General features: G+C 47.6%; 2 protein-coding genes across 2 annotated transcripts; both read left to right on the forward strand.

Annotated features, from left to right (window-relative positions):
* The first annotated feature begins 2,874 nt into the window (after positions 1 to 2,874).
* Positions 2,875 to 163,283, forward strand: LOC149351187 (uncharacterized). The gene is made up of 9 exons (XM_089580486.1): positions 2,875 to 3,339; positions 114,697 to 114,884; positions 134,020 to 134,142; positions 136,272 to 136,493; positions 139,108 to 139,294; positions 152,963 to 153,174; positions 153,523 to 153,849; positions 155,446 to 155,585; positions 159,779 to 163,283. The coding sequence occupies exons 2-9, from the start codon at positions 114,717 to 114,719 to the stop codon at positions 159,963 to 159,965; spliced, it is 1,566 nt and encodes a 521-aa protein (XP_089436612.1). The 5' UTR covers positions 2,875 to 3,339; positions 114,697 to 114,716; the 3' UTR covers positions 159,966 to 163,283.
* Positions 163,284 to 185,008: 21,725 nt separating this feature from the next.
* LOC149351188 (uncharacterized) lies at positions 185,009 to 205,011 on the forward strand. The gene is made up of 2 exons (XM_089580489.1): positions 185,009 to 185,323; positions 202,588 to 205,011. The coding sequence occupies exon 2, from the start codon at positions 202,602 to 202,604 to the stop codon at positions 202,869 to 202,871; it is 270 nt and encodes an 89-aa protein (XP_089436615.1). The 5' UTR covers positions 185,009 to 185,323; positions 202,588 to 202,601; the 3' UTR covers positions 202,872 to 205,011.
* The last annotated feature ends 18,165 nt before the right edge of the window (positions 205,012 to 223,176 follow it).

Here is a 223,176-nt window from a genome sequence, read left to right on the forward strand (position 1 = left end):
TGCTAACAAGCATGGTGGTGGCTACGCGGCCTCCTTCTAAAAGCGCGCTCTCCGCGACCTTCTGCAAGCGGGCGTCGTTGTTCGTTTCCGGTTTGCGCGGCGTGGCTCGTGGTAACGTTTTTTTTCTCCTTTGTTTTTGCGTGTTGTGCGCGTGCATGAATTTATCCGGGAAAGAAACCCATACTCGTGCCGTATCAGTTTTCAGACAGACGGCAACGCGCGGAACGTCGAGTGTTTTTCCGTCCCTGCTTTTTGTCCACGTTTGCAGTCTTTTTTCTTGTGTTTTTCGTTCATTTTTCTTCCCCCAGCTGCTGCATGTTCTTCAGCCTTCTGGCACGTGCAGGAATGCAATATTGTCTGCCGCTTTACGTAATCTCCAGTAACCTAGAAAAAAAAAAAGCTTTGCCATTGATCGCTTTTGTATTTCTTTCCTTCTCAAGTAGAAGGTGTACTGAAGATCTGGTACAATCTTTTCGACATTACTTGGATGAAGATATGAGCACGTGAACTTCACGGAAGGATTTACAGTGGAGAAGAGGCCTCATCCATTGTGTTTTTTTTTATATATGTTTACTTGTAAGCGGGCAGTGTTGGAGGTCTCAGATGAAGGCATGAACGTGTAGCCATGAATGGACGGGTCGGGAAGGAAACATGAGGAATTGCATGGCTCTCGTGCAGGCTGACGTGCAGACTGCTGCAGTCATTCTTTTATTTCTTTTTGTTGGCTTTGAATGTACCTTTGTGATGAACGGTCAGAAAATTCTATAATCGCAAGGAAGGCACTCAGATATTACCACTTATTTATAGCGTCCATAAAGCCAAGTGCCCCGCGCGCATATAAACACTAAGCGATGGATGTCCCCGCTTGTGGTCTCGGATAGTACGCTTCATATGTCAGCATACAAAGTGCTGAAAACTAATATTTACAGATTCTTTAAAAGTAGGCGCAAAGTAGTACGTGAAAGCCATCTATAAGTGATTCTGACAGAGGGACACAAAGTGAGACGAAAAGTGTCACCGTCAGGCACCTAATTAACTAAACGATATTAATTAACTTTTTAGACACTGAGGCTAACGCGCCACAGAGACGGTTGCAATTTTAGACTACTCTACTTGGTAGAACTCTTCTAGAGCACGCTTGTTCCGAGATATTCGTCCCCAAAGTTTGCACTGATTTCACATAACGGCGCATTCAAGGAGGTGACAGTCGACGCGAAACTCCTCCCTAGTGCGGCGCAACTGTTGCGTCCGGTAGATTTCCCACTTGGATAGCCGGAAGAGAAAGGGAAAGATCAGCTTCATCGGTTGCTCAGGGCTGTTGGCAGACGAAACGCCACATCACGGTGATAGGAGTTTCGCGCCGATATTTACCTTCTTGCATGCGCAATGACGGGGATAGAGCTGAACATTTGGACGCGAATATCGCTGAACACATACGCATGCCAAGAAAATTCCGCAAAATGGAATTGTGTGAGAATAGGACTGCCTCTCGGTTTCCAATATATAAACATGCCCGTCAACTGCAGTCACTAAATTGTTCATTAAACGATTTGAATTAATTAGGCTCCTGACGGTTGCAAATATTATCTCACTTTGTGTCCCCGTGGCCGCAAAAAGGATCTGCAGAGGCAGATTTCATGCACCACTTAGTGCCTAATTTGGAGAAAACTGTAAAGCTTAATTCTGAACGCCCTGTGGGCTTATGGATATGCCAGATAAATTTTGTGTGATAAACAGTCTGCCTGCATTTTCAACATCTTAACGATGAGACCACAGGGTTACTTTAAGACTCACGTCGTTCCTTTAGTTCAATTTTTCTGCAGTCAGGATCATTTTTCTCTGTTTACTTCTATTGACAAGTATGTAATCGGCTTGTGTTGCGCTAGCCCGAGTTCATTACTCTTGCAGCATAGGTATAAACAACTTTTTTCTACTTTAGGACACGTCAATGCCAAGCTGAAAAGAAAAGTTGCCTGAAGTGGCGAAAAGCAACAACTCTGAATTCCAACAAACTCTAGCAGCGTATAATTGAAATTGGCTTGGTACGCCGAGTTAAACAAGCCGGCGCTTGCACTAACATTGTGTCTGTATGTTTCGATTCTTTCTCCAAAATTTTTTTCGTTCATGAAAGGAGCGCAAACAGAGCCCCGTGCCATTTGCGCAAAGTTTTCAGCCGTTCAGGGCAGCGAGCGCTCTTCGGGAAACGTGATATACTCGCGCGATTTAAAGAACGGAGTGACGGAGAGGGGAAACAATGGGGGACCGGGAAGAGACGAAAAGCGGTGCTGGAAAGAAATAGGAACGCAGCCGGATCCTCGCTGCAGTCCGACTCGCCTTTATTTGCTCCCGAGCCCATTCGCGCAGCTTGCGTTCACCGGCGAGGTATAGCTTTCGCGGGGAATAATATATACCCAAACTTTGGCGAGAGGAGTTTGCATTTCGGAAAAAGTGGCGACAAAGCTCAACAAATACGGCTATCGGGGGCGTTTGGATTCTTGTGTCCACACAGGGAGCAACAATAAAAGCGAAGTTAGCGCCGCCACAGGCACCATTGGTGACTAATCGCAAAGAAAAATAATGTGCGCGAAGGAGAGAAAGAATTGAACGGAAGCGCGCTCATTCGGCGGCAGCTTCGAAGCAACAAGCCCCGGCGCGCCGTTTCTTTTTTTCCCGCCCGTTTTTTTTCTTCCCCTCTCGGTTCTGCCGCCGTTGAGCCGCTTCTTCGACGACGCGGCCACCCTCGCGCGTTGCGCCGTGGACTCGCCCGGTTCTCTTTCCCGGCGCTGGGATTGGCGGGCGCCTTCGCAAAGCCTCCTCCCCCATTGGCCGGCTCCTCCGCAGACGTTGCTCAGTCGGTGGTAGTTTGTAGCTTGGCTTCCGCTAGCTGTAGTGCCGCGCTGCCGCTGACGAAACAAGACAAACCAAAACCACCCCCTCCCAGAGTAAGCGACAGCGGCGTGGAACTCTAGAATTAAGGCAACCCGAGTATGTAGGTCTAGTCCCCTAAAGAGCCACTTTGTCGAAACCTCGTTGTCGTTCCTCTCTTTTCCAATTAAAAAAAAAAGTCCAAAAGAGAGAGCGAGAGACACGCTTCGAACGGAACCGCACCTTCCTGACGAACCCGAACGACCAAGAGAGCAGCAGCTGACCGATCCGGAGGAGAGGCAGCGGAGGCGCGGACCAGCGAGCGAGACTTTCCGCGTCCGACGACGACGCCTGTCACTGGCACCCGGAGGGAGCGCACGTGGACGGCGGCACCACCGGGCCGCGGAGGACGCGTCCTCGCCGATCCCGCTCCGTCGTTGCTGCCAGCTGCCCGAATGCCGATGACCGTCTAACGTGAGTGCTACGCACGATTCTTTTCCCGCCGCATCTTCAAACAACGGGGCGACGCGCTCCTAGCGGTCAGCTCGGACCACTCCCCCGAAGTGTGCCCAGCCCAGTCCAAGAGCGACAGCGTGTGCTTCCTTCATGGGCGCAGTTCTGGAGACTCTGCCTGTAAACGAAGCACGCACTAACCACGACTTTCGCTGGCTGCGCGCTTACGTAATACAATGCGCGCTGTTTACGACCGCACTGTACACGCGTCAGCGCCTGAAGTGCTGTTTAAAGCACTGGCGCGTACGAAACAGCTCTTTATTACTTTTTTTTTTTACGTAAGCGCTTTCAAGAGAAGCGCTCATCCAGGAAGAATAAACACTCCTCGCTAAAGCTTTTAGGAAAAAAAAATAATAAACACAGTTTCTAAGCGCTCTCGCGAAGGCCAGTTACGCGCATTATGACGACGACTTCGCAAGTGACTTAAAAGTCGACGCGCTGTGCTTCATCTTTCAAGCGCTAATTAGTAGACACCTGAAGCCGCCTAAGGACCGGCATTTTTCTTTGGGGAACCATTCAAAGCTCGGAGGTGTGGTTTTTCATCATTTCAGCCTTCGGGGCTTCAAAAAAAAAAGAGAAGTAAATCAAGCAAATAAAGAAACCGAAAAAAGAGCAGAATCTTTCTTTAAACGCGAGCCTTCGGGGTCAACGAGGCAGATGCCAGGCTTGTGCGCAGAAACCGTAATGCGAACTGCCCCCATTAGCGGGGCCGACTAAACAGAGATGACCTGACTGCTGCCGACGCGTGGCGCTTATGAGATGCCCGCGCACCCCGGCCACGCATTTCTGGCTCCCGTCGGCGTGGCAACCCGGCTCGGCTCTCACGTTTCCAAAGAGCGGAGCAGAAATCCGACGCACTTTCTTCCCCTCCGGAGTCGTTTATTCCTGGACAGTTGAGAGAGACATGCGGCAAATAGAGGGCCGGCATCAACAAATGGCGCTATTAGCTGTAACAGGAGCAAGTTTGGTTTCCCATCCAATACACTTCTCGTGCCCTATCTTTTTGTTTGTATAAGTAGAGCGTCCGCAGGGAATCGGTGGGGATGAAAAGGAAGGTTCAAGGAGGAAGCCGCAGTGTGAGGGTTAGAGTTATCGAGGAGAATGGAAGAAAAGGCAGAGATTCCTCGAGCGAAAAACGTGTTTTCATCTCAGTGTGAATGTCTATTGTTGCATGCTTCTGATACGAACTTAGTCCTTTTTTTTTTTTGTTTACGAAGCAGTTGCCTTTTTATCCAGCTAGTCCTTTTTTCCCGCCCCAGATACTGGTTACCCTTGTGGGCGCAGTTTTTTGTTTAGCAGTCTATGATAAGGTTGACGAGGTTCATATCTGAGAAGCAGGCAAAATATGCGTTTTGGATACCAAGTTATGTCGTAAATCGTGAAATGCAGGAGGAAAATAACTGCAATGTCTGGTGGCGTAATCCTGATGTGTTAAATAAAAGTAAATGTAGCTATGTAAGGGAGAGAGCATATGCGACCGAATTATGCTTGACTGCGCTCTGCCAATGCCATTATAAAGGTGAAAAACAACAACAAGAAAAAGCTTCCAAGTGACTTAAATGAGCTAAAGTGCTCTGTTGTCGAAAGTAAGTTAAAGAAAAGGAAAGAAGACGCGGAATTTGCTTTCTGAGATGCACTATAGTTGGCCGCTGCGAATTCTATAGAAGCCAATCTTGTTAGAAGGAGGCGTGCCTGCTAGAGGGCCTGGGAAATTGCTTTGTCCACACACTGAACAACACCGAGGTTTCGAGGACAGAAAGGAAGGTCGGCGCTGCTCAGGAGAAATAAAGAAAAAGGAACTGAACAAGCAGCAGCTTTTCGTTCTTGCGTTTTCTTTTTTCCTAAGCGAAAGGGTCACGAAACGTTCCCGGGAGAAAAAGAAGGGATAGAAAGAAGAAAGAGAGAGGAGAGGAATGCTAAAGGAGGCCAGGGAAAGCGGGCGTAACTGAGCGAGGTCATAGATTACAGCAGCGAGACCTGAGCCATGCACGCGCGACAGCGCGGGATTGTGGGTATGCCGTATCGGGTGCAATAGGTTTCTTGCTGCATGTGCGAGAAATCGCAGTCACATGTTGCGAGCCACCGCTTCAATAAAAATCGGGGCCAATCGATAGCCACCTCCCTCCGTTCCCCTTTCCCACCGCAATTTCAGAGACAGAAAAAAAAACAACACAAAACTTGAACGCTTGAGTGAATGGTGACCTCTCAGTAAAGTAGCGGCCTACGGTATGAATTACGCAGCAGAACGCCCTGGCTCCGGTAGTACGGAGCACCGGCAGAGCTCCCCGAGAAAAATGTCAGCCCCTCACACGCCTAGCTGCGGAGGGAGAGGGGAGCATTTGCACTTTAAGGGACAAAAGAGTGTCTGAATGCATAAAGCAATGTTTTGGATAGAGATAAAAGCCAAGCTAAACAAAAGACTGTTCGCAGCGACCAGAAAAATAAACTAACTACTTTTACACGGATGGGGAAATATGAAGAGAAAATAATATAATTTACTTTATTTAAGAACAAAAACAGCGCAGCAACAGGGACAAAGTAGAAGAAGTGACAGGCGCTAACTAGCAACAGAAGGTTTATTGATAGGGAACGCTTAAAATATACTCTCTTTACAACCAAGAGCGGGTATCAGCTGCTCCAACAATGCTGATTAGCTGTCAACTTTAGTCATGATGGTCAAGATACAATAGTTCACAGTCATGAACGAGGAAGGATGGGGTGCTTACGCATGTGTCACGGTTTTTGTGAATATGAAATGCTTCGCTGATTTCTCTAGTGAGTTTAACTTTGTGACTGTTCAAGATCCTAGTCTCGTTAAAAAGTGGAGTACATGGTTCTGGAGTAGACCTTACATATTCAGAAAAACCGCTACACATGCGTGTAGCGCATGTGTAGCGCTACACGCATGTGTAGCGCTACCCCGCATCCGTCCCCGCATCCGTCCTCGTTCATGACTGTGAACTATTGTATCTTGACCACCGTGACTGAAGTTGACAGCTTATCTTTGTTGTTGGCTCAGCTCATTCGGGCTCTTGGTTGTAAAGAAAGTATATTTTATGTGTTCCTCTTCAATAAACCTTCAGTTGCCAGTTAGCGTCTGTCCCGTCTCTAGCTTGTCCCCGTTGCTGCGCTGTTTTTGTTCTTCAAGTATGCACCAGCTTGCTGAACTCGCCGTTTTGCAGAAGTTTATTTCATTTAAGCTGTTTGTTTCACACTGGAACACTGTTATCTCTTAGATTTGGTGCTTAGTGGGGCGCTTGAGTCGCTTATTTATTAGTCAGGTAATGTGTGCTTTTAACATATCGTACAAATGTCTTATATTTTTTTGTAGTAGTAACGTCCCCTGTTTGTTGGCTTACTCGGAGCGGCGAATTTAGCACGAGGCAACTTACTATTTTAATACGTAATGCAATTGAAGTATACATTTCACGTGCAGTAACCCTCCGCAGCAGGTTGGGCACCAAAAGCCCCCCCCCCCCCCCCCCCCCCCTCACGTGCGTTTATATTGAACGGCTGATGATTACACCTTACGGTGATGTCGTTTGCAAAATCGAACTAAGCCGCCGGCAAATGAGTTCGACAGACTGTCACGGCCGAAAATGCAAGTTCCCTGCTTCTCCTCTCTCAAATCAAGCAGGCAGCACGGTGATCAGGCGTTAGCGCAAGCAGCAGTTTGTAGCCACGGATCTACGCCAAGAAAGGTCACCGCTGAGCAGAAACAAGAAAAAAGGGTCGGATTGGATTCCCCTTGGTTTCGCAAGCGCACGTCGCAGTGTGCTCCCAGTTTATTGTGTAACAGTTGCGTAACGCCTCCATCTCGGCACTCAGAAATCTATTAATTCTGTAATCAGTTATAGCGCACCGTTAATTACAGCCAAGGTAAGTTTCTTCTCAAACATTGTTTCCTTGCGTACACTTCCCATCGCCCGTTACGGCAAAAAGAGAGAAATAAAGTTGAGCAGCTTTTCTATACGATGTCAGTCCCAGACCCCTGTTTGAGGCGGCAGCACTTTTCTTCTCGTCTTTTGAACTTTTTTATTTTGTTCCATCTTTTTATCTATTATTTCGGCACGAGTATTTCCTGCCGAAATGATATTTTATTCCCGCGCTTTTGGGAGTGCGACGAAATCCGGCCTTTTCTGCTGTTTGTAGTCTTCTGGCTGGGTTCACGAAGATTTTTGTGTGGAGTCGGGCTCGGAATTAGTGAGTGCCTGTGCGGAATTTGGCGACCACCGGTCAGTCAGCGTGTGTCCTGTCGCATCTGCACTGCCCATGTATTTCTTTTCGCGCTAATTATTATGTATCGAGTTAGCAACTGAACTTGCTTACGACAAGTTCTGCGTACTGAGCCCTTCATTTGGAAGTGACTGACAAAAATTCTGCAGTTGAAGCTGGGAACAGGAGCAACGGCAAGAGCAGTGGCAGCAAGGCTGAAAGCAGGACAAGATAGTAAACGTTGGCTCTAAAAAGCTTCGCAAGAAGAAAAAACAAAAGATGGGGATAGAACGCACCAATAGTTGCGCGTAGTTTCTTGTTCCGTCCTCGTTTTTTATGTGCTGCTCTTTGCAATGAATGACAATTTACCTACACGCCATTTCAACCCGCTGACAGAAGAAGGAACTATTTATTTGTTTATTTATTCTTTTTCCTCTCAAGGCCTGGGGCATTACAGAGGGGAGTGATGGTTACAAAAAAAATTAAACGCGAAGCAGACAAGTCAGTCGTCTATATATACTATGTTGGCTAGTGCGGCTCGAAAGTAATGAATGTCTTGAATGCTGGCAATCAGTAGGAGGAAGTGGTTCCAGTCTTTGGAAGCTCGGAGAATGAATGAGTCACTGCGTGTTTTTGCCCTGAACGGTGCAATTCCGACCTTGTGTGCGTTGTCCAACCGTGATGAGATGTACGAAGGCGGAGGAATGAGTACGCTACGAAGTTTGGGGCAAATATAAAAAGATTTTATGAAATAACCAAATGCGAGAAAATTTCCGACGAGAGGCCAATGGCGGTAGGTTTAACATACGTTTCATTGATGATATGCTAGCAGTACGATGACAATAAATGCACAATGAATCGAACGGAGTCTTCCTGGCCATCATGTCCGTCGCACAGCAATAAGGCAAGGACGTTAGCGTTAAGCGAACGACCACGTGAAGCACTTGCAGACGTAATTTTCTTTCTTTCGGTTGTTATGCATGGGCGCGTTGCACCAGACGCACTTTCAAAACGCCGACCAGCCTTTAGTGAATTCTAGAATAGGGCGCAATGCCTATCTCTAATTTCTCCGCGCTATAAATACGTGTGTACGTGAGCTCGGTAGCCAATCCCAGTCTTGCTGCCTCCTCAGCATCGTTCGTTCAGTTGACGATCCTCAAAGGGTGAGTAGATGTCGTGACGACCTCTGCGTTTAAGAACGACAGCGCGCACGCGGATTACCTCTGCAAAGTAGTCACCACGCATGCGGCAGGAACACGGCACTGATGTTGAGCATCACCGAGTTTTCGGACAACTCATCGACGTGCTCGGCAGGCACGCCCGTAGTTGGACACGCAGGTTTGCGAGATAAATCGGCGGTGCGACCCGTGCGCCCGCAAAATTACTGCCCTCGCCTTCGGTGCCGAGAAAAAATAACGAAACAATATACAAACCGTTTCCGTGGTAAAAAACAAACAAACAAACAAACTTTCATCCGCCAGGGAAATGCCGGTGTTGGTTTTTAGGGAAAACAAACCAGTGCGCCATCTGAAAAGGAAAGATAAGCCCACGTCAAGTTAAATCGCACCCTTCAAACCGCACTGCGGACGCAGTAAAGAAGCAGCTGCGTGGGGCTCCACCGCAAACCACCGCTTTGAACAGGTGATTGGTATACGTTCGCGCAACGCCAACGCTCGGAGCCGATTCGATCGCCTCCGCCGGCCGCTTGCTTTCGCACAACAGGTCGCGGCAGATGCGGTGGCGAGAGGCCGGGCACCAGAAACGTTTATCGACTGGCCGCTCGGAGTTTGCGACCAAAGGCTGGACATTTCGCACTGAAGCCGTTTCTCGTGTAACTTCGGACTTTTTAGTTTTGGCGACGGGACCGACGCGTATCGAGCGACGGATGTACTCGCCGTTTGCCTGCCGGCACGTTGGTGCCTTTTGAAAGCAGAGCAGCGCTCTGATTGGTTGCGAGCCAGTGTAGAAATTGGACTCCGACCGACCGTCGCTAGGACTGCTGGTCGGATGGTTATTTGGCGACGCACACGCGCCCCGCTCAAATCGCGAGCGACCATTTCGGTTGGCGCTCTGTCGGGCGAAATTCGAGGCTCGGGTGCAGAGAGTGGAGCCGGTGTTGCGCTTCAAACCGCGAAGTATGCAGCTTCGCAGAACGAGCATTTTCTGGCGCCTCTGAACGCCGAATAGCGGCAGCTTCTTTTACGCACCGGGGTATACGAGGTCTGTTAGAAAAGTATCCGACTTTATTTTTTTTTTTTTGCTGACACCTGATGGGTATGAAACAAGCGCGCTTACAGCAGCCGACCTTGAACCCTCGTGCGCATGCACGAATTTTTTCCCGCCTGCCGATAGCGTCAGTCGCTGGAAAGCAGCGTTTGAGTGAGGGAGTGCGCAGTGCTCTCGTCGGTTTTTTGTTGCAAGGAAAATGGCGGAGCGAGAGGAGCAGCGCTACTACCTCAAATTTTGCCAGAAACTTGGCGATAGCCAAGTGGAAATTATTCGAAATGTTCAGACGGCTTTCGGTGATGATGCTATGAGCAGCACACAGATTAAGCAGTGGTGCAACTGGTTTAAAGACGGCCGCACATCCGTGGAGAGAGAGCCACGCTCCGGCCGGCCATCAACATGCCGAAATGACCAGGTAATTGCCGAAGTGAACGCTGTGGTGATGCGGGACTGTTGTGTGACTATCCGAGAAATTGCGGAAGAGGTGGACATGAGCAATTTCTCCGCACATTCCATTATCACCGAAGATTTGGCCATGGAGAGAGTTGCGGCGAAATTCGTGCCGAAGCTGCTGACGGTGGAGAAAAAGCAGCTTCGTGTTGAAGTCTCACAGATGATGCTGGATTCCACAAACAGTTACCCTGACTTCACCGACGCCGTAATCACTAGTGACGAGTCTTGGGTGTACGGGTACGACCCGGAAACCAAATCCCAGCCGTCAAAGAGGACGCATTCCACGTCACCAAGACCAAAAAAGGCCCGACAAGTGCGCAGCAATGTCAAAGTGATGCTGACTGCTTTTTGGACTCCCTCTGTGTGGCACACCACGAGTACGCACCCCACAGGGTCAAAGAATGACTAAACAGTACTACAGGGATGTCCTCCATCGCCTACGTGGTGCTGTGCGGCGCAAGAGACCGGAATTAAGGTCAACAAGAAATTGGCGCATCCCTCGCGGCATTGCTCCTGCACATTCCTCGCATTTGATTCAGACTTTTCTGGCGAAAAACCAGACTCCTGTAGTTCAACAGGCTCCTTACTCTCCTGATATGTCCCCCTACGACTTCTGGCTGTTTCCTAAAATCAAGAGGTCATTGAAAGGAGCGCGATTTCAGAAAAGAAAGGACATTATGGCTGCAACGACCGCAGAGCTAAATTACATTCCGAAAAGGGTCTTTTCGGAATACTTCCAACAATGGCAGCACCGCTGGGAGATGCATATGGAGCCCCAAGGAGACTACTTTGAAGCTTATTAGGTTTCTAACGCTGCAGTTATGCCAGTTTTTTTTCTTCGGCCAAAGGTCGGATACTTTTCTAACAGACCTCGTATACTTGACTCGATGACTGCTTAACACTTTTGTAATATTTGCTCCGAAATCAAGCGTTATGGTTCTCCTCGGGCAGCATGTACGTGGGTATTTTAAAATAAAACCTCCCTTATTATTTCTGCTACTCGGGGAGCAGGAACATTGTGCTCAGACTACGAGCGGGCTACTGCGCGACAAATAACCTCATTCTAGGGCCCCGAATTTAACACTGGAGATGAAGCAAGTATGCGTGCCGGTGCTCAGGCATCTCTGTATATAGCAGAAGTGAAACATGAAACACACTCATTTCAGACCGGTAAATTGCCGATTATAAGCATATAGCAACGAACGCGAGGCAAACCAGCGGCCATACATAGGCAGGTAATCCAAGAACGGAAGAAGCTGTAGTTTGGGCCTTCGCACGCGCAAGGCGAAACAATGTTCGACCGAGTAACATCAAAAGACGGCCTTCTCAAGCACCCTGCAGAAATGGTTAATGGATGGTTTACCGAATCGTGTAAAGTCGCGCCCAGCGTTCTATGCAATGCTTACGTCCGTGAAAACTGCTGTAATAAAACGAATATTTGTCTTGCCTCCTTACAGCAATCCAGCAGAAAACAAAAGGTGACGTTAACGGTAAACCACGAGCTATGTCAACAAAACCATGCCAAGACCGTCTCTGGAAACCAAATCCGAGCGGGTAACTGTCCCACGGGCAGTGTGCATAGGAAGTTTGATTGATTTTTAATGTTTGCTTTATTTAACACGCAAATCATGCATGAAAATTTGTTGGGCCCATAGCCGTAGCTAGTTTGGGCCCAACTTATTGATTTCTTTGGCGCGGCATTTCGCCTCTTAACTCCTTTGATTTCAACCTTCTTCACGCTGACTGGTTGAGATTGATACCTTTTACAAATTCAGAAACGGTCGGAAGAGTAAGTTGCTCGCGACCTCTCCGGGATGATCGAGCCCACGACCGTGCTGGGTGCTTCGAACATATGTAACAGAGCTTTTGTGCCAGAAGCGTGGATGCGTTCGTGTGATGGAAAGCTTTTTCACTGTTGTTATTTCGTGAACCGAACTGATCCTGGTAACGGCTTCTCTCATGCTTCCCTTATTCGAAAATAAAGATCCTTTGTGTACTTCTTTGGTGTCTGCCTTACCGAACTTCAGGCGCAGCCAAGTTATATTTAATATTAGAGAAAAGCAGGGTCTTTACAGAATACGTCTGCTGATGATATACAACCATAAACAGCCAAAGCAATATGCATATAATTGATTCGAATGATCAAGGCAGCCACAGAAAAAGGCAAAATGTGGTTCTTTGCTTGCTGTCGAAACTCCAGAATTAAAAACCAATATATATATATATATATATATATATATATATATATATATATATATATATTCAAATTGGAACGGACAGTTTTTGCTCGTTGTTTTTTTTTTGCGAAGTTATAGTAAATGTTTTTTTCTCCTGATAGCCGCATTAGTAAAGTTGTTTTCTGGAAGTTTCTTCCCTTCGTGAAGGTCACTGTTCTTGATGCTGCATGTATTAGCATAAAAGGATTTGAAGTATATTTCTTTTTAAAAATTTCACAGCGAATAAAATTTAAGTTTTACCAATAAGGATAGTTCCATATACATGGAGTCAATACTGAAAGTAACCGCTTGCCTGTGAAATTCTTGTTTTTGGTTCATAAAGCCATTCGCGTCCTTGGAAAGCTGTCAGAGGAAAATAAAGTCGTGGTTCGTTAATACAGTCCCCAGTTAATACGGACGACTCGAATTATAGACAGCTTTTCTGAGGACCGCACTTTTTTAGTGCATTTACGACTCGTTAATAGGAAAACTCGCTGTCCGGACAATGAACGGGGAAAATGCTCGGAGCCCACTCGGGCCCATGTATTTTTGTCCTGCTAATGTGGACAGTGACCGGAACAAAATACCGACTGCCTCTAAAGGATGTTCCACTCCTTGTATTTTGAGTGCAGGACACCAGCAAAAGGCAATGCAAAAGGACAAATTGCCCTTGTGATGGCCTTTGTGTGTATGTGTTTTCATGCTTTACAATGGCAAGGTGCCCAGTCGACGGGCCTTGCCATTTGCCACGTTGCATGAATAGCTGCGAAAAAAAAAATTCTCTCTCTGCAGCTGTGCTGCGTTGAAAACCACATTTAGCAGCTGTCATCCGATTGATTACGGAGTTATTGGGATGTGAACAGTCTTAGTAGGAGAAACTATATTGAACCATGAGGCGCCATTACGCGCCTCATGGACCTCTAGACGCTTGAACCGTGCTTCAACCTGCGCCACATTAGTTTAAAGATAATGACCACCAGAATAACCCATTTGGAGCTTCCAAGATTTCCCGATTTGTTCTTCACTGCCATCTACTATGCACAGAAGCAGACCATAATCATATTGTTTTTTTGTTTTTTTTTTTCAAAATATATCTTGTTTTTCTTCACGATTCGTAATTACAGACGACGCGCTTTGTGGACTCTTTCGGTCGGGAACATAAGTGTCCATTTTAACTAGATACAGCTTCATACCGTTTATTTTTTTCCTGCTGAATTGAAGATTTCACGGCAGATTTGTTTGTTACAAAGAAACGAAATCACTCATATTCATCTTCATTGAGCTGAATGATTCCGGGTTGCCTATAACGCTCGAAAGTACTTCAGAAACGAGCACAAGGAACAGCGTGTAAACGCAGGCAAGCAGCTCTTGTCCAGGTCACATCGAGTGCTCGAAAAGCTGCAGAACAGACGGGCTTTGTGCGCAGTAAAATAGCACGTAAAATATTCAACGCCAGAAAAACTAGCGCAAGGTAAGGGATGTCTACAAACAAAATACGTGAGCTATGCTACGTGAGAGCGATCTTTTAAGGTTGTTTTTCAGTAAAAAAAAAAAGCGTTGGGGTACGTCGTTTTTTTAAATCTTAGCGACTGTGGTCTGACTAGCGTATACAGAATCAAAGGAAATAAACGAGTAAAAAACGCGCTTGCGGGTACTCATTTCTTATTATATTTCACTTTGGCTTCATGATATCGACGTCGGCATTTTTCGCAAAGGTGGAATCGTCGGAACTACCACATTTTTCTTAATCATAGGCACCCCTTTCCTGTTTTCAAACGGAATGCAGGGAAAAATATATGCGCTACACTCGAAGTCAACGTCGAACGGACGTAATGAAAGGTTCCGTAATTGTTGCTTTTATGAACTGCTGCATCATACACCTAGGTAGATTTTTATACGGAGTACCAAAAGGTGCTAGGGCGGCAAATCGAGCAGCTTATGGGAGGATCCATTAGGTGAAACCATCAAAAAGTGACTGAATAGAATAGCAGTCATGTCGACAGCATGCTTGTTCAGAAGATTGCGATTTTTTTTCGCGCGTTTTACTCTCTTCGTAGTGATAGTGGTAGTGCGCCGTTGATGACTAGAGAATGACAGATATTAGTGTGGGCTTAAAAAAAAATAAATAAGAAAAAAGTGCCCTGCCCGCACACTAGAGAATGACAGCGAGAAGAGATCGAGGATGGGCGCCTCGTATGGTCGTGGGTATTTCTTCAGAACAAAAGACGAAAACAGCGAAGGAAAGTATGAGCAGAAATTATGTGAAACGACAAGAAGGAAATGAAATGGCGGCAAAAACAAAGCCACAACAACAAACACAGCAGTTACAAGCCCGTAATCATGTCTGCCTTGTGCAAGAAGGTCCGCATTGCCCCTGAAGTATCTTGGGCAACCCGCATTCACGCACGACGAAACTGAGAAGCCGAGCCACATGCGCTTTTCCTTGGCAATTCCGCGTTATGGCGAGCTTTAAACACTGTCTGCATTCCTTAGTAATAAGATGCGCAACCGGGAAAACCGAAAAAGGAAAAGGCCATATGTGCTTCAATGTGTCGACGGCACCATACGCTGCGCGCATGCTGTCATTTTGTTTGGTTTTAGTTTAACGGGGTGTAACGTCCCAAAGAGACTCAGGCTATGAGGGGCGTCGTAGTGAAGGGCTCTGGACAATTTCGGCCATCTGCAGTTCTTTAACGTGGACTGACATCGCGCATAGTACACGAGCATCTAACATTTCTCCTCTATCGAAATGCGAAATGCGGTCAGCAGCCGAGCTGACCCATTAGGAGCTTCAATTCACCCTTCGACTTGCACGCATGGGAATCAGCAATCAAGGCGAGGCGGCGCGGTAGAGATGCGCCTATATTGCAAAGCACGCGATAATTTGGGGGGCTGAAGGTCTTGGAGCTGCGTGTCACCCATTCGCGCAGGGTGCCGAAGCTCGATGTACTCTTTTTACTCGCAGATAAGGGCCGTGAGTGTTAATTTTTGCTTAATTTTTTTTTTCATTTAAAGTTTGCTGCTGATCTGCGCACCCGCCCCAGCCCCTCTGGCTATCATGGATATCAAAATAAAAAAAGACCCATAGAGCTGGAAAAGTGCGTTTCTCGATTTATTCAACTACAAAATACAGAATACCTTTCCTGGACGCGGTTTGTTTGTACGCGGATATAGAACAGCTGGAACGTAGACAGAATTTTTTGAGAGGATGGACGCCTGAGAGAAATGAGGAAATGAAGCAACGACCGAAGCAGTTTATTTATAGCATTTTCGGCATGTTGCCCGCCTCCGTCAGGTATAACCAAAGCCAGCCGTCAGGGTGCTGAATGCCCGAACCGTCGTAAATAACCACCCTTGCCCTTGCTTTTATCTATTTTTTTTTCATTCGCTCGTCGAGACGTCTTTTTTTTTTTTTTCAGTCGCTCCTGCTTCCCGAGAAAGAGGAGGGGAAATTGGGTATTCCCGAAAAACGTTCGCCCAAACACATGGGTCAGGCGGGTGAATGTGAACATGGCAAAAAGGGCAAGGGAAGCTATAGAAAAGCAGTTACGGAAGAATGTGAAGGCAAGCACTAACATTAAGGATAAACGTGCGGCGCGACGGAATAGGCTCATCAACAAGCGTATTGGATAAACGGACGTATAAATTTGAGCGCAGGCAAAAACACGCATTGGTGAATGAATGGCCACGTCGCCGTCCTAGCGCTGGAGAAACACGCGAGATGCGCAGAAATACTAGCGGGGTGTGCATGCATGGGTCATTTTTGTTTAGAAAGGTTTCACTTTGCTGGGATTTTGTGTTGTAATTGACTGAATTACTAAATTATGTTGGCTGCTGTTCCTAGGCATGTTTTATAAGATTAGCATCCTGAATGCGCCGCAAGGCAGAGTCGTTACACACTCAGTGGATGAAGTCGTGGACAACAAACCTTTCAAATCGCAGCACGTGGAGGTGTTATTGGTTGCGCATCAAGTGAACATCTATAGCTGAGTGTTGTTGAGAATTTCGTTGCGCGCTCGTTTCATCCTCCTTATACGACACCCTCTCTGGCACTTGCATCTTTGTTTATTGATATGTGTGTACTTTAGTCCAACTATGCGCAACGTTGATTCGAGCCAAAAAATGGTATCTTGTGTAGTACTTAGTCCTGGCGAGAAGCTGTCCGTGAGGGACTGAATGTAGCTGATCAGCGCTCTGTAGTTAGTCTCTGAAGGAGTTCTGGTTGATATTTTCAGGACAGTTAGCTCTGGCAGCGCAGTTAGCCCCCAAAAGAGTCGCCCCTGTAGACCTTTTAGGCCTCTCTAGCTCATAGGTTTTGCCAGAACGACGCGTACGCTGGCTGGATGCGTATTTCAATGGACAAAGGGGGTTTTTGTTTGTCTTTGACGGCTACAGCATGAAAGGTGAGCACTTGCCTGGTTTGCAGTAACGCACCTTGCCGGCCGAAGACGACTACGCTATCACCGCCAGCTTGCTTTTCAAGGACAGTTCAGGGGATGTTTGGTTTACAGGGCAGGGAAGTATAATCTAGATGTTGTCGCACTGTTTCCATTTTGTGAGCACAGGTGCATCTCATTTTCAAATTTTATTTGTTGCATCGTTTATTGCTTCAATCTTATTTGATGGCCGCATTTTGATGGAAACAAAAATAAAGAAAACTCCCGCGTGGTAAGATTGTAATAGACGTTTTCAAACCTCGGCCTTTCGGAATTACGCCGGAACCTTTTATTATGGCATGCTCCGTAACTGATGACGCAGTCGTATAATACAAACGTACTAATAACGTAGGGTATCACTTAATGTACGAAAGCCGTACTTCGGGCGTAGGTACGTCGCAGCGTGATTCACTAAACAAAGAGCTACGTGAAAGGATGTGTTGCTGAATCTATTTGCTTGAACCTATTGTCTGTCAACCAGCGCGTGTAGTTTTCTATTTTACCCGAACGCACTCTGATTACTCTGAGTATCTTGTTATGCGCAGTCTTTTTCCCTGTGCACTCGATAACATCAGATGGCGAGCATCCGGGTCACCTGAAAATTTTGTCACCACTCAAGCATCAGTTAGGTGTGTCTTGTTCGCCCAACTTTGGTCTCAATGACGCATGTGGCTTTAACTATGCGATCTGCATTTTCCTGTCAATTGTAAATTGACTCATGTGACCTTCCTCGGCTCCGAAGCCTTGTCGTACTGATCCGTTTCGCCGCTTCATTAGAACTGCTATGACACCATACTGTCAGAATCCCTCGTTTTGTTTCTAGCGTATGCTCTCGGCAGCGAAGGCGCTAACGTAGGCTCACTCGCATGTAAAAAGCGAAAGCGCACAACCCTGGGGCCACAGGCTAGGCTCTGACAACTGGCAGCCGAATAACGTTCGCACCCCATTTCGCCGGCTTTCCGGCTGAAAACGCCAGGGCCCTAGTTTTGCGTGCATTTTTTAGCGAGCCGCTGCAGCGGCATCGCAGAAGTCGTATGCGGTCCCGCGTACGCTGCTAATTGGCAAGTAGCTTCGAACTGCGCAGCGGACGTTGCTCAAACACGGCTTACACGCGTAGCGCGGTCTGTATTCTGAAAATTAATCGCGGCGGATATTGGCATGAGGTTGTTTACAGCAGTACGCTGTTTGTTCACAAGGTGCGTGGGGCATTCCATATCGCTGGAAATGCTCGTGTGCGGATTGTCGAGCAAAAATAGCTGCAATTTTTATTCGATATTTTATGGCCTGCTAGCAATCGTGCCTACTCCCAATCACGCCGTCTGCAAGAGCGAGACTTACTTGCCGGGATATGTATTATTTATGAGCCTTTTCAGGTGGTCGCTCAGGCTTCGAATGGAGTTTTGGAAATGTGCCCGTCACCGGCGTTGAGCTTGTCTCACGGTCGCCGACCGCCTCGCAGCTCACGACTGTTGCGTACCGCTCACAAAGGCGCCCATGCTGCATCCTGTTCACCTAAGACCCTTTCGCGGATTCAACAGCAACTGACAGCTGTCAGTTCTAGGGACTTGGCAAAAGGACAAAGCTTCATTGTGAAAGCGGCTTTTGAACTGCGATGGACCAATTGCACACATTTATCGGGTAAAACGCCGCGCTACGCGCACGCACACAGACAAAAATGCAATCCTGCCATTCTTTTTTTCTTTTTCGACTCGCTGCATGCATTCAAGAATCTATTTTGTTTTGCGCAAGTTGGTGTTAGCAATAAGCCCGCCGGAATCGGTATCACCGCATCCTTTAGACGTTAAGCCTTGGCAATAAGCGGGCTTATATCCTTGGATCAGAGATGGTTATAATGAGGGCAGTCATTTCTGGCACGTTTTTCCGGCGTCGAAATGGAAGCGGCCTCCGGTAGTTCTGCACGGAGAGCTCGCATTGTCCCTCGCAAGCACGTTATACCTGGTGGCACGGACAGGGTCATTTTATTTTTCAATCATTTTGCTCGTCCCAGCATAGTGTTTGTCCCTCAAGAAATACGAACTATACGTTCCTTCATTACACTGTGGGGCGTCGCGGATAGTTCGGAACGCTGCGAACACAAATTGTGCTCATAGCAATCTCGCGACGGGGAGAAGACAGCGGGATAACTTAGGCTATTTCACGCAATGTGAGGGACTTCTTGGCCTCTATTATAGTTCACGATACTGTGGCAGTACGTCCCCTGTGCAAGTTGCTAGACGATGAGGTGTGTGCCACAGATTAACGAGTTGTAAAGGCAAAAAAAAAAAAAGAACTCAGACACCCTTTTCCAAGTTGTTTGGCGAACTTCGAGAGAGGCTTAATGAGTTGTCCCACACGGACCCATTTCTGGGAGCAAAGTGGTGCTCTCACGCAGCCACTCCCTGCACCTCTTCTGTGGCAACAAGAGCCGCATTTGAAGCACGTACGAACAGCTGACGCCTTCTTTTCTCTTGCGCACCCTCGGCTTCTGATTTCGCCGCCGTAGCATCAAAAATTCCCTTGCATTCCCGAGTCTCCGAGAGGACGTCTTGTTTCATAACGAACCTTTGGCGTGCAGCTACGCAATTACATTAGGAGGCGCAAACTTACACTTCTCGGCCGCATATCAGGTCACCGTCTAGTTCAAAGCGGCCGCCGGGAAGACATGAATAATTGACCGTATCGCACTCAGCGTCATTAGGAGGACTATGGGGAGAACAAAGGAACGTCCCTCGAATCAATGAAAAGCCGCGTGTCGTCTTGCGCTTTATTCCTCCCTTTCTCGGCGTTGCTCGCATTAAAATTCATAAACTCGCGGGCTATGCCCGTGCATGCGGCTCGTAAGTGCTCGCAGCGAAGCTGAGCATCGAACGCCCCTGCTTTGCTCCTCAGCGTGAAGCTCAGTCGCCCTGGTCCCGAGAAGCGCATCAGAATTGGAGATTTGCGGCGGCAAGACGGCTGCTCTACGCGGCGCGCGCTGCCGAGGAAATTCAGTCGGACGGCGCGAGGAAGCCGGGCCAACTGACGGCGCGCTTGTTTTACTTCCCGCAAGGAGCCGCAAACGTTGTTTGACAGACGAACGCAGCTGTCACTAGTGCTAAAGGCAGTCGACTGTGCTGATGCACCGAGTGGCGCTGAATTGAATGCTTATGAAGTGAGCGTGAGGTCGGCATCTTCGGCGGCCCTCCTTGTGCGGCTTCAGTTTGGCAAAAAAGTTTTCGGAGCGGAATGATTTGCCCTTCACTGATTTCACTTTCTGGCCTGGGAACATGTCACCCGTATCGCTCTAGTCAGTACTTAACTGTGGCACGCTATCTAATTTATAAGGTAATGAGCAACCCTGACTTCTTCGCGCTGGTTGCAGCTTTCGTTCATTAGTGAGGTGCCATAATTGACGTCTAGTGGCTCTCGTTCACGTACTTAGTACGCTAGTTTTCACGCTGGATGCACTTTTTGCAAAATGCGAGGCAGAGAGCCTTTCTCTGTATCGCCTATATTTAGACTCCGGACGATGCCGCTACCGTTCGTTTTATTCTGTCCTTACTCCGTGTTGTGACAAGGCAACAGAACATGGGAAGCCTCTCGCGCCTCCTCCCCGCCGAAGAATCCGAGCAAGAGACAGCACTTTTTACTGAAAAGATGTTATGGATTTTGTTTTCTCGGATTTGTTGTAAAAAGGAGTATAAGTAATTCGTGGGCGCGCACACGCTTCCCGAGCTAGAAAAATTGTGAATGCAAAGCAAATAGCGATACTTTTTTTACGATACCTAAGCACTAGGTACTGGACAGTAAAGCGCAAGATAGACGTCGTAGGCTGTAGGTGAAGGCAACTGTATCGCCATAATATTTGTGTAACGCAAGGTGGTCCTGCTAGCAACACGACTGCAATTAAAAGCAGCGCGTTTTTGTGTTTAGTTTTGAGAATCAGTTTGAAGGTAGAAAAATGCTGCAAGTCAGAGCGTTCTTCTTTCATCCGCGTCAAAAAACTTTTCGTAAGCAACGCGGCAGTTTGTGACTGTTTGCTTACCTTTCCGTATCCGGGCTTTTATACAGATCGTGTAAGCTGTGCAAAAAGTACAAAAAAATCCACGAGTGAAGACTCGCTCCCTTTTTCTTCACGTCGCCTTCCATTCTCTCGGAGCATACAAGCTCTGGGATTCCAACAAAGCTAAGGCGGCCACTATATGTTGCTTTCTGCCGAGAAATACGCCCGGACTCGGCGCACAGGTAGCCGCATTTCGAGCTCCGCGCTGCAGGTGCAAGAAAAGCTTCCAAGAGCGAGCTGTTTGCTATCACGTGCTAGGAAGCTAAACAGCAGTGTTCGGCGTGTCAGCTTCTACACGCCGCCCACGAACATTTTACTCCGGCATCTTTGTGTTTTCGCGGAAGACATTGCGAGATATGCAGCCCTCACTACATTTATACCATTTTTTTTTGTCTCGGGTTTCTTTCTAGCTTTTCTTTTGTGAGAACGCGACGTTTTCCGCACGGAATTAAAAAAAAAAGCTAAATTCAACTGGCTGAAATATTATGCTGCATTTGCGGGTTCGTGCCTGATTCTCTATTGGTGCCGACAGATAAGTTCTCCGAGTGAATAGTGCACATTGTGATTATATGCTCCAGGGGAGAGTACGTAGAGGTGGTACTTTGCATGTGCAGTCGGTTGGTGTGCCAGGATCTCAACTCGTCTCAGACGTCTCATGATGTGCACCGTGAAAGGTGATTGCGGGGACGAAAGGATTCGAAGTGACCGCATACTGATAAGTTTGAATTTCTGTCCACCTTCCCATTTCTCGTTGCATCGATATGGGACGAGATAAACGACCGCCATGCAGGGACAGTTTTCATACAATCCTACTGTCACTTTTTTCATCAGTTGCGCGACACGGTTGCATTATAAAACTTTTATAGAAAACAAACAAACGAACGTGAAGTATCTTTGAATTAGAGAAAAGGACCGTGAAACTCCGCCCAAGGTCTCATGAGAGAACTGGCGTTTCGGTGCCGATTGCGCACGATTCACATTCTCTGCCAAGTTGTGATTCATCATTCAGGAGTAGTGGGAACGCGTCCGGTTTGCAATAGCGACCGTTCACAGCTGCCATATGTTAACAAAAATGTCTGTGCAGGGTTCAGAGCTATGAACTGTCGTACTGCTATGAACGCAGAAGGTTTTTCCATGGTTACTTTTTCAGGCCTAGTTCAGGTGTTCCTGCAGATATAAGTGCAACGGAAGCGAATGAATTTTCACTTTATGAAGCAACATTTGGGATGGTAGGTACGCCGTCAGAGAGGGCTCTGGAACAATTTTCACGTACTGGGGCTTTTTGGCGTGCACGGAAGCCTTAGTAGGGGATTTTTTTTTTTTTTTGCTTTTGGCCTCTATCAGAAACTGGTAGCTGTAACGAGAAATGGCATCCAATATATACCGTGCCGTGATAAATAATGTCCTAGCAGTAAAGAAAATTACCAAGATGTAGAATAAATCGCATGCATAGTGTCTAATAGCCACACATTAGGGGGCTATGTAACTGACGAAGTGTCAGTGACGGCCAAAGTAACGACCGTCAGTACAGCAAACGATTATGCGGCTTTTGGAAAGTGCATGAAACGGCACCTCCTCCCAGTCTCGTTATCTGAGTGACGGCGGTGGTACTTGCGGGTGACAAGAATGTTGCAGGTAGCAGGAAAGTAACGAGAAACTTGATTACTGAATATTTCCCTGAATAGCGCGGCTCATTACAGGTCTCATGAAGTGAGTGGAACGCAATGCGTGGCGCTCCGGGCCAGGAACCCGGTATCAACGTCAACGGTGGGCGCCCGTGCCACGAGACCGGAGCATCAAGATGTCGTTAGGCGCGGGACGGCAGCTGCTAACGCGGAAGACCTAAAGGAAGCGCGGAAATAAAGAGGAAAAGATAGTGAGAAGAGAAGAGTGGCCAACTGGCGCTGATCGTGAGGACGCGCAACACGCGTAATGCCATCGCGACACGCGTGTCACCATCGGAAAACACGCGCAAGAAACTTGAATACCGGCTCTCGTCTCTCTAATCGATGGTATAATATAATGGCCGCACGGCAACAGGGCCGCCGAACGACGGCCGAGAGCAGCATTAGCCGATGCGATTTTGACCCTGCGCCTGCCTCGCTTTTTTTTTCCTGTGTCGCCTTTTTTTCTTTTTTTTTCCGTCTTCGTTGGGCGCGTTCCTTTCGTGCCCTCTTTTTCGTTTGACAGGGTGCGTCGACGTGCCGCAGAGCCCGCACGCTCCACGCGGAAAGGCGGGAGTTGTTGAAAAAGAAGAAAGAAAAGGGGGGGGGGGGGGGGGGGGGGGCGGCGGCGAAGGAGCGACCGTGTTTAGAGGAGCAACTCATTACGTCGCATTTGTGCACGAACGGGGCACGTCCGTGCTTCGCTCAACATTTTTCTTTCGTCCTGCCCTGGCTTGTGCGTTCGTGTGCGTGTAATCGGGGTGCAAGGTTGGGTCCGCGCCTATCTCCTCCCCCCTCTTTCCTTCACTCACTCCCTCCAACCTGCTCTCCTCCGAGCTCTTATTTTTGTTTTTTCCTTTTGGCCCGCGTACGGATGGCCACTGGCGTAGGCGTATCGTTTGGGTATCCAGGCGACACGTCTTCGGGCTGCTTTTTGGTGGCGTTTTTCCCACTCGCGGCCTGGATGTGCCCGCCCACGCTTTTTGCTTCATTTGCGTGCGTGTCTGGCCCCCGTGTGAGATGTGGTCGTAACCGAGCAAGAACTGTGGGCGTGGCCATTCCTTTTTTTTTTTTTTTCTTTTGCGTCGCGTGGCAGCCCGCGATTTGCGTTATTACGTACACGCTTCCGCTCGGGCCGCGTGCGGGCGCGCACTTTCCTTTTCTCTTTCGTTCCGTTGCCTCGGCGATGGGAAAACAAAAGAAGCTTCTTCTCGGAGGCGCAGGCATGCCTCCCGCGCCGCCCAATCCCGGCGCCATCGACGATGCAACAGTGGGCCGGCGGATGACCGTAAGAGGCAAGTTTAGTCACATACATGCGGCTGCGGCGACAACTTCGTTTCGCCCCAAAAGGGAACAACAAATTCTCGCGCAGTCTGAGACGTCGACATTGTTGCCCCCCTGCGCCCATCACTTTTGCTTGTCTTTTTCTTTCTCTCTTTTCTCCATGTTACGCATAGGAACCCTGACAGGCGCTTTCTGACAGCAGTGTTTATGTGGTCGCAACGCGCCCTAGCGGTAACTGCCTTAGGGAAAAAACGAGACGCTGCAAAAACATTCTTCCTGGTTGGTCGGGGTCGTCATGACGCTAATTGTTCTTCGAACAGATATTCTAGCCTTAGCAGTCCTTTGCACCTGCGACGAAGACTGACACTCGTGCGCCAAAGGGCGCCCGAAACGCCACGCAGCGGCGCTCTTAGTTTCTTTGCGCGGTGGCGTTGTAATCTCGTGTCAATGACCACGATTTGGGTCGCTTTCTTTTTATTTTATACCCAGAATCTACAGGCCGCATCTGTGCATCACACGGAGCGAAACGACCCCGGACGACAACTGTATAATGACGAGTGTTGCTCAGTAATTCAGTTGCCAAAAAGAATAGTTTTTCGTAAGGATGACCGACCATTCAAAAAGTGAAATTACACTTACAGCGCAGCATAACATGTTTGAAAACGCTTTGCGTACAATGCATGTAGAGAAGAGCTCATTTCGTACTGAAAAGGGAAACGCATCTCCTGCTAATACGCCAAAATAATGCTTGCGCTTGAAAATTAGAATTTCCGGAATCGTGCCTATCACCGTGCTTGTAAGATTTGCAGGGAAGCCTGTTCAGCAAAGAAGAACGATATCACCCAGACAAACGGCAGCGTTCATGGTAACGACCAGCTTGATCAAGCGGCGTGATGCAAGAATGCGCCGCCGAAACAGTCGTCGCGAGGGCTGTTTTTAGCGCTGGCAAGAATATTTAAAACCATTCACGTACAGCATTCTCCAACATGGCACGACGTCGCTACAAAAAGGCGCGTAGGAAAGCAAGCAAAGGTGCTCATTAATGACTCATTAGCCAGTACGTGGTAAACAAGTTCCTAATGGAGGTGTCTAATTGATGAGCTGCCGGCCGTGAAAGGCTTCTCCCGCCGCAGGTTGGCCAAATGTTCGCCTTAATCCTGTGTATTGCCTACATGAGCTACTGCTGCTTTCCGTTTCTCCCGCTCCCCCCCCCCCCCCCCCCCCCCCCCCCCCCCCACCCCTTCCTTTATTTTTTCTTTTTCTTTTCCAGACGCAAATTTAGATAGAAAGGTTCGCGGGCCGGAGTATCGGTACAGCGCGCTCTACGAGTGCGTCGAGGTGTTTAGCGTCGCTCCGGCGCCGTCCGCGAGCGCCGCGCAGTATAAGGCGCGAGCGGCGTAGCCAATTAGGGCACCATTGCTGGCCACCGCCACTGACAGGAGAAATACGGCTCGAGCATCTGCCGCTCTCGAGGCGCCGGGCCGGCCGCTGGTTCCGCCCTTTGTCTCTGTTCTCTCGCGTGTGAGGGCCGGGTGTGGGGAGCGCCATTTACGAGCTCGCGTTCCCCTCCTCTCGAAATTGCTGCTACAAAGCTCCCGGATTCGCGCGTTCTTTTTTCTTCTTCTTTTTTCTGTCGCTTACTCAGTCATCTAAGACAGTACTTTCTTCCAGGCCTCGTTGAAATCGTAAAAGTGAGGCTGCGCACTAACGGAGTTGTCTGTCGTTTTTCTTTGCCCAAAGAAATAAGCCCATGGCTCTGAAAGAACAGTCCAAGCGTTCGCCGTGTCCCAAGGGTCGGAAGACATATGCTGTACGTCTTCCAACAGAGAACCGCAGCCGATTATAGTGCCACTATAGCAGGGATGTAGACGTGGCCGAGCAAAACGAGAACGTCCACGTCTTGACTTTTTCATCCACCACCGTCCCAGTCACGTATGGCAGCCAACGCTGCTTGCGCAGCAGTTCTCTGATCACTCTTCTATAGTGAGATGAAAAGAAGCTTGCGCCCATTCTATGTACGCAGTGAGCAGCGCCTAATTAGTTCCTCTGCACACGCTGAAGCGACATCTAAACCTAAGGTCTCGGGCTAAGTAAGTTTCAACCATGAGCGCCCGCCCCCAGCAAAGCGCTGTTCTCGAGGATCCATTAGCAGTGCTTGTAGCTCATCGTTCAGATGGGTGCAAAAATCTTCACGCCCTTCGCCTCATTTTCTTGTTTTATTCTTAGCGAAGAAAGCGCAGACCTTGGCACACTTTGTCTTCTGCACAACCCTGCTATGCAGTCGGGTGGGCTTGGCGTACTTGCAAACGCGGAGCCTTCTCAACCGATCTGTTCACAGTTGTGACCGGTAAGCCGGCGGATCACGCATCGCGAGGCATAACGGCACCTATTGGTGTCGCTGGCAGGCTTGGGCCGCATACGAGCCGCAAGATGTACGGATCAGTTGAGCAGAGTCTGGTCACGCGTGGTCTATTGTCCAGAACTGCGCTTCGCTCCGTCCCATGGCTTCACTTGCACCTTCAGTGATGCGAGGCAGTCGGCGGCTAGACGTGCACCGTCGTGCACATCGTCGATCAGCTGATTTTCGCCGTTTTAGGGGTGGTGCACCCTAAACAATAATTCAACAAAATTGGTGTCCTTTTGCTACGCAACAGTAGTCGTCATCATCGAGGATCAAATAACCAAAGCCGAAAATGTTCGCAGCCTTTGCTTCTAGCGTTTACGCTATGGCAGATTGTTGAATGAACAAAAATTATTATATGACCTGAAGAAAGAACGTTCCCAGCATTAGCGGAGAGGCATACTAAATGCAGAAATTGGATTTGAAATCGATCGTCTTAAACATTCCTGCGATACTATGTATCAGACTCTCATATAATCATAGCAGCACTCATTAAAAAAAAAATGCGCGAAGAAATGCATCAGATTTGCATGGATAACATTAAAATTTAAGGACACAAAATTAAGCATTAATTAATTAAGCTACGTGGGCACGCGAAGCGCACAGCCGCGAAGCACTAACACATACCGAAACTCAGCTGACCGCCTGTTGCGCCGCCAATTACAGGTATTCCTCGTTTGATAAAACTGCCCTATAGCGGTTCAAAAATAAAACTTGTATACTTCAATATCGATGAAAAGCGTAACCTTCATGCACGTTTGTGAGCCTCGGAGATCTGTGGAACCTTTTCTCCTGCTTCGTCATCACGCTTGTTCTTGCGAGATTGGACTATGGCGGCGATGCCTGTACTTTAGTCCTAGCTGTTTTCTACCTTACAAGAGCTTTGTGTTCAGTAAGAGTGGTATTTTTGTAGTTAGGAGCTGGTATTCTATTGATACAAGCCAATTTCAATTTCCCCTGAGTGTGCCTTCAATTTTAAGAGCTAACGAAATTTAACGCCCTTTTAAGAGCTAACGCAGAACTACTTGGCATGCTTTACTTATAGCAGATTCATACATTCGAATCCTTCTATCTCGTCGAATTGTAAAAGAAAAAAAAAAGAGAACTGTTTCAGGCTCCGTTTAACCCTGTTTGTAAACTTTTAGATGTAGTCAACTATATGGATTCACGAGTTGATGAAAAAAAAAATTGCTAAACCCTTGCGTTTTAATAAAAGCGCATCTAGAGGGACCACCATATTGGGTCAGAAAGATACACGTATTTTGATTAGATGTTTTTACCAGTTTCACCTTGCTGTCTTCGCACAGTACTGGATGCATTGTTACTATGCCACTTACATTAACACCATTTCATGATTTCCTCCCTGGGAGCAGCAGCGGCGTTATCTTCATTTCATGCCAGTAACCACACTGCATTAAGGTGCTGACCCGCGTCAGAACGGAACGCCCCAATGGACTGAGATTTTAGATAGTCAGCAAGAATTTCTCGCCAATTACAACAGCTACAGCAAGGCACAACAATCGAGCTGTTCTGGGTTTTATTACAGGATACTATTGACAAGCTGGTTTCAACCAACGTACAACTTTTTAAATCGCTCTTCACAGCTAATGCCGTGATTGAGTAATACGACTCGGCTTTAAGTGCTTATTCTTCCAGTCACTTTGAATAAACTTTCTTCGAAGAGATGTGCGTCCATTCATACCCTGGAAGTTGGCAACCTTCATTACTTCTATAGGTACGCATAAAGGCTGCGGTCAGCGTAACTGCGCAAGGGCCAGAACTGTTCTTCATGCTCCAAAGAAAAGGAGAAGAACTATATCTCCTACCTAAACGAAATTAGGCATGTCGTAATGAAAAAAATAGAGCAAAAACGAGACTAAAGACATACGGTCTCATTTCTTTGCGCTAATATGCATCTCTTCCACTTAAGAAAGAAGACAAAGCGGAGCGCATGGAGGGGGAGAAGAGAGTATATATATATAGCCTTTATCAGGCTGAGCGGCGCGTCGTCGATGGTGGAAATTGCAATAAGTTCAGGCTGCTCGCAGCGGAAAATTGCAGCGGCTACAATAACCGCTAAACTCGACGACAAAAACCAGCCTCTAGGAGCAATTGCCCGCTCTTTATTAATTTCTCCGGGCGGGTTTGGCACCGCACTCGCCGCGCTTCGTGCCCTTTAATCGATGTGCGCGAGCATAAAGCATTACGCGTCCTCGCTTTTGCTGTTCTCGTGCAATGCACTTATAGAATATCTCGATACGCCGCTTGTGTTAACCGTACGGGCATTTCTTACCCGTGCTTCAGTAAGCTCTGGTCTTATTCAGCTGGTGGGTACTCGCAGAATTAAAAGTTGAAGTTGTCGCGATACAACGATCGAAAAGAATCCGCGGTCGCCTTACCGCGATTTTTTTCTACGTAAGAAATTGAATAACACTGTTGCATTGTTGTGCATTCATTTAATGTAACCAGTGTGAACTCAAGGCTTTAGCGCCGAAAGAGGCACACCCGTTTCTTTTTTTTTTGATAACTCATTACTACGTTGGTATTTCGCAGAGGGAATCTCGTTAGCAGTCGCTAGAAGTAAAAGTAATCAAAAATATCATCGCCAGAAATCATTTGAAAATTTTGGTCACGAAGGCGGGCTTTCTCAATCAAGGTCTTTAATTTTTTATTTTTCATCGAAAGTAAAAGAACTGGCCAACAGACCAGCGAATATGATGCAGAATGTGTATAACCTTTTTCAATAGGACTTGTGTTATGTTTTGGTCGCTTTTCGAAGGACTTGCGAAACTGCGCACTGAAGGTTACCATGTATTCTCTTTCGTTCTTTTTCGCCAGCAAACTCATCACTACACCCCATTTTTTTCTTTCTTTTGAATTTCAGGATAAGTGAGCTTTGTAAAGTTATCGCGATATTGGTATGCCTGATGAAATCGTTCGAACTGCTTTTCTTTTAGAAGTCCCAGTTTCTTCTAGGATGCCCTGGCATTCTAAGGCGTATTTGTTCCTGACATGCGCAAAGGCGTCCGCAGAACTTTTTCCAGGGGGGGGGGGGGGGGGGGCACCCGATGTCCGGGGATGGGGGAGGCGGTAGGTTTGTAGTTGTTTTCTACTAGGGCATAAATAATATCCGTAATTCTAGGGGGGGGACTTGCGTATTAGTAGTTATGGGTAGGTGCTTTTTTTATCATGTGCATGCATTAGTTGTACTGGTTTATCATAGAATAAAAATGAAAATTGAAGGAAAAGGTGTTGCTGGCTGCGTCAGTTGCTATCTACTGACTTAAGCACCCGAGTTGCGGCCTGCGGAAATAAAAGGGAGAGGGAGATGAATATGTAGTGGAAGTACAGACAGGAATGATAGCGGAAAAGAACAGGGTAAAGCTATATGCAGTATTTGTACACAAATGACTACACTAGAAAAGGTGAGAAGGTAGCGCCTCTTGCGCGCCAGTTTCAGGAACAATTCGCGGTACTGCGCGCAAGGGACAACTGCTACTATGCACAATCACATACGCACTGTATTTACAAGCCACGCGCGTATAGTGTCCGGTCACTTGAGCTCACGCGTGTGGCGCACTGCACAAGCAGCCGAGGTGGGGCGCCCGGCTGCATATCGTTCAAAAGTAGCACACGCGGAGCGTCTTCGTCTCTGCGTGGCCACCTGATGAGGAGAAAGCGGGACATCAAGCCCGCCTGCTCGATGTATGCACTGAGGTTCACTATGCTTCTGTCGCGGGTGTGCGTACTGCCGCGCGGCCACAGGAGCGTCGTGAGGTTGCCCAGGATGATACCTAGCGCCCAGCAGGCCGCTGGCATCTCGCGACGCCCCTGAGCGCAAGCGGCACCGCGAAGGAACAAGTGCTCCAGCGCCCCAACTGCATCGCAATTACTGCACGCTTCACTGGTCCCAAGTCCGTGGCATGCCTGCCTTTCCCCGGACCACATGCAACCGACGGGAACTCGTACTAGCATAGAGCGCTGAAGGCGCATTAATGAGAGGGCGTCAACGGCGCATTAGTGCTCGCTGGGTCTACTTTTTACATATCTTTCTTTCGAAAGCTTGTTTGCATGAAAATCTTTAAAGTTCAGTGAAGAATATTTGCACCTGTGCTGTTGCAAGGCTCCCCGTCTGAACACAAGAAAGCTCGCGTTTTTAATCTATTTTGCTTTACGCTTGCTTAACCGACCCATTACGGTTTGCACGCTAATAATGGGGGTCTTCTATCGTAGACGCGCCTTGGATACATCGGTCGTTTCTGCAGGCTCGGAGCGTGAGGAATTTTTTTTTGGGGGTATTACAGAAAGATAGTGCACTTATGACTGTAGATCTAGTTGTTGTTCTGCTACTGACCTATTCCGGCCAGTAACGGAAATGAGAGCAAGGATGGTCTGTTCGTGAAAACGGAAGTCTACTACATTTCCCAATTTGAGTCATTCCTTATTTTCCTTCCAGTTAAATACGACTCGGGCGTTTTTCTGCACAAATCATTGACTCATTCCTATGGGTTCACAGCCAGTGCAACCGAGAAAGGAGTTCGATGGGCTCTTAAGTTTGCATTGCTCTTTTATTATTACTACGTTTTATTCTTCAAAAACAAAAAAAAAAAGGCTTATAGTAAGAATAAACATCGTTAATTGTTCATAGGGGGAACAAAGTACTAGAGCAGAAGTTTGATGTCTGCGCAGAGCTTTCTTTTCAGACGTGGCCTCACACTGGGTCTTTACGAAAGCAAGCCAAAGGGTTTTACAACGCGGTCACATTCGAGAAACGCGTTTCACTGACCGTGCGCTGCAACATGTTGGTTGCCGGGCATGTTTAGCAGCCGTCAAAGCAATGTTCCTGTAGTTCTCCCAAGACCTCACACTAGAAAACCGCTGAATAAAATTTCTGTAGCGGCTCATTCGATGCACCACTCACTTGACATTCGGATTTCAAATGTAAATTCCAAATTTCTTTGGTTTTGCATTTAATTATCCTTAAGCTCCTCTCTCGCTCACTAGCGGGCAGTAGAATAGCCACCCACGGAAGCAGTTCACTAAACAAATCGATATATACTCGCACATACTCCGATTTTTGTTTGGTTTTGCACTCACAGAAGAAAAAACTATATATACAGCAATCGACCTTTCGCGACCCGCAACAGCACAACACGTTTCGCCAAGCCCATGGGCACGCCATTTTTCATTGGCTCCCGAAAGTTCGAGCTGGAAGTGTGTGAGGGTCGTACTAACTTTTGCGAATGTCGAAGAGCGCCCGCAGCGCTGCACGATAAAGTCGATAGCAAGATGTCACGTGACAGGAAAGCGGCGGGGGCAAATTTGCGGGCTCAGGCCCGTGGCGAGTGCTCGTTTCGGGGCCGTTTTCCCAATCAGTATGCGACGCATTTGCAATTCGAATGGCGTCTTCGTAGTCTCCAAGGCGAAGGTAGCTACGCCAGACTCGTCTGCCCTCTCCACCACTCCCCTCGCACTCCCGCAAATGTTGGGAGGCGAGGAGGAGCTGCCCGTCCGTTTTTCCTTAGTGAAATTTATGGCCGCTCCAGGCGGTTCGTCCGGAACAGTGGCTGCTCGTGGGCGTAAACAGGGGCGTAAAAATTGTCAGGCTGTGGTTCCCGACTCTGCACGAGCATTCGCAACTCCTTGCGCGGTACGACGCTACGGATGATCGAATGCCTGCGCTGGCTCGGAGTAAAAAAAAAAAAAAAGTATGTTAAAACGGGCTGAAAATTTTTCGAGAGTTTATCGTGCGCTCAAGTGAACAACCTCCGGTGAACGGCGTGCTGCAGCAGGAAGCTGGGCAAAAACGGGCTTCCACGCTTCTGAGCCAGCTGTCCTCGCGAACACTGCGTCCCGCTTGCTGGTTATTTTTTCGCACTCGTGAAAGGCATTCGGTAGGTCTGCAGCGAATTCCCCGAAATTGTACGTCCGCGCGAGTGCGCGGTGTTGAAGTCGGTCTCGTTTCCTTTCAACGCCATGCGCTTCTTAGAAGCTGGGCCATAAAGCTTGAGACCAATTTTATTCTACAAGCTGCGCAGTGTGAATGTTACTCGGTTGTTGCCTTCGTTCCTTGCACCGTTATTTTTATTTCTCCAGCGCCCCATTTTACTGCACCAAGATAATTTTTCTTTTGAAGAATTATAACGAGAAAAATTCCGTGAGGGCGTTTCAGATGTATTTCTATATCCTGTATTTGCACATTGTGTATATTGCCGCCCGCCCATATCCTTTCTTACTATCGCTCCCCTCTTTCTTTCCCTCTTCCTGTCTTCTCTCTTTTCTTTTATTCCCGCCAGCCGCAGCTCAGGTGCTTCAGGTTTCGATGGCAAATGCCCAGGCTAGCAACATCTTTTCTTTGCATTGTTATTTATTTTATGAATAAATAGCCACTAACAACAAAAACAACAACATGACAGAGACTGCTGGTTCATGCGGGCCCTTTAGTACTGCTGATTATTTTTCTTGTAATGGAATGTAAACTGCATATTTTTCGTAATGATGTGGCGACGTTTTCGAGTTCGGTAAATTTAAAGGAACTTGTGTGCGTACTAATCGGTAGTGTTTTTGAAGCTACAGGAGATTTTAGACCTGCGTCAGTTGGTATAGGACTGACCACTGGACAAGGGGAAGATGGTGAAGAGGACGAGGGCCGCATTTACAGCCCAGAGCTGTAAATATATCGTGTGATATTCACCCGCCGTTCTTGTCCGTGTTTTCATGGCTGGTGCTCAATTTTTATTTCGCGAAAGGACGCTCTTAAAAATGAGACAATAAAGTTGGGATAACAAATTGTCAGGGGTAGAACAGCTGTTCGAATTGATCCGCTTTTATATAAAAATCGCGTTTATTTTTTACGCAATACTGCATCGAAAGAATTAAATTGGTCGAAACTGTGCCAAGCTGCGCCAAAGACCACGGGAACCCGACGTGATTGGTTGCTCAATTTATTGCAACTTTCAGGTTTCTGTAGGAGCAAGTGAATGTTCCAAATTTTGAATATTTTTGCTAGTTGCTGCTCGATTCAATCGGCACCGGATATTAAAAGTATTAGACTGTGCTGAATATTGTGTAACTGCGGGATTTTTTGTTTTTCTCAACCCGCAGCTGGTCATCGCGGATTGCAGACGGCGTTTGGTAGTTGCTGCATCTCACACTTGCCACATCAATTCGCTTAATTTTCCTTCGTGTGAATCGACACCTAGTACGGACGGTAATTCTAAGGCTTGCATGAAAGGAATGCGTTGACGGCAGTGAAGAGCCGGCGCGGTTGGCGGTGCCGCTGGGCGCTGTAGTTTCGGTTTCGTGCCCTCGGTTTGCGACAGCATTTTCACCCACCGCGCGGCTATCACTGCACGAGGGCTAGGTGCTTTTCGCCCCATCGTGAACGGCGCGCATTGGGGCGGCATTCCACTATCGGCGCTACGTCTTCAGGAGCCGCGAGGCAGAGAGGAAGAACTGCTTTCGCACGCGTTGTAATCCCAAGTTGCCCCTCTTTGCTTTCCGAGGCGTCTTTTGACGTTTGTACAGCATTCCGCCAGTGAGGAATTATCTCACGATCTTACATTGCTTCAAGATTCAGTGCGTAAAAAAAGCTTAACACTCCGCGGGCTTTGTCACGTAAGCAATAACTGAAAGTGTCATACTAACAGTTTCCCTCAACACAGTACCGTTATTCTACGTATTGTTTTCAAGCTATTATAGTGCAATCTAAAGTTTATTACCGTCACCACTCCGATCCTGTTCTCTTCTTTTTATTTAATGCCCGGTAGGCCGTTCGCGGACATTATAACAGTAATGAATGAAATAAAATTCTTGTGGAATACATCGGTTTCTTTTCATGCCTGCGTTTTGGAAAACCGTGTTTTTTTTTCTTTGAGCTGCCTGTATTTTTCATGTTTTCATGTATTCGAAATTCGAAAATATTCGATTTGCAACCAAAAATTTGATATTCGCACTCCCCAAGGTTATCGCTCTGAAAGAACAAACCCGAGTCACGGATAAGAGGCCGTCGCTTCTTTCTGCATGCCTCCTCTCCCGGTATGTCATTTTTCTTGGAAGCGGACCCTGTCCTCGCCTTGCTTTTCTCAGCCGGCAATGTATGCGGTGCGCGTCGGCCAGAACCGCGCGAAGTGCTGGACTGTGCAGACCGACGCCGAGAGGCACGCTTCGCTGTGCGTGATCGCGCAAGTTGGTTGTCCGGTTGCGCAGTACGCAGCGTGACCTATTGACCTCGCCAACCGCTGGGTGATGCCACTCATTCCGAATTTTCGCATGCCACATTTTCATATATGCGAATCTCGACACAAAAACCTTTCGAGTTAAGCGGTGATAAGCAAACTGCTTGCTATCAGTTTATTGTACGGCGTGAAAACTTTCAACTATAGCGGTATTTAGAGACATGTCAGGGAACTTTACTTATTTGCTGAGTTCTTGTGCTTAAGTTGGTCCAGAACGATATTACTGCCACAAAATGATTATATTTCTGCTCCATAGCTGCTCGAGAGCGCACGTTCATATGCTGCAAGAGCTGCTACAAAACCTTTGTTTTGGCCGCCCCACCCCTGCACTGTCCTTGCCCCGAATTCGGTTATTTTGTCCCTTTGCCTTGTTGACACTGGAAATTGCCAGATGTGTATAACAAAGGCTGTAAAACGGTTTGGTTTGGTTTATTGGGGTTTAACGTCCCAAAGCCACTCAGGCTATGAGGGACGCCGTAGTGAAGGGCTCCGGAAATATCGACAACCTGGGGTTCATTAACGTGCACTGACATAGCACAGTACACGGCCCTCTAGAATTTCGCCTCCATCGAAATTCAGCCGCCGCGGCCGGGATCGAACCCGCGTCTTTCGGGCCAGCAGTCGAGCGCCGTAACCACTGAGCCACCGCGGTGGGGGGGCAGTAAAACGGGTCTCCCATGGCCACTGCAGATAACCGGAAACTTTTCTTGGCGTAGGTAGGAAAATTCTGCTAACACTGCTATCTTTATCGTAGGTAACCTGCGATGAAGTTTACCATGTCGATTACAGCGCCGTAACACTCAGCCTAGCGAGAGAAGTAAGCATTGTTTAGGGAAACGCACAGTGTTTTTCTCCGCCTCCTGCCTGCAGAAGGAACACGTGACGTGAGGGAAGGGAAATTTCATGCTAGTCAACTCCGGCGTGAAATAATGCGAGCTTGAGCGGCACGCATTAGAAACAGCCCGGCGTGGAAAGTTAGGGCCGATGCCACTATCTTTAAAGCCAGCTTCTTCTCACAGGCGGAGTAACACCTAGCTTTAGCTCATGATGGTTCGAGATAAATTGGTGTGCTATTTTAAATTGAAGTCAACTACTGATTGATGCTGATACGTTAGTTTTTTTAATCTTTAACGCGTCATACAACGGGTGCTCCGCCTAGATGTTCTGCTATATATAAAACATTTTTTTTTTTAGTTAGAAGAGCACTTTTCTCGGCATAGCAGTCTCAGCGGTGCATCACATTGGAGTACAGCTAAGACGTGCGAACTTCTAGGCTAGTTAATTAATATTTACCAGTTGACTTTTCAACTATTACTGTTAGTATCCCTACTTATTCAGGACGTGTAGCTCACCGTAAGTGATATGATATCTGTTTTTAGAATTTTGAAAACGCAGTTACCCTCGGTGCTGTGTCCAACAACTTTCTTGCTATTTCGAAGAATTACGTGCATTGGATGGGTTGCTTCACCTGCAAGCTTTTCGAGCGCGCATGTGTTTTAACGCGCTGCAGGTAAAATTTGTTGGGCCACAGCGCCAAGGGTGACTGCGTATTCGAAATTCTAGAAACTGATATGGATATTGCCTACGGTGGGCTACATGCATCTCAATGAATAAGGAGACGAACAGTGATAGTTAAAAAGTTAACTATTCAATATTAGATAACCAACCTACTAGTTAGCACGTCTTAACTGCATTTTGATGCGCTACAGCGCAGACACTGCTATGCCGAAAAAAGCGCTTTTCTTACTCAAAATCCCATTTTCAAGAACTGCTGAACATCTTAGTTGAAACACCCGGTTGTTATTTTTTAGCTAAATAGCTGCATTCTGAAGACCCGGAAGCTCGAAGTTTTCCTTCGCAATCCTGCAGAGTGTCAAAGGTCACATATGAAGCGCAGTTTTTGCAGATATTCCTTTACTGCAAAAATATTTTCTTCAGAGCGCCGTAGCGAATGCTCCAACGTAAAGGAAAGAGAGAGAGAGAGAGAGGTACGTTTTTGTGTGTGGCTGGTTTGAGCGTGTATTCCTTGAGGATGCATGCGGCAGAGCCCAGTCACAGCCGACCCATAAACATATTGCCACGGTCGTTATTAGCGCTAGCCAGAGGCCGACCAGAGCATCGTGTGCTCTTTTCAGTGTAGTGACAATTAGAAGGTCTATCCCATCGGTGTCAGAGAAAGAATTTTAGACTACTCTATCACATACGAAGATGCATCATTGCGTGGTTCCCTTTTTCTTCGTGCTTAAAATCTCACAAATGCAGCAGTTACGAGGTTTAGTAAATAAAGTGAACTAATTAAAAAAACTGAATTTTCTGTACACAAAACGTTATTTACGCGAAAGAACTGTACATTTACATAACATGCGATTGTCATCGTGGCATATCGCTATATTATTGCCAACGTTCGCCTTGACTTGCGTTGTACGCGCAGTTTGTACACACTTGTCTACTCTGTGAATTCAAAATCGCTTTCTCGTGTCCACTTTGGTGTTATTTAGCTGCAACAGGCACGTGCAAGTCGCTTTGCGAAGATGGGTTGTTGAGCATGAAGGAAAGTGAGGGGGCGAAGATACGAGCGGAGGAAAAAAACCAGTCACAAATGAAGTCTCCGTAAACGGGTTTCTTGTGTTTGCCATCATTAAGGAATACAATGTGTGCTTCGTTTGTAAGGACAAGGACAGGCACAATTTTTTACGCTACAGAAGGAAAGGGTGCCCACAGCGCAGGTGCGTCATTATGCTTCCGAGTAACGGCCTAGTACGGTACCGAAAAATTTTATCCACAACCTCATTTACTGGCCTATTCAAGGTTGATTGCGAGTTGTAAAGGCTAATCACGTGGCGAGGTGCCTAGGAGCGTGTTTTTTTTTTTTCACCTCCTTCTTAACGGTCTGATTTCGACTACACATAAGTGATAGAAACATTTGAAAACAAGGAATATTCCTTTCACTGCACGGAAATCAAATATTACTGAAACACCAGCACTCATCTTCTGTTCATATTGCGGCCGAGTATGCCGTGCAGTAACTGCCCAAGGTTCTATTTTTTTTTTGACGTAAACACGTGAAGTGCGTGTTGTCAACTCCTTTGTAAACATAAATACCCCCGAAAGCAGAACATTTGACAGCCGTCGCCGTAGCTCAGAGTTTGAGCACCGGACGCGTAATTCGGAGGTCGTGGGTTCGGATCCCACCGGCGGCAGTGGTTATTTTTTCTTCTGCTTTTCTAATCAATTAGCTTTAAGCGATATACATGTTAAGTAATATTCTAAATTGATCAACACCACAAAATAAATAAATAAATAAAAAATCACCTGTGCCCCTTGGTTTCTGTGGCTGTTGGCTTCTTTCATATTTATAACGAGCCCCTCATTCCCCTTCCCTTGTTTCCTTTTTTAGAAAGACTGGTTTGGACATCTATTGACACTCAGCAGACTGTCTATATCCCTGTGTGGAATGTGTAAGGAAACTTTTATCCAGACTGTGACACTGTTTTGGTTCTTGTTGCCATTATTTTGTTTTCTTAATTTATTTATTGGGGTCGTACACAAGGAAATGCGGGACAGAGCTGATTGTTATAATTGTGGCACCGGTGCCGGCGACTACTTTATCCCAAGAATTAGCGCACGCGTACCGTCAAACCACGAGGCAGAAAACAACGACTGTTCTTGCCTCGGCCCACCAGCTTGAACGCGTGTGCGGCCAGACACAACGCGGCTCGCCGCTTCTAGGGCAGCCAGCCGCTTCAGGCGCGCTGCAGAGCATGCATGCACCCTCGCCGTGCTCACATTCAGCTTCACCTCAAGAAGCGTGCGGATGCAAGCTTGCTACTGGTACTGTTTACGATTTATCCCTTTTTTCTTCCTTCATAGAGCGAACGCCGACATCGGGGGGCACAAAGAATCTCTTTTCACTGTTTCATTAACCGCCCTAATTGGTTTACGGCTAGCGGTCGGCTTGAGTACACGGCGCACGAGGTGATAACGCCACGCGCGAGCCTCTTTATCCCGCGTGTTACCCAATTAGGGCGCGGGTAATCTCCCGCTGGAGGCTGGAGAGCTGTGTACCAAGTGTTCGTGCGTTTGTTTGCGCGCGCTCGCGTGTACGTTGGGTTTGCGACTTGGGCCGAGGGCTCGAGCCTCGTGCGGTCAGCCGGAGATAGTCGAGGGGCACGCTTAACTGTCCTTTTCTGAAAGCAGTCCTTTCGATAGTCTCCGTAATCCCTTCGAGAGCGAAGGGCTAAGCGGCGCGCGGCTGCAGCTGATCAATTACGAAGGCGTATGGGTACCGCTCAGCGCCGAGCCTATGCAGACATGTCACGTCCTTCGGGGGGCCTTACTGGTGACATTGCACCTGCTCCGTGCAGCTGCTATCGATTTCACGCCACGTGCCGCCTCCTAGATTTGTCCGGCTCCACCCATGCTGTAGCCTGGCGACAATGCACGACTAATGAATCTCCAAAAGGTACACCCTGAGTGCGCCATGTGCTACGTTTAGTTTTGCCACGGAGTTTAGCATGTCAGTGTAAATTCGAGAAGCTAACAAGTGCGTTCACGGGCTATAGGCGTCAGTTCCGTCGAAGCTGAATAAAAATAAAAGCAGACTGGAGTTGGATGAAGCACTCTGTTTTTTTACTGTACGAGGGCGGAACCAAAGCTTGTAACCGTGTGAACAAAAAAAAAATGAAAAGCTGAGCCTTCGGAGTAATAGTTGACGTCTGCCTAACGCGTTTTTTTGACTAGTATCACAGCGTGATTTGAGCGCAGTGGTTCCGAACCGAATTAATTAACCTGTCACACCGCTGTTTGCCTACTGGGACTGCTGGAAGAGAAAGCACGCTCTAACGCGCCACGGTCTTGCCGCTTGTTTACGTTTCGATGAAAAGTGTCGTCGATGAAGTCTAGGAAACGCTATCTCCAAAAGCCTTATCAAACACGTGTCGGGTAGTAATCCTTCGAAAGTGCACGATCCGAGAAAAGACGCGCGCTTTTATTTTTTTAGCTGCTACGGGAAATTTCGATCGGCGCAGCTTGTCGCGAACTGCATCGATGACAGGTCTTGGTAATGAACGACCTTTGTCAACTACGCGTGTCGTCAAGCCGCCTCTTACTCAGCGTCTCTTCTTCTTGGCGGCCTAATGGAGCCCTTTTCCTGTTGGCCCACAATGGGCGCAGTCAGCGAAGCGACACCGACGGTGTCTGTCGGGATTTAGGACAATGAAGCCGCGCCGACCAGCCCTGGTTTCGTCAACGCATTGAAGATGCCCCGCGATAGTTGGCTCTAGGCCAACGTCTGACCGGCGGTGACTCAACGCAGTAGGCCAGACATTTATTGCGCCTCTTTTCTAGCTGTCTGGGCGCATCTCTTTTTCTGTTTCCTCGGGTTGTCGGGGGCGCCGTATCTACGCAGCAAGAGGGCAATTGACCAGACAAATAGGCAATATGCAGTAGGAAGTAGACTTTTTATTATAATGCAAGTAATAACTAGTTAATTAGCCTTTCACTTTCTAGTTCAGGCAATTTTTCGAGTATTCATTTCTTTGTCAAGTCTTACGCCTTGCGCGCGCGGGATAAAAGCCGTCAATGCAATCTGGAATTAATAGTAATATTAACACAAAAATAAGAAAACATTGTGTCACGTTTTCTGTAGAACCGACAGGAAGTCAATTACGTCTCTGCTGAGGCACCGCAAGGGTACTGCAGTTTCTGTGTTTAACATGAAAACAACGAAAAATTCAAATTTCACAGCATTTCACTTGCCTCGCTAGAATAAAGGTTAGCTTGGGGTAAAATATTAAAAATCTTGTGCGCGTCAAATTCTAGGGTGTGCTTAACCTGTTTAACCGGATACATGGCGATGGGCCTGTTATTAGATGGATAGCCCCCTACTTGTCGGATCGCCGATAGTTTATATACTATAAGGACCATGCCACTGATGTGTCGGTGATTTCTGGCGTGCCGGAGAGTTCTGCGCTCGCACCATTTTTATTTATTTTATACATAAACGACATAGCACATCACGAGGGTGTAAACATACGTCTCTTCGCGGATGACTGCGTGCTATATCAGAAAATAAATGCTCAAGAAGATGAAGTAAGGTTAAACACGGCTTTAAACAACGTCGTACTGTGGTGCAATAGCTGGCAGATGGTGATCAAACCGGAAAAAAATGGTCGTCATGTCAGTCAAAAATACGAAATAAAAACGCATCTTCCCCTATGGCTATGGAAATCGCATTCTTAAAGGAGCAGCCGAGTACAAATTCCTTGGTGTCATTGTTTCGGATGACTGCAGCTGAAAAACCCAAATGCAAAACAGAACGAAAAAAGAGCAGTGAACAGTTTATACTTCCTTAAGGACGCCTTGCATTTCGTAGCTTTCCATATCAAGCTATTCGCATCAGCTTCATCGTAAGCATAATCATCATCATCACGACGGTGATACCGAGCTACTTAGATATAAGGTCCTTATCCGTCCATGTATTAGAATACGCAAACACTGTCTGGTTTCCGTATGTGCAAGAAGATATAAATACGCTTTGTTCAGTGCAACGAAACGCCGTTCGTTTTATGCAGAGTAGGCACCGGCGCACTGACTCCCACGGAACTGCCTTCCCGCGCAGGTCTCGACAGATTATCAGGCCGCGCAACACTCTATAAACTGAAGTTTTCATACCAATTAATTCATAACGCATTTAACATGGATCCTGTTACCTGTATTAGTTTTAACCGTTCCAGAGGAACACGGCACAAACATGAATTTGCGATAAATGAATACTCTTGTGACAACGACATATGTAATTTTTACTTATTCCCACGAGCCATACGCGAATGGAACGCCTTAGATAAGTTCCTAACTTCGCGTGATTCTTCAAAAAAGTTCATGAGCTCACGGTTGCATCAGTCCTGTCAGCAAGGCAAAGTTGATGACCATCTTCAGTTTGTTGTTGATTTTCATGTTGTTCTTTGCTTGATGCGTGTTCTGTGCATAAATGTATGAATGAATGCTTTGAGAAGCGTGTGAATGCTTTGCTTCGATGACCAAAGTTGAAGACTATCTTCAGTCTGTTCTCATGTTGTTCCTTGTCTGATGTGTCCTCTTAGGAATGCGTTTCTTTCATTCACGCTGGCTTGTATTATTGATTATTGATTTGTGCTTTTGAAACACGCAAACCACTCCTCTAACAGTCCCAGTGGGAATAAGAGTGTATAAAATCAATAAAATTAAAATTAGCCATGGCGTAGCAGAGAGCTTCGTATTAATTTCTACCCTTCCGGGGCTCTGTAACGCGTAAAAATTCTCTCTATATACCTTTGAGAAAAAAAAAAATGTAATAAGACGGTACACAGCGAAAAATGCGCATTACTTGGAGATCAATTATACTATCAGTTTTGCGGCTTATCCTAAGCCCGAGCGATTTCCCTCGTTCCTAGCCACTCTTTCAGTTATCTGTCACCAGCGGTATATATTTTTTCTGGACTGAATCTTCATATTGTTAGGCTCTATATAATGACGTTGTGCAGTCTTCAATAAGATGTCGTTTTGAGCTGGTAGCTTCTTGCCTTTTTGTGCCTTTTTTTCTCCTCGAGTCCTGGCGGCACGCGGTCAAGAGGCCTCGCCCACTTCACGGAACGACTCTTTCTGGACACAAAAGAAGAATAGGACCTCGTGAGTTCGTGTCACTGCATGATGGAAAGAGCCCAGTCGAGTCAAAGGAACACGCGCTCTGCGGCGGTCGGTCTCGATATATTCTCTTTCTCGACCGCTGTCGTGGGCAGCAGCCTCCCATCGGGCAAAAAGCTCAAGAGCCACTCGCGTTGCCAATCGAATATTCGCCGCCGGGGACAGGGCGTTCCATCAGCGCCGTCCGCTTGTGCGCCACGCCCCTCCACCCCGACGCGCGCCGGCTAGCCCTTCGCGCCGGGGCTTCTTCATCGCGTCGTCGTCGTGAACGAGGTGGCGAAGCCACGTCGTGGCCCGCGGCGCCGGTGCACGGCTCCTCACCGGCGTCGGTTATCGACCGTAGGAGAACCGCAGCCCCCCTTTATGCGTGGGGCAATAACTGCGCGACAATAAAGACGTTTGGCCTGTCGGGCTGCTGTCTCGTCGTGTTGATCGAAGCCCCCGGCTTCTCTCCATGCCCGCGCATCCTGGGAGCCGACGGACGCTGCATGGGCGCGTCGACTCACTCAAGTCGAAGTGCGGCGAAAGCGCGCTCTGGCCGCCGCCGGCTAGCGCTGCTTGACCGGGCGCGGGGTCCTCGCGGGCTTGGAGCAGTGACACCTCGAGGGGAGTAGCGCACTGTGCTCTGAATGGTGAACTTAGCGCGCTGATCGTGCTCGACTCTTGCTGAGTGATTTGTGGATATTCACAAATCACCCTTTTTGAACGTCGGAGAGCAGCGCGGTGCGTTATAAAGAAATCCATCAGTGCCTGTTGGCCGTGAGCGCATTGGTGAACACGACATAAAGGTCAGTCAATAAGAAACTGCCGGATTTCGGATGTCTACTATGTATACTACATACTACTACTGCTCGTATCTATAGCAGAGCGACAAATGAAATAGAAAAAAAAGTAAGAGATGAGAAGTGCGAAAGTCTCGTGGGGCAGGATTTGTGGGAAAGAATGAGAAACTCTGACATCTGACCTCATAATACAGCGCACCAGGGATAAGCGATATAAGTATAGGCGCCATGTAACCGGCTCATTCATCATCTCCTCCTTTACCAGGCACCATCAGACAGGGAAAAGAAAAACTGTGAACGTTGTGAGTGTTTTCGGTAGCTCGCAGACAGGCAGCGAGAAACTAATCCATCGCTTATCGTCCCATGCAAGGGAAAAGCTTTGAAGGAGGAGCTGACGGTGTCGTCAGACGACCAACTTTCGCAAAGGTCGTCATTAGTGTCTGTTAGCCTTGAAAACTGTAAGCAAACGCGCCATTTGTACAGTTTGCGCAAGCACTGTGCAAACGCGTGTTGCGCAGTCATCGCATTGCGCAGGCATCGGCACAACCTAAAGCGACTCTGCACAGTACACTCAGTAGGACATTATTAATGTGCTTGTGGTGTACTGCATGCAACAGACCGTCTGACTCTTAAAACTGGCTCGGTCCGGGAGATTCAATTTGATCCCATGCATCGATCAGAGCTGCGCCTTAACTCAGACAGAACTTTATTTTTACTAAAAATTTTCGCCTGTGGCTATTTGCCTTCTCGATGTTCAACGTAGTCTTAGTTTCGTAAATCAATATTGAGGCTAATTTTTCTTTATATTCCGCGGTTAGCAGCCGTACATCAAAGCGTTACTCCTGCTACTTGGCCCCTTTCCTTGCATTCTGTGCCGATAAGCTACCGTTGAACAAAGTGGCGTAGTAAGTATCCTTAGGATGAAGTGCCTGCATTCCTTCTTGTTTGTCAAAGTTGCCTCTTTTACTGCGTACTCTTGCGACTGTAGATGTGCAAGGTGGGCAGCGAACAAGTTACGCACGACCGCAACATCCAGCCGTAGATTACAACTTTTCATTGACAACACCGCCTCAACTTTACAGATTATTTTCAGCTAAGATTCTTTTGACAACAGGAAGACAAGCCAGGCAGCATCAGAAACCAAGTGGACGTAGGTATAGGAAAGTATAGGGCTCAGAGCGTCGGACTGGGAAGAGCTAGGCATGACATTTTAGGACAAACGCCTTAAGTAACCTCCGATTTGCTGATTGTAGATGCATGCTGAGTAGCTCAAGGGAGGAAGTGGAGGGCATGATAAGTGACCCATAGACACGAAATAACTACTGATGTCAGTTTAGCGCAAAAACAGGACACGAGAAGGAACAGCAGACAACAGACAACAACATGTCTGCTGTTTCTTCTCGTGTCCTGTTTTTGCGCTTAATTTACCTCAATGAAAAACAAACTAGACCAACTTAATGCGCGTACGAAATCACTACGCTTGGCTTAAAAATCGCCATCAAAAAGACAAACCTAATGTTCATCAGGTTGGGGCGGGTACAAGTTTGGTTTGGTTTATGGGGTTTAACGTCCCAAAGCGACTAAGGCTATGAGAGACGCCGTAGTGAAGGGCTCCGGAAATTTCGACCACCTGGGTTCTTTAACGTGCACTGACATCGCACAGTACACGGGCCTCTAGAATTTCTCCTCCAAAGAAATTCTAGCCGCCGCGGCCGGGATCGAACCCGCGTCTTTCGGGTCAGCAGCCGAGCACCATAGCCACTGAGCCACCGCGGCGGCTTCGGGCGGGTACAAGTGTACGGTAGGTAGTGAGCTGTCAGGAGTCGTAAGGGAGCACACACATCTGGGCTATGAACGTGGACCCGGACCAGGAGAAAAAGAATGCGTTAGAATGCATTTGGCAGGCACACAGGTCAGAGCAGTGACTTACCGATATCACTTAGCTGATGAATGTGCAATCAATGTGCGTTGCCAGCGGCCGAAACTTGTACGCTGACGAAAATGCTTTCAATTAGGTTGAGGACGGAGAAGGAAAAATATGGGATAGCATTGGGGGAGCGAAAGGGAGCAGCGTGGATTAGAGAACTTACTCGAGTTGAGGACATCTAAACTGAAATCAAGGTGAAGAAATGGACTTGGACGGAACATGAAACGCCAAGCCCACATAACCGATGGTCCATTGGGGTAACAGAGTAGACTCCAAGGGAAGGAAAAGATAGCGTGACACGACAAAAAATCTGGTGGGGAAGTGACTATGAGATTGTAATGGATAGGGTAAACCCGGCTGCAGCAGGGCACGACGAATTAGTAATCACTGGGATAGTGATGAAAGCGGGATAAGTACGATGATGCTGCTGCTGATAGGGAGGAAGAGGAGGTGGTGGCTACAGCGAATATACGGACTGAATAGAGGGTCGTATGTCGCGTCGTCTTCAAGGTTATCAGAGGATATATGTCAAAGGAAACCAAATTTTTTGTTATTCTCTTCTTTAAGGTTATCACTCACAGAAACGGTACTTCTTTTTCGATGTTCCAGATGTAGAGAGGGTCATAAATGATGTCATGCTCGTACACATCGTTCAGCATCGAGTATATGCTGCGCACTAAGACGGGTGGGCCGAAGATAAGAAAAAAAAAGTCAATTTTTCCGGAATGAAACTGTGGAATAATTTTTGCGGGTTGTCTGGAACAAACAGGCAGAGGAAACAGAAAAGGCCACTACCTACCTGAGAAGGTTCGCCGTATCTCGAAGCTGAGTAATTGCGATTATATTTGACGCATATTCCCGCGCAAACATGGTAAACGTTACTTTTTCGTGATTTCAATATTTGCCAGCTTAGTACTCTGCGTCTTCAGATGATTATGCAAAGCGATAGAAACGAACAACTCGTGCCTTGCATTATTTCGCGAGCATCTTTAAAGGTTCCAGATGCCGCAGCTGTCAGCACATGTTGATGCGTTCTTTTGCGTATAGAGCTCATTTGAATGCTGCACGGCCGCCTCGCGTTTTCTAAGCGAGGTATGTAATAGAGGGCGCGCGCGTCGGAGAAACGCGCTCTCAGCGTAGTGCGCATCATAGCCCTGGCCGCAAGAGCGATGGTGAGGAGCTGAAGCCTGTTGCGTACGCACGCTGACAAATTCCCGGGGCCTCGCGAGCGCCCTCGATACGAGTGGTCATTGTTGGGGTGCAAAACGGCGGTCCGGGGCTCGGTATCGAACCGATTCGCGTTTCCGGTGCCCCGGCGTGGCGCCCTTCGCGTGCGCCAGGAATGACAGGGCGCTCTGTTGAAAAACGATCTGTGTACGCACGCACGCACGCACGCACGTACGTGGAAAGAACCGGGAAACAATTTGGTCGGCCGGCTACGAGTTGCGAGCGGCCCGCATCTCTCCTACCGAACGGAAAGCTGCGGAACAAAAGCCGTGCCCATACAGCGCGCCGCGCTGAAACGTGGCGAGTGTCTGCTTCTCTAAGTTCGCGCAAACAGATTGTCACTTTGGCGGCCACGACGGATGCAGTAAATAATTGCGGCTCGCTTGGCCTCCGTGCTTGTGCAACGTTTCCAATGGGTTGATTTATGGCAGTGCAATAAACATATGTGCATGTACTGAAAGCACAGATTAGCGTTTACGCCTCATCCAAACAGCGTAATCTGTTTGCATCGACGCGAAGAAAAATATGCACGAAAAGATACGTCGTCAACGCTGCACGCTACTAGTCCGTTCCGCAGGCTAGGCGCAGGGTTTCTTTAAATGTTTTACGCGCAATAATGGCTCGAAGAAAAAGAAGAAAAGTTCGTTCTTTGCAAGAAGAGTTGAGGATTGGTTGGATATTAGGAATCCTGCTTTAGGATTACGGCGCTGACGCGACGCAATATACCGCTCAGTGATTTCGATCATGCGCGAGTCCATCTCTCTGCAGCTTATCTGATATTCCCAGCGTGCACCCTTGTTTCCCCGCAGGGATTGGCCCGCGGAAACCGCGCAGCCAAGTTTCGATCTCCGCTCAGGGTCTTTAGACATGATCCCCCCGCCCACCTGGCTACGTCTATTCGCTTCGGCAATAATGCGTCCGATATGCACGGCGACCAGCGGCCGCGGGCTGGCCTGAATAATGATGCGTCCGGCTCAGTTCCTACGCCCGAGTTTTCGCTGATGTATGTAAGCGCGCGCGAGGGCTGACGTCCCAAACAACGGCTCGTGCGCAGTTGAAGATGTATGAGTCGTGCACGAAAGGCGGCGGGCCGCCGCAAATTTTGTTTCCACTGTGCATGAACGATACGCGCGCGTGAAAAAAAAAAAGGGCGCACGAAAGATTTACGAAATTATTCCTCGTAAGTACGTTGTTTTCTTAAGCGAAGAAAAATATTTGGCTCAGCGCCAGCGTGGAGCTCACGGACGGGTTCTCTTCCCGACACCTTCGTTCGTGAAGATAACTTCGCTCTTCGCCTGCATCGACGCTCCCATAATTTGCGCAGTCGTAGGCGTCTTCGTAATCTGCCGTCTTATTCAAGGCAGTTCGCAAGCTTGTTTGATCTGTTCGCTGTTTTATTCTCAAGCTTTATGGGAAACCTTTGTTTGCTCGTTGTCAGAGTACTCTCAATATTTTGTTAGTTGGTATCTTCACGCACGCAAGCTGTCCGCTCCGATGGTCTGCATTGCGATGCGCGGTACTAAATGTGCTCGGAAAGAAGAAAGCTTAACAGATTAAAAATGTGCAGCCGGGTATTTTGCGCCGCTTTGTGCTTTAGCGTGCCATAAATACTATAAACAGATGTCGAGGCAGCTTAGTACGTGAAATTGAAAATTACAACGAAAACAAAATGAACGTTTCTGTGCAGTCGAAGTTTAATTCTAGCGAAGGAGGTTTCAGATCATTTCCGTTGCAATAGGAGTGCCAAATCGATCTCCGCAGTTTTACAAGGGGCCTGAACGCTTAAGGAAAAAAAAAAACAACTGACGAATAAAAATAAAGAAAACAAAATTTGTTTTTACATCGTGGTATAATTATTCTAATTAACTTAAATCTAGGAATATAGCTTTATTTTGTGGTTTCTTTCGATTACCACAGACTTACTCCGCGGACGCGACAAGTCAGAGAACGCGACCTGCGCTACCCATACTTCTTTGCTGCTGCGCGGAGTAACGGCAACCGATGCTGAGTTCCATGGGGGAAAAGAAAGACGGAGAAGCAGAAAGAAAGGATAAGCACGTCATGGGAGAGACGACGATGATCGAGAGTTAATGATGAGAGATGACGAAGTCATCCCACGCGGCGATTCATCACGAAAGTCGGGTCTGCTCGTCCATCAGATGCTGGTCAGTTGTCCACGCACACAGCCCGCCTCTTTGTGCGCAACTTTCTATGGCTTTGTGAGGGCGCGCAGTTGTCGGGGAAAGTGTTCTCGCGGCGGAAATCAGCAACACGCCGCTGATTGGACCAAGTGTCAGACCTATGGCGGAAGCAGCGCGGCGTGCACGACGCCTAAGGAATTTGGAACTTATTGCTTCAAAGCGCCAACTTTGGCATACATCCATACTTTTACTTGATGTCTTTCCGGAAAACATTACTTTCGTCTGGTGCGGTAGTACGGGCCAGTCGTCGTACGAAGTCTTTGTGAGACGGCGTTTACATTAAAGGCACGAGCTAAATTCTTTGCCCCCACGTTGCCAATAATTTATGCGTAAGTGATGCGTTCCGCAGGGCTCGTAAAATCCTGTTTTCTGAAAGAAACAAAGTAAAAATTGGCCCTGACGGAGTCATTAGCTTTTCACATTATGCTAACGACGTTGGAGCTATGTGGGCTTTTATGGAATCCTGTAATGTGTCCCCAAAGACTGACGCACTAGCGCCGATGCCGCCCAGCTTATGTTTTACCTTACCTCCTGATCGGCATTGAAAGGACACATTCTGGGTAGACAAAAAAGGAACCCTGTCAGCAAACTTTCAGTTACACTAAAGCTCTGGAATGACGTGAACTACAGAAGCCCAAGGTATCTGTAACGGTTGCGGAAATTCGGGAGAGCCGCGTTATGCATTCCCACATTTATCAAATGGCTTACAACTCCACAAGCTTGACTTTATAGCGCCGACGCAGCACATCCATGACTTTTTTTTACCTTGCCAAGACGAAAAATACTAGGATAACAGGCTGTAAAAGCGCACATCATGTTGTTTCCTTTTATTTCCGCAGAAACAAGACATTAGCTTTGCAAAGGAGCATTTAGAAGGGGATTCCTCTGCAGAGATTTGCTCTAAGGTCGGAACTACAAAAAATATCATAGTATGCAACAACAGGAACAGCACTGGATGCGAAGCTCTTTCCGCTGTGGTATGGTAATGGAAAACATTGTGCCCATCTCACCGTTTGACACTTCGGAAAGCGCGTTCTGTACCTTACCGTATGTCATGCTAGAGCTGAAAAAAAAAATGTATATATAGAAGGATGAAATACTTCGTTTGTTGAAGACGATAGAAAGCAGTGGGATGGAGAAACGTTGAAGCTGTAGCCATAACGTTTTATATCGCAAGTTGAGGTGTGAAATTTTAGTACCGCATGTTTGTGAAGAAACGAGAATAAATTTAGTTTCCGCTTCTGTTTATTTTACTTTATTCTGATCTCATCGTTTTCTTTCTTTGTGTGTAGCTGCATTTCTGAAAGTTTTTACTGAATTGATGTTTAATTATTTTCTGCCCCAAGAGTGTAATCCATTGTTTGATTTTTTTTTTTTTGTTGAGTAACTTGTTTTCAGCATCTCTTTATACCGACGGCACTTTTCCTCAGTTGCAAAGAATCCTTTTCGTAGTTGTACTCGAAGCTGGTTTTGCCGCACTACGACCCTTTGTGTGGAGAAGCGCTCCTCGTGTACTTTTTGTGAACATGATATGTTGTTTGTTAGCTGAACATATTGAAAGATGGCGCACGAAAAAAAGGCAATACTTTGCACAAACATGCTTTTATATATATATATTTGCTTTCATTAAGAATAATGATAAAAGGTGTCTTCCTTGTTCAATTGCTTGAAATTCGCGAGCTGCTTGAGATGTATATGCGTGTTCAGCGAACCAAGATTTTTGCCCTGTTGTTAAAGAATTCACGACGCAAAAAGAGTGACACTAATAGAGAACACGAAAGAAAAAAAAATTAAAAGTTTTTATGGAACAACAACTTTCAAGAGCTGCAAGCCTGCGGCATGTAACTAATTTATGCGGGCCAACAACTCAACAGAGTCCCTAATTTGCATGTGACGTGCATTTTTCTCAGTTATGCTCAGAAAGTAAAATCAGAGTAGAAGACTGAAGCCTTTCGCCGCTGCCATGTATTATAATTCTTCGTAATATTAACGCTTCGATGTTTCTTTGTGGTGTTTTTTTTTTGTTTTCTGTGAGCAATTATGCGCAGCAGTGTTTTAGGCTTTTTTCTGTTTTGAAGTCGTACTAGCAGTTCTCTCTCTTCGAGAGAAAGGTTTTACACGGATTTTCATTCTGATGAAAGCGGTGCTAAGGAATTTCTGGGATTTTCATTCTGATGAAAGCGGTGCTAAGGAATTTCTGGTGCTTTAGCCTGTTTTTTTTTTTTTTTGTTATGAAGGAGCTGTTTCTAATTTCGGCACCACAGGACGTCCAGATGTTTTAACTTTTCAAATAAAGAGCCTTGGTTCAGAGCTTTTATTTCTGCGAAGACGGCGATTGGCCTTTCAATTTCATGAGCTGTACCGTTGCATTTTTTTTGCCTTAATTATGGTCGCCTTGATTATGTCACAACATGCCCACCTTTCCTCTTTGTTGGCATGGCCAAGGGTATGCGCTAGTTTCAAGCATTCATTTCGTTTCATCATAACAGAGTGAAGGGAAGAGGGAGCGCCAGGGTATTCTAGGGAAGTGTTACGGATAGTGCTACAATGTGCTGTCTCCGGACCAATCAGAGCGCGCAGGTGACATTGTTCTGACTGTGGACCACGTTGTAAGTTACTCAAAGGAGTGGAGTGGATGTTGTAAAACGAATCGTTAAGCTGCCAGATTCTTTTCAAGATGGGTATTACCGGCTTCTTCCGCAAGTGGGAAGCGCTCGCACCCGCCCAGGAAGAGGGACACGGTTCAGAAAACTATTGGTGCAGGAGAACGAATAGTTTCCTGCTTCAGAATGAAAGGAAGGGAGGGCTGCTGACCGGCGGCCGTGGTGGCGATGTAAGCGAGAAACTCTCAACTCCTGCCGCCTGTAGTTTTGTTCCGAGCCAGTTTACTTCCCGCGCTTGAATTGCAATTTTCTGCAGCCAGCCTGCGTATTTCGTTTCACTTCATAACACCGCGTATTCTTTGTAGCACTGAAAAATACCACACCGTCTCTTTTTACCGTCTTGTGCGGTGAACAGAGAGAGAGAGAGATAAAAAAAAACAAAAATCAGACGATGTTATGTTGTACTGCTGCTTCAGTTTGCCTTGTCCATCCATTTTTTTTGTCCTCCCTGTGCAGCCCTTGCTTTAAATGAAGCTAGCGATGGACTAGCTACCGCCTGCTCGATCAGCCGCGGATTCTTTTGAGCCCAGTCTTTGTAGCACTAGCTCTAGTTCTTTTTTTTTTTTTTTTTGCTGCGGTGAATGAAATGGCCTCTTTCGTCGCTTTCTTTGCTCATAGCTCTTGCTGTTGAGGGACGTGATCATCCACAAGAAAACGTTTACCTAATGGCGGAGCGGCGGGCTTCTTATACAAACATTCTGGTTCGAGTGGTTGAAATAAGAAATACACCTCTCACCAGCGCACTTAATTTTTGTTCTTTCTCTCCCGTTCTCCTCTAGGCGCCATCCTCCTCTCCCTTTGTGGGGCCGCGAAGTCAGATGCACATCTGCTGATTTCTTTGTGTGCGCTTTACTTTCGTGCGCTAGCGCGCCTCTCGACACACATAGATTCCTTCTGCGGCGCTTTATCGCCGCTTCTTCCCCCCCCCCCCCCCCCTTCCTGATAAGAGGAGCATCGGGCGGTGACGACCCGCGCTTTCATTCGCTCCTCCTCCCGCTCTGGCGGGAAGCTATACAGCCTGGAAAAACCCGCGTGGAGCGCTGCTCCTTTTTCATCCCCGGACGAATCCTATTTCGAGTTTATGGGTGCGGTCTTCCCGAACGCGTCCGCCGCCGCCGTTGGGCTGTGCCGAGACTCCGGCGGCCCGCACCAAAGAAAACAAACCTCTCCGGGAACAGATGGCGGCTCTTTTGTGGAAATGTTCCCGCCCTCGAAATTGCCTGACAATCGCGCCTTCACTCGGCTCCTCTCCGAGTGAAGAGAGGAGGAATCCATGGAACGCTCACGATCCCGCCGAACGCCGCTCTTTTGTCGCTAGGCTCGGTCACCAGCTCGTTATTTCTTTTGCGCGCGCATCGTATAACTTGTTTTTGTCGGTGCTTGTAATTGCATTTTGGCGTTTTTTTTTCTTTATTTTTGAGTCTCATCAAGTCTTTTGTCTTCCCGTCGTTCGTTTTCACACCGGGCCGCTGTGCGCCCACCCTCCGTTCGCAGACGGATCGCGGGACCGGCAGCGACTTTGTGTTCTTTAATTGGGCCGAGAGAGACGAGTGACGAAACTATAAGGTGCGCGTTATCTGGCGGCGTGCGCGATTTGCGCAACCGAGGAATCCAGCCGCCCGCGGCAAGCCGGACTCGCGCGGGCTGCACGCGTTATTGCCACCCTCGGGCTCCCCTCGGGAACGGCCTCTGACCCCGTCGGTTGTGTGTGCCGAAGGCATTTCATGAAAGCCGTGTAGCCACGCGTGCATATCAGATTGTTACGCACCACTTCACCTGCTTTTCTCCTCTTCTTCGGCGCTCGAAGAAGAACCTCAACCGGGGAGGGACAATGCAGACACAAGATCCGAATGAAAGGGCGGCAAAATGCAGCAGCGGTCGCAGTTTTTGAGAGTGCCTGATCAGATGTTCACTCTGTTTTGCTTCAGTCTCACTTCTTGCTTAGTGCTTTCGACATCTCCACGCATCTCTTGTAAAGAGTTTTCTTATTGAAGCTTCAGTGACGCCGGTTTCAGAGGGGTGGGGCACACGGAAAGGGTAGTGAGCTGAAGAAAATTATCATAAATGTTGTCTTTTTGGATAGTATGCTCCTCCGCAGGTAGTCGCAAATTTTTTACGTCATTGCAAAATAAAAGGTAAATTGGGTTTGTATTGTGGCGTTATTAAAGATAAATGCTGAGTACGAACGCATTTTTGTTGGCAGAAAAATAAGTTTTAGAGCCCATTTTCGACGTTCTGCGGTTCGCTTGGAAGCAAAAGAACTTCCAGCTACAGGTAAATACAGAAACGAGGGGTGGAAGAGTTCAGCTTGCTGCGAAGGAGCTCGCACGCCTCGAGTTTCTCGCCGCGCTGTCATCTCAAGCGGCGACCGTGATCCTTTTATATTGGCGAGCCGTGAACGACGCAGCCCTGCGGTGGCGCAAGCTGGCTGCGCGCCCTCCCCTCCACCCCGGCTCGTTGAGAAAATTGAATTTTGAAAACCTCGATCTTCGACTGAGAGTTGATGAGCGAGGCAGTCGTGCTGGGACTCCGGATGCGCTCTGCGTTATAACCACTCGTGGCCCTTTCGAGTCGGAGCGGCAGCACCTGGCGCTTCGTCTCAAGGGGAGAGTGTCACCCTTAATCAGACGGCGTCAGTGGCGGCGTTCTCACGCTCTTTTTGCAAAAGTTTATTCATTGCGAAGTTGCACGTGAACCCCAGCAAACGTGAGTGGCGGAGACGCGGTGGAACGGAAAGAAACAAAGAAAGGAGGGAAGAGAGGTGGAAGGGGTAAGGAGAAAAGGCAGCGCTTGCGACACCAGTCTCCGTCTCTTGCGTTTGCGGGGATGAGACAAGCAACGGAAGAGGGTGCTCTTGTGGAGTTACCTTATTTTTTTCCTTTTGCACTCCTTGTTTTTCTGTTCAGAGAGTTATCGTCTTTTTACGGCCATGGCTGTATAGGGGAGGGAGCGGCATCGCGTCGCAGTGGCCTATGTTGCAACGGGAAACTCCAACATTCACCAGCCAGCCCATGGGGACGTCTTTTATAAGATCAGCAGGGGCTTGGCCACTATCATAGTGCGTGCGTGTTTGTGTGTGTGTGTGTGCGCGTGCGGGGGGGGGGGGGGGGAGAGATGAAGCGCTTTCTTTCTCAGTGCCTTCAACTCGCGATTAAAAAGAGCGAAGTAAACTAAAATTAAGGAATACAAAAAACAGGTTTTCTAATCACCGGTTTCGTTTGGAGAGACCACCACGCTGGGTAGCCAGCCTTGCCTCCGGACAGCGTCCTAGTTTTCTCGGCGAAACGTGATGTAGGTGGCAGGTGTAAGTAGGAACGCATGGTTTAAATGCTGGTCGGGCACTGACATCATCTCTTACATTTCCATTAGCCTCACTGGATAAGTTAGGTTACGAAGGGTGCCGGGGGTGCGGTATTGTCACTGACCGCTATAAGATTACAGCTGAGCCCCTTCACAGGGTACAACGTTTCCTCATAGCTATAATTATTTCGGGATTCACGTTTAAGCATCCGCCTCGTATGCGGGAGGTAGGGGTTTCGATCGCCAGTACCGCCGGGCATCCACAGGTATTCCAATAGGTGAAATCCTATTTCTTGCCCATGCATTCGGTTTCTCTGGCGGTAAATGCTTGGGATTTATGGTGTCTGGCGTAGTGATGGAAAACTATCGGGAAGATGACTATCGATAGTATCGATAGTATAAAAACACTATCGAACTATCGATAGTCTATAGATAGTGCTACTATCGATTGACTATCGATAGTAGAATCGATAGTGTTACTATCGATAGTATTACTATCGATAGTACGGCTATCGATAGCAAGACTATCGATAGTGAGACTGTCAATAGTTAGACTATCGATAGTAACAGTATTGATATTATGCATTTATTGGCCAGCGGTATAGCCAAAACATTTGCAGCGATACCTGATTGGTTTCACGGTCTCATGAGGCTTAACGTCCCAAAGAGACTGAAGCTATGAGGGATGCCGTAGTGGAGGTCTGCGAATAAATTTAGACCAGCTGTGGTTCTTTATTGTGCACTGGCATCACGCAGTACACGATACGTTTGTCTTTCGCCTCCATCGAAATAGAGACACCGTGGCCCGGGACCGAAACCACATCTTTCTAGTCAGAAGCAGAGTAGCGTGCCACCACAGCGGCATTAGCGATAACTATCAGCAATACTCAATTCATGGATTCATGAAATATCTTTGTAGACGAACGAAATATTTATTTTCGCACCCGCAGTATGTTCATCGACACATTCATACTCAAAAGTAAACAGTTACACCATATCCACTCTGTGTTCAGAGCATGCAAATGTAATGCGATGCTTATCAAGCATTTTGTCGGTGGCGAGGTTGTAAGCGTGGCAGCGGTTTATCGCTGAAACCTCAGAAGTATTTCTAATTAATGCTAGATGAGAAGGACATCTTGATACACGAGCTAGATAAAAGCTAAATATAACAAAATCACAGATTACAGGAAGTAGTTCTACATAAATGTATCTGTTTATGTATCACATCGTAACGAGGGCATTCGACAGCATTATGGGCCGGAATAAGAAAAACAAACGTTAATTGCTGTGCATCTCATTATTTGTAGGCTCGTGATAGCATGGCATATATGCACTACGCATGTCAGGTGCCTTTTTCTTCTATACGCCGACCTGTATACAAAACATAGAACTGAGCAGAGTCAGGACACAGGAGAGAAGCAAACAGGACAAGCTCCTCGTCCTGTTTGCTTCTCTCCTTTGTTCTGTCCCCTGCTCAGTTTATGTTCTGTAATCATGTCATACCAAGTATCCACTCATCGTTCACCCCTGTATTCAAGTTAACCAATCTTAAAAATAGCTGACCGAGTAGTGAGAGCATACTAGAGTTAAAATAAAATGACTACCACTTTCAATTGAAACGCAAAAGCGGAACAGTTCACTTTAAAAGGTAGCTGGGGCAGTTCGGAAAAATAGCTGGAACTGCATCTGATGAAAGAGCAAACAGCACTACTTGTGCTGGCTAGCACAACACTATCGTGCACTACAGACGTGGTCTTGCTGACGTAAACGCTGCAAAAATGCTTTTCGCACACATGCTTCTCAACAGGGACATTCGCACTTTATCCAGTAACTTTACGTAGAGAACGTCTGCAGAGCTCGGTGACGCCTAGGCTACGAAAGCAGGCGAGTCCTGTCAGTTACTGATACCAGCATCTCCATACCACATACTTGGGAAGCCAATTTCAGGGTGCAGTGGGTACGCGTGGTTGATTTTATAGAATCGATAGTACTGTATACAGCAAGTAGTATCGATAGTACTATAACAGTATAAAACCTCGTTCTTTCCACGGACGATCAATGAGTGGAACAGGCTACCAGCCGGCGTCACTGAGTGCTGCACGGAAGGTCAATTCCGCGCATTTTTATCTGATGTGTGACGTGGCGCGCAGTTGTCTTGCGAGTGTCTTTTTCATTTCATTAGTGTTATTTTATTTGTGTAGCGTGGTTTTCTTCCTTCAGTGCATGTTTTTTCTCATCTATTAGTTGTGTGATTATATTTCTGTTATTACGTGTGTCTTTCGGCCAAATGAGCAGACGTTATTGTGTTTCCCCCCCTGCAATAATGCCCTTGGGCGCTGCAGGTATCTGTAATAAATAAATAAATAGATATAACTATCGAAAGTACTATCGATAGTACTATCGATAGTTTTTTTTTACCATCGATAGTTCGATAGTGACTCAACTATCGATAGTACTATCGATACTTTTTTTACCATCGATAGTTCGATAGTGACTCAACTATCGATAGCACCGACAGTACTATCGATAGTTTTGCATCACTAGTTTGGCCTCACCTGGTGGAGTTCGAATACTTTCGCTATGGTGCTCTTTGGCCAATAAAATCAAATCTTCATCACTTGCGTAGAAGGGTTAGGGTTCGGGCTAGTGGGTAATCGACATGAGGTTCCGTAGCGCACAACAATGAAGGAACACAACACGAGCGCTAAAAAACAACCACTAGCCGCTGGTGGGATGCTGTGTTTTACTTTTGCTTTCTAACAAGTTAACTTAAATAATAATAATAATAATAATAATAATAATAATAATAATAATAATAATAATAATAATAATAATAATAATAATAATAATAATAATAATAACGCTGTTCATATCCCATTGATGAACAGAAAAAAAAATCCCCTATGCTCTCTGGTTTCTGCGACTGCTAGCTTCCGTCATGCGTGACAATACTTTGCGGTTTCGAGGAAACAAGCTCACACAGACGCGTTCAAAAACCTTATCAATGTTCTTAGTGAATTTTTAGCGGGATTTGTTTCAATCTGATGTATAGTTAGCACGGAGGCGCCAAGTTGGCAGTGTAAAGATTTTCGAGTTCGCCAGTTTGACAACAGCTGTCTGAGCCCAGCAACACCAAACAAAACGGTACCTCACCAGTAGCAATAGCTTTGCGCTTATACAGATTGCAAACTAAATATTGTAACGTTTGTAAGATTCAAATTCGCAGGGTTGTGAGGTGTCCCTACTGCACCAAGAACCAAGTAGTCAGTCTTGTAAAAAAGAAGGCACGGAAGATGGCGTTTTTTCTTTTCAGTCACAGGACGGTTGCGAGTTTGCAACGCGAATGATCCAGCATTAGGTGGCTTGCCATTGCGTAGAAATGGAGACAGCATTGATATATTAGAGTGGGTGCACTAGCTACTAGGCCACCTCCGCAGTGGCCTATAGCGGTTACTGATTTCTCCTTGTATGCGGGAGGTGCTTGGCTCGTAGGTGGGAGATGAATTTTTACCGGTGGACTTGCGGACGCCGACGCCAACGGCGCAGAACTGAGCAGAGAGCTAATAACAGCTAACGCTGTAAAAGCGATCAGCCCAACAAAAGGCTTGAGGTAGTTGTTATGCCTATAATGCACACGAAAATAGACCGGTATACAGTATCTAGCGCGCTTTCATAGATGAACAGTTTTTCCCGGGTCCCAGCCACTCGGTTGTTGCGAGAATGACTCCGAAAAAACGTTTCTGCTCACGTTTATCGACCGAACTTGCCCGGACCCTCGCTGCTAGCCCTATGTGTGCGTACCAGCAAGGCCGACCGTGACCGCAGACGTCTCCTTGTGATTAGCAATTCTGACCCCTCTGATAGAACGGAACCTTCGGAGCTGCTACATTAGCCGAAAAATTCTGGTCTCGCGCAAACTGCACAAAAGGCGTTCCAACTTTGTTTAAAAAATTTCGACCCACTCAAATGGACATTTAATGGGCTCAAGCAGAGAATGAATGGGCCCTCAAGGTGCTCCGCTAAGCGATGCACGTTTAGAATGAGCTTTACTTTCAGGCACTAAACGTAGAAGAAAACAGGAAAAGTTAAAAGGAGGAAGTATTTAGATTCGTTAATGAGGTTAAAATTACAAAAAAATAAACTAAGAAACAGGGTACAGGAGCCTACTAACTCGTTGCTTTGCCCTGCGAGGGGCCATCTTAATGGCTACTTGCATCCCTTAAAAAGCATGATTTATGTGTTCAGTTGAAACCATACTTGCCACGTTCGGCTGAAACGAAGAGAAGAGCGCAGCGGCGTTGCTTCCAATGGAAAGCAAAGTGTAAGGACGCAGCACCTTTAAAAAACAGCTATTCTGGCTCACAAGCCTTCCAGCTTGTATATTTCTGCCAGGGTATGATGCGCTTCGAAGATTCAGTCGATATAGTTTAAACCTGTTTCGTATTACATTGCGATTTTCGCTGATGACTGAAGTATTGTTTTGTGAAAACTTCTGTCGCTATGCACCCGCCGAGATTAAGACAGAGTTCGAAGCTCCTTGTTGGTAATTGTTATCTATTTAAAATGCTCGTAAATGTGGATAGCAGGGCCATTCTCACTGAAGGTACCTTGCCGCGCAAGCAGGGCACAGATATGACGAAAGAAAGGACACCACAATGAGCTTACGTAGTCTTTAAGTTTGTGTCCCGCCTGCACTGCAAGTTATTTTCAAGTATGGATCAGCCTGCTCAAGAAGCCGCTTTTAATTTTTTTCACAACCTTAGATAAATAATGCACTTTTTCCGGGCTAAAAGGCATAGGCGTTAGAGGCGCAACCTAACAGTGCTTAAATCGATATTACGCGGAGACAACGCTACCCGGTCGGCGTGAGTCATACATGGCACGTAGGACTCGGTGTGTTCCATCATCATCACCACCATCATCAGCTTGACTACGCCCACTTCAGAGCAAATGCCTCTCCCATGTCGCTCTAATTAACTATGCCATTTGCCAGCTGCGGCCACCGTATCCCCACGAACTTCTTAATCTCATCCGCCCCCCTAACTTTCTGCCGCCCCCTGCTACGCTTGCCTTCTCTTGGAATCCACTCCGTTACCCTGCCTTCGCATTACATGCCCTGTCGAAACCCCTTTCTTCCTCTTGATTTCGACTAAGATATCATCAACCCGCGTTTGTTCCCTCACCCACTCTGCCCGCTTCCCGTCTCTCAACGTTATACCGGTCATTTTTCTTTCCATAGCTCACTGTGTTGTCCTTAACTTAAGCTTAACCCTTTTCGTCCTGAGAGTGAGCTAATTCATGGCAATAGGGTTTGGGATTCGATACTGCTATCGGAGTTGCTTCCTCGCACCAGATGTCCGGGAATTTTTTTGGTTTGGTTTGGTTCATGGGGGTTTAACGTCCGTAAGCGACTCAGGCTATGAGGGATACCGTAGTGAAAGGCTTGGGATAATTTCGACCTCCTAGGGTTCTTAAACGTGCACTGACATGGCACAGTGCGCGGGCCTCTAGCGTTTCGCCTCCATCGAAACGCGACCGCCACGGCCGGGATCGAACCTGCGTCTTTCGGGTCAGAAGCCGAGCGCCGTAATCACTGAGACACCGCGTGGGCTTGGAAGTTTCTGTTTAATTCGTTGTGAGCACCTAATATTATGTGCGCTTGAGTTAGGACGTCTAGGTGAGGCTGGAGACTGGCCGGCAGAATGGTGCTATGCATATAGTCAATTTAAATGCCTGCTGAGGACATTGGGGATCAAACTTTAGACTGCTCTTTACTTTGCAATTTTTGAGCAGCTAAGCTTTCGATTGTCATAAATTCGGTCGCTGCCACATGCATTGTTCACCTCAGTGGTTACTGAGAAAAGCGCATGCAATAAGATATATAACACCAAGAGCAGGCAGGAAATGCTCGGACTGACATTCAGTAGGAACTCATAGCAGGAAGTAAAAAGTAAGCTGAGATGCGCTTCTTTAAGTAACTACAATTCTGAATTTGACGGCAAAGAGCAGTTCAAGTGCTTTGAATTCGTGCATAATCCACCAATTGCGATGGAGGCCCACGTGAACTAACGTTGAGCACTTCGTTTCAGAAGTGCTGTTCCTCCCTCCCTCCCTCTTTCTTTTTTTTTTTTTTGCGGCGAATTTTCCACGCACCAGTGATGTTCAGTGCTCTGAGCTGCTATTAGTGGAACGTTGGTGCGTCGTCCCGTCTTTTAAACCATCGTAAGGCGCGCGAAGCACGAAGGCAGTGTGCACAACAGAATTGGCCGGGTTTGTTTATATCTGCAAATCTGCAGAGCTGCCACCGTAATTGTAGCACAAAAGTAAATATTCAATAAAAAATATAGAGGGATAAAAGAGAAATCATTTGTTATTTTACAGTTTGGCGTTTTCATGATCAGTTCTTTTCTTACAACAAAGAGCGTGACACTGCTAGCAGTGAGCCTTCTAGTGGCCGCTGGTGGGAGCCTTCGCCGAGTCAGTAGCGATCAAATTCAATGATCATTGAAGATCACCTTTCGACAGTGCCCAATCATCATTGAGGCCGGCTAATACTGACCTGTTGCTATCTTACGGCCTTGAGACCTATCCGCCCACCACTTACCCAACCACTCAGGCCATCCCCGATGACAGATATGCGTAGCGTCTACCCTTGAAGGGCAGATACATATTGCTGTTCTCTATTCGCCACTAAGACGCGGCGCTACTTACCCCGCATCGTTCTCTCCTATCAAGTTCCCTCTTACTGGGAGAGATGGGCCACTCCACATCCTGCACTCCGCCAAACACTAAGGCCCCTTTGCGTGGTACACATTGCCTCTGTGTTGGGCAACCACCATGCCGTCCTCAACTCTAGCCTCGACCCGTTTACTTATTCCAGCTACTGGTGTCTGGGACGTTTAATAACGCTTTCTCTTTCTTTCTCGACTATCCATGGCTCGGTGGTCATTCAGATTGGTCGTGCGACAGCAGTATTAGGCTGGCGTCGCCAAGTTGCCTTTCACCGGCTTCTCACGCCATGTGGGATCTCATGAATAAAGAAAGAGGTAACGTGACAGTTCAGGAAGAAAAAGAGGCTTTCTTATTGATAACACCCAACGCAAACGAGCCGCTGAAGCGTTTAGTATTAGCAGGCGTTGTGTAATGGAAGTTTGGTGCCGCATACCCGAGCCCTTGGTACGGCGCTGCTACTGTACCTCGACTCGACAGTGTTATGTTATCTTTTTGTCGCCATATTAACACTCAAACCCTTGTCATTCTACGCAGGGCCACACGCAACTTTGTGGGCACAGACCCGCGCGAAACGCCAAAGGAAAGCCGCCAATGGCATTTTTACGGACGCCGGTCACGACAGCTTGGTGAATGTAGCAGGAGTGTGTAAATCACCTCGCCCGACGCCAAAACCAAAAAAATGCGTGTACCTTCTATTTTCTGTCCTCGTCCCACCTAACGTCAGCCTCCAATGTTAGCAGCCTTGACGCGGTGTCACTTTCGCAAACACAGCTTCGCGTGAAAGTGGCAAACGGCATCGACATTCCAAGCCGAAATCTAAATTTTCCTAAAGCGGAAATGTTCAGTGCGAATATTTGTGAGTTTCTGATTCACTTCAGTGTTACTGCTCTATTCAAAAACGTAACTACGTCAGCTCTTGGTGCGAAGCCTGCAAAGGAATTTGTCGACAAAACCGGAGTTCGCATCATTCGCGCCGTTTTGTTGCGCTTTTCAATAAGCCCCCACGCGCGACAAATAACCGCGTGCACTAGGTTCTCAACTATGTCGTCAAGGAAGCCACATAAGTTGCGTTATTCTCCGAAACCGCCCAACCCGCGCGGGATGACCTTACGTGAGCGCGCATTACGGAAAAGGTCCGTAACGTGCATTCGAATTCTACCACTGGCATTGCCTTAGCTAAAATTAACTGAAGCGAAAAGAAACGGAGCGTAGAATAGCCTGAGTACGAAGACGAAAAGTATGGCAAAAGAAAAAAAAAAGGACACGACAACCTTCCTTCGCACTCCCCAAGATGAGGTTATAAAGGTCAGCTCTCGAACAGAGCGAGAGCCATTTTGCTGTCTCAAGCTTGTCGCTGTTTTGCGCAGGAAAAAGAGAGCGACGGCAACGTCTCAGTGCCACGTATTTAGCTTGAAGCATCGCCTCCGGACGCGCCGGGCGTGCTCTATTGTTGCCAGAATCATCAAGCACTATTTGTGGCGGGTCACACTGCCGCTGTCCCGTAATAGATGTGCGCCCGCACAAGCAGCGATAAGGCCACGGCAGCGTTTCTGTGTAGATGTCAGCGCTGGCGAACAAGCATTCTTTTTTCTTTCTTTCTTTTCGGTCCCTTTTTATTTATCGGAAGCGGCTGGCCATCGCGACGGCAAGGAACGCGAGACACGCGAGATGGCGAGTGCGGGGCCACTGATAGATGCCCAGCGAAACGGCGCCAGCGTCGTCGGCCATTCACTTGCGCCGTGTATGCAGACAGGGCTCTGCACGGAGGAATTCCGCCTGACTCGCGAGCTACGAGCTCCCGATCCCTATCCCGCGTTACCTATCCTTTGTCTTCTCTGCTGGCCGCCTGAAGAGGCTTTTGTGCGCTGACTTTCACGCCGCTCCAACCATTTCTCAAGGTTTTTGTTATGAATCTTTGGTTGCGCGACAGAGCATCTGTCCAATTTGTGCGGCCTCAATGCGCCCCAGCAAGAGTGTAGAGGTAAAAAGTGACTACTAAATTTTAGATCCGCAGAGTCACTATACACGCTCCCAGTAACAATCAATGTTCTAGCAATGATGTACGGTGTGCGAAATGAAAGGCGAAAAAACAAACTCTCCAGTACCGAACAGCGCGAACACACGCAAGCACAAGAGACGAGAACACGGACGCAAAGCGCTATCAGCTGTGTTCGTCTGTTTCCTCGCCTCCTGTGCTTGTCTGTGGTCGCGCTGTTCGGTACAGGATGCTTGACCAACTAGCCCGTGAAAACGGTCTCTCTCGAAAAAAAAAAAATTGCGTACCATCAAAATAAATAGGCGGTCGATTAGGCCGGAGTTGAAATATTTCAACAAATTCATCAACTCTTCTTCTATTTGGATTTATTATGTCTCAAAACTTGGGTTAGGTTTTGTAAGGTTTAAAGGCGAAAAAACTCAGACTATGAGAGGAGCCGTAGTGGAGGACTCCGGATGATTTCGACAACCTGGGCTTCTTTAACGTGCACCGACGTCGCACAGTACACGGGCCTCCAGCATTTCGTCTCCATCGAAATGAGACCGCCACGGCCGGGATCGAACCCGCGTCTTTCGGGTCAGCAGCCGAGCGCCATAACCACAGAGCCACCGTGGCAGCTTGTGAAAACTTCGGGATTTGTACGTTGCTATCTAGAGAGCAATGCGCCCTGAAAGCAAGCCTGGAAGTCACACACGCGGCTCGTTTGAAAGGCTTCCCACAGGCACGCGCAGCTTAATTTAATTAGGCGAGGTGAGAGCACGGATGTTACGAGGTCGTCGTTGCATTTATACATAAAAAAATAACATACGTATCGACTGGCGTTCCCACTCGCAGGCGCGTGCACGGGACATCAAACGTAAACAGGGTAATAGGAGCTGCGAAGAAAGCATGAATTATATGGGCTAAGAACGGAGCGAACGGAGCCAGAGGCAAGCAGGCAGATGAGAACGATGCTGTCTCGATGCTGGGGATGTGCACAACCCGACAAATGCAGTTTGCTGCGCAGCACTGAGAACCTAAATCATACGCGATGCGGTGAGAAGAGAATAAAACAATAGAGGGGGTGGACCACCGAAGCGAAGTCTGCAAGAAGCGAGGCAGTAAAGCTAATGCAAGCTGAACACGAAGCAATAACGGAGAAAGGGAGAGCCCGCAGAAGCGCCCATGCTTGCATACATGTCACAACAAATCAGGAAGCCCTCTGACCGGGCTGTAACAACTTGCGCCAGCTGTTTTTCTGGGACAGCGCGACGAAGATAAAAAGGGAGCAACGTATCTCCTGTATTCTAATGCTGCTTCCCTTTTCGTGAGCTACTTAATGAGTAGCTGCGAGGATGCAAACAACATTCTCTCTTGGCGGGCTGCTGTAGTTCGAGGTCTTTTTCCGGCAGTTGAAGCATCGTGAAGAGTCCTGACCGATAAAAATGGAAATATACATCCAATCGTACTACATACAGATATGTGCAAAGCGTTTTTTTTAGTTCGTCACGCATGAGTCCTTTGCCGTCAGTTACCGCATACACTCGACTAAGGTCCGCAATTTTTTTTTTTTTTTGAGGAGGGGGGGGGGGGAGGGGGTGATTTTGGCGGGGTGTGGCTCATATATAACCCCGGCATTTTTTAGTTTAATTTCTCAACTATTAATCGTACCACACAGTCTGACGCTAAATCTGGTACCTACTTGCAGATACAGTTAAGTTCCTTCTTGGCTATCGCTGTCGCCGTTGCCTGGACCAGGCTCCTCCCCACCTCGTAACCGAAGTCTTCTTCTGTTCCATTCATTTCATTCAATTTCCTGCAACTTTAAAACTTTCAACACTGTCCGTCGGCGCCGCACACCGCGAATTCAAACTCCACGAGGAGACTAGCTGCAGTGATGCACTTTGCCGTTCAGTCGGTGTCAGTGCGTGGTCGGCCGTTGCCATCCACTCCGAGCACAAGCGTCTGAGTTGTCATATGATCTGAATGACGTTGAGCTGCATAGCGGTGCGTGTGGAAAATTGTGCTAATAATAGGCAGCTATAGTCATCTGGCTGCTCCACTGGGAGTGTGCTGCGCAAGGAAAATTATACACACATGTAACGCAGTTGCTCATTGCGTGTTTTTCTTTTTTTTTTAATTTTCTCTCTCAAGTTGCGGGGAGCGGGCCATACTCGAGCTCGGCCTGTAGTAGATTCTGTACGGTATTTAGCTTAAGTAGTATAGGTACTTGTTGCACATCCCACTTATACGGGCATGCTGTTCATTGCAACTCCTGTATCTGTCTTTCTTTTTCCGTTCTGTGTGTTTTGTTTCTCTGTGCACGAATGCTACGCACAGAGGTTTAGTTTAAATCACCACAGTGTGTTCGAAAGCAATGCAAGTCTCCCAACTCTAAGGATTCTCTCACATTGCAGTTTTGGACGCCACAGACACTAATGTAATCACCGTCATTTTAAGGTAATAGATAAGACAAAGGATGAAAAGAAAGCAAAGAAGAACATTTCCTGGAAAGGAAAGAAATCGAGGAGCGTCTTTAGCACGAGGCGTCGGAAAAACGCTCTCTGTAACGCCGAAAACACTAACATCTGTCATAGCAGGCAAAAGTGCGCCCTTATAGCCGCCTCACGGGACGCACCTGCTGGCGAGACATTCCCTTCTCCTCGTCGCTTCTTCGGTCGCTATTATGCGGGCGGTCTTCAGCAGCAAGAACTTTGTCCGGCGTCTGGGCCAGGTCTTTGGGCCAGCGCGTGCCCGGGATGCCGCGTCTTTCCTCCTCAGCTCGAGTGGCTTGTCGGCTCCGACGCGCACGAAATTGGGTTTGTGGCGAGGGGCGTGGTTAGCTCGTTAGAGATTAACGGGGCCCGGAGAAACGCGCGCAGGCAAGACGGGCGCTGCGCGGCGGCCAAGCACGCTCGACTGATGGCGGCCATTTTGGTGCCTTCGTTTTCGGACTCCGCGTGGGTTTATTGCTCAGTTTGCGTTATTTTTTTTTGTCTGTCTCTCTTTCTGTCCTTTTTTTTTCCTCTTTTTTTTTTCCGTACCACTTCTCGAGTGGTGCAGTTAATTTCTGACGTACGCCTATACGGCCGGGCGGACTGGCCCATTAGCGGTCGCATAAAGTGCGCGCGCTTCGGCGGCTGCTCCTTTGCGTGCGCAATGTCCGGCAGCCTTCCTTGTTTACGGGGTGGCGCTCAGTTGCCGGTGTTCCCTTCCTCGTCACCACTCTCGCAAGCGGGGCAGGTCAGCTCACTTCGACGCCGGACGCATGCCAGCAGTGGGGACTGGCTGCTCATCTGACTTCATTAATCGGTGCAAACTGCCCCGCCCAGGTTCCACACTGCCGGTGAACGCCGCCCGAAAAGGGAACCCCGTCGCCATGCGCGCTAGGGAGCGTCGCTGGGCAGCCGATAAATTGTAAACAATAGGGAAACTGTCGCGCGTTTTTGTTTTAACGCCGGTGCTTCTGGCAGGATGTGTCATCGTGAGCGCTCCTTGGTGCGGTCGCTGAGCGTGGGCAGCATTGAGGCGCTCGGCCGCGGAGTTGGAACGACTTCTCCCTACCGCTGGTAGTCCGGGGACGCGATTAAAAGATATCGAAAATTCATCTCGAGACGTAGTGATTTACACTTTCTTCCCTTTATTACCTTATTAGTAATGAGCCGGTGTGATAATTGTAACCACTGATATAGCCCATGGCTGCGAACAAAAGCTGCATCAATTTTTCTCCCACTAGTGTGTTCGAAAACTGTCACTGGGAGCTATCTGTGCCTTTCAAAAGCGAGCTCGCATGGAGATGACCTTTCTCATTTATTTCGTTGCTAGTTCATAGTTTAGGACAGACGGACGGACGGATTAGATACACGTTCCTTCGCTATCAGTCCATCATTTTCCTTCTGTTTGCCGTTGTTTTTGCTTTTAGCTTTGGCTCGCTTAAAACAGTAATCCATGTGCTTAACTAGTCGGTGAAAAATGCTTGCTTACAACGAGCAGTAAAATATTTCTTCAACGGCGACAGGCAGCCTCCTGGAGATAACGAGTCATATTTATTTACATAGAGCGCATTGGTTGTCCCCTTCTCTAGACGCCCTATTTTCACTCCCGGCTGACTGGCAAAGCTAGAGATCTCCACACGCCGTTCGTTCTCATCTTGCGACGAGCAGTCGATGTAGGAATATTTGATGGCCGAAAGAGCGCGGAGCTAGATTCCGATTTCCTGTCGCTGATGGCGGAACGCACACCCGGCAGCTCGCGCTTCGTTCGGCACACGAGTGACCGATCGAAGCGTACAAAGAAACTGCATGAAACGCAAATGATGCATTAGTGAAGCGTGTGAAGCAGATACACACACGGGCGTTCCTGATGAAAGATCGAATTCAAGATATTGCGTTTATGTCTTCGGCAGCATTGACTACTTCTTGTGTGAGGAGGACAGAACCATCGACCTATTTTTTTCGCTGTTGATCGCATCAAAGCAATCTTTCGCGCTGCGTGCACCATTGGGAAATAGTGTCGAAGGATGCGTCCCCTCAGGACGCCTTGTTGCCACTTGGCTTTTGCGAAGTCTAGCAAAGCATTAGAAAATTTAGAGAATACGAGGTATATGCGCAATTTTTGTATCCCAGGTTTATAGAAAGTGTGGTTAAAATATCAGGTGTGCTTGCACAGTGGTTGCAGCGGCGAACTTCGCTTCTGGTTGGATGGGTTAAGCAAAACAAAAGTGTTGTGTACCTTTAAAAGGCAGGAAGCTTTATCTTTATTTACGAAGTTTTTTGCATGTATGGACCGACTTCAGAATAAATATAAAGGTAGACAGGTCGTCGTCGTGAGTCATGATGTTGTGATGGTTACGCCCAGTGAAAGGAGGTAAAGAGCAGAAAAGCAGTGGCGCGCTAAGAGAAACATATGTGGAGTCTGTGGTGCAATTGGCTATAATCAGATGATCGGCGCGATGATCTTTCTTTTGCTTGTTCAGAATGGCAGGAGCCTCAATGGTGAAATATTTTGCCAAGGAGGTGAATAGTGTTTCCCCCCCCCCCCCCCCCCCCTTGGAGCGTGCTTTCAGCTTATTATCTCTATAGGGGGACGTACAAAAAAAGGTCAACAGTGGCTGACAAGCAATTACTGCTGAAACCTTTTGGGCGTAACCTCTAAATTGGGCATCAGTTTTAAGCTGCTTGCTCACTGTCTCAGAAGTAAAATCCTCTTTAAATGCGAGCCTGTCCCCTTTCTTCCTGCAATAGCCGGCCCTTCAAGGATGACACATTTGTGATTTGTAAGAGGTCCATTACGATCGCGTGAGATCAGCGGGGTCGAATTGATCTCGACACAACCCGACCGGAATCACGCGACGCGGAAAGCACTTTCATCCTTATCTCAGCTTGCTCTGCACCGTCGTTCAGCATCGCTGTGACGGTCGTTAATTTGAGCGCTGCCTACAGCGTCGAACGCAGGTCCGGCAAGCCCGGTCTGAAGCGAGACGGCAAAGTAGAAACAAACCGACCATGTAGCGCCGCACAGTGCATTATTCATGCCTCGCCGAGGCAACTGCGCAGTGGCCGCTAGGATTATACGGAGCACGCCGTGGTGTTCTGCCGCCTAGCTTTGTGTAAAGGAAATGGGCGTTTGCGCACAAAGACCAGTTACTTGCATCAGTGCCTTAATATTTGCTGAGTAGCGCATGAAAGATGTTTGATCTCAGAAGCATGCTTTGTGTTAATCTGGTCGGAACTATACGTGCCGCGGTTTGAACCTCTGCGGTCACTGGGAGGAGCGTGCCGTGACGCCGTGTCATCGTCCAGTGCCGGCTGCGTACGCGGCACCGTCGGTGGGCAATCGCAGAAACCGCGGCCATACAACGCGGTAGTACGTGAGGAGAAAGGCGGCAGTGGCCCGGCGACGGCGCGACGTTTTACGTGGCCATCGAGCCTCCCCCGCGCGGCTCCGACGCCTCAAGCGGTGGCGGAGCGTTATCGGCTTACGGCAGCGCTCTCGGCCACGGCCCGCTGATCGCCGGCCACCGGCAGTCCCTAATTTGCTGCGCCGCGACCTGGTCCGCGCTCGGAGTTGTGTATCGGCCAGCACAGACGTCTTCGGCACACCGATCCGTGTGACGAGCAGAATAGCCGAGCGGCGAGCGCGCGCGCTCCGGGAGGCGTTGCGGATAGGCTGAAAAGACTCTTCCCGCGCTGCTGCACACGCGTCACGTGAGGCTGGCCGGCTGTGGCAGGTGTCACGTTCGCCGCTGCCACCGCCGCCGCCACGCGCGCACGCGGAGGACCCGAGGGAGTGTGCTATACGCTCGCATCGGCAGCCGTGTTTTTCTCTTTTCTTTGCTGCCTTCTTTATTTCCTCTTTATTTTCGTTGGGCCTGAAGAGCTGGTCATTCTTTCGGAGGAAAAGTAGCTCCCCCCAGACCTGACAGCCCTGACGGGAAACAAAAAGTGTGTCCAGGGGAAAGCTAGGCAGAGCGTTTAGGATCGGGTGAACCAATGAGGTTACCTTCGACTTGTTTCAGAAATACCATTGAATATGAAAAGCAAGCGAATGAAATGGGAGAAATCATTAAAAGGGCGCAAGTAGCAAGTAACGCAGCTGTTTAAGCTTGCGATTTAAGAGAATGGAAAAGCGAAACCTTAAAAAAAAAGAAAAGATGTCATGCAAAATATCTACAAGAAGTTATAATAAAGAAACAATAGAGGGACTGAAAACTCTCCCCCCGGTTGGATATTTGCTCGGCACCCCATTTATCATTCTAAAATCGCCGATATGTATTTTTTGCTTCCACTACAGCTCGGAAAAAGGCGGAGTGCGAGGCGTGCTCGATAATCGTGGTCTCTGCTGTGTAAAACCAGAAAACCTGTGCCGTGAATTCACCGGCTTACTTCGCTGCGCTCGGGAACCCCACTTCAGCCGGTTTCGGTGCAGGCGCAAATCCTATTCGCGAAGCGCTATCGTGACAGACTCCGCGTACATCTGCCTTTTGGGGCCAGCGACCCTCGGGCCGAGTCTGCGCCGCAGTCGATTGCTAGGGGGCTAAAGCGGCTCAAATCCGACGATAGAGAGGGGCTCAAGCGCTGCTGGACAAGTTCTCGCCGCATCCTCGCGCGCGACTTGCGCGCTCCGCAAGTGCGCGCGCGCCTCCTCCTTGACCCGTCGCAAATCAATGTCTTCCTGATTAACTAATCGAGAGCGCTTGAGAAGAGGGGCCACCATCGCGCGGCAACGAACGTGTGTTCCATATTGCATCGCCACCGGCTGCTAGGGGCTGGCTGGCTGTAACGATCTGCACAAAGCACGTATGCGCCGAAGCCAGGCGCCGCACCAATAACGAGCCACCTCTAATTACGTCTTGGGCTGAGTGGGGGAAGGAGGGGTCTCCATTCTATGCTCTTCTATACTTCTCAGGTCGTGGCAGGCAGCGCGCGCTTTTTGTTTTCTCCGCGCTCTTTCTCTCTTCTTTTCCTCTCCTCTTTTCTCTCTCTCTCTTCTGGGCGCTGGCAAGACACTCGCATCGCGCTCATTTACGACGTCATTAAAGAATGAGGGACCGCGGTCTATTGCTGGCAAACGAGTGGGCGGTCTTATTGATCTGGAATACAAAATCCTTCCCTCCTCTCTCCCCCTTTTATTTTTTGCTTCCTGCTCGGGAAGCCTGAGAGAGTTAAGAAGGTCTGATTGATTTCCAATGCGCCCCCCGCGCGCGTTTCGAGCTGCAAAACTCACTCGCGATTGAGCCGGTCATTCCTCCTGGGAACGAGATTACGCGGTTGCTTGCGCCCAGTGTTCTAGGCGGCAAGAAACGTGCACGCGCGACCTGACGGCGCGATAGGGACGGAGGTAGGGAACGTGGAAATCAGGCATAAAAGTACAACGCGGCTCGTAAATAGCGGCGGTAAAACTGAACCAGCCAGCGATGCGAGGAGAAGTGGTGCTTGCAGGAGCAGTAAATAGAGAAAATAAATAAAAGAAGGGCTAGTCGAAGGAAGTCAAGTGGATAAAAGTTTCGCCTTGGAACTGATATTTAAACTGTGTCGAAGATCACACGCTAGAGTAAGCACACACTCGGGGAAGATAAGCTATGGAGTCAGGAACTAGCGCCGAGACTAAACGCAACTGTGTCGCAGCGAGGGGCACGCAGCTCAACGAGGATGTTTTCTTTCGCATAATTTGTAATAATTGTCAGGCTTCAAGGATATGTCGCTTTAGAAACGACTCTCGATCCATCAGTTGTCAAAGTTTCTTCTAGAAGTGTGAAACACTTCGACTATCAGGGACGTCTCGCACCACGCAAGCTTGTTTCTTTGGATGAGTAACATTTCAGGAAGAAAAGCTATTCATTTGGCTGCAAGAAAGAATATTTGATATGAACGAGTTTCATGCAGCAAATTTTTGTTTTTGTTCTTACCTTTTAAACGTAGACAACAGGCCATTTAACAGTTAGTATGGGCGCGAACGTGAGTAGCGTGTGTATGGTCTTTGCGGCCTAAGTCGTTCGTCCTCGTTTTCGCGCATGATCTGATTTCAAAATCAGTATGCGACTTCCAAACCTGATTGCATGACCTGCACACATCGTTACTCAACGCCTTTCACCCAACGTCCGCTGAACGCCCGCTAAAGGAAGCACCGAAGTACTGTCTTACGACTCAAGCTTTCTTTTTTTTATGTCAGTGCGTTATAAGCCATGCTCATCTCATCGAAACTCGCTTTTCTGTATGTACTCGACGTTGTTGCGCTTAGAAATAGCGGTAGACGTGGATGCACGTTTCCACTGTTGCTTTAAGCAGGGCAAGTGTGCGCTGTAAGCCGCGCGGTTCCTCTTGCGTACTCAGGGACCCTAATATCACGAAGGGAGAGGGAACTTAAGTCCTCAACCCTCCCAGGCTTAGGACTGTCAAATGTGCGTAAGAGCCCCGCTACACAGCTTGGAAGCAGACCCCTTGGGCTGTATATTTCTGACAAAGATTGTACATGCGTTTTCCCCAGCTGTATTTGGATAACATGGCAAACGGTCGCATTTTTATGACACGTAACTTCCAACGCGCTGACTGCGAGCAGCTAGCCAGCATAAGAAAATATATATGCAAGTTCTCTTTTTCTTGAAGCGATACAAATTCTTCCGTAATATGTGCATATGCGTGCCACCATAGTGCAGGCTGATAGTTTTGTGTGCCCTCTATGCATTATAGTAGCAGAAGACGGACGCCATTCTCCAACCTTAACGGGAAAGTGCGGTTGCACTATGATATGCTGACAGTCGTGTCATGCTTAACATGTATTAGCTAAAGGGACTTCAACATCTGCCGACAGCCTCATCCGGAGGAGGCTTTGCAACAAACCAGCGAAAAACCGAGGATGAGGTGGGTATACGAATGAATCAAGGTCGTCTGCTTGCACTTGGGGCTGTGAACGTGTCAACAGGACGTGATACCGGAGCGTGCCGTCCATTAGCCGACGTCGTTAATTATTCATAAAGATCGCGCGAGGAATGGAGCCACCGACAGAGAGCCGAGAGAACTGCTCCGGTGATTAACCTCGCGTGATTCCGCGCTGGCATCCCTCTCTCGGAGCGCTCCGTGCGCACCGACGTCTTATCTCTGGCCGCTTCTCTTTCGCCTTCTCCCACTATCTCTCCCTTTCTGCGCATTGCACTGAGACCGCGAGTTGTCACGACGAGGGCGGAATACTGGCGCTTTTCTTTTTCTTTCCTTTGGTTGCAGTCGTTTGTTATTACAGGTGTCCTCGTCGTCTGCTCCCTCCGGCACGCCACGTAATCCGCGAAAATGATGTCGACGAGGCTGCAGCTTATCAGAAGCGGCTTCACCTTCCTGCGCGGGCACGGAAATGATAACTCGTGCTGGGTGACAGGTCTCCAAATCGAGCGCGAGTGCGGGGTAACAGAGAATGCAGGAAAGGGCTTCCTTCCGATTTGGTACTGCTTCGGCATCACACACGCCTGTCGCTGTTCCCAGGTGTGTTCGGGACAAGTGGGCAGTTCTGTTTATGGCGGTCTTATTACTCAACACTGGTGTTGTTTTCGCAGACGCCGGCTGCTGCTCTTGCTCTTGAAACAGAGCCGGAGCTTAAGCCCTGCCTGGGTACGATAAAATTCCATATCAGCGTAACATTCCCTCTTGATGTTTGAGTTAACTTATGTACTAGGCAGTGTGTTTACAAATCTTTCTTTCTTTTAGTTACTGTTGCCACAAACGAAATAAAGCACTCGGTAGCAATCCTCTAGCGCCTCGAGAAGCACCTTGTGGGCCAAAAGTGACCAGGGAATGGTGTTTGCTTCTCAGCCGTATAGTGAAAACCTATCTACAACCTCTAAAGACCAAACGGTCTCGAAGGGAGATGACAAGGGTTTTCGCCACCTTACACAGATTTAGAGATCAAGGGGTTCTATAAGTGCTCTGCGGCACGGCTAAGAAACAAAGCCCGTTGCCTGGTTATTTTTGGCAAACGCAGTATGTACATAAGTAAATCAAGCTGGTGCTCGACGTATGAAAACTATAACCATTGGAAACTATAACCCCTGGACAAATTCCATTTACCAAAATTTTCTATTTTTCTTTGACGAAGAGTTCGAGTAGCGAGAAAGTTCAGCTCCTAGGTAAAAATTGTACAGAAAATTTTGCGTTGTCTCCTTTTTAGAGTTTGCAAAATCAGTGGTACACACCTGTAGGTTTAAATTTTCTATTTCTTAACGCACTCAAGTAACGACGGTATACACACAACCATAGTTTCTCAAAACATCGAGCTTGCTGACCTCATTCTCACTGAATTGAAGAGGTAGCGATTATTGCTTACGTCACGCAGCGACCTAGGCTGTGTGAAAAATTAAGATCTGCGTGTTTCTGAAAAGATACTTGAGTTTATTATTCTTGTTCACTCTGAATAACCTCAGAGGAGCCGATAGGATGTGAACGTCACTGCATAATTAAAACTACGTGAAGCTTATACCTTGCCGTTACTTGTTCGTTTCGTTAACTAGTAACGGACAGTTGTATGTGTACTCGTAACAAAGAGGCGTACGTGCAAGTAAGTGTACGTGCTAGTACACGCACATGCGTAAAGACGAAAACAACTGTTGGTGATTCCAAAAATCCAGTGTAAATTATAAATTTCTTAAGTAACCACAGCATCTACGAAGGGCTTTAGATTAGAAGACGGCCTTCAGCATAAAAGCAAGCTCTGGATAAGTATTACCGCTGCAAAATGTCATCCGTTTGCTTGCGGTGATTCGTAGCAGTGGAAGGTCTGTTCGAAGATTTTTGTGCCTCCACGAAACGTGTTCATCTCAGAAACCAAATCATACACCGGGGCTTTCAGATAAATTTTTATTCTCAGTGCCGAAAAAAAAAGGCACCAGAAAAAAAAAAGTCGTACACAGCGGAACTCAAGCCGGAACTCGGGCTGCCCTGTGTCAAACTGCGACTCAAAGCTGAAAGAGTTTCTGCATACAATGCTCATCTTGCACTAATGGGTAATGTACTCAGCTGAGTCAAGTAAACCATGAAACCATGCAGGAAAATAATGGATCTGCTGTTTGGTTTGTTGGGGTTTAACGTCCCGAAGCAACTCAGGCTGTGAGAGACGCCGTAGTGAAGGGCTCCGGCGGTACTGGCTCGAGGCTATATGAACACAAATGCTGCACATCGACAAAAGGCGGAATGCACGCTGTAGCGTTTACGCTTCGTGAACCTCAAGCTGGTTAGGCTGAATAAGTTATTTAACAAACCTTACCAAATTCTCCCTGACTGAACAACTGAGGACTTAACTTTTCTTTTAATGATCCACACCGAGAAACCGAAACTATGTCAAGTTATACTGCAATTGGAGCCGAATCCACACATTTTTTGCTTGAAACAACCACGTTAACGAATGTTCCCCGTAACCCCTGTGCGCAAATCCTGTTCAAATAAAAATTGAGTCAGATCTTGCTGATGTACTGATTGATCAAAATGAGTGAAATCCACTCATGGGAGCCTTCTTTGTCTGCTTGAGTTTCATAGCCTGGGTGGTTTTGTTTATTCTTTCTCCAGCGCTAATTTCCGATCGACTGCGTAGGATATGAAGAGATCAGCGGAAGATGTGAACCGAAAAATGCGACAATAATGAAAGGACCATTCGCCCCATCTCTAAGAAAACGAGAATGCGCCTCAGCTGTATTGAACTTCATAGTGTTTTGTTGGGCTAGTTGGTACTGGGTTCTTAAATCTATTATTATTAACGAAATAGCAGACGCAGACAGACTGCAGTGCCCTGGCGTTTTGCGCCCTGTCTGCGCTTACTATTTCGCTGCTTATGATAAATTTATGGTGCTGCAGGGAAGCAGCATAAATTCTTAATCGCATACATTCTAACTGGTTAACTTTACTGCTGCCAAAACGGGAACACAATAAAGGAAGGCTGTCACAGCAACGCTTGTGACAGAAGACTGCTATTCGCCTTTACTTGCTTACGTTGAAGCACGACAGTGCCCTTTATTGCGCACAATGAATGTTTTAATCGTATTTATGCGCACCTGTACCAGGTGTTTCAGGGAAAGCGGCCACTAATTTTTTAAAATAGGTTTTTTGAAGTAAACAGAAGTCTTTTACGGCAACGTAATACCGCAGTTGGCGGACGGCTAAGAACAGGCAAATCATGTTGACTAGTCAAGTGAGTTACTAAATTCTGAGAGTTAAAACTTCTAATTATTACCGATTAGCACCTGACTGCAATCAGAGATTTGTAGCCGGACGTTAGTAGCAGCCAGATCAGCTTTTAGAATTTGGAAAACGCGTATACCGAAACTACTGTGGCTCGGCTAATTTGGGGTACTTCTCGCGCTATTCGAAAACCACTCGCTTTCGGGAGCGCGCAGAGCGACGTCAATGAAATCGCGACACTTTCTGACGCACGTACCACGCGACAGTCCAAACCCCGCCCGCGCTGCAGTGCTCCCCGCGGCCCGCCACTTCTCTGCCTCAGCGCGGGCGGGGCAGAGAATGCCAACACTGGTATTACTATGCCTGAAAACCTGTGCTGTTACCTCAAAAAGCTTATTTTTAAATATCGCGTGGCGGATCCCCCCCCCCCCCCCCCCTCCCCCAAAACACCTGTCATATATTCGTGACCAGGGTTTGAATTACTACTGTAGAAATAAAGTTTTCGGAACGGAACTAGTTGAAATGTAGAGTTTCACATCGAAAAGAACCAAATCAAAGTTTAGATGCTGGTATCGATCAAATTACTTGCATAATTTTTCAGTTTTCAGCAAGAGGTAATGTTCGCCATTAAAAAAAAAAACACGCAACAAAGTACTGTATACACAATAAGAATTTAGCAGCCTTGTGAAAAGCCACTAGGTGCGATAGCAAATAACGGGCTCCATCCACAAACCTGACCACCCGTTAGAACGGCACGTGATTGACTAGCAGCTTGGAAATTGTTAGCTGGCTTGCATGTGATGTCACGGGCGCCATGATGGAGCTCCATTCGTCGCTTTCACGCTGCCGGGCCGGAATAAGACAATTAATTACGCTGCCATTCATTTTGGTTAGGTTTTTTTTTCCTTTTTCTCATGAACTCACGCACCACCACCCGTCGACTTGGGATTAACGACTGGGCGCAGCGGGTGGTGAGAATGCAGGAAAATATGACATAAATAGCACCCGTGTTACAGAGGATGTGGTGGTGGCCGGTTAAACGTGCAGCTTTGTTGCGTACTTCCGGTCTTTCCGAAATAGCAGCCTTTAATGACGTTGTAGATGTCTGTATAATCACAATTACCGTATCGTCGGGGCAAGAAGTTTGACATTTCGTCCCCTGATTTCCTGACGTCAGGAGAAGGTTTCATAGCGATGCCGATTTTCAAAGAGAGACAGTGTACAATGCGCTTATGTTTATGGATGAGGAAAGAGAAGGGAATCTGCCCGCAGTAGGATGTAAACTGCAGAATGGAAGTCTAGAGGGCCTCATGGCGACGAGTGAGCAAAAAGGCAAAGCAGCTGGGGCCTATTCGTCATCTTGCGTGGAGAAAAGTGGGCGCTTTGACAAGGAGCTAACGTCTGCCCGAAACTCCGCTGCTCTCCGAACATCTCTTTCTTCCCCGGTCTTCTTGTTTTTTTGTCCTACGAGGACAAGATAAAAGAGAGGTGAATGGACGTTCGCGAGCCGACAACCGTTGTATTGTTTGCGTGCTCGAATTTATGGCTGTCAACCCGAGACGTGTGGAGCGCAGAAGACATTCGCAAGTGCGTGCGTGCTCGCTTGTGGGTTTGACGCCGATGCAAAATGAGCAGCAAAAGTAACGGCCCTGCCGGCTTCCTAAGAGCTGCTTGCAAGCAGCGCAGCGCTGGCTAGTGTAAGCCCTTTTAGAAAGAACAAGGCACGCTGTCTCGGCGTGCACGCGGGAAACTAGGGGCTGCCTTTCTGTCGCCTGGCCTGGAGGCGCGCCACAAGTCACAACCACCGCTTCAAACGTCGAGTAAGAGAATAACAAAAAAAAAAGGACGAGGTAAAGGAAAAGAGGCGTGTCTGGCGGAGAAGCTTCTGTACGGCTGTGATATAAGGACAATCCAAGCCGAGAACATGCCACGGGGGCCCGACGTGAGAAGAATGGCGGGCGCCGCCGGCGGGAGCGGAGGTGGTCCGGCGGGCGCGCCCTCTCCTGCGATGCGGGCGACGTTAGCGGGCTTTAAAACTTTGCGCTGGATCGATGGCACCTCTTCATCTTCGTCTGATTCTGTTTCGTGTCCCTGTTATTTTATTTTTTACCTGCCTTGCCCCCCCCCCCCCCCCCCCTTTCTTTCCTCCCTGCGCACTCTTGTCCGCGTTCAATATGTAAACCGTGCGACAGCGGGTTTAGATTGCGGAATGATGGCTGGCCCGTCGAGCGGAGGTCTCGGGACAAAAGAGAGGCGCTCCGCGATCGTCCCGAGATCAGCCAGATGATGCGAGAGTGGCGAGCGACTTTGGCGCGGCGCGAGAGAGCAGCGACGACGCTGTCGAGGCGGGGCAGATTGAAAGAAGCCACGGGAGGATGAGGACGCGCTGGAGCACGACACAGAGGAACCGAATGAGGGGTGTAATCAGTTTCCATTTTCAGCTGGTGTGGGCAACTTGGCGCGGAGACTGCGGTGTCTTGGGGCGGCCTGCGGGAGGAGATCTGCTCGGCTGCGTCGAAGGATTACGCGGTTTTTATGCGCGGTGAGCAGCAGCAGTCCCCAACTCTTAATGGAACTCGGCTGCCTTTTTGTAGGCTGCACCGACCGGGGGATTACGCTCTCCGTCTTCGCCAGGCCTCCTTTTTTTTCCCCCTTTCTCCCTCGCCGCGCCTCTGTTCTGCTGGTCTGGTGGTGTATTTTTTGTTTGTCTTTTTGCAGCGTGCTCCCTGAGCCTTCTTTTTGCCGGCTTTTCATCGGCCCTGCGTCGCGATGACAGCGAGGAATATGGTCCGGCGAGCTTATTTGTCAATTTCTTTTTTGTTTTCGTAGCACCACGTGGCGGGGCGCTCGTGCAGAACTTAAAGGAACACCAGATATGCGGACAATAAGGACCGGGCTAAAATGTCACAGCCTCGCGTGGTGCCTGTGAGATAATTAAAAATGTCAAGGAAGAAAAATGACCGCGCCTGTTTTCGTAGCGCGCTCTCGATAATGACTGGCATGTAATGAGATAAGAATAGGCTCGCAAGTGAGCGCCGTCTTTTGGCCTCGATCAGCGGAACCATGCCGCCATCCCACGCGCTCTCGTTGCGCGATATTAAAGCCGCGTGAGCAGCACCGGAGGTATTCGCGTACGTCCTCCTGGATATTAGGCTCCCGAATGCCGGCATGTATAAAAATTTCCTGCGTATACTTGGCGCCCGGGAAAGGAGGAGCTGTGTCAGCTGCATGCGATCAGTGCAAGCAACGGCCTCTTCGGCGCGGCCACTTTTAATTTATCACAGTGTGCAAAGAATTTTCATTACTTTTTTTTTGTACTTTTTACAAATTACTAGAAATTTGGGTCTAGGGGCAAAGGCTCTGGCGGTTGTACCGAATAGCGATGCACTTAGTACGCGATTCTGAAGTGGCAATACCAGGCGTCGAATACTTGCCCTACACGAATATAAATGCCCTTTGGAGAGCTTTATAGAAACCAGCGTGGGACTAGCGTTTACAGAGGGAAGGCCAGCGACTGCTTCGATCCAGTGTGCGAGGAGGGCAACGCGTCGGCGTTCGCAGGGTCAACGTGCCGTCGTCATTCAATAAGATGAGAGAAACGCGTTGTGCGCCCGGTTGTGCTGAAAAACACGTAACAGTTGTTATGTAAAGCGTCCGCGAGAGCAGTGCACCTCGATCTTGCGATTCTGTTGTGCAACGTAATTCCGACAAGCAACGCGCTTCTTTCTTTTTGTTCTTTTTATTCAGCCCAACTTACCACTCTGTTTTTTAAGAAAGCTGTTATTCACTACTCGCAACAGAACTGGCTGGTATGCTCTCAAATTACCTCTGTGCTCAGTCCTATACGGGCAAGAGGGGCGGGTTATTCAGGCATTCGCGCTGCAGTGTGCAGAAGTGATACGCCACCACCAGCCCCCCTCCAGGTTTGAACCTTAATAGCTGTGTTGTAGTTTTGGTGCTTAGTGACGATTTAGTTCTTAAATAACAACAAGAACGACGAAAATCAGTGATAGCATTGCAAGTTCGGGGCGCAAATGCGTTTCAGAACCAAATGAAGGGGAGGGGGTATCTCTCATTACAGGTGTACGAATGAGTGGCTCGTGGGAAGAGCAGGCGGTGTTATAAAAGCAGCACCATGTCCAATAAATGCCCCTGATAATGCAGAGTGCGCTCAAAATAACTGCTAACAGGTAATTAGGTTTCTTTCAAATGCAACAAATCCCGTAGCAGAAGTGTAGGCGTTTAGCCAAGCTACTAGCGCCTCTTAGCATAACAAAATTTGAAAAATTGCTCATGAAGTATATGTAATCTCGGTACAGATGTCACACTGTCCATTTTGAGGTCGTTTAATTATACCACGGTGATACTGAGGCACATTTTAGAACTGCAGCATAACATCACAAGCACACTTGAAATCAATTGACGCATAAAAAAAAAGAGAAAATACGAATTATGAAGGAAATCAGTTAGGGAGATATGTCAGGTAGAGCACAACTCAGCAGCCTCCGGTTCCTTGACTGCACTGCCCTCCTTGGCAAGCTGGGGAATGAAGTGCAGTTCAGGACTGAGGGTCTATAAAGACGAATTCATAGGCGGGGTTTAAATATTGATATGAACATCACTAAAGTAATGTTCAACAGCCTGGCAAAGAAACAGTTTACGACAGGTAGGGAGATGCTCAAAATAAGTAGGGAGTCCATCCGTGTAGGACAATAGTTTGGTTTATGGGGTTTAACGTCCCAAAGCGACTCAGGCTCTGAGGGACGCCGTAGTGGAGGGCTCCGGATAATTTCGACCATCGGGGGTTCTTTAATGTGCACTGACATCGCACAGTACACGGGCCTCAAGAATTTCGCCTCCATCGAAATTCGACCGCCGCGTCCGGGATCGAACCCGCGTTTTTCGGGTCAGCAGCCGAACGCTATAGCCACTGAGTCACCGTAGCGGCCGTGTTGGTCAATTGAGGCCGGAGATGCGGACTTCAAAAAGGGATGCGTTTGGCAAGTGCCATCAAGTTATGAACAACAAGATAGCGACATTTCTCAAAAGAAAATTGCATTATACCTAGAGGCCGGAGTATGAAGGCTAGCAAAAATCCATTAAGTTTGGCTAATGAAAGCGCCTCTGTAGCCATGGAAAACAAGATTTCAGGGTCGTTGTTTAAAGACAAAATGCAGAGCGAACCAACTCGAACTAATCGCTGAAATCAAAGCTAGAAAATGAACTTGCGCAGAACGTGTGCATGCTGTGGAGAAACGATAACCGACTTGTAGGTAAGGGTAAGAGTACAGTTGCTACGGAAGAGGAAACATGGCCGGGTCCGAAACACAGCAAGTGAGGAGAAACAGATGCATACTGGGATAAAGTAGGCGCGGCTGGCACAGGACACAGCTGCCTGGAGGTCGCTGAGGGAGACCTGTGCCCGCCAGTCTGGCTTACGATGCTGTGACGACCAACGCGTTACGTACTGGAAACTCGGTGTTTTGGACTGAACGCAGCGAAGCGAAGGGTGAACCTGACCGACATGGAGTCGAAAACCCTCATAGCAGCTACCCTTAATAAGGCTTTGGTGCCAAACAGTGGCAGAGGCACTTTGTCGGCATCTGCATTGCGATACATGAACGCCGTTATACGGCGACAGAAAGCGCGCTGAAGCGAAGGAAATCCACAAAAAAGACCAGCGCGCGCTGTCAGACTAAGTTTGAAAGCCGGCGTCGCGAAATTTAATGCCATCGCGGCTCAAGCGACGGGAAAAGCGGCGGTGGAGGGAAGGAGCGGAGGGGGCAGCCGGTGAGAGCTCAGTCTTCCCAAGCGGCGGTGCCGATTGCGCAGCCGTGGCCTTCGCCGCTCTCCAGCAAACACGATCGATGAGCAAACGACACAAGGTACTTCCTCCGGTGCCGGGTCTTTATCACGAGCACACACCGACGAAGATAGCTGCCGCTGGGCGCGGTGCGGGCTAATCCCGGGTCCGCCGCGGGGGCCGCCGTTAACCAAAACAGAGAGAGCGAGGTGTCCGCACCCCATCGCCTCCGTGGCCCGCCGGCTGATTGGGCTCGCGCCGTCTCAACAAGCGCCACTCCGAGGAGGCCCGAGCCGCCCGCTATCCGGCCGGCTTAAGGGGCGCGCCGAGATGTTCTTGCCCCTGAGCTAAGACTAGCCGCTGCACTGCGAGTGTGTGCTCGTCGACTGGCGAGGGGTCGGGAACCGCGTGTCACCAGCCTGGCGAGGCGATCGGCCCGCTCCAAGTGTTGATGCAGATCGACCAACTACTCTCCATCAAGTCGCCATGCGTTTCGTTCAGTGATTTTTCGCGAGGGAGTGATGCTGCTGCACTGGTATTGTCGCCATTAGCCGCAGCGACCAAAGCACATTTCTCAGCATCCCTCTGTGCATTGGATCCGCGGTTCTTGTTATTTTAGCCGCGCCAATACCTTGCGAGGAATGAAACAAGTTTCACGATATATTTTGCATGAATTATAGCTGAACGTTTCTCGTCGGTACTGTTGCTGTATTCCTGGAAGTCCATTTTTATTGTTTATTAGGCAATGAAATAGTAGAGATTGGCTGAAGAATCATTTTTAACGCGGTGGAGCTACATGCTCTTCTGCAGCCTCGAGCTAGACCGAGAGGTTAATGCTTAATGCCGCCACCATTTATTAGAGCGTTCTGTATTCGTCGTACCACTTTCCTTCGCGTCAGACGATACCATGATAGCGCGTTGGTTCTCGTGTCGCAAGCAGCACAAGTTGGAGCAACTCGACAGTACGGTCGGTCGCAAAAAGAGAGACGAGACTTGGCACTGCTACTAGTATATGAGCGTAGCGTATGCTACTGAAAACAGGCGATGCTTAAATGCAACAGTTTATGCTGAGAATAAGTTTATTTGATGACACTCTATAAATACAGAGCTCGTGGTGCGTAAAGCTTTAAACTCTCTCGTGCAATTCACCAACGGCAAAAAAAGAAAAAAAGATTTTCAAGATTTCAACATAAGTTTTATCATCGTGGTATTGCGCATGCATTTTTTTCCAACTTTCTCGTCTTCCAAAGGACATATTTTCAGATATCGCCTACGACTGAAGTTTAATTTACCTTTTACACTTGCACTGCTTACTAACTTCTGCTTTTTGAACTTGAACAGCGGTTCGGTCTTTTTGTCAGAAATGCTCCTGTTTGCCAAAAAACCTCTCAAGCAATTAAACGACTGAGTCCTGAGTCCGCGGTCAGTATGGAACAGTTGAAAACTTCAGGCTAGTTCTAGAAGTTTTTAGAGTGTTCCTGAATTTGAAACGGATGCTTGAACGCGAAAAATAAAACAAGTAAAGCTAGGAAGCATTTGAGTCCAGCGTCCGTAGCCAGTACCAGACAGCTCAGAAGTCCTTGCTCGGACGAGAAGTTTTTAGTGCTGTCCTCAAACTTCAAAGGAACACCTGTCCACTCTTGTCGCTTTTTTTTCTTCTGCGGACTTCAAAGAGTAGCGGCGCATAACGCAGTCTGTGGAGTTTGAAATACAAGAACGTGCAACGGGGGGCATTGCGAGAGCACAAAGGTGAAGTGGCTTTCGAGGGCCGGGGAGCAAATCTTGTAAAGTCGTCGGCCTAAAAAAAGCAACTGATGCATGAAGGAAATATAATCATGGTGTTTCCAAAATGGCAAATCGAGTTAGGCACAGTTACCCTATATATTTCCTTCCTTGCATTACAGTGCCACATTTATAGCATATTTGTTTATATTTTTTAGTTCGCTTTGCTCCGAGGCGAGTGTGCTAAGAGAAGAAACGCGGCAGTGCGGCATAAACTGCATTCACTTGTTCTAACGAAGAGAAGTAACGTAAAAACTATCCTTTTTTTAGGATAGTTTTTACGTTACTTTTATCTCTGCCTTTTTTTAGGAGAGAGAGAAAACCACGTTCCTTTCCCCTTTTTTTAAGAAAGGTTTCAATATTTACTAATACGATACGGGTTGTTCTTTTTCCTATCGCATATTAGTTTGCATTAGGCACGCGTTAGAGAATAAAAGAACCTATAAGATATCTAAGTGTGGTGCATACGCAAACTATCGGGGCCTTCAGGAGCAGCTCTCAAGGGCTTCGTTCTGTCGTGCACTTTTGAAGTTGGTGACGTCGAGAAAAGATTTTATTGGCAAGAGACAAAAAACAAAGAACGAGGGATGCTCGGGACGTGGAGCCACGTTTGTAAAAAGCACAGGAAGAGCATGCCTTAGTTTTTCCTTCACCAGCTCATCATCCATCCTTACGTGGTAGGCTCTCCTTAGGAGATATGAGGTTTCGCTGAGGGCTGTCTAGAATTGCTTGCCGTTTCTGACTAGGCCCATGTGTCAACAGATGACGTGGAAGCTTTGTAATGTGGAGGGTGCACGGTGCGATGCAGAAACGCACACTGGCATGAGGAACAAGAGGGTATTCTGTTTATTTTCGTGTCGTGCATTGCAAAATTGTAGTGCATCGAGACCTCCTCGGCGGGGTTTGACGAAGCACTACATCCCTGACGAAGCACCCCCCCCTTCCCAATGACCGGAGCAGTTCGCCGGGGCCCTGTTTTTGCGACACGCTCTCCATCCTCGCTTCGGAGTCTTCCGCGGCCAGCACAATTCGGTTCGCGTTTAAACATTCATCGGGCGGCAGTGAGCCGGATGAGTGCGGTGCTTACACGTTCTGTCCGTCCGGCTTTATGCTCTGAGGAGGAACAAGAGCAAGCAGAAACGGTAACGACGCACAAAGCGTGCTAGACAGGCTGTATAAAATAACCAACCTCATACTCGCCGAGGAAGTTGCCGTGCTTTTCTTGATGGTCTCGCGGATCTGCGAACGGCGAGAGCTTTGGTTCCGAAGCTCGCACGAATGAGCTGCCTGGTATTCCATCGCACTCCGAGCCATCAGTGTTGGAGCAGTTTTTACTTGCCGCAGATTCCGAGTGCTCTGATTTGTTCCCAGCCATTCTATATTTTTAAAGTTTTTCTCTCATGTTGAGAAAGCAGCCCCTTTTCCATTGTTCGATTGCTGCTACGACAGATGTATTTTCGCTTTATTTTTCTTTTGAGCGATGGCTGGTGGCTGTGTAAGGAGAATCAGCGCTGCTCAAATGCACTGCGGTTGTTTGATTGCGTTAATTAAAACTGTCGGCAATTGCCGCTTGGATCGCGACAACGAGGACGAGAGTGACTGAGTGAAACTGTCGGATATGTTTATTTTTAACTTTCTTGATACAATTTCCTACTTCAAATCTTCCTGATTGTCCGGTTACCTGCAACGCTCTTTCTGATTTCTGTGTTCATTCCTAGCATTACATCGTAACCCTCTGTATTCGTATACACGGCTGTCTTTCATTCTCATCCACGCAAATGAATGCCCTGAATTCGTTTTTCCATTAGGCATCTTGCATACGCACCGTATGTGATGTCTCATTAAGAACACTGCGTGCTTCCACGACCCCGCCAGAGAACGCAGTTGACTGCGTTATCGCCGGCACAGCATCCCTTTCGTTGTCTGTTATTTTGCTCACGCACCTCAAACTCTCAGAAGCTGGCAGGATCATTTGAGTTAACGGTAGCTTTCTTTGTTTCCCAGTCTATGTCTGTCTTACTCATCGAGTTCCTAAAGGGGACTGTTTCTATTCTTAACAAGGGCCAGGCCTCACTTTAATACGCTTTGAGAGGTAGTGACACAACGAACAAAAAAAACCAGGAAAATGGTAAAGCATATACACGGTGTATAAGTAGGGTAGAGATCTGGGCCAGTTGGTACACATAGTTCTAAAGAAAAAACAAACGGAAAGACGCTGTTGAAGGGTATTTATCTGTGTGTTTCCTGCGAATAAATCAGTTGCAAGTCCAGCGTCGTCCTGTGTCCCTCTTTGTGTCTGCGTACTTCCGCTGTTTTTTTTTTTCTTTAGAAGGGTGTTTAACATGAGCGAAGATTACAAAAAAGCGGCACGCCGCATGTGGGTAAAACCAACGAAATAATGCTTGCCGTCGTGTGGCGTTCCAGTGCGTACTTTATAAATTTTCCTTGATTAGTTAACTGGCTATGATTAGTTATGCGAAATATGTAATTATATTTTAAGCCCAAGAGTGCTTTGTTAATTTTTGGAGGGGAATAAGGAACAACCTATTTAGTTCTTGCAGCAGCGTATCTCCTACCTGGTCCTCTTTTGCAACATTTAAAAAAATCTCGTGAAGTATGAAAAAAATCTGCATGGTTGCGCTTTTGTTCAACAGTATTGTAACGCTGCCAAACGTGTTTTGAACTAACGTAGCGTGCACGCTCACCACCTAGGAGTGAGCATTCGGCATAGACTTGTAAGTGCGTCGGTACACTCTTCCGGAATATGAAAAGCACGCGCCGTAATCTGCGATAAGTTATAGGCAGGCCACAGAAAGCAGATTTAGACGGAGATTTCATTGGGCCATCACAAAGACTAATTAGAAAGAAATGAGGCGAAATGAGTTAAATCGTGTAGTTAAAGGTAGCCTCCGTTTTCTTTGTTTGTACCATTATGCAGTCCCTCGAAGTGAGCGACATGGACACGATCAGTTCACACGTTTCAAATGTTCAAAACATGGTTGAGAGTACTGCAGTATGGTAGCGCATGTGCGCAGTCTCGTATTTTTCCCCCCTTTTCTCCCGGCCTATTTCAAAATGCCGGAAAAAAAGGACCACGCAGGGGGTACGTTCTCACAAAAAACTGGATCAGTTAGAAAGACGCACTTGACTCTGAGGTGAAGATTTTGAAAAATGCATAATTAATGTTAGTTAATTAATTAAGCGGAATAGAAAAAAAATGCTGTGAGAAGCGCCCAATGAGGGCAAGCAATATGTCAACCAGCTGCGGTGCGCCGCTTTTTTCTTAATCCTTGTCTCAAAGTTACGTGAAACACCCTGTATAACGGACCCGAAGAAAGAATCGGTACACGGAAAATAGACTGCGAAGTCATAACGCTTATACCTTGTGAAATATGGCATAACGCAGCTCGTTTGGACCAGCACTCTGTCTCGTATCAAACTAAGTGAAACAACGCTCTGCTTAAGGTGCCCTCCTTGGGTAAAGAAATGCCGCCGATGACGCTCTTTCTGGGCCTAACGCCGCTAGTGTACTTCAGAAGGCGATGCTAGCAAAAGTTCGAGATATAACAGGAAATAAAATCAAGAAAGAAGTTGGCTGCGGCACAGCTTCGCACGTACTGCACTCCGTTTTGTGAACAATGCTTCCACCGATATCGCCCAATCCCACCTTAAGGGTGCACTCTCGATCACAATGCCCACAAATTCTACCCCTCCATGCATCAGATATCATGTACAGATATCGTGCATTGACTCAATGGCGTATAAATGTACTGTGGACCAGTTTCTAGTGTGATTTTTCAATTCCTGGCGGATTTCGAAATGATCGATTCGGACTCGTAATGCGAAGAGAAGAACGTGCAAATATCTCCATGGGAATCAGACATGAATGATATGTTTTTGCGTTTAAGAGGAGCTTATTCAGTATTTATGCCTTCTTTCACCAAACTAGCCTTAAACCTTCCTGCAGTGCTGATAGACCCCATATACGCCAAGGCTTTTTTCTTAAATATTTTCCGAGGTCAGATAAAAGTTCGCATGGACCATATGCCGAGAAGCTAGTATGCATTTACCCGGCATATTCAAAGCACAAAGTGTGTGACCTCTATTCGAGTCCTAATGTACGCGTACACACTTCTCAAACTTAACATCGCTCTCGCTTTTCGCGAGTGGCTGATCGCTGGCGGAAGTGCCGGGTTACTTGCATGCCGGAAGCTCCTGAGAGTGAAAGTGGTTTGCTTCACGCGTGAGTGACTTGGTCGTGACTCTCTCCAGAGGATACACGACGCACTCAAAAGCAGCGCAAAGTGGATGCTGTCATTATACGGAGACGCTCCTTTCGAAGTGCAGCGGTCGGGGTTGCTCTCTCTACTTATTTCACCAGCCGCGAATCTTTCTCTCTTATCCCAGAAGCCCAAGACACGTGTTATGGGCTTAGTTTGGTGGTACGAGACATTCGGCTTAATTAATTATGCGCATAGTTGAAAAGCTCGTGCGAGTGATTTTCTTCTGGTTCCATGTTAAAGGGAACAAGGTGGGGGGTGCGCTTTATGTTATAATAAACCTAAGGTCTGACCACCGAAGCTTCCGTCCGCAAGAATCAGAGCAGATTGTCTAATTAAAAAAGATCGCGTTCCTAATTAACGTGCAAATGAATTATTCCGAACAGTCGCCTTTTCGCCGCGATATCGCTTCTCCTCACTCATCGCGCCCACATTGAGCGTTCGTGACACCTCCGCCATTGAACGCGCCGGAGTTCTCGGTTGTGTGTGTTCTGATTTAATGCCTTTGCTGGGAGCAAAAGAATGAAAAAGGCAAGTTCCTGTGCGGTATTCAAAGGCCAGGAACGGACGCCCAAACCTCAGGAAAGAAGCAAAATCAACTTGATTAATGGTTCCCAATTTCTTATGGTCGCGGTCAATCAAGGAGAGCGCTAAAACAACCTAGCAATGCGAGGCAGTCTCAGTGGAGAAGTTTCGGAGTTAAGGCTGAGTTTTTTGTTTGGTTTACCTTTTCATTTCTTCTTTGAGCTGGAACTAACGCGTATTTCCTAATGCATGTTTCCAACCATCTTCAGTCAACTAAGACTGTGCCGTGGGACCTACTTCTGGTTTAGCTCATTTTCTGCATGCTTTACTCTATATATTAATTGTTGCTGCATGTGCCTGTCAAAAGACAACAAAAGTAACAAAATAAACTTCGCTGCTTCATTTTTACTCAATGCCTGGGCTAAACATGAAGTCTACAAACTTGAAAAGCGAGTTTGCTGTCATGTCAGTAATACGGAGCACTGCTTCCGAACGGGCTACTGAAGATTTATCAGCGAGGGAAGGTTTAAAGAGCAGCATAGGCTGATGGGCGAGTTTGTCTAGAATTATGACGGAACAGCGCTGAAGCAGGAGACGGACGAAGGCAGGAAGACACAACACAGCGCTGTTTCGTAAGTGCCCTTCTACCTTTCTCTTTATCCTGCTTCCGCGCTGTTCCGTAACAATCAGAAGTGCTGTCGGCTGTGTACAACTGCTATTGAGCGTCCAACCACCCGCTCCGTGTACGTTGTATGGCTAAGACGATAGGTGGGCTGAAGTCAGAAAAAGCAGGCCCATGGTTTCAGCACCAAATCGCAGAAGAAAAGTTAAACATCTCCTCTGACATCCTCAGACTAAAACGATGAGCTGGGAAGTTTGGTCTCACTACCTCAGCAGAGATTCTTGCGGTGCATCTGCGGCCTGTAGTTGGCATCCTTACAGGTGGGCTGTCTTGCTCACGATCGAGACCACAGGTAAACTGCTGGATTGCAGGCTATCTGGGTTACCCTATCGTTGATCACGAAGTTTGCCCAGCGCTTGTGCTCCGGCCAGTCACAAAGCGTGCTCATGTTAGGGAAGTTTCCCCGGATTCATAAAGGTGGCCGTACGGCTTCGTACGTAATATTAGTTCGAGGTCGGCGCCCTGGTTAGTACAGTCGTGTTGAGCTTTACGATTGGCCTGGGCGCACGCTAGCCTTGGCACTAATCACTTTTGTCACCTGCTCGGTTTGGACAGTCAAAAACAGGCATGGCTATCATGAAGGTGCATGAGCAGAGTGGCCAGTCTCAGCCATAGGCCGCTTTAACTGAACTTATCTTAGGTAACAATACTCTGTGAGCGACCTGCGGGCGACTTCTTTATAGAGCGTAACAGCTAAACAAGGATGGTGTCCGATAATCGTGAAGCACAGTTACTCGAGAGAAACGTTGCGAAACTCTCCCTTGGCTAGCGGTGGACAAGGCGCTCTACAACTTATTGCCTTCGGCAACGCCGGTTTGTAGTGGTAGTTATGTCGTCATCCAAGAAAGGCGCCCTCATTTGTGCGAGGTAATCTGCAGAAACTCCTCGCAAAATACTTCTTGAGTTGAAGCTGCCCTCGAAGGTTCTGCGGCGCTCAGAGCCATCAAAGAGCGTCGAGTGTCACTCTAGAGCTGAGCTATAGAGAATGATGCTCGTCTTCCCCACTTCAATATCGTGCAAGAGGTCCAGCTTCACAGAACCCTTTCTGAAGAGCTTCCCTTGCTCACAGAAGAAGCCAGCGGGCTCTCTCGTTAACATTTCTTAACTGCTTGTTGCGCTAGTTCTATGGCTATTCCTAAATCCTGAGAGTAGACTGCTTCAAGGCGTTTGCACAAGCTCTCATACCAATGCAGGAAGAGTATTTGATAGATCACGCTGTTGATCAAAAGTGGCGAGTCTTGCTCTGTGCGTCAATGGAGTGTTCTTCCTCCACTGCGACCCTGCCACGCGCCTCATCTGTAGTGGGGATCAAAGAGCTGCGATCAGTTGCGATATTTTCCCTGACTTGTCTTGGCACTTTCCGGATCTAGTCTTACTTCTTTCTATTCATTCTTGAAAGAAGCTTAATATAACATCTACTGAATGCTGCAGTGTTCCAGCTGGTTTTCTGGGTTCCTGTGGCAATATTCACAATGCGCTGGCAGAGCATATTTTGGCATTGGAATTTGAATGCTATAAGGAGGCTGCCGCTTTTCGTTGGGCTCGCGTTTTACACTTTTGCACATCCTTGCATCACCGCAGAAGCGACCGGAACTTTCAGGCTGCCTCTGCTATAATATGGAACGATAAGCAGCCTCATACCGACCGCTTGCGTTTGCGCAGATTAGAGTTCAACGCATTGACAGCGAATAATTCACGTTGGTGGACCAATTGGCGCCTAGAACGTTTACGGGTTCTCTAGAGTTGACGATTCTAGGTGTAAGCACGAAATTGCCTTGAACACGTTGCTTCACACACGCTGTAAACGACGTGCGTCATCTTAAACGAAGTCATTATATTAAAATTGGCAGTGGTGTGGCTCTGGTTAAATCTGCAGGATTGCGAAAGCAACCAGGAGAGAGAGAGAGAGAGAGAGAGAGAGAGAGAGAGGCAATGGAGAGCGCGCGTCAGCGGCGGCGGCCCCGGCACGCTAGCTATGCGCCGCTACTGCGCATACGCAACTGGCGAGCGCGGCGGCGGCACCTCTGAGTCACCCGCGCAGCGACGGCGGCGGCGCGCCACCTGTGCGCCGTGTAACGTCACTGCTCATCGCGCATGCGCAGTATGGCATTTCCTCGGCTCCGCGAAATGGCTCGGCGACAAGCGTAGTGTTGCTTTCGCAACAAAATTGTCATTCACATTTATTCCAGTATACTAGTGCACTTTTCAATTATTTTCGTGGTTATTGATGTCAGCAGTCCATTACGCTTTGTTCTTCTGCGGGCTAAGGTCGCAAGCGACGCCTACCGCAGCAGCGGGTGGGGCAGAATGCGCGGAAAACGTGTAACGAGCGGCGCCGGTCAAAAAGGGCCCGCCAGTTTATGACTACGCTGACGTGAGCGTAGTCGACACAGTTTTCTACTGCCCACAGGAGTGCTACTGATACGTGCTCCAAAAGTATCGAGAACTTTACGTGGAGGGAATGTGTGCAGGGCGTCCTTACGTTATTCTGCGGCAACGCATGGCAGAAATTTGCCGTATGACGTCGGTTATTGGAGAGCTTTACGCGAAGGGAGACTCCTTACGAACGTGCCGCTTTGACAATAATGTAAGCGTACAAACTTCAAAATCCATACATATTTTGTGAAGCTATTGCGATCCTCAAAAAGGTTTGTGAAAGATGTATTGAGGCTGCTAACTTGTAGTGCATAGAACAGGTTCCCTTGGATTGACGTGCTCTTGGTCTCCTGCCTATGTCTTTTTTGAGCACCTCAACTACGTTCGTCGAAAACATGGGGCAGAAGTCCACAAAACTCTTAATCAAGCGCGTACCATGGCCGGTCAGTGTATTTGTTGGTCGATCTCACGAATGTAGCTATCGCCTCCTTTTCAGCTTTGATTAATCAACGCTGAGGCGTTGGTTATTCAATAGAAACACTGCGAGCCTGGGGCACGATGCCCAAGTGCCGCTGTCAGGGACGCTTGCGAACGGAAGAATAATTAATGGCAGCAGATGATGACAACCGAAATGTCTCACAATTTAATGCCGACGAAGCTTCTGAGAGAACCGGTACGAACGGAATTCAAAAGCAGTGCCAGGGGGCGTGGGTATTTCATTACTAAGTGCATACTTCTACCACGCTTGTCGAAAGAAATAAAGAAAGAAAGAAAAAGAAACAAAGAGAGAAAGAAAGAAAGAAAGAAAGAAAGAAAGGAAGAAAGGAAGGAAGGAAGGAAGGAAGGAAGGAAGGAAGGAAGGAAGGAAGGAAGGAAGGAAGGAAGGAAGGAAGGAAGGAAGCAAGAAAGCAAGCTACGCGGGTGATTGAATTTAAGAAAAAAAAACATTTATTCTGCAGCGGTTGGACACGTGGGCGTAGGCAGGTGCACACAACGTGATTTCAAGATGAGACGCGAGCTGTATTCTGGGCGACGCTTCTGTTCCAATTCCACCACGTCCACGTGTCGGAATGAAAGAGGCGCAAAAAAACCTTGCCTGGAGTGAGCCAATGCAAAAAGAAAATTTAGAGAACGCTTCAAAGTTATCTTCTTAATGGACGCAGGGAAAAAATCACGAACGCGGAAATGGAACAGAAAGGAAGGAAGAAGACTTGGAAAGACAAAGCATGCAGATATGTCGCCCACTGCACCTTCCTGGAGTCAGCAACCGAAGCCGTCCGCTGACTTCTTTGGCAGCGCTTTAAGCGCTTCAATTTATTCAGTGGCCGTTTGGCAAAACTTCGCTCGGAATTCTAAAGGCGCTAAGTCGATTTGCTGCTCCTGCTCTTTTCTCCTTGCTTGCGCTGTTGTGCTTTTCGAACTTATTTCTGTTAGATTTATCCTTTGACTCTCCGTCACTGAGTCGCAGGAGTAAACGTTTCGCCAGCGGAAAAGTATTGGCAGAGAAGGCGCCAGTGTCTTTTTCATTGCGTGCACCTAATTAAGGACTGCGAAGGCTGGAAGAAAAGCGTGCGTGTGCTGAACACGCGTGTGAAGGCTGCGAGAAAATAAGCACGCGTTCTAGCGCAGAATGAGGCGACATTTTCTTTTTTTTTGCCAACAAAAATGGATACAAGGATAACGTTATAAAAATTAAAGTTCCTGAAGCGAGGCGAGTCCAGACGTGCCATGCTGGCTTCATTGCGCTGCGCGGTAAAGGTCTGGGTGCATCTACGGTGTTTGTTACGTACGTTTTATTTAATTATTTTCTTTTTCTGCTTAACGCGTAAAAGAAAATTTCTGGAATCCAGACACCATCCGGCTGGCTGCCCCCGTAGCACATTGGCTAAACATAAAAATGCGCAGTTTATGTGACGCCTAATGGGAAGCGAACCAATCCTCATCTTTTCGCGAACCGCACGAGCAAAGGCGCCATTAAGGTCGTTAGTTCAACCATCGTGGGAGCGTGAGCAGCGCCTCCGGGGGTAACGCGCGCGGATATCGAATGAGCGCGTGAACGAGGGAAGCGCCCTGTCGGAAGATCAGCGCGAGGCTTCCAATGTTCAGTGACTAAAAATTTGAACCATATACATTGTTCCTAAGTCGGAGACACGCGCGCGTGCACGCACGCACGCACGCACACGCACGCACACACACACACACACACACACACACACACACACACACACACACACACACACACACACACACACACACACACACACACACACACACACACACACACATACACACACACACACACACACGCACACACACACGCACGCACACGCACGCACGCGCGCACACACACAGACACACACACAGACACACACACACACACACACACACACACACACACACACACACACACACACACACACACACACACACACACACACATTTATGAAATAATCACGTGGTTATTTCAACACCCGCCGATTCGTGAGTTTGCTGTTCTTGTTTTTTGTTCCTTCATCACCTTCCAGGGTAGTCTTGCTGCTCACACGCACTGAGCCTTAACATGATCATAATAGCGCCACGAGTGTGTTTCATACTTTATGGCTGCATTCGACGTGGCGACTTAAATGTTGCACCGACTTGTTTTACCCGGAAAGGTTTCGAGTTTGAAGGAAGAAAAAAGGAATATAACAGAACGAATTTTTATGAACAGAAGTAAAAAAAGCCTTTTTCATTTTATGAAGGTGGGTAATTTTACCGAGATTAAGGTCGGAAGTACCGATAATAATCTTATTGCTTGATGTCCTTAAGGGAAGTAGCTGTACTTGGGAGTCACTTGACAAAAAAACACCCTCCAAGTTGTCCGGAAGTTGGCGTGGCTCACGGATATTAATCGCATAGGAGCGCCCAAATTTCAGCGGACTCTGCACTTTGACGCAATTTGCCGACGCCTATCAACTTTTTCTGCCGATCAGTACGCAAGCAGGAGGCTGAAAAATTTATTTGTTCAGGCGCATTGCTGTTACCCCAGCCGCAGCCACTGCGCAATTATCACCAACAGACGAGTGCAGGTCACTGAATAATTGGTAGAAGCCAACAGTCACTGAAACCAAGCAGTATAGCGGATGTTTTGTTTTTTCTGGGGTTCATGAGTGTGAGATTAATAGAGTAATTATTTTAAAGAGAGTTGATTAGAAAGCGGGAGAAAAAATAACCACATTTCGCGGCTGGACCAGAACCCACGACCTCCGAATTTCGCGTCCGGTGCTCTACCAACTGAGCTACGGCGGCGGTTGTCCGATCTTCTGCTTTCGGTGGTATTTATGGGTAGTGCAACCTAGCCTTGAAAGTGTTCACCAGCGCCACCCTCGTCCATAGGGGCGGACGTAGTGCGTCCTGTATTACTGTGAGTGCCACCTAAGCATGTGATCGAACGGTGAGGGCGGAAGCTGTGCGAGAATACTTTTATGCTACCTACGACATCAAGACTGCCGGATTCGAGGCCCTCGTTAGCGATTCAGCATGCAAGGGAAGGGAAAACAGGGGCTCTTTATGCCATACATGACGGAAGCCAATAGTCACGTAAACCAAGGGGCATAGGGGTTGTTTTTTTTTTAATTTGTAGTGTTCATAAATGGGTGATCAGTAGGGTAATTTTTTTAGAGATACCACCACCGTAGGTCGTAGGTACGGATCCCAGCGATGACATGTGGTTGTTTTTCTTCTGCTTTATAATCAATTATCTTTAAAATAATTATCATATTAATCTCCCATTGATGAACACCACAAAAAATAAGAAAGAAAAACATCCCCTATGCAGCTTAGTTTTAGTGACAATTGACTTCCGTCGTGAATGTCATAACGAGCCCCTCATTGACCTTCCCTTGTCTGCTCAAGAATTCGTAGGAAAGTCATGAAACCTGACGCGATAAAGCTGCTCTAGCAGTCGGATTTACCCTCGATGATTTCTTTGGTACTCCAATGAAGGCTTTTAGTGTGAACGGAAGCTTCACATATGCCACAAAATTTTTCAGGTGGGGAAGATGGGTGGAGATGAGTGGCTGGGTGGCGCTTCTGGAGGGCGGAAGTTGGGTGGGTAGCTGGGTCAAGGATGGCGGTTGGTGTATGGGCAGCCTTTTAGCTACGAGAGGGGATGGAGGAGGTGGCTGGTGGGCAGTGCTTCTGGAGGTCCACTGCGTCTTTCAATTCGATGCCGCCGTCGCTTTTTTTTCGTTCCTCTGTTGCGTTCCCTGCTGGTCGATGGAGGCTTCACTGGCCGAGTCTTCACACAGACAAGGCCGGCATATTCTCTGCCGCGCGCGGTCAGATCACGTGGCCTAGCGCACAACCGGATGACACCGACGCTTATCTCCCGGTGCCGCTGGCATCACGTCGTGACGGGTTGCGGGGGGCTGGCGGAGGTAGACCGAAGAGGCGTACCGAGAGTCGCGGCGAGCCGCCCACTATCTAGGAGGATGGAGTGGAAAGGTGCCTAGTGGGAGGTACTTTCGGAGGATGAAGGCTTCACATAAATGACGCCGGAATTTTGTGAAAGTGCCACTGATACTGCTATCGCAGTAAAAACAGTGGCGTTTCCCGCTGTTATAACTTAGCCCGGCCGCCCACTGGCTGCGGCGACCGTATCTCTGCGAATTTTCATTCCCTGCCAGTCCATCTGATTAGTACCGCCCTGGATACGTTCCCCCTTTCCCGGTAGTGCCCGCAGCAATCAGTCTGCATTGTTTGTGCGTGCTTGTATATCTAAAAAGTCGAAGCCGTGTGAAAAATGATCACACCAGCCTTACCGAGATTTTTCTCTGGCCTTAAATGGTGAAAAGGAACTGTCTCTCTTAAATCGTGATGGAGCCATTTGTTTTTACTCGGCCGCGCAAATATTAGTGCTGCGTGAATGGTTGTGGCACGTGCTGGAAAAATCCAGCGCAGCGCTGCATGACACCTTGATTCGCGCAGAGTTTCGTGTCTCACACCCGCCTTGTTTGTTCTCTGCGCATTTACCTTTACCCCAACGTAAGCATCGACTCACGCAGAGCGAAACAGACATCAGATGAAAAATGCGAGGGCTGGGCCAAGATTCCTACTAGCCGCAGCTTCACCTACCCTTGGAAATTACTTTTGCAGTGCATTCGTCATCATAACGAGAGTGTACCCGCATTTCTTTGCCCTAACGATGTTCCGTACGCCGCGCTCACCGGTGCCGTAGAGCCTACGCGCGCTTTCGCTTTCCTTTCGTTCCCGTCTCCTGGTCGGCCCGAGATGACTGGGCGCTCGTTTAGAGCAAGCGTGGGGGTCGAAGTGGGGCGCTAGGCGCGCCAGACAAGCGGACATAATTAGGCGCTCAACATGGGGATAATCTACCTGCGTAATCAGATTTTCCAAACAAAACATGCGAAAACACAGGGCCAAGCAAGACGGCGGGCGCACCCGTGTCGGTCGATCGGAGTGCGTGCGAGGGACACAATGCGAAAACCGGAGGCCCCGGCCAGGTGCCGACGCCGGGATGATTGCTCCCGCGCCTCCCCGGCTGCTGGCGCTCCAGAGACAAGGGCGAAAGAAGCCGCCGCTTTGTCATGTCACGGATACGCTTCTCCCCCCACCCGCGCGGTTAAAAATCGGCCCGCCCGCGGCCGTGTTGCCCTAGCAACAACGTTGCCCTCTGTTGGTCTCCTCTCCCAAACCCCGGCGGCCGCTTTCCACCTCCTATGTTTCTACCACCACAGCGCCCTCTGTAAAGCGCGGGCGCGTGGCTGCGACCAGCGGTGATGATGACGTTGCTCTCCTTCTCGTCTGGCTTGTCCGGCTTGCGCTTTTTCTCGCCGTCAGCTGACTCGCCTCCTCTGGGAGAAACTCCGTATAGTAACATCTCTCGCGTGCGCGCACCTGGCCTCCGTTATCGTTCCCGTCTTTGACGGCTTTACTGGCGCCGCCGGAGACGCCGGCACAAGCGCCGCGTGCGTCTTGCAGCCAACGCCAGGGCAGCGGCGTGCCTGCGCAGGGGAAAACCGACGTCGGGGATTCGCGGTTGGCTTGGTGCTGGCAGCCCCTGCGCAGATCTTTCGAAGTGCGTCGAGCTTTTGAGTTTATTCTCTAGAAACAACCAAAGAAAAAAAATACAAGCAGCAAAGGTATGGTGTGGCTGGGTGTAAATAATAAAAAATCAGCCGTGCTAAAGCTTGAAGCCAACACGAATTATATTGATGGTCGCTGGTTGGCGCCGCGCCGTTTGTAGAACTTTCATTGTTTGGTTTGCTTTATGGGGGTTTAACGTCCCAAAGCGACTCAGAGTATGAGGGACGCCGTAGTGAAGTGCTCCAGAAATTTCGACCACCTGGGGTTCTTTAACATGCACCGAAATCGCACAGTACACGGGCCTCTAGAATTTCGCCTCCTTCCAAATTCGACCACCATGAACGGGATCGAACCCGCGTCTTTCGGGTCAGCAGCCGAGCGCAGTAACCACTGAGCCACAGCAGCGGGGCAGAACTTTAATTGTAGACGCAGCATAGACATAAGAGTCAGTTCACGTTATATGCGTGACAGTCTAATTTATTGTTTTGCTTCCTTTTCAATGAAGTCGGCTATGCAGCAATTGCTCTTTCACAAACAATGGCGACACGTGCCGTTCAAGTAAGGTTAATGAGAAGGCTATCATCACAGAAAATTAATTTACCAGTAAACAAACTGCCATAAATCGCTCATCTTGCGCTACTAAATTAGCCGGCCGAGCCCCTTGCGAAAAAGCGTTACGGGCAGGGTTCGCGCAGGAAGCTGAAGCGACCTGTTGGTGTGCTGAGATGCGGGAACGGCAGCGTAATGAATGGTTGGTTGGTTGGTTGGTTTATGGGGTTTAACGTCCCAAAGCGACTAAGGCTATGAGAGACGCCGTAGTGGAGGGCTCCGGAAATTTTGACCACCTGGGGTTCTTTAACGTGCACTGACATCGCACAGTACACGGGCCTCGAATTTCTCCTCCAAAGAAATTCAACCGCCGCGGCCGGGATCGAACCCGCGTCTTTCGGGACAGCAGCCGAGCACCATAGCCACTGAGCCACCGCGGCGGCGCTAATGAATGGTGGTGGTGCATTTATATGCCGTGAGTAGAATTGTAAGTATGTAATCTGATTATAGTGCGAAATTTGAGTGCGACAGAGGTCGTCATGTGCCAAACAAGGCCCAGGTTCGCGCGATATATCCTTTGTCAAATGGCATGCTCTGTGCATTCGCACGTCCTCAACTCGTCTACACCGTGATCTTACTCTCCTCATATTCTTCTTTGCTGTACTGAATCCGATGTTTTTCTTCGCGCACTTTGCTTTCAACTGAATTTCACGCTGGAGTTTCAGACCCTGGTTACTGACTCCCACACAATCTTCTACGTGTAGCGGGAGCACCTTCTTTCCTGCCTTCATCACTTCTTTCTTCCTTTACACCGATGTGCAAAAATGGTCGTGGCGTGAGCCATGCGTTATTTCATATTTGTTTGGTTATAATACGTGGTTGGAATAACTTGTTCAAAACACTAGTGACATGTATGCATCGCCTCGCATGTATACTGAATAGTTATCCTTGACCGCGCGAGACTTCCTCACGTGCAGAGTGCCACGCAGCAGACTGCGCATGCGCCGCTGATGCCCCGTGGATTCCTTGTTTTGAGCGCGCATCTATACTTCGCGTGCCATATAATAATAACTGCGACTGCGCGCCGTGAAGTACCAAAAGCGGTCGCCCCAACTCCTTTCTTAAATGTACCGAGTTCTGTCCGTCTGTCTGATAATGCACCGGCATCGAACATTATTTCATGTCAGCTCTACTTGTTCGTTTTAATAATTGCGCCGAGATCCCACCAACAAAATGTCTTGCTTTCATGCCTGTGGAAAAGGACATTTTTTAACTTACCAGTTAGCTTCAGTTAATTCGGACACTTTGAGAGCGTTAACATGGGATATTCTGTTTATCTTCATTGTGGTGGTGTAAAAATGCTTATATTGTAAATAGACCAATATCTAGTAGTCGCAATACCAGTCAAAACGAAGGAGTTCGGATGCAAAGTACACACGCGCTGGCATTTTCATGCCTCAAGTGAGCTTCATTAGTGGTTGAATGAACACAAAGCTCAGATGAGAACTGAGACGTCCTACCCTTACGCGATAACTGCGCAGACGTGCTACAGTCCCATGCACGCATCATGAGCACACGATTTACATCTTGCTTGCGCTGTGATGCATGCTTTTATGCGCACACGTTAGTCCGAAATGTGGGCAGAAAGGCGACCAGTTGGTGTTTAGTTATCCCTAGACCTTCGCCGCTATGTATATTACCTTATCTGCCATTGTTGGACTACCTTCATCGCAGCCGACCACTGCGCGGGCAATTGCAGGGGGCTGGTCGCTTTCTTTTTATTGCTGTTTCTCTAAATTGGTATTGCGATCTGCGTTCTCTGGGGACTTCCGCTTTACCGAGGCTCTTTCGTGGCTTGGAAAGAGAAAGCGAATATTGCATCCCAGAGAATTGCATGCAATGAATCTTCAGCGAAACTGCGTTGCGGACGTTTCAGGAAATCGCGAAAGTGTGTAGGCAAATATTGCAGACGAGAATATGTCGGCCGTAGCCGTTACGCACAGCGAAGGAAGAAACTCATGGGCCACGGTGAAACATCGCGTTCTCTCGGAATCCAGGTTCGGTTATGAGTTTCGCTGGCATTTGAGGTGAGGCGTTGCAAAGTTCGCGTGGGAATAAGGGAGCTGCTATTTCATAATCTAATTCGGACGCCGTCCGCTTTCCTTTATAGCGGGGCGGGCTGTTGTTTTTTTCTTTAATCGTAGCAGACTTGCTGGCGATATTGGTTGTCCTAAATGATAGTGTTCTAGTTTAGGGCTACTGGGGTCATTATCCAGACTTTTCTTCTTTATAGTGAATGCCTTCGATGAAGCAAACTGAAATAAAAAATATGCAAAGGAGTAATCATGTGCTGGCTGTTAAGTTCTTTGGCTACCTAACAAAGTGTTCTCAAAAGATAGTCATTCCATCGCTATTCTGGATGTAATGGGGACTACGCAACATGAAACAGTAATATGAAACAGTGTGAGAAGGTACTGCTTAAGGTACTGTTTAATGCTAACAGGCGAACGCCGATAAAATAAGTATAAGATAATAGGTATTCAGTTGCCAGCCTAAACTTTTTTGCATCTCATTTTGTCACTGGGCGGATACAGCTAACTTATATTCCGAGTGGTTGCAGGCGTTTGAAAACTGGGGTCGTAATATTACTGCTATCTGAGTACTCGAGTGACGGCCATGGGAAATTGATCACAATTCTTGGACGCAATTTTTCCGAGAAGCAAGCAAGACTGTTCACAATTCTAATCAATTTAGTGGGTGATTATGAAATAATAACCATTCATAAAATGCACATTTAGGAACGAGAAAACGTAAACTCTGTACAGTGTATTCAAGTTATCCACCAACATGATGCACTTAGTCATTGCGTAATCACCATGGAAAAGAGAGGTCACCGTTGAACTTGTTGGTTGAAGACGTCTGCGAGAAGAAACAGCATTGATGCTACATGGAAAGTGAAGAAACAGCCTTTAGTTTTTCTGCCAGTGTTAGGGAAGCACGTTTGTCAGTTACGGCATCTTATTCTTTTTTTTTTCTTCGCATAGCACTGTTCCTTTTGCCTCAGAAATGTGAAGCATTGATCGTCTTCTGCTGACCATGGTAGTTGCTTGAAGGAGCAATACAAACCAGGCAGTCAGTTTATAGAAAACAAGGAATGAAGGAACGAAAAACAACTTTTGTAAACGCTTACAATGTGGATGTTTATTTCTAAAGTTGTTAAATCGTCCGTGACTCTTGTGAGTTCCGATGTACAGGGATATCCGGGCACATCACAGCTCAGTGAGACAAGAAAATAAATGACAAAAAAATGTAAGCGTAGGGGCGCTTTCGGAGTCACCTTGCGGTTTAACAATGCGGGCGCGACAGCGCAAATTGCTCAGCTGCGCACGCACGACGACCCGCACATCAGACCGCCAAGTCCGCCAGTGAGCTGTCCCAAAAGTCGGAAACGCCGAGACCTTCAAGAGTCGGCAGCAGCGGGAGCCACACCGCCAGCACCGAAGGCCTGCTGATGGGCGCTGCCAGGATCGCTACGTCGGCGGAAGGTGGCGCAGAACTCCTCGTACCTTGCTTGATGGTCGCCTTTGAAATGGTAGCTCAGGGAGCAGGTTTCGTGCCCGGGGCGCTCGCCGCTGTCGGAAGAGAATCCGCTCCGGTAGCCCTCGCCGCCTGAGCTGTAGTGGGCCCCGCGCTTCTTCCTGTCAGTCGGTGCGCCTTCAGCCTCGTTTATCTCCTTGAATTTGTCCTCCGCGTCGGGAGCCTTGTTCTTGTCGGGATGGTATTTGAGCGCCAGCCTCCGGTAGGCCCTCTTGATGCCCTCGTCGCCGGCGCTCCGGTTGGGTCCGAGTACCTTGCCGCACTCTTTCCCCACCTTCCGTCGGCGCCGGCCAGCGTCGGAGGACCATGGCGGCGGGCGCAGGAGGGCCTGGACGTGCCGCGGGAGGACCGAGGCGTTGCGGCGCAGCCTCATCGAACGACGCCTCATCTTCTTCTGTTTCTCATCAGCTTTCGATCTTCCTCTTCGCAGAACTGTGAATCGAGTACTCTCGCGCTTCCAGCAATTCACCGCCTGTCTCTTGGTCACTCTGCCGTAGTGGGTATTTGATGCCAACCAACCAACAAACTTAAGTACGGCACGATAACGGCTGAGAGCCACATGCTCCATTACAGAAATGTGCCATCAGTAGAAATACTCAATGGATTTAATAGGCTATAACCGCTCGAAGTAGATTCCTGGCTGGTACATTTTAATATCCGATGTAGCTGCGGGATGGAGATTCAAGGAAACGTCCGGTCATGGTCACTAGAAGAATCTTGGTCCATCGAAGAATTTCCAGGTGTACTATGTCAGATGACTAAATTAACGAAATACATAGTTAATTAGCTAAATTGGCGGTTTGCGAGTATCTGCGATAACAGCCCTGAGTTGGCCACGAGCGCTGATCCCTGATGTCGTACAATGCACGAATAATTACGGCCCTCCCATTTAGGGTAAAGCCCGGTTTTGCCAGATATTTGCACTGCGAACAGACTTTTAAAAAAATCAGCTTAAACTCGATTTCTGGCCGAAAATGCGCCTTCTAGAGGGCATGCATGTGCAGTGCACAGGGCGGAAGACACCGCAGAAGAATTAACGAATACCTTGTGCTTATTCCTGAGGAATGCTTTCAGGTAACTGACGATTTTAAACCTCTTTTAAGTCTTGTTATTCATGACAGGGCTGTGTTTGAGGATAAGCTCGAAAAGTACGTTCCAGAACAGAGAGGCCGAAACGCGGATACTGATTATACGATTTAATGGAATTATAGCGTGCCATCGTGGCCCGGCCGCAGAAGACGACGGCAGCCCCGCGCGCCTGCCAAGCACGCGCAGACTGAATTTCGTGGCTGTTTAACTGGATGCCGGCGGAACGCTGTCCCGTTCCCGCCTGGCTCAGCGCGTCCAGCCAAATATATTTGTGGAGACCCGACGACGACTTGCGTCTGCGATTCTTCTCCACAGAATCATATTAGACGTTTTTCGCGTACCGGAGACGTATTAGCGGACACGCATACTGGTTTACCAGACGCTGGCTGTGCACACGCAGTGGACCCACCTGGTCCCTTCCATGTCACCGCGCATGCGCAGGAGGCGCCTGGTAAACCAGTATGCGTCTCCGCTAATACGTCTCCGGTACGCTAAAAACGCCCATGAACTACAGCCGTGGTGAAAAATGAGCCGTATATTAACTTTTTTTTTCTATACGGTATCGTCCGCAAAAACCTGAACTATGGAACTTTTTGCTGAATAAATGCTATTTATACCGAGCTCAAAATTTTTGTCGTGAAGCCTTTATTTGCCTCTGAACCGATCGCTTGCCTAAGCTTTTTTAGTAGTATTGCCGATTAGCTAAAATCCACAGGTCTGATTCGTGGTGCCGGCAGAACCTGCAAGATCTTGAACAACGGCACATCGTAAATCCTGGTGAAAAACTTAAAATGCAGAAAATTTTCGTCGTGGTTAACCCAAGCATGTGCGCAGCCTTCGTTCCTGAAATTCCTCTCTCTGTTCCGTAAGAGCGACGATGCTGATGCATGTGAGGCGCGCACTCTCCGTGCTACCGTGAACAGCAATAAATCAGGGTGTCGCTTCGTGTGAGGCAAAGCTGCGTGGTCGGACTTTGATGAACCTGGGCGGCAGTGCACGCGACTGCAGCGCCATCAGCGGCACTGACTGAGCCTCTTTCTTTTCGCGCTCTGAAAACGTGTAACATAGACCAGCCCAACAAATAGCGTTCGTAGTGCCCTTTCTACCTTGGACCCCCGCTGTGTGCGCGTTCGTGCGCTCTAAAAGGGTGTTACGTTTTTCTTTTTTTTAAATTATGCATGTTTTTATTACTACTGCTCTCTGACAAGTAATTTAGCTTAAGCTCCTTCGCAGGTATTTCAGGGTGTGTTATCAATCAGGTCAGTCCCAGTGTGCGCTACGCGGGGCACGGAAGTCGACATGATGTATCGGCAACAGCTTGCAAATGGGTCCGTGTGCCCTCTTGTCGGCCCGCGCAAGCTACGAGCAGCGTACGCGCCGAATGAATTGTTCAAGCCTGATCCGCTTAGTCGATGGCGGCGAGCGTCCCCTCCTCTGCCCTCGTCCAGAATCGAGGCGCGTCGGCGGCCGGGTGATCGAGGGCCCGGTGCTGCATCCGAGGGCCCGTCACCGACGGAGACCTTCGTTGCTCGTGGCGTCACGTTCGGTCCCTTTGAGGTGTTCATCTTGCTTTTCCCTGGCTCCGAGATCAAACGACGTGACGTGACTCGCGCCGTCGACCTCCGTCGTCCGCGTCGAGCGAACACAAACAAAAGCGCTCGCAAGCGGAGGGAGAACAGCGGGGGCAGCGCGGGGCTGAACCGCGGTCACGACCGGGGTTCGGCTGGCTGGCGTCGCAAGTTTATGCGGTCCTTTATTTTCGACCCTCCTCCTCCTCTGCGGCCCGAGTCTTTACCCCGGGGGTCAGGCTTGGCCAGCTCTCTTTGATCTAAGGCGGCCTCAATGCGACTAGGCGCCCTGAGCGGTCCCGAAAGGGACGGAAGCTCGAGAAATGTGAAGCGGCAGCCGGGAAACCGCCTCTTTGGACCCCGAGATAATTCCGCGACGCTGCGGGGAGGAGACGCCGGCGCATGCAGGTTTTCGCGGCCCTTTTCTCACGGGGCCGTTCATTGCCTTTCGTGGCAGTTCGGTCCAACGAACTCCAGTGGCGTCGCTGTACAGCGCTCGATTTTTGTTTTATCAACGTGTGCATTACTCTTTGAGCGCGGAAACATTCAAGGCAGATTATTAGGGCAATGAGGCATTGCGATTTGTGGCATTTGTTTCTTTTTTCGTGTGACTGGCGAGGAGAGAGTTGCTTGCTCAAACTGTTCCAAGCAGGGCTTCGTGAGTATTCGAAGCCTTGAGATAGAGAATCGAACAGTGTCTATCCAATAACGTGTCTCTAATATATGCGCTACTGTCCTGGAAGATTTTTCGAATGTTTTTCAACTACTGCGTGCTACGCAACGCTACAGGAGTATTCTTCGACAATCACCTCCAAAACGTCCCTGCTTCAGCAGCGCCTAATAGTGCGTACTGCTCGCAAGTAGCACCGTGTCAGAAGGGAGAGTGTTGTGCCGCGTCCGAGGACCAGCTGACGCACCGCTTAGCGTTAATGATCCCGCTCAGCGGAAAACACGCGTCGTCGACGGCGTGAGCGAATAGTTCCCAGAGAAGCAGCCTAGGTCACGTGACCTTGTGACTTCATCACAACCTGTCCACCGGATTGTGAGAAAACTGCCCACTGTGGTAGGTGGCAGTTAGATTAATGACTGGTTGCGAGAGGTTGCTCGCTTAACCGCCGCACCAGTATTCCAGCTGTGGCATGAGGACTCCCAGGGATCTATTAATTTAAAGTAGAGAATGACTGATTCCTCATATATGGGCATTAACCAATTGACGCTATCGCGTTATACCCTTAAGGCGAAGCTTATTTGCCCCTTCCAGTTTTTTTATCTGTTGTTACATTGTTCTGCTGATTTATTTACGACCACCATAAACAACACAAGTTTTCATCGTTCGTGCTTGGCGTTGTTTCATTGCTTCGTCATTGTGCCGTCCAGCCTGCAATTTAGTTACCTCCGGGTTAACACTATTTATTATACCAGCACCTACGCAGTTGCGGCTAGCGCGGATACTTGTCTTGATTAGCCCGTGTGCAGTTTCATCAGACGCTTCTCCTTATGCGCTGAGAATCGTCGAACAAGTCAAGAGATGTTTTGAAGTGGTGTAGCTGTCTCAGTCTTCCGAGTGTGTTCACCAGGTGGTACACCTCCTTAATCCAGTGCGAATTCTTGTTCAGATTTGTTAGCAACTCCCAATAATTCACGTTTTGCTTGAACTTGTATTTATAGACTCATGGAAAATGCCAATCTTGCTCCTGCTTCTCGTTTGCGTCTTGTTTTGGTGCGTTGAGGTACCACCAAGCTTTTAAAGGGTCCCTGAAATAATATTAATGGTTGTATTCTAATGCAAAAAAATCTGTACAGGTTGGTCTTTGTGAATGTTCGACTCAAATTGAAAAGCTCTGCATCGACTCTATAATTTATAAATATTTTTTAAAAATTGCTGCTCGCAATTGATTAGGGACCTACCCCGATGACGTGAATGGGCAATCTGGGCGAGCCTTCTCATTAGGCGTACCCATTTGACGTGGGCGGGATAGGGGAAGTGCGGGGTTCAGTCCCGAATTGTTTTCGTAACTTTTTTTTTTCTGGCGCGTCGGCGTGTATGAGTTGAGGAGAGAGAAGAGGAGCATCAGCTCCGAAATCGTCGGTGTTAATGAAGCTAGCTTGAAAATTTATGTAGTGGTGTGGTTAGTGATGGAATACCAAACGCTCGTACCCTTTTTTAACCGAATAAATGCCATTTCATGATCCCTTTAGTCAGTGGTGAGTTTGTTCTTAAGTTGCCTTTAATAACCACTGCCAGTTCTACCACTCGAGCTTCACTTAGCCGAGAAGGCTGAGCTTAGCCGTAGTTGCCAGATGCCTCGCCCTTCTTGCTCAAGCAAGGATTGTGTTTGAGGCTGCCTGGCTTTGTATTTTTTTAAGTAACAACTCTTACCACAATTTTTAGGCGCCATACACCACTTTGGGCCATTCCACCTGACTTATACACCTTCTTGACCCACTGTAACCATGCGCATACTAACTTCTACACACCCCATACACCCGGTGTTGACTTTAACATGTGTACAGAGTCTAGCCTGAGCCGAACGAAAACGTTGTATTTGGCGCTCTTTGGCCTTAGATGCCCTTGCGCAAAAAAAAAAAAGCATCATCATCATCAGCTTCACTTGGCCTTACGTTCTCGTGATACTAGCTTGATAACTCTCTCTCGTTTAAATATAGGTTTGTGGGGGTGTAACGTCCCAAAGCGACTCAGGCTGTGAGGGACGCCGTAGCGCTTTGGATGAATTTCGCCTCCAGATCGAACCCACGTCTTTCGGGTCAGCCCGAGCGGCGCCATAACCACTGAGCCACCGCGGCGGCTCAGTGATTATATATATATATATATATATATATATATATATATATATATATATATATATATATATATATATATATATATATATATATATATAACGATGAGGCGCCCCAAACTCGGCCCCGCAGCGCAGTCGAAAACCTCGCGCAGAGTTGGAATACCGAAGACGGGCGCCCTCTCTTGAGGAGAACGTGGGGACCCAGAAGCGCTACAAAAAAATGGTAAAAAATGGCGAGACAGCGCTGACAAAACGGTATAGTTTTACAAAATTCTACCGTCGGAGCGCATGCATTGAAAGGCGACACCTGCACTGGTGAGAAACAGGGCAGCGACCGGCGGCGGCGGCCCGTTGTCACCGATAAATCTCGCGCACTGCGATGGTTTGGCAGCTACGTTTTGGTACGCTGCAGGCCTAATGCAAAGGAAGGGATAACGCGTCACTTCTTGTTTCCATGCAGCGAGTGTGGAAGCAGGCACAACTTTCAATGGCGCGATGGGTATTGCGCACGATCTGCTTGCCGAGTGGCTTGTTGAGTTCGACCGTGACAGAGGCAAAAAATACGAGCTTCAACTCGTGCTTGATACATTTGCAACACACCATATGTTGCGTTCACTCTAGTAACAACGTTGTTCTTGCCAACGAATGCCAGGTGCAAGATCCAGCCACCGGACAAGGGCGTCACTAACGCTTGCAAGATGTCCTATCGTCGGTGCATCATGCAGCTCATGCTGATAGCAATTCACGCGCAAATCGTGATGTTCTGGAGCAGGTATCTTTGTTCAGTGCTGTGGAAAGGATCAACTCCACGTTGTTGGGACTGACTGCGAAGTGTATCAGGAATTGCTTCTATAAAGTATTCTTTATGGGCCAATAGTAACGACTGAAAGCACTGTTGAACATTCGCTTGGTTAGACACATTGTAACAACGCGTTGTTGATGCACAGATGGCCAGATGTTGTTTTGCCTGAGATGACTTCGTTGGTGCAGAGGATCATAACAAAGGCATCACAATGTCCTGGAGAGCGAGCTGCCGGGCTAGCTGGTGGCGTATTTTGTGAAGAAGTTAGTGCAAAAAACGGACGAGGGACATAAGCAAGGACACATAAGACTCGTGAATTCCTTGTGTGTCATGTCTTCTGTCCCTCGTCTGTTTTTTGCGTTAACTTCTTCACAAAATGCATCAAAATGTCATACACCTACGAAGCAATTGCACGCTATGTACGAGCGCGGCTCGACTGACGAGAATCTGGTGACGATTTAGAGGCTTGATTACTTTAACCAGGATTTTTTATATCTTGTTCTTAAATCGGCTTAACTGGTGGCATTTGAGGCTTTAGGCGAGGAACATAAGTATGACCGCCATTCAAGGCTATAAAGCTATGGTCTCCTTTGAAGAAGCCGACGTGCATAACAAACTTCTGCAATTTCTGAAATACACGCCACTTTCGTTGGACTTCGCATTTCTATCGGTGAAATGACAATTACACTTACTATGAACATCAGATGCAACGAACACAATCCTCGCAGCCGTCAGCTTTGTTGTAAGTGGGCTCGACTGCACACTTTAACGACGTATTTCTCTTCTGGTTACGACTGACATTGTAGCATGCTTTCTTAAAGCTGTTACTATAATGGCATCATAAGAAAAAGTGCACTTCTGATCTTTTGGCGTTCTTTGCTGCACTCACATAATTAAAATCATGCTACGAAATTATGCCATGAGCATTCGACTTTGCTCTTTTATGTCTCGTCATGAATTCAGTTGTTTAAATCTTTTATTGCTCATACAAGTACCCTTGGATGGGCCGTTTATACTGCTGGCAATCTCACAATACTGCACGTAGCTAAATATGCGGGTAAAAAGAAGAGATAAAAGGAAGTGCGCATTTGACACACAGTACACAGAAAGCAAGTTGAAGAGGGAACTATATGCCGCAGAGGCTAAGGCTTACTCTGCGAAGATTGCCAGACAATGCACATTTTTATCTCTTCACGCGGAAGGCCGGATAGTCGGCATAAAGGCCGTCAAACATGAGGACAAAGCTCGATACAAGGAGCTGTTCGCGCGAACGATCACTACTAAATACAGCCAGTGTACATAAACAACCACGCCACGTTTTCTTCACAATGCTAAACCCGGCCGCTGGTTTATTTTGCTTTTCTTCGACTGCCAACTTACAGAGATTTTATACACTTCTGCTCGATTCAGCTGTAAAAGACGGCAAAAGAAACTCAAGTAACACTTGTTGCTGGGCTAGTTGGTGCATTATTCTTCGTACAAAAGCTAGCGCAAAACACGACACACACAAGAAAGGTAGACAGGACAACGCGCTACTGACAACTGATCCTTTATTGGAAAGAAACACGTAATATATAGGCACACCGTCAACCCACCTATCAGCTGCAGCAAACGTCAGAATGATGTAAAGGGTCGTAAAAGCGATAAAAGACACAAAGACTGAAAACACGACGTAGCTAAAAACGATAAAAAGTGGCGAAATAACATTAAAAGCATGACACGTGGTATATATATATTACGTGTTTCTTTTCAATAAAGGATCAGTTGTCAGTAGCGCGTTGTCCTGTCTACCTTTCTTGTGTGTGTCGTGTTTTGCGCTAGCTTTTGTACGAAGAACGGCAAAAGAACTACGACGAAGCACCCGAGTCGTTTTTTTTTTTCAGCGCATACAAAACTTCAAGCCAATTGTACAAAACCTTTCTTCTCAAGCACCTGCCCGTCGACCTGCATGCTGCCTGCAGTGCTTTTGGCAGCTACCTGTTTGTGCTTGGAGATTTTATTCTCGGTCTGAAACCCTCCCAGAATCCACTTAATATCAGTGACAGCTCCAACGAACAGTCTCAACACTGCTGAGGAGGGGAGTAGGGTGTATTCAATTCCTGAAGGGAACGATATATCTTGCAGGATTCGTGCCGTTGCAACACAAAATTAAGGTTGCGTCATATACGACGGCGCACCTTCTTATGAACAAGGAAAACCGCCGTGCTCAATAATCGCCGACGCATTACAATAGTTTCAGGCGTAAGAGGCTTAGAGCATGGTGCTTCATACGAGCTCTACAGTTTCATGTCTGAAACTTCGATGGACAGCCATATACCTATATGTGTCTTTCTTACCTACAGACAGCTGCAGACGTCAATTCAAGACGGTCATGTATATTCTTGCTGCACGCTTAGAGAAGCGTTTGGAGCCGTACAAGAGGGTTTCAGCGGACAAGTTATTTTTGGTATGAAAGTTTCAGTGTGAAGTTTGGAGCGTAAAGAAACTGCATGCATGGGGGCCGAAGAGTTGACATAAAAAAATACGCGCCAATTTCCACCTGTAGATAAAACGGCGTCCACATAGTCAATCAAACACAAATGAGAAATGGCATAAGGTCAACGGCTCGACAGTACAATAGAGTTGCGCCCCAATATGTGAACTTGCAATGTTCCATGACAGAAAGCACTCGTTCGCCCTGCTGATACTGATTACTTCTACCACGACGAATGTTCGTGTCGAGAAGTTAGGAAACTTGTATTTCCACCCACAAAAAACACATAAGTGATTGTTTGTTATACCGCTTTTCTGTCTGCTTGATCAGCTTTGCTGTCCGATTTTTGTCAAATTCGCAAAATCCAAATGTGTTGTGAGAAAAGAAATGGCGCAGCAACCGTCTGGCTGCAGTGACACCGCAACCGTGACGTAAGGGAAGGGAGTGAAAGAAGGAAGAGAAAAAGAGGAGCCGCAGTGGGGGCTTGGGTTTAATTTCGACCGCCTGGGGTTTTTCAACGTGCACTGACATCGCACAGCGTTTTTGCATTTTACCTGCATCGAAATGTAGCCGTCACGGCCGAGATTCCACCCCACCACATTATGCTCAGCAGCCGAAAGGCATGACCACCGAGCCGCTGCGGGGGGGTCATACTCGCGCAGACTGCAGTCCCCGGCTTCCGCTCCATACACTAGAGCCATCCAGTCGCCTCGGCCAGAAATTTTCGGAATGAGCAAAGACGCACACCGCATCTTTCCGACTGCGCCAAAACGCGCGTGGCCCCGCGGAGGCAGGGCGAGTGCAGCGCGGTCAGGCGAGCTCTGGCTCTGATCGGGGCGGCCAGGGAGGCGGACAGTGGGCCTCCCGGGTTCGCCAGAGCGCGTTTATTTCCCCCGAGGAAAGTGCCGCCGTAGGGGGAGATTGAGAAAAACACGTCTTCATTATGCGGTGTCAAACAAGTCTGCATGCAGGAAACAAACACGCACACCGGCAAGCAAACCGGAGAGGCTCGGAAGCAATTCCGAGGTTCCGCCGGCAGACTTCGGGTCCCGCGAAGTGCAAGAGCGGAAGGGCCGACAGCGGGCAAATAGAGTGTCGTGGAGCGCAAAAAAAAAAAAAAAAGTCTACAACGCCCCAGCCGGCGGTCGCGAAGCGCCCGCGCAAACAGACGGACAGCTCCCCCCCAGGCTCGTTGTTGGCCGTTGCGCAAAAAGGGAGAGGAGCGCGGAATTCGGAAAACGGCCGCGCGCACTTCTTGAAAGCCCGGCGACATATCACCCCAGAGATATGGCGACGGAAGCGTCTTGTTGACACGGCGGGAATGCGCAGCGCTGTCGAGCGCGAGGCTTGCGAGCGATCGTTCGTTCCGCCGTGGTTCCGAGAGTGAAGGTGTTCGAGCGTTCTGGGACGACAAGAGGTGCGCTTGTTCTCGTGGTCGTCTGCCTCTCTGCGCAACAACCCGGACATTCCTTTATGAGCTGTGAGCTGCGGCACTAGTGTAAAGCGATAGGGCCTTCAGGCTACGATGGAACCGTTTTGCCTTGGTGAAGATAAACGACACCAATCGGCAGCGATCGCTAAAGCGGCGTGAGTGATCGGCGGAGTGTGCGACACGTAAATGAAGCGGATTTATTTTTTTTTAGTTTCCTTAGCTACGATGCAAGCTACCTCTAGGCTGTAGTCATCTTTAAATCATATGACATATCTTGATTCCCCCCCCCCTCCCCCCCCACAAAAACAAAATAAAAATTGAAGCCCACTTGTCTTCCCCACGTTGAAACCAGAGCGTTTTGTGCCCATTTTTTTTCGCAGCAGACAATAAACGTTAATTCTACCTTGTTCTTGCAAACTTGTTCTCGTTCAGAGCGTTCAATGGAGCATACGGCAAGGGATAATTGAAAAGAAACTGATACACCTTCGGAATGCCGCTTATGGTGTATTGGCAGTCGTGTACCGCACGCGAGAGTGATTTGCTTCAGGCTAACAAAACTAAAGCTTGGACTATGCATTTAGTTTGTATACAATTGGTCATGCGCGATTTCACAGGCTAGAAAGTTACATTGCAAACTATTAAAAAAATTCGCAAAGGGTGCAGTTTATGAAAAGGTAGCTTTATTCTGATCGTTTGTCCAGCACTGTCAAGAAACTGGACGAGCTCCCGGAAGCACCATATAGCTGAATATCGAGCGCGCTGCTAGGAATCGCGACTGCGCCAACTTGATCACGTTCCATCACCGGCCAGTTGGCGACCGCTTCCCGCAGCGAGCGTTCAGACCACCCGATCCTGTCGTAGAAACTTGGGATTTCGCGTGCTTTCTTCCGGCCGCGGAAGTCAATTTTATAATTATATGCCGTCAGAAAAATTGCGCTTTTGAAAGTCTGACGCGCTACAACTTTCGAAGTGTTGCTTTTCGCGTATCTCCATCGGTTCAAAAATAGGTTTAATGAACTAAATAATTATGTTATCACGCAGTAAAGGTATTCACGCTCCCGGTGGGGCACCACCACTAATACTGCTTCTGTTTTAGACGCCGAAAATATGCTAAAACTTTTAAATTTTTGGCTCACATTAGAGGGGGGAACTCTGTGCAGAAAGACCTTTGGCCAACTGCGATCAAATATACAGCGAAAGTGGCGTAAACAGCATAGATCTGCTTTGTAAACATACGGCGGCTACCACTTCGTGCATTTGGGAGATTGCAGGCACTGTGTTAACTATCAGGTAACCACTGGCACATTAAACAATAATATTTAGATAATACCAATCTTTCCTTGAAAAAAAAAGCGAGTAATGGCTCGACTTTGAGCTTTAGTTTTTCGCTGGACGCTTACTGAAAAAACAAAAAATGGCTAAACAGGCACATAACAAAACGACGTTCCATTTTATAACCGAAAGCGCTGGCTTGGCCATTTTCTGTTATGATAGAGTGGTCAGCGCGTCGCAAGAATATCTGACCAGAGGATGATGAAAGTAGTAGTAGTAAGTGGTTTTATTAAACATGGTAAATGGAAGGAACAAGATTTTTGCTTGCCCCGGCATCTGCTATCGCTGCTGGAAGCTCCTGGGCTGGAGCAGCGGAAATAAAAGATAGCAGGCAGTGTGTAGAAGTGAAATTAAAGAGGTGAGGGGATAGTAGAAAGGACAGGGGTAGAGGTACACTGGCAATAAATCTATTTACATATTAACATAACAACACATATAAAGGTCGCACGCGCGTGAAGGTTTTGTAGAGCACAGTACAAACACACACGCGCGACACAAAGCAAATGATGAAATTCCGCCTTCTAAATTTTTGTAAAGTGTTAACCTTCTTCACCACTCCGTTCGTGATTTTCTTCATGGTTTTATTTTCTGACTATTATTGTAGCACTTTGGAAGCAGAACAAAACAACGAGAGATTTTTTTTTTAGTGGATTGGAGCAAACACGCGATCGACCGTGACAAACAGGTTGCGGCGTATCGACGTTTCCATTTATCTGGCAGGAGTTCGCTCCACTTTTGCTTGCGTACAGAGTGTGCACAACGAAATGGCAGTAGCGGCGCACATAGATATAGGTGACGTTTAGCGTGCCGGCCGATATTTCGGATTCAGGGCGAAACCGAACGTCTCATAATTGCCTTTTACGAGCAGAAACCAGGCAGGAGAGAGAGAGAGAGAGAGAACAACTTTTATTTAGAAAGCCTGCAGAGTCGGTTAGGCTCCCTCCAAGCAGGGAGGACAAGCTTTTACCGCGACGCGGCCACTACGTCAATCTCGTGCGTTGTGCTCCTTGAGGTCTTGGTACGTCCCTCGCTACTTCCGCGGGTTCGAGAGGGCCGCCGCCCCCTTCCTGGGGGCGCCGCCCCCCTCTCCTCGGTTTCGCTCGGTCGCTGCCTCTCGAGAGCTGCCGAGACCTGCTGGACGGCCTTGAGTTGTGTCTTTTGACCACAGCTCCTCGTTGCAGCCTCTAGCTGCGGCGGGATCGTCGTCTTCTCGCTGGCTTCGCGCGGATTTACGCTACAGTCCCAAAGGATGTGAGCCGCGGTGGCTCTCTCCTTCGCGCACAGTCTGCATATGTCGCTCGCGTGCACACTCGGACACACGTGCTTAGCTAGCACCGGGGTGAGCAGGGACCCCGTCTGTAACTGTCTATATAACACTGCCTCCTTCCGGGTAAGCCCCGGGTGAGGTGGCGGCATAGTCTGTCTGTTCAGTCTGTACCATTTCAATATTTCGTTGAAGGTGGTCATCTTGTCCTTGGCACTGCGCCGCGACCAGGACTCCGAGTCGGCCGTGCTTTCAGCCGCGCGGTTGGTTAGTCCTCGCGGGGCCGAGTTGGCCGTCTCGTTGTGGTTCACGTTTCCGCGAGCGCCATCTATCCTCGGCGTAGTTCGAGGCTGTTCGCGCCTGCACGTGGGCCTCCTCGGTGTTGCGCTGCATATGCCTCGACATGTTGCTCCGCCTATTGCCATGGGCTCAGGTCGTCGAAAATGCAGGCGTGCTTTTGCTGCTCCCCCTTTGATCTGCCTGTATACATACGCTTCGCATTTTGAATGGAACTACGCGGCCACCTTGGCGATACCACAGGGCGTGTCTGCTGTTGTGTGCGCAGGCTGCGGCTGGCACGGCGGGATGGCGCTCCTGTACCGCTTCACACGGCTCAACGATCGCTCCAACACGGGAGTGTTCACATTCATCGCCACGCGGTCTGTCACACGAGACCTGCACCGGGACGCGACTACCAAAGACTTTCCCTTCGCCTACCACCGATGGGCAGTCTCATTCGTCCGCACGGACAAGGTGAGTGCAATCAATCAATCAATCAATCAATCAATCAATCAATCAATCAATCAATCAATCAATCAATCAATCAATCAATCAATCAATCAATCAATCAATCAATCAATCAATCGATCGATTTTTAAAGGTTGCTGTCATGAATGTGTTAAATATTTTGGTCGTAAATAGAGTTGGGCTTTACCGTTTTTATTTTGTTGAGAATTCGGCGCTCTCTGTTCGCTGTTTATTTCAGAACGCAGTTTTTTTTTTTAGGGGAATATTATATACGGAGGAATATCCGGCTTGTTTCAGTGATAGGACGAAGTATTCCTGTGCACTCAAAAGTTACTTTTAATCTTGGTTTTTCTGTGAACCTAAGCATTCGGTTAACCTGTAACTAATGAAAAAGTGGTCGTTAATTGCCGGTAAAGCACATACAGCTGTGCTTTCAGAAGGAAGTGCTATCACCAAGAAAGAAAATAAAAACGTAAGTTAAATCATAGAAACTTTGACAGAAACGGTAGTAGAAGTTGATTTCTAAAAGGTGGGTTGCCGTCTGTTTTATCTGGGTTGTTGCGCTAGATTGAGCGAAAAAACGGGGCATCAAGTAGTCTGGTGACGCCAGGGATAGAACTGCCGCTTAACCGTCTCGGTAGCCTGAAGATGGCACATTTTTGTGACAGTTATGCATGGTGTCGAGTGTCCTTACATGCAGAGGAGAAGCCTGATTAAACAATTACCTGCCGTAAGCGGTTGATGAGTGATGTCTGAACAACAGAACGCTAGCAGACGACGTTTGGCGACGAGATGGAGCCTCCCAGTCTGCAGAGGCATGCAGCTTTGCGGAGCAATAACGGAAAGCGCACAACTGTGTCCCTTGCAACGGTATACCATATCACCACACCCCTGGTCTCCGCACTTTTTTAATAGGCCGATTTCATAAACAGTTGAGCTACGCTACCGCCGCTGCGATGCACATTGGGAGTTGTGGTACCCCGGCCGGCGACCGCGTCGGCACGGCGTGGAGTTTATACGCGCGAAAATCAGTACTGTTTGCGTTGACACACGCTTTTTCGCTGCGCATGTATGCTCGGTTTGTGGGGCAGGTGGCTTCACCTCATGTACGAATTGGGCTGTGGATTTTTCTTCCCCCCCCCCCCCCCCCAAAAAAAAAGAAAAAGATATTCAAAATAGAGCTTATAAGAGAATGAGCTGAAGTTCTGTTCAGCGCATTTGCCTGTTGTCTCAGTGTACGTTGGCAAATTGTAAATCGTAGCTCGAACTAGAACAAACTATGGACTTCAAATGCTTCGCCACAGCTTACCTGCACTCCTGAACCTTTTTTTTTAACTGTAAGCACTAGTATTCCCGTCTTAACACCTATAGAATTCGAGTCCTTCCTACCTTCAAATTTATCACTTCCCTTTCTTTCTAGAAACAATGCAGTCCCATGCTTTATCTCTGTAAAAATTTCACCGCCGTGTGGCCATGTGCTTCAGAAAGTTGTGTGCAAATCGATGCTGCGCTCTAGTTTACAATGTTTTCGGTGGAAACAAGGCATTCCCGTTACTTATATTTGTGTTTTAACCTCACTGATGTGTGTGTGTTTTGAAAAGTTATGTAAAAAGAAACATCTTTGCCATTATCGCAGAGCTTTTGCGTGCACGTTTTCTTGTGCTGTTGCTTGTAAAGGGGCTCAAGGGCTCCTCGAGCTGCCCTCATGCAGCTGTTTTGCTTTGCCTCCTCCGTATTATTATATGAAAATAAACAGTTGACTTGATTTGATTTGATTTGAATCAGGCGTACTTTTAGCAGTCTTTCGGTTTAAACAGGAAAGTCCGGACCCTACGTACATAGCGGAATCCCATTAATTTTAAAGACGTGTGAAATTAGTTTTATATTTAATACAAGTCACAGGAAAACGGGACAATTAAAATGTCAAGTATGTTAAAAGGACAGGTCGCATTGAAGAACTAGTGCAGGCTCGCGCGAAATTAATGCTCATGCTTTTTTTTTTTGCGTAGTTTCACGCGGATGATTTAACTATAGGTCTGCCTCCCGTGCTAAAGGGAGCGCAAAGTGGCATTTGAAACTAGTGCAGGCGCACTCTGTTTTCACCTGTATTTATTTGGCGCACGTTAGGTAACACGTCACGGAGAGTAGTGGCGTTAGCTAGTTAAAGCGAGCGAAAAATGCATCACCACCAGGCAATAAGGTACGGGGCGAGAGTTAATGCGCTCTGCGTGACGATAATGACCGACTGCATGAAGGATGGATTTCTGCGAGAAAGGCAAAAAAATCAAGCGTGTTTGTTTTGAGTACGGCTGACATGTGGCCTCTGCGTTAAATAAATTAACGCTTGCCCCAGTTTTTTTTTCCCCCTAGCTGGCGCATGCCACACTACTTACCGGAAAACAGGGGAGAGGTGCATCATACGCTGTCAACTTTGACGGCATGCACTTGAACGGACGCGTGATGTCTTTATTAAGGTTGTCTTCATGAGTTCATAAACACAGCGAGTGGCGTTGTTCTTTCTTTGTTGAGTATTCGCCATATATGACCACACATACGTCGAAGGGACAGGGTATCTAGCGCTTATAAGCGGCTGCATTCTCACTAGAAAAATACAAGTCCGCGTCATTCTCCGCCCCACGCATTCAGCGGTAAAATGGAGCGGCATCCACCGGCAGAAAATAAATGGATAAGGAACCCTTGACGATGTCCTCTACTTTTTTGATAACGAACCCGTTCTTCCAAAAAATAAACATGAAGAAGGCGGGAACGAGGGAGGTAAAGAAGGACTAATGATGCGTTCAATTCTCCTGTGTTATCTAGCCGCCCGGAGCTGCTGAGCTCTCTTTTTACCCAGCGTGCACCCAGGGTTGTTCGAGGACGCCCCGTCAATTATTCTCTTGCACGTGATTGATACGAAAGATGCTAGCCGGAGAACAGAACCACAGGCCACATTTGTCCTGTTGGCATACCTACACCATGGCCTCATCGTGGCCGTCGTAGTATTCCCAGAAAAACACACGAAAAGGCGGCAACATCCTAATGTTAAGGCTGCACGCACGCGTTTGTGTTGCCCTCATTTTGAGAGCGGCGCAGGGACTAGTGTGCGCACCTCGTCCTTCAATCATGTGATTAAGATTTCTATTCCGCCATTGTATATGCTTGACGTCTCCAAGCACAGAATGAAAAAAAAAAAAAAGATGCGCTAAGCTTAAGTATACAATATCGGCTCAAGTATGCTCTGTACTTGTATTTAACACACACAACTTTTAAAATATGCGCCATCAATGCAAGCCTTGCGCCTGTCGCGGTAGTTCAGCTCCCATATAGCCTTTAGATTCTGAGAACCAGTGAGGAGTCCCGATTTCCGGTCGCGGCAGCAGCACTTCAACATAGTCGACAGTACGAAAACGCCCGTGTACCGAGATATGGCTTGCGTTAGAGAATCCAAGGCGGTAAAAAGTGGTCTGAAGCCATCCAACAAGGCGTGCATAAGGTACAGCTGCTGCACGTATGAATCCGTTAGTGTTGACTGCACGTGCACATGTACACGATTTGTTGCCAGTAGGCTTCTAAAAAGGAAAGTTGCGCCTCGGGGTGTTTGTTCGAAGCCTGATAAAAGCGAGCTCAGGGACAAGTGGCCTGCGTTTAATAGAGAATGGAGGCACGTACAACTTGTGACTTTTTTTGTGGAAGCGGTACTTGACGGATGCGGTAATAAGGGACGGATGTTAGCGGACGCGTTAAATTCTATACCTAACACACTCTACACATTTTCAAAGAATGTAGCGCAGCAAAGCTTATCTGAGTTGCTGTCGGCATGAGTTGGCTATTTTATGGGTCATGGCGCAAAGTGGTCGGCAGGTGAGTGGGGGGCTGCACTGTCCGATGCGGTTCTCCGTGGTTGAATTGGTTTCGTAATTCGTCGTTCTTGTCGGAAACGGAGACATGGTAGCAGTTGTTAGATAGAAAGACACATTTTTGTCACAAAATGGCATACAATTTGCGCACTACACATTGCTGTCCATTTTAAAAGGGCTGTTTCGCGTCCCTCTAGTCCTCTGTCATTTGTCACTCGGATATACCAACGGCGATATGCGATATGCAGGCAACGGCGAGGTCTGGTCCCCTCATATCCAATCGCTGACTCGTTTTCCACAGACCCCGCCGCGGGCACATCTGAGTGACCATTGACATATGACCAGACGGACGCGAAATGGCCATTTTGAAATGGGCAGCAAACAGAATATGACCCCTGCTATGTGTACTGAGTTGGCATCTGCTGGCCTTTATTTGCATAGCCAGAACCGCACCACTTCCTGCGCTGATAAAAAAAAAAAAAGTACAGTCGGGAGGAATATGACAGGAAACAAAGTTTGAGTATTTATTTATTGATTACTCCAAAGTTGTGGGTGACAAGCAAAATATTTGTTTTCTAAGTTTTCCTCTTGGCGTGTTTTTTGTCCAAAAGTCATTCTCAAATTTAGTGGAGAAGTAACCAGAAAATTCTCAAGTTTGTGCAACAAGTTTGTTCCCTCTCAAATTCCACACGACTGCCCGCCAGAAAAAAATAAGGGGCATTTATCTTCTTCCTTTCGTTTTCTTTCGACGACGTATTCACAAGCCTCTTTGACCAAACCTTCTGTGTCGCACAGCGACCTGGAAATGGCTATTAAAAACAGCAGAGACCATATTTCACTAATGGGAGGCGTTGTGGCACTTTGCAGGCTTACAAGGCAACATGAGTGACGGAATTTTCTATTGGAACTAATTTACCGTAATTAAGAATTTAACTGCACAATTTCTAGTCAGAAGGCATATCAAAAGTTAGGATTGGAGTCATTGATCTAGTCTAAAAATGAACTTTACGTTTCCAAGCCCCGTCAGTCACGAACCAAGTTTCTGGTGACGTTTCAAAACGCGCAGGGACTCCGAAATGCAATCCTTATTTAAGATCAGGTTAGTGAGTAATTTTCTCATTTACTCTAGCGCGCACCCTGACCAGACAAATCCCACTTGAACAGTTTGATACAAAATTCCCTGCGCACTCTTTTACCCCAAGCAAAAACTGAAATACAGCAGGAAAAAGGAAGAAGAGAAGGAAAAGAGCCACACTCATTTCCAAAAGATGGCGATACGATAAGTACTAAACCAATGTGCCCAAACAGAACAGAGGCCGGGCCAACCGATCTGTTTCATCCAAAGCGGATGCGGACGCCATCCAAAATGCTGCGTGTGTCAATCCAAATTTGTAGTTAGTTTTGTGGAGCCTACATGAATCAGCTATTTATGCGAAATTGGAGAAAGTGTACTTCGTGCGTTTTATACTGAAACCGAGACAGAAAAGTAACAGTGGTAGATTAAGGAAACACATAAAAGAAGTGGAGCAGTTATGCTCCCGATCGATAGCGGTTATTTTGTAGGAGGAACATTTTTTTTTTAGTTGCAAGCGCTTGGCAGGCCAGTATCATGCTCAAAATGATTGACCATCGCGTTCATAACGGCATGTTTGTATTTTTTTTTTCATCGGTATCCGCTGGCTGCTGAGGATTCGCATTGCCGTTAATCTCCCGGCGCGCAGCCAACCACACCGCGAAGCTGAGGGAAGTCATCTCAAATATCCGCAGTTTCCTTTCGCAAAGCGTGCAATTTTAATAAAATAGCTTGAAAAAGTATGACGTCGGGAAAGGCATCCTCCGAAGCTATCATTGGGGCAAGCGCAAGAAGGAATTACAAGTTTGGCACTAAAATGAAAGTACTTACGTGGAAGACCGACGAGTTCGTGGTATTTTTACAGCTGTTTCCAGGAGGTGGTATACGATCTTTCAGATGATGCGTGTTCATGTTGAGTTGTCTCTGTAAACCTCTTTCTTTTTTATTCCCTTTTACTACCGCAGGGCTGGTTTTCTGCGCCAACTTTTTTACTTTTATTTAACTTCCTGCCATTCGCGTCCACTTCTAGGCCGTAAATGTTTTATGAATCTGAATGAGGGTCTTGGATGACTGCCTCTATGCTTGAGCCGGTGTTTCCGTATTACGTATTGGCCTTTTCTTTATGTATGCGAAGGAAGTTCAGGTGCGTGCACGTGGCAGCGTCTACCGCTTTTCCAAGGAAAAAAAAACAAGGAAAGAAATGCCACAAAAATGGGCAGCCACTTGTGCTTCGAGCGTTACACAGTGCGTCCAGTCTTCGGGCAAACTGCACTCAGGAGCCCGACTGTACCGGCCCAACGACGTTTCTGCTGCAGTTGCTTGCGTGGCCCACACCTGGGAGTGACCTACGCTTGGCCGGCTACCGCCCAGTCCGAAGCTGAAACGTAGCGCGGCCTGCATCACTCGGAGCTTCGCAATATCGCGGAGTGCTGTCTCCTGCGCCGCTCTGGGCTGAGTTACGACACTTTGCAACGCGATCGCGCTGTCGCAGAGCGAGCGATGTCACCGCACTCGGACACGAATTGGCCGAGCCGTTTCGTCCAGTCTTTTGTTGAACCTTGCGACGGACGAAGCGTTAAGCGGTGTGAGCACTTAATGGAGAACGACCTGTACCGTTCGTTTATGACGAAAGAAGTTGGTTATATCGGTTCGGGACCGTCTACAACTTTTCTTTGATATTGTTTGCTTTCCTTTTTCATCGGTCTTCATTGCATTCGCCCCAGTGAACGAGTGCCTAAGCGAAGTAGTGTGATAATGAAGCATGTACTCAGCATATGTTTATTTACATTATTGCACACACCCACGTTGCTCAAGAGGCGGCGACGGGCCACCCCGCAGGCCCGATGGGCCATTTATAGCTCTTGTGTGCACTCGCTTGAGTGCTCATATTTTCACTCTTTCTCTCTGTTTATTTTTCCACCTATATTTTGTCTTTATGCCACTTCTCGTTGGGGCTGTGGAGCCAACCGGTCTGAGGTACAGAAAGCCTGCCCGTCTTCTCTTCATTCGCTCTCTTTTTCCCTCGCGCGCCAGCGTCGCTGTACGGGAGGTTGAAAAAAAAATTTACCAGTGAAAGAGCTCCCAATAGATTCAGTAGAAAATTAACAACTAGGAATCAAGGCTGTGATTAATAATGATGAGAGAAAGGAGGTAAAGGCATCAGCGCAGCGCTTAATTCACGTCCCTCTTCGCTGAATGACGAGGACTTCTCTATTTCGACGTCGATTGTGCTGTGGTCCGGATTAAAACGAAAAAAAAAAAAAAAACACCGGGACGTGGCATAAAGAAGGCTGTTCCCTACACGCACGACAAGTTGGGCGCATCAGTAGCCGCAGAGTGCGTAAATATTTTCCCATTTCTGCGAAAATAATCAACTCAGAATTTGTGTTTATGTACGACAGGCATATGCATGTTACGCACAGTCCTAACAAACCTGACAGGCGTGCACAATAAACTAATAAGCTCAAGGCCACATTTTGCCCAGAAAGGGTGTAGTTACTCGTTTCTTTTTCATTTCTATGAAACGTACATTCATAGAGCTGTGATATCGTATGCAGCACAACATGTCAATTTCTGTGGTATAGTTTTCGTACGCGCTTATTTTCGTGTCGTTTTTTCTAATCCTAAATACTCCTAGTAGCCTACGAGCGGAACGGAGCGTGTATGTTGCAATGGTTGCTCGGTAGATGTGATTTAATGCTCCGGGGCGAGCGTTAGAGGAAAGCGGGAGGCGGCGCAGTTTTCCGACGCAGTGCAGCAGCACTAACACACTTGCGCGTGGGCGTACCATACTTTTGAAATTCGTAAAGGTCACGCTTCGTCGCACACAGATCACAGAACCACCTTTCGTTTACCTATATATTCCCCCCTCTTTGCGGCAGAATTTCGCTCCGACGCTTGCATAACTGTGCTTTTGTCTTTAATTTACCGCGTATCCGCGCTCTCGAGTGTCATTGGGAGCCGTTGGAGCCTCTCGCAACTTCGTAGCGCACTCGAAATAATGATGTACGTCACGACAGCACGAAAAGGTCGCGACATATTCTGTAAGAAGAAAATACGTCTTCTGTTGAAATTTTGAAGCTTGTGAATCGAGCGCTGAAATTGAACCGTGCCTCGGTGTTTCTTGAATGTGAAAAATGGGGGCGTGGGCTGAATAAAGTCGTAGAGAGCGTGTGTGCGGCTAGAACTGTACTACAAATCAGAGCGACGCAGTCGAGGGCTTCTAAACGACTCACCTAAGCTGGGCTTATATGCGCCTTCCCATGCGTTCCCAAAACGCAGTCGCGCCCAATATCTGCTTGAGAGCCCTGTTTTCGACAACGACGTAGCATGCGCGCGGACCGCTGCTTATGTGCAACCAAAGCCAACACAAGGAATGCGGTCCGCTCATCGCTTCGTGGTTATCCTCTCTTTTCACCTCCTCCACTTTTTTTTTTCTTCTGGAGCAGCCAGCTTATCATCTCCTGTTAGCTATGGCTGCAGCGTACCATCTCTCAATCTGGAGGCTCAGATCTATTTCTCTTTACCTTCCGGCGCACTGTTTTGCGAAAGTGAAGTTAAGAAGAACGCATCGCAGCTGTAGTTCTGCATTGTTTTACACCATCCGTGCTTGTTTGTAAGAGATTCCGGAAATAGGAGAAATGAAGCACTAAAAAGGTCTTGCGAAAAGCCGCTCATCCTACTTGCATGTTTTTCTGCTGCGTTAGCACGGTAGTCCTCTTTCGGCGAAAAAGCCGATGTCTGTATATGTGGGAAGCCTCCAACCTCCAGAGGCACTCGCAGGAGAAAGCAACTTGCTGTGGGTGCACGTCTGCCTAAGTTAGTTTGCTATTGATATTAATGTCTAGGTACAGGTAAGGTTCTACCTGTGATAAGCCTTCCGAAAATAAAGAGCACGGGTATGTTAAGTTAGAATGCTTACGTGAAACTTGCCTGTAACTGCTCTATCTAGTGCTCAGCTTCATCATCCATAATGTGCACCAGTTTTGAATGTGCTTTAGATCGTTCTGATGGGCACCTTGGTCATCCTTAGTACTTATACGCCGGTAAACAATGCAGTCATTAGCGGACAGGCGGATGGTAGGTGAGATGTCAGAGGGGTGTTCATTCATAAAAGAATTAAGAAAAGAAGCGGACCTAGCTAGCACGGACCCCTGCGGTGCTCCGGCAGTTACGCGAGCAGTTTCTGGAGGAAGACCGCCTATTACTGTGAACTGAGAGAGTCCCATGAGGAAGTCGTAAATCAGGGCTCAAATATGTGGGCGTAGGTGAGGACCTGAAACTTTGAACCTAAGTCGTTGATGAATGATATGGTCGAACGCCTTTGGAAAATATAGATAGACAACACCGGTTTGGAACAAGGAGTCAGAGTTTAGCGGAGGTCCATGGCAAACCCAAATATTTGTGATTCACGGAATAACCACAATGGAATCAATGTTTATTCTATGAGAAAAAGAAGTTAGAATTCAGGTGGGATGCAATATGCGAGTATATAATGTTCAAGAATTTTACAGGAAGTACAGGTTAATGAAATAGGACGTTAATTATCCCGGTCGCTCCGGTTACCGGCCTTGAATGCAGGAACCACTTTATTTTCCAGCCATTAGGTACTAAATTGAGCAAGAAATTGATCGGATATTGTTTTTAGGTTATGATAAGATATATTTTTTGTAGCTTTAAGTATCCTAGCAGTGATGCTGTCTGGCCTCGCGGCGCTAGGTGTATTAAGTTTGTCTGCCAGTGCACACGTGCCTGAAGCAGTGATGCTAATAGGGGCCATCTCAGGGAAGTTAGAATTTGGTAAGGTTGATGCATTCAAGGCAGACTCCTGTGTGAAGACAGACGAAAAATAAGCATTCTTGAGTCGAAGTGGATTTCCGGAGGCACCTTTGAACCTTCCGGATTTGGGAGAGCGTAATACAATGAGAGTTGCCAGGCTTAGGTGATAATAGCCTCCAGAACTTCTTTGGGTCGGCTTGTAGGATTCCATGCAGACCATTATGAAAAAACTTTTTTTTTGTGCGTCTTAGAAACTTGTCTATTCCTATAAGCACGCAAAATACTTTTTCTACTTGAAGGTCAAAGCACTCCCATTATTTTGACGGAAAAGGTGCTTATTTTTCTCTCGAGAAAGCCTCCTCAAGGAGTTTGAATACCAAGGCTTGTTGAATCATCGCGAATGCATAACACTGGAACGTAAATTTCGACCAGCTCGAAGACTTTGTTCTTGAAGGTCATCCAATTTTGTTCGACATTCCTATTAGAAGTAGATTGACGAAAGGTTAGAGAAAAATAACCTGAAGCTCTGAGTTAATACGGACGAAATCTTCCTTTCTACAATCGTGAATGTATTTAACCGAGCTCTTCCGTGGAGGAGACGGAAGAGGTCAGTTGAATACGACAGTATTGTGGTCACCGAAACCGTCAATGCATGATAGTGACTGGAAGAACTCTGGGTTGGGCGCAAAGGCTAAATCAAGAGTGTTACTACCAAATATATGAATTTGAACTGTACGGCTGATGAATGTGAGAAAAATCAAGAAAATCTTTCGATTGATGAGAAGCTGTGCATAAGTTGTTCCAGTCGATGTCTGGAATTCAGTCGATGATAGGATGTAATCGGCGCCAGGAAAACGAGTATTAAGGTCGTGAAAAACTAGAACTGCTACGTGATCGAAGATCCACTGACTATGGATACGTATGAAGAACACCTAATGGGTATTTATCCTAAGACCTGTGTGCATTGCAAGTTTCAGCTTAACGGCGTTGAGGTGAAGCGACGGAATGGCTCGACGCAATAGACCGTGTGTTGACACCCTTTTCAATGCGGTATGGCCTATTTGATATAACATCAGGCCTCCTTTTATGAGCATATAGAAAGTGTGTGCTATGCACAACTTCCTTAATTTCGGCAGCTTATCGCTTGTGATGGACGTTGTGTTAGTCATTGCCCCCGAGAGCCCGATTTAGTAGAAGGACCTGGTCATTATAATTTTAGACCCAAAAGTGAGAATCATGCTCCATTTACATTTAAGTATTCCTGCAACACTGAGCCTCCGCGGTGGCCCAGTCGTTATGGTGCTCAGCTCCTCACCTGAAAGACGCGGGTTCGATCCTGGCCGCGTAGGTCGCATTTCTTTGGATGTTAAATGCTGGAGGCCCGTCTATTGTGCGATGTCAGTGCACGTTAAAGAACCTCAGGTGCAAGAAATTATTCGGAGCCTTCCACTACGGCGTCCCTCATAGCCTGATTCGCTTTGGAACGTTAAACGTTAGTTGCGGTAATTCGTGTTTGGGACGTTAAGAGAATTTTATTGCCGGACGAATGTCTTTCATTATTGATTTTTTTCTACATGCCATCAGCGAATGGAATCAACTACCACAGAAAATTACTGAATGCCACAGTGAAATGTTGTTTCGGCCTCTGGTGTTGGATATATGAAAACTTGCGCGGTGCCTTTTTTTTTTTCATTTCATTGCTATACCGTTACATTTTTTCTTGTATTTCTTTCCTTACATCAGCCTCATGCAAACAATATGTATTCATTCCCCCCTGCAATGATGCCTTCGGGAGCTGCGGGTATTCTGAATAAATAAAATAAACAAACCACTCTGGAACACTGGTATATTTCATGCGTAAAATATAGTTCCCGTTCCTCTTAATTTTCGCTTGATATGTTCTTTGACATACTGAGACTATGGGGCTACAACAAGCTGTATTTTGTTGTCGCATCGCTGTGTTCTTTATCAGCAGCAAAATAACAAATTTTTAGAAACTAAGACCGCACATTCATAATCGTCAACTCTATCTCGCGACGTGACGTTTTAATTTTCTCGCTGCGTGCACGCGGAATATGCCATCAAGCGCCACGTGTGCTTTGGTGAAAAGTGTCGCTGTGTGCGCTTCCCCCTTAACAGCGATGGTTGCTCTGTCGTCTTGCGAGACCTGAAGCAAGACCTCGCTTTTTTTTTATTTCGTAACTGAATTTTTCTTTTTCTCTTGCCGCGATTTTCTTTAGCTCGTTCCAGTTTCCCCCGTTCTTTCCACGTGTTTTGACCCTTCATTCTTGTTAACCTAATGGCGAGTCTCGTACCCAGTCACAGGCTTCCTCACGTCTGCACATGCATTTGTCGGAGTCATTACCCAACCTTGCAGCCGCTGCCGTCTTCGTGACTCCGTCTGGAATATTTATCTTACGGCCCCTTTCCCGGTCTTGCTCGTCTCTCTCGCTTTATTTCTTTTTTTCTTAGGACCGTGGTGCTCGTGTTTCGTGTTGTACCGTTGCACCTACATATAACTTTTGGAGCCGTTATACTTTCTGGGCGCCACTGAGCTGCTTCAGCAGGCTTGAATTAAACAGTGAGCTAAGCAGAGAAAGCCGTGCTGCCTTTCAGCGGAGTTTCGCAAGCCGAAGAACCGACCCGCGCTTGGAGCTCGGGTGCGCAGAACAAACGGTTGATGCAGCCTTTTGTTTCGGCGGCCCTGATTCCGGTGAAATGGGCCGCGCCGAGTGGCCAGAAGGGGAAAGCGGCGACAAATGGGCGGCCGCTGCTCGCCCTGATCGCCTTTTCCTTCCTGGGGGCGCGGATTCGAAGAACCTGAAGGGAAGGCCGTCGAAAAAAAAATAAAGACATGATCTGATCTCAGCGTTCGTCATCCGGTGAACGGAGCATTTCGTTGGGGCTTCGAGCCGAACCTGCTCACGCAGCTCACGAGGCAGTGCTGCAAAGACCAGAGTTTAACCTCGCAGCGTGAACAATCATTCCGTTAACTGAAGCGTGCGAATTTTTCCAGCTGCTGCCTTCTCATGTGGACGATTTCGCTTTCCAGTGTAGCTATATCGCCGCGCCACAGGCTGTTGAGAAACTCACGCGATCAATATCCACTGCCGCCCGGGATCTATGTTGGGAAACCAAGTTTTGATTTCATGTGGCTCCGTCAAATTTCGCCTGTCATCGCGCGTCCTGGTGTTCTCATGTGATTGCCCACAGTAACATGTCACTTAGATGTTTTGTCCCGGTACTCAGCCCTTTGGTTTGGGCTTACTTTCGCCGCGGAAACTAATTAGGTGCTAAGCACTAATTAACACTCGTCAGATGAGAACCGACAGCGACAGCACCACGGTTGATTGATTGATTAATTGATTGTGTAGTTGCTTGCTTGATTGATTGATTGATTGATTGATTGATTGATTGATTGATTGATTGATTGATTCATTGATTGATTGATTGATTTTTTTGCACGCTCAGCAGAAAACTTTCCTGCAGTATCTACTAAGTTGCTGAGGTGATGTGTCCAACTAATAGCACAAGATCTGCTGCGAAAACACGAGGGTAGGCTAGACAATCGCAAATCTGTCTGCAGGAGGCCGCGCTAATTGCATTAATAAATTTTAACAGCCGTATCGTAGGGAACGTCCGTAAGGTATGCCGTTTTGAAGGATTGCGGGTGCATTCCGACAACATATAGAGGTTCTTTAGTGTGCACCAAAGTCTGAGTGCACGGGCGTTTTGGCGCTTCGTTTCCAACGGACTCTGGTCACCGCAGCTGGGACAGAATATCTAATTAAAACATTCTTGGCGAGTTGGTCTACTGCTTCGTCTCTCGTTCTGTGGTTGCATGTGTTAGCGCGATTATTTTTTCTAGAATAGAATATCTGCGGCTTTGTCCTCCGCAGCAGAACGTCACAGCCAATGAATTGCTGCGTTGGCTGGCGCGGACCGCACTATGTTTGGGGATACGATGAGCCGCGCAAACGCGACGCATTCTCGGCTTTACACAGGTGGTGAAGCCTTCATTGCGTGAGTATTACGCAGACAGCTGAGCAGAATACATCCCGAACTACAGAGATCTGCTTCGTTGGGTTTGCTGAGCGCGCTTACCGAAGTTTTCTGAATAGACTAGTTTGCGCACATCTCGTGTTCTTTTGTCATAGTTCCGTCCCACGTCGACGAAGAAAGACCTGTTAGCATGAGTACTTCCGTCAACTGAGGTTGACCACTAGGTTCATGCAGTCTGTTTTGCAGTGAAGAACTGAAAATAGATAAAGCTGTGACGATGCGCTAGCATAAGAACCTCGTTGTGAGCGTCCCAACCACCCTCAGATAGGCACTCCTCCGCCCATGTCAGAGCCACCTACTTCCACGGTAGCCACCCCTGCGTCCTTTCTGTGGCAGCCACCTTCCGGCCACATCATCCTATCTCCCACAAGTGGGCAGGGGGATTTCCTCCGCTCGACTTTTCCCACCTGCCAACTGTGGCAGGTGGCAGCTGGCTCTTCCGTGCGCCTCACCTGGCAGGTGGTAGGTGGCAAATTGTCACACTGCCGGTGGGTGCGGTCACATTATACTATCGCATAATACCGTATTTTCCGGTGTATAAGACGCACCCTTGTATAAGACGCACCTGCCATATATGCAAGCTGTCGCTGCAAAAGTTCGTATATAAGACGCACCCGTGTATAAGACGCACCCCAGTTTACCCAGTTAGGCTAGTGACGCTTAATTAAACAGACTTGCGCGACTATCGCGAAATGCACCGTACCTGTGAGCAATTCTTAAGCAACGCTAAGTGATCGAAAAAGGCAACACTCACGCCATACCCGTCCACGTTTTAGCAAAAAATAAAGAACGATACAGCTCCCCATATGTCCATAACATTTTATTTCTACTTGAAACCTTCGAAGTCTTCATCTTCAGATGCGCTATCAAAAGGTTCACCCATTTCTGGAAGCAGCTCGTCTGAAACATGCACTACGTACACGGAGCAAAAAAAGTTGCAAAGGGTAACGAAAAAAGAACGCCGGCTTGTCTTGACAATGGCGAGAAGCGCGATTGTCTCCATCTTTTGGCGCTTCTCATTATTTTTGCTTGGCGCCTCCGAAACAGCGGCGCGTTTGTGATCCCGGAAGTCGTCATCCGCGCCGTTTCATGATAAAGATCACCTAGAATGTCGCGCACGGCGGTCCCGGTATTGAAGTATTAACCATGTTACAACCGCGTTATTGGTAGTGATTTTTTTAGGTGAAAAAAGCTTGAGCATTAACCGGAGTAATCGATGAACTCGCAAAAAAAAAGATGAAAAATTCGCATATAAGACGCACCCTTGTATAGGACGCATCAGCAAGATTTTCGGAAAAAAACCGCGTCTTATACACCGGAAAATACGGTAATTGAAAATTACATTTCTGAGATTAAAATAAAAAATTACGAGGAACTTTAGCGGCTAAAGTGGTGAAAGGCGAAAGCCTGAGTGCTGCATTGTGCTACGCGATTGTTCACTTCACATTCTGTTGGTGCCTTAATTAACTGGCAATTAATGACGCTTAAGCTTCCCCTTTAGGAGTGGAACGCGACAGCGTGTTGTAGCGCTGCCAGGTGGTCCACAAAACGCCACCACCCGTTCGACGCGATGCGTTGCCCTTTGAATGCAACGCTTTTTGAGGAAAGGTTCTACCCCTTGCTCGTCGGTAAATTGGTTTTTGAGGAAAGAAAATGTATCTGTCTCTCATATCTCGGTGGACACCTAAACCTCGCCGTAACGGGACGGGAGGAAGATGGCAATGAATGAAGACACCGTATTCACTAGACGCGCCTTTGTTCATTCGAAACCATCGAGCTGGCATGGCGGAGTGGTAGCGTGCTCGTCTCGCACACCGGAGACCGGGGTTCGATTCCCGAGCTCGGCCAATTTCCTACTCGGTTTTATTTATTTATCTGGTCTGACTAGAAAGGTTAATTAAGCTAATTGGTTAAGTAAGTCCCACTAACTTGGAGCATCACTATACGATCCCTTTAATTGCTTGCATGGTTAGTAGCCAAAGTACAATTGGCCCCGTTTGAAATTAGCGCACTGTGACGTCACGACCGTTTCGACCAGTTGAAAAGCGTGACATTTTTGTCGACAACTTCTGCTTACAACGATGAGGCATTAAAGGCTTCCGGCTTAAAAGGTGTAATCACTACGCCTATACGCTAATGGAGAATTAGCGCAGCCACGCCAGTCGCGCATTGTTAACGTGGCCAGCGCGCCTGTTTCATTTGAGCCTTTCGCAGGATCTGCAAAAAAATCCGGCGTCGCAGGTGTCGTCGTCGGCGGCGTTGTGAGCGAGAAAGCAGGTGGCCCACCTGCCGCCTTGGTCACGTGACCAAATGTAACGCCATCACAAGCTGCCCGCCGAACTTTGAGCAAACTGCCCACTGTTGAAGCTGGCCGTTCAGTTAGTGATTGGTCGCGAGAGGTTGCTCAGGAAGAGCAACCTGGGTCGCACAAGCCTCACCGGTGGCAGAACCTGCCATGGCAGGGCAGGGGCGCATCACCTAGCCGCTGCACCGCTACTGCAGTAGTGCTATGAGGACTCCCCGCAATTTCTGAGTGTAAAGTAGAGAATTACCAATGAACGTGAAGTAGACAATGAAGAATGAATGAAAAGTAGAGAAAGACCAATTCCTTATATACGGGCATGTAGACAGAACCTACGCGACAGAAGATTACTTGCGCGGGAGGGACCTATTGTGCTATCGGACTGCACTCTTCAGGGTAGGTTAAGCGTTACGTGATGGTGAGAGAAAGCGCAGTATCCGTGTCTCCGATGTGCTACGCAAAGTGGACCGCAGGCCACTGAAGGGACCGATTAACGCTATCACGCCATACCCTTAAGGCGGAGCTTAAGTGTCCCCTCGAGTTTTCTTACTCACAAGGGCTAAGTCACCTATCTAAATATAAATTATGAGGTGAGAAGGTTTTCCTTCGCCCGCATTAAAGTGCACTTATCTAACTTGCACAAAAAAGGAGAATATGATGATATCGCAGTGGCTCGGTCAGTTTTATGCACTGCGTTCACGCAAAGAGAAAACAAAATTAGAAATAGTGTTTTTGAAATTTACACTTTTGTTGAATACTTGTACCTGCTCCAAATAAGCATCAACCGCTATGGGACCGTCCGTTATAGCGTCGGTAATACACTGTACCCGATTTAAGACATGATGTTTTATCACACAAGCCTAAAACAAAGCTATCTGCTTTATATAAAAACCACAACGTGCACACACCTAGATTTTTAGTTAGGTTTTTCAAGGGCGGTTGGATGTTGCGCTTGAGGAGCTGTGCCTTCCTGAGAATCGCTGCGATTTAAAACTGGCGCAAAAAGAAAAAATAATCCCCAAAACCTTCACCCATAATAGACGCTAGGGCAAGGAAAGAGAGGAAAGTTTAGTTCCAAATGACTGTTTTCATGTCTTTAGGGCATAAAAACTACTTTTATGGGCCTCATTTCGTAAATTATTAACACACAGCCCGTAAAAAAGCTGTAATAGCGGTAATCTCCTTCAGTATAATGCATTGAACAAGAAAAAGGACGAGAACTTCAAGACGAGTGAAAGAAAGAAAGTGTGGGAGAGGGGGATGAATTTTCTTCTTGAATATTGCGTTCCGCGCGCTCAATTACTATTTTTTCTTTTCGTCGCCTGAGGTTCTGCTTCGGCCTTCTTTTCAGGCACTGCCGTTAATGGCAGATTCGCAGTCCACGCACGTATACCACTAGGAACGGCACCTCACACACCTCACAGCGCCAACGTCATCAACGGCTGAAACGTTGGCGAAAAACAGTAATGACAAGAAGAAGAAACCTGCGCGTTATTTTTCTACGCGTGCTGAAATTTTTATTTTTGGAGATTGCATGGCGACGAAGAGAGCAAAGCAATATTAACGGAGAAAAAGAACCCCCAAAAGGTTTAACAGTAAAAGAAAGGTTGAAAGACTCCCCCAGCATCTGAATGGGTTCAGTGTTATGCTCAGGCGCAGCAATTCTCGGAGTAGTTTTGTTTGTTCGTAATCTCCGGTGAACTAATAACGATTGGGCCGACTTGATACGCAGGTGCGTAAAGGACCCCAGGAAGCGAAGCATAAGTGTTTCATGGTAGGGCGTGCGTTGCCTCCGGGGCGCGATGAGATGACGCTTTACGCGCAGTCTGGTGGGCGCTCAAGTCCCGCCACAAAAGCACCGCTTGTCTTGCTGCTTTGCTGCATTATTCTGCTTATACATGATATACTTTTTTTACTCTGCAGATGGCAAGGGGGCGTACACTGAATTGTGTTCTTTCGCTGAAATGCCTTGCTATTTATACAGCGATTTCCCCTTGCACGACATTAGACAACCGCGTTGAGGAACTTTCTTATGGGAGCGTAAAACACGAGCGACGCGCATGTGCGCGCGACACGCGAGGACGATCCTTTATGGGGAAGGGGAGGACACATTTTGGCAAGCCACCGGGCTGCTGCTGCTGCTGCGTCCACTTTCCCCCGAGGTGCGTCGACCACGATAAAAAGTGCACCGAAACGCAACAAACGCCGCTGCCGTGCATGAGGAGCGTTGTAGTAGACGCGCCACGGCGACGTCGCATTTCAGGGGCCATCTTATCTTTGTCTCCGGCAGTCGGGTATTTTTCTTGCGCAGCCTCAACAGCACCATCTCTCCTAAGAGGCACCTCGGGCGAGCTTATCCCTGCCAGTACCACGCCGTCGCTCTCCGGAAAGACCTGGCACACTTTTAGAGCTCGCCACGCTTGGCTTGGAAACGTCGACTCTGCGGCGCTTCTGCAGCGTCGTAAGCAAGTCTGTTATATAGTCTTTTCTGCGTTCGTCGCTAAAGCCAGGAGCTCATTTTCTTCGTGGCGTGATGCCAGGAGTGTGTACGAAAGCACTTAATGGCGCTCTCCGGGACGGTGATGTAGAGGACGGTGTTTTTGCAGTTTGCGGAAAGTACCCAGACGTTCGTGAATGCGAAGTTTTGAGGGCACAGTCGCTCACTGAGGAGTAGCTGCGAAGGAGGAATGAGGAAAAATTATGGCACTGTTTGGCTCGCCAGCTAGCGCACCTGGACGTACGCAACGTACGCATTTGTAAAAAAAAAATAAGAAGAAACGAGACCTTCGGATCTATATGTGCTGGCCGCTTCCGCATTTTATTCACATTTTTTTTTTAATTTTTCGACGGAGAAACTCTCACTCAGACTAAAACAGATAGGTCGGCCGAGAACGTTCTGAAACACCTGTTAACTTTCGATGGAAAGCGATCAGTGTAGTTTTTGTACTCGCGGGGATAAGCTGATTGCCCTGTTGTGTAAAACTGAGCAAATCGAGAGCAAGGAAGGAAAGCAAGGCGCTGTTAGATTTCTTTACCCTTTCCCCACCGCCTCCTTTCGTTCTGCTGCAGGTGCTTGGAGTGTTGCTCCGCATTCGGAACGCGGCTCCAGGATGGAAATGCTACCTGGACTTCACATTCACCTTGCTCAATCGAGAGCACTTCTCGAAGAACGAAGCTCTCTCCGAAAAGCAGGTGAGGATATTCGAAGAGCAATGCGACTGAAAAAATAAATTCCTCCACCGTGCAGGGCGCATTGCCCCTGCGAAAGATGACTTCGTCCTATCAGTACTTTTAGCACCCCTCTGGCAAGCTTCCGTGCGTACATGGTGTACTTCGGAATTAGGAAACAAGACGCACAACATGGTCACCAGAGAAGGCAGGCATTTCTTTCCGCGATGCATGTGAGTAGACGACATTAGGCATTAAGGAAAAGTTCTGTCAGGACATCGGTACAGTTATGATTTGCTGTATTTATAGGCGTATTGCAGCTCTCCGTACGCTATACGATTTTGTCTGAAAGATTTTTGCCGGAAACATATGGTTGTAAGAAGCACTCATCCTCAATTAACTCGGAGATAACGGACTAAGGTCCACCATTTGCAGCGCGCTTCTGTGACATAGTTTAATTCTCTGTCACCAGTCGCATAGACAACAAGAAAAATCTCTAGCTGCAACCGACACCATTCGCAGTTCAATGCAGTTTGTGAATTAATTTTAAAAAAGGCCGGCAGTACTACACAAGGCTACTTATCCTATGTGAACACTCACAGGAGTGGCGTTGTCACAGCGTAGAAGCGGACCGATTTCATTGGCATCTTTTCACTTGCCAGCACAGGGGATCGGTCTTTGTAAAAAGCTTGAGAGGGAAATTTTAGGGAAAGTCAATCGAGTTGCAACACACGCACACGCACGCACGCACGCACGCACGCACGCACGCACGCACGCACGCACGCACGCACGCACGCACACACACACACACACACACACACACACACACACACACACACACACGCACGCACTCACGCACGCACACCCACACTCTCGCTCTCTCACACTCGCTCTCTCTCTCTCTCACACTCGCTCTCTCGCTCTCGCTCTCTCTCTCTCTCGCTCTCTCTCACACTCACTCACTCACACACGCGCGCGCGATCAAAAATACGGGACGATCATGCATCTGATGCTACACTTCTGCGAAAGCAATTATTACTTAAACGCTTTTGCTCTAATGTATGCTCACGGGTTTTCTAGGGTTTGTTTAGGAATTTGGCGTAGCCCTGCAGATGGAGCAGGCGCAGTGATACTAACGACTAGCGAAATTGAGAACCTGGCTGCCGCCTGACTGACTGCCTTCAGCTGCGGACACCGAAGGCTAGCACGACGGAAAAGTGACTGCAAAAGACGGATAGCGAGGGGAGAGGTTTATTTGGAGAGAAAGGCAGAAAGGTTGGCCTTACGGAGCGTTAATTAACTTGTTACTCTGTAACGGGGAAGGGGAGAGGGGAACTGACCGCCATCTAGAGCAAAAACACGAATCTGAGCGATTAAGCTAATATTACTTCATTGTACCGCTGAATTTTCATTTTGAAGAAACAGGCGCCTTAAGCAAAGGCAAGCGAAATTACGGGCGTCACACAACAGAGAGCTACCAGGCGCCTGCAAAGGACAAAATAATTTAACCAGCTCATATCACACTCGCGTTACTTTCTCTTCGGCATGAGTAAGACCGAGAAATTCAGAGCGTACTCTGCACCAACCATCGGTCTCTTCGTGTCATTTTTTCGAGTTGCCTGTGCTGCCGTTTCCACGAAAATAGATTCTGCGTCGCTTTGGCCAGCGGCGTAAGAAAAAATATTTCCTTGTTACTTATCAGTGCTATTTTCGATTTATTTACAAGTTTGCCTATGTATTACATTTTATTTTATTCTTATTTCTGACAGCATGCTTAACTGTACTGCTCGCCTAGCACCCAGCGACTCGCAGGCGGTGTGGCCTCGAGAGCCGTAGCGTATCATGCCACTGATGAAGTGGTAGCATTCGTGAGCGCCGTGAAATGTCATTTTCAGAGGCATTCTCACTGGCCTATGAGTGAATAGCATTTTCTAGGGTGGAATGACGGACTATTGCAGTTTCTTTCCTTCGTTTCTTCTTCCTATACATGTTGGATTTTTTCGGAGAAACACTAGCACCTTTTGCCAGGCGCCGGTGGAATGTGGGCCACCCAGATGTTCCGCGCTCGTAATGATGCGCATTCCCGTAGGCATGAGGCATGCCGCGAAGACATGAAAGTGCGAACTGAAGCTCCCTGCTGTCGTCGTCACCAGGTCCGCTTCTCGGCAGAAGAGCCGACGCACGGCGCTGCCCGCTGGATCCTGATCTCAGACCTGCAGACGAGACGCTTCTCGGACGAGACGGGAGAGTTCCTACTGGAGTTGTCGCTGGCCAACGCTATGACGGTGTTCGAGACGGACATCCGGGTGCCTCCGCAGCTCCTCAACCACCACCACCACCATCACCACCACAGGGGCAGCGGTGCGGGACAGCAGGTGGGTCGCGGCATAGCCACGTATAAAGCCAGCAGGAGGAACAAACGTTGGGCTGAAAGGAGGTACGCTTGGATGAAACTCGGCAGCATTTTCGACTGCGAAAAAAATGCGCATCCCTCAATAGCACGCAATTCACTGCAATTCATAGCAGGCGCTATCATGAATTTCTCAGCCTTATTCGCTTCTAAGCAGGCGAGTGTGAAAAGCCTGGGTATTCACGCGTTTGTATTTATAACCGCTGGTTGCACTGATTGGTGCTCTTTGGGATCGACCTGTAAGCGCCAGTAGCTTCCATGCACAGTCTTTGTCACTGCCTACTGCATGCCGGTAAGTGCAAGGCGCTGGATGCAGTAGAGAAAGACCGGTAGCCGTTACTGAAACACAGAGTTGCTAGTGAGTCCATAAGACTTGCATGCAAGGATTTACTAATCCCTTTCTCTCGCAGCGCCAATTCTGGGCTACGTTTCAAAGAGCGATGTCTTCGTATTGGTCTATCAGCACCAAATTTTGCAACTACATACGGCATCGGTACTAGGCCACTGTCGACCACGGGCTAATTTCAGTTTTTTTTTTTAATAACCAGCTGCTAACTAACGTGGAACTCTATCTCCTAGAGGTTCCAATAGCTGTCATGCAACTAAAATTGCCTGTCGAAGCTGCAAGGCAATGTTTATCCCCTGTATTTTCACAAAGCGTTCTATGTTCGTTCTATGTTCTTCAGTAATTACTGCAGGCTTTCACTGGATGGCACTACAGGTCAAACCACGTTGCCACCGTTACCTGCCAAAAAAACTTGCTAATTACATATTTTTATACAGCGCACAGAACGTGAGAGCTGGAAAACGGAGACAAGATTTTATGGTCTAGTACATTTTACACTTTTTAACGCGCGTTTAGTGCGCGGGTGTTGTTGGTTTTTTTTTTTTTTTCGTGAAAAAATAGCAAAGAGGCAGCTTTCTAGTACTAAGCGCGGATGGAGCTGCGCCCGTGGGGCGATTCGGACAGTGCTCATGACGCTGATGAAGTGGTTTTCAACTGTGGCAGTGAAAAGAAAGCCACATCTTTATTTGTGACGGTCCTTTCCGACCTTTATTTACAGCTAGGCAAGCTTCAAAACGTCCTGCAAGGTTCTTCCAAACAGATTTAATGAAAAAAAATTGTAATTGTTTTTTTTTCTTGTTTAATAAAATCTAACCTAGCATTCGTAAAATTCTAGCGGATTCTTTTTGGCTACTCTAAGGGTCAGTGGTTTCGATCAAGAATAACCTGCTCCTCGGTGTGTACAACCCAAGAACTGTGGTAGCCTCACAAGATGCGATTGATGGAGCAGCAACGGCGCGTCAGGATTCTCAAGGGCTGCACATTGGCGAGCGGTAGCATTATGAACGCGCATGCAAGTTTTTGCAGGACAGCGGCCCACGCTCATACACATGCACAAAGAAATGAGTCGTTGGTTCTAAAAGGTAGTGTCGCTCGTGCCCATCGTCGCAAGAAATGTTGAGTTAAACAAAATTGGTTTCTTGAGTTATATGATGTAAGGTATTTCAAGTAACCAGTCTCTAATGATGTTTGTTTGCATTAGAATGGTTCACGTGCGTACACACATAGAAGCTATACTGTGTTTGGGCATTACAGTATGGCGCCTGTCGCGAGTGTTAATCGAATGTAATTAACAAGGTGTGTTTAGTTAAAGCGCTCTCTTGAATTACTAGCCTTTTTATTGCGACGATTCTGATATCACGCATGTTTCAAGAAATACCCCAGTTGGTATCTGATGCGCTGAGATTTAGCCTCTTAAACCTCTAATTGACGAAAAAAACAACGAGTGAGGCTGTCTTTTGTCACAAACATGTATTTTAGCGTTGAAATATTTTGTCTTAACATCTGATAATTACTGCATACGCTGCCGATTGGGTTCGCTAATTCACAGATTTAGCGCATGATCAGTTTAAAGTGTTTTTCTAGCAATTTCTATATTGATTCTTTCACTGACGTTTATATATATACAATTGGTGACAATAAATAGAACAGGCAGCAAGACCTCACGCAAGCTACCAATTATTATTGCTTCCTAGCGTAAAAATTAAGCTCAACACGAAACCGCTTAAAGCGAGCGGTGGTTGCTGCGACACCGTGGTGCATAGTTTCTTGACGCGTGTTCGAATCTTGCCTGAAACTAATTACAGCACGCACATGGTGCCCCCTACTTCTCCAAATTAAAAAAAAAAAGAGGAACAGCGTTTCAGACACCAAAGCGGCTCGACTCGCTCGCGTTTCAAGCGGCTACAGCCGCCGATGAGAGCTTGCGCGTGTTTCCTTTCCACCAGCTGCGAGCGATATTTCGCGCGCAAAGCGCTCTGTCCAGCGTGTGTTGCAAGGCGGGCAGCACGCTCGCCCTGACAGGCATCCACAGCCGCGCGCGGCGTCCGTTGACAGGGACACGGTACGAAGCGTGTGCGACGAGGTGGCGAAGCGCCGCTGACAAGCAACCGTGCTGCAGCAGCTGCGTCAACGCGAGCGCCTGCGCTGCGGCGCGCTTTTCTCGCGGCGACCGCCGCCGCTGTGCGAGGCTGCCCGCCGCTCTATGGCGCACGCTCGGCTATCGCTGCTGCAGAAAGACTGGGCCCCCCCCGGTTCGGCGCCCGGCACGCCAACAGGATCCGGAGGAGCGCAGACAGCCCGAATCGAGTCGTCGTACTTTTGCTTCGGAGGTTTCGACTGGAACATCGCGCTGCTGCCCGACGGCTCGCCCGAGGACGGAGACAACGGCCGGCCCCGGGTGCTCCTCATCAGGCACACAGGTCGGGCCTGACTCTTCCTCTCTCCCCGGTGTTCCCCTCCCTCCTCTGCTCTACCAACCGGCCTCGCTTTCACTCGCTTCTCCCTCCTCGCCGTGTGCGTTTGCCGACCACTTTGTCTTGTCTTTTTCATCTCTCTGCACGTGCGCATGTCGAAGTGGCTGGCGATTAAATGCAAATGGGCCGCCGCACAAGCTGTCGGCGCTGAAAATCCCGACACTTGCTTCTCTTTTTTCTTGAATAACGATTCGTGTAGGAAGAGTAATTCCCCCGGCTGGGGCTTTTGTATGAACGGATGCGGCACTTGGCAGCAGCGCAGCTTTCAACTTTTGCGAAAGTGAAGGGGCGTAGTGCTCCCCCCCCGTTTTCCTATCCCCCCATTTTTTTTCACCATTTTTCTTGTTTTGAATAACTGAGTGGAATCGGGCATGCCGCATGTCGTTTGAGGCAGAAAGTAAAGCTTCGCTAGCACTGTGGGCAGAGAGGCAAGCTGAGAACAGCTTCTTTTTGTCATACCACCGGAAGGACATTTTAAAGTTTGCTTTAAAAGGTCTAATACTAGATTTAAACTAACCAAAATTGCCATCTATTTCTGCAGTTTATCGCAGAAATTTTCAAAATATTGCGGCTGCCTCCTTTCGCAAGTATCCTTTCGCAAATAGGACCAGCTATTACTGGTAAATTAAAGGCTACTCTTCAGGAAACAACAGCAAGGATTTTGTTTACCGCGCTGCGCCGAACTTCAATCCAGCAGTTCCGCAGCGACCCCCTCTGGGCGCTGGAGTCAACAATTAGCTGCGCTTGACTGGCATTCCACAAAGTGCTTTCGTGCTGCGCTATCACATTCTCTCATCTCCCGGTCGCTTTCCTCGCCGATAGGGGCTTCCCGCGAGTCGGCTGGTTCATTACTGAAGATAATTGAACTGCGCGAGCCACCGTAAAAAAAGACGCATGAACAGGCCGCGCTGTTCCTAGTTTGCCGATTCGACATTCATTTTTTCGCTTTGTCCGTGTTTCATTGCACACCGGTGTTCTCTTCGCTCTTTTTTTATGAAACCTGTTTCTCTCATTAGTGGTGGCGCATGACGGCTTCGGTATGCGCCCATACGACCTCAGCGGTAGTGGGCGAAGTGTAGAAGTTCAGGGTTGTTCCAGTGTAAACATCTAACCCTGGAGACTTCATTTCGAGAACTTTCAATGCAGAAAAGGGACAGATTAGGAGTTACCGTGCAAAATTTTGTGTGGCTGGTACTAGTTCCGCGTAGTTTCACTGTCCTTTGCAGGTTACGACGAATACATTTAGATATTACTAGCGCGAAATGCATTCAAGCAAGCCGCTCTAATACAGTAGACTCGCGACAGTTCAAACTATGATAATTTGCTCTTTTGGTTAATTCCAACAAATTTCAAAACTTTGATTGGCTGGCTTATTTTCAGTGCATTTGCGCGCTAGCTTAATTGAAAGTTTTTTTCTTGCTCTGATCGTTGTCACGGCAGGCGTGACAACGATCGGAGGGTCCCGTACGACTTATTTGTTTCCATAGGTTCACTACGAGCCCGCGGCTATAGCCTCTATCGGCCGCGCGTGTCAGCCAAGCCTAGCCGCGCCGTTTCGAACACTGATTGGCGCTTCGCTGTTTTTTTTTTTTTTTTGTTAAGAAGGCGCCTCGCCATTGCGGCGTTAGTGTGCACATCCTCCTCTTTCGTCCGCGAGGTTATTTCTGTGTGCCGGAACTGCGCCCTCGACACGAGCCGGTCACAGTGTGTTCGGTGAAGCTTCCTGACATGGACGCCGCCACTTGTGAGAGGCTACACCGCTACGCGTCACTCTTTGAAAGAGAACGCGGAAGCCTTTGCTATTTTGGAGCAGTTCTGCTTCGAGACACCCGGCAGTGTGTACGCAGTAATGCATTGGCGGAACTGCAGAGAACCGTCGTCGTCGTGCAGTTTTCACTCAGAAGCAGGTGACCATCGTCCATTTTTTTCCGCAGTTAAATTTCCTGTTATGCGAGACGGCGTTTGGCAGTGAGTTCAGGGTTTTTGGATAATCCGAATTTCATATATCTAGGACGTTTTTTTCTAGTTCCTTGGAAGTCCCTGTTTACTTGGGAAACCAACGCATTATTGGTAACGTTTTTTTTTTTTTCAAACACACAATCATTTGAAATCTACTAAACAAATCAGAGCCTTTCACCCACATTTTTTGCTGTTCTAATGTTTACAGATATGTTTTGCATAGAGAAATATCACGAAATACTATTTCTATGTATATATATACATAAAGGAAATGACACTTAGCCACAGATCATATTAAGGCTCACTTCTGACAATTCAAATTTTTATTTATAAAATAAAAAATATCTGGATCTTTGACGTTTACATTAATGAGAGTCTACAGTAGTCGCTATTGTGGTGGCGTCGACATGGTGGAGTGAAAATATGAGGCGTCCCAAGCAGCGCTGTTTGGATCCTCTGTAGCCCGTTATCTGCGCTGCGAAATTGTTGGCACATGCGGACAATACTTGTCAAGTTGTTATAGTTTCAGCGCTTTGTATAAAAGTGGACGTGAGCGTTGTTTTTTAAGACAGCGGTCAGTGGTCTGTCTTAAGGAACGGTGACTAGACCACGCCCCTCATCCTTGTTGAAAAAACCATCTGTGCGTTCATCCCGGCGCCTACAGAACTTCGAAGCCGGGGCGTGAGAACTAAGTGCGTTACAGATCGTAAAAAATGCCCCTGGCTCTATGGAGTTCAACAACGTACGCTTTATCTTAGGGCGTAGCGCGGGCGCGCGAAAGGAAGCCGAATTTTGTGCTCCTCATCTGTATCGCGAGCCGTCTCTTTGCATGCACTTCACCTCTAGAATTTAACGCAGACGCAACTCACATCCTTTTCACTGGCAAGCCGTTGTTTTTCAACCTTGGCGGGCTTACGCTTTTGCTTCACATCTTTGCGGTTCACCACTTGCGCGTAGGTGGGGTACATGGTTCTGCGCGCCGTCGCTTCGGAGGAACGTAGACGACGGAATTTGACCTTGAAGCGCGGCTCTCATTGGCTGATGGCGCAATGCACCCCCGGGACCCGCCTGTAATGTCACTCTGTCCAGCTCCCCCCCAAGCACACACACACACCGGTGCTTTTGTCTGGTCTCCTCAGACTTCGCTTCCGCGTGAGCGTTTCACGTCCGCTGCTTCTCTCTGGTTCGGCATTTTTTCCCCCTCTGAATCTGTCGCTGAGCCACAAATATCGCATTTGATGCCTAAACGGCCAAGGGTTCGCATTAAACATCATCCGCAATTAAAATGGCTTGAGCAGGTGACCGAAAGCCGCCATGTGACCACCTGTCTAATTTTGCCTCGAGCGCGTTGTTATCGCACTCTCAGATGTTGCTGGGATGCCACTGTAGTCAAGGGTGTTTGTCGGCCACCACGAGGAAAACACCGCCCACCATAGCTTTGTTTTTTAGAGTTGGCTTCTCTGCACTAACATACTCTGCGAGGCGAAGCACTCTTCACAGGAGAGCCTAACTGCAGCATGATTAGTTGCAGCCTTGTGTCCTGGTGTTCAGTGCAAACGCTGGGGAGGTGTGGCTGGTGGTGAACTTCGACCGACGGTGACGTCTTTGAGCAAAATGGTAATAACTTCCGTTTTCTGGAAGATACTCTCGATGCCTGCTGTTTTATGTAATGTTAGAGGGATGGGCTTCAAGGCCCCACTTTAGTCACGAAATAAAAAACAGAAACTAAGCCTCTTCTCCGCTGCACATGAGTCACCGAGACTCTGATCTCGAGGGAATCACTTTATATGATAAAGTTTCAGCGCCGATTGCATTTTTTTGGTCCCGATGCAGGCAGCCAAGAACAAAAACATGGTTTAATGTGGTTCTCATTTTCTTTTCTTTTTTTTTCACACACAAAAAACAAGAAAAAAGTCAGCTAAATGCTTTCAAATGGGAGCGCCAAAAGTAGTCGCCGGTTGCATAGCACGTCAAGAGGCTGAGGAGGAGGACGGCTGGGCAGGCCAGATGACCTTTCGTTTTAGCCGGCTAGCGGCGAAAGCCGATGCGTAATCAGCTCCCACCCCCTGCCGCACGAAACCACAAGCATGTCATTAGCAAGCAGCCCGCTTACATCAGAACGAGGGTGTGTCTCGCGTCTGGCTTCGCCCACTTGATTTTGAAATCGGGTCGACTGAACGGCAGAGTTGAGGATGGTCACGCCGAGTCACGCGCTTAATTGGGGATTGGTATACAGGAACGGCACGATCTTTTTACGCTGGCTTGTGACCAACATCGTGGTATTGTCAGATGCTTTAAACCAGTAATTAGGGCATGCGCCAGTACACCTTGACGAGTAAACAAATGATCATTACGATTACCCCTTGATTGTTCGTTTCTTTCTTGTCAGCTGTTGTATTCAGAGGCGACAGTTTAAATTATGCTTCAATAAATAGACATCGGCTAGTTGCGCTGGGTCATCACCGCCTCCTTTTTTATTTGCCGCTGCAAATAAATATTTCAGGGTGCTTGTGGCCCCGAATTCGGTGTAGTTTGCCTTTTAGTCACAAAAACTAATAGACAGGGCATCGTAACGTAAGCCAAGGGTTGCAAGGAAAAAAAATGGTGCGTTTAGCTGAAATAAAACTTAGACAGTACTTTTGGTCGCTGACTCACACAAATGGTAGCGGAAACGAAATCGCTGTGCACAAAAGTCTGTAATTCGCTGAGAAATTCATTCCGAAAATCTCACCGGACGATTACAATACTCGGTAATGAGGACGTTCAGCGCAGGTATAGAGGTATTTGGATTTTGCGATATATGCAAGAATTTGTGAGAGGCTTAAACAAAGAATTTGTGAGAGGCGTGCATACTCGCACATTTACAGACCACTCTATTTATTTTCACCACATGTTCTTTCTTTGACTGGCTCTCCTATCAAACGCCTCTTCGGGCTTTTTTTGCTTTTTTTCTCATTTCTTCTTTGCTAAGTTGAGAACATTCTATACCGATAGTATTCCGTCTGTTAACCAAGCATGGTTTCGTTCTTGTTTCTGCATAGTTGTTGTGCATGACATGAAATCCTGTTTTGTTCGTGATATGTTGAGTTCTGCTGTTCTATTTCTTTAAGGTGATAGGTAGACTTGGTTTGGTTTGGTTTATTGGGGTTTAACGTCCCGAAGCAACTCAGGCTATGAGGGACGCCGTAGTGAAGGGCTCCGGAAATTTCGGCCACCTGGGGTTCTTTAACGTGCGCTGACATCGCACAGCACACTGGCCTCTAGAATTTTGCCTTCATCGAAATTCGGCCGTCGCGGCAGGGATAAAATCCGCGTCTTTGGAATCAGCTCGGAAGTGCCGTAACCACTGAGCCACCGCTGCGGGGCAGGTAGACTTCAGTTTCGGAGACAAAAAAAAAAAGGATAGAAAATGATACGTTCAAGTTTGCAGAACTCGGCTCGGCTTTGCTTCAAAATCTCTGCTTTAAAAACACGGAGAGCGATGACCGCTGAAGAAGCGGCTGAGCTAGCTAGCTCCCCTCATAGGCATTAGAATCAATATCCCTTCATATCTCCTCGAAAGCAAACACTTCCAACAGTGAGCTCCAGCGAACTACCTAAAGCGACGAGTTTCTTCAAGTATTTTGTTGGGGATTTCTCGTTGATTCTCTTCCACTGCAAAGCCGCTGCCTCCAAAGGCAGTCGTCGCTAGCTTCGAACTTTTGGTTGGGCTAAAGGAAGAAAGGAAACACGTTACTACTGAGGCGAACGTCAAATAATCTGCTGTCGAGGCAGTGCTTTTCTTGGCTCGTATCAACGCGCGCTGTCAGGGGCGTTCGTTGGTTTTTATTTTTATTTCACTCAGATGCAACAGTTACAAAAAGCAGCTGCGACGCGAAAATAAGAGATGATGTTAACCAAGACTGCGGCTTGCGGTGGTTGCCGAGTGGCACCCTACTATGTCCAAAGTTTGCATTGGAAAAGCTTCGAACAGTAATTCTTTCTCGTTTGTAAGCAACGGTTGCACCACAGACAGGGCATACCGTGCAGAAAGTGCTACGGTGACAACGGCCGAGAGACCCAGACTGTCTGCGAACCACCTGAGAACATACCAAGGCAAAGAAGCTGCTCTCTTTGACAACTGCGACAAGGAGACGACGGCGAAAGTAGCGGCGCAGATAAATCGTTCTGGCCGAACGCAGAGCCCGTTGTTTGTCTGCGTCCCTGTTTCTATTTCTCCTGCGGCAACGTCACAGGATATGGCACAGTTGCAGTGTCACGTTGCGTTACACCGTAAACACGGCCACAAACGCGGCGGCCATCACTGCGTTTTTTTTTTTGTCAACATGCAGGCGGGTTTCGCGGGAAGCATAAAGAGAAATTTGAAGAGTAGCTAGCCCTGTTTGGTACACCTTAGAAGTTATGCCCTGGTATACCTTGGCAAGCTCACAATGTTGAGAAAGTACTCGAGGCTTGTGCTGTGAAGTGAACGCTGAAGTCATCTTAGTATTACGGCCAACTATACAGATGATAAGGTTAACTGCATTCCACGGTGAGCGTGAAATCTTGCGGTGTTCACTGAGACAATGCTGTAAGGTAAAAAAAATAAAGTAAAGCTTACCTGAATGTGATGCTGCGAGTGTAGTAATTTCTTCTCAGAATCGCTAAAAGGCCAATCGCACGTCTACCTCTGCTCTCCTGCGTCAAACAATTAAAAAACAACCACGCTGCTGCAGCACGAGCATCATGTTGGACGATTCTTGCAGGCGCTTCATTTGTAGAGTTCGCCCGTAAAAACACTGCCGCCGACTTGACCTTCCGGTATATAGCAGCATGCAAATACTTGTGAAACATTGTTGTGTTAGACCTGAAACTAAATGTAAACATTCAGACAAAGTATATTTCAGCAGTGCTGTAAAAATTGCAGTATTTGTTAAAGATGCCTAATCTTTCTTAGGCCATTCGTTATAACAGGATAATCACGTTCAATCAAATCTGGAGCGTAATAGGGTTGAAGTTTCTCCGCAAAAACATTCCTCGCATTCACATATATAATATATGGTGAGCATAGAGGAACTGTTCAACTGGTCGCAGAACGGAGCTATCATGAGGCAGGTCGGTAAAAACGGTGGAAATGCCGTACTGTAGAGTAAGTATGCTATTGTTGATGACAGTGCAGGTCAGCACGATAAATGAGAAAATATTACGTCCGTCTCTGATGAGCTTTAAGTGGTAAACTATTAAACAATCAAAGAATATCGGAAAAGATTGTACTGTGGTATACGTTTACAAATATTTGTCCTCATTGTATTTCAACATACTCACAAACTACACACAGAGACATCCAAGGAATATGTGAGTAAAGTAGGGCACAAAATGATATCACCGCAATTGCAGGCAAGTCAGTAGCTGGCGCGGAGATTTCAGTCCAAAGCAGCGGCAGTGCGGCCGGCATTGGTAATACCGCATTGCCGCACAACGTCTGCCGGTCAGCCGGCGCTGACTGACTGAGCGCCGATTTACGTGGGACGTTTGTGGAGGCGCGCGACTCCCTCGGGCCCCATCACCTCGTTCGTGCCGTGGCCAGCTACTGGAAGACGTTTCGGCTCACATTTATCGACCGATCCAGCAGCACCACTCATTCCTCGCCGGGAGGCTGCGCGCCAAGGAGCCCACCCGCGACTGGAGCCGCCGTCTTGTCATTAGTCGACCCGATGCGTTTGCGGAGCAGAACTTTCTCAATTTGAAACTCATTATTGCGACATCCGACAAATCCTCGTCTAGGGCCGAGTACAAGGGAAAACTTTCCCGCTGAGTTAAGAAATTTCAGCACGGTCAGGTGGACTCATAATGAGCTTGAATAGATAATGTATGGGTCCTCGCTGGCGTGAATAAGTGAAGCGCGCTTAAAACGTGGTTTGCTCTCGGGGCTCGAAGGAAGATAGGACAGCAAGACAGGATTTACAGAAAAATTAAGCAGTAAAGTTTTGCGTATAGGCTAAAACCAAGAAAACAGGTAGCTACTGCGGGGCCTCTACGGGGACGGACTTAATGGGCGTCTCTTTATCTCTCCGGGAGCAAGAGGCGTGCGCTGCAGTTAGAGGCGTACAGTGTCACTGTAAAGCAGTACGGCTCGGAAACAGACCTATGTGCGACGTACAGCGGTAACAAAAAACTAACCATAAAGCGCTGCTCCGTTGAGAGAGATCGCAGGTGTGGAATTCACGAATGCCAGTGTCTCAGTTGCCATTTAAAGACACCCTATCTGAATGCGGTTGAAGGGCTGGCTGTACAGTGTACAAGACTTGGTGTAAACAGCGCCGCCGTCACGTCGTCCCTTTCGGGCAGTTGAGGGCTCTGCTGCATCTATGCGTATGATCAAGAAGTGTAGCCTTGGTGTCGCAGTCCTCTGACATTCACTCTGAGGCCACACTGACATTTGTATTTTTTATGTGTTCATATTTTAAGATGCATGGCTATAGACGTTTCTAATAAAAGAAGCCGCTATTACCACTTGTGTCATGTTGACAGTGTGACCAGAAACGAAAACGGCTTTGCAGTTTACGGCACTAAAAATTTACTGAAGGCAGTGAGAAGGAAGCCTGACCCATCCAAGCTTCGATTCGATAGTTTTTTGTTAATTGCTGCGGAAAGTTGCCCCATTGCAAAATTGCTATTTCGTTTTCCTCGGAGATGTTACACCCTCAACATTCTTAAGATTCAAATTACAGCAGGCAAGTCTATGTAGTACTTACTTCTGACTGGTGTAAACCTCGAACGCTGCTTTTTTCTCCTTTGCCTTCACATCCCTTCAGTGGTAGATTTTGGAATAAAGGGCTTGCATAATGATTGGAATGTAAAACTATGCGTAAAAATGTGAAAGTGTGTGCGCGTAGGTTAAGCAAAAATGAAGTTTGAAAAATTTTTGTCCCAAAGGTGGCGAATCTCTACGCTTGCGCCGCACAGGCGCGAGTAAAAAAGATTAGCTCAATGACGTCATCGTAGCGGTGAAAATCGCACCGCGCAGCGGGCGCGTCGCCGTGCTTTACCAGCACACCTGGCACTTTTCTTATCGGCGTGTTCGTAACCGCACCCCTGAGCGTTGCTACCTGCCACTCCTTTGGCACGTCACTAGTTGCTAATCTTTTTTACTCGCGACTGTACAGTGTCCTTTAACGGCGGAAAGGCATGGAAAACGCTGTAGTGAAGATCAGTCGCAGTATGGATATCGAGTCGCATCGGCGGTTAGGAATATGCTGTAACTGGCTAAGAGGCATACCTCCATGACAAATCGGCATAAACAAAGCCCTTTATTCAACCTACTACTAAGAGTAATAATAATGCACAGCAATAGGCAACCTGCGATGAAGTTCGCCGTGTCGATCGCAGCGCCGTAACACGCAAAGCCCAGCAAAAGGAGCAAGCCTTGTCTAGGCGGACCCGTAGCGCTTTTCCACGCCACTTGCCTGCGCTTGTAGCCATGAGCTTCCGTGCTGGGTCGAAACCACACGTGGCGTGCATCAGCGAACTGGGCTACGTCGAGAGCATCTATAGGCAACGAATGCTATCAGTCAAACGCGCGCCTCTAATGGTTCTGAGTGTGGTCTCACGTTTATCGCGACCCAAACGTATGACGGCAGCAGTTTTTAGGTTGGCAGTGGGGCAATTGCAGCGCCGCTTGGACACTGCAGATTGCCTATAATGCGCTAGTAGGCATTAGCGGTCCGTCTCGATGCTGAGTGTACAACTGCGAGCGTAATTTTCATCTATACTAATGGCAGTGCACGCTGCACGAACTGCCTCAGCTTAGATGCACCTCTACGCTTCGTTGTGTTCGTCCTTCACATTACCACTGAATGAAATGCAGAATTCGTCGTCCAGTGTCACGTAGGTTTTCTTTTTCTTCTTTGGCATAATGTGCTTAGTTACCAGTTTGGTCTTTCAAGACGCCGATGTCGTCGTTTTAACAAGTATCTTAAGGCGTATTCCAATCGGCGATCAGGAGCAGCTCCTTCGATCCACGATCAGGAGCAGCTCCTTCGATCCACGACGGAGCAAGAGGTCCGTCGCGGTCCAATCAGAACTCAAGATCTGAATCCAACTAGCCCACTGAAACACGCTGTTCGGTTTCATGGAGCAATCAAACTTGCTCCGGATCGCCTCTTGGAATATGCCATTAGTCTCGCACGTCCAGTGTGGTGCTCTCCCGCTTCCTCTCTATCCTTGGCATCCTTGGAGAGGTTGCTATGCTGGACATTCATTACCCTTTAACAAAACGCTTTTGAAGAATCGATGATATTGCTTCCATCGTCCGACATGTGCTGCTACCTACGCCTTCACCACTACCTGAGCAGTCCTGCAGCGGTCGGAGGGGTCAGTTGTTTAATACTCGTATATGGCCCCAAGGTGAATAAGCTTCGGCTTGTCACTGCAAGTTTGTTTCCCCCAAACTTCTTTTTTCGCGAACTAGTTGTTTTTGAGGCGTCGTTTGAGCGAATGTCTTCAGGAATTTTGCCTTAAACTTGGTTGATGTCGTCTGTGAACATTTCTTGATTACGGCTCATTATGTGCTACGATTGGGCACTCATTTTCTAGCCGTGGCACGCTGCGTCCTAAATGAACAGCAAATATGGCGTTCTTTTCTGACTGCTTCTAGAAACCCCTCGCTAAGTAACTAAAATGACAATTGGTGGGGTGCAAAGCGTCTCAGATTGCATGCACTGTGCACTACGCTGCCCGTCAAGAGATAAAACAAAACAAAACAAAACAAAATTATTTACGCACTGTGTCAGTCAGTGCAACTTAGAAGTCCGCCGAATACTGCAGTTGCCAGCTTGTCCACGAATAAACCAGGTAATCGGAGCTGATTTCAGCTGCTTACTTATGCGACCATTTATTTGCTGCCCCACGACTTAGCCCTGCGCTTGTTTCTACAAGATGCAGCTGAATTTTTTAAGTTGCTCATCACTGGAATTTAAAGGGCTGCAAAAACACTGTGGTTGCTTTCGCCCTCCCATTTGTCTGATCCTTGTTTCCAGTTCTTTATATATCTACAATTCAGTAGCTTGCGGTGCGTCAGGGCAGTTTAGGTTGAAAATTGAAAATTGATTTTTCAGAATAAGAAATGACGTAGTAACTGTCACTTATCTTGGTGGACACCCGAACAGCGCCGTAAGGGAAGGGATAAAGGAAGGAGTGAAAAAAGAAAGGAAGAAAGAGGTGCCGTAGCGGAGGTCTCCGGAATAATTTCGACCGCCTGGGGATCTTTAACGTACACTGACATCGCACAGCACACGGGCGCGTTTTGCGTTTCGCCTCTATCGAAACGCTGCTGCCGCGGTCAGGTTCGAATCCGGGTACTCCGGCTGAGTAGAAGAGCGCCTTAACCACTGAGCCACCGCGGTAGGTACTTAGGTTGCGCCATTGGAAGGAATATGTCGTCATTAGCTGATATTCTTGTATGAGAAAAGAGAGCAGTATGTGAGCGATATTGTTGATTAATAATTAATTAGCCAGGTAAATAAATAAATGCAAGGCCCATCACGGTGGCAAAAGAAGGGTCGAGAATTTCTTGCATTGCGCCTGCTGTGTTGGGCCTGCCTTCGTCTTTTCAGTATTCTAGTAGTGTTAGGTGAAAAGGTCAAAGGCAGAGATTGCACCATCCTCGTAAAGTGTTGCAGGGCCCTTTTAAAGGCATGTGTCTTTTATTGATTGAGGCAGGGACTTTTGATTTTTTTGTCACGGCTATTCATTGTCTTTATTCATTGTTGGGCAGCCTGTTCTGTAGCTTTTCGGTATTTTAAACATAATTAGCCCATACGGAACACGTGTATATTATCTGAAGGTTGGACATAGCATGCTTGTGCAACCTAATTAAGCGACGCAGTGTCCAGCTTTCCACCGGCAACAAAGGGCCGCTCTCATGTGCACTCTACCTGAGAGGCATATACTGGGGCTGAAAGGGAGGTCGTGCTTAGGTGTAATGCGTTTATGCCCCTATGCCGTGCGGTACATTGAACTTCGCGATTACAAGACGCCTGTTTGGCTCTAAACGAAGGAAATTCGCCGTGTGGCTGAGCCATTAACTGCGCTTATAGTGCTAGCAATAATCGCTACCATATTCATAAGGGGTAATAACTAGAGGTCTATGGCGAGTGTTAATATTAATACGTGAGCTGTAGCGCGTCTTCTAAAGAGATTTTTTTTGTCGTTTCCTCCTTTGGCTGGTAAGCCTTTCAGCACTAATAACGGCCGTTAATTGCGATTGGGGTGATTACAGGCCTGCTGCGAGTCAACGTTCTGTCAAAGTGCCGTTTCCCGAAGCCCGTAAGTTAGCGGGACAGTTACTGTGCGTAATCCCATAAAAAAACGAACGCAATTTTTGCATAGCAGGATTTTCCCAAAAATGTATGGACAGGAAATAAATAAAGTCGCTTTATCCGGGTCCTTCATTAGCATTTACGACTAGCACTCGTTCTCAGCGCTGGCTGCTCGCCCTATTCCTATATTAGGTTTCGTATTTTGAGAATTAGCGAATTTTAGCCCCTCTGACAGTCACGTATTTTTTTATCACAGCCAGCTCGAAACTGCATGGGGCAGAGGAGGCTGAAAATGATAGCCGTGACGTATATCACTGCGGGAGAAAGCAAGGCTCAGCAAAGGCTTCTGGTCACGCAGCATCACAGTCATTCTCCCTCTAATCAAAGCCACAATAAAAATGTAACATTCCGCTGTACATTTTTTTTTTAGTTTCAGTGACTGTTGGCTGTTTCGTACACAGTGGAAGAATTTATCAGCTCTTACTATGCAAGAAAAAAAAAGGAGGGGGAGGGTTTCGTAGACTCGAGAAAATGAAACTCAGTTGACTTTGTGCAATTCACTTAACTGTAGGTGACCAGCGGCCGGCTTTCAAGCTTAGTTCAGTCTGGATACTTCTCATACGGAGCACTGGCGACGCCCGGAGGAGGAGTAAAAAAATTTAAAAAAATTATTTGAGGCCAGCACTAAGGCCCAGTGTAGAGGAGCGCTGGCTCTGGCCATGCCCGCTGGTGATCTGCCGAGCCCTGGTGCATCCCACGAATGCGGCAACCCGCGCTTGCTGTGGTATTTCTTTCTTTTTTACCGCCCTAGCTGTACAAGGGAAGGTGGGCCGGTGTCACGACGATCAGCGTCTGGTTCGCTCTGACGTCACAAGATCGCGGCTCGGAAGAACATAGCGAACGCCGCCGTGAACGCGAACGAGGACTGCGTGGACTTCCCGAGTTGCGCGCCCGTGGAGCCGAGCGTAAGCGTCAACGGCGAGAAGATCCGACGTGTGACGCCGAGGAGATGAGAGAACGGATCAGGAAGGGCGCGCGCCCGCGAAGGCAATGCCGCAAGGCACTACAGACAGGTGAACCACGATGGTGCCACTCGAGAGTCGGAGCGTCAGTTCAACGCCAACCCGGTCAGTGTTGCGCGTTGGGCCAGTGACAGACTATTAAAGATGTTGGGAATTTCAGCGGTATAGCTGTACGCTTAAATGTCACGGTCATCAGTAACACCATAGGTAGGAGGGGTTAAGAGACCAGCTGCCAGCGCTGAAATTCGCCGCATCTTTGATGGTCGCCTTGGATTTTGTTTTTTTCCTTTTTGTCTGCTGCCACCTCACTGGGCAGCGGTGGTGTGCCCCTGCAGGCTTCGACCACCCTTGCCGGGTGCAGTACCGCGTGGTGCTGGGCGAGGGCGAACGGCGCGTGGACTCGGGCGTGCTGGACCAGATCTCAGACTTGTCCGGCCGCATCCGGGGCTTTTCGCTGGGCGCCGCCGCTCCCGCCGACCTGGTGCGGCGCGGTACGCTCAGGATCCAGCTGCACATGCTGTCCGCCAACGCCATATCCGAGGCCAAGGTGCGCTGGGTGCTGTTCTTTGTGCAGCTTGCACGGCGCATGCATGCATGCATGCGCGCTTTTGTCTTCAGTGCGTAGGTATGCGCTGGTGAGTTTCGTCTCACTGTTTTAATTAAGCGCCGTGCATTCAGGACATGTTCTCGGGGAAGATGAGGAGTGAGTGACTTAGAATGCCATCTTCCAAACACGCACGTATGCAGTTAACGTCAGAAAAAGTTTTGTCTTAATGATCTGCAGCCGGTAAGGGCTGCGTCAGATAAGTGATCTTGAAAGCGCTCGACCGAGTGGGGCTGGCTGCTGTACAGAGAGCGATGCTGCTCGAGAACAAGCGTGGGCCGTGCGGCGCAGGTATCTGCGACGGCAAGTCCGCTGGCGGGCGTGGAGCCGTGCGCGCCGGCGACAGCCAACTGCTACGACAGGGACAAGCAGGCGTGGTGTGTGGAGGCCGACCTGGAGGGCGAACGTCTTCGACTGAAGCTGTACTACGCCGAGCTGCAGCACATCCCCGTGGGTCACCTGCGCTACGTGGCCTGGAACGCGTACCTGGTGCGCCGCCAGCCGGGCTCCGGGGCGCGCGAGAGCGTGCTCGCGTTGCGTGCTCCGCACTCCAGCTACTACGTGCACGACGGCATGGATGTCGCCGTGGTCATGGAAACAGACGTCTCCGTACGGCAGGTCTGCACCCAATTCTAGCTGGGCGCCGGGCTTTGCACAACAGCGCGTCGGCACTTGTGGGCTCATTGCGGCCTGCAATGATAGCAGATCTTCGATTATTTTGGGAAACGAGCACTGGGATCGTCTTGTTGTGACAGCGCTGCAAGGTAGCCTTCTTTCAGGGTCCGTGTTTCCAGAAATCGTGCACACTAAGGCAGACGTACACTCTAAGCGATTTTTCGTCCCTTCGGGAGCAACGACGACCGTTGCTCCCCGTAGACAACGTTATTTGGGCAGCTAAAAGACTGACTGCCAGGTTTGATAGAAATTCGTTTTTGGGACTTTTATTAAGAGAAAAGGTGCATAAATCAGGAATACAAATGTCCAATTAGAGAGTACAAAAGGATGAAGCCGAGTAAAACAAGAGCCGGTCCTGCCATTCTTCCTCTATCGTTGTTCCTAAAAATATTAGTACTGCGCGAATGGGACAGGACCGGAGAACGAGGAACACAGACGACAACACAGGCGCAGTTTTTTTTTTTTTTCAAGATGCTCTGCAGTAGCTTGAGTGCACACTCTTTTTGCTTCTTTGGAATGAAAGCAACACAGAATGTCGTCTGTGTTACTCGTTCTCCTGTCCTGTCCCATTCGCGCAGTACTAATCTTTTCTGCAATGAACCAACTAGCCCGCAAGAATGTTCTACTTCGTTGCTCCTAGTTTTATTCGCGAGCTAGGTATAATTCAACCCACGGATCTACGCTTTTCGACGTAAAGCACTGTTGTGTTCATGCTTTATGTATATGCTGCTCAACTCTGTGCCTTAGTTTTCCAAGGTCTGCATCAGTGATAATGGAATACAAAACTTCTACTAGTTTGGTTTATGGTTTATGGGGTATAACGTCCCAAAGCGACTCAGCCCATGAGGGACGCCGTAGTGGAGGGCTCCGGATAATTTCGACCACCTGGGGCTCCTGAACGTGCACTGACATCGCACAGTACATGGGCCTCTTGCATTTCGCCTTCATCGAAATTCGACCGCCGCGGTCGGGATAGAACCCGCGTCTTTCTGGTCAGCAGCCGAACGCCGTAATCACTGAGCAACCGCGGCGGCAAAACTTCCATTAGTAATGATGCATCTGGCTGGGTACTTATTTCCATGTTCCAGTTACTATTTATTTTTCGCTGCAAAGACGTTTGAAAAGTGATGCTCTGAGAAGACAATGCTGGTTGTTTCCGTCCTTTAAATTAAAAATCGGTATTGAAATCGCCTTTTTCAAATGAGAGAACGGGTTGTACTGCTAGAAACTTGCAATAATTGTGCCAAGTATCAAAGAGTTCTGCCTTTCTTTTCGTTGCTTTCTTTGTAAGTAAAATTGAGTGCGTTTATGTCGCTTCGAGTGAGCGTAAATTGGAAAGTTCAGACAGCGACTGCTGCAGGGCAGATGATGCTAGCGCCCGGCGCGTGCCTGAAGTGGAGGGGGAAGGGGGGGGGGGGGGGGGGGAATGATAAGTGAAGTGCTCCCGGGTATTTTTAGCAATCCGGGCAGTACGGCGTGACAAAAACCGCAGGTAAGATGAATTTTTGAGCGTTTTTCTTTTCCGCTGCTTTCACACAGATTCGCGAGTCGGCCGGCATGTACCTGGATGGTGCCGGCAACCTGACTGTGCACGTGGAATGGCTCGAATCGCAGCTCCTGTTCGGGGCCACGTACCACAAATACGACGACATTGCGCGCACCCAGTGCCACCAAATGAAGTGAGACACTTGGCTACCTTTCCCCACTTGGCCGTCTGTCTGGGCAAACTTTTTGCGGGCCGAAAAAAAAAAACATTGCATGCGAAAATGCAGCCTGCAGAGCCTTCCCTGTCGGTCGATCTTTTTCTGACTGCGATGCTAACTTTCGAGTGTCTCTAGTGTAACATGGATTTAAGCTTGCCGCCCGGGTTCATTAGCAGCGTACTGACAGCGTTTTATCCTTGGCTCTTTTTCTCTCTCCCGTTACCAAATGAGCATGTAGGGAAAAAAAGCGCGTTGGTTTTGTTTATTCACGCTGGCTATTCATCTCCAGTTTGCGTCTGCACAAACGAGAGTAAGCATAGGCACAGAAGGCGCGCACGAAAAAAGGAGAGAGAGAGGGGGGGGGAGGGGGGTTCAGAGTAGAAATCCGCGCTTGTTCAAAAACCATTAAAGGTCCCACGGGGCTTGCGCAAGGACCACATGGCTTTTGAAGCTGCAATAACCGCGCACAACTTCCAATTAATCGCAACACTGTTTCTATGCACGCGAGGTGTTAGTGACGGGTTTGTATGCAGATTTCTTCAGTCTGACGTACTTTCAGAGCAGCCAGTGAAAAAAAAAAGTGTTTTTTTTTTCACTAGGTCGACAATATCAAAGCTGCTTTTCCAACTAAATTTATTAATTTATCCGTGTAAATATACAAAGCATACTGCTAATAACGTTTAACTCGGCATCAGCGAAAGCCCTCTCAATGGCCTGCAGTTGTTCCCGCTCTACGCTATTTTTGGTCACGTAATTCAGCCAGATTGGTTTGGTTTGGTTTATGGGGTTTAACGTCCCAAAGCGACTAAGGCTATGAGAGACGCTCTCCGGAAATTTCGACCACCTGGGGTTCTTTAACGTGCACTGACATCGCACAGTACACGGGTCTCTAGAATTTCTCCTCCAAAGAAATTCTAGCCGCCGCGGTCGGGATCGAACTCGCGTCTTTTGGGTCAGCAGCCGAGCACCATAACCACTGAGCCACCGCGGCGGCACAATTCAGCCAGATTTCCTCAGCTTGTAACTCAGTCCTACTTTCGGCCGTTTTCCTTTTTCTCGGTATCCACTGTGGCACCCCAGTGGAGGACAGGCTGTAGTCCTAAAACAAACTTATCCTTCTTCAAGGCAATGTGGCAATGAGTTCAGAAGAGAGCTCATTTCAGGACATCAATTCTGCACAGCTTGAGCGTATGTCTCAATGCTGTTGCTGAACAGAAGACGGCGGTTGTAACAAGACTTGCATTAATTGGTTGGGTTTTGGGGGCTAGAAAGAAATACGTTGAAGTCTGAGCATATGGGAAGGGGGCAGAGTGGATGCCATTATGAATGAAATCTAGCCAGAGTTTGGCTTAATTAACTACAGGGCTGGTGTTAGGACAAAAAGAAACAACTAATGTAGGTGTATAGGCGTAATTAACAGCCTAGTACAGGGATGGCCAGACAGGCATATGCAACGAGCAATAAAAAAAATCTTTTTATTGAACAGCCGCAACATAAAGAGGGGCGTAGCATTTCTTTTGTTAATTTTTTTTTGCAACAGTGCTGGTGGTAACAGTGGATCCCACTCATACAGCGATTGCTCACTGTGTCTCTCCGTTGCGATGCCCCAATCGTGAAGCAAGCACGGAAGAACGTTTTTACTCCCCAGTAATGTCGTTCTTCTCTTGTTCCCCCACTACATTATTGTCATGCATAAGCTAAATGGAATGCACCGAATACATGTACAGCCGCCCGCATACTTGACACGCTGACGGACCGCGTTGCTTAGACTGATGCCAGCGCCACGAAGCGTTAGTCGCCGGGAGCGAGGTCATGGTCTCAGTATGTTTGCGGCATAGGGTTGATATACTGAGTCTAGAGGGCCACCGTGTAGAGGGTGGGGCATGTATGGGCCCACTGGCCCGTACAAGCCAGTGGGCAATGCTTGAACGCCACCATGATCTAACAGTTTGTGTGCTGCCAGCTCTTTAGACACTTGCTAAATGTGAACGAAGAGCGGAGTTTGAACCTAGCAAGGTAGTTTGTGGGAAGATGGCAGCGTGGAATGTAGCTATTGACTGCTGTTAACATGGTGTAAACAACGGGAAAATCGCCGTGTTTGGAACATTTCTGATGGTATGCAGCGTCGAATACCTATGTAACTTCATGTAGGTGCCTTGTTTCTTCTGTATTGAGTACTGTGACTGTGAAGCGCTTGGAGTGTATTTCGGCTGTGGAGCACACGGTATTACGCTTGTACTCGGTTGCCGATTGCAAATACGCGTCGGAAATTTGCTTTTGGACCAGAGAGGACAAACACAGTTCCCAAAGGATACGAATTCTCAAAATAAATGGAGCAGCTTTTTTGCCAGGTTTATTTTGGATGGTCAACGCTTGTTATAGTAAATGTCGAAGGTTTGTTAACCTGCCGCGAGCCTCATGCATTTTTAAAATCTTTCTTCTTCGCCTAGGACGACGGTGCCGTGTCTTTCCTGGCGCAGTACGAGCTCATAATGTGGTTTTTCGTCCACAGCAACGCACACAGCTTCATCACGAACGACTGAAACAGCAGTTTGTCGGTATGCATGAGTAGCTGTTAGGTGGAGCAGAAATGCACGAAACAGTGTCACCTTGACTTGCAGCATGCATTAGTGCTGCAAAACGTGTTACGAAACGCATTTAAGCGCGAATACCTAGCTCCTTTATAAGTAGCACCAATGAGTACTCTGTCAAGCAGATTGAGGCAATGGCCATAAGAAAGCCGAATGCCGCAAAAAAGTAAACAGCAGCAAGGTTGATTGGCTTGGTGTCATTCGCCTTTAAAATGAGTTCGAAATGCGGGAGGTGTTCGTACACGCTCTTTGCAGCATCTAGTTGTCGTGAAATATGCAGATGTATTATTTGGCACGTTTACTCATATATGGGTTACGACATGCCCGATCATTTTGGAGCTTTTGCCTTGTATACAACGCACTGAGGTGACAATAAGGGAGTAATTACTCATTGACATCCACCCGAGAACAGCCATACGGCTACAACGGAAAGACGTACGGGTTTCTCAGAAACTTCGTAGTTAAAGAAAAACTCGCCCTGGTCCGAGACGCGAACCCGGTACCACAGCTTCACCGGAGCAGAGCAGGTGCATTCGCGAATGCGATGCCACCTTTGCCGAATGCGGTTCATTGCTTTAAATGCCTTGATCCCATAGCTTAATTCTCTTAAGCAACCCGAAACCAGGCTCGAAAGCAGAAGTTCCAAACGGAAACTCCAAGGGCGTTTGTTTGTGACAATCGTCCGATATTAAAACAAAGGACCACAATCAGTATACTAAACGTTACAAAGTATGTTTAAAGACATTGAAAATACTCGTAAGGGTGGCGTATAATTATTTTCTCTGCTGCAGTTTTCCGGATGCAGATTCAGACTTTACCCGTACTTGACATAGCGAGAAAACCTGTGCTGGCCACAGTAATGTATTCTAAGATGGCGTCCAAGATCGCGGCTTAGTGGTGAGGACCCATTTGCTGGCTCAGCTTTACCCCCCTGGTTTGCGGCAGCTAACGATAGCAGGTGAGCATTTCGATTTGACTGCTTTTTCGCCGGCGCTCGATCGCCGCGTAGACAGCGCGCTCGTCAAGAGGGCGTTTTTCTGCCTCTCGCTCGTGGTTTCAGCCTCGCTCGCACAGGCAACGCGTTGCAGTTTTTTTATTGCCGGAACCCGACACTCCGCGCGAAGTTGCTGCAGCTCAGGCGCCTTTCTAGTTTGGTCCCAAGGCTGCCGGCCTAACCAAATAGAAGCCCTCTTCACGAGCTCGTTGTAAGCGTGGAGATCGGGCGCAGGTGAAAAAACAGCCAAATCGAACTGCGCACCAGTTATTGTCTCCGCCGCAGACGTACTGAGAGCATGATCTCGAACGCGGCGGCTAAACTTCGTGGCGCTGGCGTAAGTCTAAGCCAGGCTGTCCGTCATTCATGTTAAGTGTGCGGGCGGCTGCACATTCCATCTTTATACCGCTTCGCATGGTGAACTGTCTGAACCACATGGGTCTCCTCGAAGCTCTGGAACACGGGTACCCATGGAAGCACGTAGCTTCCGTTGTTCAGGTGACTGCTGTGGCTTTGTTGACGACCGAGCATCTGACGTTAACGTCGAGTTTCAGTGCGTTGAAGAAAAACCCTGTTCTTTGCAGGCGCGAGATAGCCGCCTTGCAGGCTGAGAACTACAACCTGGAGCGGCAGGTATTCAGCTACCAGAAGTCCATCTCGTACGCGAGCGCTCGGGGCCAGCCATCCGAGGACCTGCCCGACGACTACTACGCCAGCACCGTGCGGCGGCTCTCCGAGACGCAGAGCCTGTCCGAGTCCGAATACGCCTGACGAGCCTCGGCCGCCGCAGCCTTCCTGAAAGAGCCTGCCGTTCGGCGTTCTGCACAATCGCCATCCCGCTGCCTTCGATGTGAGCGGCACGCCTGGGCACCGCCGCCCCTGCACTCGCCCCGGGCCATCCGCCGCTGAGCGGTCGCGTGTGCACGGACACGCTCGGGCATCTGTTCACCCCCACGTTCCTCCCGGGGCTCATCATCCGCATCGCGAGGAGAAAGCCGAAGTCGCACTGCTTGCACGCCAACCGCCTGCGCCCACGCCGAGGCGGCTGCTCGCAGCGTGGCGCCAGTTATGTGGACAGTGCTGCCTGCGAAAGAAACAAAAAAATCGAGACCAACAATGGTTAGAACGGTTCCGAAAAATCAAGTTGTCTCGGTCACGCCCTACAGCGCCGATTTCTAATCTGCCTACGAGTTGAAAAAACACGTTTTGCGAGAATATCGCGGCGATTGAACTTACGGGTCACCTGACCATGATACATGACACTTTCTGTAGAAGTAGCACAAAACTACAGAAAAAAACGAGGAGCGTCTGCAGTTCTGTCAGAGGCCTTTCTCCGTATAAAAACGAGAGATAACAGTTTCATGTGCATGTATTGTGCGCATGTCTTGAATGGGTGGCGGTAGCAACCGCTGTATCAGAGTTCTGGACATCACAGTTGTATGGTTAAGCGAGGCCGTAATAAGCAACGGCGTTACAAATTTCTTGAAGCCTATTCTTTCAGTTCGACAAAAAATTCTCTACTTTTTTGTGAACGATTCATTACAGTTTTCCAAAACTTAAGAGCGTCGAACAACTATCTGTGATGAACAAATGAGTGGCAGGTAAAAAGTCCTATCGTAAGAAAGCAAGAAAAAGTAGTTCGTTGGTTCTCCTGCCCTTTCGCCCATTCTAAACGTTGCCAGTACTTCGGGGCACTGCGTTATAAAGCGTCCCTTCTCTTAAGAAGTGCTCTATTGTTTGGAGCGGCCGACAAGATTTTTTACGTTATTCAAAACATGCCTCCGACAAGAAAAAAATATCTATGATAATGACTGCACGCATAAGCGATGACTTTGCACATCACAAAACGAAATCCTACCGGGAATGAATGGTTTGTTAAAGTCGAATTTGTAGTTTGATAGTTTTTATGGCACCTGGTCATAAGGCCAAACCATTCAAGTTTGACATTGTCATGGTGGAAACATATCGCTAGTCAATCATTTTTGTTTACTGTCAGAAAAAAAGGGGAACGGGACCGATGAGTGCATATTTATTCACGCTGTGTTTATCGCTTATTATTTTTTTTTTTTTGGGGGGGGAGGGGTCGAAAGCCATAATCAAGGAGCCGGAACGTCACTCTCAACCCCTCGATTGCCTCCCCCACTGCTTTGATCAATCGCCTCCCCGAGCCTGGTGCCCCTACGAGATTCGGCTTTGTGGCAGGATGAAGATGAAGACGAAACTTCAATCCACTGAAGAAGCGTTTTGACGTTTCGGCTTCTGCATGGGAAACCTTGTCAAAAATTGCAAGAAATTTTCTTCAATGGTTGGTGTTTCGCCTTCATGTCCATGTCCGACCAGACGGGTTTCCGTCCAACCCTCGACTTCAGGCGGCAGAATGCATCGGCAAATGAGTCGGGTAACGTGATAGATATCTTTGCTAAAGCGAAATCAAGCTTCGAGCTACAATTACCATAACAGGGATCCCCGCGTGGTACACTAGTTTGCCCTATCAGCGGCAGCAAGAGCGGAGATAATTAGAACACTAGATCATCCGGACTAGCATAGTTCGGCAGTGCAAAGTGAACGAAGAACTAATTTTGGGTTTCGCCACTAAATTAAGAGTTCAAGCCGTGTCAGATGGCTGTTTGGAAACTGATAAATTAGCGGTCATGCAAAGCTTGGAAAGGTAACACTTTTTTGTTGACCTCTAATTAAACAGTGCCTCGGAAGTTGAATGAGGTGATAAGTCCATCTTTTGGTTTTTGGGATAAGAGCGGTGGCAATTTTTTGAGACCACGACTGAACTAATGACGACCTCGTGCAGAGAATAACGGCTTATGTAAACTTAAAAGAAAATGATTACACAAATTGAAGCAGGTTTCTTTTTTGCGTCAAAGCGGCCTTCAGAGGAAACAGACTATTCTCATTCTTGAACATCTTAGAAAAGCGCCCATTTTTCGCCCAAGCAAGATCAGTCAGAATTCAACAGCACCTGAACGAAGCGCCTCTGTGCTCGATGCAAGCAGTGCGGCCAGAAAACTCATAAGCTTCGTACCTGTCCACTATCTGAGTCAGCGATATAACTCGCTTGCTCTCGCCTCTTCAAAGCGTCGATTCCTGGTTGTCATTCCGAGTGTCCGCACCAATAAACTTTGCAAGCTTTTGTGTCGATAGGGGATCACTCGATACGAGGCTAGCTGATGTTTTGGTATGTACGTTTGCGTAAGACGTTTTGGGACGAATGAGTTGCTTCGTCATGATATTTTAATCGGCCTAGGAAAGTTGCCCGGTGCGCCTGGTCCGTATATAGTGAGCCCTCGGATCCACCCAAAGACGCATTGACTTTCGCGGCAGCGTGCTGAACACCAAGGCCGGCGTAATATTACGGTTCTTCCTCCTGAGTTCTGTTTAATCCTAGTCTGCCGAGTCGACTGTGCGGATTGCGGTGACAACCGCAGCATGGTGTCGCTCTAGCTAATTATAATAAACAGAGGATGGAATGAGAATAGAATCATTGTATTAATCCGGCCCACTTTAGCGCTTAATGTCTTGAAGCACGTAACCTTTTGCAGTGGTTCAAGCAAACGCCGAGAACTGCGCCCACGTTTTGGCCCTATACCGTGCTTTGACATGCGCCCGATGTCATTAAAAATATATATAGTGAAGTTTTTCACTACATGTCCCCGGCAAATAAGCGTCCTAAAACCAGGCGTTGGTTTCGATGTGTCACAATAGAGGATGATGCACTGTCCATTAAATAGCTTACCTTATTGTTACTCGCTGGTGTTGCCACGTCTTTTTAACCCACGTTGTTGCTCTGTGTGCGAAAGGAGATAAGATTCGGTGCAGCGAGCTGAAGCGAAGCTAAAGCAGCGGCTTTCTATCTCAGATTTTCATCAGGTCTCGGTGATGATTGTTATCACGCTCTAATGGCAGCCGGCTTTCAGCGCGTGAAGATTCTAGCACCATTGAGGTCATTAAAAACTTGCGCGCTGTGGAGCATTGTTCCATATAGATAGCGCCTCGTGTGCCCTTGACTGTTGTACGTGCCAAGTACGAGCATTTCGCTCTTTGTTGGTCGCCCATTTATGCTGGAGAGGTCGGAACAAACTTACTAAAGCTCGTGCACTAAAGCACGAGGCGCCCACATTTTCTAACAGAGCACGATGGACTTTTGTTTTCTAGTCCTGCGTACCATGACAGGAAGAGTAGCTTTGCCTATTGATCATCTATCGCTAACTATTCTAGAGACGCAAATGTGCCTCCCGTGACCTTCTTTTCGCCCGTATTTTTTCACCACTGTCAAAGTCCATTTTGCGCCTTCACTGGTGGTCCCAAGCGAAGATGGAACTACCAGAACTTCACGTGACTGTTTTGTTCGTGGTTTTTTTTAAATTCCTTCTGAAGAACGCAGATACCTGTAGGAGCCTGTGTTAGCAGAAACAATGCTTCTCTTTCAATGGTCAAGAAAAGTTGGCATAGCTACTAATGAAATACGGCTTCACTCGAAAAGACGAACGATTATTTCAAGGCCCATAATTTCAAGGATTTAAATTTCAAGTACAGTAAATATAACTGTTGCAAAGCAATGAAGAAGATGCAATATGTGTAGTAAAACATGTAAAAAAAAAAATTATTCACGGTGAGCGGCTTGGATTTGGCTAGGAACGGAAAAAAAAAAGCTAAGATTAAGGGTTCATGGTTAGCAACATTCGCTTAAAGGTCACCAGTTTAAAAGTTTCAATAATATATACGAGTCTCGCCCGTAGTTGAGAGCCCTGTATCTTCGTCTGGCCCGCTATGTCGTGCCAGTACACACAAGACACCTGTTGGGGCAGATACCTTCCGGTATACGACACACATGGTGCGTTGGTGCGTTTCGCCTGGTTTGTCCGAGGGCTTAAAGTACCTGCTTTCATTTTGTGAACACCGCAAAATGCCTGCTTTTGTGTATGTCTTGTGTCGGCGAATATTCCGCCTATGCTTTGTCAACGTCTTGCCATCTACTGCGGGCTGATGCGACGTATCTTGTGCCATGTGCGTATCCATGACCTTGTTACAGTAACGCTATAACTGTGTGTCGCTGTATTCAGTGTAATGACTATACTCGTTGTCAACAGAGATAGCCGGACGGTAAACATGACACAGAAATATCTACGCCGATTCAGCTTTTACACGTCTCCGCGGCCTGTTGGTGATATATTAGCGCCTCCTTGACTTTGTATAATGCTTTTTTTTTTTCATGTCTGCTTGTTTGTTCACGCTTAAAAACTCTGGCCTGTGGGAAAAAGGTTCGAAAATGTCTGGGCGTTTGAGAAGGCGACGTTGACGAGAGTGCCAACAGTTGTGGTGGCGGAGCATTGCTTACTCGGGCTGGCTACAGTGCATGGCTCTTAACGAACGCAAGTAGGGCGAGGGGGAATCCTAGGGAGTCGTAGGGTTTCACGTTCCCGATCCCCTGGTGCCGTCCTCGCTCTTTTTGCCTCCCTCAAGACTCAGTGGCAGCGGTTCGGGAACGGGTATCTTGTGCGCCATCGCAGGTCGGATTCGTCGGACACGCACGTCAACAGCCGCGACAATTATATGGCCAATCTCCGTAGGCAGTCGTAGTTCCTTCTCAAGCAAAAAAAAAACGTCAAAGTTTGTCCCGCTTAGCCGAGTGCCGCGCCGTGCGCTCGGTAAGTTGTTGCTCCGAACCTTGCATGCTGAAGTGCCTCGACACCCTGTGGCGTGACGTCGATTGTTTTTGCACTTGTAACCCAAACTTGGGCTGCGAGCTCCACTTTGGAACATGATAGAAAGAGTAGAAGGGAGCGAACTCTTTTTTCGGGTTCAGATAGCGCCGCCTGCCCTGTGCGCCTGTCCATCAGCCATTATGCCACATCCACAGCCAAACATCTGTGTCATGGGATATCTTTGCTAAATGTAGCTGTAGCCTCATTCTGCCGACGTACGCAGGGCCCAATCAAACCTTTTTCAGTAAAGCCTGTACGTGTCCTGTTGGCCTGGCAATAACGCATTACTCTAAGGTGCTTAGTCAAATGTATTTTTTCATGTGCGCCTCGTTTGATTTTCTTGTATTAGGAAGAGTATCACTCTAGTTAATTACTGTTTTTTTTTTTCGACAGACATTTTCTTTTGATTATAGATTTACTAACGCTTGTGCCCTCTATGCTTAGCTTCTTGTACTAGCGAAGTTATGTCGCACACTGTAGATATCGTTTGTCTTCTTCTTCATGCCATACAAACACGCCGGTTTTTCCAGGTTATGTCGACGGGCGTTGAGTGTTCGGTCCGAATGTTCTTTACACTCTACTACGAAGTTTTTTGCCATATACGCATATAAATATTGCATGTTCCATTCCCTTGCAATGCACCACCAGGACCAAATTGCTTGGGGGCTAACCATTTATAAAAAAAAAATTAATCGGCTGTTTGCAAGTATAGTTTGCGCAGTTACAAATAGAAGCAGTTTTCTTTTCTTTTTTTTTCATAACTGCTGCTATGTTACAAACCAGTTAATCTTATTCAGCGGTGAGAAAGCATCACTTTCATTTAACGACACTACGTGACTACTTCCACGCAGCTTTGCAGTCGTGTTGTTTCTTTGCTGCTATGATAAACTTGAGTACTCTTCCAGCAGACAAGTGAGCTAAGTCACTTAAAACCCGCCATTAATTTTTTGCTTGTAAAAAAATTGTTGAGTGATCAGGGCCCATAATACTCGTAGAAAGGGGGCTTACCGGTGGGTTTCCTTTATAAACATGCGCCCTTTTCGTAAACAAACGACCGGTTTCTTTTCCTTCCAGGCCAGTCCGATTATTGAAACTAACTTGGTGTCCCCTGAAAATGCGTGTATAAAATATGCTCGTGGCTTAGCAACCACGAGGAGAGGGCGAGGTGAAAAAAAAGGCGGATGAAAGCGCTCTTTTCAATCATGGAAACGAACACGTGCGCAGTCTTCTCTCTGCGGGGGTTGCAGCTGTCAGCGTTCACATGGTCGAGCTCCATGCTTTCCCGGCGGAATAGCCGTTCGTATTTTATCAACAGCAATCCGGCTTTTGCCGCGCACACTCTCGCTGTATCATTTTACCACTCGTAATAAAAGCGCAAGCAGATCCGTCGCTACCCCGTACTCGCACTGAGAGCACATGCGACGTGCCCGCTTATCGCTGGTAAAACCAAAATTTGAAGCAAATTTTATTCCCATTTCTGGTGTTGACTCACAGCGTGTAGAACATTAAGATGTGCTATTTTCACTGCTATATAGTGCAATACAAAATACGTACCACCAGCTGCAACCACCACTCTACGGCTTTCCTTATTTTGGTGTCCTTTTTTGCTACCGTATCGCTGGCTGCGCTTTGACCATAATATCGGTCTGATCACACTGACTTTGCTTGATTCCCGTTTTCTGAGCTTAGCTGTTTTCCCAATTCTAGATCCAATATTGCACAGCTGAGCAATATGTGTGTACCGGACGTCAAGCGAAATCAGTTAGGAAAACAGTCAGATGTCACAGAATTAAAACAAGCCTCGAAACAAGACGCATTACTAAACTCTACTGGACGTCCGATTGTTTGCTGTTGTAAAAACTTAAGTGCCGCAGTCTCGACTGCGTTCATAGTCTTTCCATTCGTCCAGAGAAACCCTATTGGCCAGTTTGCAAACAATTCTTACTTTAACTAACAATGCTCTCGCCTAGTGACAGGTATCAGCTGTGTGTTGCGGAAGAACAAGGAAGAGTCCTTGTCTAAAGAACTGTACTCTAACTGTGCGGCTGCGTGACCATTATTGTTTAGTGCCGACTGCCAAAGCCACGTGTTCCGTGGCCCAAAATATAAGGCCAAATTTCTTCCGTCATTTTTTTCTGGCGCCATGCCCTCCCCCCCTCTTTAGTGCGAGATCTGAACCAGTATAGTCATTTATGCAACAGCACTTTTCTGGGCTGTTGCGCACCTCTTTGGGAATTTGACGGACAGAGAACTGCGAGAGCAATGCACGTGAAGAGGCAGTAAACAGTATGTAACGAAGAGTGCCTCCGCTCAGGTGTTCCGCTGCTCCCACCTTCAAAATCGGCTGATGCATGCGGGTTTTAATAACTTATTCTGCCAAGCACGTCACAAGAAGATGCACTGTTGATTAGTGTTCCGTTTTCTATTGCTTAGCACCATGTGTTAACTTTTGCTATTTCAAACTCATAGGTACCTGCACATTTCAATTTCTTTTGTTGTTGCCTTCAAGCGTTATGACCATCCACCATGCGTGCATGTGCAATGGATTACCTAAACTTGCAAGTGCTGATTGTGAGTGAAGCGAACGTTTTTTTTTTTTGTTTTTGGTTTCGCGCCTGTTGTAACCGGCAAGCTATTCCCGGCTACCGAAATGCGACGCCAGCCGTCGGCACGCGTCACGAGCTGGAGGTTTGCCCGCTCGGTTATTTAAGATAGAAGTGCGCAATGCGCGGTGGATAGCTTTCTGCAGCCGGGGAACGCCTGCTGAAGTGTCCAAATGCGATAATGCTTACCACACTATATACATTACATCACTTCTTACCCTTCTGCATTGTTGAAATAAACGGTTTATGTTTGTCTCGTCCACACAATATCTGACTCATTGTATAGCCTGCCCGACTTTCGTTTCACCAAGTTTCCTCACAAAATAACAAGCGCTTCACACCGACCACTAAAACGCAAAAAAAATTATCCTTACTCCTGAAGTACAACCTGAAAACAGGGTGACATGTTTCATGCGCAGAGGTGGCTAAAAGTTTACTTTCAGCGCGTTCAGCAAGAATCCAGCACCAACGATGCACCATAAAGCACTGGTCGCCTTATCTGCAGGCTGATGGGATTGCATTCATCAAAATGAGGCGATTTTTTTATTCTACCGGTCACAACAGATACTTCAGGTACTTTGAGGTCACCTCAGGAAGGCGTCTCAAGGTCAGTAAAAGCGAACGGCTACTCGTAAGCACAAGAAAATAAAATCGCCGCAGTGGTTGACATTACTCGTTGAAGCCGCTCCAGCTGTATGACTGTGGGAGAGGCTGTACTATTAATAGGTATGCACTCCACTTCGAAGGCAAAGAAATTAACTTACGAACCGACAGAGCCGCAAATATATTGTCTATAATCGAGAGAATAAAGGTAAAAACCGAGGCCAAGTTATAGTTTTGTGTGGGGTACCTCAGTTCATGCACATCCATCAGCTAGAAACGAGGTGCTTCAAGTACAAGCTCGCTCGTTCTGCGCTAGCCATGTTTTCGAAGAGCAGTACCAGGAGAGCGAGAACTGTAGATAAGCTCTTTGTGATGTGTGCCACCGTGCGTGCCTCTCTCCCAAAGGACTTCTGAATCGTGGGCACACATCTCAAATGGCCTTCGCGTAACCAAGCCTCTCTTGAAAAACTGTGCATTTATTTCTCTACATTCTGCTGATTCTTTCGGGAGATCTCTATTTTTGACGCAGAATTACGCAAACAACTTCCTTTACAGGAGAGCGAGTCCGAGCACCGGAGCAAAGTGTCCGCAGGCTTCTCTAAACAGGACGCCATCTACTGCAGGAGAAATTTTAGATTCCATGCGTTTAATAAACAAAGAAATTAAGCAAACTAGATTGCATAAATTGAAAATAAGTTCAATGCTGACACAAGTATTAGTCAAACAGGTAATCTGGGAAGTTACGTTAGCGTTCCCAGGAAAGCTATCTAATGTTTTGTCTGAACTTCGCTAACAAGAAATGGCTTCGCCGTTGTTTGATATTTACTTTTAATTTCAAAGAAGTATAATGCCATCTTCGTTTAGAGTAGACAGATTAGTTCAGCGCAGTTTTTTTTCTCGCAGTGTTTGCAAATGTGAAATGAAAGTTTCCTTTTGCAACTATAGTTCAGGGATTTATACGGCGCACATACAAGGGTCTAGGGAGCTGTAATACTGAGCAGGCCAGCGGATATGGAAAGACAGACTAAACTATCACCTGCTTAAAGGACACTACACTTAAAGAAGAAAATGTGACGTAATTTAGGCTGCCTGCTATGGTTCTACAATGGTTGTCTAATGTTCTTGCGATTTGTCCGCCAAAAGGCCAGTTCGAATGCGTTGCATTACTCTTACATGGTAGGCATGGCTCATCACCTTCTCGAATGTCCGATTACCTTCAATTGGATTATCACACAGAATTACACCAATCCGAGTCACTTACCCACCTTAATTCACCCACACTGAACCACCTTAATCTATTTTTTTGGTTGGGTCTACTTCGAAAAATTTTGGGGGTCCACTGAAATTTGGGGGTGGGTGAACTTCCCAATTTTGGGAGTCCTCAAAGTTTTAAATTTGGTGGTGCCCCAAGTCTGATCCACTGGTGGTCACTTGGCGTTGATGACGTTGCGATCCTCTCAATCGCTTTCATAGACGGAGTGGGAGTCCTCATACCACTATTGGCGGAGTGGTGCAATTTTTTCAAACACAGCCACCAGTGGGGCTTGTGATACCCAGGTTGCTCTTCGCGAGCTCCCGTAAGGCTCATGCGCAGCGCCGCGATGGGCAGGTGGCAATTGCATTGATTTTTCTGTGGGCAATTTGCTTACAATCCTCTGGGCAGGTTGATGACGACAGGAAATTTCGTGACAGAGAAGCAGGACATTTTGTTGTCCTAAATGTTATCGCATTAAAAGGATGAAGTTAGCCTGCTGCACTGGGAGCGCTGTCAGTGTGCATCGTTCATTACATATGCTTGTTTAATACCCGAGAATCGGGACAAAACACCTCTCCCTTTTTTTGGTGTCGAACCAGGGCGGGCAGGCGGGAGCAGAAGGTGGTGAAGGCAAGACTGGCAATTTCCTTGCTTCAAGATTTTATAAAGGCTTGCGCTGTTTTCCTCCTCCTCGATGTCAAACCTTGGACATACCCAAAGTGACCACAAGCCTTCTGTGTTGTTGCCTTCAACTTTCAAGTTTTTTTATTTCTGCATTGTATTCCGGTTCGACTGAGGACCATGGGAGTTTTAGTCATTTGGAATCAAGCGGTATAGGCAATAGCAAAACATCGGCCATTGGTTTCATTTTTCATCTGTTTGGACGAGAGTAAATACACTAACTTGCATTGTTCTTAAAACTCTAATGGCATATTATGAAGGAATCAAAGAAAAAAGGTAGTTAATTATGCGAGCAAATGCGCCCGTCTTGAAAAACTAAATTGAAATGTTGCTTAGCATCTCTGAAGTTTGAGAAATCGATATGGCGCTATTTCGAGAGATTGTACGTTTGGAGGATTTCGAGCAACGAGTCCGAGTTGCATGAAAGACAAGCCGGAAGGCCTCTATTCGTGATGAAATTTGTACACACAGTCGTATTTGCTCAGAAAGAGGTGCGGATTGCATTTGTAGCAACGGAACTCTATCTGGCATTTTATCGCAGTCGCTTTTTTTCCTGTTAATCTTAATCTGGGAGTTTCGAGGCTGTCTGTTCTCGTCCACTTCGCACGTTCCTTTCCACAACTACGGAGAAACCCAGAATGTTTTTGTTGGCTTCTGTCACTGTGCTCACTATCATTTCTGCTGGTACCGATCTTAAACAAGTCATCTCATTCTAAACATCGCATGTAATCTGGGTCGTCTCAGAAGACAGCTAGGAAGGTGGCCTTTAGGACACAAAATTCAACAAAGAAAGGGATAGGAGGAAACGTTAGTATGTGGACCAAAGTTTAGACCAAAGGACTTGTTTTTTTCTCGTACCAATGCCAGGAAGGATTATAGAGGCCTCTCAAATCGAAAAGAAAGGGCGCGACAACCCGTTCTTGTATCGTTCTTTGTTCAAGTATATGCTTCGTGCAGTAGTTGTCAGAATTTTTACAGAAGACATGCCCTTCAGCCGCATACTCTCCTAATAGCTTGTGCTACACATTATGCGTCAGATAATCAGTTCCATTATATTTCTTCCAGTACATACAAAGTGTCGCGAATGCCTGATGCGGTGAATTCGGGACAAAACAGAAATCAACAGGTTATTCATGAAAATAAAGCGTTTCAAGCATCTGACAACGACACGGGCAATTGTTAGGAACCCAGCAAGCGAAAACATTTTTTACGCAACAATCTTGTTTAACCTTCCTGGAGCAGTGCCCAAAAATGAGGTACTAGCTAGAAATCTTATATATTTTAGCCTCCTTTTTCGTCACATACCTTTCACGCACTAGAGCCATATATTTTCACCAGGAAGCGTTGGCTGCTGACAGCTTACTGTCATTAGGTTTTGCATCCAAGCATCACATAGAAATGGGTGCACGACGTATATTTGGCATGTCCCGAATTCGGAACACCGCACGTTAAAGGTTTATGATGAAAAACACCACAAAAGACAAGCGTCCTTCGTGCTCCTTCCGTCCTTCGTGTTCCTTTTGCGCTAGTTTTTCATCACGAACGTACACCAACTCACCCAACTTTCGGTACCGTTAAAGGTTGAACGGTAGATTTCTGCTTCTTGAAGTATGATTTGACATGAAAGGCGCTCAAGATAAAAACAATAAACATGCGTTGCTTTCTTGGTTTGAACATCTGTTGGCGTCTTTCGTACATCTGGTTTCAGCTCACTTTACACGGCCACGATATCTCAATAGAGGTGGTGAACCTTGAAAGGGTAAAGTGTCAGTGAGGGCGATGGCATCCCCTACTACAGCTGTCCCGCATATGTGCAGCGCAGCTGCTACTTCGAAGTACAGAGGCGCGTGCACACGTAGGTAGTTGCCGTACAGTAGACGAGGCGTGAAATCTGCGCGAATAATAATCAACAACAGTCCGATCAGGTTACAACGAGCGCTAACGCACGCTGTGCTGTACAACCTAAGCCCTATGCTGGCGCACACGTTCAAGGGCCGCTCGTTCTCCCCGTAAATCCGTAACGAGAAACGTTCGAGGTACTTGCACAACGTCCTTGCAACACCACCTTGAACGCTGTTCTCAGGATTGGTTTTTCCCTCCAACTCGTCCTCTTGCCCACCAAGGTCAGTTACGAGGATAAATAATTATGAGTACCTGCACCTTTCTTAGGTTTATATGAGCGGCAGCTGTATGCTGCAAATTAAGCTTCAGATTAACAAAGCAGCGTCGTACGAAACGAATACTTCTGCGAAATGTGAGAAAGCTCGAGAACTGCCAGCGAGAACAGATTGTGTCAAATAAAACAAGAAGCCGAGGAGGGTTCTGTGTGGCGGATATAAGCAATCTGTTTGGCTCCCTTGGGACAGCAGCCGTCAGAGCCCGATTACTTAACGGCAGAGGTGGTTCCGAGGCCGTCTCCTCTTCTGCTCTTATCGGACCAGCCCGCAAGCAGAAAAAGGAAACCTGTCGCGGAAGAGGGTCGGAGTGCAACCGCAATGGACGAAAACGCAGTGACAAGCAGGAAAAGAAAAACGCGTGACAGAAGCAAAATTGATCCAAGGAGAGGAGTGCGCCGCTAAAGTGCTGCCCGGGCTTCGTAAAGAGTATCGAGAGGACGGCCGGGAGAAACTGTACCCTTGCGGTATGGGAAGGAAGGCTGCATTGCGACCGAATCGGGGTCGAGAGCCTCGGGTTTCTGGAAACCAGACCATGCAGGACGGCTGCGAGTTAGACTCGGTGCGAAGTAGGAAAACGATTCGCAGATGGAAAGAGCCTTCTCCGCTAGTTGGATCTCCATCATTGCCCGTGTCCTGCTTGCATCGCAAAAAAAACTTGACCGGTCGAGACGGCGCATAAAGCTACCTTGCTGCGCGACCTGTTATCCGAGCATGCTGTCTGCAGCTGTCGGTGGGTCTCTTCATTTTATCGCATAGTAACAGCTTACATAGTAAAGGCATAAAGACCTGCGCTGGTCAAACACCTTAATCAGAAAGCACAATCGGTGACATTTTTTGAAGACAGTAACCTCGCTCCTGTCATTAAGCGCACGCGCACAAAAAAAAAACAGAACTTTTGAAGTATCATTGCCGCCAACTACAAGTATGACAAAGTAGAGCTCCGCCCATGGCCCCAGTTAGGGATAATTGAAACTTTTGGTAACCTTTGCATCAATACATGGTTGGTAAAAAGTTGCCAGGACACAGGCTGTGCTTTTCAGCAGCATATCCTGTCACACATGATGAGAGTAAACATATCAAGGTTTTCAGAGATAAGAATGATACTTCTCCTATCCTCTATAGAGATTCTGGGGATGGGGGGGGGGGGGGTCTTAACTGCCTGACTATAGAGCTCAAAAACAGACCATGTGACCTGGGAACTTCTGACAAACCCTGTACATGCTTTGCCTGTCAGCAAAAATGCGCCGACATCCAGCGCGAGTATCAATCACGTGAACAGGAGGTTAAAGTACAGCTGGAAGAACCATGGAAACAAATCGCAACTGTTTCCTGCTGCACTGTGTACAGGTGGAAGCAGTATGAAAGAAAATACTATAGTTCTCATTCAACCGCCAAATGTACTTTGACTTCTCCTTCCAATTGAATTTATTCGTACATCGAAGAGTACTATACGGATCCTTCGTCAAGAGAAAACTGCTCAGAAAATAATAGCATGTCTTTCACTTGTGCTCGGAGAGCCGTGGTTAGTCGCATGTTAATAAAATGACTTCTTTGGTAAGGTTTCCACCTGTGCATAGCTTCTGCACAGTGAGGTTGCAGCTTTATGCCGCAGTGAGAGGCCCGTGCTTACTGGAAACAAGACGCTGGTAAAGAAGTTTGTGCGCTGCTTAGAACTTTACAGGACAGCATATACAAGAGAACGAGGTAGATGCAACGAAACACAATATTCGTTGTGTGTACCTAGACCTCTCCTGATATGCAGCAAGTATTGTCACAGCCGATCTCCAATAACCGATCGACAGCCTCGGCTCCTTAGGACTTGTAAGGGAACAAGATCGTTCCAGTCCTGTTAAAACAGTCAGTTAAAATGCATCACGTCATTTCTCTGGCAAGTGTGCGCCGAAACACCACAAGGTGCATCACTTACTCTCACGTTGTCTACTAGGTTATCAACTCCAAAGCCCTCATGAGCTATGTTCACCGTAATCGACGAAATTCCAAGGCCTGTCTTCGGACTCTCAAGTTACGTTATTGATTTAACAGCACTATTTTAATTTAGACTTCAATATTCACTTCGATTACTTTCAGACGTCCAAGTTTCTCGCAGACAGCGTTTACCAAAAGCTTTCAACCTTTAGCTAAACTCCTTGGTACTCAACTACTCTGTCAAAAACAGACTGCAGTATAGTCGGGGACAAAAGTTTGTGAACCACGCGTTCCTCAAATGAAGCCGACAGCTCTATTAATAACCGGCGGCTGGAGACCACACTTGTGAAGATGAAAGAACAAAAGTTTGACTTTAATCTCCACAAGTGTGGTCTCCAGCCGCCGGCTAATAGCAGAGCTATTGGCTTCGTTTGAGGAAAACGTGGTCCCCAGATTTTTGCCCCTGACTGTTCACGTTCATGTTCACCTTGTCCGCTGTTGTGCCTGGTGTACCACAGTGTACCGTACTCGACTCTTTTTTTTTTCTTACATACATATAATTCACTTATCAAATCGCATTTCCTTCACTATTCTTCAGTACCCACACTAATATCTGGGACAGCTAATCCACGTGCGCTTGAGAAACCATACTCGCAGATCTTCTTTCAAATGCATAGATTTAAACCATTCGCTGAAAGCAGTGTAGCCTAATTTAAAAATTTGACTGCCAGCTGCATTAATGTGTCTTTCCCTTCAAGCTGCGTTGCTCCGAACTTTGGCTTCTGCGCAGATTTAGATAAAGTCCATTATTTGATTCTAGTATGAGATGTCAGCGCTCGAATGACATGGAAGAAAGTGCTCATTATATCTACATATTGGGATGCTGACGGTAGTGCTGCGAGCAGCGGGATTACAACCGCAACTCGAAACGATAAATTGGTGACCATAATAGCTCAGTGCCTGAGAGCAAATACCCACGTTGTAACAAGAGGTCGTAATGCCCCTTTAAACAAGAAGCGTTGCCGCATCAAACAAGAGGAGTTCAGAAAGCTGCGCACTGTTCGGAGGTGCGCTGGATGGAGAACGCCGTGCACCAAGAATATCGCATGTCCAAATAGGCTTGTCGACGGGCGCAGCGAAACATCCGGTGCCATCGATCGAGGCTCAGTCGGCAGCGGCGTCTGGGAGACTTCCGTGCATCGCTAAACATGCCTAAAACGCTAGTCAAAACTGGAGGCATATGCACGCAACCCCAACAGCTTTATCCTTTTGCTGCACTATCTTCGCATGCGCGAAGATCACTAAAATAAGTGGACAAATAATACTGTTGGCTCCTGTCTGAGGCGTCGGAGCCTGCGACACTTCCTGCCTGTCTTTGTTTTGACCGACAGAAGACGAATGTACCGGCATTAGACCTAATTTTCACCTTGAGAAAGCTATCAGTAGCGATCGTTAATGCAGCCGAGCGTTCATTTCCAGGAACTGTTGTGGTCGGCTATGAGGCTCTCGCTCAGCTGTTTCACCACTATTACTTTCGTCCTCTCGAGTCGCACAATTCTTTCATAATTAGTGGCGCGGCTCCAAAAGAATACAAGTTGGCACAAATTATCCCAGTTGTCAAGCCTGGCATGCAAAAAAAAGGAACTGAGCGCCTTTGAAAACCACAGCCAGAATTATTGGGCAAACTGATCGAAAAGATTTTTTAAGAAATATATTACTTCTTGCCGCGCAATTAGGTGCATATCCAGAAAATTAAACTATTTTCAGTAGCCTAGACTTAAGATTTCATTGCACTGATCAAGACACTTGGAAAGTTCTCCACGCGGGTGTACACCTATCGGTGTTCTCCTGGGCATAAAAATTGTCTTTGACTCGCTCTTACGTTGGAAGAGGCTCAATGCTTCGGGAGCTCTTGGCTCTTGAGAAAAACGATTTACACAAATTGCGAAACTAAAACTAAATAAGCGGCGAGAAACATCTCGCGAGGCTCCAGATTACCCATCATCTTTCTGTGCTGTGAAGAAGGGCATGCCGCAAGGAGCTGTGATCAGTTCTTTTCTGTTAAAACCGCTTACCGCGCGGCGTCGACATAATATTGTATACAGGTATGCATTACGGCGTTGTATCACGGTGGGGTAAAAGCTGCTGGGTGTTGGTGCTCCTTCCCAAGACTTACGTCAAAGGCACCATGCGCCTTCTCTGCGTGTCCCCAACGAATACTTGTGACATGCATGAAGAAATGGGAAGCAGCACGAAAGAGCTGCTACGTGACTGCCTTAGCCCTCCCAGGACGTTTTCTTGCACAAGAAGCATATTGGGAGCTGTGTCTCTTTCTCCTGAGGTGTTATAAGCTCCCGGGAGACAGAGCGAATTTATATGCAGAATTTATACCAAGTTAAGCTGCCCTTAAGTGAGTGTCAAAATCCCAGTCAGGAAGGGTATCAGCCAGACAGACACTATCTCTTCACTGCTCTTCACTGCTTGTTTTTAGGATGCATTCAGAGATCTGAATTAGGAGGATTTGGGGATAAAAGTCAGTAGCGAGTACATTAGTAATCTTCGATTATCTGATAACATCGCCTTGCTAAGTAGCTGAGGGGGTGAATTGCTAAGCATAACTGAGGATCTAGACGGGCAAAGCAGATGGTGGGTCAAAAAATTAATATAAAGAAATCTGAAGTAATACTCAACAGTCTTGGAACGAGACAACAGTGTACGATAGGCAGCGAAGCGTTTGAAGAGGTAAGGGAATGCACCAACTTAGGGAAGGTAGTGAGTGCACATCCGGACCACGAGAAAGAAATAACAAGGAGAATAAATACTGGGTGGCTTGCATTTGGCATGTGCTCTTAGGTCATGAATGGCAGCTTTCCAGGATCACTTACCCCAATAAACCAAACCAAACCTTAAAAGGAAAGTACAACAGTTGTATCTTGCCAGTACCCATCGATGAGGCAGGAACGTGGAGGCTAACGAAAAGGCCGGATCTTATACTGAGGACAGCGCAGTGAGCTATGGAAAGGAAAATTATAGGTGCAACATACAAAGACAGGAAGAGAACAGAGTGGTTCAGAGAACAAACGCTAGTTAATGGTATCCTAATTGAAATCAAAGAGATATGGGCATAGACAGGGAGTGTAATGCGAAGGCAAGATAACCGATGGTCCCTTAAGTTAATGGAATGGAATCAAAGGTAAGGCAAGCGGTGCAGGGGACGGCAGAAAGTTAGCAGGGCGAATGAGATTAAGAAGCTTGCAGGGATAAGGTGGCCGTAGCTTCCGCAGAACAGGGTTAATAGGAGGGATATGGGAGAGACCTTTATCCTGCACAGCACGTAGTCAGGCCGGTGATGATGATGAGCATGATGATGATGACGCGGCCTTTCTAGAGTCGCACCGGCATAACATACAGTTATTCACCCGTTGGCCGAGCCGAAACGTCTGAATGCAAAATGCCGCGGCCTGCGCCTTCCTATTTTCTGGCCTGGAGACTCTCGGGCCTTCCAGTCAGCTTGCCTATATCTGTAACTGTTACAAGGAGCGTGCCACAGGCTTTGAATCTTCAAATTTAACTGGTACAAATCATCATCAGCTGCAGAAGCCTGACTACGCTGACTCCAGGACAAAGGCCTCTTCCTTGTCTCTCCAATTAGCCCGGTCCTTTGCCAGCTGCAGCCATCTTATCCCCGTAAACTTTTTAATCTCATGCGCCCACCTAACTTTCTGCCGCTCCCTGCTACGTTTGCCTCCACTTAGAATAAAGTCCGTTGCCTTTAGCGGCCATCGGCTGTCTTGCCTTCGCATAAGATGCCCTGCCCAAGCCCATTTGTTCTTCTTGATTTCGACCACAATGTCATTAACCCGCGTTTGTTCCATGACTCCCTCTGCCCTGTCAATCAGTCTAAACAGAGGTTAAAAATCTCGCTGCTGCGCTCGCATAGTTCTACCAACCACTTGACTTCGGCATTAAGTACTTCACCACTTCATTAATGTCGCTGGCCACTCGATCCCAAAGTATTGTGGTATTTCTGCAACAATAAAGGGAATGAAGCGACCAGGAAAGGAAAGCCGGGATTATTGGCAGATGTTTTTACTAAGCCTGACACGTGGTTAATGTCAAAGAGCTGGCGAAAGAAATAGGTCGCCTGCAAACTTTACAGTCTCATTATCGCACTTCCCTACATTCGACTGACTCACAGCTAAAATCAAAGCTCCTGCATCTATTTCCTCGTTTGGAGAGATTTCACCACCACCTCTGTTCGAAGCTTGTATTTGGGGACACATCGTCAACCCGCACTGCGATAACTGTGGATTAGTTTTTATGAGGGATTATATTCTATCAGAATATGCAGCCTATACCGGACGAGAGACTTTGCAACTGTAATGCATGCTGTCACGCAGGAACGAGAACCCTGCGAGCTGTTCACGGAAGCGGTTTATTATACAGAGAACAGGCGCTATATGGCTGCCTCGTAACACTAGACATTTGCCTGAGGTTCGTGGCCAGAAATCGTTACATTAAAGTACCACGCGAGAGTGTCTGGTCTCAGTTCTAAATTATAGAAACATCAATGAACAGGTTACATACGTTCGCCTGCTTACCAACTGCACATGGAAATCAGTATTAGAGCACTGCACGGGCCTGAATTTGAGGCCCGAGCCCGGCCCGGGCCCGCGACCTGAAGCCCGAGCCCGGCCCAGGCCCGCGGCTTCAACCCCGGCCCGGCCCGGGCCCGCTAAATTATCGCTCTAGTGAGCCCGGCCCGGCCCGTGAATCCCGGAGTGAAGCCCAGCCCGAGCCCGGCCCGTCCCGTTTCACATTAACTGAGCAAGTAGACTACTACTACACCGATAAGGAACTGGCCGACAAAGGTTCTGAAACCGCAGTTTGGCTTAAAGAAAGTTGGTTATTTTTAACCCAGAAGGAAGTGATGAAGAGTAGTTCTCGCCAGGCCCGTCTTTTGGAGACTGATCTCGTGTAGGTGGGCAAAGATAAACTCGGAAGTTCCGAGAGCCAAATAAAAAGAGCTGCATACACACGTATTAGTCTACTCTGCGTTCCCCCATGATTGTAATCAGTTATATTCTGCCGCCTGCGAAGTAATATTAAAGCTGCCTAGCAAGCAGTAGGATGACATTTTTTTACTGAACGCGATCTCACAGGTTGAGCTCATAGCCGAACTGGTCACCTTTCAGCAGAAACGAAAAGCTAAAAGGCTTGAGTATTTCATGGCATGTGCTTGAAGACCATAAGCGTCCTAAACTAATATGTTCTTCCTAATGCATTTCTAATAGTGTATAGGTATGTTTTGGGAACGCGAATGATCAATGGCCAATTAAGGCTGGTTGAATTTTACTCTTACTGCACCGCGGCGTGGAAATAAGGAAATAAAGAAGTCAATGAATAAAGCTTAGTTTTTTTTTCTCAGCGCGTACTATAACTCATAGCTCATCCGTGTCGCTGCTTCAATGCCGCAGGTCTGCACTTCACTCTGCAATAATGAATGAAAAGTCGGACACCAGCCGTTTCTGTACGGACCGAAGCCTGGCTCGGGCCCGCAGCTTTAAGCCCGAGCCCGGCCCGGGCCCGCAACTTCAGGCCCAGGCCCGGAAAAATAAATCATGTCCCGGCGCGGCCCGACCCGCGGGCCGGGCCGAGCCCGGGCTTTCGGGCTGGCCCGAGCCCGTGCAGTGCACTAATCAGTATGGCTGTCAGAACTCTCGCCTGCTTTTAAAAGCAGTTCGAAGCGCCTCAAATTCTATCATTATGGTTTATAATGCTGATTTGCGCATCAGTGGCTTAGGCTAAATAAGTGCGCGTGCTGGCAGCACACAAAAAATACTGCATAGGAGCCGCGTAGAATGCTACCTCGGAGTTAAATATCTGTGAAACCCATCACGAATTCACAAACATTAACAGCATCGCTTCGCTGGGCTTATTAGCTGGGTCTTGCAGTTTAAATTAACAGCAGTTATGCCTTTTGACTACTTGGAAAAATACAGGGTAAATTTTTCGTTTTATATTCCTTGGTTGCCTATGCTTTCGAATTGTGGTAACCGAAATGTGAAAGAAGTATTTCATGGTTGCAGAAAAAGAGCGGAAAAATAAATAGACAAAACACTACTGTACTGACCAGAAACTTAATCTGAGTAAGCGGTTGGCCCACTAGTGTCTTGTTCACTTCTTGTTAATCTCATTGTGGGTTCTTTCCTAGTTTCACTCGTTCGAACTCGCGCCCACCCTCCAAGCTTTCTGTTCTTGAAAGAAGCAGTAGTTCGTACACGAATTCGTGTGGCAAGCTTCCGCGTTAATTGAAAGCAACCACGCACAAACGTCGCTCTGCAAGGCCGCGCCAATGAGGCTAGAAAGGGTCGCTGGAGCACAACCTCCTTGGGCCCACGCGTAAGTAGCACGCCTGCGCAACGCCGTTGGGCCGTTAGTAGAAAAAATAGGGCAGTTCGTTTTTCTTTTTTCGGTCTGCTATTAACGTGGTCGCTCAGATGTTATTGCTGTCGGAGCCAACGTCCCACGATCATGCTTATGATATGACTCGTGTAGTTGCGCTGCCCATGGTAGAGTTTAGCGTCGTCTCCTTACTGTTCTCTTCCATTTTGTTTCTTAAGAGGGAAAACCAATGCTATTAAGGCTGCACTGAAATGGCTTTCACGTAATGCTGTTAATTCAACGTCTCGGTCAATGAAGTCAGACGTTGAAACTTGTACTTGGTGCTCAGAGCTTCAAAGGAAGTGATCAACAGCGATCAGTAATATTAACGCAGTTTTCCTTGTGCAGAAAAAAGCTCTTCGTAATATTGCCAATGTATCGTACTACCATCTCACAGAAGAATTGTTTCTCAAATATAAAATAATAAAGCAAAACATTATCTAGAATTTCGCCTGATACATATTTTGTTTTTTTGCAAACAATGCCCTTCAGCCGTTTTGAAAGAGTTCCACAAATTTTAGCAAACAAAAAAGCGGCACTCGTACTGTCAGCTGTGACAAATGGTTTGTACCATATCGGCGAACAAATTCTCTCTATCAGTCCTTACGATACCTGCTTCCGTTTCTTCTGAATTATTAAAAGAAGGAAATAAGTTTTGAGACCTTCAATAAAAAAGGAATTGCGGGGGTATTTTGTAACACATTAAACTATCTATGTACAGCAACCGCGTTCAGATTATGATAAGGGTCAGACTGACATGCATGAAATCCGCAATGCTTTGCAGTCTTCATTGTGAACTAAATCGTAACGCTAACTACTTGCAATGTTCATGAATAACGATTGTTTTGTTAAATTATTGTATTCTGGGTTTGTTTAAAATAAGCTGAAGATGTGAACTCGCACTGCAATTACACTGTGACCACAGCTGGCTTGTATGTGCCCCCAGACACTTTTCAAGCTGTCATAAAACAGTTTTTTTGCCTGGAGACTTTGAACCTCGAGTCGAAAATAAATGAATTGAATTGAATTGAATTGAATTTCTGGGTGGATTGCCGGACACAGAGGGTGAAATTGGGCGAAAGCGCACTGCTCGAGCAAGCCACGCTGTAATAAAGGTAGTGAGCCAATAGGCCTTTAGTTGACTTCTGACGCAGCACGTGACTCTGAACTATAGAAATAGGCCCACCAGTCGTTAGATCCACATGAATCCTCTCTCTGCCATCTCCGTCGCCAATATCAGCGTCTGTGTCACGTTAAGTGCATCTTTCATCTACCCTTTGTCTTTGCGCTAACCTTGTTGAAGTATGTTCCAATCAGTCATTTAAGTGTCTTGATCACTAATATTTTCTTCTCTTTCATCTTCCTCCTGTCTTCAACTGGCTCAGGGACTACGGCGATCAGCTACAGAGCCCCAAGTGGCGGGTTCCCTCACATCCGTAGCGGTCGTACTTCAATCGGGGAGAAATGCGAGAACATCCGTGTACTGAGAATTTGAGGTATTTAACAAACCATGGGCAGTCGAAACTGAACCAAAAGCCGTTTACTACGGTGTGTCTCAAAGCCCATTGTCTTCCTTTGGCCCGTGAAAATCTATTAATCAGAATTCAATCCTTTTGAAACCACCAGTCCGGAAAAGAAGTCCGGAACAGCCTACTTGAGGCCTACCTCTCTGCCTTTCCTATCATAAATGTGTGCCCCGTCACTCTCTATTATAAGAGAAATGGGGGATAGAAACTGTCCTGCATGGCTGGCAACGAGGATAGACAGCAAAAGCACTAATATACAGAGCATCCAGACTGATGCGCAGCCATAGAGAAAAAAAAAACTACAACAATGCTCTTTAGAGAAATCGTACTATGTTCACGCTGTACGGCGCTACGTGTAGTCGCTGCTGCTGCGACCAGTAAATAGAACGATTGACGAAGCAACGCCTAGGTTACTGACGTGAACACTCATTTGCGAATTACTCGGTTTGCTTGTGTCGCCGTTAGCGTAGTGGGCGTGCCATCTTTAGCAGTTCGCTATAATTTCTGTCATCTGTCTTTATTTTTCAAACACGCAGTCATGAAGGAAGCTAGCAACCAAGCTAAAAAAGAAAGCCATCCCATGTGACCTTACGAGAGCAGGAAGGAGCAGCAACGGAGTTTGCATGAAAAATCTCAGCAGCAGCCTCGGTTTCTCAGTTGCTATGGCGTTCTGCGACTTCTCGCGGACTCAAGCGCAGTGGCGGCGCTGGGGTTCAAACAAGAGAAATGTCAAAACCCTCGCTTGCCGAGATTTCAGGGTAACTTAAAGAACCGCCGCTGGTAATAATCAATTCCGAAACCCCAACTTCGGCGTACCTAGTAGCTGCTCTCTCCGTCTTAGTCGGGTGAAAATATATTAATTTTCGTTTGTTTTAACGCGAGAACGTAAGGATTATGTTGAGCAGAAAATCCGGCGTTGTCGTCGGCGGCGACGTGAGCGAAAACTCCGGCTTGGTCTAAAACGTGGATACATCGCACGTGGAACGGTGGATTTAAAAAAGTGATTAAAACTTTACAACGTTGATGACTCGAAGGTCGCGGCATAAATCAAACGTTATTGACACATTTAGGTTTGTAAAGTTAATGATTTGCTCTGAAAGGAAAATTGGAGGAATTGGTTAGGAACTGAACCCCCAACCATCAAGTTGCGAGTCAGACACGGTAATGCTAGGCCACACAGGAATGTCCGCACGGGTTGCTTAGAGCGGGCCATTATATATATATATATATATATATATATATATATATATATATATATATATATATATATATATATATATATATATATATATATATATATATATATATATATATATATATATATATATATATAAATAATGTGAAATTCAATAACTACCATAGGGTTTTAAGAATAATTTTTTAAATTAAGGCAGTAGTTACCTCGTACCTTTTCTGTAACTATGGTCGGATACAACGAAAATCTGCATTGAAGCTCTGGACACGTTTATGGCCGCCACCCACTGTTCTTCCGCTTGATGAAAATCGTTCGTTCTTAATCCTTCTTATCTAAACAAAAGCCAATAACAAGTCGAAATTATAAGTGCAAAATTTTGGTACCCCCGGCTCGTTTAATCGAGTGAAATATTAAAAATGTTTATTTTGTTCAGTGCTGCGATTGGTTAATGGAGTACTATAGCACCCTGTGAGCCATGTGCTATTATTGTAAACTGCTTTTTCTTTGCTCGTATTCTACATAGAAGGAAAAAAATTATTTTTGGAGGGCAATAATGAAGTTATTGGCGCATTATGCTCTGCTAATGGACGCTAAATGCTCCTTCCTGAGCAAATGTCTGCTGGACGCTCGAGCTAAATGTGTCCAAATGATATGACAGTTTTCTCCAATTAATGGTAAAAATTATTGGAGCCTTTGACGAAGCACTCCAACATACATTTCAACAACAACAAAAAATATGATCTGCTCATCGTATCCGGTTCCACAAAAAGGCAGGCAGTGAACCGATGTGGAAGTGTCGCTTAGTAGAACGCGGGGTGAACCAGTAAGGAGGTTGAACCAGTAAGAAGGAAGACCACTCTTTTTTTTTTTTTTCAAAACATGGGATGCCGAGTTAATGCTATCATGACATGCAGCGTTTTAGCGTTAGATTGAGGGCTACGGTAGATCAGCAAATATATAGCTGTCTGCATCTGTGTTCTCCTGCCGTCCCGTCTGCTTCGCGCAGTTTTATGTTTGCTGATCCTATGAACCACTAGTTCAAGATCATGTTTTATTTCAGGCTACGGTAGATAACTGACACAATTCGAAAACATGTGTCGGCAGCCGAGGGTCTTCTTCTGGCAGTAGAAAATTGGCTTTATGGCTGAGAACCTGCTTAACGTTCCGTCTGAGGCGGATTTGCGGCTGCGGCGCTACGAGGACCCCTGCACCTTTCTAAGGCAAAGCTGCGCCACGCAAATGAAAAGTGATCTCGAAGTAAGCCCACGCTTTTCGGAGATAGACCAAATTCAGCGCCAATGCTTTTGAAAGCTGAGCGATTAACACCGTTACAGCCGTAGGAAGAACCGAAAACTGAGGAGCAAGTGCCGAGAAGTTGCTCCCGGGGAAGTCCCCGGGCGGCTCCTTCCGAGCCGACGTGTCCATGTTGGGGAGGCCGGTTGCGCGCCAACACGCTGCGGCCGTGTTGCACCCGTCAGCGGCCGCGATTCACCCCGCTATCAAGAGTTGAACGTTCAAACGGGGATCAACAAAGGGCGGCAAGCAGCAAGCCGCAGCGCCGGTGCTGCCATCTTGCGTACTAGAACTTCCCCCCAACTGGTAACGCAAGTTTCTCTCCCCTGTTGTGTCTATCCTCTCCGCAGGCGCGCGCTCTCTCCGCCTGCGTATCTCGCTGCGACGCTGCTTTCCTGCTGCTGTTTTTGCGCTGGCAGTTGTTTCCGTGCCAGCCTCGCCGCACATCCTGCAAGCGAAAAGGGGGTGAGGGCCCCTTCGGGCGAGCTAGCTTGGCGGCACTCGGGCCCACTGTTTTCAGCGGGGACTGCCACGCGGGCGTGGCTGCTGGTGGGAGCGCCTTCGCACAGCTGCGGCCTGCCTCGTCGTCCACGCCGACACTTGTCGCACCAACCTCGGAAGGCATCGTCGGCGGGGGCCGCATTCTGCGCGCACCGACGCCGCACTCTTCTCGTTTCCCCCCGGCAGCCGCCCCTTGACTGCGCCACAGGTGAGTGCGAGCGGGGCCGGGCCACGCGTCTATGCGAGCTGGTCTCGCACAGGTGCGTGGCCCCGCGCATCGGTATCGCCGGCTATCGAGCTGGCGTTTCACAGGTGAAGGCGTTGCGTATCTTTATATTTTATTTTATTGCTTTTGCTGTCTCCGGCTCCGCACCACGCGAGTAACGGGCAAAAACGGCGCGAATAAGGTCAAGTCGCCGGAAATCTACCGCCTCCTTGAGCCGGCCCCAGAGCTTCGCATCGCGTGAGCGCAGTCGCGAGCGCATTAGGCGTGAGTCAAACGTTTGTACAGGTTTCGTTTAGCCTCACCTTTACGGGCAGTTAGTTGAGCAACAGGTGCAGACGTTGTTCTGCTGCTAAGCAGGCATAGCAAAATGTGTCTGCGCATGTCCCGGGTGTGTAAACTAAATACAGCGCACCCGGCTCGAGCTGAGGAAATGTGTCGGGGCAGTTCTTCGGCCATGGTCGGAGTGGTCGCTTTCAGCGACCGCGAAAGATCTGGCTGCAGACGTTTTCAGTCTGATAAACTTTACTGCTTGCTTTGTGACTTTTTTTTTTATCTCCTTGCACTGAGTAGATCCCTTGTGAGCAAAACGAGAAAAAAAAAAGAAGACTAAGCGGTGCTTCTGGACATTTTTTTCCTTTTCAGATTAATGTTTCGGTTTTTAATCTGCATGACGCCAGTTGTGTATTATCTAGTTGTTTACATCCGAAAACATGGGTTTAACTTTGGGATCGAATGTTTGTTTTCATGCCCTTTCTTTTGTTCCGACCTTCCAAAAAAGGAAAACATTTTGCTCTTAGTGTGTGTGGTCCTATTTCCTCATTTTCGAAGGACTCCCGGTCTCTTATAGCCTAAATTAAATCTAATAACATGCGTTCCCGAGTGATTATTACCCAAGAAAGGCTTATCGGCTGTGCTGACAGAAGTAGAAAATTTCAGCGATTACACTCTAACGTCAGCGAGACCCCGAACAGAGACTACTTTTGTGGGGTCAGTAAAGAGTTGTATGCAGTTTCACGCTCAGCTGCATGCGGTCACCTTGTTATCTGACATTGTACCTCGACGTGAATGCTTCCTTGCACGCGCACATTCCGCAAGGGATGCGGCACGGTAGTCCTTGTTCAAAAAGGGCTCTGAAGCGCCACTTCAGGCACCAAGTGAGCGATTTTTTTTCTGACCCTGCATCGGCCCAAGGGCGTCCGATGGTCGGTCAGAAACAATAGACACAACGAATTCTGAAGTCACACGGTAGCAGTTTCTTGTACTTGTCAAAGCGAGCTGGCGACCATATCTTCGACTTTGGCTGAACGCTACCGTAGCAGTTACATGCTCGAGCAAGCGCGAATATCGGCAGCCGAGTCTTGAGCCCGAAGCCCTCTTTCTGCCCCCCGTGCTCGCCGCGGGATCCTCGCGTCGCGGGCGCTCTTTTTTAGCCGCACGAAAAGGGAAAGCGCGGCCCACGACGACGCCTTCCTTTGCATTTGCTTTCATTTTCGCGGCTGGCGGAAGCGCTGCGGCAGCCTTCCGCCCTCCCGCGTGGCATCTGCCCGCTCTTCTCGTTTTGTGCTGCGAGCGGGGCAAGGCGGCAGGGCGCTCTGTCGCCCGCTAACCGCGCTGAGCGAAGCGGGGGCGGAGCGCGAGCAGTGGAGAACAGACCGAACAAACGAGGACATTGACGGCCGAATGATTCTGAGTGGCATATCAATGCGCTGTTGACGCTGCGTTGACGGCGGAGTCCGTGGTCTGTCGGAAGAAGCCCATTAGTGCAAACGGGTGTTCCACACGGACCTTGAGTCCGCTTTCGGAGCTCTTTGAGCGTCTGTTTTTGTTTCTTTTTCGGGTATGCACCACGAGCCGTGCATAACAGTTCAAGTGCGCGCAAGCGAAGCAGCATCTACTCTGTTGCGATATTCGTTCGCTGTCGCATGACGCTCCCCAGCGTGTGCTGGTTCTTTGCGCTGCTCCGAGGCCCTCTGCTAGCGCGCAACCATAACATAGCCCGAAGTGAAACTCCCTCCCAGTGCTCTAACAGACGCGTCGATGACACCGATACCTCTTTGTTGCTTTGTTGAGGCTGATTGATTTCGTGCTTCTAAAATTTGCACAATTATCCATTCCTTTATTCATAGATTCGTGCTGTGTCATTGCTCACTCCTAATGTATGGGGCAGCCTGACGCAACAGGGACTACGATTGAGTAACTTAATGGTTCTAATTCTCCTTCAAGGTGTAGCCAAATGAAGGTGTTTTGGCTTGTATGGTACCATTTCCGTGTGACACCAGCAAATCAGGAGTTGTAGATACTGAAAATCTCAGTCTATCGCTAGCTATGTCATAAACAACAGAAGAAAACTCAAGCGGAGAACTCGTTAGCTTGCGCCGAGATTACAATTTTTAATTAGAAATTAACTCACCTCGAAAAAGTTCATCTTTGAAAGTTTATTCTATAGTTTATTAGGCGCTAATTGCGTGCGTGACATCTCAGCAGAAACATTTAGGCATTCGATTTGTCTATCCTTAAACACTTTAAACGATTTCATTCTTAATTTTTGTTTTTACAAAGGATGTCAATGAGATTTTGTCTCTTGGATATGAGAGAAGTGAAGTCATCAAAGAGATTTTTCACCTGTAAAAGGAATGCGCTTCTTTGAAGGAAGTTAGAGAAGCGAGATCGAGGTAGTGGAGAGGGCAACAAGAAACGTCAAGGTCAGAAAGTGTGAAAAGAAAATGAGAACCTGTTTTCACTGTCGTCGACGCTTGGGCTTTTTTATTCGTTCTCGTAAAACCGTAGCGCATCAAAAGACGAAGGACGGCGACAGAGGTTCACATACACAGCGCTAACTTCCAGCAACTCTATTGGGAAAACGCACAATTGTTTGTACGTGCTTCGTTGCCACCGTATATATATATATATATATATATATATATATATATATATATATATATATATATATATATATATATATATATATAGCACAGAAAGATAAACGTACTTAGTTGCTAGAGGTAAAATGCGAAATTGAGAAACGCTTCATTTAAGTAAACATTTATTGGGAGTCGACGTTTCGGACAGAACCTGTCCTTTTTCAAGACTCCTTTTTCAAAAAGGACAGGCTCTGTCTGAAACGTCGACTCCCAATAAATGTGTACTTAAATGAAGCGTTTCTCAATTTCGTATATATATATATATATATATATATATACACACGAGGTCTGTTAGAAAAGTATCCGACTTTATTTTTTTTTTGCAAACACCTGATGGATATGAGACAAGCGCGCTTGCATCAGGCGACCTTGAACCTTCATGCGCATGCATGAATTTTTTCCCGCCTGCCGATAGCGTCAGTCGCTGGGAAGCAGCGTTTGAGTGAGGCAGTGTGCAGTGCTCTCGTCGGTTTTTTATTGCAAGGAAAATGGCGGAGTGAAAGGAGCAGCGCTACTGCAACAAATTTTGCCATAAACTTGGCGACAGCCGAGTGGAAACCATTCGAAATATTCAGACGGCTTTCGGTGAAGATGCTATGAGCAGCACACAGTTTAAGCAGTGTTACAATTGTTTTAAAGATGGCCGCACATCGGTGGAGAACGAGCCACGCTCCAATCGGCCATCAACATGCCAAAATGACCAGGTCATTGCCGAACTGAACGCTATGGTGATGCGGGACTGTCGCGTGACTATCCGAGAAATTGAGGAAGAGGTGGACATGAGCAATTTCTCCGCACATTCCATTATCACCGAAGATTTGGCCATGGAGAGAGTTGCGGCGAAATTCGTGCCGAAGCTGCTCACGGTGGAGCAAAAGCAGCTTCGTGTTGAAGTCTCACAGGACATGCTGGATTCCGCAAACATTGACCCCGACTTCATCAACATCATAATCACTAGTGACGAGTCTTGGGTGTACAGGTACGACCCGGAAACCAGATCCCAGTCGTCAGAGTGGAAGCATTCCACGTCACGAAGACTTAAGAAGGCCCGCCAATTGCGCAGCATTGTGAAAGTGATGCTGACTGCTTTCTTTGACACCCTCTGCGTGGCAGACCACGAGTACGCACTCTACAGGGTCAAACAATGACCAAAGAGTACTACAGGGATGTCCTCCGTTGCCTACGTGATGCTGTGCGGCGCAAGAACCCGGAGCTGAGGTCAACAGGAAATTGGCGCACCCATCGCGCCAATGCTCCTGCACATTCCTCGCACTCGAATCAGATTTTTTGGTGAAAAACCAGACTCCTGTAGTTCAACAGACTCCTTACTGTCCTGATATGGCCCCTGCGATTTCTGGCTGGTTCCCAAAATCAAAAGGCCATGGAAAGGAGCGCGATTTCAGACAAGGAAGAACATTATGGCTGCAACGACAGCTGAGCTAAACTCCATTCCGAAAAGGGCCTTTTCGGAATACTTCACACAATGGCAGCACCGCTGGGAGAAGTGTGTGGAGTCCCAAGTAGACTACTTTAAAGATGACTAGGTTTGCAACGCTCCAGTTATGCAAGTTTTTTTTTCAACGGCCAAAGGTCGGATACTTTTCTAACAGACCTCGTATATATATATATATACATATATATACGACTTCACTTCGGCAATGAGGCAGACAAAGCTTTATGGCGATGATGAATTAATTCTAATGATGATGCGTATTGTAATATACCGCCATAAAGTTTTGTCTGCCTCGTCTCAGAGGTCGTGTACTTCGTTGCTTTTGGGCAACACAAACACAACTGCTATTACCAATACTTCCTCAGCATGTTACTAGACTACTATAGACACACTGGGTAGATTTATTAATCTTGCTGATGTATTTAATTTAGAACCCATGTGAACACTGTTAAATCCTGCAATCGGAATATGCCATTTTAAGCACTGCGTACAAAGTTTAATGGATAAAAATGAAATGTGTTGCTAAGAAGAGGAATTTCTTGCCGTAAGCTACGGCCTGACGGCCATCTAGCGCAACCAAAGCCTCATCTTGAACCACCTTCTGCCGTTGAATAAATGTTCTCCAATCCAATCCAAAAATCTTGCTGAGTCTTGGCAAACGTTGCCGCCATGAAAGTCATGGTTCGGTTCAGTGTCAGAAAGGGCTCGGAAAGCGTTGGGGAAGGGGCAGGGAGGGGGGTGAGGCACTTTTACCAGTGTTTCCGGAAGGGGGGCGGTGCGCCTTGGCCATACGCGCGTCGGCCGCCCGTAACCAGGGAACGCAGGTTTCATTAGCCCGAGGGCGTTTTATCCTAATAGTTTTTATAGGCATAAAAATAAGCACAAGAGGCAGCGTTTCACTTGCAGCCAGATCACTTTGTCTTTGTTCGTTCGTTTGGATTTTGTTGTCTTGTTGCTTTCTTTTTCTTGTTCGTTTTGCGGAAGTATTATAAAATGCTGAATTACACACACTGCCACTAACGCACCACAGGTGAACGTAGGTGATGTCTTTGCCGAGACTAACCAGGCAGCGGCGTTTGCTTCTTAGCCGTGTATAAGGCCCTCGTCCTCACTTCTCGAAACCTTTCGATCCCTAAAGGCTGTACCCTAAAGGCTGTACTCTATGGCTGAGAAGCAAACTCCGTTACCTCCTTACTATTGGTAAAGACGGTACATAGGTGAATAACAATAAAAATACTTCAGTTGAAAGGTGATTCCTAGCTCGTTTTCTGGACTTCTGAGAAGCAGGCATGGTGCTAATTAGCTGGTTAACTGAAATCTAATAGGTAACTCGATAACTACATGTTTTGATATCTCATTGTAAGTGTGTGTATATATATATATATATATATATATATATATATATATATATATATATATATATATATATATATATATATATATATATATATATATATATATATATATATATAAGGAGGGGTGAAGATCGGATGGATCCGGTAGAACATAAACGTAATTTGGTTGACACACGGTAGAAAAACAACTTTATTCTAACGTTTCGACCAGGGTCTGGCCTTCGTCAGAGTCATGACTCTGACGAAGGCCAGACCCTGGTCGAAACGTTAGAATAAAGTTGTTTTTCTACCGTGTGTCAACCAAATTACGTTTATATATATATATATATATATATATATATAGCAAACAACGGAAGGGGAATGAGGGGCTCGTTATAAATATGACAGAAGCAAACAGCCACAGAAACTAAGGGGCACAGGGGATTTTTTAATTAATTTATTTATTTTGTGGTGTTGATCAATTTAGAAGATTACTGAATATGTTATCGCTTAAAGCTAATTGATTAGAAAAGCAGAAGAAAAAACAACCACATGCCGCCGGTGGGATCCGAACCCTCGCCGTTCGATGGCGTTCTACGTCGCACCAGCGGTGTGACGTATATATATATACACACACACATTGTGGTTGCCAAATGACGGCCTTAGATGATTAGGGGACATAAAACCCAACACAACAACAGCAAACACACATTTGTAGCTGACCGCTAACAATAGCGCTGTCAGTCTTTAGATTTCTAAAAACGCCATTTTGCTAGGCACTGCGGTGCAAGGAATTAACCGGAACCGACCGTTCTCGTTACTCCAGGAAAGCTAACTGCCTGGACTGCAGAGCCGGGCTGCGCCCCGCCGCACAACCAAGCACGTGGTAACCAGATGGGACGACTGATGTCAGCCCATACAGACAACAGAGCTTTAGCATAGCGATGACGTACCAGAGTAGGCGTATACCGCGCCAGCCGGGTGCCTCCTGCGCATGCGCGCCCCCACCTGGCCTCTGCGAATGCGCAGCAGGCATGTTTCCGCTATACGAAAGATATACGCTGGTTACGTTGTGGCGCGGTGGTAGACGCCGCTTACTGTCCCCTCTTTCCGGACTTTCGCCAGCAATAATATGCCGATGAAATGCCTTTCGCATCCAGAAACGGTATCTTAAATGTCACTAAAGGTGTTCGCTGAGACCCGTGAGGGCGCAATACTCTCCTGAATAATGGGTGACCACGAAATTAAAGCGGTTCCTCATGGCGCACGCGCTAAACACAAGCGCAGCTGTTCCTTTCAGGTTAGCGCTTTCCTCTAACCCAAATGCGTGAAAGAGCGAGCAATTAGGCCGCTTGGCGTCAGGATACGAGGCATCGCAAGTTGAACCAGAGCCCACTTTTATATGATCCTATAGCAGTTACAAAACTCCGCATCAAAATCCGGTCGTGATCTGCAGTCAGTACTGGAGGTTATCAGATGGCAGCGTCGCCCGCGAGCTTGGCACCCAGCTGCTGATGGCGCCCTATAACTAACTTATCTTGCGCCACCGCATCCATGTGTGGAACAGCCTTGGGCAGTTTATTCAAATTCCGCTAGGGGCGAGATAGTCAGCGAAGGTCAAAGCCTTGTACCAATCAGATAGCTGGATTTCGATGCACGGCCACTAATGGGGAGTTTCTCAACTGTATAACCAAAGGGCTTTGTGGTAAGCTGCATGCTTCCGTATTGCACGTGGTGGTGTTGTTCCTTCAACATGCCCGTTCTGTTAGTGGCAATAAAACGACGCTTATCCTCACTCGCTCACTGCCGACCTAACAAACGAATGGCGCACCGCGCTTTCGCTCTTTCTCGTTTTGCTGCACAGTTCGCGCGTTGAAACGAAGTTTTTTTTTTTCAAGACCACATCTCTACTTTGAGCGATGCGCTAATCCGTAGGGAAACGCCCAGGTCAGTTGTCATTGAAATACGGCAGAACTTTCAGGAGATTCTAGTAGATTTTCCGGCCCAAATACAGCCACCAGTGCTCAGAAATCAGTACCGCGCAATAATTTATTTCTACTTTTTAAGTACGTTTAAATTTATTGCGCATGAAATTAGGAGGGATGCATGAAAGAATCGTGTGGGTTTACTGGCTTACACCACTTAGAAGTCAAATCAGTGCTGCGTGGTATCTGCATGGCATCTGGACGGGGCGGCGACGGTGGCAAGGGTTTGCGGCGAGCATGCAGTGCGGCGGAATGCCAGTTTTCTCGGTCTATGGGCGCGTCCGCAGGGCAAGCAGGTTGCGCTTGGTTCACGGACGCTGGTCTGTCCAAGCTGGAGGCCTGTTGGCAAATGTGGGTCAGTGAGCTAAACTCTCAACTCCTGTCAAGGGACTTGACACACAAACACGGGGGTCCAGCTTTCACTGCACATATCATTTGAAGGATACGACAAAGAGTATTGGAATTATTGTTTTTTTTTCAATCGCTGTAAGATGCTACGTGGAGAGTTAACAGTACAGACTGGTAGTGTGTGTAACCGCGCTGGTAGACTGGTAGTGTGTACCCCGCCCCCCCCCCCCGCGAGAATCACACTTGCTGGCACAAGCCTGAAAAGGGTCACTGCAGGGCGCATATTCACATTCCTCTATGGCGACGTTCAGTTACGCAAGTATTTTCACGCGTGCTTACTTGGTGTATCTCGTTTTGCGATCATTGTTAAGTTTAGGCATGTGACGGCATGAAGCGTTGGCTTACGGGTTTGAGCTGAGTTAAGTTTCCTGCCTAATGCGAATAAAACTAAAAGCTATGAATCTAGCTGTGCCAGATTCATTCAAATGCACCGAGAAGGGAATGCAGGTACGCTCTTTGTCGGACAAGCACGGCGTACACTTGCGCGCACGTATCGTAGAACCGGTTAGCTGCGCGTAAAGGCCGTGGTAGATGGAGTTGTTTTTCTGCGTTGCTCCACGCGGCCTGCCCACGCGTCGAAAGCGGCTGCCGTTTACGCAGTCCGACAAAGGCAGCAAAACCCGTGACGGAGAACAGCTGCGAGAGCGAGGCGCGCATTTCAATGCCATACACTGTCCACCTCCGGTCAGGCCACGTCGCATCAAAGCGCATGAAGAGAACAGCTCGAATATGCTTCTTGTCTGTGGGCCTCTGCGAAATTAACAAAATTGTATCTGTACTACGGAAAACTACTTGGCCATTGTTTTTCACCCTCATCTGCGACGAACTTCTTAAATTTTCATCTGATCTCTGCGCGCCGGAAAACTGAATATTTAGATCTTCTCTATACTCTATTGTTCATTCATCTTGTCGCCTTTCGGAAAATAATTATCTCCTTATCCACAGTGTCAGCAAGTAGGCGTCATCACATTCTTAATATCCAACCTATTCTGCAGGTGATAACGCCTTCGAATACAGCTTCTTTGTTTAGACTGTAGAGTATTGATACTTAAATTGTTCTTGGCAGCATTTAATGATTATATTTCCGGACTTTTTGTCTGCTATTGAGTCATGTGAACATTTTGACGTGTACTGACATGATCAGTAAACACCGGCTGTGTTTAACTAGATGTTACTGTTTACTGGCATTTCTAGAACCACTGCGATTAACTTCCAAGCGGTAATAACTGTCAATGGCCTCATATACTGACGTTATCTGACTAAGGAAAGGCAAATGCGTACGTACGTAGGCGTACGTAAGTACGTACGTACGCAAATGCGTACGTAGTTTTTATGGCGTACGTATTTTGTGCGGGCTAGAGGTGGCAGGTACGCATCGGCATACTGAGAGTTTGGTTGCTGATTTATATCTGTGACGCATTTAACAGGGGAGGATGGAGCATAAAGATCGGATAGAGCGCTCTGCGCCTGGTAAGGTCTTCCAGATAGGGTAACATTGTGCAGAAAATGCATGTTTTTCTTATGAGAAAACGACTTAAGGCCGGCATACATAGAGCGTTTTAATTACGGCTGCAAATCAGGGATTTCCGCCCGACGGCGCGCACTCGACGCCCAGCATCGAGAAAAACGCCCGCCGCTGCCGATCTGGTTCCGCCAGATATTGACGCGCGGCGTCCGGTGAGACCGGAATTGGTAGCTGCAGCAAGCCAATAGCAGCGCAGAAAGCCCGTTCTTCCGGTTTGGCTGCCTGTGCGTGCCGTCATCAGCATGGCCGACGAACTACGCAGTGATTTCGGCATGGAAATGTTATTATCGTGAAAATAAACGCTACATCAGACATGAAATATCGCTTTTTTTTTTAGAACATGGCCGTACCTTGGATCTAAATGCCTGCATTTCCTTCCTGAAGCGAATGTGTCGAAGAAAACCGCAGCCGGTGGTGTCCGCGGCTGAGCGGGCGCCCAAAGGTGCGCGACGCCATGCATTCGAGCACGCAAATTCTTATAGATACTCATGCACGCGTGCTAAAGCAAGTACACTGGTGTCGAAGTGAACACTTTCGTGATTTTAACAGGAGAGTCAGCGTCGCTGCTCTCACCGACCTAAGAGCTCAATGGTATTTGCCACTTGTTGATCGCAATTGCTTTCGCGTCGAGGGACACGCGGCGGCGCGCCCGTGTTTCTTCGCTCCGTTCATCTCCCGCCTAGCGTCGCGCCACCACGGCGTTTTCTGCCGCGCGAATATCGTCGAAAAAAACGTCGCACGTATCCCGGGCTTTACCCGTGCGGAACCACCCTCTTCTTCGCATCCACAGTTAGGTCTCCAAGTGGTAACTTGCTAACGTGGCAAGTGGAATAATATAAGAACGCTTTTCTGACATTTCAATAGAAAAGTAGTCCTTCTTGTTAGCAGTATTTCAAATGAATATCATTTTGCCCCCTTTCTTTCCGAAATTTTGCTGTAATAGGGACAGCTAACACTGAATAGCTACTGTAAATGAAGGAGCTGACTGTGTCTCAGTCTACATGCAGCTATGCAGAGGGCCTCTGTGCCTGGGCGGCAGCATTCCATTTAGTTCGCCATTCGGAAGTCTGGTGGTTAAAGCAACAGGCTGCTATCGCTTTCGCTGCGATAACCGCAGTGGTGGCTCAAGTGGCTATGGTGCCCGACTGCTGACCCGAAAGACGCGGGTTCGATCCCGGCTGCGGCATTCGTATTTCGATGGAAGCGAAATTCTAGAGGCCCGTGTGCTGTGCGATGTCAGTGCACTTTAAAGAACCCCAGGTTGTCGAAATTATCCGAAACCCTCCACTACGGCGTACCTCGTTGCCTGAGTCGCTTTGGAAGGTCAAACCCCATAAAACCAAACTTTCACTGCGGTTGTTAGAATAGTTAAAAACCACGTATAAATATATTAAACATTTTCTGCCACTGACAATACGCTTACACCCGATTTCTTGAAAGCAAGAAAAACACATAGGCTGCGCGACAGTAGCGAGCGCTCTCCCTTGTTCTAAGGGCGGCGTCGCGGCCGCAGCAAGGAGAGAGCGCTGTGCAAACACTGCACGGCAGCGGACGGCGCGTCACAATCTCGCCTCTTAGCACGTAGTACGCAGTAGCTCGCTCCTGCAAGGGCGTGAAAAGGGGCTCTCCGCGGCGAGGCCGCCTCGCACGACCGCCGACACAGGTGTGCGCCCAACGACGCCGACCGCAGCTGTTCCTCACGAAGCCTGCGCGGCTGCTTTATGGCCGCGCACTGAGAGGAACCGGCCGCCGCCCGATAAGCGAAATTCCGGCCGGCGAAGCAACGGCGTGGATCCTGGAACGCGGGTCGCCTTACGTGCAAACGTGCTGCAGGTAGCGGTGCGCAGACTAGGCTATGGTAGGCGACAGAAGACGTTTCTCGTGAACTTTGCGCACTGCAAACGCGGGGCTTTGGCGAGGCGCTGCTCCCACGTCGTCGCACTGTGGTTGCGTTTGAGGGCGTTGGCGTGAAACGCCGCCTAAGAGACTGCGGCTTGCCTGGCCAAGAAGATAACACACGCCGCTTCGCAAACGTTATTCGCACTATGAAGATATTGGCCCGAAAATGCGGCGACAATAAACTCTGCGCCTTGAACAGCCTCGGCGTTGTGGAGGCAGTCCAAAGCAAACAGTGAGTCCTCTATGGAATGAGGGACTGCGGTCTCTCCAAGGGATACGGTACGCAACAAACAAGGGCGGTGAGATCTGAACGATGCATTTCTCTAACTTTCTGCGTCCAAAAAGGTGGAGCAGTGTGTTCTTCCCGGCGAAAATTTCTTACGTGAGGGGGAGATAACATGTGACCAGAAGGAGCTGAGCGAAACAGCTGTCCCCTTCCGTCTGGCAACGTCTGAACAGCACGGCTTTGCACAGAAGGAGGAATACGTAATACAGTATGAATAACAGTTTGAGGAGGTGCAAAACCAGCTACGGTATGATAACTGCACATTTTAAGCCACAGTGTTAAGCGAAAGCACAAAAATATATCGCAGTGTAATCGGAAAATGTTGAGAAATCAACGGCACTAGCCTTATATTGCTGCATAGAAGGTGAGCAGTTTCTTGCATGTAGTTGTGAACTGATTAAAATTAACAGCTAGATATGTGCTTAAGGTGGCGAGGTAAACCTTTTATGAGATTAGGAAGTTTGTGGGGATGAAGTGGCCGCAATTGGCGCAAGGGAGGGTTAATAGTAGCAATAGCATGGTGCTTTGGGACAGTTGGTTCCCACCATGGTGTCGGGAAAATTCGCAGCACAAATGAAACGCAGACTCAAGAGCAGGAACAGACAACACAGCACCATCCTGTCTTGTTTGTTCCTGCCCTTATATGTGCTTTTCATTTGTGCTGCAATTTTTTTTTTACATCGTTAATCGGAGGCCGGTGGAAGAGGTCGTCATCTGCAGTGGGCGTAATTGAGCTTGGGATGCCGATTACGATGACGATTATTATGGTGTGGTGGTGATGATGAACTCCTATCTGCATTGTAGAGAGAGAAAGAATAACGGAAAGCAAGGGAGGTTAACACCGTAGAAGCTTATGCAGTTGGTGCTGTTTTGTACCATGCTCCAAGTTGTGCGATCTTTTCGGGTGTACCAACAGTTTTAGTACACTGTACACACAAATACCTCGCCACTCAGTGAACCGCACATGTTAACCGCACATAAACCGCATAGTAAAAAAAGTTCATTCAATGCATGAACAACATAACGGTTGTTTGCTTCTTTCGCTTGTGGCTTAGGAATGCACTGTACTCTGATTTTTTACTTTTCTCGAGACAACATAGCTGGGGACATAGAACTTTTTTCCACAAAATGACTCTTTCACTAAACACAAGGCATGTATGCTCGAAACAAAGCTGCGGAACAATTTCCTAACATCGTGCAGCTGCCGCAGCTAAAATTGCCTCGCCCTGTTAACACTTCCGTCTCGACAGGGCACCCTTGCGGGCGTTGCTAAACGCGCCTTGAGCGACGGCCCCGCCGGACCTGGCTCTGTGCCCGCCCGACGGGTGTGAGCGGAGCAGCGGCTCATAATAAAAACAAAACGCTGACGCTGGTCGGGTTTTAACTTCAGTAGTCGTGGTCGGTTTACTTCCTTTTGGTTAAATGGAGAACACAGGTAGAGCTCTCGGCAGATGAAACACAGTTGCGCAGTCTTTCTAAATATTTCTCCCAAAAGGAATGTGCTTACTTGAGGAGTGCTTCTAAAAAATAACCCTGTGTGTGTGATGTGTATATTGTCATTTTCTATTTTTTTTCCTGGTAGACCCGTGTAGACCAGCTTATTTAGTATTTTGTTCGTTTATTTGTTTTTTAACAAATATTTTTGCAGTTTTAGCTGTTTTTTCATGTTAGGATTTTTAAATAAAATTCTTCGGGGCTACTTTCAATAAAACTTTTCCATCCATCCTGGCATTAGCGCGCCGTATGTGAGAGTCGTTGAAAATAAAATTGTACCTCTGTGCGCCTTCCTTATTCGGGAATATTGGAGAATGCACTCACGAGGGCATGATCCAAAACAAGATAAAAAAAAACGGCATATCGTTGTGTCCTATGATTCACCAAACATTGAGACCGCTTTGCACGCTGGTACAGGCGTCCCTTGCTGCTTTCAGCACGCTGCAAGTGCTGAGAGGACAGGGAGTATGCGAAAGGGCAGCTTTAACAAGCTGTGGTTTATAGCCAGCCAAGTCTAGAGGAAGCGACCAGAACAACTTTATTGTCATTTACGCTCCAAACAAGAACCATCTGTCTTTTTCTTTAAGGAGGTGAAAATGAGTTTTTTGTTTTCATCCAACTTGCTACTGAAACGAGGTGCGCCTTCCACTCATCACAGCATCCGCTTTCCGCCAACAGGCTAAGCTCATTTAAATGCACAGTTGTGTTATATGTTGCCCCCTACAAGAGCACTATATTACGCTTAGCGGACCATATAGCTGCTGCACGATCTAACCAACAACTTAGCGTCTGCTTCAAGTGTTCGCCGTTTTTTTTTATTATTACACTCGCTGTGAGCACCCGTTGTAGCTATGCCTGTCTGTACGCTTCCTAACTTTGTATCTTCGGCGCATATTACTAGGGCCTCGAATACTTTTAAGAAATTGCAGCATTCTGTTATTCGTTCACGCCCAGCTGTCGCATGCAGGAGCACGATTCTGGTACAACGGAGACATCTGCCGAAATAGTATACGACGGCAGTGAACAGAGCCAGTCACACCCGAACAGCGCAAAAAACAACGAAACTGCTAGAAAAAAAAAATGAAAGAAAAAAATCTCCGGGTAGCACGCTTACAGTTTGGTGCACTTATGAGGACAGTGGCGAAATTTCTCGTGTGTTAAAAGAAGCAATAATGCAAAGATTTAAAGGGCACTGGGTAAACAAACTGGTGTAAACGCAGCGATTCCATCTGGCAGAGCCGTGATTAACTCGCCTAATCAATGTTAACACTGCGTTGTGCTGCACATGTAACCCGCAGGAACGGCACTCAAGGACTCTAAAATTGTCGTTAACTCCTTTTTTTTTTCCTCCTTCCTCTAAGTCAAATTTTAACTAGATTTTCGAGCGTTGATGTTGCAGTTCAGGCTTCTGCTAAAGACAAGACAACGTTTCGCATGGCCACAGATGCTATAGAGCTAGCAGTCTTCTGTTTTGCGTTTAATTTCACTTACTTTGCTTCTCCATTTCGCTGCTCTTTTGAGCGGCGTTGCTTTTCATCCCGTGTTCTTGCACTGTTATTTTTCACGGCGTTCACACATTTGCGGAACAGATAGAAAGGGATCGGCTGTTATCATAAATAGCACGGGGACGATTTTTCTTGCCCTATACCTCTTTGTGAAGGGTCACAAACTGCTAGCTGGAAAGCAGTGAAGGTTTCTGTGATATTCTTCTGCCGTAGCCATGGGTTACAAGCCCTCTAGGAGTTGTAAAGCGATAAACCTTTCACGTGGGGAGTGCTACGCGTACTGCATAATTACTTCATACGTTGTTTATCAAGATGGATGCGACTGGTATCAGGGAAGACATTTCTTCCTCCCAGATCCTCAGTATTAAAGAAGCCAACAGTCACCGAAACTGAGGAATGTTTCCGTTTTTTTTTTTTAATTCGTGGTGTTGATCGTGGAGCAGCGTAATCATTTTATGGCAGAAAATTATTGACTAAACAGTAGAAGAAAAAACAACCGCATGCCTTCACTCGGAACCAAGCCCAGGACCTCTACAGTATGCCACGTACTGTGCTCTACCAACTGAGCTATAGCGGCGGCTGTCCGATCTCGTACATTCGGGGGTATTTATGTTGCATGTAAACGAACCTTGAGAGTGTTCAACAGCTTCACCCTCGTCCATAGCGACAGACATAGAACGTCCTGCATTAACGCGAGTGTCACGTAGAACGTCATCGAACGGTGAGGACGGAAGCTGTGAGAACCCTCTTATGCTACCTATGACATCAAGACTGCCAGAACTGATGCCTTCGTTAAGCAGTTGAGCAGACAAGGGAAGAGAAGTGTGGGGCTCATTATGACATACGTGTTAAAGAAGCCAACAGTCACCGTAACCAGGGAAGACATTGGAGAACGTTTCCATGGTTTTTTTTTGTTTTTAATTGATGGTGTTGATCAAAGGGACATTATTAGTGTAATCATTTTATGGCAGAAAGGTGTCTGCAGAGGTGGCGTTTGTTATAAAACGCACGGAAATTAGTGTGATCAGACAAACACAAATGCATTTTTAATATTATCTTCCTTGTTGCATTTGCATACTTAAAACCTGATGAAATCAGACGATGGAACCCATCCATATCGCTACGCATACTCTCCTTCACCCTCCCAACCACCACTCCTTTTTTGTGCGCGTTCGTGCTTTTAGCATCTGTGCGTGTCTTCTTCTGCTTGGTAACATTGACCCACGTAAAGATAGTGTGTGCCATTCAACATCCGCCTGAGTGACATGAGATACTAATGCAGGCTATGTTACGTTGAATGAAACGGATCAATAGTCAAAGGGTGCAAATGTTACTTCTCCAGCGGCTCAAGCATGACGAAGGGGCTTCTAAAGCAACAAAATCAGGTAAATCATGACACGCTAGCACTGCTTCTCGCCCAGTTGACTGATGGAACTCGCAATAGAGCGCTCAATATGAACTGCGGGTAATGAGAATGGGGAGGGGACCCCGTAGGAGTGGTACACGACGGTGCCACAGCGAGCAAGCATTTTTACAACTACTGGACCGCAGGTTTTTGACAAGGTTTGTTGCCATTTTATGGGACAATGTCGGCTGCTAAGCTTAACGGTTTCGGGCAGATCTCTGGTGCGTGCAGATGCACTCGGTTCGAGTACGCCATGCGGACGTTTCGCTCGCGGGCCGCGTTGTGTACTTTCCATGGCGCGTCCGTGTGAAACGAGGGAGGCGTGGTCATGCGGCGGCGCGTTCGTTTCTTCCTCTTTTTTTTTTAATGCCACACCTGGGAGCTCTCATGGAAGGCTGTTTCGCGTTCCTGCAGAGTAACGACCACCGTGGTCTGTGAACGCGCAACTTGAGTGTCGTTACGGGGTTTGGTCAGTGAGGTCGAGCGGAATGCGCTATTTCTGCCCGCGGGACAGGCTTCACGGACTGAACTCACCATTTGCGTCGTGCGGAATGGCTGCTGACGTCCAAACTTAAACACGCACTGAAATTTCATGGTTCGAGCGTTTCCATACGCGTTACTGCGAAGGCGACAACGCTCCGCGGCTTGAATGATGCCTCTGCGGCGGAAAAATATGAACCGTGCACTCGCGGTACAAATGGATGTATTCACGCCTACGCGAAATCCCCGAGGAGAAATACAAATTCGGGACGCTGAATACGCACCGCGAGACCATTCATCTACAGCTCTTAACCTTTGTGCAAGGCGTCATCTTTTCTCCCGTGCCTTCCACCTGATCTCATTTTTCACTCCTTCGCGGGGAGCTGAAGTGTGAAGCGTCCGTTAGTTTTTCTGCGAACCCCCGCAGCCGCCGTTCAAGTGCGCCACGCCTTGCGCAGGAGCACTGCCGCAGCCGCAATAGGTGTGCGGCGCGCAAGCTTTTGTGACGCGGTGCTCCGAACTGTAGGAAGACTGCAAAAACCTCTTCGCAGGCGGGTGAATCGCGATGGCCAGCTCCGGGGGCGCCAAGGTGTGCTGGATGGTGGTGTGGCTTCTGCTGCTCATCTTCGCCGCCTTCTGGGTGGCCGCGTTCGCCGCCTTCTGGTATATCCTGGTGTACGTGCTGGTGCCCTGCGTGCCGGCCGCCAAGGACGTGGCCGCGCTGCTCCACCGCGGCGTGCTGCTGCCCTACTTCTGCTCAGACAACCTGGTCAACGGCAGGGACCTCAACAGCGGCGTCCAGTTCATATGCTCGGGCGGCACGGTGCCCACCTGAGCGTTGGACGCCCGTGGCTACAGACTGCCGAGACGACGGCACGCCGTGTGTGTGTGTGTGTCCTCCTCCCCCTGCTCTTCCCCATCGCCCCGGAGCACCCGCTCCGCGCGCAGCTTACTCCATTGCTCAGCCGAGCATCCCACAAAAGAAAACGGAAACAAAGAGCACGTCCGCCTTGTGTGCCTATATTTATGCAGTCTTCCAATTGAGAACGTCCCATCGCCGAGCTGTGAGGGCACTCAACCGTAACCAATGTTGCAGTCGTCTACAGAAGGGCCGCGAGAGTGTGACAACAGGGCAGAAGAAAGAAAGAAAAATTTTGACTAATCACTGTTCACATTTTTTGTCCCGGTGGCATGGGCGTCTAAGTGAATGTCCATTTAGTATTTTTAATTTGAATTTTTGTTGGCAGAAATCTCGGAGCAGCTTTGTGGCTTATTCGCAGAAATGGTAGTATATTAATTAGCTTTTATTTACTGCCTCATGCAAAAGTGTTCCACACGAGGTGTTGTGTACAGCTTCGCAATTACCTCTAATTCCGTTAGTTTTGCGGACGCTTTACGTCGTACTTTGTGAGGAAGCTCTCTGTTAGCATTGCAGACAGTTCCTCTCGCTCGGGAACAAGGTATGGCCACAAGACAGGTGCGTACGAAAGAAAAGGCTTTGCGCACTCGGTTGGTTGCGTTCATTGTGCAACAAGACGGCCAACTGGATGCATGGTGCGAGGATATCAGACTCCTTACCACGACAACTAAATTCACCCTTGCAGATTTTGCCTGCAAGTTTATCTGGCAGGTAGCAAATCTCCTTTTGTGCTTTACAAGTAACAGGAAAGATTATCTCATGGCATAGTATTTATTTCCGAAACGAAAGATGGTCAGAAACTTGCATCTTTTTCTGCTGTTCTCTCTATCTCATTTTTGCAAGTGGAACATGCGTAGGTGTTTAGGTGGGTCGGGAACGTGCATATATGCTATGTGTTTTCTTTGAGGCCTAACTTGATTTTGCACTCAGTCTCTGTGGGCTGCCAGTCAAGTGGTACTTTTTAAACATTTTTTGCTCCCATACATTGGTGCATGAATCGTGTGTGTTTTTACGTGCATTTTCATGTGTCATTTTGGCCTTAAATGTGGTTGTTACCCATTTTGTGCGGTTCCTCGAATGCCTATGGGGAGGAAGCGCGCAGCTTGGCGAGATAGTCACGGACAGAACGACCTGTGTCTTGACACCCTGGTTCCAGGTTGAAGGGGATGACTAAACATATAGCCGCAATGCGTGGCCTTCTGCTAGTAGCATTAGCAACTGTTAAGCGGTCTCACTTAAATCGTCGTAAAATACCGAGCAAACACACTCATTCCGCCACCTCGTTAACCTTTCCTTCTGTAATTTATACAGTGAAATTTTGGCGAAGTGAACTTGCCTGTGAGCGCCAAACAGCGATTGTTGTCTTTTCAAGCACATTGGAAAGAGGAAGTGCGTTGTTTTCCTTGTCATTGTTGAAAATTTCTTTGAGGCGGAGTTCAGATGTACCTGATGCCTCTCGCGTTTTTATGATACTGAAGATGAAAGCGCAGTTACGTTTGTCTGCTTTTAGGCTCGTTACCTTCACGAGAGCGAAAGCACACTTCTTTATTGAGCGCATGCTGCAGAAACGAGGGAGATAAAGGAATAAATCTCGCTCGATATATTACGATCTGCGGCGGTATATCACTGCACGTACAAATACAGGATTGACCTTTATGTCGGTCTGCTATACTTTTGGGCCGTTCGAAGGGCAAAATATGCATTGAACGAGAACACCACCTGACTATATAGTTCAGTTTTACATATGTGAATAAAGTTGTTATAAAGGAAAATTTTATATGAAACTTCACAGATCGTATCGTAAGGAATGATTGCAAGGACGGGGTGCGAGGATCTAACAAGGACGGACGCTAGTATATCACAGACTGTGCGATCATTGGGTGGGCTTTTCAAATGAGAGCGAGGAAATAAAAATTGCACGCCCAACGGCGGAAAGTGGCGAGGTCACTGCCATTTGAGGTATGGCGAGTCAAGTGTTGTTTCCTGTCTTGGTTTGAGGTATCACAATGTTGTGTGAACATGTCAGTGCAGAACGAATTAAACTGTGTGTTGTTCACTTTCATGTCCTCTTTCATTATCTGCAAAGATCATTTTATGTGAAATAAAGCCCAAGTAAGATGCGTTTATCTGTGTGCGAATTCCGTAAAGGCAGATTCTAACACACACAAAAAAATGGCTCTTTTGCCTCTTTCCTGTACTAATCTGAAGTGGGCTTTAGTTCAAAATACCATAAACATGTCATGTGCTTATTGTATAGCCAGTGTTTCATATAGGAAGATTTGAGAAGAAACTGCCTTCGAAGGCTGTATTTTGTGTATTACAGTGCAAAACGTTCGGAGTCTTTTTTACAGATTACGGTGTCTTGAAGTGCAAAGGCATTTCTACACCATTTATGCCTGCTGTGACAAACCTAGACGATAACGCATCACTTCGAATGTCTAATGATGACAGACCAGCAATTGTCTCTCTTACTTTAGGGCTGTGCTCAGCCGCCACCTACGCATCAGCCAAATTTCAGGATGCTCAGTCAGTTATTCAAGGCGGGACGAGTATAGGTTTGTTTCTATTAATGATTAGAGATACATCATGTACAAACATTCAAGCTGCCAGAGGATCAACAAAGTGATGAACTGGTCAGGATGCGTGCTTGCCATTGCTTTTGTGCTAAGCAGAGCTTTCAACGCGTGGGAAAGATAATACACAGCGTAACACACGTGTTGGGCTTTGCTTCCATGCTCATTTCGCATCTGTCCCGCATGCCGCAAGGCCTACTTTGCGCAGGAAAACTAGCTCATGGAGCCAACCCTACTGGTAAAATAACCGCAGTTGGTCTGAAAACAGCCGAGGCTGTGCGGAATACCACCAGTCACAGTTCGAGTGTTGTTGAGATAAAAGGGGCTACGGGTCATTAACATACGTGCCTCTGAACGTTAATTACGTATTTTAGTTCCATTAGCGTTCTTCTGTGACAAAACAAAAAAAAAGATGCAGATAAGCGCTGCAAAAAAGATCATGCGCGAACTCTTCGGCCCGTTTACATACTGGCGCCCGCCACGAAGCCTGTTCCTGACACGACCTCGTAACAGTAGCCGCCTGTTGCTATCGGACAAGTCTATGGAAACGTTCATTGCCTTGCACATGCTGGAGAATATTTTCTGCTCTCAAGATGCTTCTGTACGGTAAGGATCCGTTCCGGTGGTGGTATGCGGGGTTTGACGTCCCGAAGCGAAACATGAACTATAAGGTACGTCGTAGTGGAGGGCTCCAGAATAATTGACACCACCTTGGAGTCCTTAGCACGCACTGACATGGCACAGCCTACGGTCGTTTTTGCATATCGCCTCCACCGAAATGCGGCCGCAACCGCCGAGATTTGGTCCTGCGACTTTGGGATCAGCAGCAGAGCACCAAGACCACTGAAACATCGCGGTCACTCGAAGGATCCGTTCTGTCGGCAGCTTCCAAACAGAATAACATTGGCAGTAAATAGGAAACTTTCTATTCTTCAAACTTGTATGGACTGTGGATATCTGCCCAGTGCGACTGGTGGCCGATGTGTTACTCCCAACAGCCATTCCTGACGATCCGCATAAAAGCATATAATTATCTTCGTTTAGAAATTTGCGGTTTAATGTGATGTTCTCAGGTCTTTCGGCGCAGCATGTGTAAAAGGTATCTATACTCCGTTTCATACATAGCAGTCAACGCTGCCAAAGGTACGAAAGTAGTCCGCTGCAAAAAAACAAGCGAAATGTATCCGTCCGCCTCGCGTCGTGGCTGAGCGGTACGAAGCGCGCGCCTGTCTGTGCATTTTATACGGGGATGAGGTTCGACTCCCGGCTTGGCTCGTTTTTTTTATTTTTTTTTTATTTTCCTTAAAAGATTCATGAGGTAGAAACTCGAAACTGTCAAACTCTAATACCTGCTTTGAACAACACAGCGCTGTTTACTTGTTTCGAAGGGAAAAGGCAGGCATACATACGATGTAACGAGTCAGATGTCGTTGAGTGCAAAGCTGTCATATCTAACACTGCGAGAGCTAGATATTGTCACCTTGCAAGGTCGTTTTTGCGGTGATCTTATTCCAGTAGAGAGACCTTTTTTCTTGAACCTCGCAACTGTCAGAGGGCTCACCCCGGTCATCTCGCCCACAGTTTCGAGGACTTCACGCACAGTGTTCTCCGGGAAGGGCTTCCTTACGCTAGAGTAAACGTTGACAATCACCTGCTTGCAGTCTTTGGAAATTTTCGGAGACTTCAGCTTGGAGAATAGGCGAGCAGGAGATGTTTTTGAAGCCGCAGTGGGCGAAGAAAACAAGCGAGTAGGAGATAGCGGTGCCATTTTCGCAGACTCAGAAACCGAAAGACGAAAGCAGACGACATCAACGGCCGGCCTAGCTGCGAAAACCTGATACAGGAGGAGCCGGCAAAAATCCAGAAAACTGAGGCACTCCGTTTTGAAGAACATAAAAGAAAAAGCAATCTTTTTGCAAAATAAAACACTTTTATTATTATACTACAATATCGACCAACATTTACTTCAATTTTAAGTTCATTACTCTTTTCACTTTCGACGCACTACATTACGATGTGGACGAGCAGCGCGAACAGGCGCCGCAGCCTTCGCTGCGTTGACTGCTATGTATGAAACGGAGTATAGCAGCCAGCAACTCGTATGGACACGAGTAGGGATTTTTAATGTGTGCGTTTTGATGAAGCACTCTGCATATTATTTCAGCTTATTTCTCATACATGCTGGTGATTTCATGAGAACAAAAAATTCAGGGAGCGTTTTGACTGTCTAAAGTGCGTAGAGGCGAAAGCGTTTTCCGCACCACTTTGACTGCCTCTGTGGCACTGGTGACGTCACCACTGGATGACGTCACACATAATTAATAACTAATTTATAAGCAATTACAAATTAATTAATGGCTAATTACTGATTAACGACTAAATATTAATTAACTGTTAATAAATGACGCTCAAAACTTCGCCTTAGGAGTGGAACGCGACAGCGTGTTGTAGCGCTGCCAGGGAGTCCAAGGAACGCCACCACCCGTTCGGCGCGATGCCTTGCCCTTTGAACGCAACGTATTTTGAGGAAAGGAAATGGCACAGTAATTCTCTGCCATCTCGGTGGACACCTGAACCGCACCGTACAGGACCGGAGGAAGTGGGAGTGAAAGAAGAAAGAGGGGCCGTAATGAAGAAAATAAAAATTGTGTTTGAGGAAAGGAAATTCCGCAGTAACTGTCTCGCATATCTCGGTGGACACCTGAACCGCACCGTGCAGGAAGGGAGTAAGTGGGAGTGAAAGAAGAAAGAGGAGCCGTAATTAAGAAAATGAAAAAGTGTATTTGAGGAAAGGAAATTGCGCAGTAACTGTCTCACATATCTCGGTGGACACCCGTCAAAAGCGTGACACCTCTGCTGACAACCTTCTGTCGACAACGATGAGGCATTAAAGGCTTTCGCCTTAAAAATCTGGCCGATGGTTACCACGCCTGTGTTCAGCCTCACACTCAAAGCCGGTTTTTCTCTTGGTGCGTCGCTTCCTTCACGCCGGCATCTGACGGAATGGACAGTTTTTTGACCGCAATCGGGCCCCGGCGCCTTAGGCACCTACTGAGGTAAATCTGTATGCCTTGGCGAATCCTTCTTTTCTCGATAACTGGGGCGTTATGTCCCATAAGTTCCTGCAACTTTGCTTATTTCATAGTATAATGTGATTACAGTCATCCTTTTAGTTGCTCTTGATAGTTGTAATAAGACGCCTTGCCATGTTCGCATCCACATGTTTTGGCGAGGTTCGCACGGTGTATTGCAGTGAACAGTTCCAAATCAACTGTGTCAAGAGCTTGCGAGGCGGCATCGTTTTTGATACGATAACAGGCAGCAACACGACCCGTCAAGCAGAAGTCTTTCTCCGCTCCTTGGGTTTCCGCCGCCGCCGCCACGCATTTTTTTTTATGCAGTATAAAAAAAAATAAACGACCCGAAGTAAAGTCACATGAGAGCAGTCAAGGCCTGCTTAGAGTAGCTTGCCGGTGTCCTGCGCCTTCTTCTGTTCGAACACTGCGCCTTTGCGTCGCTGGCGCGGTTTCCATCACCGCAGCAATGGAGAAGAGAGCGGATGTGAGAGTGAGGCCTAACGTGGCATTCTGCAACAGCAGTTCACGAGATTTTCGTTGCGCCTCGGCTATCGCGGAAGTGGTTTTCTCGGTCCTGTTGCGTCTTGCTCGCTAGTGCACACCGAGGATGCCACGAATACGAGAAGCGGCAGTCTTCCCGGGCGCTACTTCGCTCACCTGCGTACAGAGGGCGCTACAGATCCGGTCTTTGTAAAGTCCCTCGATAAACATCAAGGGGCTTTAGGTCTTTGCGCTCGGCTAGCTCGGCGGCGCAGCGCCTCTCCTTCCCTCGAGCTTCGTTTTTCTACTCCAATGCCGCCGACGCCAACGCTCAAAAACCGGGAAACGTGTCCTTACGAAGTGCTGTTAAACTAAAACTGCTTCAAGTTTTAGCAGCGCACATATATGCATGCATGTATGTATGTATGTATGTATGTATGTATGTATGTATGTATGTATGTATGTATGTATGTATGTATGTATGTATGTATGTATGTATGTATGTATGTATGTATGTATGTATGTATGTATAGTTATGGTTTATGGGGTTTAACGTCCCAAAGCGACTAAGGCTATGAGAGACGCCGTAGTGGAGGGCTCCGGAAATTTCGACCACCTGGGGTTCTTTAACGTGCACAGACATCGCACAGTACACGGGCCTCTAGAATTTCTCCTCCGAAGAAATTCTAGCCGCCGCGGCCGGGATCGAACCCGCGTCTTTTGAGTCAGCAGCCGAGCACCATAACCACTGAGCCACCGCGGCGTCTGTGTGTGTGTGTGTGTGTGTGTGTGTGTGTGCGTGCGTGCGTGTGTGTGTGTGCGCGCGTGCGTGCGTGTGTGTGTGTGTGTGTGTGCGTGCGTGCGCGTGTGTGCGCGCGTGTGTGCGTGCGTGCGCGTGCGTGCGCGTGCGTGCGTGCGCGTGCGCGTGTGTGTGTGCGCGCGTGCGCGTGTGTGTGGTTTGGTTAGGTTTGGTTTATGGGGTTCAACGTCTCAAAGCGACTAAGGCTATGAGAGACGCCGTAGTGGAGGGCTCCGGAAATTTCGACCACCTGGGGTTCTTTAACGTGCACTGACATCGCACAGTGCACGGGCCTCGAATTTCTCCTCGAAACAAATTCAGCCGCCGAGGCCGGGATCGAACCCGCGTCTTTCGGGCCAGCAGCCGAGCACCATAGCCACTGAGTCACCGCGGCGGCTGTGTGTGTGTGTTTGTGTGTATGCATGTATGTATGTATGCATGTATGTATGTATGTATGTTTGGTTTATGGTTTGGTTTATGGGGTTTAACGTCCCAAAGCGACTAAGGCTATGAGAGACGCCGTAGTGGAGGGCTCGGGAAATTTCGACCACCTGGGGTTCTTTAACGTGCACTGACATCGCACAGTACACGGGCCTCTAGAATTTCTCCTCCAAAGAAATTCCAGCCGCCGCGGCCGGGATCGAACCCGCGTCTTTTGGGTCAGCAGCCGAGCACCATAGCCACTGAGCCACCGCGGCGGCATATGTATGTATGTATGTATGTATGTATGTATGTATGTATGTATGTATGTATGTATGTATGTATGTATGTATGTATGTATGTATGTATGTATGTATGTATGTATGTATGTATGTATGTATGTATGTATGTATGTATGTATGTATGTATGTATGTGTATGTATGTATGTATGTATGTATGTATGTATGTATGTATGTATGTTAGGTGCATTGCTTTTGAAAGGGGGGTGGCTGGTGCCACCGTTGTTTTTATTAATTATTTTTTTTATATTCCCCTAACCGAACTGTCAAGCTTAAAGGTAGTGTTTGGAAATTCTCCCCCTTTTTAATACAAATTCAGCTGACTTCTATGCTATACCAGTTTTGAATCCTGAGCGTGTATCTTCAGGTCACTATAAGCCACCAATCTTCCAACCATTTTTTACTAACGTCAAACGCAGATGCATTCACATTACCTTCATTATCTTTGCCAGATGGGGCAATCACACCACCTTGCGAAAAAGACAACTTATATAGAACTCCTGCAGACATGAAGCTGGACGAAGCGATTTAATGTTTCTTGTAATGTCCTCAGCCTGAGGTATCGAACATATTGGTTCTATATTCTGGTATAGTTTTTTCAGCGACCTGTTGTCATCTTTTGTTCCACTGCTTTCAATCTTTCATAACCTTCACCGAAAACATCTCCACCACAGGAGAAAAATAAAGGAAACGTACGCTTCTAACCCTACACTTCCCCCGCGACTGTCCAAATTTTATCTCGGCAACGCAGCTGTGTACTACCCTCCGAACAGCAAAATAACATACGCGTATGATAACATGCAGCTGTCCGCAAAAATCGTTTGCTGTATAAGGCTTCTGCGTTGCTTCGGTTCGTTTTGTTCAAGTTCCAGAAGAATGCAATTATAGAAGCGTATGCTTTTACGTTCTTCGCCTACTGCGGCTGGGCCTAAAGAACGGCATACTGGTTCTAGATTCCTCTAAAGCTCTTCGTATCTAACGGCCGGTTGCCATCGGTCGTTATCCGCAATTTCGTCAACAATTCACTTTTACGCCAGCGCAGACTTTAAAATTTGAAGTTAATCAAGCTTTTCGCAGGCATATTCTTTTTACTCTGCAGTTACTGCGGGAGCTCTTACAAATTGCACTGCATCCATGTCCAACGTTCTCGGACAAAAATTTTGAAAATTGAAAAATTGTATGGTGCTGGTATGAAAATATTGAAGGGAATATTCTATTCTTCTGATATTTGGCAAATTTGTTATTTTAAAGCGTTTCCATCGGTCGCAGCGAACAGTTAAGACTGCTATAGAAAACCAATGGGGAACGCTTTTGACGGTAGCAAAAGCGTTAAAGGCTCCCCGAAAAGGATGTTCGAGGTTGCCTATAGTACGTTTGCATTATGTAGAGTACAGGCTACCGAGTGTTCATGCCGCGCACTCAACGTCAAAAGCGAACCACTCGCTTAAATAGTAATTTTAAAAATTAGCGCTTCCGCGCCTTCTGGCTACCTGCAGTGCCGAGCTTTCGCCCGAATCCGCGCGCAACGCGTCATGTCGCGCTCTTTACGTCACCAGCGAAGGGCTGCCATTGGTTCACCGTGACGCCTCTTTCTGACGTCACGCCGCTCCTATGGCCGCGGCCGCAAGCTCCAGCCCTTCCTCCCGCGCTTCGGCAACCGGCGGAGGGACCGAGTAGGTGAGCACGGCAGAGGCGCTGACATGTCACCGCGCAAAAAGTGGCGAGAGAAGAGAGAAAGGAGCGAAGAAGCGTAAATTCAAGTTTTTCGGGAGATAACTCCGCTTCACAAAACACATTAAGAAATTTCTTGCTGGAGGATATTTGTGAAGCGGCGTCCTTTAACATCCTAAGCGTACCGCAACTTTATTGGGAGCCCCTTTAATAGAACAAAAAAATGCGAAACCACCGCCGGATGATCTGCGGATGCATTGATTATTATAGTGAAATTTTACATTATATTGTTACGAAGAAGACGCTGGCAGTGGCGCGGGACGGAGCTCTCGCGCTAGGCCAGCGGCCATTAAATCATCTCTTGTTCATGGCTCATCACGCCTCATTCTTCGGCTGGCCGCCACGTTACATTTGTTTGAGGTGCTGGGGTCCCTTCATCGCCATCCTGGTCCCGGAGCTTCGGTGTCCTGCGCCTGCCGTTTACGTCGGCCGTGAGTACCTGGTCCGCGCCGCCCGGCCATGCCCCAGCCCACCCGACCTGAACCGACCTCGCCGCTCACCGCAGCCCCGTCCCCCGCCCGGACCACAAGACACGACGACCCAAGACCCGACCGACCCGAGACCCGACCGACCCAAGACCCAAGACCCAGACGTGAAGACACCGCCCCCCTGCCCCTGCCGTCCGGTGCGTCCACGGACCTCGGCCGTCAGCTCCTGGCACCCTCCGGCCCGGATGCTTCGTGGACCGGGACTCATCTGCCTATCATTTAATCCATCGTGGCGGCCAGCACTTCACCACCTTGCCACTTTCTAGCCTGTAAGCACATCACCGTTTCGCCCATCCCTTCATCGACGTCTTCTTCTGTTTACGATCGGGACGATCGCTCGGTGGCCCCGGGTAATGTTACGAAGAAGTCGACGCTGACAGTGGCGCGGGACGGAGCTCTCGCGCTAGGCCAGCGGTCATTAAATCATCTCTTGTTCATGGTTCATCACGCCTCATTCTGCGGCTGGCCGCCACGTTACAATATGAAAAAATTTCGTTCATAAATGGTTTCCCGCTCAAAAATGTTTTTGTCCAGAATTGTTGGGTATGAGCGACGCAGAAGTGTTCTACATCAGATGTTGGTTGGTTTATGGGGTTTAACGTCCCAAATCGACTAAGGCTATGAGAGACGCCGTAGTGGAGGACTCCGGAAATTTCGACCACCTGGGGCTTTTTAACGTGCACTGACATCGCACAGTACACGAGCCTCTACAATTTCTTCTCCAAAGAAATTCAACCGCCGCGGCCGGGGTCGAACCCGCGTCTTTCGGGCCAGCAGCCGAGCACCATAACCACTGAGCCACCGCGGCGGCTCTATATCAGATGTGTTTTACGGACTACTGTAAAAAAAAGAGAATGCTACAATGTAGCTCTTATTCAGTTCAGTTGTGTACTGGGGCTATCACTGGACTCAAAAGGTGTTCCTTCCCTCAAGTCTCAATTAAATTTAAAAACGCCGGTGTGTTTCCGAAAGTATTAAAATCGGAATCCGCAGGTATTTTGTTCTTTAAAGCAGCAAATTAACGAATGCCCCTGCCAGTTTTTTTAGGGCAGTTAATGCTCTTGCTGACAGCACATGATTGCTGTGCGTCCTTCGGACCGTACTGTTTTACAGGTAGAAAGTAAATCGTGTACTGGTTCAAGCAAATGTCTCAAAGAGTACTGAGAGCTGCTTCCTTACGTGACTCACCGCACACAATCAAGAATAGTCCCTTGCGACCCAGTAGCGTGTCTCAGGTGTACCGCAGCTGCGTCCACTCCTCTCACTGAAAGAACTATTAGCCGACAGAAAAATTATCCGCCGGCAATCACATATGCTTAAGTGGCAGGGCTAGTTGGTGGCACGCTACGGATAAATGAGATGATTAAAGCGATGCCACTGACCCATCACTCAAAACTGAGCGGGTTGGCGCTGAAATGACTCTCAGACGGCCATGTGGCACCAACATGGTTACCTGGTTTCTTGCGTCTGGTAGTTTCAACTTCGCGGGCGCTCACTTCTTGATCCCGGCTACGTTCTGTCATCTTTGCAGTATCGCGAACTCGCACGCCTGAATCCTCTCGCTGCTGACGCTTTGCTGTCTGCGAATGCACATAACGCGATAAAGATGCCACTAGACGAAGATGAACGGTACGAGGGGTTTCCCTGCTGGCGCTTTCACTCCGCTCTCGGGGCACTGGCAACTCCGTGTTTTCACGCAGTCGTTGCGCTCTTGCTCGTGGCGACGTTCGCGAAGCTCTTCCGACTAATGTTTTCTTCCCCATTGAGAGGCAACCCTTCTCTCTGTGTGTGATCCACCCTACTTAATCCTTAATCCATCCTACTGCGATTGCATCCAATGTAATCCAACACAATCTACCGCAATATAAATTAATCCATGATATGTTTTGCCGAGCTAGTTGTGTGTTTGACCAGGCATCGGGTCCAGGAACACCGCCGCTGTGCCGATGAGGGAAGGAACGTGGGCCGGAGACGGGGAGTAGAAGGGAAACAAGGGAAAAACTGTATTCACATATTTACAAGATACGTGACAAACATATTTACAACATTAATTACAAACAAGGAAAAAGCTGAGAAGAGTCTCAGAAAATCGCTGAGAAAATCGCTGAGGGAATGGCTGAAGGAATCGCTGCTCGAAGAACGTGTCGAGCGCTTTTTAAAGCCTCTCCAGTTGACTTCCCGCCCTTTTCGTCCAATCACTGGGACTCCGTCTTGGGCACCGCCTTTGGATCCATTTCGTCGAAAACGGGCTCTCATTAACGGAGCTCCCCTCTCCAGCGTCTTCCGCGGCTGAGTCACTCCCGAAGGTGTCCTTGCCTCAGATCACCTCCTCACCCACAGTTGGACGCGCAGTTGATGACCCTTCAGGAAGCCGGCCATGGGTCCCAGGTCTTGGTCAAACTCCGAAGGCGAATACGGGCAGAGCGCCGTCCACAAAGGATGTGGCGCAGAAGATTGACAGCCCCCTCGTCACGGTGCGTGGCGGCCGGCGTCGTGGTGTCTCCCTGGTGGCGGTGCATTCTTGGGTGCAAGGTTCATTGCCATGTCGTTGGGTACGGCTTGAGGAAACCCGCTTAAGTCGAGAAAATGGGGTGGCAGTGACGCCGAACTTGAAGAAAGGAGTCGTCTGGACTCAGTCTCCGTCCGTCGTGTTGGGCGCCACTGATCTTTGCAAGCATTGTGTGGGAGCGCGTACTCGGAGAACGCACTACTGTAGCACAACCAAGCACTGCCTTTGGAAATGGCCCAAGTGAAGACGACCATGACAGGAATGCACAAGGAAGGGGGGGGGGGGGGGGGGGTAGAAACACAACACCGCCCTATTGCAACTTAATTCCTTGTAATCCAGTCTTAATCAAGCACAATCTACACTAATCCGAGTTAACTTTCGTTATCCATTCTTAATCCACCTCAAACCATCAGAATCCACTACACACTACCGATGACGTCATGAGGTCTCGTGGGTTTTCAGACCGTCAGTCGTGGACAACGCTGGACTTTCTGCCTCATGAGCCATATAATGCTTTCGCCTTAGAAAATATACCGCTATGTACAGGAACTTAAACCATTTTCTCTTGCTAAACTTAGAGCGCACCACTGCTTACCTGACGTACTGTTCGAACTTTTCCTGGACTGAATTTTCGCATTGCCTTTCCAAGTCAAAGAAGAAGAGAACGCAGAACTTGAAAATATACGAGCATATCTTTTCACGAACTCGCCGCTTCATTAGCCGTGTACGAATGTGTGTTATTTTTCTTTGTAGTGCGTGCTAGCACTCAAGCCCACATTCATGGAAAAAAAAAAGCTGTTTAGTAGTTCTCGTTCTTCCGTTAGCAGGTGTTTGCCCCCTGCCACAGTGGGCAGGCAGTGGTGATGTTACACGATCACGTGGCCTAGGCGGCAGGTGAACCGCGTGCTTTTGGGCTCACAACGTCGCCGCTGCTGGCGATTGTGACGACGCCGCATTTTGTGCAGACCGGGAGCCGTGACTGATATGCATGTATAGAATGACTACGTTAAGGCGGCTACTTTGGCAAGTCGGCACATCTTAAAGAAAGACAAAAGGCGCAGAAAGACAGGACGAAGAAAGAAGAGCGCGTTGTGCCGTCGTGTTCTTTCTTCGTCCTGTGCTTCTGCGCTCTTATTCCTTCTTTAAGAACTGTAATGAACGTTGTGTCATGTATCTTCTGTGCTTCATCCATGTCATGCAAACACACACAGCACACAGAATGCGCGTGATATACCGGCTTAATCACATAGCAATATCATGAGTAACAAAACATAACCACGATAAGCAATGCAAAACCAAGATGAACAATACACAACGTTGGTCACACAGTGCTAGCGCACCTTACTGTTTGGCTTAACTACGTTAATCGACTGGCGTTTCTTCTTTTTTGAAGTTCACGGCTTGCATGTAACCCGGTTTGCGACCCATGGTCTTCCCCTACGACTTACACACCGTAAGGGCGTGTTAAAACACCGTTGTCTCTAGACTAGCAAAAAACTGAAAGATGCGACAGAAATTATAGATTTGGTTTCATGGGTTTAATATCCCAAAGCTTCTCAGGCTATGAGGGACACTACAGTGGAGAGCTCTGGATAATTTCGGCCAACTGGGGTTCTTTAATTGCAATAACATCGCATAGCGCACAGGCCACTAGCATTTCGCCACCATCGAAATGCGGCGGAAACGATTAGCAATGATTTTTAAATTGACAAGAAGTTGCGCAAACACACGAGGCAGACACAGGAGACGAGGCTGACTCGACAGATGGCTATGACCAGATTTACTTCGAATTAGAGTGGCATTCCATCATGGTGGCATGCTTAGCTTTGCTTCCTAGCTTATAGCAATTTGTGAACTCGAAATGTCTGATTTTGGGATGATTTCGATATCGCTTGCTTAAGGCATTATCAACAGGTCATGTAGTGCATCCAACATTGTATCACTGTATTAAATACTATGTTTAAAAAATATTGGAGGGGATTCTTAAGCTCCGCCTTAAAGGCATGACGTGATAGCGTTAATGGGTTAATGCCCATATATGCGCAACTGGTCATTCTCAGTATACTTAACATTCATAGATGCGGTTAAGCGATGCGCCGCTGCCCCGCGATGGCAGCTGCTGCCACTCGCAAACCAACTAGGAGTCTGGGGTTAGATTTCCAAGTAATTATCACAACACATTTTTCGTTTCCTTTATATATTTATATGCACTAATGACGTTTGAGTCATGTTGCGACCTCCAAATGACATGTTTTCTAATGTTTCAATTGTTTCTTCAAATCTGCCGCTACAAGTGTGACATAGCCACCATTTCGACCAATCCGGATTTTCTGCTAAGAATGCCGACGCCAGATTTTCTGCAGAACGGAAGCCTTACGCTGTCGCGTTAAACAACGCTACACCACGCATGTCGGTCAGCGGAGCCCAATGGCAAAGCTGCAGGCGACGCAGCCACTCACGCCATGTACCGCTTCAGTCTCCGTCTCGATGCCTTGCGCAGTGCACGAACTGAAAGGGCGCCCCGTGACACTGTCCTGGAACGTCTTGACGGTTGGTCCTGGTCGCCGTAACCACGATGATAACATGCTGCGTGACCGCACAACAACAACAACACTCGCGCTGAGTTCTCGTTCGCAGTAACATTGACCTTTGGTCTGGTACACTACCCTTGAACCTAAAAGACAGCGACATCACACGCGCCTTCGCGCACTCTTTCTTTCTTTCTTTCTTTCTTCCTTTCTTTCTTTCTTTCTTCCTTTCTTTCTTTATTTCTTTCTTTCCTTCTTTCCTTCTTCCTTTCTTTCTTTCTTTCCTTCTTTCCTTCTTTCTTTCTTTCTTCCTTTCTTTCTCTCTCTCTTTCTTTCTTTCTTTCTTTCTTTCTATCTTTCCTTCTTTCTTTCTTTCTTTCTTTCTTGCTTGCTTGCTTTCCTTCTTTCCTTCTTTCTTTCTTTCTTCCTTTCTTTCTTTCTTTCTTTCTTGCTTTCTCTCTTTCTTTCCTTCTTTCTTTCTTTCCTTCTTCCTTTCTTTCTTTCTTTCTTTCCTTCTTTTTTTCTTCCTTTCTTTCTCTCTTTCTTTCTTCCTTCCTTTCTTTCTTTCTTTCATATTTGTTTGGAGTATAGTCTTGCTTAATACCAGGCTGAACGAAATTTTCCTACACAATAAACTACTCGGAAGTAAAATTAGATTTTGGCGTGGAATTATTTCAGACTAAACCCCCTAGAGCCGCGCAGCCATGATTGAACCTTGCTGACCTGATCGACCGTCAGCAGCCCCGCCGTCTACTGCGTCTGTGCACGCGCTCGTATTGCTCATACTTGTCCCATCTCTCCACAATGCTGCCGTCTGCCCTGATTTCCCCATGTGCCGAGTGTTCTCGGGTCTGCCTGACCTTCCGTTAGTCCTTATGATTTCCGTTACTGCTCGCTCTATTGCGCTAGCGCGAGGAAAAAGCTTTGCGGCCGTCTCACTGTTTGCTTTTTCTTTTTGTTTTTCCTCTCGAATTCTTCACATAATTCGGTTGCACCGTTATACTTCCATTATGTAAGTAAACAACGCCCTTCACAACACGCGCTGCACAATAATCCCTTACGTTGCATAGAGCCAAGCTAGGTAGCTAGGTGATTGGTGGATAAGTGCCATACTTGATTGGAAATCACCACGGCAGGACTTTTCTTCTTACAGAACGGAAAGGCGAACTGTCCATATGAACTGAGCCCGCTGTACATGTAGGTCCCCTGGAACCAAAGAGGAAAGTGGCTTAAATCGACGGAAAAGCACGATGGGCTTTGGAATGCAATTACTTGTCCAAGCGGAGCAGACTCGAGAAAAGCACGAAGTACCGCAAGGGCTGGCATTTGCGATGAGAACATTCTCGTCAAAAATCACGTTGCAGCGAGCAAAAATGTTAGCATAACTATTTTACGTGCATGAATGCAAATGACAAACGGTACAGTGGCGAAGAGAACTTTATGAGTTGGCACTGAGAGAGCGCTACTTGAAAGCGTTAATTGGCGCTGTGATATAGAAAGGAAAGTTGTTGTAATCCGCTATTATTGCTTGCCATTCACTTACCTATTCCCACCAGCTGAAGATTCGTCGGTTTTCGGTTGCGCGAGACAATATTTTGAGCTGGACGGTATTTTAACATAATTATACTGAACTGCTAACTCGCCAACTTTTAAACGAGCCCTGCAACGCTAGTTAATAAAGTTGAGGGGCGTCTCGCATCCGCTTCAGGAATATTCTTCAGCAAGGATTTTTGTTAAAGCGTCTTTTGGAAGTTGAGTTATCTGTAGTCGAAATTTGGATTTCATCATCTTTGAGCCTTCCTCCCTCTGTGTGTCACATTTTTCATGCTGAAAGAACCCCAGGTGTTAGAAATTTCCGGAGCCCTTCACTACGGCCTCCCTCATAGCCTTAGTTGCTTCGGGACGTTAAACCCTAATAAACCAAACCAAACTAACAGCAAACACTGGAGCTAGTGGGAATACTTCCTTGTAACTGCGGCAACGGATTGGCTGGGGAGAAGCATCGCGGGCGATCGTATCCGGAACACAACCTGGTCACCGCCGTCTTTTATGGCAATTCTCGTCCCGAGAATTATCCCGCGAACGCTCCGTGCATAACCCCCCCCCCCCCCCCCCCCCCCCCTCCGTTCTGTCCGGGGGCACCGCGACATACCTCTCACTACACTCAACTCGGTGGCTTCCACACAAAGCACGGAGCAACAGCGCAGCATGGCGCTTCATGGAGGACTGGGACACGAGCATCAAGTCGTTGCGGTATTACGACCTGCAACGCAGCGTGTTCATACATTATAATACCGACCTTGTCTCCAGCGCAGGCATTGAGAGAGTGTTCGGTGTAGCTGCTCACCTCTTCACGCAGAAATGTGAGAAAATTAGCGACGACGACTTGGAAAAGAATTGCTCTTGAAAATTAACGAGTAGCAAAATATCAAGTAAGCTGCAGTAGGCCATTGCAGTGTGAATAAATTTGTGTTATTGCGATAAAAGTTGGAAGGAAAATAACGCAATAGTAATTGATTAATTTTCTAGTATTGTTCAGTTGCTTTTCTGGGGCTGTAAATGACCACCGTAGTGAGTTACAATTCAGGTGGAGTAATTGTATTTGTAATCGGTTATTGGTGCACAAGACTGGCGTAAGTGTACTATTGGCCTCAGATGTTCATCACAACACAACCCAGCCGTTGATTGAGTTCGCATACTATGCCCAAAAGGTGCTTTAGGACCCATTGAGGCTCACGGGCTGTCCGTTTGAGGTTGTGCAAGGCCTTACTAGATAATGGAAGCTGGTTAGGCTTAGATAAGATTGTCCTCAGCCTCAGCCACCTTAACGCGAAAACGTTTTCTTTGTGGAAATATTTACTTTCATTATTAGCTACGCTTTAATTATCACCATACGAGATCGCGCCAACACGTAGCTGCACTGCCTCCCGTATTATATTTCGCGATGTCTTTGACTGCACCCGGAATCCTTAGTGCACTACCGCGCATTATCTCTAAGAAGCCCACAGCTTATTCGACGTCATGTCCGGCGAACACTGCAGAGAGCGAAAGGCGTGCTTAAATGTCAACTGCTGCAATCGATTATATTGAGCACAAATTGGAGGAGCTTCATTCCGAGTTGCCAGTTATCAAAGAAACGTATGGCCGACCATACAGTATGATACGACAAAACTGCGCCAGCAGAGTGTCAACCTTCTCGCCTCTACTTTCGCTTCGCGTTTTCTACGAATTGCTTCCAATTCGGCTGCTCGCCCAGCTAGATCTTATTTTTTATTCACGTACCATAAAGGCCCTTTACGAGTATTACATAGGGGGTTGAAAAAAAAAACCCATAAAATCATCGTAGTGCATAACACAGGGAAATATAAAATCTTAAAAGCATAAATAAACATGCGCTCCAATAAAGAGGGAATATGACTGGATAAATGAAGGGCTTGAGAACACAATTATGTGTTCGCGTCTTTTCCGCTTTGCTTCTGCTTCGGGCGTTCGCACCGCTAAGTCCTGGTGTCTTGCTCATTCTACTACCGCTGTCGCGTATAGCTGCTGCAATCCGGCTCGTCGAGCACGCCGGGCTGCCGCAAAGCCTTCTTTATTCGAGGGAACGGTAGCATCCATTACGAACACAAGCTGGCACACGATTTAACTACAGTATCTTCTACAAAACTGAAAAGAGGACTCTACAATTCTCCTGTCATGCCACGCACCTTGGATGGTTGACCGTATCGCAGCATGAATTTAGAAAACAATGCTCTAGAAGCTGGGGCTGCCGAGATAAGAAGTGACGGCCGCCAAGATCTTCGCAGCCGTCGCTTTTGAGCACTGTGTTCTGAATTCATACTCTGATATGGTCAATTGGGCAAGGTGCGTGACATGGCGGGGTACGTGGCACTGTGCTCTCGAGTGACGTCGATGGCGCTATGTAACGAACCAGTGCCTCATCCTCGCACTCCGGCGGAACTTCGGCGCGAGTGCTAGTTGAATTCCACCCCGCTAGGGGCGTAGAAGTAGTGACTTCACACTACACTACATCAGTTATAGCTGAGTCATTTAGGAGCGACGCTAGGTTAATCCCCGCAAATGAGGGAGCAACACAGGACAGTACAATAGAAAGCAGCTTAGAACTGACCAGTATTAACCGGGAGAAGGCGGAAGCAAATATTCGTAAATCCACATCCGCAGGGATAGACGAAATTCCAATGAAGCTGACTAATGAGCTTGACCCAAGAAGCAAGGAAACGCTGATAAAAGCTTAGAAGACAGTCATAACAAATAAGCAAATTCCGCACAGGTGGAGACAGAGTAAAATGAATTTCATTTATAAAGGGAAAGGAGATAGGATGCATACGAAATCCTTCCGACCGGTTACGAAAACATCTGTTATATTCAGGCTGGCAATGCAGGCGGTGAAATTAAAAATGCAGTCGTGGGTAGAAAGTAATAAGATAATCAGGGAACTTCAGAGAGTTCAGAAGGGGTGGGAGCTTACATGATAGCGTGTTCGTACTTAATCGATGCATAGAAATAGCTAAGGCGGAAAACAGACCTCTATATTTAGCCTTCCTTGACATAAGCGGTGCATGCGACAACGGGAGCAGGGACCTCCTATGGAACATATTAAAAGATGGCGGTATCGGTCATGAGGTAATTGATTCTCTAAACGATATATACCGAGATAGTAAAGTTGGAATTACATGGGAAGAAATAAAAAGTACCTCAATGGTCAAGGTACGCAAAGGATTAAGGCAAGGTTTTCTCTATCCCCGCTGCTATTCATGCTTTATATGGTAAATATGGAAAGAGGGCTAAAAGAAAGTAATGTAGGTTGTAATCTGTCGTACAGATTAGGCGGAAAGGTCGTAGAGCAACGGCTCCCGGGTTTAATGTATGCGGACGATATTGTAATGTTAGCAGATAGCTACGAAGATTTGCCAGTTCTGGTTAATTGTTGTGGAGATGAGGGAGACACTCTTGGTTTCAGTTTTGGCGCAGCTATGTCAGGTGCGCTCATTTTCAACGATACAACTGATCACGTGCTTACAATACAAGGCCATGAAATACAAAGAGTGGTCGAATACAAGTATCTCGAGGTATGGGCAAACAAAGGGCAGATATACTTGGAAAAGCACGAACAGTCTTTTAGGACAAAAGGGCGAAGAGACGCCGGGGTAATGAAACATAGGGCATTATGGGGGTACAACAAATATGAAGCACTGAGAGGTATTTGGAAAGGAATATTGGTGCAGAGGTTTACTTTTGGGGAATGCGATTCTGTGCTTAAGGGCAGAAGTTCAGTCGAGATTAGAAGTAAATCAG

The sequence above is a fragment of the Amblyomma mixtum genome, chromosome 3 (assembly GCF_055824585.1).
Source record: "Amblyomma mixtum isolate Tamu chromosome 3, ASM5582458v1, whole genome shotgun sequence".
Classification (NCBI taxonomy): Eukaryota; Metazoa; Arthropoda; class Arachnida; order Ixodida; family Ixodidae; genus Amblyomma; species Amblyomma mixtum.

Excerpts from the sequence above, each read along its gene's own strand:
- LOC149351188 (XM_089580489.1), top strand. The coding sequence starts at position 202,602 with ATGGCCAGCTCCGGGGGCGCCAAGGTGTGCTGGATGGTGGTGTGGCTT.
- LOC149351187 (XM_089580486.1), top strand. The coding sequence starts at position 114,717 with ATGGCGCTCCTGTACCGCTTCACACGGCTCAACGATCGCTCCAACACG. Across the intron at positions 114,885-134,019 it reads CATTCGTCCGCACGGACAAG|GTGCTTGGAGTGTTGCTCCG; the intron begins GTGAGTGCAATC and ends GTTCTGCTGCAG. Across the intron at positions 155,586-159,778 it reads ACCCAGTGCCACCAAATGAA|GCGCGAGATAGCCGCCTTGC; the intron begins GTGAGACACTTG and ends TGTTCTTTGCAG.